Source organism: Carettochelys insculpta, chromosome 1 (assembly GCF_033958435.1).
Source record: "Carettochelys insculpta isolate YL-2023 chromosome 1, ASM3395843v1, whole genome shotgun sequence".
Taxonomy (NCBI): Eukaryota; Metazoa; Chordata; order Testudines; family Carettochelyidae; genus Carettochelys; species Carettochelys insculpta.
The window spans coordinates 350,527,995-350,816,352 of record NC_134137.1 but is presented as its reverse complement, the minus strand read 5'-3'; the positions used below and the strand labels follow the sequence as shown (position 1 = coordinate 350,816,352).

Here is a 288,358-nt window from a genome sequence, read left to right as displayed (position 1 = left end):
TGATGCCCTTTGCAGCATGCTTTGGTGCCTGAATAGTGACAGAGGTATTAGGATTTAAAAAGCAGGATACCCAGAGGAGGCTGGGGGAGGGCAGACTGTGCATCTGTTGGTGGTGGTCCTTTAGTAGAAGATATGGTAGGTGCAGTAATTTGTACACTTGGAGACAAGCTGTAACATTCTCACAACATCAGTCATTCCTAGTCGCTCAGACAGTGGGAAACTCCAGGCCTCTGTTGAATTCCAGCTCCTTCATAGGAGTCCATTACTCTGGAAAAAAATGAGCTTTTGGTTTCTTCTTGAAAAACCTATAGCGTTGATGACTTTTTGTGATACTGTGGAGTGTGGACAGTAGTCGTTCCTGAGTGTAATGTCAGTAATCTCTTATGTCCTTTTGTATAAGGATATTTTCCACATCGATCCCATAGTCTCCATTCCACAATCTTGTACTCCTGTTTTTACCTAGGTTAACATTTCCCATTTGAAGAATTAAATGATTGCATGACCAAGTGACCTAAAAGCTTCTGCTCTTTTTAGGTATTGGGGCATTGACCTGTTCAGAGAAATATTTGAAAATAAATCAAAGTAAATTAAATTTACTTTAATCTCTATTCACATTTAACATTCACATTTGTTAATATAACAGCATGAAGCATGTCACCAGAAGGCTAAACCTGTTAGTCAGAGTTAAGTGCGGAAGAGTTGAAGGGCCCAAATAAATAAATTGAGAATTAAAAAAATATATATTTATTAATAGTCTCAGTTTAGCTTCTCTTTCAAAAACAGCAGCAGTTTAAGCAGCAAAGCAGTGGCTGTTATGCTTAGCAATTGAATAGACCCTGGGGATGAGGTGGGGAGGAAGTAATGTCAAAATAAGCCCAAAACAAAACACATGATAAATATAGTCAAGCTGAACAGAAAGGGTGGATCTATGTTTTCCCCCTGTTGTTTTTTATACTGTCTTGCCGTTATGAGCTGTTTTTCAGAGTGGAAGGATATGTTACTGACACTTCTCCAAATAGCAGTTTTAGAATGAATTTTTTTTTAAGAAAAAGGCATTTCATATCAAGCATGGTGTGCAATCATAAGCTGTCAGTGCTTTCCTGAGATTTGTGGCAAAGCAAAGGCCTTCAGCCCACCTGAAAGATGTACCAGTAGCTTGTGAATGGCTTTTGTTCTAAGTTTGAACACATGTAGATAATCAGTGAGACAAGTTAGGTGAAGTAGTATTTTTCTGGACCAAGTTCCATCTGTGAGAGAGACAAGTTTTCAATGTACCTGGAGCTCTTCTCAGGTCTGAAATGTTTACTTGGAGACTCACAGCCAAATACAAGGTGGAACAGATTGTTTTTACTATCAGTAGTTATGAAACGAAAAAACTGTCCTGTAGCACTTTAAAGACTAACGAAATGCTATATTAGGTGATGAGCTTTCATGGGACAGACCCACTTCTTCAGATCTGGAAATTCTGTTCAAGGTAAACTGGCACAAGAAGAATTTAACAGAAAGAAAAAAATGAAATGAAAACTGACGAATCAGTTACATAAGACAGAAGAAGGGATAGGACTAAAGTGGGGAAGAAAATCATTTACTCTAGTATCTGTTAAGTTAAATGAGCTGCTTGAAGACACTATGAACATCCAAAGATGGGAAAACAGTCCTTGTAATGCATAAGGTAATTGCTATCTTTATTGAGGCCAAGGCATAAATTGTCGAACTTCAGAATAAATTCCATTTCAGATGTGTCCCTTTGTAATCTGGTGTTAAAGTCTCTTTAGTTTAAGATGCAGGTTTTCAGGTCTTGGATGCTGTGGCCTACTCCACTGAAATGCTCATTGATGGGTTTATGTGTTTTCAGATTCCTCATGTCTGATTTGTGCCCATTCATTCTTTGGCAAAGTGATTGTCCAGTTTGTCCAATATACAAAGCAGAGGGGCATTGCTGGCACATGATGACATATATAACCTTGAACAGAATTTCCAGGTCTGAAGAAGTGGGTCTGTCCCACGAAAGCTCATCACCGAATATAGCATTTTGTTAGTCTTTAAAATGCTACAGGACTGCTGGTCTGTGTTGTGAAGATACAGACTAACAAGGCTACCTCTCTGTGGCGGTCAGTAGTTAGTCCGTATTCTAAAGGACACCTCAAATGGAGTGGCCCATTAACACAATTGCAAAGGGCAAAAAAAGGGGGTGGGGGGGGACTAGTCCAGTTACAAACTGTTGAAATAAACCATAACAATAAGGTATTTACAGTGGTAGGGCCCCAGTGATGCTGCAAAGCAGCGGGGGGGTTTTGTGGGGCTCGGGGGAGAGGAGCCAGTACTCAGCCAGCTCTCTGCCTCCCGCTCCTCCCGGCCAATCCCACAGCTGGAACTGCCAAGGGGCTGGTAAAAAAGAGCACTGCTGCAAAGCAGCAGAAGGGTGTCTGCCCAGGAAGTGCTGTTGCACAAACTGATTTGCAGCTCTGGCAGGGCCAGAGAGCTATCGGTGCCTGGGGGAGGTCATCCGCCCTGGGTCTTGCTGAGGGATAGGCTGCTGCAGTGTAGTGAGTGATGAATTGCCGCAGGCTCTGTTGGAGGAGTGAGTCAGGACACTGAGTGAGCTGCCCAGGGCTGGCTGCAGCTCTGCCTCACGTGTCTGATGAATGACACTTACCCTTGCTTTCTAATCAGTTTACAGATAAAGTAATTTATTACCATGGCTGGATTTGGTCTCTGACGCACAAAAGACACAAAGCGTCTACTCAGCTCGGGAAACCTAATAGTGTATTTATTTATAAAGCCCAGAGCACAACACTGTGAAGGTGCTCAGGATGCTGTTCAGTAATTTCACAATAACATTAATTAATAGACATATAAAATATATTAGAAATAAATAAAGCCACATTCAGCATCTAATGATGAAAACACATGGCCAGTAATCCAGAGAAAAGAATTTTAAAAAAAGGAGATAAGGGTCTGTAGAGCTTTAATTCCCCATCCTGTGCACATTTAGCAACTGTCCGTAGCACTGCAGCCGGAGGCATACTGATCTATTTGTTACATTATAAAATCCCCAGACATCTGTTGTAGCCTTCCCCATGCGTGCTCAGTTTTGTGGTTCCAGCATCAATGAACTACTAAGCAAAATGGGACCAGTTCTTGATTTTGCAGCACCCTGGATTATTATTCTTTTGCATTGCAGAAGCCTTGTCAAGACTTGGCTCCCAGTGGCCTTAGCACTATACAGACACACACACACAGACAGACATGTCCTGTGCTCCAGAGAGGTCTCAGTCTGATAACATTCAATCGATCTATGCTTTTGTCAACGAAGCTGTACCACCACTGACCCTCAGGAACGCTCCCTGCCAATCTGCCTATTTTTTTTCAGGATTTTAAAGGACATGTGATTATCTATTGACCCTTTTGCAGCAGCTGAACGCCATCCTTGCCATGCAGATGGGATTCATGGGATGTGCTTTAATGCAGCCCCAAATATGCCCATAACAAATGTCTGCTTTGCGGTTTTGAAAGCAAGAGCAGATGATCGTGAGCCCGTACAAGGAACAGAAGTGGTGTTGCAATCAAATTTACAGTAGTTTAGACATGACCAGAGCGCCACAGGCTGTTAAATCTGTGTCATTTTGTTTGTCGGAGTGATTTATTTATTTATTTATTTTTGGTCGCCAGCTTTGTTACATATATTCTGTTATGTGACTAAACCAACTTTTTAATTGTGAAATGTCTCTGAATCCACTGAAATCCCACAAGCCTGGCTGTTTTGACCTGATAAATGGAGGTCCAGCTGGGGATCGTAGGAGGAGTTTACAAAAGCGATCATGCTCCCTCCGTGTTCCAGCAACCTTTCCTCTTTTTAGCCTTCCACCACTCCATCTCTGGGATAGGCTTCAGGTGGACACAATTCCCACTGCAGACTCTTTGGATCCATCCCAATACATTCCTGGGATCTCCTTTTTTTTCTTTACATGAAAAAAGAGAACATACCCATCAGCCTGAGCTGCTTCCTGAGTGTAGTTGTTCACTTGGCTCTTATGCCCTGTCCCTAGCCTGGTGTCTTAGAGACACACCAAAACGTCTATCAAAACAAAAAGCAGTCAAGTAGCACTTGAAGAAGTGGGTCTGTCCCACGAAAGCTCACCTAATAAACCATTTTGCTAGTCTTTAAAGTGCTACTTGACTGCTTTTTGTTTTGATAGTGTATAGACTAGCGCGGCTTCCTCTTTGTTACCAAAACTTCTGTTTCCCTTGGTTGGAGCTCACCAGAGCCATTGCCTTTGTCTGCTGGGGTGAATCTTCAGAATAGCACTCCATTTGTGTACTGTGCTGGGACATTGCAGCTGGCACACCCTGTTGCAAAGAGCCCCCATGTACAGAATGGCAGAATTCACCTGAATGATAACTCGAAAGGGAGACAATTTTCTTAATAATAGGAAATCAGCTGATAGGAAGCAATATACACCCCTTATACTGAGAGCCAGATAGAGCCGGCATATTTGAGTCAAACATCAGTCTAAAGAACAGCAGATCTTAGGACTGAAAAAGGTATTCTGTCATTCACACACACATACATTACTGAATAATGTGACTGTATTACTATATATTTTACAGACTGATAGAAAATTCTACGAATTCATCTGCCAGCATTGCTGATTTCCATTTCCACTCTCCATCAGGAGACTTACTGAGGCTTCTTAAATGATAAAGGTTTAGCCCTGGCAGGCCCTGGCACAATGCCACCAATGCCGTTCTGTGACCAGCAGCTTACAGCACCCTTGTAAAATCCGGCCTGCACTTTTCCAACCATAGACCAAAGCCATAAATGACACAGTGCACCTTGCTTGACCTTGTTTTTGGGCTTATCTGGTGACTGGTCATTTTGGAGCAGGCAGCAGAAGCAGTGGAAGGTCTTTTGTTGGTCTCTCTGTTCCTCGAGTTACAGTGCTGTTGGGTTGATCTGGAAATGTATCCTCCTGCTCTTCCTCCTATTTCCCCCACCTGTCAGACAGTGTGTCTCTTTCCTCTGTAAGTGACTGATCGGAAGAAATGTGCTTACCCTCATCCCCCAGGTTCATTTCCTCCCTTTTAAAAATAACTCCTCATTTTGCATTGTGCTATCTAGCTTAATTTTATTAACATTTTATTTTTAATAAAGTAGCCCATATGTCAGGCGTATGTTGTAATGCTAACATAAACCCAAGCCCACAATAAGACTAGCAAACAAAATGCATTGGAATAGTTTGTTGTTGTTGTTGTTGTTTTACAGGTTTTTCCATGAGGAAAAGATGCTAAAAGAAATATATGAGAAAAATAGAACCGTATAATCAGTGTCAAATTTTATAGAAGTTGTCACTTTTTTATTAAAGGCTTCATTCAAAAAATGTATAGTTACGTGTGCACATGCTGCCCAGTGTATGTTAGCTGCCCATTTGGGCTTACTGTCTGCATTCACAGGTGTGGAGGCGTGTGTGACAACACCTCTAAGGCTGTGTCTACACTACCACCTTACTTCAAAGCGGGATGGTAAGTAGGGTGTTGGGAGTTTATTAATGAAGTGCTGCAGAGGAGTAAAGGGACTTTGAAGTACCCCAGGCACTTAGAAGTACTGGCGGATAAGCCACGGCTTGATGCGAGCCAGCACTTCGAAGTTGCCACGGGGGGGAATTTGCTTAATGAAATGCTGTGTATGAACCGCAGTGCTTCATTAATAAACTCCCAACACCCTACTTACCATGCTCCCTTCGAAGTAAGGCAGCGAGCCGTGGCTAGACACGAGCCAGCACTTCGAAGTCGCCGCAGTGGGGAATTTATTTAATGAAGTGCTGCATATGCACCGCAACATTTCATTAATAAACTCCCACTACCCTACTCACCGTCCCCCTTCGAAGTAGGGAGGTACTGTAGACACAGCCTAACTGTCTCACCAAAAGCAGAGTGGACATCTATCATTATAACCTGCAATAGCAAGGGAGTCACTCTTATGGTCTCATATTTTGACTCACTGAATTCTCATTTATTTTCTTAGATTTTTCTTTCTCTTTACCCAGTAGATTGATTTTTTTTTTTCTTTTATTTAAAAAAAATCCTATTAATCTTTTAAGACAGTGTAACAAAAACTTTGATGGGATAAACCTGCCAGGACAAAACCCCAAATATTTGCAAAGCTGAAAGAATATGTTTGTCAAACAGATGATGATCAAAAATTTCAGAAGTGCGCAAGTGACTTAGGAGCCTAATGCCATTTTCTAAATTGATGTGGGTTTTGGGAGCCTACTTCATTTGAGAGTCTATGGGATTTAAGATCTGAAGTGTCTTAGGCACTTCGGAAAAATGTATCTAGTGTTTTAATCCACCTCCTTTCCCCCACGCACATCCCGTTAATTTTCTTTCTGTTTTGAATTGGGGATTGAAAACATGCAGGGACTCAATTTTGTATAGCTTCTGTTTTGTACCTTGTAGTCTCCTGTATTATTTGTGTCTTTTTGAAGGCTGGGATGCGGTGATGGACTGGAAAGATGTCTTATCAGGAGGAGAAAAACAGAGGATGGGCATGGCTCGCATGTTCTATCATAAGTAAGTGTATTAATGTGCTTTTCGGGAAGCCAGGCTCTGGAGGCTTCCAATAATAGTTTGAGCAGTGATAGTCTTTATTCCATGTGATATTGGTAAGCAGCTGCATACGAAAAGAAACTTCATTATTTATAAGATGTGTATAAGATCAGCTTTTTAGTTTGGGTAGCACTTCTTGTTTCTGCTTTGCTTTTAGGGACAAATCATTGCATTTTCCAGACATCACAGTCCTTAAATGATCATATGAGGGCAGACCTAGAAATACCATGGGAAGCACTGCCATTCAGGGGGTGTAAGTTTCAGACCTATCCTTTGGACTCTTACCCTTGAATCACCTGTCGCTGGAAACTGCAAAGTCAACACACTCAGCACCTGGAGGGATAGAAGCATCTTGCATTGCTCTTTAGTTACCTTCTCATATCCTAACACTGCAGAATACTACAAGGTCAGCCATGTACTCAGAAGCTCCACCACCATGCACTAAGCATTGTCAGGAAGTGTCAGCCACCAAGGCTTAGTCCTGGGGCTCCGGACTGTGCTCGCACCTCCCTAGGTCCACGCCCTGGTTCAGGGCAGGGCAACAAACAATGGCAGTTCACACAGGAGTCACTAGGCCCAGGCCCCAATTCAGGGTGGGGCAACAAACAACCACTGTTCAAACAGGTTGGGCCTCATTGCAAGGCAGGGGGCCGAGGAGCCCAGACATGCAACTAGAACAGCCAGAGCAGGAGACTGCCAACCAGACTAGGGATAGGCAGTGGAGGAGGCTATCCACTGTGCCCTGGCCCAGGGCTCTATTAGCATCAGATCAGTCTGCTCCTGGGGTCAGCAGGGATCTACATCACAACTTGGTGACCCAGCTACCTGTGGTCCACTTCCAGACTTCCCCCCCCACCCCCGGATCACACCTTAAGGGGCTACAATTTCGGTTCCTCTGTGCCAGGATACAGTGGGGTCTCTGTTCCATGTTGTAGCTCCTCTTCAGTGAGGCCTGGAAGTCCAGGCCAATCCTCAGCCTTCTGCAGAGCTGTCCTGGCCTCCCAACCTGGGAGCTTAGGACTGGCACCTCCCTTCTCTGGTGACTGGGACTGAGCTGCTGGCTGGGGCTTTTATACAGATAGTCCTGCCCCCTGAGTTCTGGTCAGGTGAGTGGGTGGGGCGAGGTTCTGCCTACCAGGGTTCAGGGATGGTTCTTCCCCTCTTGATCAGTGAGCGGCCACCTCTGCTCACTACAGGAAGCAAAAGACATTTAATACCTGTATTATAGTAGTGCCTAAAAGCTGAAAGGGTCTGGACTCCATTGTGCCAGGTCAGGGGTCTGCAACTTGCAGCTCTGGAGCTGCATGGGTGCTTTAAGGACTTCTCTGTGGCTCCCAACACTACAATTGCAAAGTTAAAAAGGACTCTCCTGATTATTTTCTATAAATGATGAATGTCTAAAAGTGACTACACCCCTGCATCCCTACCAGACATGTGAAATTGAGCCCCAGAAGATTGACCGTGAGTAGGTTGATCTCCCAGGCTAGTGTAGACATAGCCCAAGTAGCATAACTAGCTACTTTTGTGGAAACTCAAGAGACCGTGCAACAAGGAAAGTCACTCATGGATGGCGCATATATATAAGAGCGCTGTATCAAAGTATCAGAGCAGCTGTACGGTGATTTCAAAAACAAAAATGAAATAGTTCAGAATCTAGTGCCTTCCAGAGAGAGAGTGAAGGCTCACGAGTGGAAGTCAGGAAGATAGTGGAACAAACACACACACATGTAAAGTGTGAGGAAATATAATATGTAAAAAGTTTATGAACGTCCTGCAGTAAATGTGTATCACATTGGGTGTGCATTGTTTTTTAAATAGGGGTTACGAAAAGTATGGTTTGAAATTATTTATTAAGGACTGTCTCCATATTCACATGTACTGCTGCTCTTGAATTATTGAGGGGTTTTTTTTACTGAATTTGGGGGGGGGGGGAATCTCTTCTCTCCATTTTGGTTGCTGACCACTGTGCCATATGCTGTACACACATATCAAATAACAGTCCTAGTATGGGATTCAAACCTAAATTCCCTGCTGGATATTTTATCTCATAAGAACATAACAATGGCTGTACTGGATTAGATCAGTGGTTTATCTAAGTCAGTCTCCTGTCTCTGACAGTGGCTAGTGCCAGATGCTTCAAAAGGAGTGAACAAAAAAGGCAGTCTTGAGTCATTCATCCCGTCTCATCCAGCCTCATCCTCAGGTAGTTGGGAGTCCAGGGACACCCAAGGCATGAGGTTGCTATTAGCCAATCTGGACCAATCCTCCATGAATGCATCTAATTCTTTTTTGAACCCAGTTATACTTTGGCCTTAACAGCTTTCCATGGTGATGAGTTCCACAGACTGATTGTATACTGTGTGGAGAAGCCTTGCCTTTTGTATACTTTGAACTGCCACCTGATCATTTGAGCAGGTGACCCTCCGCCCACAACTTCTGTTTTGTGAAGGGGTAACTAATACTTCTCAATTCACTCTCTGCATGCCATTCATGATTTTATAGACCTCTTTCAGATCCCCGCTTGTTGTCTCTTTTTCAATCTGAACAATCCCAGTTTTTTAATTTCTCCTCATATGGAAGTTGTTCCATACCGCTAGCCATTTTGGTTGCCCTTATCTGTACCTTCTCCAACTCTAATGTACCTTTTTAAATATGGATTGACCAGAACTGCATGCAGTACACAAGGTGTGGATGTACCATGCATTTGTGCAATGGCATTTATGATAATTGCACATAAAGCAGATGTTTTCAGAGCACTATCCACGATGGTGAAAAGATCTCTTTGAATGGCAACTGGTTATTCAGACTGCATCATTTTTTATATATAGTTGGGATTATTTTTTCTAATGTGAATTATTTTGGAAATATCAACATTGAATTTCATCTCCCATTTTGTCACCCAGTCATCCAGTTTAGTGAGATCCCTTTGTAACTCTTCACAATCAGCTTTGGACTTACAAAATTATTCAAAAATCTGCAAGTTTTGACAGCTCACTGTTCACCCTCTTTAATGGATCATTATGAATATGTTGAACAGCACAAGTCCCAGTACAGCTCCTTGGGGTGACTTCACTATTTACCTTTATCCACTGTGAAAACTGATAATTTATTCCTACCTTTTAACCAGTTACTGATCCATGACTTCCCTTTACAAAAGCCACATTGACTCTTCCCCAACAAATCATATTAATCTCTGCAGCTGATAATTTTGTTCTATGGTAACTGATATATGCCATTCCCAAGGTACTAGTGCAATAGTTCTAGGGCAGGGATCGGCAGCCAACAAAGTAAGAAGAGCCATTTTTTTCAAATTTGGTTAAAAAAATCAATAATTCAAGAGCCACAATGCATATGAATATGAGATGGCCCTTAATAAACAATGTTAAATCATACTTTTAGTACCCCCTATTTTAAAAACAATGCACACACAATGATTTGTAGTGCAATGCATGTTTACTGCAGGACATTCACAAGTTTTTTACATATGCTATTTCCTCACACTTTAAATGTGTGTGTTTGTACCACTGTCTTCCTGACTTTCACTCCAAACCGTCTCTGTCTCTGTCTCTCTCTCTCTCTGGAGGATGCTAGATTCTGAACAATTTCATGTTTGTTTTTGAGCTCACTGTAAAGCTGCTCTGACACTTTGATAAAGCACTCTTTATATATTCACCATCTGTGAATGGCTTTCCTCATTTCATGATCTCTTGAGTTGCCACTAAACTAGCCACAGTTGCACTACTTGGCGACTTCACCCAGTTAGTGAATGTTTTTACTTTGCTCTGCTTTGTGTAGTAGCTCCTCTGCAGCTTTTTTCTGGCATCTTCAGCTGGATACTGTTTGGCAAAAGTAATGTCTTTTTTGAGACAATGCCTCTCGAGGTTGCATTTTTTGTTGGTGGTGAATTTCTCATTGCAAATGAGACATAAAGGGAGCCCAGCCGAACTCCATATAAATATGAAGGTTTGGGTCCATTCAGCTTGAAACTCTCTATTTTCGTCTTTGATTTTTTCCTCTTTTTGGACCCATTCCAACCCCACGTTAATTATGCCAATTTTACTTCACATTTAATTTCAGTTTTCTTTCTTAAAATGCATGTTGCCCTTCACAGCAGGAATGCCGCCAGCTTCCTTTTCCTTTTCAAAATCAAGATTTTATTAGCAACATGATCAAAACACAGATGCAGTATCATATCCCACAATGCACTGCACATACTCAGGCAGGAGTTACCCAACATTTCAAGATTCCATATCATTGGCTCTTTAGACATGAGTTCATTATTGGGCTTTTAGACATTCACCATTTATCAGAAATAATCAGGTTTTGTTTTATTTTGCAATCATAGCGTCGGGAGCCACAAAGAGGTCCTTAAAGAGCTGTATGTGGCTTTGGAGCCGCAGGTTGCAGACCCCTGTTCTATGATATTAAATAAGCCTCACATGCATAATTTAACATCAGTGTTCCATTGTAGCCTGGGGTGTAAGAGGGTGATCTGGGACTGAAACTCATGTCTCTGGAATGGCAGTGCAGTGTATTATCTCTGATCCACCAAGCTGCACTCCTAGGTTAGCCTTTTTAATATATTTTTATTAGTATGTTGGATCTTCTCATAATATTGTACAACACATGCAAACTTTTTGCTAATCTGCTACACATAGAATGAACACTTGACCCCCCATGCACTAGTTGGTTATGATAAAAGGCAAAGGCAGTTTTACTTGAGTAAGGACTTGAGGACTGGGGCCATTGTGCTGTAGCATAACAACTTACAGTGCCAGCTGAGTCACAGTGGTCTCTGAACACTAATTATCTTGCCAAACTAGAAGCATCAACTCTGTTCCTTAAATTAAGCATCGTATTTAAGTGTTACGTATATTGGAACATTGTGCAAAACCTAAATGAGTAATACAGTCTCTCTTTCTTTTGAAAGACCAAAATATGCATTGTTGGATGAATGTACGAGTGCTGTCAGCATTGATGTTGAAGGAAAGATATTCCAAGCTGCAAAAGCTTCTGGGATATCCTTACTTTCTATTACACACAGACCTTCTCTTTGGTGAGTATGTCCAAATACGTGTAACGGGGACAATATCTGTAGCTTTCAATCAGATGAAAGACTATTCTTCTGTGAACCAATACCTATGGTCTTTTAAGATAACTTGACTACAATAACAGACATGTAAATGCATTCAGTATTGATTTCTCCCCTTTTTGTGCATCTGTTTATTTTCTTTTTAAAATGCATTTAAATGTTTCACTCTTAATAGTGACATGCAGGTAGCTAAAGAGCCAATTAGTTAACACATCATGTCACAGCTGCAGCAAATATTACCATATTATTTCATAAACACAAAGGGAAGGGCTACATCTCAAGCAGGCTGTTCATTGCTTGGGAGAAGATGACCAATATATCACTGAGACGCTCCTCCTTTGCCTTGCTCAAGAAGGAACAGACCAAGCATTTTTTCACATCAATTATGTATTTTAATCCTGCCATGTTGTTTACCTCTCAGTGCATTCCCAAGTAGAAAAGTTATACTTCATACAGGTTGAACGTCTCTCATCCGGCACCCTTGGGTCTTGACTGGGGTCGAACAAGAGAATTTTCTAGACCACAGGAGATCAGTATTGTCTAGCACATTAGAAACACTTCCCCTGCTTACTGGGCTCCTAGAAGACATTTACTTGTAAATTACAGCTAAATAACAGCACAGAATACCAAGAGTCTGGACTGGTGTCTGGAAACAAACTTTGTGGAGCTACAGGAAACTTGGCCACACCCATGATAAGTGGTCATCCAACTAACTAAAATCATGCTGGATTTATGGATGTTGCCAGAGGAGAGGATTCCAGATTAAAGAGGTTCAACCTATATTTACAAATCAGGTTGTTGATACAAAGCAAAATATTTGGAGAGTGGTAGACCTTTCTGAACTAGGCTATGGCAACTATGAAAGATCCCAGTGAAGGAAATATTTCTTTCAAGCATATCAAGTAGTCGAGCTGTATAAATGTTCAGTGCAAAGAAAGTAAAAGAGAACCCAATTGTTGTTGTTGAATTCTAAAGTCCAGGTTTTCTGCTTCTTTTTTTTTTTTATCTGTGACAAAAGGACTTGTAGTAACTTGACCTCACAGTTGAAATATACTGTTCCATTACCTTAGTGTCCCTGAGAAAAAGGATTGCTTCTGCCACTTTCAGGCTAGTCATAGCAAAAAGGAAAGCATGTGCCAGGATCGGGGCCTAAATTATTAAAAAAAAAAAAAAATTCAAATGATAGGAAATTGGGAAGAATAGATGTTTGCTGCCTGCTGCAAGCTCAGCTCTTATTTTGAAGAGAATAGAGTACATTTAAACATGAAAATACTATTTATATATAAAAAGGGACAAGGTGATTTTAAAGCCACTGGACAAGAAAGCGAATATCTAGTCAGTACAGGAGAGGGGTTGTCTACCCTACAGGAGAGTGAGAAGCCAAAGCATGCCTCTACGTATTGGTTTGGACTGAAGGGCTTTAGAGGTTAAAATTCCCACTCTTCTTACTTTCCTTCAGATAGTTATGCTGGTCAGGCAGATTTTGAGTTCCTCCTGTTTCTCTGTTTATCAATATTATGAACTGATCTATGGTTTGATTGCAAGAGATATACATTTTAACACATCCAGTTCATAGATTTATGAGGAATGTACATTGTGCAGGTGGAGGTGATGCTCTTGGGGTCTTGAATGGGAAGACGGTAGTACCACATTCTGGACTATGGACTTAAAACTTCTTCAGCTCAGCTATGCATCCCTAGGCAGTGTAGAGACAGAAGATCAGATTATGAACTGTTCTGTCCTCCTCAAGGACAACACTAGACAATACGGTTATTTTATGTTTCATGCAGCAGATTGGCGGCTCTCCCAGACAGCGCTAATCAGCCATCTCAGGCTATTTTCTTCTCAGGACAGTGCCTTCTTTCTAATGCATGTGACTTTTGGGAGGGGGCGTCAGAGGACTGGTTAAGTAATCTGTGCTATACAGAACAATGGGTACAAAGTGACTGTTACAATGATACAGTTGTATCACATCTGCTGATTTTGTAATAAATAGTGGAAGTTTAATTTCTCACGACTCCTTTATGGAATGTCATGCCTTTTATAATCACCACTTCGTGCTGTGGAATCAATAAACTTCACTGTCAGGTACCCAGCTCATCACAGCATATCTGCTGGCAGCTCTCCCACCCTGTGTTCTTTAAGTGTCGGAATGTATTTTGAAAAAGCGCACCTACACATCCTGTAATATTTCTTTGAGCACGCCTTGCCTCTGACTGAAAGATCTATGACACCGGAGCAGGGTTTTGGTTAGGTTTTTTTCCCCACCCCTTGAAAATCAAGTAATGCTGGGGGACTAGTGTGTTTGGACAAGCAAACCTTACAGTCAGGACTTGATATTCAGAAAAATTGATCTGTAACATAAAATAAGTAGGGTCTCACCAATAGCAGTCTGCTGCATCCTGCCCTGCAAAATACGGGGACCTGCTGGTAGGAAGCTATAATATCACAACAGTAACATAAATAAAATCCAGTAGGTTGTGTGCTCCCTCCCGTCAGTGAGGTTGGCAGACACCATTTTATAGAAACGAGGACGTAGGCCTTCTCTAGCAGTCCCAGAGCTGTGCAGTTGTGTGATGACAGCTGTGATGCCCAGGTGTGACAGGGGCTCCCTGCAGCATGAGGCGTTCAGGTAAGTAAGTGTCCATGGAGAGCAGCTGCCGACTCCCATCAGGTGGGTGGGCAGAAGAGAGAGAACAGCTCCTGCCAACTTTTCTGCGGGTGGCCGAGGAGGTGCAGTGGTCTTGGCTGGTTTGGTTATTGCCGTTAGGAAAGGGGGCTCCCTGCTGCCATTCCCCTGGGGACAAGGAGTCCCGGCTGCTGCTGTTACGGCATCTGAAGAAACAGGGATATGGCTTAGCAGTTGCTGTTGGGGGAGCTGAAGCAGATGGGGGGCAGCTTCATCCACCACTGCTTTTCCTCATTGGGCAGTCTGGAAGTGGTGGGAGAGCCCCTCAGAGCAGAAGGCAGTGAACCAGCACTACTGCTAATCCAACTGAGAGCTCTCGCCAGCACCACCTGAGCAGGGAGCCCAGAGAGGGCAGGGTGGGAGCTCAGTATTGCAAACCACTGCTTGTCTTTGTCTACGCTCTGGGCTCAGCACTAGGGTGGCAATATAGATGGCTGGCCAGCAACTGCTGAATCCCTGTGTAGGCAAGGCCTTTCAGCCCATCCCACTAACTTTCAGTGAGACTCAGACTAACAAGAAGTTACTTTTTGAAAATGGGAATGGCGCTTCCAAATCACATATCTGCTTTTAAACGCTTTAGCCAGTGATGTGAAAAACAGCCAGTCTCAGCCCTAGTGCTACTGCAGCGTGAAGATCTTTGATGCAGAAGTGCCTTGCTCAAAGTGAGCCTTTAGGCACTTAACACTCAAGAGTCTCAAACCGTATTTACGGAGGTGTCCCAAAAGCCATTCATTGCTAATATTTTAAATTCTTCTGCAGGAAGTACCACACTCACTTGCTGCAGTTCGATGGAGATGGGGGCTGGCATTTTGAACAGTTGGACACTGCTATCCGCTTGTCACTCAGTGAGGAAAAACAAAGACTGGAATCCCAGCTTGCAGGAATTCCTGAAATGCAGCAGAGACTGAACGAACTTTGCAAAATCTTAGGAGAAGATTCAGTGCTTAAAACTATGGACAAAGAGGATGAGACATCTTAATTTATGTTTTGAAATTTTTAATTATTTTTTTAGTTAAAAGCTTCATGGATTTAAAGACACTTGTTTGCATGCATTGTGGTAGGCTTAGAGCAGCAGAAAATAGTTCTTTATAAGATTTTAGCCTTTTAGTGTTACGGAAGAAAGTAGCTTGAACCCTGAAAAGTAGATCAGCAAATGCACTGTGTACAAGATTAGTCATGGCAGCTTATAGTAATTCCTAGTGAAAGCCCAATTCACTGCACAGAGTTACCGGCATGGTTAGATTTGCTTGGTGGATTCTTGCTTGGGAGTTGGCAGTTTGACATGAAAGCACATTCTGCCTGTCATGTGCATTTGATATGCTGGCTAAACAAAGCAAATATGGCATGTAACTCAGGCATGGAGTAACGCAAGGCAGGCTTTGGGTGAGTATGCAAATTCATGCAGAAACCTAATTTGGGTACAAGGAAACATTTTACTGTCCAGGCAAAACAGATCTGTGCCTCAGCTGAGCCATGTGCATGTTGTTAGCTGCATGTCTATAACAAATAACGATATGACTGGCAGCCCAGAAGACAACTGTTATAACAACAGACATACAACTATCCTTTCAACCAGTGAACCAGGATTTGACAAGGCAAGTAATACACAGAGTACAGTCTGCCACAGTGCTTAAATTCAGAAGCCTTTTTTCCTTAAGACAAGTACTTTAATTCCTTGTAACCTTTCAAGGGATTATGTATGCCCTTTATTCAGTATACTTTGATATTTAAGGCACTGGCTCCTGAGTCAGGGCTCTTGGGTTCTGTTCCTGGCTCTGCCACCAACCTGCTGTGACCTTGAGCAAGTCACTACCCCCATGCCTCAGTTTCCCTATCTATAAAAAGAGGCTATTGAGACTTGCTCACTGGTATAAGGCACTTGTGATCAACTGATGAACAGACCTATCTACGATGCAAGTATGTTTATGAATAAATCTTTTAGTTTTCATGAGCTACCACCCTGATTATAAAAATACCCAAAAATTAGAGCTCTTTAAAATGTCAAAGCACTATAGCCATTGGTTAATGCACACAGCCCCTCAGGAAGGTACATAAACATTGCTGTCCTTTTGTATAAATGGGAGAACACACAAGTTCAGAAGTTGGTAATTGTGTGTGCACCTCTCTTTTACCTCTGTGGGAGCTGTGGCTGCTCTGAACCTCTGAGTGTTAGCTTAAGAGGGACTCAAGTGCAGAACGCTTCGGGCAAGACTGACCTTCTGAGTCTCTTGCCCAAGGCCAAACTTGCAGCGAGTCAGTGTGTGAGCCTGGAATAGGTTCTTGAATTCCTCAAGAACACATTGGCTCTGTGCCTCTGACCTCCACACAGTTTGCCACATCCTGTTGTTTCACTTGGCAGCAGCGCAATGGGAGGAGCAAGATCCTGCAAGCCAGAAATGTGCAACTATCCCTTCCCCCTCTGCTACAACCGGCTGCTCATCATGGATAGCTCTGGAACGTAGAAAGGTTAAGAAGGGGGGGGGAAATGGATCTGAAGCTGGATGTGTCTGTTTTGCTTAAAAGAAGGGAGAGTTAATTCTTAGGGGACTGTTACGTGACCAGGGGTTCCTGTAAGCTGGGTGCAACCAGTCAGGAGAGATCCAGATGTCTCTCAGCTGAACAGCAGCGTGCCCAGAGATAGGGCTGTGTTGCTCCTGCTGGTGCAATAAATATGTATTCCACACATGGATGGAAAAGGTTAGAGGGAACGTTGTATGTGACTGTTGCTTTGCAGGCTGGCAAAGCTCAGTTGCAAACACAAAGTGTAAAGGCTCAGGGAGAGGTTTTAGGCCATTTGCTTTGCTGTACTCACTGCTAGTGTTTCCATGAAGTGTGCCAGACTGGAGTCACATGGATGATAGTCACTGAGACAGCAGCTCAATAAACTTGCTCTAGAAAAGGCTCCAAAACCTCTGTGTTTACCACATTAAAAATCTTTGCCACTGCCCTTCGTTGGGATTTTTGTGAGGTGGAGACCCACAGAGGACTCCAAAGCCATCCTGTCTCTGCCCCTTCTCTGATAATCACCACCCACTTTTCACAGCTCGAGAGGCTCTTGTTTGGTGGCAGTGCAGCTGCCTAACAGACACGTAGCTGTACCTTAGAAATTGCAGCATCAGAACTATTCACATTCTGTAATATCCTCAGCCCCACAACTCCCTGGGTAGGAGAGAATAATGTTACAGAAAGACACTGTGACTTGTTCAAGATATCAAAGGAAGGATAGAGCATGCAGGGAATTGAACCCAAGTGCCAGGCTAGCCCCTAACCACTAGACTTTCCTTTCTCTCTTTTCTTGCTGAGCTTTCTGCCACCAGCGATCTCCGCCCTGAGCTACAGCAGACTCTGCAATGAACTCTCGTTCTTATTCTGGACTGCCGAGTCCCTTTTGTCTCCTCTGTTCCAAAGGGGCTTTGTGTACTTACTGTTGCATCAGTTGTTTGCTGTTCTCATTAGGAGTTTCCTCAGACACTCCACTAAGATGTCTCAGTATAACAGAACAGAACAGGATGCCCTGGAGATCATGGGAAAACAATTGGGAAATTAAATACCCAGCATAATTACATGCTGCGGTGTAAAGCAAAGACTGGAGGATACTGATTTGGCTGGTGATGTGCGTGCATTTCAATTTGCAAACTTCTCTGTCATTTTCATCCCAAAGATTTTATTTTCTTTCTCTTAGCCCTCCAGGAAAAATATGTAAATGTTCAGAAAAACCCAGGGTGTGAAAAATCTCTATTACAAATGAACATAACCTGAAAAAACTGGCTGGCATTATACCACGGTAACATGTAGTGTTGTGTGCAGCATGAGGTTAATAGGTCCAAAGCATAAGGCCAGTTCCTGGTTTTGGTAGCTTTGTATCCATCTTCTGGCATTACCCAAGGAGTCCCTTAGTACAGGGGACCTTCATGGATAGCAAAGTTGGTTCCACATCAGCACTCTCAGGCTGTGTCTACACAGCTGTGTTATGCCTGAATAAGCTATTCCGGAAGGGGTATTCTGCACTATCTTATCCGGAAATAGCGCAACTATGTACAAAATGCATTTTGAAATAGTGCTCAGCTATTTGAAATAGAGCGTTTACACACACAAGAGCTTATGTCAAAATAGAACCGTTGGCTGCACTATGGCTTATTTCAAAATAGGCTCTATTCCCTGTCTATACAGCTCTTTCTGTGAAATACCAATTTTGAAATAAGCACTATTCCGGGTACACTGAGCTTTACCAATTTCGAAATAAGGCATCTGCTATTTTGAAATTATTTCAGAATAGTGTCTGTGTAGACACACAGTTATTTTGAAATGGCAGCTGCTATTTCAAAATAACTTTGTTTTGTAGACATACCCTTGCAGTGCTGCATCTAAGGGGGATGGTGGAGAAAGGAGTGGAGTGGTGCTGTTTCCAACGATTCCCCAGTTGTTAGAAAGGCATTTTTCTTTAAGGCTGTTCTTACTTGTGCTGGGAGGTAGCTTGGCACCTCTCCACAGACCCCTGGATTGGGGTGCAAAGAGCAGCCAGTGTAGCTCTAAAATGGGGCCCATGGTTCATAAACTCCCACTGAAATACTTCAAATGGGGTCTGAAAAATATTACTAAAGGCAACAGTGGAAACCCTCATTCTAGGAGCTATCCTTGCCACTACTAAAACCTACAGCCCATTAAAGCATCATAGAAAGACAGTCTTGGAAGAAGAAATGTCTAGAAGTTTTAATTTATTTTTCTCATTGTTTTAAAATGAAATTCTCTGGAAAAATGTATACAAATTGCAAACTGCTGTGAAATCAGCCCTGTTATGTTGAAATCAAACTGGAACCGACTGGATAATGTTGCCATAAACCCTGTAAAGTGTGGTGCATGTTTCCTGGGGCTGGTAATGTGATGAAGTATCCACTCCAGTTCAGCCATACAGCACAAATCATTTAACACTCTAGTCTGTGACTTTAATTCCAGTTGGTATGAAAAGAAGCTGACCGCTTTGGTATACGTGACATCCTGCACTGTACTGGCCCTTTCCAAATGGCTACGATATGTTACATTTACCCCCGATCATGTTTCATGCAAAGTTATTCTGCCTGTGACTCACCATATTCAAATTTGATTTTTGTGGTTTGAAAACAAGCCACCCTGGAGATTTTCCCAGTAACCTTTCTGAACTGCTCCAGATGCTAATCATAAAGGCTGTAGGGCCCAATCCCGGTTCCTCGTGCTTCCCTTGAATGTTTTACCATGGCCGTACTGGGAACATGATGGAGCTGATACAGAGCCCATATGTGACTCTTCAGATCCAGTCTGGAGTAAGAGCTGAGGGGGTTGGAGGCATGCTGCTTCCAGGGGAGCTCTAGGAGGCACTGTAATTGAGGCTTGGTCTACACTAGGCAGGAAAGTCAACTGGAGATATGCAATTCTAGCTATGGTGATTGCATAGCTAGAATACTTATCTGCAATCGACTTACCAGGCTGTTCTCACTGAGGAAGGTCGATGGGAGAGCTTCTCCCATCGACCTCCCTTACTTCTCATGATAGGGTGGAGTACAGGCCTCAACTGCTGACCCCGGAAAGGTCGATTTTGAGCATCCTTGCCAGATGTGCAAAGTTGAACCCCAGAAGATGGACCCTGAGTGGCTGGATCTTGCAGGTAGTGTAGCCTTGGCCTGAGTCAGGCACAGGGTGCAAGTGGCTGTCTATCTCCAGGGATATCAACCAGCCAGCTACCTCAGGAGGATGGAATGAGGCATGTCCCTCCACATCCCTTTTCTGTGCTTCTGTGGGCACTGTCCTTTCAGTGTCCTTTCATGCTGCAAGTGCATGTTGTCTCCAGTCTCAGCACAGGTTGACAGGAAGACCCCTCCTTGGTCCACAGCCTCTGAGACAGTTAGCTCCTCACTCCCACTGGTTTCTCTGAAAGGTGGGGGGCCCACATATCTTTGAGGGACTAGGCCCTTGTGCCTACTTTCCCTTTGCAAGCCCACGTAGAGGTAGCCCACAGCTGAGTTCACTTTTTCAGGAATTTCATGTGCTATAATCATTATAAGATTCGGGCTAGGTCCTGGAAGATACAGAGCACTTCCGGCTGGTGGTGAACATCCTTAAATGCTATTCAAGTTAATGAAAATTCAGGGCTCTCAGCACTCTACAGATGCTGATGATTACAGGAGAAAAGGCCTGGAGCAGAATTAATACAATCTCAGGAATGGGGAAAGTTTATGTCTGGAAATAAAATACAAATTATCCAGCAAAACTAATTAGTTGATGTTCAGGTTATTGGGATTTGTTGAGTGTCGGTTGGTTTTTTTTTAAACAAGTAGTGAATCAGTGTCTGCTCCCTGTGTATTAACACTGCAACTGTGATGAATGTTTGCTTTCTGATCAGGTTTATTCTATGTGGCTACGTCTATACTACAAATCTCTTTCGAAAGAGTGCAGCCGCAAAAAAAAAAAAAAAAAGTGGATCAAAAGAGTGTTCTGCTCTTTTTGAAAGATGGTGTCCACACAGCCTCTGCTCTTTCCAAAGAATGGGCCAGGGATCGAAAATGAAGTCTGTTCTTTCTAAAGAAGCTTTCAAAGGTGGGCACTCTTCCTGAAACAGGAAAGGAAGAGCAATTTCGAAAGGAGCGCCACATTCTTTCGATTTACTTTTAAAAGAAAGCTTTTCGTGTGTAGACACCCCATGGGCTCCTTCGAAAGACTCCCCTTCTTTCAAAAGATTTTTTTCGAAAGAACTTCCCAGTGTTGACGCAGCCTATGACTTCTCCCTTTAGGGCTGGATTCTGCTCTCTCAGACCAAACTCCATTAAAATCAAAGGGCATTGTGTCTGCATGAGGAATGCAGGACTTGTCCCTTAAGGAACTCAACTGGGGAATTCACAATAGCAACGTTCTCCCTGAAGCCACTAAGCATCTCATTTCTGTAATACAGTAAATACCAATGATCTGTGTGCACGTGCAAAGCATTTTATAAACTTATGTTCAGAGGTTTCACCAATATAGCATTTAAAAAGAATGAATTGCTCAACGTTGTCTTTGTTCTGTTTACATTTGGTTGTAATGTAATAAATTCTGCTTTCCAGTTGTAATTTATTTCAACACCAAATAAAAACATGATGTTTGCTTTAAGATTGCACAACACTATTTTTGTGCCATTCAATAGGCAATCCAAAGAGCACATTGGATCTTTGTCGGCACTATGTTAAGGCTTTGGCTACGTTGCACTTTTGTTGGTAAAACTTTGCGGTGTGAAAGACAAACACACAAACTACACCCCAACTGACAAAAGTTTTACTGGTAGTGCTTGTTGGAGGGAGGCACTCTTCAACTGAAAGCTATCACTGCGTATTGGAGGTGGCTCTCTAATAAGTTCTCCTGCTAGTGGTTAACCAGAAGTCCTTACACCAGCACAGCTCTAGTAGCACAGTTGTACTGCTGGAAGGTATGCAGCGTGGATGTAGCCTAAGGCTACGTCTACATGAGAGGGTTTTTCCAGCGAAACTGGGGTTTTGTGGGGAAAAAACCCACAGAGCATCTACACACAAAATGTGCCTTGTTGACAGTCTGTCAGCAAAGCTCAGCACATCCACTGGCAGTGTTATACCTCTCCACATTCCGGTGTAATGTCTTTCTCAACAGTTTTCTGTCTACAAAAAGGCTACGTAGATGTTCTGGGGACCCTCTGTTGACAGACAGGGCTTCCAGTTCACCAGGCAGCCCTGTTTGCAGAGCTCCCAGTCAGCAGCTCTGTCAAGAGAGGGCCAGGCCCTTTGGCTGTTCTCCATGGACAAAGCAGATTGCTCTCGCGATCCACTTTTATGTGTAGATACACTCTGTTGACAGAAGTTTTGCCAGGAAATCCCTTCCAACAGTCACTTCTGTTGACCAATGCTTCTCGTGTAGATGTAGCCTAAAAGAGCACCCTGCTAGGGGTGGCACGTCATTTCTGAGGAGGAAAAACTTCATGACATTTTTCAGTCTCTGAAGTGAAAACATGCATTGCCTTCATAGAGGAGTAAGGCGATGAGGTCCACAAAGGTACCTGAGTACCTAATACTCCTTGATTTTGAAGGGATTTAGGTACCTAATAGTCTTTGAGACTGTGGACTTTGCTGTCTAGGACAGACTAAATTGACTGGCTGCTGTGTGGCTTCTCATGTGCCAGGCTCGCCTTAGACTGGAATTGATTTGTGACAAGAATGCAGGCACTGTTTGCAGTGCAGTTTAGAGAGAGCACAGGCAGGATCAGCTGGCATTAGCTGGACCAGGTGACCCCAAAGGGTGTCATGGTAAGTTTTAACCCTATGGCACCATCATAACCTACAAGTATCAGAACTTTCACAGACATCCCAGGCAAGGTATTTGCTCAACACCTTTGCTGTTATGCTATAGACAGCCAGAGCCTATGCCCCAGAGTCTGAAAAGAAACAGGACACTCAGCATATCTCCACTGCAATTAAAAACCCACGATTGTCCCAGGCCAACTGATTTAGGCCCATGGGGTTTGGACGAAGGGACTGTTTAATCGTGTGTAGAGATTCAGGCTGGGACCTAGAACCCTGTGAGGTGGAAGGGGCTCAGAGCTCAGGTTGCAACCTCAGCCAGAATTAAACAGCTCCTTAGCCCAAGCCCTGTGATTGTGAGTCAACTAGCCTGGGTCAGACCTGCATGTCTAACTGAAGTGTAGCCAGACCCTCAGGCTCTGAGTCTGCCCCACATTTAATTATATTGAGAGGCTTGAAGCAGGTGCTCTGCAAGATGTAGAAAGCAAACGGCATCATGCCCAGGCTTGCTCGTCAGGCGTTCATGCTGCTTCGGACCCCAGTTCTCCTCAGTGAGCAGTTCCAGGGAAGACCAGCTTTGGTTACGACCCACAGTGTGACCCCCCACATACTCCCATTCCCAGTGTGTTCTGCACTGTCCAGCCCTCGCTGGTAGTTCAGATATTAGAGGTCTACAGCCTTCATAAGTACTCAATGTGCAACAGTTTGCTTTTTTAATTGGAGTTACCAAACAATTCAGTTTAAACACAACACTGCATTAGATTTGATTAAAAAATAAAACATGTTTTTTACACCTTTAAGAGAGGTTTTAGGTGAATACAAGGCAGTAGAGTCAGAAATGGTTACAAGAGAAATAAAGATAAAATGTCTTCTAGTAACCAAAACATAACTAGATGTAGCTCAAGATAAAATCCTTACAAGTTCCCAGCAGAGTTGCTGACCAAGTCAGCTTCTGCCCCACCAAAGTTCAAAGGGATGTTGGCCTCGTAGGAGAAAAAGCAAGCGAGCAGCAGAAAGAGAGAGAAAGTGTGTGTCTGTACCTCGGCTGCTTTCACCCTTCACTATTATAACGCAGCAAAGAAGGGTCCTGGGGCACCTTATAGACTAACAGAAAAGTTTTGAGCATGAGCTTCGTGAGCACAGACTCACTTCATCAGATGCTGGTCATGGATGACCAGCATCTGATGAAGAGTCTGTGCTCATGAAAGCTCATGCTCAAAACTTTTCTGTTACTCTATAAGGTGCCCCAGGACCCTTCGTTGCTGTTACAGATCCAGACTAACACGGCTACCCCTCCGATATTATAACACAGTTCTTCTTTCAGCTACATTTTTCTGAGGGTTACATCTAGATAAATTTCCTTCCCAGTCTGCAGATGAACATGTGGTTCCATTTTGGTGGTTGCTAAAATGTAGATTGAGCTCTTTCTGCCCGCTGTTCGTGGCCAAAGAATGGCTACCTGGCCACTGACTGCCATTCAGCTTTGATGAGACCTTGCGACAGGCATCAGCTCGTCCTTTGTGTCTGAGAAATAGGATCACTTCCTTTCCAAGACTAGTCCAGTAAATGCATTTCTGTCATAATTTCAGCATGTGCCCAACTTTACATGTAACCTTTCTACAGACACGTTATTGACCAGCAAGCAATTAGTTTTCAGATGATATTTCAAAAGGCATATTTTGTGCAAAGATTTCTACAATGGTATGAATTCAGGGGATCATTCAGTCACACTACAACCACTATAGATGCAGCCAGCTTCAAATAACCACCCTTTCCTTCAGAGCAGGCATCCCTGCCATGCCACGTCTTGCTCATGGCACAGCAGGCCTGCCTTGGAGACAGCCTCACAGCAGTAAGTACTGCTTTGGCTGATTAAGGGTTGTGCTTGTAGTGCTTATTGACACCTCACCTATAGCCAGATGCTCATGTGTGTGCTTGCTATGTCCAAAACATATGTGGGAACCACTCCATGGGGTAATGGTTTTCCTTACTTTTAGTAACTAGGCCCCAGCCTAATGGCTAACAAAAAGAAGTAGATAAATCTATATTAAATTCCACATACCCTGAATAAGTAATAGGTAAAGGTCATTTGTCCACGTTCTCTCTGGCCTACACTACTGCCACAGCCATTTCACAAAGTGTCAAAAAAAATGCATTCTAGTATAAGTATGTTCCCTCACACATCAAAGCATGCAATGCACTGCGTTACTAAATCAAAGCTGCTAAATAAGAAACTGGAGCGCCACATTCTAACGCTCCCCATCCATGTTTTGACAGGCTTCCCCTGGTGAAGATCAAAAAAACTGCTGTCTGACTTGTGGCTGTAAAAGAAATTGCTCTGGCCTGCCTCACTCTAAGGGCATGCTACTCACACCAAAGAACTTAATTGCTCTTGACATTGGCTAAATATAACTCCAGCAGAAAACAATATTAAACAGCCAGAGAGAGTTCAAAAAAAAATATATTGTTTATAGGTACGCTACAAATCCTGGCCATCCCATGTACAAATGCATGTCGCAAAAGATGCTCCCAAAGCAGTGGCCAACTGTTGCACAATTGTTACCCTGACCTTGTAATGGTATGCATATATATGTACTAGTAATATATTACAATATGTTTATTAATTTCAAACGAACTGTGTGTGTTTGGCTTATACCTTATTTCATTAAAGCCTAAATATTTCCAGATATTGTTAAGTTCTTTTTAAAACCTATCAATTGTTTTTTAATTAATTAGAATGTTGTAGGTAAAAATATTTAACAGCTGACTTTGCATATTTCAGCTTTCAAAAATTGACTTTTTTTCTTATGTTTCCAACATCTACTGGTAATAACTAATATACCTTATACATAAATATTCTTTTTTTCCTGTTAGGACCTTTAAACATCAGATGACATAAAACATCAGATGACATAACCTATGGAAGCCTGACAATCTCATTTGTGGATTAACATGAGACCCAGCAGCAGTGCAACGAAAAGCAGGGTGTTAAACATAAAGACAGAGAGAAGCAAAATTTGCAATCAATAATGTTTGAATACTCTTGCTCTTTGTAACTCATCATGTGCACTAAATGTTTCACTGACCTCATGTGTCTCCTCTGCAGGGGTTTAGGAGCATGAAGGGCTAGGATGACAAAATGCTCAGTAAGACGGCTTTCCCAGCTAAGTAGTCCCACTGAAGGTCAGAAATATGCCTGTAAGTAAAAGTTGGAAGGACTGGGCCCTACATGTGTATAAGAAAAGATCCAATGACTCTTCCATTGGTCCACCTACTACACTATGCTGATTGATCTGGAACAAGCACTGAGCCTATTCCCCTGACAATGCAATCTGTTGCCCTCATTGCTACAAAATACCTGCCTGTGGCCACTACTGGAGTTGGGCTGCATGAATGTCCCATTGGTAGTTGGTTCTGAGGTGAATGTCACCCTTAGAAACTGGTGAATGTAGCTGGTCAGTGTCTGGTAACATTAATAAAACTCCCCGAAAAATCAACACCACAAATATTCTACAATTATCATCATTAAACATTTGCTGTGCAGGGACTCCTGGCGGTTTCAAACAAGCTCAGGGCCACTTACACCAGGTGTACACTTACACACAAAGCCCCAGCAAAGTTCCAGCCGCAAAGAGCTAATGTTCACATCCTGCACATATTTAACTTTGAGGGCACTGGAACAAGTCACATTCTTAACGTTATGCACAATAAGGGTGTAGGGAGATGGAGGCAATCAACCATATATATCATCTCTATTTATTTTAAGTGAGGAGACAGGAGCCTTAGTAGTCCAGATTTTAAGAAATAATTCTAAACTAATTCAGTAAAACAGTAACAAGTGGTAATAAAATCATGGTTTACTCTGCATATACTCACGACAGAGGGTTTTTGTTATTTTTTTCCCACAGACAATGTTCAGTGCAGGCTGAACCTCTCTCATCCATTTGCTGGGCCATAGGTGGTCTATGTTATCTAGCACATTACCACTATTTCCACTGCTTACTGGGCTCTTGGAAGACTTTTAGGGGTAAATAACATCACCAAACACTGAGAGCCAGAGTAGCTGTAAGCAAATCATATGGGGCAGCTAGATTAGAGCTGTCACCAGATGAGAGAGTTCTGGATTAGAGAGGTTCAACCTGTAGCCATTTATTCCCACAGTTCAAGGGTGGAAAGGCAGTTACCTAACACATAACCATAAAAGCCAAATGTGACCTGTCTGTAATCTCTTTTAATCCTTTAACATTGGTTACCAAAATCACAGAGCTACGTTTTATGATAGCCTCAGGGAATGTTGAAAAATTTCCCCACAGATACATTCGAAAATAAAATTATAGTCCTGTTTTCAGCTACTAGCATAGTAGCAAGCCAGTAAAAAAAATCCATGTGCTCCATGATGGTGTAAAATGAGCAAATGATCACAAGCTTCTGCAGTCTCTTACCAGCCTATTTTTATACTGTAATCATGTTACAGAGAATTCAGCCCTTGTCTAATCGCTAATCTTCACTTATGTGTGTGCCACATGGCACACTGCTGTACATCAGAGGATAAGGGCACTCTGGTTATTGGAGCCTTCTTATTTAGATGCTTATGGTGCATAAGAAGTCATTAAGGAATTTCAGACATAGGTTAAAGTTGGCTGAATGTCTGTTAGCATGGCCACTGTTAAGGTTCATTTTCTGGACGGCTGAGTGATGGGTATTTTACTTTCTCTTTCAAATTACTGGCAGTCTCAGCCTGAGGGAGCAGTTATTAATGACTAGAAAAACTAGTTTGAAAATACATTTTAGTGTGACTCAAAAGTGTCTGTGTCTTAAAAATGAAATTGTTAGTCAACCCCAAGACTGAACAAATAGGTGACCTCTTACACACCTGCAGTTGCTTTATTTGTTATGCTGTGTCATAAGCATAACTGAGTTGTGGTGGTCAGGGCTGCATACTCTGATCCAGTACCAGCTGCCATGTGAGAGGACGTTTATTGTGCGATAGGTAATAATCTTGCTTTTTAGACACGGCTCTAAAGAATTCTCTCTTGCATTTAGGTATTTTTAATTATTTTCCAGTGACTAAATAGTATCTTTCGTTTGGGTCTGGAAGAGCTGCAGAATCAGGTCCTTAACATTATAGAGTACAGTAAAATTAAGAACATACGAATGGCCATACTGGATCAGACCAAAGGTCCATCTAGCCCAGTATCCTGTCTGCTGACAGTAGCCAATGCCAGGTGCCCCAGAGGAGGTGAACTGAAGACAATGATCAAGCGATTTGTCTCCTGCCATCCATCTCCTGCCTTCGACAAAAGGCTAGGAACCATACCTTACCCCTTACTAATAGCCATCTATGGACCTAACCTCCAAACATTTATCGAGCTCTTTTTTGAACTCTGTTAGAGTCCTGGCCTTCACAGCATCCTCTGGCAAGGAGTTGCACAGGTTGACTGTGCGCTGTGTGAAGAAAAACTTTCTTTTATTAGTTTTGAACCTGTTACCCATTAATTTCATTTGGTGTCCTCTAGTTCTTATATATGGGAACAAGTAAATAACTTTTCTGTATTCACTTTCTCCACACCATTCATGATTTTATATACCTCTATCATATCGCCCCCTCAGTCTCCTCTTTTCTAGACTGAAAAGTCCCAGTCCCTCCAGCCTCTCCTCATATGGGACCCATTCCAAACCCTTAATCATTTTAGTTGCCCTTTTCTGAACATTTCCTAATGCCAATATATCTTTTTTGAGGTGCGGAGACCACATCTGCACGCAGTACTCTGGATGTGGGCGTACCATAGTCAGAATGAACGTCTCAGCAATGAACATTCAGACTAGAAATTCAGACGAGAAATGAGATGCACATTTTTAACTGTGAGGTTAATGCATCAGTGGAACAATGGACCTAGGGCCAGCCTTATACTGCCCGTCATTTGCAGGCTTTAGTCACGACGGAGCATTTTGCTAAAATATATGCTATAGCTCCCAACGGAACTTGTAGGCTTCATGCAGAAATCATTGGCTAGATTCTTTGGCCTGTGCATTTCTCAAATGTAGCTGCCACAACCTTTTCCTCTGGGGCTGCCAGCCAGGGGTGGGCCCCACCTGCCTGTGGAGGAGCACTCAGCCTTTCCAGGTGCAGTGGAGTCAGGCTTCAGCCCTGGGTGGCAAGTTCCAGCCAGGCACCACCTGGCATGTGTGGTGGTGGGCCCTGGTCTTGAGCTCCTCACACCTGCTATCACCCAGCCCTCCCCCTGCCAGTGTCCCTTCACCTGTTGCCACCTCCCCATCCAGAGCCTGATTTTCTTCAAACTTGCCAGGGCTGAGTCTGTCTGCTGCAAAAAGTGATAGTTGCATATTAATATCACTTTTCACAGCAGACTTAGTAGCTAGCAAGGCTTTAAAAAAACCAACCACAAATTAAAACAACAACAACAAAGAATGTGCAAAGTGCCTGCTTTGTGTTTCTATTCTGTTTAGGTCCAGTAGTGGAGAACAGAGACAACTGTATGTTCTTTTTAGGTCTGCAAAATAACCTATGTAAGTAAATGATAAGAATTTGGACATGTAAATGTGCATATTTGTTTGTTTTTTTAAAGTTAATTAAGTGGTTTAGGAAAAATTGTCAGAGCAGCCAGTAGCAAGACACTCTGAGTCCATCAAAAATTTTGTTGTAAGGACCTGTGCCTCGATCATCGAATCACAGAATCACAGGGCTGGAAGGGACCTCAGGAGGTCATCTAGTCCAGCCCCCTGCTTCAAGCAGGATCAACCAGCACTAAGTCATCCCAGCCAGGACATTGTCCAGCTGGGACTTAAAAACCTCCAGGGATGGAGACTCCACAACCTCTCTAGGCAATGCACTCCAGTGCTCCACCATGTGCCTGGTGAAGTAGTTTTTCCTAATATCTAACCTACACCTCTCCCTCTTCAGCTTCAGACCATTACTCCTTGTTCTGCCATCTGACACCACGGAGAACAGTTTCTCACCCTCCTCTTCAGAGCTCCCCTTCAGGAAGTTGAAGTTGCTATTAAATCACCTCTAAGTCTTCTCTTCTGTAAACTAAACAAGCCCAAATGCCTCAGCCTAGCCTCATAGGTCTTGTGCTCCAGACCCTTAATCATTTTTGTTGCCCTTTGCTGAACCTGCTCCAGCAAATCCACATCCTTTTTATACTGGGGGCCCCAAAACTGCACAAAATATTCCAGATATGGTCTCACCAGTGCTGAATAAAGAGGAATAATTACTTCTCTACATCTGCTCGAAATGCTCCTCCTAATGCACCCCAGTATGCCGTTAGCCTTCTTGGCTACAAGTGGACACTGTTTACTCATATCCAGCCTTTCATCCACCATAACCCCTAGGTCCCTTTCCATCGTACTGCTGCTGAGCCACTTGGTCCCCAGCCTGTAACAATGTTTGGGATTCTTCCGCCCCAGGTGCAGGACTCTACACTTCTCCTTATTGAACTGCATCAGATTTCTTTTGGCCCAGTCCTCCAATTTATCCAGTTCCCTCTGGATTCTCTCTCTACCCTCCAACGAATCTACCTCTCCTCTTAGTTTTGTGTCATCTGCAAACTTGCTGAGGGTGCAATCCAGTCCCTCATCCAGGTCATTAATAAAGATGTTGAAGAACACCGGCCCCAGAACCGAGCCTTGCAGCACTCTGCTTGAAACAGACTGCCATCCACATATTAAGCCATTGACCACTACCTGTTGGGCCCGACCATCAAGCCAGCTTTCTATCCATCTTATAGTCCAAGGATCCAATCCATATTTCCTTAACTTATGGACAAGAATGTTGTGTGAGACCGTATCAAAAGCCTTGCTGAAGTCAAGGTATATCACATCCACTGACTTCCCCATGTCCACAGAGCTTGTTGCCTCGTCATAGAAGCTAATCAGATTAGTCAGGCAGGACTTGCCTCTGGTGAGTCCATGTTGGCTACTTTTGATCACTTTCCCATCTTCCAAGTGCTCCAAAATGGATTCCTTGAGGATTCCCTCCATTATTTTCCATGGGATTGAGGTAAGGCTGACGGGTCTATAGTTCCCTGGATTGTCCTTCTTTCCTTTTTTAAAGACGGGCACTACGTTTGCCTTCTTCCAGTCATCTGGTATGTCTCCTGATCTCCGAGAGTCTTCAAGGATAATGGCCAAAGGTTCAGCAATGACCTCTGCCAATTCCCTCAGTACCCTGGGGTGCATTAAATCCAGACCCATCCATCTAGTTTTTCTAGATAGCTCAGAACTTGTTCCTTCCCCACAGATGGCTGCCTGCTACCTTCCCATACTGCATCGTCTAGGACCGTCATGGGGAAGTTGACTTTGTCCTTGAAGACTGAGGCAAAAAAAGCATTGAGTACTTCAGCTTTTCCTGCATCATCTGTCACTAGGTTACCTCCCTCACCCAGTAAATCATCTGGGTTTATAATCTAGGAAATCTAAAGCAGCATCTCCAAAATTAGGATGGTTTTAGCATTCCGTACTTCTTAGGGAGAAGTACAACAAAAATACAGAACACAAAGTTGCTCACCATTAATGCTTTTTAAAATCCAGGGGGAAAATTAAATATGAGAAGGGAAAGAAGCTAATCTAGTTCAGAGAAGCAGCTCTAGAGGATGGATATCTCCTGCCATTGAGCCCAACGGGATAGTGATGAGTAAATGAGCATGCAGATCTTTTTGAATTAAAATTCTGTCCTCCAAAGCACTTGCATCCTCTCCCATCTTGGTCTCATCTATAAACCTTAAAACATACTCTCTATGCCATTGTCTAAATCATTGATGAAGATATTGTACAGATGTATTCTAGGATGCTTTTCATCAGGCTCTGGTGACTTGAAGACATCTGATTTGTCTAAGTAATTTTAATTTGTTCTTTCCCTATTTTAGTATCTGAACCGATCCCATTTTCACTGGCATTCATTATGTTGGACACCCGATCACCACCATCCTTCTGGGTGAAAAAAAACGAACCAAATAAGTCATTAAGCAACTCTTCCATGTCCACATTTTCTGTTATTGTTTTTCCCTCTTCATTGAGTAATGGCCCTACCCTGTCCTAGGTCTGAAAGGTGTGCTGGATTTTTTGCTGGCTTAAAGTTTGGTAAGGAGGATTGACCGTACATTTCCCTAAAATATATGAGGTGTTTTCCATCAGAAATTATTCTTTTTCACTTTATAGCTGCGTCTACACGTGCACGCTACTTCGAAGTAGCGGCACCAACTTCGAAATAGCGCCCGTCGCGGCTACATGCGTCGGGCACTATTTCGAAGTTAACTTCGACGTTAGGCGGCGAGACGTCGAAGTCGCTAACCTCATGAGGAGATAGGAATAGCGCCCTACTTCGACGTTCAATGTCGAAGTAGGGACCGTGTAGACGATCCGCGTCCCGCAACGTCGAAATTGCTGGGTCCTCCATGGCGGCCATCAGCTGTGGGGTTGAGAGATGCTCTCTCTCCAGCCCCTGCGGGGCTCTATGGTCACCGTGGGCAGCAGCCCTTAGCCCAGGGCTTCTGGCTGCTTCTGCGGCAGCTGGGGATCTATGCTGCAGGCACAGGGTCTGCAACCAGTTGTCAGCTCTGTGGATCTTGTGTTGTTTAGTGCAACTGTGTCTGGGAGGGGCCCTTTAAGGGAGCGGCTGGCTGTTGAGTCCGCCCTGTGACCCTGTCTGCAGCTGTGCCTGGCATCCCTATTTCGATGTGTGCTACTTTGACGTGTAGACGTTCCCTTGCTGCGCCTATTTTGATGTTGGGCTGAGCAACGTCGAAGGAGGACGTGTAGACGTTATTCATCGAAATAGACTATTTCGATGTTGGCTGCACGTGTAGACGTAGCCTATATGCACTGTTTCAGTAGCCATGTTGGTACCAGGAAATTAGAAATAAATGGTGGGTGAGGTAATATATTTTACTGGACCAGCTTCTGTTGGTGAGAGAGATAAGCTTTTGAGCTTACGCCAAGCTTTTCTTCACTTCATCACCCTTAAAGCTGAACCCCAGTCTTTCCGGGCAAATATTCTCTTGAAAGCTAAAGGGCAGGTCTGTTTGGCGGTGCCCAGCTAGAACTTTGCTTATATTCTTGCAGTTTCTACCAGCAAATGCACATTTCACATACACTGGTGCTTTAAGACATACTTTGGAGAGAGACAGAGACAGAGACAGAGACAGAGACAGAGAGAAAGGAGAATGACCCTGTTCTTCTGGGAGAGCTAGGGTCCTGTCCTTCTCATCGAATGACTTTTTATTTATACACAGTAGAAAAAGGAGAGAGACTAAGGGAGCCCCATATCACCATATCCCATAAGTTGTTGGTTTGACCAGTTATTTAAGATACAGGAAATACAGGTCCAGTTTCAACATCAGGGAGTGGCAGAGCAGGATTAACACTCCTGGAGGCCTGGGGCTCTTAGATTTTGTGCGGGCCCTCAAGGCTTTGGGTTGGGCCCAAAAATGAGGGGTTCAGAGTGTGGGAGGGGCCAGGGGTTGAGGTAGGAGATTGGGTGTGGGAGGGAATGAGGGCTCTGACTATAGGTAAGGCCTGTAGGGTGAGACTTGAAATGAGGCATTTGAGGTGCAAGGTAGGGGTCCCGGCTAGGGCCAATAAGTATGGAGTGTTGGAGACGGCTCATGGCATGAAGCTTGGGTAGGGGGTGGAGGTCTGTGTGGGAGGTGCAGGGGAGGGGTTATGGCTAGGGCAGGGAGTTGAAGTGTGGGGACCTTACCTGGTGGTGTGGGCCCAGGGGAGGAAAGAGGAAGGGAGGGGAGGCGGCAGATGGCTCTGCACTTTACCCTGCGCTTGCTTGCAGGAAGCATGCTCTGGAGCTCCTATTCGCCATGATTCCCAGCCAGTAAGATCTGTGGAGGTGGGTTCTGCAAGTGAGGGAAGCAAGCACGCAGATGGAGATTCTTGGCACTTGCAGCTCCAACCCAGAAGGGGGCAACAGGAGTGCATGGAACTGAATTCTCCTCCACACACACCCAAGTCAGACGGGGCTGGTACACAGGAGTTTAGGTGCTGCAGCTCAGCACCCCGGGCTAAGGAGGCCCCCCAGATAGATCTGTGCTTTTTTGGTGGTCTAGAGATCTTTTCGCAGGCTGCAGGCTGCCTCCCCCAAAGCCCATTTCTTAGTCTAGCCCTGGGGAATGGGGAATAAAGGATTTGATCAGGGGTCTGTGAGTTTGCAGGCAGCTGCATTAACTCCTGAGCTGTGTGATAGGCCGAGGGAGGCCTCTGCTAATCTCTTCCGTTGAAGCTGGTCCATTGTGGCTCCATAATGAAAGAGTAGCTAGATCTGTAGGATTGGCCCCTGGGTTTCTGGCAACCTGGCAGGTGCCTAAGCTACTGAATGATTGTGTCCACCTGGCCCAAGGACTGTTCCACCATTGGTAAATACTTAAAAACTCATTGAGCCAAAGAGAGGGGGAATGAATCTGTCATCCAGCAGGTTAGGGCACCCGTCAGGGGGCAGGAGAACCAGCCTTCAGGCCCCTGCTGCAATTATAATTTCATTGTTTAGTGGCAGTGGAATAACTGCCACACTGAGGGACTGCCTCTACATCAGAATATCCAATAGCTCAGTTTTTAGGGCACTTTCCTGAGAGGTGGGAGATTCCTGTCGAAATTCTTCCTCCTCCTCAGGGTGTGTGCTCTTGGAGGTAGGTGCCTAAATCCAGGCTGGAATCCCACATGAGGATGCTCACCCTTGGGCTGAAGGTTATAAGGTGGGCATATCTTCCTCCTGACATTTTGTATGGAGTGAGGCAGGCACCGAACTCATTCCTTTATGAGATGGCATAGGTGCTGCCTAAGCCACCTGACTGCACGTGGCAAGGTCTCATTTGAGGATGCCTAAGTAGATACAGACACCTTCTTGCAGCCTCGATTTATGCACCTATCTTAGGAGTGGAAGAGGCGAGGAGTGGGGCTTAGCACACCCCGCCCATGATGGCCATCTGTCACTGGCTGGTGTAGTCAGCTGCCAATCTAAAATGCTACATTTTGCAGATTGCATTCTTAGGTGCCTGGCTCTACACATTCATTGTATCAGGAGTCTAGGAGCCTGGCTCAAGTTTTGTGGGTTGCACTGTTATTCCTGTGCCTTTCTCGGTGCCTAAAAGTTAGGGTCTGCCACACTCAGCATCAAAACACCTAACTGCATTTGCAGAGACCACCCCTACCACCTGTACCATTTATCTCATTATATTCCTCCTGCAGGTGAGTATCAGATGGATAGGCTCAGACTCAGGAGCGCCAATGCGAGTCTGACGCATGTGCATGCTTTTCAGCCTCATCCTTGCCCCACACCAGATTTTAGAACTCAAGAGCCCTGTTGCAAACTAACCCCTTAATCTTCTGATCTCTTGGCACAGGAACTGGAAAGCTGGTTGAGTCTTTGAGTTAGGGTGCTACAGCCAGAGCCATCCTTCTGGAGGACAGTTTGGAGCGTCTGGAGTGGCTGCCTCCACATCCAATAGATGGGTCCCAGGGTGCTCTGGCTCCCACCATTGTGGAGAAGCAGGGCACAGCTGGCTGGGAGAGGGTGGCAGAGCAGAGCAGGCTGCCAGGCCACTCTGGATCCTGCTGCTGTGGTGAGCATGTGGGGAGGGGCTGACCCCTGCTGCTGCCCTGTGCAAAGCCTCCCCAGTAACCCCCCACCTCATGTTGCTTGGAGGAGGGGGCTTCAGCAAAGTGATAGAGCAGGGGCAGAAAAGGGCCATTGCTTGTGGGGTGTGGGGGGGGGGTTGCCCTAGGGCCCCTGCCTCTCTAGAGATGGCCCTGGCTGCAGCAAGAGAACTTTAGAGTCGTAAGGTTAAATGTATCCCTGGTGATACACCACTGATTTAAGGAGGATTAATCCAGGTGAGGCCTGTGAAGGTCAGATTCATTTAATAGTCTGTATTGCTTTTAATCATTGCCCTGATGGGGATGAATAGAGCATTAGATAGCAATTTGCAAGACCGGAGTTTACTCTCCCAGGTTTACAGACACATGTTGGAACAGCATCGTAAGTGTTTCCTCATTATTCACAGGACAGATGGGGTTATTCTTATTGTCAAGCATTCCCCAGCTTATTGAGAATGATTGTGTGTAATACCAACAGAGCAGAGACCTGGTGATCTTAGTGTGCCGAAAAGTCATCCTTGCAGCACTCTCCATACCACAGAGAGAGCAGTCATGGAGAAAATATGCCTTATTTAATGATTTAGTGATGTAGTGAAGGACTTTTGTTTGGAATGGATACAATTCTGCAAGGGTGTTCAGCACATCCTGTGAGATTGCAAGTGTACTCAGTTCCCATGGGACCCATAGACCCTAAAGCCAACACTGAAGTGTTTACAAAATGATTGCCAGAGTTCTCGCCTAAGATACATTCTTCCCACAGATTGCACCCTGCATTACTTAACCACAGCAATCTCTGATTGGCTCATCAGTGCTGCTGGGGGGGTACCATAACCTAGCAACCACCAGGAGTTTAATGGGTATCACACTGCAAGCCTAGAGCGTTATGGCTGAACTGTCGTCTGTGGCTCCGTTAGTGAAGGCAGCCTGGAAATGAAAAATGAAGTATATGTGGCCCTTACTTCCTGCTTTGATTTAATGCATGTCTGCAGATGCACAGCCTTTCCTTTCTAGCTACCTGTACTGAGGCTGTGCTCATTAAGAGGTAAAGGGCATTTACTCACATCGCTAATTAACAACTGAAACCGCAAAATATGTACAACCTAGTTAACACTGACATTGCACAACTAAAGCCAGCAAATAATGACATTTCCTGACAACTTGCCAGCTCGTTAATGGAGGAGGAGCAAATTCAAAATGCCTAAGTGTGAGAAAAACTAAACTGACTCACTGGCTTTTCAGCACTGGAGCATGTTCCAGCAGGGGCAAAGTTACGTATTGTTAGCTGGTAAAACTCACTTCACATCAAGGACCAGTTTCTAGCAGTTGAGGATTTACTAGTTCTAGACCATATAAGTAACTGCCAAACTGAGACAAAAATATTGAAGAAAATGAAACACAGCTAATTAAATATGCTCCTCCACCAGTCAGTTACAATGCTGAGCTGATGCAGACTGGCTGTTACAGAATCCAGTGTAGAGCAGGGTGGGATAGTTATTTTATACTGCCTTTAAACAACTGCAGCTTGCTGCTCCAGAAAGGTTTCTTCTTGACAAATCCATGATGTAGCTGATATGGGATTCAATCTGAGCCAACTAATCATGATGTACTAGGGGAAGTTAAAAGATTTGGGTCAAATGCTTTCTACATTCTAAAATGAGCCCCTCAGAGTTCCCCTAGCATTTACTATGCCTGAATAATCCCACCCTAAAATAATCCTGGGAATTCTCTCTTCTGCTCAGCTTCTGCAAAAGTAGGTCAACATACACTGAAAGAAACAGAATCAATATTTCAAGAATTGTTCCCTGAAGCTTCCAAGCTGAACTGAAGGACCCTGGGAGTTAATAATTAAATAACCTGACTGGAGGACATTTTTTTAGCAAAATCTTATTTATTATGCCTTTCATCTCGCAAGCAGATGATACTTTCCCCTTCTGCACTTTCAAGGGGTTAGTGCAGACCTCCTGAGACAATCTTACAATGTGTATTTCACTTTCTAAACTTATTTGGACTTCAGGGATCACCAGGACAGCACCAGTCTACAAAATACTGAAGTCTAAGGGCAGTGCCTGGGCTTTTCAGCCTGACCTCTCAACGGTGAAGGATTTACAGACATTTTTAAAAACCCATACACAGGCCATGGATTCCACCTCCCACTCTACATGATCCTTTGTGCCTCTGCTTCTGTTTGCATTTGCTTTCACCTGGTTCAAATTTCCATTCCCACACACTGGAGCAAATAATGCATCTGGGTGGTAGTCAAACCAAAGTTAGTAAAATAATCTTATACCTTGAGCAAAATTCTTTTCTTTTCAGGAATTCTTTTATTTCAGTGTTTCCTCTTTGCTGAACAGAGGATTGCTTGCCCCAGGAGTTCATAGATCATGAGACTGAGAAGTAAAGAAAAATAATTTGGAGATATTTCTTTTCTAATGGCCTTGTGAGTTCTGAGCCATTAAGATACTCTCTTCCTGTTTCAGGCTTTATTCCACAACTAGGAAGTTGGAGGGTATGTCAGGGTCAATCCTTCGGGGTTCAATTTCACACCCCTTGTTGGGACACACGAAATTGAGCTATCAGGGCTTCTCATTATCCTGTGGAGTAAGGGAGGTTGACAGGAGAGCTTCTCCTGTTGACCTGCCTCTGTGAGGATGGCCAGATAAATCTATCCTAGGATCAACCTTCAAGTGTAGTAAAGACCTGGCCTGAGATCTTCACATAATCACTTGCCTCCAGGATACTTGTGATAAAATGCTGAGAACTGGCACCATTGAGAAAGTAAGTGACAGACTCAATCTCTCCAACTGAAACACCCGTTCCTTGTTACAAATGTCATTCTTATTTCTAGGGGAATTCTGTACCAAAAATACAAAATTCTGCATATTTTATTTATCAAAATGGTGCAAAATAATCCCTCAAATTCCACTTATTTTGATAACTTATTCAAACTACGGAAAAATTAGCAACTGTTCAGTATGCCCTAAACCCATGAACATTATAATTCTGGATACTCATTTTATTTTGGAGTTCTATAATGTTGCTTTAAATTGCTCAGACTTCCACACAAAAAGGTCATACAGTTTTGCTAATCATTACCCTGCATTTTTTTAGATGCATCAGTAAAATAGATCCTGAGTTGCAATCTAGTCTCATCGTACTTCTCTGGCACAGGAAAAAAAAAAACAAACAAACCGAGAAAGCACATCCAGGGGTAGGGAATCCAACCTGCAGCTTGTCTAAGCTGTCCCTCGAGGGTTGGAGCTCAGCAACCTCTTACAGCCAGGAGTTTGAACTAATACTCCAACCCCGCAGGTCCCCTACCAGGCTAGAGTGCTGGTGCTGGCTTCCTACTACAGGGGAGGAGCAGGAGTCCCAAGCCTCACAGGCTGGGACCAGGTAAAATGGGACTGGATCAGGCTCTTGGGTCTCAGCCTGTCTGGGGGAGGAAGCACTGCATGTGTTGCTGTCTCCCTCCTTGCTGGCTGGAAGAAGAGCACTACAGGGAAACATTGCCTGGGTGCTTTTCCATTGGTGTGCCCATTGGCCAACTGCAGCCAATGGAAACAGCAGGGGGCTGTGTCTGGGAGCAGTGGGTGTATGGGGGAGCATGGAGCCATATGTACCCCTGGTGAGCTGCACCAGGTAACAGCCCCACTTGCCCTCAGCAGCCTCTCCCATCCAGGCCCTACACACCAGCTTACTCCTGTACCCTCCCTCCTGCCCAGACTCCCACCCCCATCCTGCCCCTGCACCCTCCTGCTCAGACACCCTAGCTCCAGTTCCTTTCTGCAATGCTTCCCATCCAAACCTCCCAACCCCAGCTTGTTCTTGCAGCCACCCTCCCACCCAGACACCACACAGCCAGCCCACTCCTGCACTCTTCCTCCAACTCATACGCCATGAACCTACCCCAGCCCACTTCTGCACCTTCCCTCCAGCCCAGACCCCATGCCCTGCTCCTCCTCTCCTGCAGCCTCCTCCTGCACACTGACCCCTGACCCCTCATTTGGGCCACGCTGGGCCCCAAGAACAGTTAATGTGGCCTTGGGGAAGCTCTGAACTTTGGTCCCCTCCTTCTCCACCTCTCACCCATGGGGCTGGAGCATGAGAGGCGTGAAGTGTCTCAGCCTGGAGCCCCGTCAAAGAGAGTTTTTAAAATTTGATTCTCACTCTGATGTGGCCCCCAAGTCATTTCTCTGTGAGTCAGTGGTCACCGACCCAAGAGCTTTATTTGACAGACGTGAGCAGCATGCTTGGTCAGTTGTTACATTTCTGCTCTGCCTCATGGACAAAGCCTGCTTTACGCAGCCCCATGCTGCCAACCCCAGGATTCAACAATAGCAGGGATGGAGTGCCCGGCACCTCCTCCTCATCAATGTTGCTCCGTGTGCGCACACACAAGGTCAGCCTCCCTCCCCACAGGGTTCTGCTCTCCACTAGTAGCTGCTACGAGGCAGCAGATGTGCAGAAGCTGCTGCAGAAGGGGAATGTGTTCCCCACAGATTTCTTGGCTCCCCCATTTTTCTATGTGTGCATCTGGGGAGGGGGGGCTGGGGAGCCAAGAAGTCTGCAGAAGGTATTAAATCTGCAACCAGCACGGGGCACAGAACTGAAAAGTTTTAACCCTATGCAAAGGAGGACTATTCCGAATGATATGAGTGAGTAACAATATCATCTTATGGAATATAGAAAGTTTTGCAGCTTTAACTATAGTGTTTGCAACTTATAAATGATATAATTTAAAAACTATTTATAAAATAAACAAGCCATTTCAGTAGCCACTCCAGAATACAATATTGGAACAGATTTAGGGTAAGACTCATTACCTTCATTTAGAACACATTCAACCATTTGTAAAAGCAGTACAAGCTGAGCTTCTCAAGCACGTTATAAAAGAATAAAGTAGCCCTTTGTGTGTCATCAAAGGAATCTAGCCTTGGTTATCGTACAATGCCCCTGAGTCCTGTAATTATCTGTATCTGACTTTAGTCTTTATTGTAAATTTTTATTGATTGTTTTTGAAGAGTAATGATCTGCTGCAAGACATTGGGAAATGTGTGTGTTCAGGGCCACATTCTGGAGTAATGCAGGTGTGCACACTTAGGCCGTTTCTACACAGGCCACTTCCTTTGGAAGTGGGGTGCTAATACACAGAGTGAAAGATGCTAATGAGGTGCGGATACAAATTCCCCGCACCTCATTAGCATAACACCCCATGATTTGGAGTCCGGAAGACTGTTCTTCTGGACTCCAAAACGCTGTGTAGAAGCATGGCCCCTGGGCAGAGGGCTTCCAGAAGGAAGTCCTCTTTCTAGAGGCCCCTTCTTCCCAAAATTTTTTGGGAAGGAGGGGCCGCCGGAGAAAGGGCTTCCTTCCGGAAGCTCCCCCCTGCCAGGGCTGCACTTCTACATAGCATTTTGGAGTCTGGAAAAACAGTCTTCTGGACTCCAAATCATGTGACGTTATGCTAATGAGGTGTGGGGAATTTGCATCCGCACCTCATTAGCATCTTTCGCTCTGTGTATTAGCACGCCACTTCCTGTGTAGAAACAGCCTTAGAGTTGATGGTGCCTGTGCTCTGGCTCTTTGGAGCCTCAGGCCTAGCCCTATGTGCTAACTCCACCAACGCATTATTTCTTCCAACTTCTGTGAACTTAGGGAGTGTTAGCATAAGGAAAGGCAATTTTTACCCTGTGCTATCACTCACTAAAGGTGCAGTTTTTCTGGTCAGGTTAGATGTCTGTGCGGAACGCCTGCCAGAATGAGGCACAACGTATTTTGTGCTAAAGTCATTAAAAATACAGGCAAAATCCTTAGTTTTTTTATTCATCTTATTTATCTTTAATTGATTTCAGTAGGAGTCTGCCTGAGTTAATGAACTGCCACACCAAATCAGAGCAGTGGTCCGTACAGTCTGGTCTCCTACTGGCCTGCAGCAAACATTTCAGAAGAAGGCATAAAAAAAATCCTGCTAGCCCCAACTAAGTAAGGTTAATTTTATGCTCTGAAACATGGGGGATTTATTATATATTCATAATTTGTATTATGAAGGCACCTAAATTCTCTTTTAGTGCTCGGCCTATAATAAAGAGACAATGCCACAAAAAGCTCACAATCAAAGTTAAACAGTTTTTGTGTTGTCTAATGTAACTGCAGATGTTTTCAATTACCCTCATAAATTTCCACTTTTTAAAATCCTACCATATTTTTGGTCTGTTTTGCAGTAGTGAAGTTCTCAGGTTAATTATGTGAACAAAAGTATTTCCTGTTTCTCAGTACCTGCTGAAGTCACTGTTTATACCAGAAGAAGAACTGAGCCTTTTAAATAAAATCTTAGCAACGACTTCAAGATCCACTCTACACTTGATTGAGCAGCGTGATTTTATTCAGGATAAAATAATTGTTAATTCATAAAGTAAACACAAGTGCTTGCTTCCACAAGTTCTAAGTTAAATACTTGTATTAGGCTACAAACTTTAGTTTTAAATTATCAAACATGGTTCATTCATATAGCAAACATTTTGAAAGTAAGGTCAGTATAGAAAGAGCTCTAGGGCATTGGCAGTTCATGCCTCTTTCTGTAAAACATCACAGAGTATGTCTTTAATCTACAGGTTTAACTTCTCTAGTCTGGCACTCTCTTGTCTGGCAACATCTGTAATCTGGCATGATTTTAGTTAGCCAGATGTCCACTTACTATGGGTGTGTCCAAGTTTCCCATGGGCCAATAAAGTTTGCTTACAGCCACCTGGCCTGTTCAGTGCTGTTATTTAGCCGTAAATTACCCCTAAATGTCTTCTAAGATCCTGGTAAGCAGTGGAAGTGTTAGTAATGCTCCTGGACAATATTGACCTCCCATGGCCCAGCAAATTCTCTCCTTTGGAACCTGTCAGGTCCTGAGGGTGGTGGACTAGAGATGTTCAACCTGTACTCTTTGTTTGTTTGTTTGTTTCCAGAAAGGAGAACAAATTACGGCAATAAGCTTTTTATTTTTTTCCCCAGCCTCTTGAATACCTTTTTAACCTTCTGCTGTGTCATCAGAACTGAAAAGTTAAGTTGGCTAAATCTGTGCAGAAACAAACAAACAAACAAAAAACATATTTCAGTCCTATGATCAAATTGTCACAATAATCAATTTTCTCTAAATTCCTTAGAATCATAGATTTGGATTTTGGTCTTAAATTTAAAAGATTAGGCTGGCCCAATGGTCCTTGGGCAGTACATTCCGCTGTTCCATGAGTGAGACAGAATTCATCTTGAGAATCCTACTCAATGGCAGCAAAGTGCTTGGTCAGCCACTCGGGAGAGATTCAGGGGCTGCCCAGCTGATTAGCAGAGCACCCACAACCACCCTCAGATAGTAGCATATGTTTCTACTGGTGGTGAACATCTGCACATCTTAGTGCACATAACAAAATTTATTTTGAACACAGCTGGAAACAAGTAGAGGGAACCCGGTTCAACAGCATCACAATTTTACAACTTTTCAGTTTCCTAATATCTTAGTAAAGACTGCTCAGATAAAGGAAAAGTGCAACAGTTGGTCATAGGGAAATAAAGATGATGTTAATGATGGTCCCAAATATGCAAGATGAGCCGTATTCCGTGATGGATATTACAGGATACTTTTCCATAAATGTTATTAATAAGATAATTATAGTGTTTGTTTTCATTATATTAACATTGTTATAATAAAATAGCTGTAATACATCCTAGCTTTGTCTATGCTTGCATTCCTCTTTTGAAAGAGGAATGCAAATGAGGGAAATTAAAAATGCAAATAAGACACTAATTTACATATCTTGTGCTTCATTTGCATAATCTCTTTTTGGAAGAGGTTCTTTCAAAAGAAAAAAAGCAGCGTAGAGGGGGGTTCTTTCAAAAATAAACCCCATCTTCAAAAAAACCCTTCTTCCTGAAACAAAATAGGAAGAAGGGTTCTTTTGAAGATGGGGTTTATTTTTGGAAGAGCCCCACGTACACTGGTTTTATTCTTTCAGAAAAAACTCTTCCAAAAAGAGATTATTCAAATGAAGCACAAGATAGGTAGATCGGTGCCTCATTTGCATTTTCAAATTCCCTCATTTGCATTCCTCTTTTGAAAAGGGAATGCAAGTGTACACATAGCTCTTATGTTTACAATTCTTAAGACAGATCATCTTTAACGAAGACTACATTAAAAAAAGTATCTAGGTTTTAAAACATTCTATATGTAACCTTTTGAAGTAAAAGGCTATTTTCTGAGGAGACACTTAGGCATATTTTTTAGGAAGTTACAGTTGGGTAACATCACTTCTCAGGCCATTTCTCACAACACGTTTGGGGTGTGGCTTTGACATGCCCTGTCATGCTGTTTTATTTATAGTAATTATATAGCAGCAGTAAACATAGAACAAAACCAAAACTAGAAACAGTCATAGGTGTGGGGGGAAGGAGGACTGTAAGAATATTTAAACTGTTGTTTTGTTGTTTTGTTTGTAGCAAAAGCTTTACTTAATGTGTACTAGGACTCACATCTCCAAGCAAATCTCCTGCAGATGAGCATGAACATCCCTGAATGTGGGTAGGGCTTCTAAGACCATGTCTACACTTAGGAAAAACTTCAAAATGGCCATGCTAATGGCCAAAAATATTAATGAAAGGCTGAAATGAATATTCAGCACTTCATTAGCAAGCTGCTGGCTATGGCACTTCAAAAGTGCCGCGTTTTGCTCATGCGCAGCTCAGCTACACGGGGTCCTTTTCAAAATGACCCGCAAACTTCAAAATCCCCTTATTCCTATCAGCTGATAGGAATAAGGGGATTTTGAAGTCTGCAGGGTCCTTTAGAAAAGGACCCCCTGTAGACGAGCTGCACATGAGCGAAATGCGGCACTTTTGAAGTGCCACAGCTGGCAGCTTGCTAATAAGGCGCTGAATATTCATTTCAGCCTCTCATTAGTATTCTTTGATTTGGCCATTAGCATGGCCATTTCAAAGTTTGCCTAAGCGTAGATGTAGCCTAAGTGTGAAAATGAAGGGAACAAGAGAGGGCTCAATTAGGGGAACCTAAACATCCAACACTAACATTAAAATAAAACCAGAGTAGAAGAATTGGGGTCAGATTCTCCACTGCTCTGTAACTTGCATTTTTACCTATGCAACATGTCAGGCTGGTTCTTATGTAAGTGACAACACCTGGAATCAGACAGTAGAGAATCAGGCTTTCAGACTGACCATTTACTTAGGCTTCACCATGTTCTTCCACTAAGTGTTGTCTGTGAGTCCAGCCTCACTTAAAACCAGAAATCACACAGCCAGATGGAGCAAGAGCTGGGAGGGTCATGTGCTGAGATAGGCCACTGTACATGCATGCTCTGGAATTAGTGGAGAAAGATCTTGCTTTCCCAGTGCATGCTTTCTGGGTTTGGAATATCCTTCCAGGAAGCTATAAACCCTTCAGTGGACTCTCGTGCTTCTGAAATACATTGACTTTCAGTCCTTGGGGGGGATTTATTGTGATAGGGTATAATTTGGGATGAAATGGTTATTTTTTGTTTCTTTTTTCTTAAAAGGTTCCAGTTGTGTTTAAACATCACATAAACAAACACCCCTCACATTTAGTAGGAAAGTGTGAGAACTACTCCAGCTGTTTATCTACTAGGAAAGCAGAAAAATAAACAGAACAGTATGTCTTAACTCAAAATTGGTTCAAGCATCATTTGGCTATTTCTTAAAGATAAATAGCCATTTTAGCATGCTTACATAAATAACTCCCTCTCTCTGGCTGGAAGGAGCAGACTGTTGTGTCATCTGTAACAATCATTTTAGTTGCAGATTCATGAATGTAGCTGTGGCCACATAGTCCGTTGCTTGATACAACAATAGGATTCAGGCCTATGGATGTCAGGGGTAAAGTCCTGACAGAAGCTGGCTCCTCCAGTTTGAAAAGAAAAGAGCCCATAGGAAGCAAGGAGCTCCCAACCAACATACATACATTTGCAATAACTGTCAGAGACCTATAAATTTCAGATTGGACTATTCAATCACAGAACACATTGCAAATCATTTACATCACAGGCTGAAATTCCCATTCTCTCTTACTGACAAAAGGGCACCCATAAGAATGAGGTCAGTGGGCCTGCTTCTGACCTGTTGTCATTCAACATGAGTGAGAGACAATTGGGCCGTCAGTGAATTAGGTTAATAGCAACTGTGTTAATTACCTGCCTTAAGCATTGCCTTATTTACTACCAGTGAAACCCAAACAGGCAGTGAGCCTGTGATGAGCACCTTCAACTACTCTATATGGCTGCTCATCACTTCTAAAGCTTAATCTGCCTATGACCTGACAAACTATGTAAAAATTTTAAAACAAGAGATGTCTGTACCAGCAAATGCAGTTCAGCACTAGATGGTGCTCTCATCTCCATTGAAATATTATCCTTCTGTGTCTGTGAAGACAGTAAGCACGCTTTAATGCTTTAGGCCTTATTTGGAACATTAAATCTTTAATCTTTGGGACAAAAACCTCAAACTATGTGTAAAAGTGTAATATAAAAACAGTGAAGCATATTTGTTTTGATTGTTCACAACCCACAAAACTAATTTCCCATCTTTTTAGTGTTCCATGGGCATGTGTATATATACAGCTAGAAAGGGCTGAAAAGAATCATCAGATACTTAGTAACAAGCTTCAGTGTGGAAATACTTTAAAAAACTGCAGGCGCACTAGCTTTGTAAATTTCGTCAGGGAAGAATTTAGGGTGTGGCCTTGCACAGTGGAGGTGCAGTGTTTTGCACATATAAACTCAAGTTAAGAGGAAAGGGAAAGCGAAGAACCTGACTGTACATTAATGACAGCAGTACGCATGGCTGATCAGTTGAAGTAAGATGGAAGGGGGGAGCAACTAATTAAGTATGGTATTAACATGCTGAGGATCATGTTTAACTAAGCCTGGACCTTCTCAGACATGCCCATTCTCTATCCACATCCATTTTATCCAGTGCACTGGTTGTAACAAAGCTTCAATTCAAGGAGCTCAAGACAACAGCTCACTATGGAGAATGTCACCTAGTACTTAACGTTATTTGAGCTTACGGGTAGCTTTCAGTGCTCCTTGAGCTGGAGTTAAAAAACAAAGCGCTCCATCTGCCACTCAAAGGCTTACAGGTTCTAGGCCATAATCTACTTCCTAGGTCTCTACCATAACAGAGGATCTATCTCTGTCTTCCACTGCATGTAAGTAACAAGAATACACATTTTAATAAAACTCTACCATCGTGTGTTTATACTGGTAGTTCACATCTGCACAGACTGGTGCCCACAACAAAATTTATTTCACACAAAGATGGAAAAAATTAGAGGGAGTACCGACCACATTATAGAAATTAAATAAAAAATAGAGATGGCAAAATGAGGTCATACAGTCCAGCTTGTAGGCAATGCAGATTTTCTGCTGTCTTGTCCAGTATGGTTTAAAGCCTCCCCACTGAGGAGGCTTTAACCATTCTCTTGGGAGACTCTCCCACATTCTCACATGCCTCCCTGGCAGGAACTTCTTTTAATATTCACCCTATGTTTTCCTTTATTAATTCTATAATACTACACTTATTAATTATACCCTTTGTTCCTTGTTCTCTCACTCCTTGGTCACGCCCTCCAAATAGTTCTAGACTTTTGTCATGCTCTCTGCAATTGTTACCTTTTCAGCCTTTCCTCATGCCAATCCTTCCAGCTCTCCAAATGTTCTTGTTTCTCATGTCAGATACCGTAAATACCAAGCTAATCCATTGATGGCCCAGCAGAAGTGGTCATGTTAGATCTCCCTTGAGAATTCCTCTCTGCTTCATGATGTGAAGTCTGCATTCCTTCCCAAATTGCACTGGCTTTTGCTGATGTCATTTGTCAGGAGTAAGGTCCTGCTGCTGTACCTGCTCAGTATTCCTGACACACTTAGGCTGCATCTACACTACAAGATAAAATCGATTTTAAGTCAGTTAGCCCGATTTTTCCAAGTGCTTATCCTCACTGCAAATTCCATTAACTCGATTTATGGAGCACTAAAATTGACATAATATCAAAATCCTAATGTTGTAGTAACCTGACGGGTGTAGTGTTCAGTTCGAATTTAAAATTCCTAATGAAGGGTAGTGAGGGCATGCCACGTCTTTAAATTGAATTCCTTAGCCTCCAGACATGTCCCATGTGTGCCCCACAATGCCCCACAGTTCTCCACTCTGGCCTATTCCATCTCCACTGCTTTCAGGTGTGGAGGAATTAGGCAACAGGAAGACAGTTACAATTCATCACCTGGACGCCTGTGGCTGTAGGGTCATGAGAGGCTGAAAAAATCATTACTTTTGTTTGCAAGTAGCACAGCTGTGGGGTCTGTGGTTCTGTGTATACCTCTGCTAGCTGCCTTTTTTATCTGCGCTGCCTGGCACCAGCCTCTGCCCCCACCCCCTGACATACCACGTGGCAGCTAGGCTGGGGGTGCGGGTTGTGCTTATCTGGTAGGACAAGAAACTTCTTTTCAGCCATTTATATGTTGTCCTACCCCCCACATCCCTTCCCTTCCTTCCCTGAGGGCACCACACATTCTGGAACTTCCCCTCACCTGTATCACATGCCAGCTGGTCTGTTGGTGGGGGTTGTGCTTGGACAAGAAACTTCTTTTCAGCCCTTTAGATTTTGTCCTGTACCCCACATCCCTCTTCTTCCCTCCCCCTGGAGGCACCACACAATCTGGAACATTCCTGTGCCCAGCTGCATCATGTGGCTTGACCCCAAACCAATAAAGGGATGTGCTGCAGAAGGTGCCAGGCAGCTTGCGTGCAGTGAAGGTCACAATTTTAGGGGGCTGGCTGTAGCTGGGGGTCTTTTAGCCTCCTGGGGGACATCTCCCGGGGCAGTCACAATTTATGAGAGCTGGCTGTAGCCGGGGATCTTTTAGCTACCCTGAGCCATACATGTTTCAATGAAGGCAATGTAGTAGCCATACAATTACCACAGTTCTCAAAGTAAGGCTTGCAGTGGATAATATTCTTGTTTTGAGGGTCTTTTTTGGCAGATCTAAACCTGGCTGTGGTCTGGGGGTCTTTTAGGCTCCATGAGCTATAACTGTTTCAATGATTAATTTGAGTTTCAGTGTAGCACCGATGTCTACTTAAACATATTTAACATGACAGGAGAAAAAGGGGAATGAAATGTGTGAAGATGTCATCATATAGTCACGTCTACTTGCAGGGCCAGAATGCTACAGGGCTCAGGGAACCATGGGATAGGTTCCCACAATACGCTGCTGCAGCACTTGATTTAAGTTCGATTTAAGCTCGATTTAAGCTACTTGTGTGTGGCAGCAGTAAGTTGATTTTTGGGGAGCCTGAGGGGAGGTGAAGATGCTCAAAATCGAATGGCTAAAACCCAGCATTAAGAAATCGATTTTAATTAAATCGATTTTAGCTCATAGTGTAGACACAGCCTTTAAGAGCCAGCAAGGCTGCCTGATAGACCATTCTGCCTGACTAGTTGAGGAAGCAGGCCAATTCTTTAAGCAGTAAGTTGCTGGTTGCTCAACGTTCACTCTCATGCATTCCCTGTCTGTCTGTGTTTGTCTCTCTCCCAGCTTCTGAACACCATCAGCACAGACCCTTCCCTGCATCCAGCTTCATTCCAATCCAGCTCCAGGTCTTGCTCCCACCTTAGAGCCAGCCCTGATTCTACTTCCTCTGACTCCTTTTAATTTGGTTCCAATCCTTGCTTCTGATTTCCGAGTTCAATTCAGTCTTGGCCTTTGGCTCTGGCATTTAAGTTCTGAACGTCACCTTTGGGTTTGATCCTGTCTCGACTCTTGGTTTTTTGGACTCTGACCACTAGGCCTGATTGATGATGACACAATCCCCTTGGCCCGATCCTATTTTCCATGGCAAATTTATGTTTTATGAGTTATCTATTATGTCTTTCAACTGTTCAGGGCAGGGCTATCCATTCTTGCCTGTCCAGAAATGCATAGCATTATTTTTTGTTTAGTCTTCCTGTTTCTTAAGGCATAATTTTCTAAGGCATTTTGCCATAGCTCAGATTTACCTTTTGTATCATTTCTGTGTCTTCACTGGTACTCACAGCTCCACACAATTTAATATCATCCACAACTTTCATTATTGCATCTACTGCTCCCACTTCCACTTCCTCACTGAGGCTGTTAAATGAGGTTAGTGCTAAGCCTGATCCTTGTTGTACTCAGTTAGACTTCTCCCCACTTTGATATATTGACATTTGTCATCACCCTTTATGTATGTTACTGCAGATATTTATTAGTGCATTTGATAGTGCTTTGGACCAAGCCAAGCTGAGTAAGTGTTGAGTGAGATTTCCCAAGATAATGTATGACATGCTAAATACATCTTAACTAGAGCTTCCCCTTAATTTATGAATTCTGTCATGCTATCAAAATATTAATTTTGTCTGGCAAGAGTTATTCCTACGTGCCAAACCTGCTGTTATGCAGAACACTTTCCGCCCACTTGATCTTCCTCTGCCGCTTGTTGTTCTACAGAGATTGTTTGAAAAAAGCCCTTCCAGAAGATCTATTTTGCAAGAACTTCTTTTGAAAGAGTGCGTCCACATACAAAAACGCAGCTCAAAAGAGTGATCCCCTTTTTCAAAAGAGAGCACCCACACAGGCCCCACTCTTTCAAAAGAATAGGCCAGGGATCAAAAAAATCAGGTGCCATGAGGACTGCTGTTTCAAAAGAAGGGCTTGCTGGAGTGTCTACACATGTTTTCCTTCAAAAGAAGCTTTTGAAAGAAGGCTTTCTTCCTGAAATGGGAAAGGAAGAGTGATTTACTTGCGAAAGAACACTTTGGCAACTTCAACACAGGCACAATCTTCCAGAAGATGATCCACTGGAAGACAGCTTCTGTGAGATCATCTTCTGGAAGATCACATCTACATGTTAAATGTGGTCCAAAAAAGCCACTCCCTCTCCTGGAAGAGCACGTCTACAGACGAACGGGCTCTCTTACGGAACAACAGGGCAGGAAACGGAGCGGATGGGGGTCACGTAGCTTGAGAACCATTCCGGGGCCACCGGCCATGCAGCTCCACCCTAACAGCCACTCCCTGCACAAGTTCCCAAGGCCTGTCGTGCTGCTTGCAACAAGGCAGACCCAGGTCTCTGTCCTGTGTGCCCCAACCAGCAGGCATGGACTCCCAGCAGCCACAGACCAGCAGGGCTGTCCCGACCTGCATGCTGGCTGTCCACCTGGCCACCCTTCTTGGGCTCCTGTGGTGATGGAGACCCAGGCCCATGGATCCAGACCCCGCACCACCTCTGCTGGGCCCCAGCCAGGCTGTCCAGTGTGTCTGGACCCATGCCATCAGCACCAACTGGTGGGACAGGGTCATCATTGGGGCGTGGGACAACAAACGCTGGCTGCAGAGTCTCCAGATGAAGGAGGAGACCTTTCTGGAGATCTGTAGCTAGATCGCCCCATGCTCCAACACCAGGACACCTGGATGCAGCTGGCCCTCCCTGTGGAGAAGCGCATGGCCATCACCATATGGAAACTGTCCACTCCAGACAGATACTGGTCCATCGGGCAGCAGTTTAGGGTGGGCACGTTCAGCATCAGGGCCATCGTACTAGTGGGAAGCCCTGCCCCAGTCCCCACCCTGGCCAAAGGGAGGTAGGAGGCCAGCAGGTATGGGGAACCCTTGGGGGTTGGGGGGATGAGGGGCCAGACTGGGGGGACAGGTAGGCCTAGCCTGGGGGACCAACACCCACCTGCTGAATGAGGGGTGCCCCAGTGGAGGGGAGAGCCCTCTAGGGAAGAAGAGGGGCAGGGGGAGGGGGCAAGGGCACCCCTGCGCATGCCCATGAGTGTGCCTGCTCTTGGTCCCCTGCAGACTGTGGGAGCCACCAATGATGTGCTGGTGTGGTGGCTGATGTGCAGACCTGGATGCACTCGTTGAGGGCTTTGTGGAGCTCGGGTTCCCCCACTGCATCAGGGCAATCAATAGGACGCATATCCCCATCAGGTCCCTGGTCCACAGCGGAGGCGGCTACGTGAACTGCAAGGGGTACCAGGTGGTGGTGGACTCACAGGAGAGGTTCGCAGACATTTATGTGGGATGGCTGGGCAGAGGGCACGATGTACACATCTTCCATGCTGTTCCCCTGGATGGAGGCTGGAGCATATGTTCCCCGGGAGAAGTGCGCTGTTGGGGAGGTCCCTATGCCCCTATGCCTTGTGGGCAATCTGGCCTACCTGCTACAGCCCTGGTTGATGTGCCTGTATGTGGGCCACCTCACACTGCTCCAGGAGCTGTTCAGTGCCTGGCTCGTATGATCCCAGTACTCGGCTGAGTGCGCTTTTGGACATCTGAAGGCGCCATTCAGATGTCTCCTCCTGCACCTCGATGTGAGGGTGGAGAACATCCTGCAGGTTGTGGCTTCCTGCTGTGCACTCCACAACCTCATTGAGATGCAGGAGGGGATTCTCCCCAAAGGCTGGATGGTGGAGTTGGTCCCCAGGTAGAAGCAGCCTGCTGCAGCCCCTGACGAGCAGCTCCACCGTGAGATGGTCCACATCCGGGAGGCACTCCAGAACGCATTTGCCCAAGGGGAGTACTAATCCCCCCCACTGTTACCCCCAACTTTTCCCCACATGCGCCTCCCTCCCCACTTTTCTCCCCCATACCCTCCCCTTCCCACAATAACCAAGGACACGGGGAGTGCAAACCTTAACACCGGTTTATAATCCATATAACTCACACTGTAAAACCTGCACATAACCCACAATGCAGAAACATAGAAAAACACTGTAAATAGTTGCACTAAGGACCAATAAATGTACAAAATTGTAAAACATAATGTGTAACTATATACATGGGGTTTAGGGAAAGTGGGCATGTCAACTCGGATGGGGCCTGGGACAGGGATGGATGGGGCCCTACTCGAGGGACAGGGCAGAGGGCCATGAGCTCCAGTGCCCACAGGTGCCCCTCCCACCCTGGGTGCACAGTCCCCTGTGGGACGCTGATTGGGCTGGGAGCACTGGGAGGTGGGGGCGGTCAGCTGCAGGCCCAGCCTCAGCGAGGGCATGGGGGAATGGTTTGCAGCCTAGGGGGCCCTCCCTGGGGCCTGCTGTGGCCACAAGTCTGGCTGCGAGGCCCCTGAGGGCAGCTGTGGGCAGGCCCAGCAGCAGTAAGGTGGCCAAGGCCTGGGGGGCATTGGCGGGGGGGGGCAGTGGGAGCTGCAGGGTAGGCAGGGAGAGCGGGGAAATGGGGGCCTCAGGGGTGGGAGCAGCAGGGAGGCAGGGCGGCTGGGGGCTGGTCAGCCAGGGCCCTGCACACTGTGCGAAACGTCCCCACCAGTTCCCCCTACATTGCCCATTGCCAGTTCAATTTGGCCTCAGCCAGGGCCAGCCACCTCTCTGCCAGGGTGTTCTGGTAGTGGAGGGCAGCTGTGTAGACCGTGGCTTTGTCGTCACGGCCCCAGCGTCGGGCCCTCCGGACCCATGGCCACTATGATTTGGGAGCTGGGGCTGGTCTGGGCCTGGCTGCTGGGCCTTCCAGCATGGACAGGGATGGCGGGTCCCGGGCTCCTCATCCAGCTCTCCTGTCCCTCAGATGGTGCTGCTGTAAGACAGTGGGTAGGGAGGAGAGGGAGGTTCAGAGCCAAATCTGGACCCTGGATGCAGTGCCCCTGGCACCCCGTGGGTGGCTAACTCCACCCCAGACCCACGGGACAGCCGTGCGCCAGGGGAGGCCACCATGCAAGCTCTTGTATGCCCAGCATGCTGGCCCCTGGGCATGATGCCATGGCAGTGACAGTGTCCATGGTGCCCTCCCCCCATGGGAGTGGGCTGGCGGGCCACGGGGGGGCTCAGATGTGGGGGGCTAACACATGGGGGGTCCCTGCCTGGGAGCGGATGGGCTGGGTGCAGCCTTGCTGCCTGAGGGTCCCCCAGCGTGCTCGTGGGGCTCTCCATGGGGAAGGGTGCTGGACATTGCCTGCAGGCATGGCCATGGCCCCAGGCCCCATTCTGGGATGCGCCATCTGGGGTCAGGGTGTCACATCGGGGCCTGAGTGTGCCCCCCTGGGGATGTGCCATGGTGCACGCTTACCTGAGGGGCCCTCAAACAGGTTGGGTGATGCCCAGCTGGAGGTGGTCTGGCTGCTGGTGGTGGAGGGCAGTTCTATAACCAGGGAGCCATTGGACAGCTCCCCACCAGATGGGACGTCCACTGTGGCAGGGCCCTCCTCCCCCCTTCTCTGATGTGGCAGGGGGCTCTGGTGCAGCCACCTTGATGGTGACCCGGGGTGGTGAGGCATCATCCCCCACCGAGATGTCCCACAGATCCCTGTAGAAGGGACAGCTGGCTGGGGCCTGGCAAGACCGGTGGGTGCTGTTCTGGGCCCGCATGTACCCCTGGTGCAGCTCCTTGACTTTACATCGGACCTGGTCAGGGGTCCTGGAGGGGGGCGTTCCTGCAGTGCCTGCTGGTGTCCCACAGACCTCCTCATCACTCCAGAACCCCAGGAGGTTCTGGAACTTTGGTTTCATCCATAAGGGAGCCCTCTGTTTGGGAGCCCAACTGAGGTCCTGGCTGCCCTCAGCCAGGTTCTGGGGCTGCCCTGGGGGACCACAGGGTGTTGGCCTGCTGGCCATCTGGATGGCTTGGGACTTGGCGCCTGCTGCAGGGCCTCACCGGAGTGGTGCTGGTGGACCTGCACATGCTCCCTGCTCCCACACTCAGCTTCCTGCCATGGGGTCTCTGGGTCCTTGCAGCTTTAAGAGCCACAAGACCCAGAGACCATAGAGTCCTGCTGGGACCTCCTGGAGCGTCTCCACTCTCAGGTGGGCTGCTGCCATGGCAGACTGCATGGCGGAAGCAGTCTGCAAGCATCTATGCATGTTTTTTTCGGGAAGACTCTTCCATAAGAAGGTACTCTTCCTGGTTTCGCAGTTGAGTAGGGACTCTGGGAGATGCAGTGTCTTCTTCCGGATTCCTTCAGGAAGAGTGCCTTGCATGTGTAGATGCTCCACAGGTCTTCCGGAAGAAGCCACCACTCTTCCAGAAGATTGTGCATGTGTATAAGTGACCTTTGTGTGTAGACACTCCATGGGATCTTTTGAAAGAGCCCCCTTCTTTTGGAAAATCTTTCGAAAGAACTTGCTAGTGTAGATGCAGTCTAAGTGCTCAGGGATTCTCCCCCCATTATTATCCTTCTTCATCTAGGATAAATTACTGTTTCTCTAGTGGTAGCGTGTTGCAACTCCAGTCAAGGGTCTGGCCTCATTGTCCCAGGCATTTTAAAAATAACCAACACGACAGTCCCTGCCCCATAAGAACTAACAGCCTAGGATTTAGACAAGATGTGGCAGGTGAATAAACAGAGAAGGAATAGCTTCAGATCTGTAAGAGACGGAGTAGCTGCTTTTCCAACTGTGTAATTGGTTGACCAGCAGCAGCTGGGGTAAGAGCCTGCTACTCAAGCAGAAGAGGAAGGAGAGAGGCTGACAGTCTGGTGCTGATACAATATAACTAGTTGAAAGCTGATTAAGGAGTAGGCTGCCAAAGCATCTACGGACTGGGGTGAAACTGATGGATTATGGAGCAGAGGCCTATGCAGGTATCCATTTGCTGATTGTTTGTGGTAACTCAAGACTCCTGTGAGTCCGGCTACTAGACTTGTAAAGAATACAATAGAGGGATCTGAAGGCTGCTGGAGTTGAATTGGAAGGATGAAGGCCTTAAAGGGCTGGTGTACTTTCAAGGAATCTGAGCCCATGGGAGAGAGACTGAACCCTTTCTGTTTATAAGACAAGCTGTTGTGCATAGGTTTGTTGTGAAAGTAATTTCAGTCATCACTTCTGGGCCCCAGTCCAACCAGTGCCAGAAGGTAATAATCCATTGGTATCAGAGAAAAAAGTAAAACACAGCTTAATGATATTGGGCTGATGTTTGCCCTTCTGTTTCACCAGGGATTAGTTTCCTTGAGTGCTAGGGGTTTTTGTTGTTTCATTTTGCACTATGGGACTGCATGGTCTCTGACAGTAGACACCCAAGCAATATTATGAAAGGAAGCATGCACTGCTGCTATTTGTGCAGTACTTGTCCTGCGGCTGCAAAACTCTCGTCCTTCAAGATGACACCTTTCACAAATGCTGAACCCAATAAACCTCTGGTAACATATTAAAGGGTGGAGGGGCAGGAGAGAGGTTTATACTATGAGGATGAATGTTGTGAAAATTTTCTTGTTAGGTGACTGTATCCTCAAGGCAACTTTAGTATTGTGTAACTGTGTTGTGACATGTTCAACTCTGCATGGTGGAATTGCACAGAGGAACACAATTGCTTCTCAACATAGGAACCAATAAGAATGTGGCTCCTAATGAATCTTTTTCAAGAGAAGGTGTGGTTAAGTGACATGAGCATAGGCCTGGGAGCCAGAAACATCTGAACTCTAATCCCAATGCTGTAATTGACTTCTTCTGTGGCCCTGGGCAAGCTGCTTTGCCTCTCTGCCTCAGTTTTCCCATCTGAAAAAGCAGAGCACTAATCCGTATGCTAGTTGCAAAGCCATTTGAAGATACTGAGCCTAATTCTCCACTCCCTGAGATGTTGTGTAGTCATTCATACCCGTCCAAAGTGACTATGGAACACAGACATTCTGATCCAAAAAGGATCACTCACTTTGCCTGGGTATAAATTTCTGTGAAAGGCACTGGGGAGTCAGGCCTGAAATGTGTATTGTAAATGTGCAATAAAATGGTACCAATCCACAAGCTCTACATGTAAAAAAGGACAGACTTTGCCCACTTCTAATACTGACCTGCAGTGATGGTTTTACACTTTTAAGCCCTTATAGTTGTAGTGTATATTGCCTTAGATTTGAATGGCACTGGTAAATTAAAACTAAATTACTTTTTTTTTTAATAAAAAAGCCGTATTTTGATTATTTGCTCTTATTGTGTGCTCACTCACTTCTTAATTCCTACCTTTCTCTGTCACTAGGGTAGCAAGGTTTTGCAACATTATTGTTATGGAGCTACACATCTCATAGAGTTGGAAGGGACCTCAGGAGGTCATTGAGTCTAGCCCTCTTGTCAGGGCCAAGTACCATCCCTTCCCACCCCCCACCTTAAATCTATTTGCCCTAGATCCCTAAATGGCCCCCTTAAGGACTGGGCTCACAACCCTGGGTTTAGGGGTCCAGTGCTCAAACCACTGAGCTCCCTCTTCTCCATTGACTTTTTTTTAATTTTATTTTTTAAAAGGGGAACAGAACACACATTCCCCCCTCCCCCACAATAACTCTGTTCATCCCACTTCAGGGGATTTTATGATTGTTTGCCAAAAACAGGAGGTTCCCCTGGAGACACTTTGGTTTGGCCTACCCCCAGTTTTGAATCAGTGTAACTATGTTGGTTAGTGTGTGTATGGTTATACTACAGCTATACTGGTTATTGAGAATGGGTAACTTGCTTTAATACCTTTTGAGTACGCAAGACTCAGTTTACCCTCTCACTTTGGATTGCTACCATATATCTAAACTTTGGGCTGGAGGTGTAATCCCCAGACATCAAAAGCATACCCATGTGAACTCTAATTTCTCTATTTTTAATGCAGTAGTTCATAGCCATGCAAGCAACATGAGTGGGAGGGATTACTTGCCCTGAATGTGAGACCACATGAGCTGCTACATCCACATTTTGAGCATATAACTCCTATTGCTGTGATCATGCTCTGAGATCCCACCCTAAAAATCATCAGATCTAGTGCTGGTATATAAGAATTACACCCTCAGCTCAAAGTGTAGACATATCCTCTGGGTGAAGACCAGGGACCTCCTTATCCATACACAGCTGCATAGGACACCTTAACTCCTAAATGTTTTAACAGCAACCCTGTCTTGCTACAGAGACTTACTGCTTGCATTGCTCTCTGAAGGAAGCGGGCCTCATACGGGAATATGACCTTGTCTTTGGACTCTTTGGTGAGCCACACAGATAAAAAAGGATGCTATAGTTTAAAGGCCCATCCTGAATCTTACAGCAGTGGATTTTTTTTTCTAAACAAAAAAACACAATGTCTAATGCCAGGCAAATAATATGGGTGTTCCCCCAATTTTTATTAGCATTTGTGTGTGTGCTCAATGGATAAACTTAGATAATGTTTTATAAGAAAAGACCCATTTCACTGAAACACTGGTTGTAATTTAGAAGAGAAACATACAGACCTTCTGTCTTATTTGAGAGAAGCTGTGTTTTCAAACAAAAAACTGTCATACAAACTATTCCTGCTAATGTGGTTATACTAGATATAGTCCATCCGCGCAGGGTGGCAACAATTATATTTTAAAGGGATGTTAATTGTTCTGTTCCTTCTCTAGTGGTTGGGCCAAACTAATTTTAAACACCCTAAATAGTGTGTCTTCCACCATTCCCTCAAGATACTGTTCCACAGCTTAATGCTGTAAGGAACCTCTTGCTGAAATTCAGTCTAAATAGTCACTTTCTAAAACATATTGAAGAAAGGGTTAGAAATGAGAGATGCCCTAGGGCAACAGATCTAGGTAATAGTTTGTGGCTAAGCCACAGACTGGCCTGGGAAGATTCAAGTTCTACATTTGCTTCTGCCCTATACTGCTTGAGTGACTTTAGGCTTATTTTTTCTGCTCTTCAACTTCTGCTTCTTTGGGTACAATAATTCTTATTTCACAGGAATATCTAGTGGTTTTGGCCATTAACATTGATCCAATGTTGGGAGCTCTTTAAATATTGTATTTTTCCTCTACATTTATAAACAGGTAATTGTTTGTACAGCAACTCGTAGTCATTGCAAGTCAGCAGTTTCTGAATTAAATAGAGTGAAAAAATAGGAAAGGTTCAAGTCACATGCCCCCCAAAACCAAAAAAATTCAGTACTACTTGAGTAGACTCAAGTTCTGTCAAGCCAGAGGTTTTGTTTCTGCTAATAGTGGGAGATGTTGCTGAAGTCCCGATCCCGCAATCAGATCTGTGTGGGGAAAACAAAAGCAGAGTTGTAGCACTTTAAAGGCAAACAGAATAAATTATTAGGTGATGAGCTTTTGTGGGACAGACCCACTTCTTCAGGTCAGATCGTGTGGGAAGTTTCTCTCGCGTGTTTTCAGAAGGAAAAGCACAAGAACTTGCTAGACGAGGTTTCCAGCAATATCTTTACATGTTTTTTTAAACAAACCTCTTTGGGTGCAAAATGTTGCTCGGGAGGGTGAATCGTGTCAGGTAAAATCCCGCCTGTTTCCTAGCAGGGCTGCTGTTTGCACCACGTTCATTACCCCCCCCCACCCCCACTTCCCAACGTGTCGCGGCGCCGCCAGGCGGGCGCTGGGGCTCGGAGGCGGGGGACTCCTGGACAGGCCGGCCGGCCCCAACGCAAGCGGTGCTTCGGGGACCGCACCGAAGCAGCGGCAACGAAGCCCACCCCGCCCCGCCTGGCGGGAGAGACACCTGGGGCGGGAGGACAGGCTCGACTGCGAGGCTGCAGCGGGCGGGCGCGGGGGCGGGGCCTGGCTACGCATTGCGGCTGGGGCGAACCTGAGGCGGCCGCGAGAGGAGCTGCCGGCGCCGCGGCTGTCAGTGCGGTGGGGGCCGGGCCAGGGAGGGAGCTGCTCGTTTGACCGCCAGCCGGCGGGGTCTCGCGGCGCGGCCGCGGCGCTGTCTCCTGCTCCCGGCCCCTAGCATGGCCGGGGAGCGGCGGTGAGCGCGCAGCCAGGCGGCGCCGGCTCGGAGAGCGGCGGGAGCAGCCGGGGAGCCCCGCACGCGCGCACCATGGCGGCGGCGGCGGGGCAGGACGAGAGCTCGGTGCGGGTGGCTGTCAGGTGAGGGCGGGGCTGGGGGCGCGTGTCCGTGGGCGGCGGGGGGGGCGCGGCGCGGCGCGTGAGGCTCCCAGGTGGGCCGGTTCCTTCTGGCCTGGAGCGCTGCGGGCAGGTGGCGGCGCCGCCGCGTCCGGGCTCAGGCCGCTGCCTGCCAGTGGGGCTGGCTGAGGGGCAGAGCGGGGGGCCCCTGGCGGCGCTCCTGGGCAAGGACAGAGGGCGCCCCGCCCACCCCCTCTGGCTCTGCCGGACCCGCGTCGGCCTGTGACATTGGGGCCGCCCTACAGAGCGCGGCGACCCCGAGAAGGGGTGGGGGTGCGCGGGGGGGGGGGGGTGTCCCGCAGCTTCCGCAGCTGCTGTCCAACGAGACCCGGCTCTAGCTGCAGCTGCCGCAGGGAGGCGGTTTGTGTCCTCCCGATGCTGTGGTTTTCACCCCCCCCACCCCCGTTGCTTAATGAGCTGCCGGCTGTGTTGGGAAAGGTGCTGCGCTCTGCTCCTGCCCTGGGCTGATCTTGCAGCGGAGTGGTTGGGTGCCCTGGTGAATACCCCGGCCGCAGATGCAGGCATGGCCGGGGACACGGATGGAAGGAGTGAATGAATAGATTTCAACCACCACCCCCCGCCCCCCAACAGGGTTTCTGCGCAAATACAACAACACGTGTGTATCTTCTGCTTTCATGCTGTGTGGAATGTCTTGAATTACATTGCAGTGAATGCACTGTCATGGTATATGCAGGCGGCGTTGTGGATGTGCTGGGCCGGATACATTACTCATGAAGGATCTGGGAGTAAAAGAGGAGAGTGTTCTGCTGCTGGAAACTTGCAACATCACTGTGCTGCATGAAAAATTAATGAAGTGTTTATAATGGAACAAGCATAGCAACTTTGGTAGTGGTAATCTCTTATTGAGCTTTTCTCGGGAGTGGTTGAACATTTATTTAAAAAACGTGTTTAGAAATCATCTATAACCATGTGAAACCATTTATTCAATAAGATTTAAACATCTGCACACAAACCGTGGTTATAATCCTGTAAAACATTACTTGCGGTTCTTACTCACATAACCTCTTTGACTTTAGTGATGTGATTTGAATCAGCGAAAAATGCAGAATTGGAATGTAAAACTAATATTTTAGGATGGCAAAAACCTCAATCCTGGAAAGACTTCTGCACATCTTGAAGTATACGCAGTGTGAATGATCCCATTGATTTTAATGAGGTTATACAGTGCATGAAATTTAAGCATGTGCAGAAGTCTTTAGAGGACCGGGTATAAGTCATTTAAAAGTGTCAGCTGATTTAGATGACTTACTATTTTTATCAGAAGTAGTAATCTGTCAGTGAAACTGGATTTTTAGGGTTTTCCTGTTCTAAGATTGTCTTGTATCAAAAGGTTCCACGGTACTTCAATAAAAGCTTACAAAACTATGTAAAGATACCTTAAATTGTCTTAAGAAAGTGTTCTTTTTGGTGGTGTTTGGAGTATGTATGTGATGAAGTGAGTTTTTCATGTTGTATTATGCCGTAGTTGTAGCATGAGGTACAGGATTTTAACAGCTCCATTGCCATCACTAGAGGATATTCAGATTCTCTACCATGCACCTAACATTCATTAGTTTGTTCAAGGGCCAAAATCATAAGGTGCAAAGGGTGGATCCTAAGCATCCCAACAAACAGCTGCTGTTACTAGCTGCTGATTGTGGATGTACATGAGAGGGCCCCTGGATGACACTTTTCCCCCTCTTCATGGGTGTTGACAGCATTGAATAAGTGATGGTGGTTGTGCCAGTGTTTCTCAAACTACAGCACTGCAATTTTCGATAAATTTCTACATGATCATGGGAAGTTAGACTGAAGCCCAAGCCATGCCACCACTGGGGAAAGTGTGGGGGGTGTGCACACAGTGCTAAGGGCCAAGGGCTTCAACCATGGGTGTGGAGCTGAGAAGGGGGACTGTAACCTGAGCCATGCCATGCAAAGCTCTGCTGCCCAGGGCTGAAGGCCTCGAGCTTTGGCTTCAGCCCTGGGCATTAGGGGTCAGCCTTTGGCTTCAGCCCCACGCTACAGAAAGTCTAATGGCAACTCCTTTAAAAACAGGGCCATGACTGATGCTTGGGGTCATATCCCAGAAGTGGGACAGCTGCAGCAGTCTTAAAATGACTATTTTAATTACAGTAGCATCTTCTGTTAGAAATTCTTCCTATGAATTTGAGCAAATTGTCATTTGTTCAGATGCTTTGGTTGAAAGACGCTAAATAAAGAATGGAGTATTTTATCAGGGTTTTTATAAACAAAAGTAATGCAGAGATGTAAGTAAACAAACCGCTTCACCTTGAAAAGAATATTGCATGCTTTGAGACAGTATTGTTGCTATGTAATAAACTTCTGATATTTAAAGCATGTTTTGGATAGATTTGTTAAATAGGATGGAAAAATCTGGTGAGTAGGCTAGTAAAAGTGAACTTAAATAGGCAACTGAACTAGATTCCTTCTGTAGCACTCACATGTTAAATATTACAGTGTGTATTCATAGCGAACATCTTAATCCCTAAATCTCAGTACAGTTTTGATAATGAGGGATTACACCCATCTTCCTTTCTACCTACATCTCGGAGGATTAACTCTTCCTGTACCAGATTTGTTTTTCTGCTCTTGAGATTTCTAAGAAAAGCTTTTCTGTTCTAGTTGTTTTTTAAAATGACTAAATGCCAGTAACTACAGACAGATCTTCATTTTGTGCAACCCGAAAATTAGACAATGACTTTGCAGTTCACTAGCCATCCGTGGAGCCCACTGAGTTCTGTTTTCAGGGTTTTGAAGGACGATTTCAGCTAATGACACTACGTGCTCAAAATTTACAATGACAGTGTAACTTCAGAGTTTCAGTTGATTTCAAGGAGAATAGGCATTGATGCAGCAAATTCCAGAATTGGGGCAAACTGCATTGAAGCTGTTGCAGAAAAAACATGCACACCTTTATTCTGTAATCTTTGGGTGTATTATAGTAAGTATTTAAGAAACTTTTCCCTAACACTACTAAATTTAATAGTGAGGTATAAAATGCTGTGGCTTGATGGAAAACAATCCTCTCTTTCCAACTATCGCAACCCTTGAGCTATCCTCTTGCACATGAATTGCTTAAGAGTTTTTTTGCGTAATTATTGGGTTGTGAATGATGTACCAGATATTCCAGTTTAGTGAAGCATGAGATTGGCAAGTATTTTGGGAGATAATCCAGTAACTAATGTTAAACTCTGCAAGCCAGAAAAATTCACTATTGTTAGCCTCCACTGAAAGATATTGATTATATGCAATTTTCACAAAGAGCTTTACTTTTAGTCTTTGTAACCATGACTGTAACACTTGACAGCCATGCTTTTTTCAGTAAAAAATTAGAAAGTCCCCATTATCATGACTGTTTTTAATACAAAAATTACCTTTGACTGTAGAACTATTGTAGTGCATTTTGAATGGCCTTCTGATGTATGAAAATTTGTGCTATTGTCTAGGCAGAGTAAGCCATGGAATTCATAACTGTTTTAGTACTGAAAGAATTTTGCATAATGTGGATTTCCCTAAGAAAGAGAAGCATTATTATTTCAGATTACTGAAAGCAAGCATTTAAACCAAAACTTAATTTCTTTGTCTTACTGTCATTGTCCTCTAATGCAAGTGACATAATTGAATATTGTATGGTTGTTAAAACAGTACTAAACTTGGTGCCAAAATTTTATTCAGTTTTGAGGAATGCTGCTCAAGCCTAGCAGGTTGAGTGAACAAATCAATTTAGATAATCTGCATATTTCAAACACTCACTTATGTACTATTGATTTACAGTCTTTTTTTTTAATTTAAATATCTCCAATCTTCATTTTGCACCAAACTGTTTTTCTACTCTTTTTCATAGGGCTTTTCTTTTGGAGTATTTCTTCCATGTATTTCTGTACAGAGGATATGCCAACACTTTTAATGCTGGTTCCTACTATTCGTTTCCTATTGCCATAATGTTTTTCTCCAATAGCCTTCTCCCTTCTGTTCACATCCAAATTCTCTTCACCTTGCTAGGTTTCATCACAACACCATCACTCACCTCCTTCCCTGGCCCCCCTCCATCCATCTGTAGTATCTGGGGGTTCTCTTCTCTTCCCTGTAGAGCTTCTCGCTCGCTTGCGCTCTCTTGTGGAACTGTCTTCAGAGCAGGAAATGCAGATAATTGATTCTCATTGAGAAGAGAGAATTAATTCCCTTTGGATATGTCTATACAGCAAAGAATAAGTGGTGATTCTACAGCCTGTGGGGTAGGAGGGCTGAAAGACTGCACAACAACAAAACAGCCCAAGCCCAGGTTTGCTAGCACAGACCAGCTGCAGGTTTTTCTTTGCTGTGTAGATATGCCCTTAGGAATGGAAATGTATTCCTGAAACCCAATCAACAAGGCAAACAAGTCACTTCCACAAAGAATAGCCAGGAGCATGCTATCTTCCTGTGTTGCCCTTGATGTGAGAAGCAAGACAACTAAAGGGCGGGGGTGGGGGGTGACTAGTTAGATTCGAGGCATCTGGTATGTGGGGAGATCAGAGATGGGGGAGCTGCAGAGTATCAGGTGAGATTAAAAAGTCAAGGTCAAGAAATTTGACAGGAATGCACAAGGACAGGATTTAATGAGTTTAGGGATTGGGTAGGAGAAGAAAGATGAGGTTGCAGGGAGCACAGAGGAAGAAAAAGTGATGGAAGAGAATGGGTTTGTATATCCCATATTGAATTTGTAATCCCAGTGTTAAGTCTAAGAGGGGAGACGGGTAGAAACAGGAGTCTGGGAATTTGATGGATAGGCTTGGAACCTATTGCTATAAAGTTCATAATTGAAACCATGGGAGTCATGGAATCTTTGGGAGTGAGGGTGTATGGGTATGGCTATGGTCTGAAGAAGTGGGTCTGTCCCATGAAAGCTCGCCTAATAAATTATTTTGTTAGCACTTTAAAGACTATTTTACTGCTTTGTTTTGATATCGACTAGCATGGGTTTCTCTTACTAATCATGATGAAGAGGGTTGGAAACAGCTGTGGGGAAAAGATGAAGTGTCTCAAGGAAGTGTGGCATTAACAATTAAAGGTTGGAAGAGAAGCAAGAAAACATGGAACAACAAGGTGGAGAATAAGAATATGCTACTTTAAAGGTGGCATGTAAAATTGGAGGAAAGTTTGTGGAGAGAAGGCCCTTAAATTTAACCCAGAGTGGTTATTAGTAACCCTGGTGAATTGAAACGACACACAGTTGAGTGGGTGATGGGAAATCGTGGTAGGTATAATTTTTGTCTTTGGAAATATTAATAGGAGCTGGCCATTGGAGAAGTAGATAAGGCAGAACACTGAATTAGAGAAGTGACAATAAATACGGTATAGAGATCAGTGAGGAATAGGGACTTGTCATCTGCAGAGTGAGTGATAGATCAGAGGTAACTAAAGAGAAATAAGTATGAATGCTCAGTGGATACTGATTAATAGTATTAAAGAGCATTGTTTGGCAAAGATCGAGGCAGTAAATCTGGAGGTGGTTGTCAAACAATGACATTAAGAAGAGGAACTGAGGTCCTGCAGTCATTTGTTTCTGTGGAAATTGCAGTCATCCAGAATAATTGTGGTGAGTGTTCTAAGAACGTTAGGATCCAGACTTTGATTACTGTCAATTACCATCCCTCTAGGTTCTCACTGGCTTGGACAGCAAATAGAGCAGAGGAGAGAGAGAGAGAGAGAGAACAGGAGAATGTGTATTCTTCACATTGTCTTTGATCTGTACTTTTATCTCCTGTGTTTGCAGATATCACCTCTGCAACACTGCTCATCATTGCTACTACTTCAGCTGTGGAGAGCATTAGTCATACCTTCACCTCTTTTCTCCTTAATGGGTGCCTTCCCTTTGTCCTAGCTTTCCAGAATCCAGCAAGTGAATAAGTCTTTTCTGCCTCCTCCCAAACCTGTTCAAAAAGTGCCCTACGTGGAATTTTCAAGGAGGGTCCTAGTGAAATATTCAACTTCAAAAAAGATTTACAAAAGCAAGGAGGGGTCCTGTGGCACCTTAGACTAACAAGTGTATGAGCATAAGCTTTCGTGGGCAAAGACCCACTTTGTCAGGTCCTGTATCTGATGATGTGGGTCTTTGCCCATGCAAGATTATTCTGATACATTTCTATTGGTCTGTAAGGTGCCACAGGACCCCTCATTGCTTTTGCAGATCTAAACACGGCTACCCCTCTGATACTTCAGAAATTTCTTGATCTAAATCTTTTAACAGAGGAAGGAATATCTAAATTATAACAGTTTAGTAAAAAATAATTAGGAAGGCCAAAAAAGTGTGAAGAACACCTAGCCAAAGAATCTTTGTTTTGCTGTTACATACATCAGAAACAGCAAGCCTGCTAAATACTGAGGCTTTCGTCTACACTAGAGGTCTTTTGAAAGAAGATCTTCTAGAAGAGCTTTCTTCAACAGAGTGCATCTTACATACTCAAAGGTGGATCAAAAGAGTGATCTGCTCTTTTGAAAGAATGGCACAGAGATTGAAGATGAAGACTTGCTTCTTCAAAAGAAGGGCCCTGTGGAGCATCTACACGTTCGCTTTCGAAAGGGAACACTCTTCCTGAAACTGGAAAGGAAGAGTGATTTCAAAAGGAACATCACATTCTTTTGATTTACTTTTGAAAGAATGCTTTGTGTGTGTAGAGGCTCCATGGACTCTTTCGAAAGAGCCCCCTTCTTTTGAAGCAACTTACTAGTGTAGACACAGCCAGGATGATTGAGATGTTAAAGGAACACTCAAGGATCATTCGTCACAGCTGAGGATGTGAAGGAGCGTTCCAAACCTGAGCCATTCATTTTAGGTGATACATCTGAGAAAAATCCCTCAGTGAATCATACAGGTAGTTTTGGAACAAACTGGTAAAGCAGGAAAGTACCAATATCAGATGGTATTCATCCATGCATTCTGAAGGAACTCAAATGTCAAATTGCAGAACAGTAACTGTAGTCTGTAATGCATCATTTAATTCAGCTTCTGGAAAACAGCAAATGTGATGCTAATTTTTAAAAAGGCTTTGTACAGGGAAAGCTGGTTGTTCTTTAGTATAATTTCAATGTTGTCAGACACCTAGATGAACTTCTGCTGGTTGGGGTGAGGGTATGGGAATCACTCTAACTTGGTAAAGCATGATCTCCCCTTATAAAATCTTAGATTTCCTGGGGGGTAAGAAACATGAAGACAAGCAGGATCCAGGGATATAGTATACTTTACGTTTTTAGGAAGTCTTTGAGGTCCCACAAAGGCTCTTAAGTGGAATAAGCTGTCATGGAATAAGAAGGAAAGTCCTATCATGGATTGATAACCAGTTAAAAATATAGGTCAAAATGGTCAGTTTTCAGATGGAGAGGATTATCCCCGGAGCCCTGTACTGGGACCAGTCCTATTCAACATTCATACACAATTTGGGAAAAGGGATCAAGAGTGAGGTGGCAAAATCAGCAGATGAGACTATTGGAGATAGTAAGTCCAAAGAAGACTGAAGAGCTGGAAAAGGAAATCATGCTGGAGCAACAAAATGGCAGATGAAATTCAATGTTGATAAACAAAGTAATTCATAAGGGAAAACAATTCCAAATGAACAAAAAATGATGGGGTCTAGATTAGCTGTTACCAGTTGAGAAAGCAATCTTTGAGTCCGTTTGAATAGGTCTCTGAAAACATCCACTTGATAGCAAGGGCCTAAAGATAGTGGCCTTTCTGCTGTATGTTATATATTTATGCAAGTAATTCTGCAGGTAGGGACCTTGACTTCATATTATTCAGCAGAATGCCAAGCATACATGTACTGAACCAGTATCCGAGGGGTAGCCGAGTTAGTCTGTATCTTAAACAAGAAGTCATATGGCATCTTATAGACTAAAAGATATTTTGGAGCATAAGTTTGTGGGCAAAGAACCTGAGTAATATCTGTTAGTCTGTAAAGTGCCACAGGACTTCATGTACTAAACCAGTGTTTCTTAAACTGTCAGACCACAGAACACCAAATAAGTTTTTCATAAATGTGAAACATGAAAATTCTTCCAAAAAAAAAAAAGTACAGCAAAACCAAAATGAAGCAATTACATTGGGTACCATAGCAATAAAGTAATATTATATAGGGCTTTAATAAAATATGCTATCGGATATTTTTCCAAATGCTTGCAGCACACCTGTGGAGTTGTTCCCAGAACCCCTGTGCTCCACCAAAGATAATTTGTGACTGTATTAAAGTGTCCTCCAAGAAGATAAACAATAGAAATGGGCAGTTCAGACTCTCTTCAGCCAAAAAGGATCATTGATCTTATCTGATAATCGCTATTAGGTAGTCATGTATGTGACTAACGGGGGATGGGTAGGGGGTGAGGACAGATCAGTGGTTTGAGCATTGGGCTGCTAAACCCAGGATTGTTCAGGGATGCTGAGAGGTTCTGCTGTGAGTGCAGAGGACTGTACTTGCTGACTTCTGAAGGTCCCATCCAGCTCTGAGAGAGAGGTATCATAGAATACTAGGACTGGAAGGGACCTCGAGAGGCCATCGACTCCAGCCCCCTGCCCCAATGGCAGGGCCAAGTACTGTCTAAACCATCCCTGGTAGACATCTGTCTAACCTGTTCTTAAATATCTCCAGTGATGGAGATTCCACAACCTCCCTTGGCAATTTATTCCACTGTTTCACCACCCTGACAGTTAGGAACTTTTTTTCCTAATATCCAACCTAAACTGCAGCAAGGGAGGTTTAAGTCCATTGCCTCTGTTCTAGCCTCAGAGGCCAAAACGAACAACTTTTCTCCCTCCTCCTTATGACACCCGTTTAGAGACCTGAAAAATCACATCGTCTCCCCTCAATCTTCTCTTTTCCAAACTAAACAAGCCCAATTCTTTCAGCCTTCTCTTCGTAGGTCACATTCTCTAGACCTTTAATCATTCTTGTTGCTGTTTTCTGGACCCTCTCTAATTTCTCCACATCTTTCTTGAACTGCAGTGCCCAGAACTGGACACAATACTCCTGTTGCTGAGGCATAACCAGCGCAGAGTAGAGCACAAGAATAACTTCTCATGTCATGTTCACAACACACCTGTTAATGCATCCCAGAATCAGGTTTGATTTTTTTTTTTGCAACAGCATTGACTCATATTTAGCTTGTGGTCCACTATAACCCCTAGATCCCTTTCTGCTGTAGTCATTCCTAGACAGTCTCTCCCCATTCTGTATGCATGAAACTGATTGTTCCTTCCCAAGTGGAGCACTTTGCATTTGTCCTTATTAAACTTCATCCTGTTTACCTCAGACCATTTCTGCAATTTATCCAGATCATTTTGAATTATGACCCTATCCTCCAAAGCAGTTGCAACCCCTCCCAGCTTGGTATCACCTGCAAACTTAATAAGCTTACTTTCTATGCCAATATCTAAATTGTTGATGAAGATATTGAACAGAACCAGTCCTAACACAGACCCCTACAGAACCCCACTAGTTATGCTCTTCCAGCAGGATTGAGAACCATTAAGAACTACTCTCTGACTACAGTTAGCCAGCCAGTTATGCACCCACCTTATAGTAGCCTCATCGAAATTATATTTGCCTAGTTTTTTTTTTTTGTATAAGAATATCATGGGAAACCATATCAAATGCTTTACTGAAGTCTAGGTATACCACATCTACCACTTCTCCCCTATCCACAAGGCTTGTTATCCTATCAAAGAAAGCTATCAGATTAGTTTGACATGATTTGTTCTTTACAAATCCATGCTGGCTGTTCCCTGTCACCTTACCACCTTCCAAGTGCTTGCAGATGATTTCTTTAATTACCTGCTCCATTATCTTTCCTGGCACTGAAGTTAAGCTGACTGGCCTGTAGTTTCCTGGGTTATTCTTATTCTCCTTTTTATAGATGGGCACTATATTTGCCCTTTTCCAGTCTTCTGGAATCTGTCTCCCACGCTTTTCCAAAGATGATAGATAAAGGCTCAGATACCTCCTCTATCAGCTCCTTGAGTATTCTAGGATGCATTTCATCAGGCCCTGGTGACTTGCAGACATCTAATTTTTCTAAGTGATTTTTAACTTGCTCTCTTTTTATTTCAACTTCTAAAACCCTACCCCTTTCCCACTAGCATTCGCTATGTTGGGCATTCCTTCATCAGGCTTCTCAGTGAAGACTGAAACAAAGAAGTCATTAAGCATCTCTGCCATTTCCAAGTTCCCTGTTACTATTTTTCCCTCCTCACTGAGCAATGGCCCTACCCCTGTCCCTGATCTTCCTTTTGCTTCTAATATATTTATAAAAAGCCTTCTTGTTTCCCTTTATGCCTGTAGCTAGTTTGAGCTCATTTTGTGCCTTAGCCTTTCTAATCTTGCTCCTGAATCTTGTGGTGTTTGCCTATATTCATCCTTTGTAATTTGTCCTAGTTTTCATTTTTTTTTATAAAATTCCTTTTTTAGTTTGAGATCATGCAAGATCTCCTGGTTAAGCCAAGGCGGGTCTTTTGCCATATTTTCTCTCTTTCCTATGCAGCGGGATAGCTTGCTTTTGGGTCTTTAAGGTCCCTTTGAAAAACTGCCAACTCTCCTCAGCTGTTTTTCCCCTCAGTTTTGCTTCCCATGGGACCCCACCTGCCAGCTCTGAGTTTACCAAAGTCTGCCCTCCTGAAATGCATTCTCTCTGTTTTGCTGTTTTCCCTTCCTTAGAATTGTGAGCTCTATGATTTCATGATCACTTTCATCCAAGCTGCCTTCCACTTTAAAGTTCTCTACCATTTCCTCCCTATTTGTTAAAAATCAAATCTAGCTCCTCCCCTGGTAGCTTTTTCAACCTTTTGGAATAAAAAAGTTGTCTCCAATGCAATCCAAGAACTTACTGGATACTCTGTGCCCTGCTGTATTAATTTCTCAATATTTTTTTTTTTTTTAAAAATCATCCATTTCTCAGCAAAAATAGCTCACGCTGGTTGCCATCAACAATTCGGTAGTCTCGTTAGTATGTACATACCCCTAAAAACAGAAGTACATTAACCAATAATAAGTGTCCATTATAAGGAAGAACTACTTGGGGGAGGGGTGCATGTGTGTTTAAAACAAATTCACAACATTTATCATTTTTTCTTTCCTGTGAGCTCTGACTTCTTACTTCCAAAGAGAGCATATTTAATACTAATTTTTTCCATCAAACAGCTTTGTGATATCATAAAAATATTTAAGCATAAAATAACTCCCAAAACATAATACACCCACCAACATGTTAGCATAAAAATACACAACACCATCTGCACCAAATTTAACAGTCATATTTACCCTATGAAAGTTGATCATCCATTACTTACAGTGCTTGGGGCATGCTTAAATCTCTGGTTATGCTTTCTAGAAAATAAGCTTACTTTTCTTCACTGGCTATTTTGAAGTTTTGGGCTAATGTAGACACAACCTCTGTGTTACTTCTGGTTTTTTCCCTTTTCACCTTCCATTAGATATGAGGAAGTGCTGGTTTCCTTTCCTAGTGTGATAGCTTCCTCTCTAAATAGATCCTCCTTACCCTACCCCAAGCTGGACTTCATTTGTAATTAGGCCCTAGCAGTCCCTTGGTTTCTTCCAGGGGTAGACAAAGGTAAATTGGCCTAATTTACCACTTCAGACCATATGTGGGATGGACACCTTACCACATTTATGTGTATTAGGTGTTATACATGTAGGCTGCCTCTATACTAGCACCCCCTTTTGAAAGGGTGATGGTAATGGAACACTTCAGGATATGTTAATAAATATGCAGCACCTCATTAGCATAATGGTAGCTGCAGCACTTTGAAAGTGCTGCATTTGATCGCACGTGACTCATCTACCTGGGGTCCTTTTCGAAAGGACTCTGCACACTTTGAAATCCCCTTATTCCTGTTTGTTATAGGAATAAGGGGATTTCAAAATGTGCAGGGTCCTTTCAAAGAGGACCCTATGTAGATGAGCTGCGTGTGACTGAAAGTGGCAGTTTTGAAGGGCTGCAGCTGTCATTATGCTAATGAGGTGCTGCATATTCATGACAATGCCTCATTAGCATCCCCCTTTCAAAAGGGGTGTGCTAGTGTAGATACAGCTGTAGAAATGTTCAGTAGTGTTCTGGCTTTTGTATCAGGCTGCCCCAGTAGAAAATAGTAACAGAGAGGAAGCCGTGCTAGTCTATACACTATCAAAACAAAAAGCAGTCAAGTAGCACTTTAAAGACTAGCAAAATAGTTTATTAGGTGAGCTTTCGTGGGACAGACCCACTTCTTCAGACCATAGCCAGGCCAGAACAGACTCAATATTTAAGGCGCAGAGAACCAAAAACAGTAAGCAGGAGGACAAATCAGAAAAAGATAATCAAGGTGAGCAAATCCGAGAGTGGAGGGATGGAGAGGAAAGTCAAGAATTAGATTGAGCCCAATTCAATTCTCGATCTAATTCTTGACCTTCCTCCCCACCCCTCCACTCTTGGATTTGCTCACCTTGATTATCTTTTTCTGATTTGTCCTCCTGCTTACTGTTTTTGGTTCTCTGTGTCTTAAATATTGAGTCTGTTCTGGCCTGGCTATGGTCTGAAGAAGTGGGTCTGTCCCACGAAAGCTCACCTAATAAACTATTTTGCTAGTCTTTAAAGTGCTACTTGACTGCTTTATGTTTTGACAGTAGAAAATAGGCATGACAGACTTTTTCAGCAGCTCACCTTTCCCTAAATCTGCACTGGCAGGGCTGTTGCAGCAGTGAATTGTTTCTTTATAGTACAGTACCTTTCTAAAGCATTTGGTGAAACCAATATATACAAGAGTAAGATAATTATGAATCACTGAGTGAAATAGGAGACTTTATCCAAAAGACAGAACAAAGGAGTTCAGCTAATAAACCCAAACAGTATCCGTAAACCTAGAGTGGCAGGAACAAAAGTATGATCTCTGCCACTGTTCTTTTGTGCATTTCTCCTTTGCCATTCAGCAAAGAATAGAAACAGAACTTTGGATGATTAAAACTTCTCCAAGTGTGGTGGTGTTATTTTAAAAAAAAAAAAAAAAAAAAAATTCTTAGAGCCTAGTCTATTTCCAGTGAAACCATACTGAAATCACTTTAGTTGCCTCAGCATGACTGAAGGCAGAAGTGGGGCCTTAGCTTTCAAGCCGGTTGCTATGGTGATGGCATTAAACAAGGGAACACTGTGCAAAGGGAAGACCCCAGAGGGTGTTTTTTCACATGAAGGAGTTTGGTAATGTGGTGGCTGTTTTTAGCTTGGGGATATTTAAAAGGGAATTGAGTATTTTTATTGTTTTTTTTAAAAAGTTGTGCAGTTAATTCTATGTAAAACTTTGCATCCAAAATGTTTCGCTCCTGAAGGTCAGAATATGCCTAAGTATGCAGTCTGGGAAGTCTCAAAAAGCTGCCAAGCTGCTACCATTCTTCTGCGTGGGTGGTGGGAACAGGTGTGGTCCATAGAAAGGCCACTGTGTTATGCAAATCCCACTGTACTGCAAAGCTAGCTCTGTGATGGCTCTTTCTGCCACAGCATGTTTGGGGCTGCTGGTAGAGATTCAGAGAAGAGAGCGAACGTACAGCCTGTGGTTGCATCTCTATATGGATCTAAACGCCATCCATTAAAGTCATTTTAGTCTAGGAAGGTAAGTTGTGGTCTCACATTAGTATTAACCACAACCAGATAGCACATTTCAGCTGGAACAGTTTTAAATAGGACTTTGAAGCTGCTTTAGACAGGGTATGTCACTTTTCTAAATGTTATCTGGGGTGATGATCAGCCCCAGGACTAGCAGAGGGTTAATCATGATCAGGTGTTAAGTTTTAAAACTTAACTGTTTTCCTAGTCCAGACATAGCTGTTGAGGAAGTTCAATGGCTTTAATTACTGTAACCTACGAGCTTGAGTTTTAGAAGTGGAGAAGTTATGCGGCCATTTTACAGTGTATACATGGATTGAGGTGAAAGATTTCTTAAGATTTCTCTCCACATCTATTATGGACAATCTGAGAAGGGAGTGGAGAGCAATTTCTGTGTTTGCCCCCAAAGTAGTTCTTTACTATTATGTACGCATTCTAGGATGAATTTCTAGGCTTCTGGAATGATGTAAGAAAACAAAGCATTTATTCACTTTTCTGTCATGATTGTTTTAAAAGAAAAGACAGCAAGAACTGCACTGCTTTGACAGATTTTAAAATAAAATGGCTGACAAGCTTTTTGGGCCTGCCACCCTTGTCTGTGTTACTATTAAGCATACTTAGTTCTCTGAACCCATTGAACAATGAACAATGTCTTGTGACTCTCCCATCTGCAGATCCAGATGATACAATTTGTCCCCCAACCCCCCACATTTCCATTGTTTGATACAATGGCTCTTTCAGCCTGACAGTGGTAATTTTTGAAAAATGTGTTTTTATTCACATTAAAGTGAATAGGTTTTGCTGCTGTTGGGACAGCCTTTTTTTAAGAAAATGCTCCACAATGCCCTAGAATCCATACTGTGGTAGCCCAGCATGGTTTAACAGAAGGAGCTTTATGCGGATTGCATTTTCAAAATATCAAGAGGATAGTGTGTTACGCTTGGGCTGTGTCTACGCTACAAAAATGACTTGGAAGTAATGAACTTTGAAGTAGAGCATCCACGTGCACCCTACTTTGAAGTTAAACTTTGAAGTAGGGCACTACTCCATTCCTGGGAATGGAGTAAGGACTTTGAAGTTGGGCTCCCTACTTCAAAGTTAACTTTGAAGTAAGGGAAAAATGTGTGTAGACTCTCTGCTGCCTACTTTGAAGTTATCTTCGAAATTAGGCACTACATTGAAGTTAGTACCTAGCATAGACGCACCCTTGGAGTCTTATCTAAGTTCTGATGCAATGCCATACATATTATTGGTATAAAACTGTGATTCTTAACCTATGTTCCACAGAACACTGGTGTTCATTGAACAACTTGCAGGTGTGCCTGAGTGTTTGGAAAAAATACACAGATGGTATATATTTTCTTTTATCAAAACCAGATACAACGTTAGTACTTCATTGCTATGATACCTGATTACATTATTTCTTCTTGTTTTTGCTGTATATGTTGCTGTTTGGATTCTGGTTTTTGTTTTTGTTTATTTTTGATAATTTTTTTGAAGAAAAAATTCATAGGTGTTCCATATAAAAATATTATTGTTTGGTGTTCTGTGGTCTCAGAAGGTTTCAGAAATACTGATATTAGCTAATCTTCTAGTCCTGTTGCAGTAATGGGAAAGGTGTGTGTGTGTGTGTGTGTGTGTGTGTGTGTGTGTGTAAAATATATATATAAAAATACCTCTTATGGAGCCAAAATTTGGAAAACCATAGTTCAAACCCAATACAGTCAGGCTATATAGTCAAAATTAAAATCAGTTTTAAAAAATTACATGTTTAAAAAGCTTGTATGTTGCTTAAAGTTAACCTGTGGAACTATTTAACAAAGTATTGTATTGAGGTATATAAATTATTTGTGTCCTGAAGAATTATGTGAGTATAATTTTTAAATGTGGATTCATTTATATTAAAAAGAATAATGACTTATTGGAGGGATAAAATTAATAAATCCATCATTCATTAGTTTAGGTGATGTTCTGAGCAAAAGGAGGCTCAGGAGTACATTTTACATATTGTATAACCATTTTTGTATGTGTTTTAAGAGATGGTAGAAGTGGGACCAGCTCCTTTCTGTAAAGCATTGGATGCTGTCTAGGGCAGTGGTGGGCAACCTGCAGCCAGAGAGCTCCTTGTGCCCCATTGGAGTTCTGCATGTTGCCCATGAGACATTCTGTTTACCATTGCCCATGCGCAGGATTGCCTGATTTCACTGGTTTCTATCTGCATAGTTTTGCCCTACTGGTATTACTAAAGTGACATGCAAATAAAGTATGTGAAATGAGGTATGTGCTGATCACACACAACATTGTGAGAGCCAAGTGCTTCCTCTGCAGCCAAGCAAAGCACTACTATAGTTCAGATGGGAAACCCCACAAATTCTAGTTAGCTGAGCACAGTTAGCCAAAGCTACCCTATCCCGGGAGACTGTCTTAGTTATGACAGTCTTGCAGCCCACTGAGAAGCCTAGGTTGCCCATCCCTAGTCTAGGGCATTGCCTATCTTTCTGAACCATTGGCCTAGACTAGGAATGGCAGTTTTTCTGCTCTTGAGAGAGAGGAATGGATGGGGAGAAGGTGAAGTGGAAGAGAGTAGTAACATTGTGTGCTTTTCTTTCTTTAAAAGATATGTAACTCATAAACATTTGTAAATAAATCTCATTATCTTTATTGTAACAGTCTGTCTTCCCGCTGCTGGGACCCCTTCCAATTTAGCCACATGAAAGAGCAGTGTGGCTGCTTTTTTGAGACCTTGTGATACCCCTGGTGGTTCTGACTCCAGTCTCTGAAACTAAGAACATCTATTTTAGAACTTTGTGACAGGCTGTCTTCAGATTCAGGCAGGCATCAAGGATCAAGTTATGCTCAGTTCCACATTTCTGATTATTCCTACAAATGTAAGGGCTAGAAATACAATATATAATATAATTTTTTAAAGCAAGGGAAGGTTGAAGGTAGTTACACACACCCAGCTCAGGGCCCTGTTGAAACGGTTGTTCTCTCTCCATATTCTTCGCTAGTCCCTCTTCCACGTATCCTGCTTCCTTGTAATTTTGTGCTTTACTGTTGCTGAATTACGTTGTAAACTTCTATGGGAAAATACTTGGGTAAAGAGTGCCAGAAACTTCTATGGCACAGTATAAATAATAAAACACTATCAAAAAGGAAAAAAAAATTATCCTAAAACCTCTGATAATTAGTTGTTGGCTGTTAAGATAATGTAAGCCCTGTGGTAATTTCTGTGCTGGTTTTTTTTCCCAAATTACTTAATGGTGGTAGACATAAATAAGACTTTCTGGTTTGTATGAGTGTTTGAGCATGAGCTTGGCTGCTGTGCCCAAATCATACTTCTCTGTGGTGCATGTGAAGTATCAGACTAGTGGGTTCCTCCCGGCTCTGCCCCATGATGAGACACGGTTCTCATACGCACATTGCGTCTGTTTTCATGGACTGTCAAGCCTTTTAATTGCCTTGTTTGTGTTTTTTATTTAGCTGTATTTGAAAGAATTAGTTCTAGGCTTGATCCTGCAATGTGGTTCATGGAGCTGACCCAATGTCGTTTTGTCCATTCACCTCACATTGCAAGATTTGGGCCTTTTATAGGCAACAAGAAAGCATCACTGAAACACTTTTTTTTTTTTTTTTTTTTTCCTCAAGTAAATTTTAAATCATTGTGATAGTAAACAATGAAAGAAAGTTCTTGGTTCATTGAATTCATGTAATCTGAAGAGATGTTTTGTTAGTTTTTTTTTAAAAAAAGAAATCTTAAGCATCTGGAAATTTAGAAAATGTCTAAGAAAATAAAACACTTATGTCTTCTAGAGGAGATAGGAAGGAAGGTCTGTTAATATGTGCATGTTTTAGACATGAGACATGGGGGGGGGGAATATTTACACAAAATATTCTGTGGAAAAAAGCGTGTGCCAGGGCATGACACTTGTCTAATCCATGCTGTATAGGTACATTTGTCTGTTTTAATCAGTCAACTCGCAAACAACTGAGTTGCCATTTTGACCTTTGTTAGCTGTACTGTGAGTTCAGCAGAAGTGGATTGATGTTCAGTGAGCTCTAAAAATTACATCTGAATTAGGATTAAACTGTGTTGAGAGGTAATTTTTTGGTGTTTAATTATAGTGACATTTTTAAAAAAAAAAAAAAAAAAAAAAAGCATGTTTAAACTGGTCCAGAAAGCGTTAGACTCATTTTGCATTGGATGTGACCTACATTGGCTAGTCATCAGTTTAACTACCTGTATTAGCTCTGAGTTTCAAATTAAAATCATAAATACGCTTTATCATTAATGAGCAGATGGGCTTTTCAGTGTTCTTTAATGCTGACAAGGCTCATTCAGACCACTGGGGGAAGGAAACTGCTGAGTGCAACACTTTGTTCAGTCTTGCTCTACAATTTCAAACCTAGGGGATGAAAGTGATATTTGTCTCTGTTGCAGTGATTGTTGAATAGTCAGAGGTAGCTGGTAGCTTTGATTTTTGTAGCTCAATTTTTACCAATGGTTTTAGATAACAAAAGTTGTGGGCTTGAAGCAGAAATTACTGGGAGGAGTTTATGGCCTGTGTTATATAGGAAGACACATCAGGTGATTGTAATGGTCCTTCTGCCTCAAAAAATCTATGAAGCTATATGCTTTGAGAGCAACCAGCCAACATGATATCTGAATTGAGCCTCAGCTCCATCTCATCCGTGCTCTTCCATTGGCTAGACTTTGTGAAATTCTGTCTGGGTTTGATGAAAATAGTGTGGTCACTTTTATGTAGCACTTCCATTTCCAAGTCAGAGTTTAAATTTTATTCAGAATAGTGAGGTACACAGATCTGCCAGTGAGTCTTCAGTCTGCTTGCAGCTTAGGAGATGGATCTCTTTGTGAAAAGTTTTTGCTAGATCTTCACAATGATAGAAAGGATGGATAAACCTCCCTGATGAAGAGCTCTGAGCTCCTCATCAAGGTGAGTCAAGATCTGGAAAACTTGTCTGACAGTGAGAGCATAACCTCCATAAGTCTGTGTGGCCTATCAAGGAACAGGTTGTGAGGTGACAGGATTCTAACTCTAGCAGACCAAAGCATGACAAGATCCAATGGTTGGAAGTTAAAGCCAGACAGGACATTTATAACACATGCTGTTCTGGGAGGGAGGAGGGATGGCCAGCTTGCACACATCCATGATAAGGCCTACAGCAGTGATTCCCAACTTTTTCGCTAGTGCGGACTTCCAATCACCTCCTCAAACCGTCTGTGAACCGCCCCCCCCATCAAAGCTAATTCTAGCTGCTATGCACACTTCATTAAATGAAAAAGGAAACCACAACATAGATTTCAGACAGCAATTAATAACATTATTGGAAGATACTCAGTTTAAAACTACTAGATTGTGACTTTGCAGTTTATCTAAAACTTACCTTCTGTACCTTTTTATCTTTTATTTATTTTTACAGACCCCTTGCAGACCCCCAGAGGTCTGCAGATCCCAGGTTGGGAACCACTGGCTAGTGTAAGGGCACAGGATCACTTCCTAGACCTGCAAGGTATCTAGAATAGCCAAAAAGCCCTGATATCTTTCATATTTAACAGCTACATTGTAATTTATAACAAATATTAGACTGTCACAATGTATCTGAACAAACAAGAAACCAAAAGGTAACTTTGTTATCAAAATGGAATTTATGTACTTTTAAAGTACATCAAAGGGAAGAGCAAACTGACCTTCAGTGGCTAAGCTGGTAGTGAAGATTAGATATTATATGACCTATATCTGGAGATGGAAGTTGGCAAGATGGCACTTGAACTCAGGTCTTGTCTAAGGTATTCTAGACTGTGTTGGGTTTCTCAGTGGCCTAACAACCATATTTAACTCAGCTACATTCTAATGTCCAGATTTACTGCTTTGTGGTATCATAAGTGTCAGGAAATTACAGCTGCATAAGAGTTGAGCAATCATCTCTATAGAGTGCATGAAAATATTGGTATTGGGTATATTATATTTGCTTTACCTGGCTATTTTGACTTGAGGGGTGTTTCATGGTATGTCTGATATTCCTACTATAAGAGACATTCAGGCTACTTCCGTGCCCCCGCCCCCAACTTGCCAGAGTGTATGATAATCACCTTTTGTGTACACTTTTTGGTTTTTTAAATTTAGTGTATTCTTCTGTCCAAGCTGACGGCGAATAATTGGTCCCCATCCTCTTTTTTTTGTAACATCCCTTAGGTATTTATAGACTGTTTTGCTTCCTCCTTGCCATCATATCTTCAGAATGAACTTAGCTACTTTTATTTTTATTACTTAAATGTCAGAACTTTTTTTTACCACCCTTGTATTCCACTCACACAATGGGGTATCTATTTCTTTGAGTACATGCTTTCAGTGATGATTCTATCAGTATAACCAAATGTAAAATTTAACTGCCTTACAACGGTTTCCTCGTGACTCTTGTTCAGATTGTCAGTACAAAAATTGATATTTTTATACTTAATTTTTTTAGGGGTATGTGTTCATGTCTATGCTCCCCACTAAGAAAATTTAATATCCATCTGGTCTTTCATCCCATTGTTGTTGAATGCCTACCTAGTAGTTGGCTGAGAATGTGGCATGAATGAGAACTAGATGGGTGAAGCTCAGCCTCGATGAGGGTATTTTCTTGTCATTCGTTATTAGAGTTTGCAATTTGAGGGTATTAGTGAATCCCAAAGCTGTCAGATGATAAAATAGCATTTTCTAGCAACTTTTGCTAATTTTTGCTTCAGCAATGAAAATAATCCAGTCTTTGCAACAATTTTCCTACCTTATGAGAACCAATGTGTGAGTCGCAAGTATCGCAGAACTGTAATTTTTCAAAATGGCAAACGTGGAAATATTTCTATTTTAGATTTAGAAGAAGTTTATATTTTGTACAAACCTAAAATTTAGGCCAAATTTTACTTGATAGTGACCCTTCAGAGACAGGGATTTTCCTTTTGTTCTGACATAGGGCCATTAGCTTAATAAAAATTGGGTAAAATGTCTTTGGAAGGTTGGTACAGTCAGTTTAATTTGCAAGGCATAAGATTTTGTGAGTTCAGGAAAGTAGGGATACTTCTTGGTTTTTATAACATTGTGTGCCATTTAATGTGTGTGCTTCAGGGTGAAGAAAATACAGTAATCTTTCAAAATACACAATTTCAAGTTGTGCTTACATTGCATTAATGTGAGTTAAGTACAACTCAAAATCCCGCTCTCTGCTCATCCCCCCCCGACCCCCCGCCACATGTGTGGTTCCAGCTTGCCACCATGCAGGGTGCCGCCCCCCCGCCCCCCAGCCCCAGGAGTTACCTTTCAAAAGCAGCTCAGGTGCTCCTGTCGCTTTCCTGGCTGTAGAACATGCATTCCGCTGGGGGGAAAATCCTCTATCCCTCCAACTTACGTGAAATTTCACGTTATGCAAGGGTGCATAGGAATGCAACCTCTCATAACTCGAAGGACTGCTGTACATTGATCAGTCTGAATAAAATAAGGATTTTTAAGTGTCAGCTGAACTGCTATAGGAAACATTTTAGGAGAACATGTTTTGCTCCACAGAGATTAAAGTATAGTATCAAGAAGGTTGAGAATGAGACTGCAGAATGTTGAGGCCTTTGTTTCTGCAGTGTGATTTTTAAGCCTTTTGACATGATCCCTTCCTGTATCCTGTGTACTGCAGCAATTCATTAGTAATCTCCCAGCACCCTAATTATCATGACCCCTTCGAAGATGGGGGCTAGTCTAGACACACCCTATGTATCTCAAACAGTTATAAAAATGATCTAACTCATTATAGGCTTGTACTGTGTCACTTGATGGAGCTGTGGCCTCCAGGCACTACAGTGATACAAGCAATAAAAGGTAGTATATATTAATTAATTGTTTCCTCTATCCACACCTGTATTTCTTGTCGTCTTGAGCAAGGATCCTGCAAAAAGTTACATGGCTGTTTAATTTTACGCACCATGACTAAGTCCCTTTTAAGTCAATGGAACAACTCACTGTTTCAAAAGTTAAACTTGCATAAGTCTGCAAAACTTGTGGCCTTAAAAGACCTAGTGACTGCTCCAAAGAGCTTACTGGTGAAGTTACAGTGGTCCTGAGGTGGTGTGATATCAATATATGATGATCTGATAATAACTCTTATAAGAGGGTGGATTGTTATCATGCGTCTAAGCCACAAGTAATTTGCATGAATAGTCTCTTCCAGCATCTGGGAAATGTATGATTTTGAATTTTTATCTGCAAGAGCTGAGTCTTTTGTGTCCTAACAAAGAGATGGGTTTTGACCCTGAAGAAACTATTCTGGACAGACTTTTTTTCTGTCTTTTCCCCTAAGAGATGCAGTCAAGCATTCATCACGTAGAAGAGACCCCAGGATCAGGTGTTGATGTTTTTGTGTGAGCTGAAGAGGAGAGAGTGGCAGAGCACTGAACAGGCGGACAGCTGTGCATATAAGCGAAAAATTGTTCCAGAAATAAGTGCAGAAAAACAGTTGTGCATGTCTGAAATATAAACAGACTGAGAAGGTTAAATTGAATTAAATAATAAAATTACATAGAGATGCACTATATGAGGACTTGAAGGGAGTTGATTTTTATTTCTGAGTTTTGGTGAGGGTTGATTTCACCATACACATGCACACCAAGGGGGAAAAAAATCCATAATAAGAAAGAAGAAGAATAATGCTTGAGAACTTTAGTTTGATTTAATGAGATATTTGCCTTGTATATTTTAATGTGTGATGTTAGTAATTTTGTTTTAGTGGTGTTCAAGTTTTACCATTTTGAATCCAAACGTCTTCAGTCTTCAATTACGGCCTGACTCCCCACATAATATCTTGCACCTCTGCCAATTTAAGTATATTACATATAAAAAGTTGCTTATAATAAACACTGATATTGTACATTGAATTATATTAAAATTAATTCTACCAAGTTTAAATAAACAAAAGATTTAAAGAAACTTTGCTAATAGTATTCCAGGTTAATTGGAATCCTATTCTAATCTAAAAAACTGAAACAAAATTAAAAACTTGCAGTCTGCAAATTAGAGTTCTGTCTGAAACAGAGTCTGGTCTGTCTGTGGTAGCATAGATTTTAGAGGTATTTATTTTTGATTTATTTGCAATACATGTTTCAGGGGTTAACCATCTACTGGATTCATTAATATGTTAAGTGGCAGCTACACCACGATATGCTTGCCTGCTGTTGAATAGAATTCACAGTGACTTGTGCTACAGTTAAAGTCTGGTAAAAAGGATGTTGCATCACTGTTCTTGTTGGTGATGTTGCCTGCCTGCGGATTGTTTGAGCCGATTTTGCAATGTCTGAGTTGTAGAGTACCTAGGTTCCCGCAGTAACCTTCATATCAGTTTTCCTCAGTCTAAACTATATGTCAAAACAAGAATTTTTATCTGCTAGCAATTAAATGTTCTTTTCTTTGTACTTCACACATTATTATTAGCAATAGTCAAGAATTGGAAATTGGCCTGTAGTTTCATTTATGAGGCAGAAAAAAAATCTATTTTCTCTCTGTTCTATAAAACTTTTTTCAGTCTAAAAGTGTTTTAACCCAGGAAGTTGAGTTTCTGTAGAAAGAACAAGCTTTTAAAATTTGTTAATTTAGCAGAATGTTAATTTTTTTTTTTTTTTTTGTTGACAAAGATTTTCCATCAAAAATGTTTTATGAGCTGTAGTTTCCATCTTTCTCAGTACAGCTAACACAGCTGCCACTCGGGCTGGTGCTCCAACAGTTATGGGAGTAAGGGGAATAGTAGCTGTACCTAGCATACTCTCACCTCCTAACTCCATATGTTCCCAAGTAAATATTAGCTTAAGAGTTTCACTACAAGATTTTTATCCCTTGTCATAAGAATAAGGTAGAGGGCAAGATTGGGGTGGTAACTAGTGGCAGGTACAGACTGAACCTTCTCTAGTCCTGCAATATCTGCAGTCTGGTGTCATTGGGGACCCTGTCAGTGTTCAGGGATTGGAGCACATGGGGGGTGGGGGGAAACTAGCACAGCAGGACCATGGATGTTGTTGGATCAAAGAGCTGGGCTAATGTCTGGGTGTGGAGCCATGGGCTAGAGCAGAAGCTTGGTGGCCAGGGGCTGGAGCCTAGAGCCTGGGGGTTGGCAGTCAGGTGGTCAAGCATGACTGGTGTCTGTGGCTGGGTTCCAGAGCCTGGGGGCCAGCAGAGCACCTGTTGGCTAAGGGTTGGGGGAAGAGATCCCAGAGAGAGGCAGCAGAGGGGCCAGCATTGACTTCCCCTGGTCTGGCAAACTCCCTGGATACTGGACCAGGGAGGTCCAAGATATATAGCCATCCTGGTAAGGGGGACTGCTCTGTGCTTTAACCCTGGAATGTAAAGTGATGGACAGTGTTTTCCTTCTGCATCTTCTACAAGGGTGTGTTTTTAAACAGGAGGGGCTGACCTAGAACTTGAGAACTGATCATAACTGAAGATTTTTTGCTCCACAGTCTCATCAAAGGCCATTTCCTTGTTTACCTCATCTCTTTTTTCCATGAAGTCACAGTACTTTTAACCTTCATTGAGGCAGAGTAGACGGGATTACTTATAGCATCTCAATACACAGGCTAATTTAGTCATTCAGGGACAGCCTTCATCCAAAATTCTCTTTCCCTCTTGTTTTCTTTCTTCACTCTTATTGAAAATCAACACCTTTGAATGGGGCTGCAAAAGCTGTGAGTAACACTTAGGACAGGAAGTGGACAATAATATTGCACAGAGTTGAAGCTGCAGGACAAATTTGGGTGGGTAGAATATTGTTAGCTTACATGCCAAATTCCAGTTTTGAGATAAACCCTGCTCTTGCAAAAGGTAATGGTTGGGATAATTGTTTTATGTAGCAGCAAGAAAAGTGAACTTAGCATTGATTTTTTTTGTACTGATTCAGAGAGAAGAATGCTTCCTACTGAATTGCCAGAATCCCTTCCTGCCACTACCTGAGATGTATTTGTTTCAAAAGATCATCTCTCAGGCCGCATCTACATGAGCATTTGTTTTCTAAATGCATTTTGAAAGGAGGAGCTATTTTGAAAGGCTCTGCGGGGTGTCTACACACACACAATGCATAATTCTGAAAGTCATTTTGAAATAACGTGGCACTCATTTCAAAAACCCTACCCCCTTCCCGTTTCAGGAAGAGTGCCTCATTTCGAAAGGCTGTTTTCCAAAGAGAACGTGTAGATGCTCCACGACTTGTTCTTTCGAAAGAGTGGGTCCTCCATGGCACTGGCCAGTCAGCGCCCAGAGATGCCTCTGCCAGCAGAAGCGCGGCTCTGTGCTCCACTCCGTGCCACATTTAAAGATGCAGGGACCCAGAAACCACAAGGCAGGAAGCTGAGAGCGTGCTGGCAGCAGACAGTATGAGCTCCCACCAGCATGCGCTCCACAGCAGCCAGTGGGTCCTCAAGCCTCTGCAGAGCATTAATGGCCAGCGACCAGGAACCCTGCACCCTGTCCCTCCATCGGAGGGGGTCCCAGCAGAGCAGTCAGGGGGCAGAAAAAGAATGCCCCCCCCTACCTGCGGGATACCACTGCTCTGGACCAGGAGCCTGAGAGCAAGCCCCAGGAGGTTCTGGGAAGTGCCACAGGCAGTAGCATTGCCACTGATGGCCGTGGCAACAGAGGCCCCCAGTGATGACGGGTTCTTGAATGATGGGAACCCTCAGCCTCACACTCCCCTCCCAGCCGTCCAGCTGTCCCCCCACCACCACCAAGTTCTCCCCCAAGCTCCTGGAGGGACACGCAGGTAGATCCTGTGTGTTTTCAGGTGCCCCAGTATGTGGGGTGGGTGCACCGCCTCCGCAGCAGGCCATTTACATGGACGGCATCTCTAGTTGGGCTGCTCACCCCTTGGCTGTGCTCCTTGGGCCCTGGAAGGGGCCGGATGCAGTACTCAGCACCCCTCCCCCCTGTGGATAGTACTGCAGGCCGCATGCCCACAGGGGAGGTGGGGGGACTGCTGCCTACATGTGCCCCACCCCTGTGGGGACCCCTAGCACCCCAGATCCCCCATGGCAACTGACAGATGGGGTTGGGGGAGTAGTGGGGACATGGCCCCTGGGGCCAGGTCGCAGTGCTTGTGGCCTGTCCCTCTGTCCCCTTCTATGTCCCCAACTCCACCATTTATGGGCAGGCTGAGCCCTGTAGATTTGCCGTGGAGCCCCCCATTGGGGTCTGCGGGTGTGGGGGGGAGTGGGACCACACCCTGACCAGCAGCCGTCCACCATGGGCAGGAGGAGGATGCTGCTGACACTGTCCATACTGCTGCCCTCTGGGACATGACTGCCATCATGCTGGAGTGGCTGGCGATGGAGTGGGTGGCCTGGGATCCAGTGAAGGTTGGCCTAGACACCCTCACCCAGGCTGTGACCACCCACATGACCCAGGCTCCTGGTCCCTTGCTAGACGCCCCCTCCCCCCAACGCCTCCCCACAGTCCAAGGCCTTACTGCCCTGCTTCCGCCCAATTTCACACCAGTTCTCCCAGCTGGCACTGGCCCAGTAGCTCACAGCCAGTGCCAGTCAGGGTGAGCCAGCCCCCACTTCTCTGCATACCTCTCCTTCCCTTCCCATGCCTCCTGAGCCTGCAGGACCCATCCCATGCCTCAATCTCCCTGTATCCCCATCACAGCCCTGATGGGGACCCCAAACCTGGGGCAGTAGGGGCTCCTGAGGTCAGTGCAGATCCCAGCCCTTGACTCAGGTGGAGTAGTAAGGCTCCTCACCCCAAGACCTCATTCTATATAGTTCCCACCCCCAAATCCCTCTTGTAAATAGTTTAAAAAAACCCTTTTCCTTTCCCAGTTTGTAATTGTTTGGCAACATTTCAGTGAATAGTTTGTCACCACTTCCGTATCCTTGGTGTATGATGAGGGGTCAGTGGGGCACAGGGGCATGGGAGGTTGGTTGTGGTGGGGGAGTAGAGAGGGGTGGGTGTGTGGGGGGAGGAGGAGGGTTCTTGTTTCAGGTGTGCGGAGGGGGTGTCACAGGGGCCCCTGGGCATAGGGACTCTCTGACCCACACTGTCCTGCTTCATGTGGCAGTATGGGGCAGCACACAGCTGCTCGAAGCCCTGGCTGGTCTCAGCAGCTCACCCCTTCACGATGGGCTCATGCTTTGCCTCCACAATATTTTGGAGGGTGCAGCATGCCCCCACCACCACTGGCACACTGGGGAGGCTGACCTCTAGCCTCTTGAGGAGGTGTAGAATGTGCTCCTTGAGATGGCTGAACTCCAGTTCAGCTGTGTTGCAAACCCAGTTGAGGTGCTCATTAAAAATATCCTGGGTGGGCTTGCTATGTCCAGTGTGGGGCCACATGAGCCACAGGTGTAGGGGTTATGTGGCATCAGCCATGATGCAGGGGGGCATGGTGGTGTCTCTGATTGAGAGCTCCCACAGGGGAATGTAGGTCCCCTCCTGCATCCTACATCCAAGCCCTGAGTTCTGAAAGATAGAGGTGTTGTAGACTCACTCAGATCAGCCCACGCACGCATCCATGAATTGCCCCTTGGTGTCCACAAGGGTCTGTAGCACCATGGAGTAGTACCCCTCGCAGTTTGACGGTACCTGCACTGTGCTCCGGGGCCTGGATGGCAATGTGGGTCCCATCCAGAGCCCCAAAACAGCTGAGGAACCCCAACTCCTGGAAACCTATGAGGGCAGTGTCAAGGTCCCCGAGAGAGATGACCTGGCGAAGTAGGAAGTGGTTGATCACCTGGATGATTTGCTTGGGGAGGAGGGACAACATGCCCATTAGTGCGTGATGAGGTGCTCCATGGATCCCTGTTGCCCCCACCCCTGTTCCTGGTTCTCTCCTCAGGGCTCCCCACCCTGGTCCCTGTAGGTCCTCCTTGCCTGGGAGCCCCCCTTGGTGGGTGTGTGACCCACCATTGGCTTACCTTCATGAGGACAGCCCCGATGGTGGCCTTGCCCACCCTGAACTGGTGGCTGACCAACTGGTGACAGTCCATGGTGGCCGGCTTCCCAATGTTGATGGTCACAGTCTTCTCCAGGGGCAGCAAAGGCTGCATCCAGGTGTTGTGGTGCCGGAGGGTTGGGGCAAGTCAGTAGCACAGCTCCAGAAACTTGCTCATTCGGAAGTTCTGGAGCCACTGGTCATCATCCCAGTCCTCCTGCACCATCTGGTTCCACCACTAGCTTTTGGTGGGGTAGCCCCACAGGTGCCAGATGACCTGGGGGAGGGGGTGCTGGCATCGTCTCCCCAGGGCTGCCTGTACTGGGTCAGCCATCAGGGTGGCCCCCCAGAGCCACTGGAGGATGGTGACTAGCACTGTGGCTGGTCACAGCCTCGGGGAGAATGGTTTCAGGGGGCTGCTTTGGGTCCATGGTGTGCCCCAAAGTGGTTCCTCCTCTCGCTAGGGTTGTGCGGTGCTCTGGGTGTCAAGCCAGCCCTTGGCATCTGCAGGCGGACAGGGGCAGGGAGGGGCCCTTAAAGGAGAGGGGGGCTGTGGCCCCTGGAAGGGCTCATCTGCCATGCAATCCCCATCTGCAGCATTTCAATGCCCTTTTTTTCAAAAGGGTATCCTGGGCCATGTGGACGCTCCCTTTCAAAAGATGAGGACCGGTCCTTCAAACACGCAGATTGCAATCACGATCCACTTTTGTGTGTGGACGCACACTTGCAAATGCGATTGAAATCTCACTGTAGTGTAGCCGTAGCCTCAGAGTACTGTCCAAAGTCAATCCTAGTGAGCTTCTGAGCTCTACTTCTCAACCCAAAGTGGCATAGTTGGAGGTTTAGGCTGGTTGAAGTCCCAGCAGTAAAGGAAGCCTTTTGTTCAGATCTGTACCTTTTGTAGTAACAGAGAGAATGCTGTGCTAGTCTATATACTACCAAATCAAAAAAGCGGTCCAGTAGCACTTTAAAGACAACAAGATAATTTATTAGGTGATGAGCTTTTGTGGGACAGACCCACTTGTTCAGATCATAGCCATACCAGAACAGACTCAATATTTAAGGCACAGAGAACCAAAAATAGTAATCAAGGTTGACAAATCAGAAAAAAATATTATCAAGGTGAGCAAATCAGAGAGCAGATGGGCAGAACAGCAGGGGGGTCGGGGGGGGGTCAAGAATTAGATAAAGCCAAATATGCATAAGATGCCCTATAATGACCAAGAAAATTCTCATCCTGGTTCAAACCACATGTTAATGTGTTGAATTTGAATATAAAAGAGTTCAGCAGCCTCTTTTTTTCCCCCAAAGTGTTGTGAAAATTCCTCTTCAGTAAGATACAGACTTTCAGGTCATTAGCAGAATGGCCCGCTCCATTAAAGTGTTGACTGACCGGTTTGTGAATCAGGAGTGTTTTTTATATCTGTTTTATGCCCATTAATTCTTTGTCTAAGGGGGTTAGAAGTCTGTCCAATATGCAAAGCATCTGGGCATTGTTGTCACATGATGGCATGTATCATGTTGGTTGAGGAATGTGCCCGTGATTCTGTGAATAACCTGGTTAGGTCCAGTGATGGTATCTCCAGAATAGATATTTTGGCGAATTTGGCAACAGGCCTTGTTGCAAGGAGACGTTCCAGGACTGGTGTTCTGTGGTATAGACTGTGGTGGTTGGTGAGAATCATCATAAGGTTGGGAGGCTGTCTGTAGGAGAGAACAGGACTGTCACCCAGGGCCTCCTGGAGTGTGGCATCCTGATTAAGGATAGGTTGTAGGTCTTAAATAATTTGTTGCAGTGGTTTGAGTTGGGGACTGTAGGTGATGACCAGTGGTGTTCTGTTCTTGGCTTTTTTGGGCCTATCTTGGAGTAGCTGGTCTCTGGGTATTTGTCTGGCCCTGTCGATTTTTTTTTTTTTTTTTTTTTTTTTTTTTTTTCTTCTTCTCCTGGTGGGTAATTAAGGTTTATGAATATTTGGTAAAGATCTTGTAGCTTTTGGTCTCTGTCAGTAGGATCAGAGCAAATGCGATTGTACCTAAGGGCTTGACTGTAAACAGTGGATCTAGTTGTGTGTGCAGAATGGAAGCTAGAAGTGTGTAGGTAAGTATTGTGATCAGTGGGTTTCTAGTAGAGTGATACCTTTTGTAGCTGTGTCTTCCACCTACCACCAAGTGTTTTGCATATTGTGTTTTAAAGTGTAGATAGAGAGGAAGTAGATAGCTTGCCTGGTGAATTTACATTTGAGGCCTGATATTCAAGAACGTACAAAAATGTAATTGAACCACAAATACGGTATGGGATGTGTAATTTTCTCTGTTACTCTTTCATGAATTTTAACATAAAGGGAACTAAATTTTCCCCTCCCCCGCCCCTTACTGCACAGTTAGGTTTTGCCAGCTCAGAGCTTCCAGTTATTGCATGCACAGTCTACCGTCTGTTTCAAAACAGAGCAACTTCTGTTCATTGGGAACAGTCAGTAATAAATATGAAGGCAGTTTCTACAGTTTACTTTGGAACTTTGTGGATTTGATGTTATTGATACTACACTTTTATAAAAACAGTAGCAGAGGCTGAGAATATCATCTGGTAGTTTTGTTCCGTATGTGTGATGCTAAAGGGAGACTAGTAGAATGTTAAAACACACTTTTTTGTTTTCCCCACTAAGTGTCCCTTTTTCTTTCAGTAGTTGTCACTGAGCTATCAGCTCGCTAATAATTACCAGCAACTAGTACATTTAAAAAAAATCTGCTGTGATTTTCATTCTTTGAAATGTTTTTAATTCAAAAAGCTTTGGAAATGTTTTACAGTATAAACCAGAAAAAGCATGTTGGTAACTTAAATCTTCCAAATTCTTTTATTGGGGGGGAGGGGCGTTAAATTAAAATTGTGGCTTAAGGTCTCACTGTACAAGACTACTTGGATTAATTGGATTTGTGGTTTTAAATAACAGAAAACAACAGACGCAGCAGACCACACCTAATTGAGCAAATGGAATGTAGTAGATAGCTGTGATTTTCATTGTTTAGCTAGACTTGTAGCTAGGGCCAAGTTTGTGGATTGTTTGAAGGTAATTTTTTACTAGTGGATGGGAGGAAGAGAGTTGGGCAATCAACTGATTTGACTCGTGTAGTCTGGTTGTGTGTAAACATTCCAAACTTTGTTACTTGTTGTAAAAGTGATGGGAGGAATAGCCAGCTTTCTAAACACCATTCAGTTTTAACAAAAACTAGCATTTGAAAGAATTTGTGGTGTAATGATAAGAAGAAGTCACTAACAATGTAGAATTGTTAAAATGTTGTTCCTCCTTGACTCACAATTAGTGGACCATGTGCAGGGGTCGTCTAGCAAGAAGAGACTCTTGAGTTTGGTTTAAAAAAAAAAAACAACCCAATAATTCAAGTCACAATGCATATGAAAATGAGATGGTCCTTCATAAATAATGTCGAACTATACTTTTTTGTAACCCCTATTTTAAGAACATCACACACACAGAGTGAATTGTAATGCAATACATGTTTACTGCAGGACGTTCACAAACTTTTTTACATATTCTGTTTCTTTATACTTTGTGTTTGTACACACGAAGTTTTCCTGACTCTCACTCTGAAACCTTCCCCCCTGCGCCCCCCCCGAGGATGCTAGATTCTGAACAATTTTGTTTTTGTTTCTGAAATCACTGCTGCTCTGATATTTTGATAAAGCACTCTTTTATATATTCACCATTGGTGAATGGCTTTCCTCATTTCACTATTTCTTGAGTTGGCTCGAAACTAGCCATAGTTATAATATTTGGTGATTTCACCCATTTAGAGAATGTGTTTTTACTGTGCTCTGCTTTGTGTAGCAGCTTCTCCACGGCCTTTATCCTAACACCTCCAGTTGGATCATGTTTGGCAAAAATAGTGTGTGTGTGTTTTTTTTTGAGAAAATGCCCCTCGAGGTTGCATTTTTTTTTTGTTATTGGCAAACTTCTTTTTGCAAATGAGACATAAAGGCTGTGTCTACACTACAAAAATAACTTCAAAGTTAGCAACTTTGAAGTAGTGCATCTACACACACCCTACTTCGAAGAAGTGCATTACTCCATTCCCGGAAATGGAGTAAGGACTTCAAAGTCAGGCTCCCTACTTTGAAGTTAAGTTCGAAGTAAGGGAAAAATGTGTGTAGACTCTCTGCTGGCTACTTCGATGTAGTGCTTACCTTCAAAGATAGTTCCTAGTGTAAATGCACCCAAAGGGAGCCCAGCTGACCTTGATGTAAATGGAAAGGTGTGGATCCGTTCAGTTTGAAAGTCTCTGTTTTCATCTTCATTTTTTCTTTTTTTTGAAGCCATTCCAACCCCACCTTTATTATGCCAATTTTACTTCACGTTTAATTTCGGTTTTCTTAAAATGTGTTTCCCTTCACAGCGGAAATGCTGCAAGCTTCCTTTTCTTTTTCAATATCAAGATTTTATTAGCAACATGATCAAAACACATATATCATATCCCACAGTGCACTGCACAGATTAAAGGGGGAATCAGCCAACATTTCGAGGTCACGTATCGTTTGCTATTTAGACATGAGTTGTTTGAGTTTTAGATGTTCACCGTTTATGGAAAATAATCAGGAGTGTTTTTTTTTTTTTTTAAACTTTGCAATTATAGTGTCAGGAGCCAAAAAGACACATGTAACTCTGGAGCCATAAGTTTTGGACCCCGGTCATGTGGAATAATTAAGGCTATGTTTTTGTCAGGTGCATTTTTAGTAAAAGTCTTTGACTGCTCGTGGCCATTAAACTTGTACTATATACACTGACTAAATCTTGGGGCACAGGGGAATGCAGGTGCTTGGGAGGTACATGGGGTGCCATGGATGCTTTCATGGGAGGAGCCTGAGACCCCTGTTGGTGCTTTTGGAGGCATGAGGAGGGAGTTTGGCAGGGCTGGCAGGCTCCCTACTCAGCTCCTTGGAAGCAGCTGTATGTACATGATAGTGCATCTCCTAACTCTCTGCACTGCTCCCACTTAAGCTCTGGCTCCTCAGTCTCTTTGTCTGGGAACCACAGCCAAAGGAAGCTTCAGGGACATTGCCCACATGCACAGAGGTAGGAGCTGAGAGAGGGACATGTCGCCACATCCAGAGAGCCCCCCCTCCCCCAAGATAAGCACCACCCTGAGCCCTCCTCAGGCCCTCCTATGCTTCTACCCCTTCCCACACCCAAACTTCTGCTGTTGAGAGTGGGGGATGCAGTGGGTCAAGACTACTGGCCAAAGGGCTGCCCAAGCCACCAAGGAGGCCCCAGAGCCATCCAGCTATGCTGTCTGTTGCAGAGGTCAAGGAAGTCCTGCAAGTCATGGACTCCATGACCTCTGTGTTTTTTAAAAAAATAAAATTGCTGCCTTAGGAATAACCCTTCATACACTGCTGTTTGGGATTTTTTTTTTTTGTATCTTTATTAACATTTTATTTTAGCTGATTTTGTTCTTTAAGCTGCTTAGAGACTATATGAAATCCTGATGTTTATCTGTAGGTTTTGATGACTATCTTTGAATGAAGGAATTTCCTGAATGTATGTGCTTGATTTGTGTATAAAGTTAATTTTTTTCCCAAGTTTAAAAATGTGGTAGAATTTTGATAAGATTAAAATTGCTTCTCTGTGTGTCTTTTCCTTTGCTCACTTAGACATGAGAACCCAACTTCAGTTTATATTTAGATTGTTTTAACAAACAAAATGGACTAGAAATGTAATTTTCGGAACAAAAGAAGGGCCATACTAGGTCGGATCAAAGGTCTGTCCAGCCCAGTATCCTGTCTTTCTCCTTCATTGAAGAGGCTCCAGAGTGTGAGAGCACGTGCAGGGTTCAGACTCAGGGAGGGAGGTTGGGTGCGGAAGGGGCATCAGGGTGGGAAGTTAGGGCCTAGGATGGGTTTTGGGGTACCAGATCTGGGCGGTGCTCACCTCAGGTGGTTCCCTACAAGTGGCAACATATATCTGTTCCTCCTAGCTAGAGGAAAGGCTTGGTGGCTCTGTGTATTGCCTCCTCCTGCAGGCACTGCTCCTGTGTTCCCAGCCATTGGGAGCAGGGGAGCCACTGTGTGGGGCCGGGGCAGCACATGGAGCCCCCATGGCCGTTACTCTGCTTAGGAGCAAGAGAGCTCGACTCTGTTTCTGAGGAGCCATGTGGACCCAGGAGGGGAACCTGCCAGCCCTGTGCCAACTGGCCTGTGAACTGGACTCTCCATGAAGATCAGAATTGCCAGTTCATAGAGCTTTCTGGTTGGTATGGGGCCAGATAGCACGTCTTTTACTGTATATTGCTGTTACATCTGATCTCCTGGTTACTTTTTTTAAAGTTACCTTCCTCAATGCATATCCCTCTATCCCCATTCACTCTGTTGATCTTTCCTGGAAATTAGGCTTACCGTATTTGAACGTTCAAACAAGAGGACACCTGTGAGAGGGAGTACATCCATGTCAGTGTCTACTAACTCCTGTTCTGAGGGGTTGCTCTAGCCCTGCAGAGCTGCTGTAATCAGGAGCGTTCCAGCCAAGCTGAAGCAGGTCCCATCCACGGCAGCCCTAGGGTGGCCCAGTCACCTCCCCCAGGGCTACTGTGGACCTAGTGTTTAACTTGCTAACTAAGTAAATGGGATTTACATCCATAGGGTGAGACTCCCAGAGCTCTTCTTACAGGTAGAGCCAAAACATCTGCACTGGAGTTAAAACAGCCCCTTAATTCAAGCACCATGAATGGGGTAAAGCAAATTTACGGCCATGAAGATCATGCCAAGGACAGTGAAATCTGGTCTTTTATGTGCTTTTACTCTCCGATTCAGGTTTCACAGGGGAGACCAGTGTTTTTCCTTCTGAGGGCTCTGACCCAAAAGGGAGTTGTGTGTGGGGTCAAATGGGTTTTTGAGCGGGATTGCAGTGTTACTAGCCTTACTTCAATGTGCCTTCAGAGCTGGGGGCTGGAGAGCAACAGCTTGCAGGCATCTGTCCGGAAACACTTCACCCTGCCAGCAACGTCGAAGAAGGAAGGGTGGCAATAATATATCAAGCTACCTTTTCTTCTGTGCTCTTGCCTTCAGAGTTGGGTGGCTGGAGAGTGGTAGCTTTGCAGGCAGCAGTGCAGAATTAAGGATGGCAGTACCATACCACCGTGATCTAGCTGCTCACCTCTGAAGGCAGTGCCACTGCCAACAGCAGTGCAGAAGTAAGGATAACAGTACCACAACTCCTGCTACAATAACATTGCCACCCACCCACAACTCCTTGTGGGGTTAGGCCTCCTACAAAACTCTGAAATTTCAAGTTTAAATTGTTGAAATCATGACACTTACCATTTAAAAAAATCCTGTCAGCACAGAATTGTCCAAAATGGACTGTGAATTTGGTAGGGCCCTACCCATGATCTAGCGTCAGCCGACATGGGTGACTGGCAGACTTTTAATTGCATTGGCCTCACTAAGGAAAGAGGCCTTTTAAAGCAGAGGCCACCTGTCTCATGGAGGGGCATGCTGGTTGGCAGAGTACCCTGTGTGACAGTTCTGTGCTGAACATCATGGAAAATTAGACTTGCATTGATCGTTTTCGTATGCGTAAGTTATATCATGATTTCCTGGAGAACTTAGAAAGTTTTGTAGTTAGATGAACTCTGTAAGGGTTATAATTATTCTTGAAGTTGGGTGAGCTGTAGCAGCCCAGCTGGAGTGGCCACAAAGTCATGAAAACATCTAAAAATGACCTGAAGTAGCTTTCTTACAGCTAAAGAACTAAAAATGGCATGAATTTGTGGTCTGAGACCATGCGATACTTCTGTTGTAGAAGGGAGTGACAGGTCTGCCCGAGAAGCTAGAACTTTCTGATCATCGGTAGTATAAGGCTTCTGTTTCCATGAGCAATTGGACTTTAAAGACGTTACTCTTTAAAAGTAAGTAACTGTTGCAGGACTGAATCTTGCCCATCCTCGACCTTGAGTATAAGTAGCTTTTGGTAGAGATGGGGAGAGAACAATCTGTAACTGGGAAGAGGAAAGTGTCTGTCCTTTTTTAATGACACCTGTTTAGGTTCTGAAAAAGTTTTAAAGGGAGATTTACTGTGCAGAGTAGGTGATGATAAATGAGCATTTTAATTTAATTTATTGCTTGGATATTGCTTGTGTGTGTATTATACAGTAAACTCTTGTTTATCCACTATTTGATCGTCCAGAATGCTCAGGTAACTGGCATAATGCTGGCAGACCCGGCTTCATTTTTATTTATTTATTTATTTTTCTGAGCGTCACGGGGTGCTGTGCAAGCCCCCCTGTTACCGCCAGCTGAGCAGGAGCCCCGCAGGCTCCTTGTGCTGCATGGCATCTGCCCGATGATGTGCAGCTGCAAAGAAGCTCCTCATGGGGTGCAGTTGTGCCCATCACCCCACAAGTGGCTGCTCAGCTGTGTCTGCTGCCCTTGCAAGTGACTCCTCGTGCTGTGTGGTGGTATCTGTTGCAGTGTTCGCCGCCCTGCAGGCATCTCCTGCTGTCCCCACCAAAAAGTAAATAGGGCAGCAGTTGAGCAAGAGCTGGGAGGAGCTGAATTTTCTTATGGGGGTGGGGGGAGCCACTGGCCACTGACTGTGCCTCCTCCCAGCAACTCTCCATTAAGCAGAATATTTGACTGTCTGGCAGCCTCTGGGTCCTGGGGTTTCCAGGGATCAGTTTACTGTATATGACAAAACAAAAAATGGCCTGCAGTAGTGGAGTCCAGATACTATCGTGATGAGCACATTGGAAATGCATGCAACATCTGACACATGTACAGCTCGGTTTTCTCAGTTAAGACTGTAAATTTGTTGCACTCCTCCTGTTGTTACTTGCTGGGTCACCTGGGGGTTGATGCTGCCAGTTTAACATCAGCTTATAAAACTTTTTGTTGAATCTTGTCTCAGGATAGTTTTATTCTGTGTTCTCCTTCTTATAGTTTGTTTTCCAGAGGAACACCTCATGCAATCAGTAGTATTTCAAAGTGGTGTTAATTTATCCCATGGATTTCTAAGAACTGCCCTACGCAGTATGCCTACAGGAGGATAAATGCCTTAGATACTGGACTCTTAAAAACAAGATGCTCAATGTATTAGTAAAAATAATTATGACATTGGAACATTACAAAACACAGGGAATGTTTACTTCCGTATAACTTCCTTCAAAGCTTTGAAAATAAAAATAATCCTTCAGTTTTTGAGTTAGTAAGATATTATTCCAGTTAGCAGAGTATTTTTTTTTCTCTTTTAAATAAAGGTAGAGATGGATAGATCCTGGTTTCATGGTTGAGAAAATTATTTATAGAACTGCTTACCAGTGGTATGACAATCCTTTTCTCTTTATTATATAAATATGACTGATTTCTCTTTTTTTTTTTTTTTTTTTTTTTTTCATTGCGGTAGCTAGTCCCATGTATTTCACATCTTAATTCTGAAGTGCATATTTGTCTTGCTTGCTTCTAATTTTCTGCAGTCTACTAAGGTGTATATACTAGTTATCACTGACTTTTTTGTGATCAAAGAGGAGATGGTACCCAGCTGGCTCATGCCCCATAGTCAGTCCTATGGCTGGGGCTGCTGAGGCACTGGTACTCAGTACTGGCAGGTGCCGGCACAAAAAATCACTGCTACTTATATTTTATTTTTATCCATTTGAGAAAGTTGAAGGGAACATGACAACAGTCAGTACTTTGCTAGAACAAGCACGAAGCAAGGAGCAGGGCAGTATTCAAACTTCGTTTTGGGAGGAAAATAAGGAAAAAATAGCCTTAGTATGGTAGTGACTGTGGGAACAAAATTTTAAAGCTACTTGTACGTAATTTGGAGTGCTGCTGGTTATGCTGCTGTTTTGCAAACTAATTGAAAGTTTGACAGGCCTATTATTTCTGCTTCACTGCTAACTTTGTCTGAACTAGAAACAAGAAACGGTTTTTTAAATTGGAATCCATGATAATCCTTAATATTGTGTCACTTTCGCTCCTCCGACAATCATTACATTCTTTGCAAAATGGTAGGTTAATTTAAAGAAAATATTCTAAATAATGAGTAAGAGCTGATATGAGTGAAGAAGTTTTGTCCATGGCTTTAAAAAAAATGATTAGGTGTCTGGTAGCATGCTTTCAGGATCTTTTTGTATGTGTCGTTGGGGCAGGGAGGGGGGCACTGGAGACATAGATACTTTGGAGCAGACCTGGGATTCTCCCCTCCTATTTTCTTTTTTGTCTTTGAAAGTGCTCAAAGGCCCTGTTAGTTTGTGTTAGGATGCCATCTGTGCTTAACTCTCTGCCAGTCCATTACAGAACTTCACAAGAATTGATTTGAGAAAAATGCTGCTTTACTGTTACCCAGGTAGCATTAGCAACTGCCCGGTGATGGAGCTGGGATCAAAGGGCAGTCAGAAAATGAGAGAAACAGTAAAGAGAGCTGGACAAAGCCACTAGCCTTTGCCCGGCATCGTGAATAAAACCTGAAGTGCACACAGTGGGGGAAAAAGCCTGTCCTGATGAGAGGAACAGAAGAGGATAATTGTTTTAGGAAAATAAATCTCTGTAAGAAAAGCAAACCCATATATGTTGGTTGACTGAAAATAAGAAAACAGCCTCCAGACAAATGTGGTTACATCAGTGCCTTATTTCCTTTATTAAATTTACATTCTGTTAGTTCATTTCTTTTCTCCTGATTATTTGGAAATTGAAAGCGACAGCTTGCAGACCTCCAGCCAAAAAAGTTCTTGATTTCATTACTAAAAAAAAAGACTTATTTTGATAAATAACAAATGTGTGTTATAAAAGAAGATCTTTAGTATGCAAAAGATCAAATAATAGCTACTTAATAGCGGAGATTGGTTAAAATACTTTTCAAATACTTGATAGACAATGGGGATTGCTGTTACTTCTTTATAGAATCCTAGAAATGCGGAAATAGAAGGGAGCTTGATAGGTCATCTAGCTCTGCCTGAATTCAGAGGATGGGACTAAATATTTTCTGTGTAAGTGGGAGAAGGCTTCTGCTATTGAGGTGAATTTTTCCTGGCTTCTAGACATTACCCCGGTGAAATGGGCTAGCGAAAAGATGAGTCCCTAGTTCCACTTTGTTTACCCAGATGCCTCCCTAGCCTCAAGAGCACCCTTTCCACCCGAGTCCTCATAATCCCAATATGGTAGAGCCCAGGATTCCTGGCGGGATTGACCCAACCTTGTTTTAGTTACCTAGGGCAAGGACCAGCTGTCCCCACTCGAAGATGCTCTCTCCGCACTCGTTATTTTCCTGAGCCACTGTTCATTACATACAGTTCAAAGCAAATACAGGTTATTAAACAGCAATCAATTTAAAAAAAAAAAAAGAAAAAATGGAAAAGGTGAAAGGAAAACCGATTACCTTGAGGGGGTGGGGGAGGGATAGCTCAGTGGTTTGAGCTTTGGTCTGTTAAATCCAGCATTGTGAGCTCAGTCCTTGAGGAGGCCACTTAGGGATCTAGAGCAAATAGATTTAAAAGAAAAATAAATAAATCTTTCAGGAATGGTACTTGGTCCTGCCAAGAGGGCACAGGACTGGACTCAATGACCTCCCCAGGTCCCTTCCAGCTCTGAGACATGTCTCTCCATTTATTTATTTACTCTGTGGCATGGGAACATCACACAAACAGTCTCTGGAATGTAAGGGCAGTGCAGCCTGTTTCTCAGAGGTCCCACACTGCCTTCCCAGGCCTTGGCTGTGCTGCAGCAGTGCTGTGGGTCAGACACTAGCTCTGGTGGTAGACACATCACCAAGCTCTGGGTGGCAAGATCTTTCTCCCCAGCCCCCAATTTGAGGTTATGATTTGTTCAGCAAATGTGGGCTGAAAGCCGGGTTGATTGGTGATGTCTCCCGGTGCTAGGCCTCTGCCCTCTCTCTAGCTGCCTACTGCACCCATCTCCAGACTGTTCCAGCCCCATCTCTATGCATTGCTGATCCCTCCAGCTCTTGGGCTGCTTCTCTGGCTCTGGTTACAGTAGCTCTCCTCCCAGCAGAATCTGCTCTCTGAGTTTTCTCAGATCTGTGGCTGCAACCTTGCTCTCAGCACAGGATTTGCACTCTGTTGTGTGTCTGATTTTTGTGGCTCCCAACACAGGATGTGCTTTCTGCACTATGTCTTTGGTTCTCTCTAGCTGATATGGCTCTGCTACCCAGCTCTGCTCAGTCCCCTGTTCTCCTCCTAGCTGGGCCCTGCTCAGTCTGCCACTGGGAATCCAGCTCGTGTGGAGGATGGCAACATCTCCCCCTCCACCTAGTCTCCTGTCTCCCTCATTAGCCTGCCCACCATGTAAGTCAGGTGACAGAGGCTACAGCTACACTAGAGTGTTTTGTTGTCAAAACCCGATTTGTTGACAAAACTTGTGGAGCAGCCACATGCAAAATGCATTTTGTCGACAGTATGTAGACAGAAGTTGGCAGTTTCACTGACAAACTTCTGCCTCTCCCAGATGAGGAAGAGTGCCTTTATTGACAGATTCTGTCAAAAAAAAAAAAAAAAAAGGTGTGTGGATGCACTGGGGGGGGGAGGGACTTCTGTCGATCAGTCTGGCTGCTTTCTGTTGACAGAGCAGATTGCTTTTTCGATCTGCTTTAGTGTGTGGCCGCACTCTGTCCCAGCACCAGCGTGAAACATAGAGAAGGCAGCCAAGTGAACCCTTATGGAGGGAATAGAAAAGCCTTACTGTTTAAGGTACATCTTAGGCCATGCTCAGCCTTTCCTTCCTAAGATGGTGTCCCAGTATGATCTTAACCAGAACATTTTCCTTCTGGTATTTTACCCTAAGCCTCATGCCACCTCCAGGCAAAAGAGGCTACATATGTTAAACATGCATTGAGACTGGTGTTGCAAATCTGTCCAGCTTTTCATAGCTGTTGTAGACAGAATGGAAGACAAGCCAGTATTGTCCTAGCTAATTTCCTCACGGATAACTTCTTGTATTGGAGAGTGCTACAGGTTGGTCAGGGTTCCACCTCCAGTTATCACAGCACGCTCTACTAGAGCTCAGGAATTCTCTGTGGCCTTTTTAGCTCAGATCTGTACTCATGAAATCAGTAGGGCTGCTATGTAGTCCTCACACCATACATTTATGGCTCATTATGTCATTATGCAGCAAGCCAAGGGTGATGCTGTATTTGGAAGGGCAGTATTACAATCAGCTCTGAGTTCTGATCCCACCACCTAACTCAGGCTTGTGAATCACTTAATTGGAATACACCTGAACAAGAACTCGAAGAAGAAAAGATGGTTATGTACCTTTTTTGTGTGTCTCATTTTTTGGAGATGTGTTGTACATATCAATCCAATATCCACCTTTCTACCCACCTGTCAGAGTAGCCAGCAAGAAGGAACTGAGGGGAGGGGAGGGTCGGCAGGGCATGGTATCGGTCACCTTGAAGGTGCCACTCCAGGGGGCACCCAGACCAACCCTACAGGGACTGCTATCGGCAAATCTTTTGTCCACAGGGCACATGTGCACGCACCTAATTAGAATAAACATGAACATCACATCTCAAAGAACAACAGTTATGAGAAGTACATAACCATCTTTTCTCTGTCTTTTTTCTCCAGACTGAATACATTTTTTTTTTTTCAATCTTTTGTCATAGGTCGTGTTTCCTAGACTTTAAGCATTTTTTGTTGCTCTTGTCTGGACGTTTTCCAATTTGTCCAGTTTTCCAAAAGCGTGGTGCCCAGAACTGGACACTGTATTCCAGCAGAGGGGTTATCAGTGTTGAATAGAATGGAAGAATTTTTTCTCGTATCTTGCTTATAACACTAATCCATCCTATGATCACATTTTTTTGCAACAGTATTATATTGATTCGTGTGTAGTTTGTAATCCATTATAATTTCCAGATCCTTTGCTGCAATATTCCTTCCTGGGCACTCATTTCCTATTTTGTATTTATGCAACTGAGTGTTCCTTCTTAAATGTAATACTTTGCATTTGTCTTCATTGGATTTAATCGTATTTCAGACCATTTCTCCAGTTTGTCAAAATCATTTTGAGTTCTAATCCTCCCTCCAAAAGTCTTGCAACCCTTCCTAGCTTGACATCATCAACAGATTTTGAAAGTATGTTCTTTACACCATTGTTCAAATACTTTATGAAGGTATTGACTGGAAATGGACCTAACAGAGTTCTCTTCAAGACTGATCCAGCATCATCTTGCCAGGAGACTAGACTTAAAAACCTCTTGAGGTTCCTTTAAGTTCTCTGATTCTATCCTTCCATCTTGACTGTGACTCAGTGATAACTTCTCTCTGAGCATGATTTTCCAATGAGTTGTGCATCCACCTTATAGTAGGTTTATCTAGGGGGGCGTATTTCTCTGGTTGTTTATGAGCAGGTGATGTGAGACATTATCAAAAGGCTTACTTAAGTCAAGATATGTCACATCTGCTGCTTTGCCTTATCCACAGAGCTTGTTACTTGTCAAGGATATTTGATGTGATAGTTTAACATGATTTGTTCTTGACAAATCGGTGTTGACATTTACTTCTCCCATGCTTATATTCTAGGTGTTGACAAATTTGATTATTTTGTATAATTTAAGTTTAATGTGCTGTAATTCTCAGAGTTATTCCCCTTTTTGTAGATAGGTGCTGTGTTTGCCCTTTTCCAGTGCTCTGGGATCTCTCCTATCCTCTCCAAGTTCTCAGAGGTGATTACTAATGGTTCAGGTCTATTCAGCTAGTTCGAGATATCTTATAGTAGAATGTATTTTGTAGAATCATAGGGCTGGAAGGGATCTCAGGAGGTCGAGTCCAGCCCCCTGCCCCAAGCAGGATCAACCACAACTAAGTCATCCCAGTCAGGACTTTGTCAAACTGGGACTTAAATCTCTAGGGATGGAGATTCCACCACCTCTCTAGGCAATGCATTTCAGTGCTTCACCACCCTTCTGGTGAAGTAGTTTTTCCCAATATCCAACCTACTCCTTTCCTTCTGTAACTTCAGACCATTGTTCCTTGTTCTGCCCTCTGTCACAGCTGAGAACAGTTTCTCTCCATCCTCTTTAGAGCACCCCTTCAACAAGTTGAAGGCTGCTATTAAATCACCCTCAGTCTTTTCTTCTGTAAACTAAATAAGCCCAACTCCCTCAGCCTCTCCTCAAAGGTCGTGTGCTCCAGCCTCTTAATCATTTTCGTTGCCCTCTGCTGAACCTGCTCCAGCACATCCACATCCTTTTTATACTGGGGGGCCCCATACTGGATGCAAGACTCCAGATATGGCTTCACCAGTGCCGAATAGAGGGGAACAAGAACTTCTCTAGATCTGCTAGAAATGCTCCCCCTAATGAAACTGCAGTATGCCGTTAGCCTTCTTGGCTACAAGGGCACACTGTTTACACTTATCCAGTCTTTCATCCACCATAATCCCTAGGTCCCTTTCTGCTGTACTGCTGCTTAGCCATTCGGTCCCCAGCCTGTAACAATGATTGGGATTCTTCCATCCCAAGTACAGGACTCTACACTTCTCCTTGTTGAACCGCATCAGATTTCTTTAGGCCCAATCCTCCAATTTATCTAGGTCACTCTGGATCCTATTTCTACCCTCCAGTGTATCTACCTCTCTCCCTAGTTTAGTGTCATCTGCAAACTGGCTGAGGGTTCAATCCATCCCCTCATCCAGGTTATTAATAAAGATGTTAAACAAAACTGGCCCCAGAACCGAGCCTTGGGGCACTCCACTTGAAACTGACCACGATCCAGATATTGTGCCATTGACCACTATCTGTTGGGCCTGAACGTCAAGCCAGCTTTCTATCCATCTTCCTTAATTTATGGGCAAGAATGTTGTGGGAGACTGTATCAAAAGCTTTGCTAAAGTCAAGGTATATCACATCCACTGACTTCCCATGTCCACAGGGCCTGTTACCTCATCATAGAAGCTAATCAGATTGGTTAGGCACAAGTTGCCCTTGGTGAATCCATGTTGACTACTTCTGATCACTACTTTTGATCGTCATAATTTCCTGTTAATGTGAGGACATTTAACTTGTCTAAGCAATATTAAATTTGTTCTTCCTCTGTTATAGGTTCAGATCCTACTCCATTGACACATAGTAATGTTCACTGTATGTGTTATCTGATCACTACTAATCTGTTGGGGAAAATTTTGAAATTAATGGGTAAAACTAAGATAGTTTTAAATTAACAAAAAAAAAAGTTTTCTTTGCACAATGCATAGTAGGCCTATGGAACTCCTTGCTAGAGGAGGTTGTAAAGACCAAGACTTTAACAAGGTTAAAAAGAAAACTAGATACATGGACCTAACCCCCATCAATTAATGAATATTAGCCTGAAGACGAAGGAGTGGTGCCCCTAGCCTCTGTTTGTTAGAGGTTGGAAATGGATGTCAGGAGAGGGACTGCTTTGGTGATTAACTGTTATGTTCGCTCCCTCTGGGGCATCGGGTATTGGCCTCTGTCAGAAGGCAGGATGCTGGGCTAGATGGACCTTTGGTCTGACCCAGCTTTACGTTCTTATGTTGCACCTCACCGGTGCTTAAGTGGCAAAAGAAGAGGCTCCCCTTCCCCTCATCGCCAGAAGGGAGAAGGGCTGTTTTTCCACCTTGGGCCTTCAAAGGGGTACCATTGAGGTTGAACCTCTCAGCCTGATCTGGGTTCTGCCTCTGACTCCTGGGAGCAGCACAGGATCCTGGGTTCTTGTTCATATCTCGTTGCCTGAAGCACACTGGCAGCTAAAGAGTAAATTGGTAGACTGGCACCACAGACATTGTGCCAGGCACTGGACTTGGATAAGGCCCCAGTTCCAAAGAGCAAGTTGTTGGGACTGGCCCATAAGGCAGTGGAAGACCTTCAGCCCCCAAACTGCGGGCACAGGTCTCCATTTCTGCAACCTAGAACCCCATAATCGTTGACTGAGAGTTGTGCATTCCGTCCACATTCAGTCAAAGTGCTGCTATGGTTCAGTTGACACACCTTGCAAATTCGAGGTATGGAAGGACAGTTAACAAAACTACCCTGTCCCAGGAGACCATCTTGGTTACAACAACCTTGCGTCCCACTGAGATCAAGGAGGGCCACTTGTGCAGCCCAGCCACTAGCCTAGGTTGTCCATCACCTGAGCTAGGATATCCTCTCAAAACTATTTTATGGTGAAGAGTGGCATCTGCTTTAACACTGCAGGCTCTGGATTGCACTAAAATATTTGTTCCAGTTCAAACATGAATTATTCAAGGAAGTCCTATGGCCTGTGTTGTACAGCTGGTCAAACTAGGTATTGCAGAGGTCCCTTCTAGCTTTTTAATCTGTTACTCAATGTCTAGCTTGCAATATATTTGGAAAAGTTACTGAGTAATTATTCATGGGAATGAGATTAAATACAGTGCCTGTATATACAGTACACAACCACTATACCATTAGGTGTGTACTTGGCCTAAATGTGATCAATTTGTGATCAATTAGTTTCATGTTCTAGGTTAACATAGGCTTCAATCAGTGCAGTTGTGTGGAAGCTAGCATATGGAGGTACCAGTATTTAGGAGGCTCTTGTATCTGGAGGCTTGTGTGAAAGATGAGTTTGTTTGAGGCTAAATGGAGGAGCCATTGTGTGCAGTTAGGGGGGAAGACAGAAAAAATACAGTGTGTGCTACTATATATTTTTTCTTTGCTTGATGGAGCTGAGGCCCGTCAGGAACTGTTGCAATCTTCTCGTCCGCTATTTCCCAATTGGTTTTCCATATGCATCTCTTTAAGGAGTCATTTGTGGCTCAGGCTTGCCACCGCTGAAACACTAGAACTAAATGTAATTAGTTTAATGTCTGGCAGGGCAGTGGGAGGGGTCTGACCATTAAATTAATAATATTTAGTTCCATTATTTCAGTGGAGGCAGGGCAGGGAGCCACCCATGCTGCAGGTGGGGGAAGTGAACAGGAGAGTGGGTTGGGGGATGGGGCATATGAGTCTCCCCCTGCTGGAGCCGTGCAGCCCTGCTGAGAAGGAGGAAAAGGAGGGGGAGGTGGCTGCAGAGGAGCAATAGCAGTACACTCAGATGGAGGAACTCCTCAGTGGAGGGGGGTTAATCCTAGGGTTGGAAGTGGTGATTTGAGGATGAGAGGTGTTAAACCTGAGGATGTGGGTGGTGGTCTGGGCATCAGAGGAATTCAGCCTGAGGATAGGGGGTGGGTTTGAGGGCCGAGAGGAGTTGAAGCCTGGGAATGGGGTTCTGCAAAATTCTTTCAAGTTTATAAGGGTTCCATGGCCAAATAAAATCGGGAAACACTGGTGTAGTCTGACCACAAGTGTAACACAGGCCATAGAACTTCCCGAAAATAATATCTAATGGTAATTCTCTTAGAAAACATCTAGTCTGGCTTTAAAAATGATGAATGATGGATAAGCCATCATGGCCATTGTGAAAAAATGTTTCCATAGTTCATTGCTCTGTGATAAAAATTCCAATCTAAGTTTGTTCAGCTTCAATTTCCAGACTTGTGATTGTGTGATATCTTTCTCTTCGAAATTGAGGTGCTCTCTGTTAAATATTTGTTCCCTATCAGAATACTTACAGGCAGTAATCCAGTCACTATATGCTCTTCCATTTGTTAATCTGAGTAGATTAAATTCCTTGAGTCTATCACTGTGAGGTAGACTTTCTAATCCTTTAATCATTTTCATGGCTCTTTTTCAAACCCTCTCCAGTTGTCATGGTCCTTTTTGAATGTTAGACGTGACAACTGGACGCACACCAGTAGCGGTCACATCAGCACCAAATATATAAAAAGGTTATTTTAGTGACTCCTACTCAGGATTCCGCTGTTTATGCACTGAAAAATATTTGAATTTAAATTTTGAGAACTATCAGCCAGCTGTTCAGCCACTGAATGTGTTCCATGTTATTTTTGTATTCTAGTTTCTTTAATCAACATTAGTAGTAGTAGGCATCCTTCAGTCTATGTAGACTATGGATTGCGCCCTTCATAGTTCCATTTGGGATCATCATTTGCAGCGTCGACTGTGACTGTGAAGGCCCACATGAGAGTAACAGTCCTTGCTGCATCTGTTGCATGTGTAATGGGTGTCTGGAAGGTCCTTCCTGTGCTTTCTGTGGGCTCACTTCTCTGCTAGCTGTCTGATCCTCACCTCACCCTTCTGAAGGCCTTTGTGTAGTTCCTGCCTTCATCTGCTGCAGTCATCTGCCAGCTCCTCCCAGCTGTCCAGCTCGATGTCTGCCTCCCTGAGGTCCCTCTTGCAAACATCTTTGTAAAGCAATTGGGGGCGTGCGAGAGGTCTTTTGCCAGAGGCTAGCTTGCCGTACAGGATGTCTTTTGGGATCCTTCCAACATGCATCCTGTGGACATGGCCAAGCCAGCAGAACCGCCGCTGCCTGAGGACGATGTGCATGATTGGGATTCCAGCTTGCTCAAGGACGGCGGTGTTGGACACTCTGTCCTTCCACGATATTCCAAGGATGCGCCTGAGGCAGCGCAAGTGGAAGACATTCAGCCTGTTTTCCTTGCGGGGGTACAGGGTCGAAGACTCGCTGCTGTAAAGGAGGGTGCTGAGGATGCAGGCTCTGTAGACTTGCATTTTGGTGTGGGTGTACAACTTGATGTTATTCCACACTCTCTTGCTGAGTCTGGACGGAGTTGTGGCTGCTTTTCTGATCCTCCTGTTTAGCTCAGTCTCCAATGACAGGGTGTCAGTGATCGTGGATCCGAGGTAAACGAACTCGTGGACGACCTCTAATGTATAGTTGTCAGTGCTGATTGATGGAGGTTCAGCAATGTCCTGACCAAGTACATTTGTCGTCTTTAGGCTGATGGAAAGCCTGAAGTCCTTGCATGCTTTGGAGAATTGATCCAGCAGTTTCTGAAGCTGGTGTTCTGTTGTGTGACGCTACAGCAGCATCATCTGCGAACAGCATATCTCTGATGAGGACTTCCCGCACCTTAGATTTAGCTTTCAGCCTTGCAAGATTAAACAGTTCCCCATCAGCTCTTGTGTGCAAAAAGATGCCCTCTGTTGAAGATCCAAAGGCGTGCTTCAGGAGGAGTGCGAAGAAGATCCCGAACAATGTCGGAGCAAGGACGCATCCGTGTTTGATGCCACTCCTGATGCTGAAAACATCCAATAATGTGCCGTCATAGTGGGTGGTTCCTCTCATGTCTTCATGGAAAGACTGGATCATCTTGAGTAACCGTGGCAGACAGCCTATCTTGTGGAGCAGTTTGAACAGTCCATCCCTGCTGACCAAGTTGAAGGCCTTGGTCAGGTCGACGAAGGCAATATAGAGTGGCTTCCTCTGCTCCCTGCATTTCTCCTGCTGCTGCCTCAGAGAGAAGACCATGTCAATGGTAGATCTCTCTGCACAGAATCCGCACTGTGATTCAGGATACACCCTCTCAGCAATCTTCTGGAGTCTGCCGAGGATGACATGAGCAAACAGTTTAGCAGTGATCCGTAGGAGGGAGATTCCACGGTAATTGTTGCAGTCACTTCTGTCTCCTTTGTTCTTATACAAGGTTACAGTGTTAGCATCACGCATATCCTGTGGTACCTCTCCCTCTCTCCAGCACAGGCACAATAGCTCATGTAGGGGTTCCAGGAGGGTGTCCGTGGCACACTTGATTACCTCTGTTGGTATACCATCCTGGCCTGGGGCCTTTCCTACTGCAATGCTGTCAATGGACGAACTGAAGAAAGCCACAGTTGGTTCCTGATCCAGTTTGTCCATTATTGGTAGGAGCTCGACGGCATCGAGGGCTGTATCAACCACAGTGTTCTCGTGTGAGTACAGCTCGGAGTACTTCTCGACCCAGCGCTCCATCTTTTTGGCTCTGTCAGTGATGACTTCACCAGATTTGGATTTCAGAGGCGCCATCTTGTTCTGAGTGGGTTCTAATGCGTTCTTGATGCCCTCATACATTCCCCTGAGATTACCAGAGTCAGCACTGGTCTGGATACTGCTGCATAGCTCGAGCCAGTAGTTGCTGGCACAGCGCCTGGCTGTCTGCGGTACTGTTTTTCTGGCTGCTCTGAGTGCTTGCTGGGTACTCTGGCTCGGTGAGCGTTTGTACTCCAGGAGTGCAGGGCACTTCTTTTTGATGGCTGGAATCATCCCATCGGAGTTAGCTTCAAACCAGTCATTTGTGTTTCTAGCTCTTCTTCCAAACACTGACGAGGCCGTGTTGTAAATTGTATCCCTCAGATGCTGCCATCTGGATGTCACATCGGCGCCCCCAGGGCTGCTGCGCAGATTCTCCTCGAGGGTCTCTCTGAACTTTTTTGCTCTCTCTGAGTTTGCTGTCTTTCTGGAATCAATGTAGGGCCTTCCAGTTGGTTTAGAGTGGTACAGCTTCTTGGGTCTCACCTTGAGTTTGGAGCAAACTAGCGAGTGATGTGTATCGCAGTCTGCACTATGATAGCTGTGTGTCAGAAGGACGTTTTTGAGGTTCATGTCTAGTGATGACCACGTCTAGTTGATGCCAGCTTGAGGCAGGTGGTGACTGTCCAGTGAGATGCGACGATCTCTCCCACCGTCAAAGGCAACCCCTGGCGCTCATTCTCTGCTCCAGTCGAGCAAGAGCTTATAACCAGTATCTGTTACTTCCCATGTTGGTTCAGTGCTGTTAAGTGATGCTGGAGTACCTTTCCAGGCACGAGCCTGGGTAATGTTTTTTGGGACCCTGGGCTGCCCAGACGCCAGTGTCCCCCTCTCGGCTTTACTGATATAGTCCAAAGGAGAGGATAACCTCTACGTCTGGTACCAGCTCAGCTGCAGGAGTTGCCAGGTCAATGCCAGAAGCTGGCACAGAACTGCCTTAGGACTCCCCTCTGGATTTTCTGTCAGGGTTTACTCCCTTAGCCTTGCTCCTTCCCAGGATAACCCACAAGGCAGTGGTACTAAACTCTATGTGGTACTAAATCAAATAACATATAGAAGTCTAATATATATTACATCACTGCTGCTATCTCTATCAACCACGCTTAGTATCTGTTTTTGATGAGATTACAAGTGGGACAAAATTAGTCTTCCATAAAATCATTTAGATTGGAATTAATTATATTATCCTCTTTTAATTGTTTAAGTCCAATGTAAGCTGCTCTGTTATGTTGCCTGAATTTGCTGTCTGTTGACAGGGTTATGATTACCTGGGTCATCCCGTTTATAATTTTTAAATATTGTCACAATATAAGTCAAACTTCTGGAACTTCTCTAGTGTTCCAGAGCTTACAGAAAATCAACATTAATGGTCCAGAGATGATCTGGCTCCTCAGCCAGATGTCTATTTCAAAAGACAGAAGTATCTTGGCTGATTTGTAGAGAAGGAGCTGGGCAAAGTGGAAGCTAACATAAAATGTTACCGCAATGGAGGACTAAAGTTACTAAAAGTAATGATAGAATGAATCAAATTAAGAGCGTTAGAGGAGAATGTGTCCAGATAAATAAGGGCTTGGTAGTGGCAAGAGAGAGGAGTTAAAGAGGACCCTGTGACAGTGAATTGGAAGAACTATTATGCTGCCATTAATAACATCTTGCCTAAATGGTGTCTGTCTGAACCACATGCTCATTGCACTTTACCAGAATTATGGGCAGCTGAAAAGTTAAAGAAGATCAATTCCTGTCACATGCCGTTTTTAAAGTGCAAAAATCAGGTTGAAGACTATATGCTCCCTATTCCAGTATCAAATCCAGACTATTTGACATCTGTTGTTCCCGACTTTCCATTAGAACTTATTTCATCTGTGACACACATTTGAATTGTAATTCACAGTAGAAGTTCTGACTGTTAGTGTATTTCCTAGCCAGTGTTGCTGGAATAGGGGAGTTCAGTGAAGGTCTGCCCTTTGAAGGAGCATACATAAGCTATGCAGTGTCCCTTCCTCCATTAGTAGTCTACTTTAATAAATGCACCCTTTTTATTGCTTTGAATGCTGTGTATATAGCCTCTTATAAGTCTCCTTTCTCATGCATCAGTCCATTCACTTCCTTACAAGCCTCCAGTAGCAAATTTTCTGGCTCCTCTGATTGTTTCTACCACGCCCCATTTAGAGGTCATGTTATAACACAGTGGAACTCCTTGAGTCAATGACAAGCTGCTAATTACAGTTATTACACTTGTTTCTTCCAGCTCTCTTGGGTTCCATATTAGCATCTGATGAAAGTTGTCACATATATGCTTGCTGTGATGTTGTCTTTCACAAGAGCAAAACCATATGTTGTTGATGTGCTAAATTATCTGAAAGAGATGTAATTGTTAGAACCTCCTCTGTGTAGAGTTTTATGGCCCTTTTTAGTGGACAGACATTAAAACTGTTGTTCTGATGTTAAATGTAAACGTCAATCCTGAAAGTACTGCATGTAATAATGCTCTAGTTACTGTATCTTAGGCTTAATGCAGAGGTAGGGAACCTTTTTTGGGTGGGAGGCCACTGACCCACAGAAAAATCAGTTGGTGGGACACACACAAGTAAGCTGCAACTCCCTCACTGATAGGGCACCTCAGTCCCCTTACACTCTAGTACTATGGGCAGAGGATAGAGAAGTGGGGATTGAGTTTTGGGCTTATTCCGGGACAGATTTAGTTTTCTGAGGGCCTGGGGTGGAACCAAAAATAAAGGGTTTAAGGTTCAGTATGTGGGAGAGTGCTACCGGGGAGCAGGTTTGGGTGGTTTGGAAGGGTACTGGAGCAGGCTGAAGTTGGGAGTAGGGGTGGAAGAGGGATCTAGGTGGGAGAGAGGGTGAAGAAGTGGGCTGCGGTGGGTGTTTGGTGTTTTGGGAGGGAGGGTACAGGAACAGGATAGGCATGGAGGGGGTCTGGACAGGAGTGGTCTGCAGAAGCAGAGAGTAGGGGGGTCTGAGTGGGAGGAAGGTGCAGGATTGGGTCTGGGGGATAAGGAGCTTGGGTGGGAGAAGGGTACAGGAGTGGTCTGGGTGATGGGGGGGGATGCTTACTGCTGTGTGCTGCTGCTGCCACCCCCTCTCGGCTGGGGATATAGCAGCACAGAGAAACGCTCCTTGGGGAGGCTTTTCCCCCACTGCTCCCAGGAATTCCTCCTCCCCACTGCTCTGATTGGCCAAATTCCAGCCAGTAAGAGTGGCAGAGGTGACCTGTCCAAATAGCTTTGTGCTACCATTTCCGCAGCTGCTACTAGTCCCCACCAGGCAGAACCCATGTGCCAGATTGGGCCTCAGCTTGTCTGACTCTGCCCTGCAAGGCTTGGGGCTCCACACCCCCACCTATCACTGGCTGGATGCTGGGAAGAGGAGCCCAAGCCTTGGGGCCTGGATCCAGGCAAGCTGTAGAATATATTTGAGATTGTCTCTAGATTATATTTTAAGTAATAGCTCTTTTGAAGATTGTTTTCAGATATTTTGTTTACTAGAAGAAAATGTTCATGAGAGAGACATACTTTTTGATGTAATATTTGAGTTTCCTGTGTAGGAATTAACTTTAAGAAAGCGTATAAATTATCACGCAATGTGACAAAATAAAACTTCATAACTAAAGTGCCAAAAAGTGTGTTTGATTATCCATTACATCACTCATTTGAAAATAATTGTCAGAAAAAATGATCAGTCTAGCTTGTGCAGGATACAAATAGTTCAGAGTTTTAATCAGGTTATTATGTGGATCATGTGAGGGATCAAAAGTTTCCATCATAGAATTGTAGGATTGGAAGACTCCTCAAAAGGTGATTCAGTTCAAACCACTGCTGAAAGCAGGGCCCATCCCACCTAAATCATCTCAGCCAGGGCTTTGTCAAGCTGGGACTTAAAATATCTCTACGGAAGGAGATTCTACCACCACTCTAGGTAACCAGTTCCAGAGTTTCACAGGTCTTCTAGTGAAATAGATTTCCTGATATCCACTCTAGACCTCCCACACAACAACTCAAGACCATTACTCCTTGTTCTGTCACCACTGAGAACAATCTCTCTTCAACCTCTTTGGAAATCCCCCTCCAGGTAGTTGAAGGCTGCTATTAAATCCCCCCTCCTTCTTCTTTTCTGTAGACGAAATAAGCCCAAATAGTCAGCCTCTCCTCGTAAGTCACGTGCTCCACCACCCTAATTTTTGTCTCCTTCCACTGGACACTCTCCAGTGCATCCACACCCTTTCCATAATGGAGGAGCCAGTAGTGGATGCAGTACTCCAGGTGCAGCCTCACCAGTGTTGAATAAAGAGCAATAGTCACTTCCCTAGATCTGCTGGCAGTGCACCTACTAATGGACCCCAGTATGCTATTAGTCTTGTTGGCTACAAGGGCACATTGTTAATGTATATCCAGCTTCTCAGACATTGTAATCCCCAGATCCTTTTCTGCAGAACTGCTGCTTAGCTAGTTGGTTCCGAGCCTGTAGCAGTGCATGAGAGTCCTCTGTCTGAAGTGCAGAACTCTGCCCTGGTCCTTGTTGAACCTCATCGGATTTCTTTTGGCCCAATCCTCCAATTTGTCTAGGTTTCCCTGGACCCTATCTCTATCCTCTAGTGTATCAATTTCTCCCCCTACTTTAGTGTCATCTGCAAATGTGCTGAGGGTGTAATCCATCCCCTCAGCCAGGGCATAAACAAAAATTTTGAATAAAACTGGCCCCAGAACCGACCGTTGGGGTACTCTCGTTTGAAATAACAGATAAGGTTTACACACTAAGAATATGTCCCATGTAAGACAAGTGCCAGGATTATGTTCAGAGGTTCATTCCTGTGTAAACCTAGAGTAACTACATTGAAGGGAATCTGGTAATCGGAGTTTAAAATAATTGAAGCCAGAATCTGGCTATGTGGTGTTTTGTCACAATGTATGCATATAGCTATGTACTATTGTGTTACTCTTGTATGTAACAGGCAACTTGGCTGCCTGAGAAGATTCGTTAACCTCATACGCCTATTCCACAATGACATGACTGGCTTTGTTCTTTCAGATGGCGAGTCCTCAGATCCACTTGAGGTATCCAATGGTGTGAAGCAAGGGTGTGTGCTGGCCCCAGTGTTGTTCAACCTCTTTTTCACATGCGTCCTCAGCCACGCATTTAGGGACCTGGACCATGGAGTCTACATAAAATACAGATTTGATGGGTCACTTTTCGACTGTGGAACTCCTTACCAGAGGACGCTGTGAAGGCCAGGATTCTAACAGAGTTTAAAAAAGAGCTTGATAAATATTTGGAGGTTAGGTCCATAGAGGTTTCAAAGGTTGTCATAGCCGGGGGTGGTAGTGGGGATAAGTTCACACTATCTATAAAATGCTCCCATGCCTGCGTCTCCAATAGCCTCTGACAGCCGAAGTCCAGCTCCTGGCCTTCACGTGCGGCTTAGTTTCTAAGCCTGGTGAAACTGTTTGTTTGCACTGACAGGAGAAGGGGAGAAGGCGGGTGACTGGCGCCTTCAAACCAGTTGCTTCAGGCAGATGGGGCACGTCAGCCTGGGAAGGCCGTCCACCTAGGAGAAGGAAACTCTGATTTAAAACCTCTGCTGCCTTGCGGCGATACCTAGTCATGGGAAAGGCTTCGGGAGTAACCCCCGAGGAAAAATCCGGAGATGGAGTCCATAAGGCAGTTTGAGGTTGTGCTCAATCTCTCTCTGGCACCTCCTGCGACGACATTGGTGCCAAGCTGTACTGGCTTTTGCCTTTCCCTTGGATTACATCAGTGTGTGTGGAGAGGGGGAACCTGCTGCTGGGCATCAGCTGGTTCTTCAAACTTACTTGCCCAGGCCTGCGCCCTGGAGAGGACACTCCAGCATCGCTTTCTGAGCGGTGACACAACACGCGAAGCAGCAGTTACCGGTATTAAGCCACTGCACTCGATTGGCATAGAGTGAGGCGCCAGGGGTTGCTTCCGATGGTGGGAGAAGTCTTTGGATCTCATTGGGCAGCTACCGCCCACCTCAAGCTGGGCAGCCCCCAGCCAAGTAGGTGCTGCCTCGCCACGGTCCACTTGCTTCACTGGGTGTCTGGGGCTTAGGGAATCACCGACAAGTGGATCGTTAACCTTACACCAGGCAAAACAAACAAGCCACAAAATAATCCAGCCTTCAGGCTGGGCACATGGAATGTAAGACCATGACTCTAGGCCTTACAGAAGACCTACAGAGCATTAGTGACCCCCAGAAGACAGCAATCATTAACAACGAGCTGAGAAGACTGCGGATGGACATCGTGGCCCTCCAGGAAACAAGGCTATCGTCCTCTGGATGTCTCAGGGAGAAGGACTTTTTTCCTTTTTCTGGCACGGGGAGCCTCCAGAAGAGACCAGGGAACACGGTGTTGGCTTCGCAATCAGAAACAGCCTAGTTGGCTCAGTCATACCACCAAATGTGGGAACTGAGAGAGTGCTGAAAATCCAGCTTCAAACATCAGTGGGCATGGTCAACATCTTCAGTGTCTATGCGCCCACTTTAACTTCTGCCCAGGAAGTTAAGGATGAGTTCTATGATGAGCTTAGCGTTGCCATCAGTGAGGTACCTGCCCATGAGCCGCTATTCATCCTTGGCGACTTCAACGCCACAGTTGGCAGCGACCACCACAGCTGGCCATCCTGTCTGGGACAGTTTGGAACAGGGAAGATGAATGAAAATGGACAGCGCCTCCTTGAACTCTGCTCCCAACATGACCTCTGCGTAACCAATACCTTCTTCAACATCAAACCCCAGCACAAAATTTCATGGCGACACCCAAGATCAAAACATGGGCGCCAGCTTGACCTTTTCCTTGCCAAACGCAGACGTTTAGGTAATGTCAGGGTGACATGTAGCTACCACAGCGCAGACTGTGACACTGACCACTTGCTCGTGTGTAGTAAGGTGCACATCCAGCCGCGAAGATTCTTTCGCTCCAAAAAGGAAGGGAGGCCGTGCGTTGACACTGGCAAGACTCATGACCCTTCAAAAGTATGTGAGTTTGTCCAAGCACTTGAGGAGGCATGCCCCGCCCGGATGACACTGATATCAGCAAGAGATGGGAACAACTACAGGACGCTATCTATAATACTGCGATATCTACCTTTTGGGAAGAAGACCGTCAAGTCTGCTGATTGGTTTGAAGCCCACACTGAAGTGCTGATGCCCCTGATTGACAAGAAGAGACAGGCACTGGCTGCATACAGGTCCTCTCCCAGTGAGGTGAACCTGCAGACGCTCTGATCTGCTCGGAGTCAAGTGCAGCAGATTGCTTAGCGGTGTGCCAACGATTACTGGCTCCAACTCTGCTCCAAGATTCAGCAGGCTGCAGACACTGGTAACATGCGAGGAATATATGATGGGATCAAGCAGGCCATCGGTCCATCACAAAGAAAGACTGCCCCACTTAAGTCGGCCACAGGCGAGGTCTTGAAGGACAGAACCAAGCAGACAGAATGCTGGGTGGAACACTACTCACAGTTGTACGCCAGAGAGACCGTAGTTACAGAGAGAGCCCTGAATGCCATCGAGCCTCTGCCCACCATGACTGAACTCGATGCTGAGCCTAACTTGGAGGAACTCAGCGACACGCTAAAAGCACTCTCCCTGGGGCTTTTCCAGAAGAAAGACGGTATTCCCTCAGAAATCCTCAAATGCGCCAACGGTACACTAGTTTCAGAGCTGCATGGAAGACTTTGCCAATGCTGGAGAGAAAGCAGCGTACTGGAAGATATGAGGGATGCGAACATCGTTGCTGTCTACAAGAACAAGGGTGACAAAAGCGATAGTAACAACTATTGCGGCATCTCCCTCCTCAGTACTGTGGGGAAGCTATTTGCATGTGTTGTTCTGAAGAGGCTCAATGTTCTTGCGGCAAGAGTCTACCCTGAGTCTCAGTGTGGGTTCAGAGCTGAAGGGTCCACCATAGACATGGTTTTCTCTGTTAGGCAACTGCAAGAAAAGTGCAGGGAGCAGAACAAACCTCTGTATATTGCCTTCATCAACCTGACCAAGGCATTTGACCTGGTCAGCAGAAAAGGTCTGTTCTTCATCAAGTGTCCCCGTGGGTGCTCCACAATAGGTGTCGGGCTTGCCTGGCGCCGCAGATCAGAAATCTTCCAGCAGTTTCTCCTGGATCGCGCATGTGCCGGCGCGCGCCGCTCCCCTGCGTGCCCCCGGCCACGTGTGCGATCTGGTCCCCGCCAGTTCCTTCTCAACCGCCATCGGCTGCAGATGGAATCTGCTCAGGCTACGGCCAGAGTCAGATTAGATAGTGTTTCTATGTGTAAATTGTTGTATTTTTCTGGTGTTAAACAAAAAAAAAAAAAAGAGGACAAAGAATATAATATATATAATAAAAAAGAGAGAGAGGAGCAGAGAAGAAGAGTGGACGTAAGGCCAGTAGGCCGCCCGCTGCCCTGCAGGCTGGTGTCCGTGATTCGGGTAAACAGGCACGGAGTAAGTGCTAAGTACCCTATTAACAGTAAAGACTCACCGCGATGGCCTCTTCAGGCTTTAAAAAGTGTGAGTCTTGCCGTGAAGCTATGCCGGCCTCCGATGGGCACAGTGAATGTATCCGATGCCTGGGGGAATCACACGTTACCCAGAAGTGTTCCCACTGTGCTAAGCTCACAGCCAGGGCCAGGAAAGACAGAGAAATGCGTCTTAAAATGCTCTTGTTTGACAAGGCCCTCCAGCCGGACTTGCCGGAGAGGCCTCAACCAGAAGGGCCCTCTGGGTTACACAAGAGGAAGGCAGCTTCTTTGACCCCCTCGGTGCAGAAACGGAGGAAGCTCTCCCCAGCTCGATCCCTGCTGGCAGTTTCAGCGAGTGGGACGGGCGGAGCACACAGCCCCCAGCCGCATACTCAGGCAAGCGGCAGTGAACGTGGCAGAGGCTGAGCGTCCGGTTACAAAACAGCCGGCACGCGCGGCGCCTAGAGCATCAGCCAGGCAAGCGCCGGAACCGGCGGCACCGACCCCCGTGGCACCAACGGTGCAGGGCCAACAGGCGCGGAGCCTGCAGGCACTGGAGGATGTTACCCGCGCGGCACCGCAGCTGAGTGGGCCGAGTGCGGCGCCGACAGTGGGGCTGAGATCCCCGGCATGGGAGGGGGCGGTGCCAGCCCCGCAGGGGAGGGGAAAGGCAAGAACAAAAACCTGGCACCGCAGGGTCAGTGAGCTCGCAGCAGTTATGGCAACGCCGCCCTGCACAGCCTTCTCAAAGGACGCGGTAACCTTACGGCTGCAGCCAGCCTTTGTTCCAAAAGTTTCTTCAGAGTTCCATCTTAACGAGCCAATAGTTTTACCCTTGTTTTACCCGAAGCCTCACAGCTCCAGCAAAGAGGCACGCCTGCACCTCCTGGACGTGAGGAGGGCGTTGGCTTTCTACATAGACAGAACTAAATCCTTCCGGAAAACGGACAGGCTTCTAGTGTCTCTCGCTCCCAGGTCAAAAGGGGAAGACCTCTCTTCACAGAGAATTTCAAAGCACATTGTGTCCTGTATAAAAATGTGCTACGAGCTTCGAAAGACTCCTTTGCTGGCCCCTCCTAGGGCTCACTCCACCAGGGTGGTGGCGGCATCAACAGCCTTCTTCAAGGGCATTGCCTTGAAAGACATCTGTAGAGCGGCGACCTGGTCATCCTACAACACCTTTGCCAAGCATTATGCCCTACATCGGGTATTCCAAGAGGATACCCGTCTGTCGACAGCAGTCCTTTTGGGGGCAAGCTGCACATAAACCGATTTACCCACCTCCTTACTTGGGTTACTGCTGGGTAGTCACCTATTGTGGAGCACCCACGGGGACACTCGAAGAAGAAACAGAAGTTACTCACTGTAGTAACAGTGGTTCTTCGAGATGTGTCCCCGTGGGTGCTCCACCACCCACCCATCCTGCCTGCTTTGGATCTCTGTCTAGTGTTTTTCAGGAGCATTCGAGGCGGTTGGTCAAGGAACTGGTGGGGACCGGATGGCGCACGTGGCTGGGGGCGCGCAGGGGAGTGGCGCGTGCCGGCGCATGTGCGATCCAGGAGAAACTGCTGGAAGAATTCCGATCTGCGGCGCCGGGCAAGCCCGACACCTATTGTGGAGCACCCACGGGGACACATCTCGAAGAACCACCGTTACTACGGTGAGTAACTTCTCTTTTGTGATTCTGGCTAAGATCGGCTGTCCCCCCAACTCTGCTCAGCATTATTAGGGCCTTCCATGAAGGCATGAAGGAGACCATCATACATCCAAACCCTGTGAGATTCTCAGCAGAGTGAAGCAGGGGTGCGTGCTGGCTCCAACACTGTTAGGCATCTTCTTTGCAGTTTTGCTCAAGTATGCCTTCGGAACTGCTACAGAGGGCACCTCTCTCTGCACGAGAACGGACAGCAACCTCTTCAAACTGTCGAGGCTTAGAGCGAAGACCAGGGTGCTTACGAAGCATCTAAGGGAGTTCCTTTTTGCTGATGATGCAGCTATGGCTGCTCACACTCAGCAGGAACTGCAGTCACTCATAACTTGCTTTGCGGATGCATACATGGAATTTGGCCTCACAATCAGCTTAAAGAAGACCCAGGTGATGGGCCAAAACGTTGGTAATGAGCCATCTATCAGTGTGCTAGACTATGAACTGGAAGTCGTCCATGAGTTCGTGTACCTAGGCTCGACGATTTCGGACAACTTGTCACTTAATAGCGAGATCAACAAGCGCATTGGAAAAGCTGTCACAACGTTCTCCAGGTTGACAGAGTATGGGCTAACAGTAAGCTCACTGTACCCACCAAGGTGCAGGTCTACACAGCCTGTGTTTTGAGCACACTGCTGTATGCCAATGAAATGTGGACTTTGGGGTCAAAAGAAGAGCAGCGGCTCAACACATTCCACACGCGCTGCCTTAGGCGCATACTCGGTATCCCATGGCAGGACAAGATCCCCAATAGCGCAGTGCTTGAGAGGGCAGGCACCGCCTCCACGTTCACCCTTCTCAAACAGAGGTGTATGTGCTGGCTGGGCCATGTTTCACGCATGATGGATGGCCGAATACTGAAGTACCTCCTCTTCAGCGAACTGGCATCTGGAAAGAGGCCGAAAGGGCGACCTAAATTGCGCTACAAGGACATGTGCAAGTGTGACCTCAGCACTCTCTCTGTCAGTGCGAACACCTGGCATTCGCTCACATCAGACAGGCATGCCTGGATATGGAGTGAAGGAAGCTCTTGCTATGTATGAAACTACCTTGGTGACGGAAGAGGAAGACAGGAGAGCCCTCAGGAAGATATGTGCCCGTGATACCAGAGCGACATCTGCCTACTGCTGCTCACAGTGCGGAAAGGACTGCCACTCCCGGATTGGATTGCACAGCCACAAAAGACGACGCACGAATCAGTCCAACTGGGGCGCAAACCCATGATCCCTTGGGATCGAAGGATGCCTACTACTACTAGGTCCATAGATGGCTATTAGCAAGGGGTAAGGTATGGTGCCTAGCCTTTTGTCAAAGGTGGGAGATGGATGGCAGGAGACAAATTGCTTGATCATTGTCTTCGGTTCACCTCCTCTGGGGCACCAAGCATTGGCTACTGTCGGCAGACAGGATACTGGGCTAGATGGACCTTTGGTCTGACCCAGTATGGCCATTCTTATGACTTTCGTTGTCTGAATGCTAAAACCAAGATTCTTGAGAGGCTCATCCTTGAAGCCCTTTTTGCTATCGACTGTGCACTTATGGCACGCAAGGCATCTGATCTCCAGCTCATCGTCAACAAGTTTGCTGATGCCACTTGCCTCTTTGGTTTGACCATCAGCCTAGGAAAGACCGAAGTATTGTTTCAGCCTGCTCCAGGATATGCTGCTCTCCCCACTTCAATCTTTACTGAAGGAACAGAGTTAAAAACAGTAAAGGAGTTCAAGTACCTTGGCAGTGTGATAGCCAATGATGGCTCCCTTGATAAAGAAATCAATGCCAGAATCTGCCAGGCCAGCTGGGCACTAGGACATCTGAGAGCGTGAGTGTTGAATAAGTACAATATCTGACAGTCCACTTAACTGAAAGTGTACAAAGCTATAGTCCTGACTAGTTTCTTGTATGGCTGTGAAACCTGGACCTTGCACAGAAAACATATAAGACTGCTGGAGCGCTTCCACACACACAGCCTGAGGTCAATATTGCACGTTCGATGGCAGGACAGAGTTACGAACCTGGAAGTCCTGGACAGAGCAGCAACCGTGAGCATCGAAGCCATGATTCTGAAAGCCCAGCTTTGCTGGACAGGGCATGTCATACGAATGGAGGAGTCACGAATCCCTAAGCAACTCCTCTCCTGTGAACTCTCCCAGGGCAAAAGGAATCAAGGTAGGCCTCACAAGAGGGTATAAAGACTGCGTGAAGGCCAGCATTACTTATGCTGGTTTAAAACCAGATCAGCTAGAGGAGCATGCAAACAACTGAACAGGTTGGCGTGCTCTTGTACGGCACGTGTATGACATGTTTGAAGAGCAGCAATGCATATGCCTCATTGATACTCGTGAGAGGAAGAAAGCAACAGCAGCAGCAGCCGCACCAACAGAGCCAGGGCAATTCCCTTGCCCCCACTATGAACGCCTGTGCCATTCAAAGCTTGAATTCCTCAGCCACAAGCAAGTCCACAACCGATGAGCCTGTGCAAGCTCAAGACGTCATCTTCGGACACGATGGACTACCTATAGATACAGATTTCTCACTTCAGTAGCTGGGAGGCTTATATGTTTGTGTCTTTCTCTATTAAAATAATGACAACCTGCTTTTTATAAAAGGTCACATGAAGTGATGGGTGAACCTCAGAGGTCTGTGTCCGGATAAACTTCTGATAAACATCCACACAATACATATGGGGGAGGAACGCTTGCGCCAGTGGGGCTCTTCTGTCAGCCACCAGCACAGGATCAAAGTTGGCTGAAGAGCTTTGAAAGTTGTCTTCAGAATGTCTGGACTGCAGTCTCTAGCTGGGATTGCAGTTGGACTGACCTACTCAAGCTAACTTTAATCTAGCTCACTTGGGGCCCGAAACAGTGAACCCATGGTGCTTCAGGGTGGGCTAGCACAGTGGCAGGCAGCCTATGGCTCGTGGGCCACATCCACTGGGGATCTTCCTCCAGCCAATGGACCCCTATATGCCCTTTTTCCGCCCCCCATGCACTGAGTCATTGGAGCCCGAACTTCCTACTCCTTCCCCTTCCTCCCAGCACTTTTGGAGCACTGCAAATTGCTTGGTTTGTGCTCCGTCCCCTCTCCTACCCTTCTTCCCAGAGCTTGAATAGCTACAAACAGCTGATTTGCAGCATTCCAGGTCTGGTACGAGAGGGAAGAGTGGTACAAAGCATGAATCAGATGATTGCTGTGCTCCGAAAGTGCTGGGAGGGAGGGGGAGAGGTAGGAAATGTGGGGCTCCAGTGTCCCTGTGTGTGAGGCACATGGGGGAGGGTGGGATAGACAAGGAGTCCATGGGCCTCAGGCTGCTGCAGGCCATTGAAATGAAGGAGGGCCACTCATGCAGCCCTTTCACTTTTTCTGGTTGCCTATCACTGTGCTAGCCCCGCAAGTAATTAGCTGCCCATGGTTTCAGGCAGATGCGTACAGTCTGTGCTGAAACTTCCAATGCTGCAGCTTCACCGCTCTAGGACCCAAACTAGCTGGATTAAAACAAAAAGCAGTCAAGTAGCACTTTAAAGACTAGCAAAATAGTTTATTAGGTGAGGGTACGTTGTCCTGAATAGCAACCATCCCATTTACTGCAAGGTAGATGTACTCTTAGGTTTCTGAATAATGAGAATATTCTTTGCTTATATGGTAATTTCTAAAAGAAGTGAAAAAATATTCATAATTATTTTTTATTTGCATTGCTACTTTGATGCTATTTCTAAGAAGGGGGAGTTTTAATCTTTGGTTTGTGTATAATATTATTATTATTTTTTTTTGTAAATAGAATCAGACCACAGCTAGCCAAAGAGAAGATTGAAGGATGCCATATTTGCACATCTGTGACACCTGGTGAGCCTCAGGTGTTCCTGGGCAAAGATAAGGCCTTCACTTTTGATTATGTGTTCAACATTGACTCTCAGCAAGAGGAGATCTATGCTCAAAGTGTGGAAAAACTGATCGAAGGGTGCTTTGAAGGATATAACGCTACTGTTTTTGCTTATGGCCAAGTAAGCCTTACAATTTAATTTTAAATATTTGTTTATGAACAAAAGCAAGAAATTTCTAGTAACTGCTTTAGTAAAGCTTTTTTTTAAAAAAAAAAAAAAAAAAAAAAAGTGTGAATGTTTGTTTTAAAAAGTATTTTGAAAGGATTATTATGTAGAAGTTTTATATAGAGTTTTTGGCCTTAACGTTGCCAGTTAAATTCAGTGTAGATGAACATACATTTGTCACATATTTGAATTTATAAAGGTGCTGAAAAGGTCATGAATCCATATACTTGAGTGATCGTGGTGTAACTTAAAATGTATTTTTAAGTGCAGGAGTACAATTTAATATAACCACCACCAGTGAACCAGTGCCTTTTCCATTTCTGCTTTGTACTGTTCAACATATTTCCTTTCCCCCTATATTTTCAGAAGCCCAGGGGAAAACGTACTTTGCAGTATGCCCTGAAGATTATTAAGTGTTGGGTATTTTTTAACAAAGTTTGTGGAACGAATTCTAAAGCCAGGGAGATTCTGCAGTAAACAATGTGTCAGCAGCCCCATCTTGATTTGAAAGGGAAGTGATGGCTCTGGTCTCAGGACACCTGGGTTCAGACTTCTGCTTAGAACTTGTTTTCATTCAGAAAAAGATGTCATCTTAACTCCATTTTTAATTAACTTCAGCTAAAAGCTTAGTGGAGGCAAGGCACATTGCAGTTTTCACATGAGTTAGCAGGGTGAGTTAAACCTTCATAGTCTTTGGGTGTGTGCAATTCAAGCTGGTGGTCTAAACTCCTTGAGAAAATATACCCATACTATCTCTGATTAAACTGCCATGCTAACTATAGAGTGTAGTCTTGTTGACATGATTGGTGGGAAGAGCTAGCCACCTAGAGTAAAAACCTACAATCTCACTTGGCTATGCTATTTTATCTTGGTAGGTGGATCACAGCTAGCACGTATATGTCCCCTCAGGCTGGAATTCATACCTTCAGCTGGCAGGCATAGCCTTTAATTCAACCTGCTAATTTGTGAAACAATAAACTGCCTTGTCTTCACAGGGCTTTGCCATGACGTTGAGAATGCGGACTTTTTCTTAGTGAAAGCATGATCAAGTCTTTCTGTGCGTTTCAATTCTTAATCAGCAAAACGATGATGATAATGATTTCCCAACTCAACAGATATTGATGATAAATATAATAATTAATGTGATAAGTTGAAATACAAGAGCCATATAATAACTTAGACAATTGAAAGTAATACTAGCACAATTAGCTCTAATAACACATTAGTTGACATTCCCAATAGAAAGGACTGAGCAAGCCTGGAAATGAGCTCCATCTACTCTGTCTTGGAGATGAGGGCTGGACTATTTTATCAAAGCATAGGAGAAGTTTGAACTTCCACTTCCTGTGCTTTACCTGCTGTATGGTTAAGCAGAGGATTTTGAATTTCAACATACTCAGTCAAGCACTCTTCACAAGCATTGATTTAATACTACTACTACTAATACTAAAACACTTTTAAAAGAAATCTAAGTAGTATATCTGCTGTAGAATTTATATAGCTTGTACAGGGTGAACCTCTCTAGTCCAGCACCCTGGGGACTGGAGTGTTGTGGAACCAGCCAAACCTCGGGAGGTGAATGTTGTCTAGCAGCATTACCAGTACCGCTTACTGGGCTCTGAGAAGACATTTGGGGGTAAAATAGAGCTAAATTAACAGCGTGGAACACTGAGAGCCCAGGACTAGTAGCTGCAAACAGCCCTTATGGGACTGTGGAAAACTTGGTAACTAGAATTCTGGCTAACTAAAATAGTGCTGGACAACAGATGTTGCCACACCAGAGGGTGCTGGACTAGACATTTTTAGACATGCTTCTGTTTTCTTACTCTGTGAGTGATAGTTTGTAAAGCAATTTGTAAGTGTTGTGATTTAACAGAAGTACCTATCTTTTGTACAGTGACAGTGTTCAGTAGCAGTTATATTGTACCTCTTGACATGATCCAAGATGGTGTGTGATTTTTGTGCCTTTAAACTTCATTGCACTATAAGTCTCTTCTTACAACAAAAACTTCTACGTGACTCTAGGAGTGGGGACTGAAGCCTGAGGCTCCCCCTCACCCCACCCCCACTTCGAGCAAAGGGGTGGAAGCCAAGGCTCGAGCCTAACCACTGTGGGTTGCGGGAAGGCGACAAAGCCCAAAACCTTCAGCCTCATGAAGTGGGGCTGTAACCTTACCCTTGCTTCCCAGGGCTGAAGCTGAAAACTAGCTCAATGGTGTGGGGTGTGAAACCCTCAGGTCTGTCTTTGATCCCCAAGTGGAGGGGCTTTGACTTGGGCTCTGGGCAGCAGGATCCCAGCATATTTAACACTGGCTCTGGTGATCCCATTAAAACCAAGCTGTGACCCACTTGAGGGTCTTGAACGCCTGCTTTAATGCATGCTACTTGTGACTTCTCTTAAATTCAGACAGGCGCTGGCAAAACATACACCATGGGAACAGGATTTGATGTCAACATAGCAGAAGAAGAACAGGGCATTATATCACGTGCTGTGAGGCATCTTTTTAAATGCATTGAAGAAAAAAAACAAGCTGCTATTAAACAAGGCCTTCCATCTCCAGAATTCAAAGTGAATGCCCAATTCTTAGAGGTAAACTTTTGTTTCCATAATTGTCTCTTTGGAAAGTTGGTGAAATATTTATGTACCCCAATAGGTTGCTCAGTACTCAGTAATTACTCAGTAATTCTTCTCTTTTGAGCAAAGGTGAAAGTAAGCCCATGCACACTGGTAAAAGAGTGGTCTGCTGGAGGCAAGGCTATGAATGCTGCCAGCTACTATACATTGATAAGCTTCCTGTGCTAGAGTTGGGCATAGGTGGCCTCCCTCTCCCTTTTTACCCTTCTCCAAACTACCTCCCTCCTGCTGCACGTCTTTCAGTGTTGGACAGCCAAGGAGAGGGAAGAGTGGCCCAGCCCCGGTTGACTAGCACCCACAGCCCCTGTTTTGTGTGGCCACGATGCATGCAGGTTTCAGCCCTGGTACCTGGGTAGCTGAGCAGTGTGGATTGCGGCCCTTACCGGGCCAAGGGATTTGGCAGCCAAACAGCATGGTCACCCTGCCCTGGTCAGTCTCATTGATCCAGCAGTCAGGTCTGGTCAGGTGAAGGTGCTTCCCAGCCTAACATGTTTGGATTTCCTCTTCTTGCCTCCTTACCCTGTAAATGAAATCTTGAACTCTTGGGCAATATTTAACATCCGGTTATTTGTATGATTTGTTACATCTTCACATAGTTTGGCAATGTTATCTTCCGTACCCTTCTCTTCCTCCTCACCTTCTTCAGCTTCCTCTACTTCAAGAATAGACTGTCACCTAAGAGAATACATGAACTAGTGCTTCTTCCTTGCTGACATTTAGTTCATGGTATCTAGAACTAACAAGTATATCTGAGTTTAATTTAATTGCTACTTATACCATTGAGAGAAATTTGTTTCCCAGATCAGCCTTGTAATCTAGAGTGGTTCTCTAAACTGTTAGTGCAGGAGAAGAAAATTTATGAAAGGGATGTGACAGAATTTGACACAAAATTCTGTTTCAAAACTTTTGCCTCTGAAGCAGGCTGGTCATGTAAGATAATGAACTTGTAAACATGATCAATATGTCGAGTATGTTTTTATTTGAAGGTTGATATACAACTTACAAATCAATGTGGGAGCATTCCGTCAGCTCCAGTTGAGAGAAAACATTAATGAATCCATACCTATGAAAGTTCCAAAATAACACCCTTTTCAGCACAAAGTTTTAACTAATTACTAAGTCAGACCATTGCCATGTCATTTCCACTATAAATGGTTTAATGATTAATTTTTGTTACTTGCATCCAAAAATGCTTGTGGCAATTAGGGTGATATTTCCTATTTGAGATGGTAAGGTCACTTATTTTTAGTTTGCATTTTCTGCCAGGAACTTCCATTTTTATATAGTGACCAGGCAAACAGTGCAAAGTCTCCAGTTCATTTGGGGGCTGCCTCATCAATATGAAATACATAATTAATATTTATGAGTATGTAACTTGTGCCATCGCAATCCAAAGCAGTACTAGAAGATGAAGTCAGCATTTAGGATAGTTTAGGGCTTAGGGCTACTAATTAGCTGATACTAATTTATATTTTTGTGAAAGAAAATCTTATGGAAATAAGCTATAACATACCATTTTGTGACTCATATTTTGTGAAATACATAGCAGTGTATTTAACTCTTTTACATTGCAAAATACATGAAAAGTAAATAGTTTGCTTAATCTTAGGTGTTGCCTTTACTTAAAAAAACAACAAAATTCAAGTGCATGTCATCACTGGAAGCAGATAGTATGACCTTCAATAGAGATTAGGCTCCCTGTATTTTTTGATAGCACATTGTTCCAAACTGGGAGCATATGGAATAGCTCTCCTACACATTGTGGGTTTTTTTAAAGTTACAAATCATAGCCGTTTTCTTGTTTGCTTTTACTTACCTTAAAGTAAACTCAGCTTAATTAACATCACTTTCAGATTCAGCACGTTCACATTATTAAAGAAAATGCTTGCCCATTTTTCCTCCAGAAATGTTGCATTTCATTAATATCACTATCTGGGAATATGGCCTACTCTAAGACTCTCTGCTTCTGTGTAAGAGGGAGAGAGTTGTAATATGGTTACAACATGGGGCAATGTCACCTGTCCCTTCTCTCACTTGTAATACCATGACACTGGGCTAGAGCACTTAAAGCCACTGGCATTTGGGCTCCTTCTGCCATTCCAATGCTAGCTAGTCTGCAAATCTTGTGAGTCTACACAGAATTTGTAGGTAATGTAGTTCTAAATTTTTGGATCATGTACCCATGTTTTTCTTTCCCTTTCTAAAATATCCCCCATATTGCTAAACACCAAAATCTGGTATTGCAGAGTGGTTTTCCGGTGACTTGTGCAGGTTGATAAGTTTATATTATAAGAATCTGTATATTGTTTAATTCATTAGTTTGTTGTTGGAATCTAACTAAATCTTTTAAGCTTCGGTTATCACAATGGTTTCTTAGTAAAAGCTGCTTTTTTGGATAAGGTGTCCTAAATAGCTTTAAAACATGTGACTAAAGTGTAACAAACCTTACTTTGTTGTTGAACTTGCACACTTTTGCCTCTGTTCATTTTAGGCATAAATTTTAAACTGTCAGGCTAATGTTTGACAAAGTCTTGTCTGGGGATGATTTAGTTAACGTTGATCCTGCTTTGCGTGTGGGGGCGGGGAGAGGAGGGGAGGGGGCTGGGGCTGAACTGAATAACTCCTAAGGTCTCTTCCGGCTCTAGGATTCTGTGATTGTCTAGAAAAACAATTCAAAGTGTATAGTGCAAATGGTATAACTGTTTTTCTTCACTGTAGATTTTCACTTTGCTTTCTTATTGCTCTGGGAGTTGTAGTTTCTCTTCTTCAACTTAGTAGCAGTATGAGCAGTAACACAATTTGTGGGGAGGAAGTAGATGGGGAAGGGAACAATAGAGAGGAACATGTCAGGCAAGTGGATAGAAGGACTGTGTGGAAGAGGGGTGGAGCAAACAGCCAGACAGCAGAGGGGAAAATATGTCCAAAGGTGCCTGGCACTGAGACTGCTTCTGCAGTTGCTCTGCTGACTTTTGAATGTCTCCTCTGGATTGGCTTCACCACAGAATTTCTCTTCCTCCACTGGCCACCTGGCTTAAATTGACATTGTGCATATTTCTGAAATTAGATAGTAAAAGTACACAGATAATTAACCTACACTTATTTTCTCCTAATTCTAGATTTTATACAGTGGCCCTTTATGGTAATTATTGATGAATCTCCTGTGAGAAGTCAGTTTTATACAATGCTGTGTAAAAATAATGTATAGATTTTTTTGGTATGCTTTGCCAAAATTAACATCTTATGCCTTGTCCTTTGATAGCTTTACAATGAAGAAGTTCTTGATCTGTTTGATACAACACGTGACATTGATGCAAAGAATAAAAAATCAAATATCAAAATACATGAAGATACAACTGGAGGAATTTATACAGTAGGAGTTACAACAAGGACTGTGAATGGAGAAGCAGAGGTGATAACTTGAAATAAGTTTATATGTAACACTATGTATTCCCAGGAGAAAATTTGGATTGTCTCTAGTTTGGTACAAATTGTTCTGCCCTGACTTATTTATCTTTTAATTCTTACTGTCAACCAAATTGAACTGTTTTCAGACCATAGCTACAGGCAGGAGGTGGTGGGTAGAAAATACTCAAGTTCTTACTCCTTTTAAAAATATGAAATAGAAGAATATATGTATTTTGTTTCTTACAGATGATGCAGTGTTTGAAGTTGGGTGCTTTGTCTCGAACGACGGCCAGTACTCAGATGAATGTTCAGAGCTCACGTTCACATGCGATCTTCACAATACATTTGTGTCAAACCAGAGTTTGCTCTGCTATTGATATTGTATGTATTTCAGATTTACAGCAATATGCTTTTAATGACAGCTTTTTCACATGTGACTTTGTCAGACAAGGGTTCTGTGTTTGAAATACATTTAGCAAAAAAAATATCACTAGGCACTATGAATAATTTTGATCTAATCTGTGAACATCTATCCTGCCCGGTAGGTACAATAGTAGATCTGTAAATTTCACATGTGAATGAGCCCCTGTTGGGCTTTGGAGATCCCTTTTCCTTTCCAATGAGTGAAGCTATGAATTCTTTTATTATGAGAAGGAGTAGGGCGGGGGTGGACAATAAGATGGAGGTGGTCCGCCGGGGTTAGCCTCGGTGGTAGGGCAGCCATATCTCCCTGTCCCAAATGTGGGGAAAGGCAGCTCCTCCCAGCTCTGTCAAGCCCCAGGGAGCCGCGAAGAAGGCGGCAGCTGCTGGCACACCCTGGGAAAGCAGCTGCTGCTGGCCCTCCCCCAGAGCCGCAGGGAAGCCACAGCTGCCGGCGCTCCCCAGGGGAGTGGCAGCCGTCGGCTCTGCTCTGGAGCCCCAGGGAAGCCACAGCTGCCAGCCTCCCTGGGAGCCCTAGGGAAGCAGCAGCCACTGTCCCTGCCCCAGAGCTTCAGGGAAGCAGCGGCTGCCCATGCTCCCCCTGCTTCCCTGAGGCTCGTGGAAATGACTTCTGCCAGCGACTGTGCCTGCACAGCTGATGGCAGAAAAAGGGGGGAGGAGGGCGATATGGGACAAATTGTCCCTTTTAAAAAAGAAGTCGGGACAGATGGTCACCCTGCCTAGTGGCACCCCTGGCACTTCATTTGCCTGTGAATCTGCAGGTATAGCTGCCCACAGCTCCCACTGGCCACGGGTCAGCTTTCGCAGTCAATGGGAGCTGTGGGAAGCAGCACAGACAACGACACCAATTACAACATCTGCCATTGGCCAGGCCTGGTGATCTGTGTTCAGTGGGAGCTGCAAGTGGCTGTACCAGTAGAGAAGGTACATAAAGCACTGGTGATCTGCCAGGAGCTAACCCTGCTGAACTGTGTCCATCCCGTGGGCTGCTTTATTGTCCACCCCGGTGTAGGGTGACCAGATATCATGCTTTTAGAGGGTCATTCCTTATATATGGGGCTTTGTCTTATATAATGCCTGTTATTTCCCCCCCCCCCACCCCATCCCAATTTTTCCCACTTGCTGTCTGGTCACCTTGAGTGAGGGGGAGAGGAAAATCTGTCAATGGTACCTCTTATTGGTTATTCTGCTCAGGGAGGCAGATAGGCAACCAATTGTAGGGCTCAAATTAACTAGGAAACTGGTCGTTCTTGCTACACTGAAAGGATGGGCTACAGCCTCAGCCAGAATCGTATTATTGTGAAAGCATAGCAGAAGCTGGTAATGCTTTCTAGCAGGATGGTCTGGATCCACCGGCCCTATTTTAGGGGGATCTGTATTAAGAAGTGGCTGGGACCTAGTCGTTCACAAGGTCCCAGCCAAGGCAAACCTCCGCCTGTAGCAACATGAAGCCATTTTCACAGGAGAGGACAAAAGGGCTAATGAGCCAAGTGACTTGGACCATCTCTGCTCTCCTCTGATAAGCAGTGGGGGAAAGTTGCTTCTTCTGCTCCTTGCCTCTCTTTTTCACCTTCCTGCACCACATGACTTGGGAATGGGCAGAGTAGGTTGAAGTCCTTCCTCCAGCATTTCCCCACCACCCCTGAAAGGGGAGCAGTGGTCTCTAGTCCACTCCCTCCCCCAGGCTGGGAGAAGGAAGTAAAGAGTCCTGGAAAGAGCAGTTGTGCAGCTGGGGCAGCTGAACTGATGGTGGGAGCTTAACTGATAGAGATGAGTATGTGTTTGGGGTGCTGAAATGATGGGAGTGGATACAGAATTAACTGCTGGGCAGGGGGCCAGGAAGTTAGGGAGGTGAGAGGTCCTGCAACTGGGGCCATAATCATCTTAATGAATTTGGAAAAGCGGGCAACATACAGGACATGTGCCAAAAGAGTTCAAATAATCAAAACCCAACTCCCCGCTCTCCAATAGTCTCTTAAAAAAAAATGTCATAATATGTTTTGTGGTACCTGACTCATGATTTTTTGATATCTTGAGGCTGACAATACTGTTTACATGTCCCCTTTTATGGAGGACTTTAGTTAGGTCATTTGAGAACCTGGTACAGATGGAATCTTTCTAGTTGGGCACCCTTGGGACCTGACCACTGCAGAACGAGAGAATTTGCTGGATCATTGGAGATCAGTACTATCTCACAGCATTACCAACACTTCCACTGCTCACTGGACTTTTAGAAGACGTTTGAGGTAAATTACAGCTAAATAACGGCACAGAACACTTAGACCCAGGACTGATGGCCGTAAACAAACTTTATGGGACCAAGGGAGACTTGGCCACACCCATGATAATTGGATATCTGGCTAAGTAAAATCATGCCAGTTTACGGATGGTGCTGGACTACAGACATTTAGCCTGTGTATAACTTTACTGGATCCTGAAGCCCAAGCTGCAGACAATTAAGAGGTTCTTTGCAGTGTATAGCCTGAAGGATTGTTGATATTGGACACAGTTAGAATACAAATAAATAATCAGATGGTGGCAGGGGAAAGCTGCAGCTCATGTTTTAGGTTTTCCTTTTTACATGGACAACAGTTTCTGTCGACATCTGTTTTAGGGCAGGGGTCAGCAACGCCCAAGAGTGGCACACAAACTGATTTTCGTTGTCAGATAAGGCGGGAGCTCAGCCCCACCCTTAGCGCATGCAGCTGGGAGCTTGCTCAAAGCCATGCCTCCTATAGATCAACAAAAGACCATGCAAATGGAACCAACCACCACTTAGACAGTACACTAAGGTCTCAGAGTATGCAAACTCAGAGTACGCAACCCCGATCTTATGTGGCTGACCCCCAATTCCTATTGTAATCCCCTGTAGTGCGATTTCCAGTTGTGCTTAACTTGCTCCCCCTCCCCCCCCCCCGCCCCACTCACTGCTTGCGCATAGCTCCTACTCACCCCCCACCCCCGCCTCTGGCTATAGCTCACCACCCCTCAGGTGTGACTCTGGCTCAACCTCCACAGCCCCGGTTCAAACCCCCGCAGCTGGCTCCCCCCCGCCCTCCCCCCCACGTGCAGCTCTGGATCACCCCTGCACTGGTTCAAACCCCTCACACACAGCCCTGGTTCCATCCTCCTGTTCCGGTTTAAACTGCCTGCATGTGGCTCTGGTTAAAGCCACTCCCCTGCATGGCTCTGGTTTAACACACCTGTTGGCTTACACCCCTGCTGGCTCTGAGTCAACCCCCCTCAGCTTGGCTCACTACCTGAGCAGCTCTGGCTCAACTCCACCCCTCACCCTCCTGCAGCCCTAACCCACTGCCAGGCTTAGCCCCTCTCCTGCCTCCCATGGCCTCACCCCACCCCAGGACTTACATGTGGTCTGCCATGGAAAAAGCCAGACCCCCACTTACGTAGAATCCAGGTTACGCACGTGGAATGAAACCCTTGTGTACTCTGAGACCTGACTGTATAGCTCTCCATCTTTATTTATTATTGAAGGTGTTGTAAGCACCTTCAGGGAAGTGCAAGAGGTAGTGGGATCGTTACCCACATTCTCCATGCCCCACTGCCTTGTGGGTTATCCTGGGAAGGAGCAAGGCTAAAGGAGTAAACCCTGACAGAAAATCTGGAGGGGAGTCCAAAGGTGGTTCTGTGTCAACTTCTGGCATTGACCCGGCAACTGCTGCAGCTGAGCTGGTACCAGATGTAGAGGTTATCCTCTCCTTTGGACTATATCAGTACAGCCGAGAGGGGAACACTGGCGTCTGGGCAGCCCAGGGTCCCAAAAAATTGCCCAGGCTCGCGCCTGGAGAGGTATTCCAGCATCGCTTAACAGTGTTGAACCAACACAGGAGGTAACAGATACTGGTTATAAGCTCTTGCTCGATTGGCATAGAGAACGAGCGCCAGGGGTTGCCTTCGACGGTGGGAGAGATCGTCGCATCTCACTGGACAATCACCACCCGCCTCAAGCTGGGCAGCCCCCAGCCAGAAGGGTACTGTCCTGCCACAGTTCACCTGCCTCACTGGGTGCGTGAGGCTTAAGGTTCCCAAACCTGACAAGTGACTGAAATTTGAGCACCAGGCAAACCAATAAGCAAATCAACAAGAAAAGGAAACCATCAGAGTTTTAAGCTTGCTTGCTGGAATGTGCGGACCATGCTGACCGGTTTGACTGAAGATCTTCAGGACATCAGCGACACCCGAAAGACCTCTGTCATCAATGAGGAACTGAAGAGACTCCAAGTTGACATTGCTGCTCTGCAAGAGACGCAACTCGCAGATTCGGGATCTCTAAAGGAAAAGGACTACGCCTTTTTCTGGCACGGTAAAACCCAAGATGAACCCAGGGAGGATGATGTTGGCTTCGCCATCAGAAACACCCTTCTACAAATGGTGGAATTAGTCATGGGCGGATCAGAAAGACTCCTTCAGGTCATACTTCAAACTTGCGCCGGTCCTGTCCACCTGATCAGCACTTACGCTCCAACCCTGTACGCCACACCGGAAGTAAAAGACAAGTTCTATGACATGCTTAGTGCTGCCATAGTGCAAATACCTGCTCACGAACAACTGTACATTTTGGGAGACTTCAGTGCAAGAGTTGGAGCCGATCGTGACTCATGGCCTTCCTGCTTAGGCCACTTCGGTGTGGGAAAAATGAATGAAAATGGACAGCGTCTTCTTGAACTTTGCACGTACCACAATCCTGTGCATCACAAACACATTTTTCCAAACCAAGCCACAGCACAGAGTGTCATGGAGACACCCACGCTCGAAACACTGGCATCAACTAAACATGGTCATCGCTAGATGTGATAACCTCAAAAACGTCCTTCTGACATGCAACTATCATAGTGCTGACTGCGATACACATCACTCGCTAGTTTGCTCCAAACTCAAGGTGAGACCCAAGAAGCTGTACCACTCTAAACCAACTGGAAGGCCCCACATTGATTCCAGAAAGACAGCAAACTCGGAGAGAGCCAAAAAGTTCAGAGAGATCCTCGAGGAGAATCTGTGCAGCAGCCCTGGGGGTGCCAATGTGACATCCAGATGGCAACATCTGAAGGATACAATTTACAACATGGTCTTGTCAGTGTTTGGAAGAAGAGCTAGAAACACAAATGACTGGTTTGAAGCTAACTCCGGTGAGATGATTCCAGCCATGAAAAAGAAGTGCCCTGCACTCCTGTAGTACAAATGCTCACCGAGCCAGAGTACCCTCCAAGGACTCAGAGCAGCTAGAAAAACAGTACCGCAGACAGCCAGGCGCTGTGCCAGCAACTACTGGCTCGAGCTATGCAGCAGCATCCGGACCAGTGCTGACTCTGGTAATCTCAGGGGAATGTACGAGGGCATCAAGAACGCATTAGAACCCACCCAGAACAAGATGGCACCTCTGAAATCCAAACCTGGTGAAGTCATCGCTGACAAAGCCAAACAAATAGAGTGCTGGGTCGAGCACTACTCCGAGCTGTATTCACGCGAGGACATTGTGGTTGATACAGCCCTCAGTGCCGTCGAGCTCCTACCAGTAGTGGACGAACTGGATCAGGAACCAACTGTGGATTTCTTCAGTTCGTCCATCGACAGCACTGCAGTAGGAAAGGCCCCAGACCAGGATGGTATACCACCAGAGGTAATCAAGTGTGCCACGGACACCCTCCTGGAACCCCTGCATGAGCTACTGTGCCTGTGCTGGAGAGAGGGAGAGGTTCCACAGGATATGCACAATGCTAACATTGTAACCTTGTATAAGAACAAAGGAGACAGAAGCGACTGCAACAATTACCGTGGAATCTCCCTCCTAAGGATCACTGCTAAACTGTTTGCTCATGTCATCCTCGGCAGACTCCAGAAGATTGCTCAGAGGGTGTATCCCGAATCACAGTGCGGATTCTGCGCAGAGAGATCTACCACTGACATGGTCGTCTCTCTGAGGCAGCAGCAGGTGAAATGCAGGGAGCAGAGGAAGCCACTCTATATTGCCTTCATCGACCTGACCAAGGCCTTCGACTTGGTCAGCAGGGACGGACTGTTCAAACTGCTTCACAAGATAGGCTGTCCGCCACGGTTACTCAAGATGATCCAGTCTTTCCATGAAGACATGAGAGGAACCACCCACTATGACGGCACATTATTGGATGTTTTCAGCATCAGGAGTGGCATCAAACAAGGATGCGTCCTTGCTCCGACATTGTTCGGGATCTTCTTTGCACTCCTCCTAAAGCACGCCTTTGGATCTTCAACAGAGGGCATCTTTTTGCACACAAGAGCTGATGGGAAGCTGTTTAATCTTGCAAGGCTGAAAGCTAAGTCTAAGGTGCGGAAAGTCCTCATCAGAGATATGCTGTTCGCAGATGATGCTGCTGTAGTGTCACACAACAGAAGACCAGCTTCAGAAACTGCTGGATCAGTTCTCCAAAGCATGCAAGGACTTCAGGCTTTCCATCAGCCTAAAGAAGACAAACATACTTGGTCAGGACGTTGCTGAATCCCCATCAATCAGCACTGACAACTATACGTTGGAGGTCATCCACGAGTTTGTTTACCTCGGGTCCACGATCACTGACACCCTGTCATTGGAGACTGAGCTAAATAGGAGGATCGGAAAAGCGGCCACAACTCTGTCTAGACTCAGCAAGAGAGTGTGGAATAACATCAAGTTGTACACCCACACCAAAATGCAAGTCTACAGAGCCTGCATCCTCAGCACCCTCCTTTACAGCAGTGAGTCTTGGACCCTGTATGCCTGCCAGGAAAAGAGTCTGAACGTCTTCCACTTGCGCTGCCTCAGGCGCATCCTTGGAATATCATGGAAGGAGAGAGTGTCCAACACCGCCGTCCTTGAGCAAGCTGGAATCCCAACCACGCACACCCTCCTCAGGCAGTGGCGGCTCCGCTGGCTTGGCCACGTCCACAGGATGAATGCTGGAAGGATCCCAAAATACATCCTGTATGATGAGCTAGCCTCTGGCAAAAGACCTCCTGGACGCCCCCAATTGCTTTACAAAGATGTCTGCAAGAGGGACCTCAGGGAGTTAGACATTGAGCTGGACAGTTGGGAGGAGCTGGCAGGCAATCGCAGCAGATGGAGATAGGCACTACACAAGACCCTTCAGAAGGGTGAAATGTGGATCAGACAGCTAGAAGAGGAGAAGCGAGCCCACAGAAAGCACAGGAAGGATCTGCCAGGCACCCATTACACATGCAACAGATGCAGCAAGGACTGTCGCTCTCGTGTGGGCCTTCACAGTCACAGTCGATGCTGCAAATGATGATTCCAAATGGAACTACAAAGGGCGTGATCCATAGTCTACGTAGACTGCAGGATGCCTTCTACTGTAACCAAGACTGTGACTTTTTAAAAAGCAATGCTTTTTTCTAGAAAAAATGGTGGCAGAACTCATGGCCCAACCCCCCACCCTCCAGCCGAACTGCCCCCCACATGCAGGGCCCAGGCTGACCCCCAGGTGAACCTTACCACCCCCTGGCAGCTTAACTGCCAGCCCTGCATGGCCTTAGCTGCCCCTCAGTGGCTTTATAGTCCGCTGTGCAGGCCCAAGCTGCCCCTTGCAGGGTGCAGACTGTCCCCTGCAGCTTAACTGCTCCCCAATGGCTTAACTGCCCCCGGCGGGGCCCAAGCCACCCTCTCAGCAGGGCTCAAACCTCCCCCAGTGTCTAACCTGTCCCTCCTCCATGCGGGGCCTATCCCCCCTGCACGGTCCCAACCACACCCCCAGCTGCTTCCCCCTCCTCTCACATCCTCAAACCCTCTGGTGGCTTGCTCCTCCAGTGGCCCCCGAGCCACCTCCCCCTTTGTGGCTCCAACCCCCCGACAGGTTGCCCCCACATGGCACCAACCACCTTGTGTGGCCCCATCTACTCCTGTGGCTTAACCCCTCCCACCACGCAGCCACAACGTGCCCCTCTGGCTTATACCCTGCACCCTACCCATCACCCACCTTCTCCACATGGCTGCTAGCATTTCAGAGCAGGGAGGGAGTGCAGGAGGGGTCAGCCAGAGGCAGCCACCCAGAAAAAGAGCCCTGTTAAAAAGTATCACCAGCACTTGGAGCATGCATAGAAGTCATATGGTCAAATTTCAGCGTTCTGCCTCAGAAAGGTTGCTGACTCCTGTTCTAGGGTAACAGATTTACTCCTTTGGCAGACAGCACAAAAGATGCTGCCACCCTTTGAAGCCTACAAAGTCACCAGAGAGAAGTGAAAGGCTTATTTTTTATTAAGTTTAAACCACAAAACACTGCAGACAGAGACCACTAATGGCTGAGGGGATTAGTGAATGGGATGCAAAACCTGTCCCACTCCAGTCACCAATTTTAAAACTGTCCCATATTGGTAGTGATTAAAAATTTGTAAGATTTTAACCAGTTTGCAAAATACACCCGTGTGAAATGGGGTGGTCTTAGGCCAGCTTTGCTGGCTGTGTCCACATCACTAACTACCATGAAAACAGACACTCTTTGGCTACCTTGTTGGCAGTCTTAGCAGAGGGTCCAAGAAATAAATTAATAAAAAGCATAGGGAGAAATCTTCTCAGCCCACAGATGGTTCCATCCTACTGTGGAGGAAACACATGGGTAGCGCAGAGTGAGGACTTCTGTTAAGTTCTGCTGTCTCTGTTTTGGGATATGTAAGATTTCAGTCTCCAAGATAAGCACCAGCACCAAAGACACACAGGCTACATCTACAGAACCAGATAAATTCAAGTTTATTAAAATTGATTTTATAATACTGTTTTTTTAAAATTTGATTTTGAGTATCCTCACTTCCCACTGGCTCCTGACAAATTTGACATATCCCTTCCACACTGAAATACCAAACATTGACTGTTGCAGCAGTGCATTGTGGGAGCCTATCCCACAGTTCTCTCAGCCCTCCATTCTGAGGTGGGAGCCAGGTGCAGCAGCGCTGTCAGTTTCCTGGGTTCCCACAGCTTGGGGGACCCGGGTAACTGACAGCACAGCAGCCCTGGTCAGTTTCCCTACTCGTTAGTAGCGGGGAGCTGGGAGCCAGGTGCAGCGCATAGCTTTGTGGGATACATACAGGACACTTGTGGAGACTAATGAATTGGAATGGAAGACATGGTGCTTCCCCAGTACTCTTTATTTGACATTTTAAACTTGAGATTGACTCTATACACATCTGTTAATATTGACATTTTGTTATTGATATTAGGGCAGACTAAATCAAGCTGATGAAATTTACAGTGAAGACAGTGACATTTTAATGTCGAGCTAACTCCTTTAAGTTAGATTTTATTTCGTAATGTAGACACAGCCATAGTCTACTGGTTGCATCAGCCAGAGTAACCATAGTTGATGGAATCACACCAGGCATGAAATAGTGAAGTTCTCAGATATGTCTCAGTCTTGTGACTCTAAGTCTTTGGGTCATCCCTGCAAGGGGTGCCAGGCATTGTTCTCTCTCTTTTTTTTCTGCTTCTGAGTAAAATGATTTTTCTGATGTATACCAAAGTGATAGAATCTGTTAAAACCTGAGTGGAGGTATTACATCTTTCTTTCCTGTTCATGCCCAGTCTAAAATATGGTGTTGCAATAGTAGTGGCAGCAGGGAAGATGATTAGAAGAAACTTTAGCTAACATTCACTGTGCTATTTCAGAAGGTGAACTAAGAAATAAGTTTTTAACCAATTATTAGGGTCTGTCATGGGAAGATGAGGGCTTGTGATCAAACTTTGTTGCCCATCTGTCTAGCTTTTTTGCATTGCTTAATACAAAAGTTTTTCTTCTATTCAGAAGCAGTTGGAGCTGTTGAGGAAGAATACTTGTGTGTGGAACTTCATTTTGGTGCTGATACTTCTCTCAAGTTGGGTTTTTATGAAAAATATGTTAATGTGTGCAGCTAAACTTGAGGAGGATTTGGGAGAAGTTCGTTTGTTAAAAAGAGATTAGCTTAATACACTAAGGAGGAGATAGGAGGAAAGAGCACTATCCCTTGTCAAATAATTGCTATTTGATCCTTGTTAATATGCAGTAAAGAGCTTTACTTCTTTTCTTGTTACAGAGCTTTATGAATTCTTTCTTTGTTGCAGGACAATGTGACGGATAACAAGATAATTTCTGAATCTTCTCAGATGAATGAGTTTGAAACCCTTACTGCCAAGTTCCATTTTGTTGATCTGGCGGGATCTGAAAGATTAAAGCGTACTGGAGCTACTGGAGAGAGAGCAAAAGAAGGAATTTCTATCAACTGTGGACTAGTAAGATTAAAGACTTGTTTTGTTAGGCTGTAAACATCTTTTTCTTGTTGGGGGTTTTTTTGTTTGTTTGTTGGTTCTCTTCCATTGAGTAATCTCTGAATCGGAAATATTTAGTGACACTCAAAACTAAGCATTTTAGTATGCGAAGATATGACATGAAAATGTATAGGAGTTATAACTAGATGCCTATACTTGTTAGTAGTTCCTGGGTCGCAGTAAATTATAACTGGAAAACTCTGGTATCAGGCATTCTCCCTGAAAGTAACTCTGGTATAGCAGGACGTATCTTTAGATAAGATGTGCCCACTACTGATTTTAGTGGCAGTCACACTGTGTTGCATTTGCAGCATACCAAATATATAAATAAAATGTTTACTGCAGTAAAGTTTTAAATAGAATTAAAACTATGGAGTAGATTGCTAAGCTTATAGTATTTTTATGATATCTTTAAAGGGACTCAATCAAGTTGAAAAGTAGTTCATTAACAAAATAAGAAATTTAAAGTTTTTGCTCCTATATCTACTGTAATCCCCCTATTCTGATGACTTAGCAATTGAATTTTATTATTTAAAAAATTATTTCCTATTGCTGTGTGAAAGGCCCAGACAAAGGCAGGCAATTGACAGACTTGAAGTGATTCCGTGTCATGCCTCTGATCATTGTATTTGCTTGGAGCCTCACTGGTTTATTAGTCCTCTTTGTTGGTATTAGGATTTGCTTATGCAATTTTCTTTACAGGATTGGGTACCAAATTTGTTAAAAACAAATGTTTTCACTAAATTTTCAACAGACAGACTTACACACTTTGGGTAAGTCCATACTTGGGAAATAAGTCGATTTCAGATACGCAGTTCTAGCTATGGCATTTGCGCAGCTAGAATTGATGTATAGGAATTGACTTGCTTCCTTGGGAAGACTGAGCCTCTGTAGTCTCACATCAACATTCCTTACTCCATGTGATGGCGTGGAGTACGGGGTAAATGGCTGAGCCCAGAGGGATCGATTTTGCTGCGTCTTCACCAGACACACACAATCAAACTCCAGAAGATGGACCACCAGCATGCTGATGTTCCACTAAATATAGACAAGCCCTTAGCCTGTGACAGAAAGTAACTTATCTCTTAGGATGAGTTTTTGGTTTCTCTGTATTTTTAATCTTATGTGCTCTCTTTAGTAGCAAAAATATAGCCTGTATGGAATCTGAGTGGTAAGATGCTGCTTTTATAAAGTCACCAAAACTGCCCTTAGAAAAACCATTTCAAACATGAAAATGTTAATTCCCTGGATTATATTTCTAGCATTATGTTGTAATCCATAGATAGCAAATGACTAAAACACATTTAAGCACATGGGAACACTATTGAAAGTAGCATTGAATCTGAAATTTCATGATTGTTGGCTGAATTAAAACATTTTATTACTGGTTGAACCTCTCTAGTTTGGCACTCGTCTGGCAACATCTGCAATCCAGCATGATTTTAGTTAGTTGGATGACCAGTTACCATGGATGTGGCCAAATTTCTTGTAATCCCATAAAGTTTTACAGCCACCAATCCTGGCTCTCAGTGTTCTGTGCTATTATTTAGCTGTAATTACCTCTACATGTCTCCTAAGAGCCCAGTAAGTAGTGGAAGTATTTGTAATATGCTAGACAGTATTGACCTCTTGCAGTCTGCCAAATTCTCTTGTTCCACATTGGTCACCTCCCGAGAGTGCTGGACTAGGGCGTTTCTACCAATAGAAAATATTGGGTTTCACCTAGTGGTGACATGCAAAGGCCTCAGAGAAAGTGGCACTTTGTTTTCCTTTACAACTTAGTTACTGATTTGCAAATGCTTACATGCGAGTAATCCCATAGAAAAAAGTGGAACTGCACATGCACATAAGTTTTTGCAGTATCCAGGCTGTAGATTTGCTTTAACAATGCAGAGTGTATGGTAACAGAATTACAAATAAAGAATTCTATACCAGCATCTCAATAAATAAATAAAAAAAAAAATCAGAATATTTGTTCTTTCATATTGGCTGAGGTGTTAAGTCCTCATTTTTGTGTGAGAATAACACTGAGGCAAGATGTTTGGTTATTTTTTACCTTTAATATAAAAGACAATTTAGTAAAATTAAAAATAATAAGAAACATTCCTTCTTCAAGAAATTACTAATAAGCTTAATGGCTTATAATGGCTGTTGCAAAATAAAATGTTGAATACACATGATCTTCTGTTGGGGTTTAATATGCTTGCCATGTAACCAGCTTGTTGCGAACGACTGCAACACTCATTTAATATGTTGTTCCCAACATGTAAATATACACTTGCGCATAACAGTTACTGTAGCTGGGTCAATAACAAATGTTTTTTTAAAATAAGGCTACTTAAAATGTGATAACAGGTTTGTTGTAAAATTTGTCTTGATTTTAGCTGGCACTTGGCAACGTAATAAGTGCACTGGGGGATAAAAGCAAGAAGGCAACTCATGTACCATACAGGGATTCAAAACTCACAAGACTACTTCAGGACTCTCTTGGAGGAAACAGGTATGAAGATATGGTGTTGCATGCTACATTGTGATGAAACAGGCTTGACAGTTCTGTTAAAGGCCTGCATCCTGCATAATTTTCAAGAATATTATCAGTTTACTATATGAGACCTAAAATGTTTTGGTTGTTATGTATATAATTGCAATACTCAAGATGACTAGAAGTATATAATTTAAATGAAAACTTTCCTTTACCCTTTTGGAAATAATAATGCTTTTTGTATTGTGTTAGTGTACAAGGCCTGGAAAGTATAATATAGCAGGGGTGCGCAAAGTGGGGGATGTGACATTTTGTAATGGGGGGGTGCAGTACAATCAGCCCTCTCCACACTCCCTGCAGCTTCTGCTGCCTCTCCAGCCCTCTGCTTTCCCCCAGTCGGCCTCCACCAGTGCTGTCGCCAGGGGAATGCCCCTCCTGCTGCTGGGCCAATCAGAAAGTGCAGAGGCCCTGAGTCAAACGACGGGAGCAGCTGTTGAGTTCCTGGCTTGGTAAGGTACCCTCCTGGGGTCCTTCCCCTGAATACCCCTCCCCTTTGGGGCATCCCATTGAGCCCCTTCTTGAACATCCCACCCCGTTCTTGAGCACCCTCCTACATCCCTTCCTGTGGTCCTCCCACAGGTTGTGGTCGGGGGGGTGGCTAATTGCAGGGTCAAAAAGGGGGGCATGATGTAAAATGTTTGCTCACCCCTGCAATATAGTATGAACAAAAGTGAAAATGACAACTATATTTTCCTTTGTAAGTGAAATTAGAAAATACTAATAGTATAAACATTGAAAACCACAGTAGATTATTTTCATTTTCAGTAGTCTAAGGTGATACGGTATTAGTAACCCAGGTAAAAGAGTCAGTTTGGTGACATTGTCCCTTTCAGTGGCATTCTGGGTATACTTTGCTTATTGCTAAATTGTTTGAAATCTTAGCTGCTGTTTAAGGAGAAAATCCTTTTTTAAACTGTGCAATTCAAATGTTGCAATTTCACTGTTGCATCACAGTCTTATTCATTAGAATGTGGTTGAAAGTTGTAGTCACTTTCTGCTTGAAGCAGAATTTTTTACATGACTTATTTTACATGGGATTTTCTGTGCAGTCTTTGATGTGTTACCATGTACAGTTAGTGTCAGAAAGGAGGTGTGACTATAATTATGGGAAAATTTTATAACAATCCCAGCAGTATTTTATTAAAAAAACAACAACAAAAAAACACTTAGAGATTTCATTACCGAACTAACATTTTAATTTTGCAATCTGGTTTGGCTCCCCCACAATGTTTTCACACTGTTCTTATTGTAAACCCTCATTCCTCCATTTCTCCCATGCCAGCCACTGATGATAGTCATACCTTTAAAGTGTTTTTTTTTCAAACTACTCTGTGCCTGTTTATGGTGGGGAGGGTGGGGATGTGCAAGGGAGTTTGGGGAGAGGGGGGAGCTTGGGGTTTGCACATGTAACTTAATAGTTGTGCTCAAGATGAGCATTTTTTTTTTGGTTAATATCTGTCACTGTTGTAAACAGAAGCTGAGTAGATTTTTTTTTTTTTTGTGTGTGTGTCTGAGCTGATATATTTTCATGAGTTTTCCAAGCCTGTTGTAAAGAGTTAATTCCTTCCTGCTTATTCCTCTAGTCAAGTCTTTAGCCTTGGCTTGGTTGCCCTTAGTTACTGTGGAGATGACTGAGATACAAACGGGATTATGACTTCAGTGAGAAATAATACTCCTGTATTTAATGTTTATATAGCTCGTTTCATCTTCAAAGTTGTCTTAAACATTAATCAGCTAATTACGCAGTAAGCATCCAGTCTCAGATGAACTCTGAAACGCAAACAAATGTTTCCATTAAAATGCTGGTTGACAAATATCCATGGGCCACCTGTAATGCACATCAGTGTAGGCTATTTTCCACTCATTGGGAGAAATGCTTGCCAACATCAGCTGCATTTACCAGGCTAGGCAGGAGGTTAGGCTGCTTCTTTTGGGGTGTAGTCTGACTCTCCCAATCTGATTAAGTATTGTAGTCCATCTCCTGGGAGCGGCCTCAGGGTTTCTGAGCATATACGCTCTATACCTCCTGCACTGTCGTCTTCCTCAGGCTTTATTCAGCTCACATGACTCAGAATGCTGTAATCATCTTTAATTATGTTATGCTGAATTGAATCCTAAGGAAAAGAAGAAACAACGTTATTATATAACGAGAATTATCTCTAGCTAGAATCAGTTAAGAATGGATATTGTATTTGGTGCCACAGATAAGGGTATCTTCTTTGAACCTAGGTGTATGCACTAGCCCGTGTGTGGTAACGTATCTATCATAGCAATGAAGGGTCCTGTGGCACCTTATAGACTAACAGAAAAGTTTTGAGCATCAGCTTTCGTGAGCACAGACTCGCTTCATCAGATGCTGGTCCAGCATCTGATGAAGTGAGTTTGTGTTCATGAAAGCTCATGCTCAAAACTTTTCTGTTAGTCTGTAAGGTGCCACGGGACCCTTTGTTGCTGTTACAGATCCATATCTATCATAGTGTCTTTAAAAAGATTTTTAACAGGTGCCTGATACCGTTTTGATGTTTCAATCCATTATGGCTTTGACTGAGTGATATCTTTACTGACCATAGCACTGCTAAAAGATTTCCAAGGGGATAGCTAACCAAAATTTGAAATCCAGATTGTACTTGCAGAAAACAAAAACAAAAAAAAAAAAAAAAGCTTTTTGTTTCTACCCCCCCCTTCCAGTCCTATAGTCTTGTTGTGACAGGAACTGATACATACTACTTTTCCTTAGTTGTGTACTTTACCAGTTAAAGTGGACTGGTGACTTCTTTTAATATTGTTTTATTAGAGATCATTAACTTTGAAAAGCAGCTGTTGCTTCTGTGTAGTATCAATTTTTCATATAATTTTTAAGTACGGTAGCATTCCATTGAATGTATTCCTTTGACTGTATACTGTATATGTTGTGAATATGCCACACACAACCTTTTATTACAAACAAAGACTTTCTGGTAACAAGATCTTTTATGTTGTACTGCACCCAAAGAACATTTAGATGATGGTAATGCTGTGATTGTATCCATGTGTACTGTTCTCACTGTGCATAATCCTGGCCAAAGGTGCATGCTATAAAAATTCTGAAGCCATACTTAAATACTTTTGCCCAGATTATGCATATAAAGATACTGAGCACTAATGCTATTTTAACTGAAAGGTGTTTGCATCAGGCAGTATATGGCATGAAAACGTGCTTAATTTTCATATTATTTTTAAAGAAAAGGTAAAAGTAAAAAGAAGGATATAGAATGAGATTTGTTAAAATACTGTGTCATGGAAGTCTGATGGTAAACCAGAACTGAAGTCACCTCTCAGTTGATCAAGAGGAAGTAAAGTACTATTATGTCAAAGACCTTGATTGAGCAAAGTACTTATACATGCTTAACTTGAAGCTTGAGTAGCTGCATCTTCATCAGTTTTATGCTATAATGAGACTGCCTACATGCTTAAAGTTAAGTTAAAGTTAAGCATGTGCTTAGGTATTTTGCTGAATTGTTGGTGCCGGAATGCATGAAAATAAACAAAGAAGAATTCTGAGGTTTTAGTCTGAGCCCTGAAATTGTGGGCTTGGGAAAGTTATTTACCTTTTCCAATTTGGTTTACCAAACAGTACAATGGGGATAATAATAATCTGAGAGATCAATTAATGAGTTTCTCTTTGTAAAGTCTTTTAAATGTGTAAAGAACTACATAAATCCCAAATAATTACCATTTATTTTACATATAGGAGGTCCGATCAGTGATCTCACTCTTCTATGCTGAAGTAAGAAGATTTAAGACCAAACGGCAGCATTAGCTCACAATTTCCATTCTTTTAGTGGTATAAGTCAGATTCTGAACATTTTAAAAGTTAAAGTCAGTGCTTTTGTAGCAATGTTTATTTCAGTTGATGTATTTGATACCAAGACACATGGGCTGTTTTGCATAATTTAAAAGGGTTTCTGTTTTCATGTATAAAGTTCATCTGGGTTTGTAACTTACAGCCAAACAGTCATGATAGCATGTGTGAGCCCTTCTGACAGAGACTTCATGGAAACCTTGAACACACTAAAATATGCCAATCGGGCACGGAACATCAAGAACAAGGTGGTGGTTAATCAGGACAGAGCTAGTCAACAAATTAATAGTTTACGCAGTGAGATTACGCGGCTTCAGATGGAACTTATGGAGTACAAAACAGTAAGTAAATTTATTAGGCTTCCTTTTATTTTATAATATCACTAAAAATTTACAACTCATTTTTCTGTTATCTACTTCTCCTGTACACAAGTAAAAAATATAGAATAATACGTTTAACTTACATAGTACATGGTGGTATCCCAGATTTTACCTTCAGCTATGGATGCATGACTACTTTTGATGCAAGTGGAAGCTGAATATCAGAAGGCAGGATGTGAACTTATAAACCAGTGTTTCTCAATCAGGGGTATGTGTACCCTCAAGGGTACACCAAGGTCTTCCAAGGGGTACATCAACTCATCTATATATTTGGCTAGCTTTACAACAGGCTACATTTAAAAAAAAACACTAGTAAAGGCAGTACAATATAAAAGTTCATTCAGAAAATGACTTGGTTTTTACTGCTTCATATGCCTTATGTTGAAATGTAAGTACACGATTTCTATTCCAATTCATTTATTTGATTGTAAGATGGTAGAAAGTCAGCAAGTTTTCAGTAGTAGTCTTCTGCATGTTTTTGTAAGTAAGTTTTTAAGGGAGGTGTAACTTGGCGGTATGCAAAACAAATCTGACTCCTGAAAAGACTGCAGTAATCTGGAAAGGTTGAATGGCACTTGTTTCCAGACCTCAGATTACTTTAGGACCATGTTTCTCAGCCGGTGGTATATGTACCCTTATGAATACGTGAGAGAAGTCTGGGGGTACTTAATTTTTTTTTTAAAGGGACACTTTATAATAAGGTTTCTTGACCTTTTTTAAAATAAATAATCTATACAGAAAGCGCCTCATTCACCACTAAGATCTGGGGGTAGATTGCACCTCAGTTTATGATGGCACTTGATTAAGAGTGTCATTTTTTAGGTATGTTATTGTTATATTGGTTAATGATTTTAAAACAGTTTGTATTGATTGAAAATTTTGCCTTCCAGTTCAAGAGATTACTGGTTGGACTGGCAAGAAAACAAGTCATGGGTTAAATATTCTGCAGAGTTCATGAGATGGAAAAGTAAATTCTGGACTTTGGGTTTTAAAACTACAGTGTAAATTGTACATATTGCATACTCGTACTACGCCTTCTTAGTGTTTTTTCAGCAACAAAATAGAAATATTTCTCACAAATGTACTCCTGCTAAATTTCACAAATCACAAGCAGTCCTGTAGCACCTTAAAGGCTAACAGATTTATTTATAAGGTAATGAGATTTTGTGGGTAAGACCCATTTCCTCAGATTTGGAGTAGACAATTAGAATCCACCCTGGATGGATTAACAGGGCAATCCCCTGAGTCTACTGTTAAGTTGTTTACCAAGCAGTCTCCTTCCTTCAGTGTGGTTCTGAGAAAATATTTTCATTTTAATAGGAAAAGGAACAGTTTCCACAGTTCCTCTCCCCTGCTAATGCAGGTTCCAGTGCCTTATCACAGGTCAAATGAATTTTGAAGGAACATGTTGTTTAAAATAATTCCAGCACAAATTTTTTGAGAAATATGCATATGTCAGTAATCTTTGAAGGAATGATAGCTTCCACCTTGGAGTGTTTTTGGAAACGTAGGAAATTTTAAGTGGTCTGGTCTTCTCTGATTTGAATGTCAGTGTTAACAAATAAACATATTTTCTCTAGGGTAAAAGGATTATTAATGAAGAAGGTGTGGAAAGCATCAATGACATGTTTCAGGAAAATGCTATGCTGCAAACAGAAAATAACAACCTGCGTGTAAGAATTAAAGCAATGCAAGAGACTGTTGATGCTCTAAGAGCCAGAATAACACAGCTCATGTGTGATCAGGCCAACCAGGTCCTTTCAAGAGCAGGTATTGTGTACTTTTTAAAATTAAAAATGCTGATTATTAACAAGAAAATAAACTTCTTGCTTTTCAGTTCTTGCAGGTTCCTCAGGGTCGGAACAGCAAACCTTCTGCAGGAAAACGTCTCTCTTATCAGTCTTCGCTGTATTACTTAGAAATTTTAGTGCGGCACACCCTTGAAATATGCTGTTTTTCAGTTGTACTTAACTTGCATCAACATGAGTTAAGTGCAACTCAGAATCCTGCTACTCCCTGGCCCTGGTTTAACCTTTTTGGCCTTGCACGGCCCTGGCTCAACACTCTTCCCCCCGCCCCCACCCTGGTTCAACTCCCCCATGGCCTGGCTCACCACCCCCATTCATGGCTCCGACTCACCCACCACCCCATGCATGACTCTGGCTCACCCCCGCCCCCCCCCCCGCAGCCCCACAGCATGACTCCAACTCAACAAACCCCCTCTGCACGTGGTCCCAGTTGATAAGATTACTCATGTGCTTAGATGCTTTGCTCCATATTGGGGCCTAAGTACAGAATTGGTGGATGTTATCTTCCTTTGTAGACAGTGGTTGAAATTGCTTAATCTACTGCTCATTTTGCATGAAGTTTCAGAGTAATCTGAGGAGGAATTTACATATCCGACATTTTATTACATTTATGATCTACATGTAATTGTTAACTAACATAGAAAATAAAAAAAATTAAGTTGAACTTCTGACGCAAATAGGGGAACATGCATTTCAGCCTGGTAATTCACTGTAAGCATGTATGGTAGAGACCAGCCTGTACTTGAGATTTTTTTTTTAAAACATCACATCAGTTCAGATGAGCCAGTGTTAGAATTGATTGGAGTCATATAAGGTAGATAAAGTTTCTGTGACCACACCCATGTTACCACTGTGCTAATTAAACTTGCTTTTCAGTGTATCAGACACTCATGTACACTAGGGCTCCAGCTGGTTCACCTGTACTAATGTTAAAATTATGGGAATTTGATGCTGGAGGGCAGAGGAGAATTGCAAGGGCATTTCTTAACCAGGATGTTGCTACAAAACATCTCTGAGTTCCTCTCTGTGCATGTCAGTGAAACTTCTGGGAAATGGCGGGGGAATTGTTGGTCCAGATGGAGCCACACATTCTCACTCTCACTGGCCTCATGGCTAGCTATCTTTTAAAGATTGTGTGCATACGCAGTCCTATGAATCGCTGTACAGTAAACCCCCAACTTACGCAGAGGTTCCACTCTTTTGCAGCCCCACATAAGTCAAATTTCACATAACCCAGGGGAGCCAGGAAACTGACCAGCAGAGCAGCGCTAGTCAGTTTCCCTGCTCCTGTCAGTGGCTGCAGCCAAGAGTCAGGCTACTGCCCTGAAAGGAGCTAGGAAATTGCTCCTGTCAGGCAGTAGCTGTTCCTGTCAGTGGCAGCAGCTGAGAGTCAGGCTCTTGGCTGCTGCCACTGACAGGAGCAGGGAAACCTCTCCTGTCAGCTGTGGCCCCCCAGTCTTCTGCTGCTCCTGACAGGGGCCAGGAAACAGACCAGTGCAGTAGCACTGGTTAGTTTCCCCACTCCTGTGAGTGGTATGGAGCTGGTGCCTGGTTCCTGCCTGCCTGCCACTCACAGGAGCTGGGAAACAGCCTGGCTCTGGGCTGCCCGCTATGTACAGGAGGCAGGAAACTGTCCAGCGTTGGGCTGGTCAGTTTCCAGGCTCCCTTGAGTGGTGGGAAGCCCAGAGCCAGACACCAGCTCCTTGCCACTCAGTCATGTTAACCCAAGATATGCACATCTCTAGTGCACGTATCTTGGGGTTCTACTGTGTTACATGGTTTGACTGATTAGTGTGGACGTGGCCAGTTCAATATTTAAACCTAAAGGCGCTTCAGTTTTCCCAGATATGAAATTGCATCAGCAGAAAGAGGTGGAAGCAAGTTCAGAAGGTTCTTTCTTCCCTTGTGCCTGACAGTGGAATTGTGCAACCTGGGAATGTCTGTATTTGTGAAGCTATTAGGAATCAATGTGTATATTTGTTGTCCATTGGTATGGATATCAACATTAGCAGGATCGGAGAAAAGAATGAAAATTAAACTAGCCAAATAATATGTAAAAATAAAGGACTTTTTGGAAAACAATAAATTCTTCTACGTGGAAATTTTAGGCCTAAATTCCAGTGTTTATCATTCAGGTTTGCAAGCTTTTTGATACCTACACTTTAATGTTACATCTTCGCAGAGAGTGTCATTTGAGTTGCAAGACTGGTAGTTATTCGATATACTGACAGATATATGGTACATTACTGATAAAATCCTTATTTCATGGGATGTTTTTGTTTCCTTTTGGAAGAAACATTTGGTTGCAAACACTTCTCAGGTTATTGATGATTTTATATATGTTATGTTATTACAGGTTGAACCACTCTAATACAGAACTCTCTTGTCTGGCAACATCTGTAATCTTGCATGATTTTAGTTAGCTAAACTACCCCTTATCATAGTAACAGAGAGTAAGCCGTGCTAGTCTATACACTATCAAAATAAAAAGCAGTCAAGTAGCACTTTAAAGACTAGCAAAATAGTTTATTAGGTGAGCTTTCGTGGGACAGACCCACTTCTTTAACATTAACACATGGTTTAAATCACGATGGGAACTTTTTGAGTCACTATAGGGGCTCGTCTGCATACCTGGCTCAGTCTAATTCTTGATCTTCCCCCCCACCCCTCCACTCTCTGATTTGCTCACCTTGATTATCTTTTTCTGATTTGTCCTCCTTGCTTACTGTTTTTGGTTCTCTGTGTCTTAAATATTGAGTCTGTTCTGGTCTGGCTATGGTCTGAAGAAGTGGGTCTGTCCCACGAAAGCTCACCTAATAAACTATTTTGCTAGTCTTTAAAGTGCTACTTGACTGCTTTTTGTTTTGATACCCCTTATCATGAGCGTGGCCAAGTTTTCTGTGGTCTCATAAAGTCTGTTTACAGCCACCAGTCCTGGCTATCAGTGTTCTGTGTTGTTACTTAGCTGTAATTTACCCCTAATGTCTTCTAGGAAGCAGCGGTAGTGTTGGTAATCTGCTAGACACTGTTGACTTCCTGTGGTCTGGCAAATTCTCTCATTTGGCACCAGTCAGGTCCTGAGTGCCAGACGAGAGAGGTTCAACCTGTATTACTATTTATTAAAGAGGAGAAAACATAAAATAGAAAACCCAAATCAAAATATGTCTATTCTACTGTATCCATATTAACTTTGTATACAAAAAACAAAAAAAAATCAGTCTTGTAGCACTTTAAAGGCTAACAAAATGCTATATTAGATGATGAGCTTTCATGGGACAGACCCACTTCTTCAGATCTGGAAATTTTGTTAAAAGTAAAGTGGCACCACGAGAATTTAACAGAAAGATAGAAAAAATTAGATGAAAACTGATGAATCAGGTAAACAGGACAGAAGTGAGGGGGCAGCGAAGAGGAGGAAGAAAATTGTGCCAGCATTTCCCCTCTGTTATGTATGCTGGACAATTTGGGAAGAAAATTACTTACTTCAAGTGTCTATTAAGTTCAGTGAGTTGCCTGAGGTCACAGTGGATATCAAGGATGGGGAAACTGTCCTTGTAATGCATAAGGAAATTGCTATCTTTATTGAGGCCACGGTGTGTAGTGTCGAACTTGAGAATGAATTCCATTTCGGATGTCTCCCTTAGTAATCTGATGTTAATGTCTCTTTGTTTTAGGATTCAGGTTTTTAGGTCTTGGATGCTATGGCCTGCTTCATTGCAATGCTCACTGATAGGTTTATGTGTATTAAGATTCCTTCTTTGGTGAAGTGATTGTCCAGTTTGTCCAATATACGTAGCAGAGGGGCAGTGCTTGTACATGATGGCGTATATAACATTGGTGGACATACAGAAACCTGAGCCCCTGATCATGTAGCTGATGTGGAAGTCAGACTAGGAACAGGAGGTGGCTAGAGAACTCTCCGACATCACATTTTACAGACCTCTTTTGTCTGATCCCAGTGAAGAATACCAAAAAATACACCATCTTCTTAAGGAACTCCCTACCTCTACTCATGATAAAGTTTGCACAGATACTCCTTCAGACCTCGGTCCAGGATTATTCTGTTTGCTTCCCAGATCCATAAAACTGGAAACCCCGGATGCCCTATCACTTCAGTTATTGGCACCCTAACTACAGGACTATCTAGCCATGTAGACTTCCTCCCCCAAACCCTATACTACCAGCACTCCTAGCTATTTTTGAGATACCACTGACTTCCTGAGGAAGTTGCAGGACATCTGAAACCTTCTTGAAAATACCATCCTTGCTACCATGGATGTAGAAACTCTCTACACCAATATTGCACATGAAGGTAGACTACAAGAGAGTAGTAAAACTATCTCAGATATTATTACAGCAAATCGGTGGCTGAGTTACATAACTTTGTCCTCACCCACAACTATTTCTGATTGGGACAATTTATACCTTCAGATCAGTGTCACTGCTATGGGCACCTGCATGGTCCCACTGTGTGTAAACATTTTTATGGCTGAGTTAGAATGTTTCCTCAGCTTCCATCCCCTGTTACTCCTCCTTTACTTATGCTACATCAGTGACATCTTTATCATTTGAACCCATGGTATAGAGGCTCTTGAAGAATTCCACAGAGATTTTAAATACCTGCACCCCATGATCAATCTCAGCCTTGACCATTCCACGTGAGAGATCCATTTCCTGGACACTATAATACAAATCATTGATGGTCAAATCAATACCACTCTCTACTGGAAACCCTCTGACCACTACTCTTCCCTACATGCCTCCAGTTTCCAGCAAGGACTCGTCACATGATCCATTGTTTATAGTCAAGCCCTTAGATACAACCGCATCTGCTCCAGTCCTACTGACAGGTACCAAAAACTTGAAGATCTCTACCAGACATTCGTAAAGCTTAATTACCCACCAGGAGAATTTGGGGGCCGGGACCCAAACAGATTGACAGGGCCAGATGAATACCCAGAAACCAGTTACTTCTACATCGGCCCAGAAAGGTTAGTAATAGAACACCACTTGTCATCACCAACTCAAACCCCCTCCAGCACATTATCAACAATTTGCCACCAATACTGGAACATGATGCTATGTTTTCAGAGACCCTGGGTGAGAGGTCTTTCCTTTCCTACAGACAGCCACCTAACTTCGGGGAAAATTCTCACTAGCAACCACATACCACACCACAGAAATACTAATCCTGGAACTTTTCCCTGCAACAAACCCCATTGCCATCTCTGTCCGCATATTAACTTTGGAGACACCCTCACTGGACCTTACCATATCAGTTACGTGATCAAGGGCTCAGATTCCTGTACCTCTACCAATGTGCTACGTGCCAGCAACACCCATTTGGTATGTATATTGGACAGACTGGACAATCACTTCACCAGAGAATGAATGGACACATCAGACATCAGGAATCTGAGTACACAAAAACCTGTTGGTGAGGATTTCAGTGGAGCAGGCCATAGCATCCAAGACCTGAAAACATGCATCCTAAAACAAAGACTAACACCAGATTACAAAGGGAGACATCTGAATTGGAATTTATTCTCAAGTTCAACATTTTGTGCCTTTGCCTCAATAAAGATAGCAATTACCTTACACTTTACGAGGACTATTTCCCCATCTTTCATATTTATAGTGACTTCAGGCAACTCACTTAACTTAATAGATACTTGCAGTAAGTAATTTCCTTCCCCCTCTTCTCGCCCTTGGCCCCTGGCTTCTATCCTAAGTAGCTGATTCATCAGTTTTCATTTAATCCTTTTTCTATCTTTCTGTTAAATTCTCGTCATGCCACTTTACTTTTAACAGAATTTCCACATCTGCAGAAGTAGGTCTCATCATCTAATAAATCATTTTGTTAATTTTTAAAGTGCTACAAGACTGCTTTTTTTGTTTTGTGAAGACACAGACTAACCTGGCTACCTCTGTTAATATTCATAAATTATATTACATCACTTTTTCTCTCTCTCTCTCTCTCTCTCTCAAAGGAGAAGGCAATGAAGAAATCGGCAACATGATTCATAACTATATCAAGGAAATAGAAGATCTCAGGTACTTGTGCAACATACTGTGGTGTTTTGGGTCACATTTCAGAATGGAGATACTTTCACTCCTGATGAATATCATTGGCAGGACTGAAAATAAATATTGGAAATAGCTTTATTGTTAGCAAAGGGATGGGGCACCTGTGGCCCACAGGCTGGATTTTGGCCCCCCAGCTAACTTGGATCCATCCTGTAGTAAGTTTCCATGCTGCATGAGGAAGCCCCAAACCTTAGCTCCTCCCCTTGCAGCTGGAGTGTGAGCACTGGCTATGGGTGGCGAAAACCCAAGCCTCAGTGCTCCTGGCCTCCCACAGGCTGGAGCCTGGGTGGAGCCCCATCACCCCAACCTGAATGTGAGTGAGCTGAATGTTTTTCTTTTTTTCCTTCTTGTTTTGAGGGTCTGGTCAGTGAGGGCTTTTTTGCCTTTTCTTTTTTTTTTTTTCCCCCTCCCTTCTTCTTACTAATTTATGATCCCTGGCTGGTTTTTGTGGGTCAATGCCCCCTTCCCTGACAAAAAGGTGTCTACTCTGGTTTTGTAGAACCTAGTAACTTTGTATAAGTATTGGTATTTGAGAAGAAGCTTTTAAAAATTTGCCAACAAAACTAGAATCTGAAATTATGTTTAAAGGAAACTAAAGATTATTATGAATTTGACTGGTAACTTTTTTAGACTTAACTTCCACATTGCTTAGAAGTTGCCTTGCAACACTGATCCAGTCCAATTCCCATATAGCATTAGTGAGCTGGTAGAGTCACAGTATAAAATAATCTCTGGAAATGTCAGTTATTTTTCTTAATACTTTATATATATTCTACAAAGGCTTAGAATTTAAGTTTGAAGACAGTTGTGGGTTTTTTTTGTTTGTTCGTTCAGGTGCTGTAAAACCTAAACTCTTTGTATAGCCATAGTAGTTTTAATGTTTTTGTTTTCTTTTGTTGTTAGAGCAAAATTATTAGAAAGTGAAGCAGTTAATGAAAATCTTAGACGCAACCTGTCAAGAGCTTCAACAAGACCATCATATTTTGGAAGCTCTTCAGGATTTTCTTCTTCTATGCTTGCTTCAGAAAAGGAAACTTTGGAAATTCTTGATATAGCTAAGAAAGATTTAGAAAAACTGAAGAAAAAAGAAAAGAAGAAAAAAAAGAGGTAGCATTTAAAATCACTATTTTTAAATGTTTTAAATCCTTTTTATGCAAAGGGATGTATTTTAACCAGTGAACTTTAAAAATGCATTTTTGTCCTTGCATTGGATAGGGCTCTAAGCTGCTTATCCTACAAACACCGAAGCACATGCTTAATGTTAGGCATGTAAAATTTTCTGCAAAATTAAGCTCATAGCGTTTGCAGAATCAGGGCTTCAGTCCTAGTGCATGTTTCTATCATTTGATATTCGGAATAATTTTGAAACTGTAAAAGTATAAATTGAAAGTGTTTTGTTGTCACGCAAGTTTGAGATTCCAGGGAGGGGAAATAACTGTTTTGTGTACTCCATTGAAACACAAGGATTGCTTCAAAAGATTTCCTGAACAGTTATTGGGAATTCCATTAGTAGCGCTTGAATGGCTTCTTTTGCTTTGTTCATCTTCAGCTTCTCTCTGTTTTCATTCAACAGTTATAACAGTTACTTCCTACTTCGCTGCAACTTCATGCTTCATTATTTTCTTTTATTCATTTTCTAACCTGTTGAAATTCTCATAGACATTGATATCAATGCATGATCAGACAGCAAGGATCCATTTATTGATACCTCACTATCAAATAGCCCTCTTTTCTCTAAAATCTTCATTACAAATCTTTTCTGTGAAATCTGCTACATATATGAAACATTATGATCAGTAGTACTGCATAAGGAAGATCCACTGGATATAGTCCCATATTTGTAAACTTTGTAACTGCAAGAGGTGATTGACAAAAATGCTGACTCTTGGTTGTAGAAATTAACCCTTTCCTTTGAGCACTAGTTTTCTTTGTGTCTTTATCTACAGAAAACTTTCAAATTTGTCTGGAGATTTCTGACAGACACTTGTATCTCACCTTTTAGATATCTTTTTGTGGACTTGATCTTGGAAGGCACTGAGCATTGTAGTCACAATCCAGTAAAATGCTTTAGTATGTATTTAAATTTAAGCACGAGATTTACTCTGGTTTTAAAGAACTATGTAAGTGCCTTGCCAAACTAGATCCCTAGTGCTTGGCACTTTGCAAAGTCAAGCCCACAAAAAGTATGTATTGAAAACTAAGATAAAGATAGTAAAAAATCATGGGGCAGAAACTGTTCACTTGAAGGTTTCAAGGAATCTTGACTCCCGCAAGTACAGAGTTACACAAAGGAGTAGATATGTGTTTTCTTTCTTTATTTTTCCTTTTTTGAAGTCTCCAGAATTCACCATAGCAGCAACAGGAGACCAGACTACAGAATTGGTAAATGCTGTGGGCCAGATACTTCACTGTTGTAAATCTGCTTAGGCTGCTTATCAGGGGATGTGCTCCTGTAAATATATATATACGTATATAATATGTAAATCCTATCCTTTTTAAGTTCCTAAGCAATAGAATGATTGTTGCTGTCTGCTTAGTTGGTAAGGCTCAGAAGATGCTGCACTTAGGTTCACTTTTGTATCCTTGCAATTATTTAATGGGAATTATGGTTTAAGAATACCTGTAGAGTGGGGGTTCCCAAACTTCTGGGCATCACGCCCTCCTTTTGACTTTTGAGAGAGCCTCATGCCCCCACCTCTTCTTTACCATCATCTGACCCCCCCTCCTTAACAAAAAATTCAATTAATAATTTCAAATAAACACAAAAACTTGATATGAAAATGTTATTTAAAATTAAAAATAATCACAAATAGTTTTTCTTGGCCCTTTGGGCTGCCCACCCTTCTGAGCCCTGCATCACTGGGACCAGCTGGACACCCAAGCCCTGCGCTGCCTGGTCGTGCCACCTGCCCACCAGCCCGAGCCACCTGAGCTCCCCAACAGGCACCACCAGCTCCCCAACTTTACCCCATCCCCTGAGCCAGGAACCCTGAGCCTCCCATCTAACCCCATCCTCCTCCTCCCCCCAACCCACAACTCACTCACCTTTGCAGGAGGCAGCTGGCTCCACGTGGGTCTTCACCAGCTGAGAACCTGGCAGGGGCTGAGAACTGGAAGCAAAGTCTGGCTCTTTCTTCAGGTGGGGGAAATAATGGTGAGGGGGCTGGGCTGCCTTGTGCCCCACCCCCCGGAATTTCTTCATGACCTCCAGGGGAACATGTGTCCCCCTCCAAGTTCAGGAAACTGTGGGTGTAGAGTTTATTTCACTATCTGTGTAAAAGAAAATTTGTGATTGCTGCTCCTTGGAATAGCCCTCTGCATAAATTACTATTGTGTGTGTGTTTGTTAAGAAAACACACAGGGGAAAAAAATTCTTCATTGAGAACTGTTAGGATTTGGGGGATCATACAGGTATGTTGTGCTATTTAATAACTGGATTCCTCTCATCTGCTTTATGAACTGCAGAATTGGCATTTGTGGTAGAGAGAGAGCTCTCTACATTTGTTTCACTGCAATTTCAGTAGTCAGCAATGGATTATCTAATGAACTATAAAAGGGCAAATTGCCCTGAGGTTTGGGAATTCCTTCCTCTTGTCCTATCTCCCTAACTCTTCCTCTTGTTTAGCTGTCCTAACTGTACAGTACCTCATTAAAGATTTCATTCTTTTTAACTTGTCTGATGAGCATAGCCCTTGTACACGCATAAAATTCTGAAGACTTGATTTGTGCTGTCCAACATGTTACCCAATGGCACCCACCCTGTACGTACCTTACTCAGTGCCTGTCATTGATGCTGAGTGGAGACCAGGTAGACACTACTTCCTCTCTGCCCCAAGCCTCAAACAGCAGCCTAGGTCGCTCCATAGCTGGGAACTTGATACCCATAAAGGAGATGTTGGGCTGTGGCAACCAATTCCCCACCTAGTGCAGAAGCAAGGGGCTAGGGACTCAAGGAAGTGCTGAGGTCTCCTTTCTACTGTATGCTGACTCTGGTAGGAGTTCTCGTGTTGGGTGCTGATGCTGGCGCCCCAGTCCAATATTCCCTGTGTGAATGTTGGAGCTACTCTTGTTGCTGTCTTAGCCACGGCTAAGTAGCCCTTAGCTACTGGGTCCCCCTACGCACCCATTTATGCCCCTCCACTGCCAACCCTATGACCAGTGTTTGCTGACACCCCTATTTCTTTTTCGAGTAGTGTTCCTATGGGCGCTCCACTGTAGATGTTTGTGCACCCCTGTGCTTCTACTCTGAGATTCTTGGCAGCAGTGTCCATTGAGCCCATGCATGTGCTCTCCCCCCACCCCCAAGTGGTCTTCCTGGAGGCTATCTGGCACTGCAGGGGGGTGGGGGAAGGAGAAGAAAAGCCCCTCACTTGCTTCTCAACGTTTGGCATCTCAGGGAGAGAGTTTCCATATCTATATAATTAGCATAAAGAGTAGCTGGTTTTGGCTTGCAACAGAGAGGGAGCTGTGCTAGTCTATATACTATCAAAACAAAAAGCAGTCAAGTAGCTCTTTAAAGAGTAGCAAAATCATTTATTAGGTGAGCTTTCGTGGGACAGACCCACTTCTTCAGACCATAGCCAGACCAGAACAGACTCAATACTTAAGGCACAGAGACCCAAAAACAGTAAGCAAGGAGAACAAATCAGAAAAAAATGATCAAGGTGAGCAAATCAGAGAGTGGAGGAGTTGGGGGGCGGGGGGAAGGTCAAGAATTAGATTAAGCCAAGTATGTAGACGAGCCCCTATAGTGACACAGAAAATTCCCATCCCAGTTCAAACCATGTGTTCATGTGCTGAATTTGAATATAAAAGACAGCTCAGCTGTTTCCCTCTGAATAGTGGTGCGAAATTTTTTTTCAGTAACACGCATACTCTCAAGTCCTTAACAGAATGATCCACTCCATTAAAATGTCGACTAACTGCTTTGTGCATCTGGAGTGTTTTGATGTCTGTTTTGTGCCCATTAACTCTTCGTCTAAGGGAGTTTGAAGTCTGTCCAATATACAAAGCATCTGGGCATTGTTGGCACGTGATGGCATATATGATGATAGTAGAAGAGCATGAGAAGGTGCCTGTGATTCTGTGAATAACCTGGTTAGGTCCAGTGATGGTATTTCCAGAGAAGATATGTGGACAAAGCTGGCAGTGGGCTTCATTGCAAGGAAAGGTTCCAGGACTGGTATTCCTGGGGTATAGACTGTGGCTGTTAGTGAGGATCCTCATGAGGTTGGGAGGTTGTCTGTAGGAGAGAACAGGCATGTCACCTAGGGCCTTCTGGAGTGTGGCATCCCGATTTAAGGATAGGTTGTAGGTCTTTAATAATTCGTTGCAGTGGTTTGAGTTGGGGGCTGTAGGTGATGACCAGTGGTGTTCTGTTCTTGGCTTTTTTGGGCCGATCTTGGAGTGGCTGGTCTTTGCGTATTCGTCTGGCCCTGCCTATTTGTTTTTTTTCTTCTCCTGGAGGGTAATTCAGGTTTATGAATATTTGGTAAAGATCTTGTAGTTTTTGGTCTCAGTCAGTTGGATCAGAGTAAATGCGATTGTATCTAAGAGCTTGACTGTAAACAATGGAACTAGTTATGTGTGCAGGATGGAAGCTAGAAGGGTGTAGGTAAGTATAGCAATCAGTGGGTTTTTGGTACAGTGTGGTGCTGATCAGGCCATCCTTGATTAGTATTGTAGTGTCCAAGAAATGTATCTCTTGCATGGAGTAATCGAGGCATGAGTTGATGGTGGGGTGTGGATTGTTAAAGTCTCTGTGGAATTCTTCTAGAGTCTCTCTATACCATGGGTCCAAATCATAAAGATGTCATCAATGTATCTTAAGTAGAGGAGGGGTAATAGGGGACGAGAGCTGAGGAATCATTGTTCTAGGTCAGCCATAAATATATTAGCATATTGCGGGGCCATGTGGGTGCCCATAGCAGTTCCACTAATCTGGAGGTATAAATTGTCCCCAAATTGGAAATAATTGTGGGTGAGAACAAAGTTATAGAGGTCAGACACCAGATTGGCTGTGGTGACATCAGGGATGGTATTCCTGATCGCTTGCAATCTGTCTTTATGTGGAATATTAGTGTACAGAGCCTCTAGATCCATTGTGACAAGGATGGCGTTCTCAGGAACTTTTGCAATGTTTTGTAATTTCCTCGGGAAGTCGGTGGTATCTTGGAGATAGCTGGGAGCGTTGGTGGTGTAGGGTTTGAGGAGGGAGTCCATGTAACTGGATAGTCTGGTGGTAAGGGTGCCAATACTTGAAACGATAGGGTGTCCAGGGTTTCCAGGTTTGTGGATTTTGGGAAATAAATAGAATAATCCAGGCTGGGGCTCAGATGGTGTATCTGAGGGAATAAGGTCCTGAGTAGCAGCAGGGAGTTCCTTAAGTAGTAGTTGTAATTTCCTTTGGCATTCCAAAGTGGGATCAGGGTAGAGAGATCTGTAAATTGTGGTGTTGGAGAGTTGTCTGGCTGCCTCCTGTTCATAGTCTGATTTATTCGTGATGACAACAGCACCCCCTTTGTCAGCCTGTTTGATTATGATGTCTGGGTTATATTTGAGACTGTGGACATCATGGCATTCAGCATAGTTGAGATTGTGTCTCATTTGGCATTGTTTGTGTATAATGTCAGCCTGAGCACGGTTGCAGAAGCATTGTACGTAGAAATCCAGACTTTCACTATGACACTTGGGGGAGTCCACATAGAGTTCTTCTTCTTTTGTTGTTGGGGGGGGCGTGGTCGAGAGAGTCAGACTGTTGTTCGTGTGTGTGCTGGAAAAATTCCTTTAGATGGAGGCGGCAAAAGAAGGCTTCAAAGTCACCACATAATTGTATTAAGTTTGTGGAGGAAGTAGGGCAGAAGGAAAGACCCCAGGATAAGAGAGACTCCTCTGTTGGGCTGAGTTGGTAGCTGGAAAGGTTAACAATATTGTTAGTTGAGCTGTTGTTATTGTGGTTGAAGTATCCTGAGGTATGAAGTAATGTAGAAAATTTATTCTCTTTTCTCTTTTGTAGAAAGTGGAAGTGTGTTATATAAATTTCTTGTCTAGCACTGGTAAAGCCTCGTACTTTGTGCTGCTTAATAGGCTAAGATTAGCCAATGTTTCCCTTTCTTAACTCCCTCAAGTGTTACAAAAAAAAAAAAAGACAGAGAACTTTAGTTTCTTTCATCGCCAGTCTGAGGCTGCTCCCTCTCCCCGTCCCCATGTTCAGATGACTAGTTGTTTTTTAAGAAGAAGAAATTCTTTTTCTCCTGCATTTCTTATGTCTGGAGCTACTCAGCTCTGAGAAGTGCCTTCTTACAAGCAATTCCTGTAACAGCTATACACTCTCACTGTAAGCTGCCTGTTTCAGCCTCACAAAAAATGCCTTACCTATCACTTCGGAGCTACGTGCCGGTAGGATTGTTTGTGTGCATTCCTGCCTTTTCATCAGGAATACCCACCTGGAGGTCGTGGTGGATTTCTGTGTTCTACATACATTGCTTAGGGTGTTCTCGCTCTCCCCCCTGCCTCTCCGCCCCACCCCCTTTCAGGAAGCACTTAGCCTTCAGAAGTAATGCGTCCTTTGGAAAATGCTCATCCCAGCTGTCAGTCTACCAGGGATACGGAACATGGTAGCCAATAGCCTCAGTCAGAATTTCGGGCGTAACAGTGAATGGGAACTAAAATCCGAGCTGTTTTTCACATGTATTTTCCCCTTTTAGGAAGAAATAGCTGCAGATCTCTTCATTGTTTACTGGAAAAATTAAATATCCTCATTACTGCCCCAGGCCTGGGGCAGTAAAAACATTCCCTCAGAGGTGCCCTCATCCTCCTGTGGGATGGTGACCTTTTGTACGCCTGTTCTACCCAAAGCCCTGTTGAAAATTCAACAAGACAAAGTGAGTGCATTACTCTGGTTGCCCCTTTTGGATCAAAACAAGTCTGACTCTTACACCTGACACAGATGACAATATGTCCTCCTGTTCCTCCTCATCTGATTCCTCACCTGATCTCTCAGAACAGTGGGCTGCTCCTTTACCCCAGCCTGTGAGTCCGAAGCCAGCAAGCATGGCTTCTTTTTAGTTCAAGACCAAGAGGCAGAAAGCTCTGAGGAGTTGAAGGATGTGACTATGCAACATATCTACAAAATGGAAACTATTTCAGTCATAGCTGTTCTCTCACACAGACTTAACCTCATCTTCCCTCCCTCTGATTTTACACTGCATTTTAAATCTTAAAGGGTCAAAACTTTCACTCGGCTCCATTAAGCGACATCTTGCAGTGAAAATGTCCTTCAGCCACCAGATAGACTAATACTCTGTGTTTGCTCAACGGCAAGATGAATAGATTCCTTAAGTGCATTGAGAATCTCTTCTCACCTGTGACACCACCCTCTTCAGCCTGGGATGTTAACCTCATTCTCAGGGCTTTGACTAGACCTTCCTTTGTGTCCATGGCAAATTGTACTTTCATATGTCTGTGAAGACACAAGATGATCAGTTTGTAACTGCCATCTCCTCAATGAGGCACCTAAGAGAAATAGCAGCCCAGATGGCACACCTGCCATTCATGGCCCTTTTAATTTAAAATCTGAGGCCATATTTCAACTTTCCCCCACCGCTATCCGAATTTCCAGGTATATCAATAAATCCATCTCCCAGTTTTTCCAAAAAGCACTTTGTGACAATAAGGAGATGATTCTGCATATGCTACATACTAGAACACTAGCATTGTACTTGCACTGTACTAAGGACTGTAGGAAATCCCCTGAACTCCGTTTCATCCACAGAATGATTTCTAAGCTGTGATGTTTGCTCAAAGACTATCCAAATGGGTCTCTGGTTGCATTAATCATTGTTAGCAAGGACACAGCACGTTTCTGTCCTGGGTGCGTATGGGTTCAACGAGGTCAGTTTCTACCTTGTCTCATTCCTTACAGATATTCCTGTCGCAGCAATCTGTAGGGTAATACTTAGACCTCTGCTGACACACTCACAGAACATTACATGATCAACGATGATTTGGTTGCTATCGCTATCTTCGACTCCATAGTACTTGACGTAGTAACAGACTCCACTCCGAAGTCCCAGCCTCCAGCATTGAGTACTGCTTAGGACTCGCCTACAGTGGAGCACCTATAGGGAAGCTGCTCAAAGAAGAAGAGGAAGTTTCTCATCTTGTGCAGTAATGATTCTTCGAGATGTGTGTCCCTATGGGTGCTCCACAAACCTCCCTGCTCCCCTCCACTTCAGAGTTCTCCTTACGGCTCTGTGGTAGAGAAGGAAGTGAGCAGCTTTCGCCTGTGCAGTGCTAGATAGCTTAGAGGCAGACCATGTGGGAGGGAGAGCACGTGCATTGGCTCAGTGGACACGGCTATGAAAAATCCCTGATTAGAGGTGCAGGGTGCACATACACCTACAGTGGAGCACCCATAGGGGCACACATCTCAAAGAACCACTGTTACTGCACACGGTGAGTAACTTCCTCTGTCCCCCAGAGCAGCAGGGGAGCTCTTGGAGTGGCTGAAAGATCTGAGCATGCACAGTGACTGCAGTGAGCCCCTGCCTGAGTCTCTACCTGTGTCAAGTGGTAGAGGAGCATGTGTACCATGTAAACAAATTCCAGGGGTGCCTCATGTCACCGTTTTTAAATTTTTTTTTTTTTTAAATACAGTACTGTTCCATTCACATACATCAATGCGACGACTGATATGTCATCTTAAATAGATGTTTCTAAATCACTGTAAAGTAGCTTTATAATCTGGGTGTATGCCTAAATGCCCATTTTAAACAAGCAATGAGTCGGCTGTGCTTTGAGGATTTAGCACTTTTTGGGAACCTATTGTAAAACTTGAATTCAGAAATCAATTGGCCAGTATGGCTGATGAAACTGTCCTGTATCTGAGTATAATGTTCTCCTGTCAATGTGACTTATTCTTGGTTCCTGGGGTAAATTTTCCTTGCCTCTTTCAGTGTTCAGTTATTTATTTGTACATACTTCATAACCGTTTTCATGTCTATACTAAATGTTCTTCCTTTAGCATTTATTACACTCGACCATAGGTAAAATTAAATAGAGATCAGCCTGCTTAGTGTTTTACATTGGAATGTGTAGGTCCCAGTTGATTCAAAGAAGATGCCCAATAGGGAGGCATTCCAATAATTTCCAACACAAAATTAGAGATCCAAAATGTGAGATCCAAATTATAAAATATTTTCAATAATTTGAGAAATTTCTTCATTTATTAAAGTCATTCACCCATCTCTTCACTGTAATACATCTCGTTTAAAAAAAACTCCTAATAGTTTTTCCATGTCATTGCTTCTGATCTGTACTTTTTTTTGTTAATATTGTAACAAGCAGTAAGTGACAGATACATTTTTAATCCCACTAAATGATAATAATTTGCTTTAAAGTCTGTAAAATTGCAGTGTCTGCAGATTGCAGCTGTATCCAGGGGTTATGCTCAGAATGTATCATTTATGGTTTTATTGTTAGAAGTGGAAGTCTTCTATATATTGTTCTTTTAATGAAAAAATTTTATATAGATGCTTGTAGCACATGTAATATAAAATTAACATATTCTTTTAGAATCCCAGTATGTAGCAGGGATATATATTTTGTTAGTATGGTTTAAAGGCAGTACTTTTTGAAGTTTTAAAACAATATTTTGTTAATGGCCTGCTATGCTGATTTTTAAAGAGCCTTTGAAGCGCATAAGAGAAGAAACATTTATCTTTGAAGATCATACTTTGAAAGCTAATTAGTAATGATTCTCAAAGTAAAATAAGCAGTTGTGTTTCCAAAACACCCTCACTAGTGCAACTTGTATAGACAGCTACGCTGTTTTATGAAGACAGACCGGTCAAGCTCTGATACTAGAAAAACTGCCTAGGGTATAGAAGCTCTTTTTCTCTTTACTTTCCAACTGCACAAAATGTATTGCCTTTTTACTATTAGTCGTCTTTTGATGATATCTTTTTAAATTTCATTTGAGAGTCCACAAGCTCATGTATCATTTTTGCCTTCTTACCACTTTCGCTTTCACTGTCTCGTTTGTCCTTCATTGGCTTGGCCTTCCAATACTGTACCTCCTGCTTTTGAAGGCTACAGAAACTTGAGGAAAGCAATCGAGAAGAAAGAAGGTTGGAATATTTCCCAGGTTTTTAAACTGTCATTTAATTTAACTTAGTTGCCATACATGAAGGGCAATTCTAGCAGTAGATTCATAGACGTATAGAGTATTTCAAAGTTTTTTTTTTAAAACTGGGGGGTTTTTTCAATTAACACTTTTTGGTTTAAACAGGAAAAAACATACTGTATGTAAATGGGGGTTAAGGCTAACCTTGGGCTCTTGACTTTTAGGCTATTGGTGCTGGGGGAAGTAATGCTTCTTACCTTTGAGGTTACGTATATAATCCATGCTAGTTTTGGCAATGTGTAGTATACATATAGCTACACCTGCAGTGAAAAGCAAGCAGCATCCTCCCTGTACCATGTAGGTACATGTCTCTGAAAGACTCCAGCAATGGGGAGGAGTTTCAGAAGATGAGGCTGCCAAAGTTTTTCGCTAAAGTTAGGCAAAGCTCTGACAAGGAGGAGAGTCTAGAACAAGCATTTGGCAGACCCTCTTCCCGTGGCTTGCCTTTGCTGGAACCTTTCCCTGTGTCAGGATTAGTGGTGTAAACAGGGACACACAGCTTGGGCTAATAGAGAGCCATGCAAGGCATGTATTTACTCTGCTACGCCTTGCCTACCTACTTATGCTCTTGTTTATAACCGTGCTGGGGGGCTACATGGGACTGTACACTACACACTGCCAAAAGGAGTATGCAATGTAAATGTACCCTGAGAGTAGCCGCAGGGTTAAGTGGACATCCTTCTTACGGTTCCTAGTAATGGTAGGTTGAGAAACACTTCTGAAAGTCATACGGTCATCCTAGTTACATGAGAAGAATAGGAATGATTTCCAATAAGAAATGTATAGAGAGAGGTTAAACTGGGCCAAAATAGTTTTCTTACTGGCACATAGGGCTTGATCCATGTTTCACTAAAGTCAGTGCAAAATTTCCTTTGATTTCAAGGGTCTTTGATTGTATTTTCAAGGCCATTAGCCTGACATAATCCTTCCTGGAAGCTGAAATTTCAAGCTGGGTTCTTTTTGGAGTCATGTATCATTAGCAATAAATATTCTGTAATTGTAATTTTGTGACTGGTTCTTTTAATGATGGATGGGCTAGAACAGAATCCAGCTAGCTTTGCATTGCTAATGGGAGTAAAAGTAAAACAAGTATTTATAATTCTGAATACATATGGGAAGCAGATCTGCTGCCGCGCAGACAATTACTGTTAGAAGCACACTTTAAATCTGACTTAACGAAAGTCATGTACCAAATACCAGACCTTCATGAATGTGCTGCGTATCCACGGGTGCCAGACGGGGTACATGTCTGCAAATTTACATAAAAACAGTTACTTCTTGTTCTGTAATGTCCACTTACCATTGCTGACTAGCTCCTGATCTGAGCTGATGCCTCAGGTTGTTCTGAATATGTGTTGTGAAAAGTCAGATTCACCCACACAGGGTTAGAAAAGTTCAGTTTTTAATATGCAGGTTGAAATTTTCTAATCTGGATCCCTGTTGTCCAGCATGATTTTAGTTAGGTGGATGACCATGGGGTGGTCAAGTTTCTGGCAGGCCCATAAAGGTTGTTTCCAGCCACCAAGTCCTGGCTCTGAGGCTACATCTACATAGCATTCCTCTCACAAGAGAGGAATGCAAATGAGGGAACCTGACACTGCAAATGAAGTGCTGATTTACAGATCTTGCACTTGAGTTGCATTATCTCATGAGATCACACTGTCGAGAGATTCTGGCAACAAACAAACAAACCCCAGCTGTGTAGATGGGGTTCGGTTGGTGAAAACCCCCTTCGTTGCCAGACCCTTATCCCTGAAAAACAATGAGATATACGGGTCTGTAGCTGAAGGAAGTTTTCACTGACAGATCCCCATCTTGTGAGAGGAATGCCATGTAGATGTAGCATCAGTGTTTTGTGCTGTTATTTTGCTGTAATTTACTCCTAAGAGACAAGCAAGCAAAGGCAGTGATGGTAATGCTGCTAGACAGTATCGATCTCCCTTGGTGCAGTAAATTCTCTCATTGGGCACTGCTGAGGTCCCAAGGGTGCCAGATTAGAGAGGTTTAGTGTGTACTAGCAGATTTACCTAGTGTTGCTTGGGCCATTTATTTATTTATTTATTTATTTACTTATTTAACTTTTGGAAAATAAAATGAAAATGTACATGCTTCATTGAAATCATTGCTCTGGGGTGGGGCTGGGAATGAGCAATTCAGTATTCAGGCTGCCCCGGGGAGAGAGAGGACTACCCCAGCCTTCTCTCACTACAGCAGCTTGGGGCTAGGTGAGAAGTGCCTATCCATGTCTGCTGTAGCTCCAGAAGGCACAGCTGGGGAAGGAATGCATGTCCCCTGACTGGGACAGATCCAGGTTTGTCTGCCCATTGTGCTTCTGAGACAGAGTAGGGAATGCCATTCCCTGACACAAGGAAACAGCCAGCATTGTCCCCATACACATTGGGAGATGAGGGGAGCTTCAGACCCACCTCCCCATAAAGGGCACCTGGGGGGCAGAGGCAGTCCCAGACAAGGGCAGGGTAGCATCCCCAGCCAGCTCCTGTCATTTACCTTGTGATTCTGTGTCTTTTTTTTTTTTTTATGGTTTTGTGATAAGCAGTTCCACTCCAAGCACATCCCATTTTCCTGGAACAAACAAATGATAAAGGGAGGCTGTACACCTGATTTGGTGGTCCTAGCTCTTAGGCTGTGTCTACACTACATTCTCCTTTTGGAGGAAAAATGCAAATGAAGGATATTGAAAATACAAATGAAGCACTGATTTACAAATCTCATGATTCATTTGCATAATCTCATGTGAAGAGACTTTTCCAAAAAACAAAAACAGTGGTGTAGTATTTTGTTTCAGGAAGAAGGGTTCTTTTGAAAACCGTTTTTTTTTCCTCCAAAGGAACACCGTCTACACTGCTGTAGTGTAGACATAGCCTTACTGTTTAGGCGGGGTACTTGAATAAAAAGACAACAAACAAACTCTTTCAAATATATAGTAGAGGATGTGCTTTGCAAGTAATTACATGCTCAAAAATAAGTAATATATAATGAAAGGATGCGGAATACATTGAAGAAATACTTTCCCTGCTTGCTGTGAGCCAATTCCAGTTAGCCTCTGGAATAACTGATACATTATAGCAAAAAAGCAGTCAAGTAACACATTAAAGACTACTCTGTCCCCCATAGATCACAGCATATTATGTGGTGGGTATGTTATGGGGTCAGGAGAAAGTCAGCCAGGGTGACAGTAGAAGTTATGGAACCTAAAAGAAGATAGATAAATATATGCTAAATGACCCCCTTTTCTTATTTACAGAGTGAATTAAGTATTTGTCATTGAAATAACTGGAATTTGGTACTTGACTTTCTGAAGGTCACCTTTTAACTATAAATTTTGCTTTTTCCATCACAACCTGGCACTTGAAAGAATGAAGTGGAATACAGTTCTCTTTTCTAAAGGCTGTACTTAGAATAGGTAGATTTAATACACCAATCATTACAGTTCACGTTTTGAAGAGAGAAAAGAAAGCATGAATGTTTAGTATCAAAGCAGTATTCTAAGCGCAAGAAGAACGTGAATAGACTTCAGAAAAATCTAAAATGCATCTAAAATGCATGATTGAGAAATGAAAATTTTGCTTTTTGAAACAGTGTCCTATTGCAAAAGTCCTATCCATGGTTTCTTATATTTTATGGTGTATCAGTGCCTACTTTGAGCGTGCTTTCATGTATAGGTATATAGCAGCTCCAAAAAAGCAGTTAATTTAAAAAATTAGGATTCTGTTTTTCAAGCTTTGTGCCTGAGTTGTCCGATAAGTGTGGCAGATTCTACAATGCAACAAATCTGCTGCATGCTAAATGGCATACAAAATAATCTCATATTGTGTTAGGTAAAAGACACCATGATTCTGTCCTTAGTGCAATACTATACAGTATGGATACTTTTATTCCAGTTGCTTAAATTTCTAGTTATAAAATTAAAAACCTGAAGGCAAAAGCTAAAATTATTTTATGATCAATAATAGTGCTGTATAAACTAAGATTATATAAGGATAACATAATGCCCTGATTCTGTAGGGGTCTAGAATCTATGTTTTTCCCAGTACTCAGCTTTGTTCTGTTGGTTAGCTGAATTATGTTTATCGCCTTTCTCTGGAGCATCACGTTTTTACAAGTACCACAGGCAGGTTACTGGCTCATGGAGAAGTACTATTATAACATCAGTGAGCTAATATTTCATTTGTGCTTTCTTTTAGTGGTGTTAAAGAAGAAAACCCAGACAATGATCAGGAGAAAAGGGATGAAAAAAGCATTTCCGAGAGAGAGAATCATGAACTGGAAGTCGTAAGTACTTAAATAGTGATATACTAGTCATAGTCTAATTTGTTGTCCTGCTTCCCATGTACTTTCAAGTTGATCTTAGTGCCAAAGAGGGATGGGTAAACAAAGATTTGGCCTAATTTTCTTCCCTCCTTATTTATAGGAAGAAATTCAGGAAGTAAGTGATCATGAGGATGAGGAAGAAGAGGAAGAGGAAGATGAAGATGACATGGAAGTTGTTGAAAGCTCAGAGGAATCTGATTCTGACTTAGATGAAAAAGGTGATGTCACTTCAATATCTTTGCCGAATTTGTTTAAAAAATCTGCTTTGTCTGGGCATCCCACATTTGAGCATAGGTGTTACTTTTTCTATCTGGATATGCCACTTTCCTTTCACTTTTCTTTTCCATGATGACTCTTATTTTTGGTTCTTTCCCTTTGGCGGAAGGGGAGGCATGCTTAACGTCTCTTGAGCCCACTATCAGCCGTGTTGTGTGAATTATCTGTTATGGTGTTCTCTTTCATGTGCTTCTAGAATACATTTCTTTAGATTGCATCTCCTCTTGCTGCAAGGCTACATTTACACTACAACTATCCTTTGAAAAAAGTTCTTCTGGAAGATCTCTTGCAAAAAAACTTTTTTCAAAAGACCATGTCCACACCACAAAAAAGCGGGTCAAATATATTCCCCATCAATCTCATAAACCTAACTGCAGTCTTAGCAGGGTCCCCCCAGCCCTGCCTTTGATTGAGACAGCTTCTCGCTTCTCTCTGGAGATAGTATATGCCTTTTTAGCATCTTAGTAAAAGACCCCATCCCAAGATTCACTGACCAGTCAAGGCTTTCTCCTTACACTTGCCTGAGCTTGCTGTTGAAAGTTTCTCCAGTTTTTGGGGCTGAAGGAAATCTAGCAGACTTGGTGAGCTGAACACAGGGAGGGGCAGGTTTTCAGAGATGGGAATTGAGAGTAGGGAGTCAAAAAATAGGACTGGTCTGATGAGCTTCCCCCTCATCCCACTAAATTCCATATTTTACATAATGGTGTGGGTGGGGTAGGAGAGTGTTGTTTTCTATTTTTTTGGATCTCATAAAATAGATTACGCAGGTGCAGATTCAGCATCTGTTTCCCTCTGTTAGGATTAGAATATAGTCATAATTCTTATGTGCACCATAACATATTCAGCATAAAATTACACGAGAATGGCCATACTAGGTCAGACCAAAGGTCCATCTAAACCAGTATCTTGTCTTCCAATGGAGGCCAATGCCTGATGCCCCAGAAGGAGTGAACAGAACAGGTAATCACCAGAGTGATTCCTCTCCTGACATCCATTTCGAACTTCTGACAAACAGAGGCTAGGGGCACCATTCCTACTTATTCTGTCTAATATCCACTGATAGACCTAACCTCTGTGAATTTATCTAGTTCCGTTTTTGAACCCTATTGAAGTCTAAGTTTTCAGTCTCTTCTTGCAAGGAGTTCCACAGGCCTGCTATGCACTGAATGAAGAAGAACATCCTTTTGTTAGCGTTAAACCTGCTATCCGTTAATTTCATTTGGTGACCCTTCCCCCAGCTCTTTTGTCATGGGAACAAGAAATAACTTTTCTTTATTCACTTTTTTCCACCCTAGTCATGATTGTGTATACCTCTATCATATCCCCTCTATGGCTGTGTCTACATGGGCACAAATCTTCGACATAGCCATATTTTGAAGATTACTAATGAGGTGCTGAACTGAATATTCAGCACCTCATTAGCATTAGGATGCTTCTGGCCATGGCACTTCGAAAGCACCGCTTTTGAAAGCACACGGCTCAGCGTGGCTACACTGGGGTCTTTTTCTAAAGGACCCCGCACCTTTTGAAATCCCCTTTTCCCGCTCACTGTTTGGAATAAGGGGATTTTGAAAGGTGCAGGGTCCTTTCAAAAAGGACCCCCATGTAGCCGTGCTGAGCTGCGTGCTTTTGAAAGCAGCGCTTTCAAAGTGCCGTGGCCAGAAGCGTCCTAATGCTAACGAGGCGCTCAATATTCAATTCAGCGCCTCATTAGTAATCTTCGAAATGGCCATTAGCATGTCTGTTTCGAAGATTTTTGCCCATGTAGACACACCTTATGTCTCCTTTTTTCTAAGTTCAAAAGTTCCAGTCTTTTTAATCTTTCTTCTTATGGCACCCATTCCAAACCCCTAATCCTTTTTTGTTGTCCTTTTCTGAACCTTTTCCAAAGTGCCCCCCCCCCTTTTTTTTAAAAAAATAAAGATGATGAGACCACATCTGTATGGAATATTCAAGATTTTGGGCCTACCATGAATTTATATAGACATGATAAGATATTCTCTGTCTTATTCTATACCCTTTTTAATGACTGTACATTATACATTAATAAGCATTAAACACCAAATGATGCATCACAGTCCAGAACACGTTATTTTGAGCATGACAGATTTTAGTTTTCATCCCAAAATTATTACATGATCCAAGCATGTTAGGAAATACAGGGTTTTTTGAAGTATCAGACATTTGTACAACTTGGAGTGTAGATTTTTTGTCAGGTTGTCCTCAGTGTTTGGTGGTTTGTACCAAATAATTTGCTTTTTCAAAATCCTTAGCTTTTGGAGAAAATACTTCCATGCAATTATATTTTGAGCACCTTAAAGTACAAGAGATATGTATGGTCCTCATTGGCATACTATCTGAATGACTCCACTTTTAGTATCTAATTTTTCTTTTTTTCCTTTTAGAAAATTATCAGGCTGATTTAGCAAATATCACTTGTGAAATTGCCATAAAGCAAAAGCTGATAGATGAACTAGAGAACAGCCAACGAAGACTGCAGACTCTGAAAAAGCAATATGAAGAAAAACTGATGATGCTGCAGCATAAGATTCGAGACACTCAGCTTGAAAGAGATCAGGTTCTTCAAAATCTGGGTAAGACATACATCTTTATTTAAATCATTTTACTCTAGTATCTTCTAGACAAATTATCTGTTACTCCCTGCTCCCAATGTATATGGTGGTACTGCATTGTAATTGAGAGGACAAATTATTTGAAAATTAGCTGGTAACTAGTCATTTTCTAATCTTCTTTAATTTTTCAGTTTTAGTAATACTAGTTTTTGTGTCTTTATTTATTACTGTTTGGTACTAGGGATACATAAATGAGTATTTTCAACTTCCTTGTGAGTCCAGACTTCCTTTCACACACTACTTGAATTCATGTGGGGTCCTCTTTCCTTTTCTTTTTGTCCATGCTAAATAAGATAAGGAACAGAACTGCAACAGAAGAGTTCAGTGGTGCAATCAGTGTTCTATGCCGCATCCTGTTTTGGAGTATAATCCAGACCAATGAGAAGTTGTGTCATTGCTTATCTGGCAACCATGAGTGCCGTACAATGTTCTGAGCTGACAGGAATAAGGGGACTTCTAAGTAGGCGGGGTCCTTTCGAAAAGGAGCCCCATCAGGACGAGACGTGCGGCAGCAAGGCGCGTCAATTTCGAAGTGCTGCGGCCGCCCGCATGCTAATGAAGCTCTGAATATGCATTTCAGCGCTTCATTAGTAAACTTTGAAATGGCAATTTGCGTGGCCATTTCGAAGTTTGGGGCTAGTGTAGACACGGCCAATGCTGTGTACACTGAGAGATCCAAGTTGGTGTTCACCATTAGTTTCCTGTTCAGATTTGCTTGGGTAAACTGGAGTTTTGTGGGGGTGGAGAGAGAAGTAAGACCAGAGCTGTTAGAATGTTGAATTTGTGTGTTCAATTTAGACACCGTGTTCAGTTAAGCAGAAAGGAATTTTTCCATTTTTATTTTTAAATTGGTGCATGTGTCTTCACTGCTCTCAGTTGGAGTGACCTGCCTTTGTTTTTCAGTGCAAGGAAATCAGAGGGTATATAAAAATTAGAAATCAATTAAGGGTATACAATTGATCATGTTAGTCATTGGTACATTACCCAAAGCTATAGAAGTAGTCAATCCTGAACAGAGACTTCACGGAAGTAAGGAAGACGGGAGCAGGACAACTTAAATAGTTAAAGCTGGTTAGAGGCTACTGGGTCAGATTCTGACTGCAGAAGCAATTCAGTACTGACAAAGTGAACAAATCCTCTGCAAATTAGCAGATAAGAATTCCACCTTTTTATTTAGGTTCCGTGGAGTCGTGTTCAGAAGAAAAAGCAAAAAAAATTAAGATGGAATATGAAAAAAAGCTCCAAACCATGAATAAAGAACTGCAAAAACTTCAAATGGCTCAGAAAGAACATGCACGATTGCTTAAAAATCAGTCTCAGTATGAAAAGCAGCTGAAGAAACTGCAGCAAGATGTGACTGAGATGAAGAAAACTAAGGTATCTTTTTTTAGTATGGTCCAGTGGGAAAGGGTTTGAGGGCCATTTTCCTGCTGTCACATTACAGAAGAAGAGTGTTTATCTGGGAGGAGGTACATTTCTGAAAGTACGGAATAGTAATAGGAGATTAAAGTTTTAAGAAAATGTTCCTTCCAGGAATTGTGGAAGAATAAAAACATTTTGATTTAAATTAAACGTTCTCTGTTTGTTTTTATGCAGGTTCGCCTGATGAAGCAAATGAAAGAAGAGCAAGAGAAAGCCAGGATGACAGAATCTAGAAGAAACAGAGAGATTGCACAGCTTAAAAAGGAGCAGCGCAAGCGAGAGGTGATTTATTCACCCAGATAAGATGTGAATGTTCATAAAGCTTTCTGTATAGTAATCAACATGATTATTACGATGTAATATATGCCACTTTTCTTCCCTATGAATCCAAATCCCCTCCTCTTACAACTAAACAAGATTTTACTTGATGACTGATGCATTTTAGTTGCGTTGTGAAAATCCTGCCCCCAAGCTTCAGGTAGTAACTATGATTGAAGATAAACAAAGCCTTATTGTAGATTTATCAGTGTCATTTACAAAATTCTATCTGCCCATTCATCCCCAATAAATTTATCTGTTCAGTGCAGGTAAATAAAATACTGAGTTTGTTTTCCTATCATAATCATTGTCTCATATATTGTGCAGGAAGATTTTGCACCAAGGTTAACCCATGTACACAGCAGTTTTGCAAGCCTATATTATTATATATTGGATTTCTTTTTCAGTTACAGGGTGTTAATGACAAATGATGGAGATAAATTATTTGGCTTATTCATTGTTGTTGTTCACAGCACCAGCTCAAACTTCTGGAAGCTCAAAAAAGAAATCAAGAAGTTGTTCTGCGCCGCAAAACAGAAGAGGTATCATCTTACAGTATTACTGTGTCCTGTCAGATCATAGAAATTTGCATGGTTTGTGATCATAAAGTAGAATTTATAATTCAGGCACAGGTGGTAGGATTATGTCTTGTCATCCTGCTGTTTCAGGTTACAGCTCTGCGTCGACAAGTGAGGCCTATGTCTGATAAAGCAGCTGGGAGGGTGAGTCGCAAGCTGAGTTTGCCTGACCATCCTAGTCAGGAACCAAGTTCTAGTGTGCCACCTGTAGACTATGATGGATCGAGATCAGCAGCACAGCAGAAGATGAGAATTCCTGTGGCCAGGGTCCAAGCATTATCAGTAACCACAACAAATGGAACCAGGTAAAAGCTAAAAATACTTACTTGTTTCTTGTAAATGAGAACTAAACATCTCCCTCCTACACACACAATTTATAGTAGAAATTTACTTCTAGATAGGTATTGTAATGGCTTCTATTTTATAATTTGATGTCACTTCCTAGTCTCCCATAAAAGGGTCCTATGCCCACTAACAGGATTGAGCCCGGCATATGGCTATATAGAGTGGAACCAACAGACTTAAAAATCTAAATTTCTTAATTAAAATTTAGTTGCCATACTCAACAAAATATTCTCTGTGATCCAGTTACCCACATTATTCTTAACAAAGACGACCTTACGAAAACAAATACAAACACAGTTACACTTATTGATGGTTTGGGATTTGTACTCTGAAGCAGATTTGTTTATTGAATTGAAACTGGCCCTCCAATGACAGAAGCTCTTCATAAATGATTGCTTGAAGTTGCACGATGCCTCCTTTGAAATTCTGTAGGACTGGACATATATTTTGATGCACTAATGGTCATGAAATATGTCTGCAGAGGATTGATTACAAGTAGGTGGTTGTAGAGTAAGGGTTTGTTAAAGAATGCCAGTTTGTCTTTAAACAGGACAATAATTTTGCATTGATAGTTTGCAGTTTCAAAATCTAAATTAGACTATATAGTTACTTTCAGTAATGTGGCTCTCTGAATTAACCACAGGAAGACATACCAAAGAAAAGGAACAATGGGCAGAGTTTATTTCTCAAAGGCAGCCAGGATGAAGTGGCAATTACTTGAACGCAAAGTAACTGACATCATTATGCAGAAAATGACCATTTCCAATATGGAAGCAGATATGAATAGACTACTTAAGGTGGGGCATTTATTATGAAATATCTTACATGCTATTGTATTAAAGTACAGGTTGAACCTCTCTGGTCTGGTAACATCTGTGATCTGCTGTGATTTTAATTAGCTGGATGTCCAGTTATCATGGGTATGACCAAGTTTCATGTGTTCCCATAAAGTTTGTTTACAGCCACCAGTCCTGGCTGTCAGTGTTTTGTGTTGTTATTTAGGTCTAGTTTACCCCTAAATGTCTTCAAAGAGTCCGGTAAGCAGTGGAATTGTTGATAATGCTGCTAGACAATATTGACCTTCTGTGGTTCGGCAAATTCTCTCATTCGACACAGGACAGGTCCTGAGGGTGCCGGACTAGAGAGGTGCAGCCTGTAGCAGAAGTAGATATACTTTCTTTTATCAGTAAATTACTGGTTTGTATTGGACCTGCCAAGGTGATTGAAACCCACTGACATCAATGAAAAGCCTCCTGGGTGAGCTTTGGTCTAGGCCATATGTCAGAGATACTTAAGCTCTTGTAGGCACAAGTGTATAAAGTGATTTACTGCCAGAAGAGTTTGGCCGTGTCTACACTAGCCAAAAACTTTGAAATGGCCATGCAAATGGCCATTTCGAAGTTTACTAATGAAGCGCTGAAATACATATTCAGCGCCTCATTAGCATGTGGGCGGCCACGGCACTTCAAAATTGATGCGGCTCGCTGCCGCGCAGCTCGTCCAGACAGGGCTCCTTTTTGAAAGGACCCCGGCTACTTCGAAGGTCCCTTATTCCTATGAGCAGATGGGAATAAGGGAACTTCGAAGTAGCCGGGGTTCTTTAGAAAAGGAGCCCCATCTGGACGAGCCATGCGGCAGTGAGCCGCGTCAATTTTGAAGTGCCGTGGCCGCCCACATGCTAATGAGGCGCTGAATATGTATTTCAGCGCTTCATTAGTAAACTTCGAAATGGCCATTTGCATGGCCATTTCAAAGTTTTTGGCTAGTGTAGACATAGCCTTTGAATCCCAGCATAGAACCTAGAACCATCAAACTTTACCGAGGTAAGAAATAAAACAAATACACTGTATTTGTCAGGATCTAAAAACAGCTCATACATTTGTGGGTCAAATATGCTCACATTCTCCATTATTCCTCTTCCACTGCAAAAAAATGTACATTGTAGTGTAACCAGAAAGGAATAAAAAATGTGTTTGACTTAAGTTTGCAAGCTTTTTACTTTAAATTTCTCTTGGAAAATAGCAACGTGAAGAACTTACAAAAAGAAGAGAGAAACTTTTGAAAAAAAGGGAAAAAGTCATCAAGGATGGTGGTGGAGAAGCAGACAAAAGTATCCATAACATCAGTGAGGAGATGGAGTCGCTAACTGCAAATATAGATTACATCAATGACAGTATTTCTGACTGTCAAGCAAACATTATGCAGTTGGAGGAAGCAAAGGTACGTCAAATGCTAACGGTTTGCTTAGGATATTTCATTAGCCTTGAGAATGTTTTAGTCTGTAGTGAAGTTTGCCCTTGATATTTCATGCATTATGCAACATACTCAATATGTTGTTCATTTAAAACATATTGTCCAGGGGAGTTTTCAGATGTAAATATTAGCTTACATTATATAACATAAGATAACATTGCAGGGCCTTTAGCTACCAAAGCTGATTTTTTCCATTCTGCTGGCATTAAATACTGTGATTCTTGTGACAGTCACAAATTTAAATCCTTCTTCCATAGCTGGCTGTTACAGTACAATTTATTTCACACTCAGAGGACACACTTTAAGTTGTACTTGATTATTGTCTTACACCTAAGGAGATATGAATACTTAACTGTCAAATTGGAAGGATATATCTAATGGGTACAATACTATTCAATATTTTCATACGTGACCTGGATAATGAATTACAGGGTCGTCTTATAAAATTTGCATATGATGCCAAACTGGGAGGATTTGTAAGCAATTTGGAGGGTAGGATTAGAATTCAAAACAACTTTGATGAATTTGAGAACTGGTCTGAAATCAAGATGAAATTCAATAAAGTGAAAATGACTTTACTTTGGAAGGAAGAATCAAATGCATGGCTATAAAATGGAGAATAAATAAATGATAATACTGCTGAAAAGGAAATTATAGGCTATGTCTGCACTAGCCCCAGAACTTCACAAAGGGCATGATAATGAACCTAATTGGAAGATGTTAAGGATGCGCTGCCATGACTATACAGCACCTCATTAGCATAATGGTGGCTGCGGCACTTCAAAAGTGCCGCTTTCAATCACAGGCAGCTCGTCTACATGGGGTCCTTTTGGAAAGGACCCCACATGCTTTGAAATCCCCTTATTCCTATAATCAAATAAGGGGATTTTGAAGTGGGCAGGGTCCTTTTGGAAAGGACCCCATGTAGACGATCCGCATGCGATCGAAAGCAGCACTTTTGAAGTGTTGCGGCCACCATTATGCTAATGAGGCACTGCATATTCATGGAAGCACCTCATTAGTATCTTTCAATTAGGTTCAGTATCATGACCCTTTCGAACTTCTGGGGCTAGTTTAGACATAGCCATTGTGAATCATAAATTGAATATTACTCAGCAGAATGGTGCTGCAGTAGAAAAAAAGGCTAGTATGTTTCTGGAATATATATTTCTGGAATGTATTAACTGGAACGTTCGTGTAAAACATGAGAGGTAATTGTTCTGATTTGCTCAGCGCTGGTGGGGACTCAGCTAGAGTACTGTGCTTAGTTCTACATGCTGCACTTCAGGAAGGATGTGGACAATGATCAGGAAAGTTTAAAAAAACAGACAAACAAAAGACACTGGGCATGTTTAGTCTTTGGAGAAGAATACTCAGGTGGAATCTGATATGTCCTCTTATGTGTTAAGGGGCATTATAGAAAGGATGGTGATGAATTGTTCTCCATATCCACTAAAGGTAGGACAAGAAGTAATGGGCTTGCTCTGCAGCAGGAGAGATTTAGATTAGATACTAGAAAAAACTTTCCAACTATATGGCAGTTAAGATCTGGCATAAACCTTCAAGGAAGGTTGTGGAATCCCCATCATTGGAAATTTAAAAAAAAAAAAAACAGATTCAACAAACACCTCAGGGTTGGTCTAAGTTTACTTGGTCCTGCCACAGTGCAGGGGGCTGAATGAACTTGATGACTTGTTGTACTGTTGTTTTTGGTATAACTATTTCTCTATACATTTTGGAATATACTATATTAAAAGTGTAAAATAAGATAAAATTATTAATTGCATCGACAAACAAACATATTGCTCACCTGGGACTGACTTGCCAAATGTAATCTAATAGGCAGAGATTAAATCATAGGAGCCAGCTGTTATAATTGTTGTGAAAATGTGAATATTACCGTGAGCAGGGAAACCATCATAGAGTTTGCCTATTTAAGTGCATTACACAGCAAAGTGTGTTAAATCAGTGCTTCTCCACCACTGTGCTGTGGCACACTAGCATGCCACAAAGCAGCACTTGGTGTGCCTCAGAGCCATACACTGGGAGTGCCATCTGCCGCACTGCACACGTGCCCCACAGCTTGGTGGGAAAAGCATGTGGCAGTGGTGGTGGCTCCATGGTGGCAGCAGCTCTGGGGCAGTGCCAGTGGTGGTGGCAGTTCTGGTGAGCTGCTGGCATTGAGTTAGTTGGGGCAGGGCTGGGGTGCCTGGCTCTGGGGGAGGGGATGGGGTTATATGTATTGGATGTGCTCTGAAATTACGATGAGTGCTGAAGTGTGCCATGAGGTGATCAAATTTCTGAGCCCTGTTTTAAATGACCAGACAAAATTGTCTATAACTCTGTGGTACAGACTGTATCACACTGTCTAAACTATTGTATTTAATACCTTTTTAAAACCTTACCTTGACTACTACTTTTGCAGGGTTGATCGGTTCCTGAATTCTTAGTTTGTTACTACATCAATAATTTACACTATTCTCCCTAAACCAGGATACTAGTTTCTTAAACTGTTGACCAGTTTGCCAGTATGATGCAGGGTCATATAACCTGGTGGCTTTAATAAAGAAGTTTCAGCACAAGGAGGTTCCTAACAGAGTCTGCAATGTTTTAAGATTGGATTTTCCAAAATACTTCACTTTGTTTTTAAAACCTTGTGTTGAATCTTTAGTGTTAATATAGTTCATATCTTAAATTAGTAGCACTTATTACCTATGAATAGTATGTAAATTTCTGGACTTTTTTACTGTTGTGCATGTAGGAAGAAGGAGAGACGTTGGATTTGAGTGCTATGATTAATGCCTGCACACTAGCAGAAGCTCGATATCTTCTTGATCACTTCCTCACAATGGGCATTAATAAGGTAACACAGGAAGTGAAATGCATGGTACTTTCTGCTGATTGTCCCATACTTCACAGGTATTTGCATGTTGGATATACAACACTTGACTAAAACATAAAAATACATTTCAGTATGAAGTGTATTAGAATAGTGCCAAATTGTGAAAATCTGCACATTCAACTATACTGCCATATCACAAGTTGTTTCCAGGAAGAGCTATAATTTATTCTCTGTTGCTGTTTTGCACAAAAAAATTCAAGTCATAACATTAGACACTGTAAAGAAAGAAGAGGATTAGAAAACACAATACTTAGCTCTATCCAGGCCGTTTTTGTTTCAAAAATAGGAGTCCAGAGTTAAGTTCATGACTCTTTATTAAGACTCTTAAAGTGTGCTGATCTTCAAAACTGCCTAGCACCCAGCAGCTCACAGTGGCTTCAGGAGGTGCTGCTGGGTGCTCAGAGCTTTTGAAAACCGTGGCAATTTTAAGGTTACTAACTTTAAGAAAGTTCCTTAAAAAGGTAACTTTGCTTTTTAAAAATAAGCTGGAGTTACATATTGCTCGCTGTCTATTTTCTGTCCATATCCAAGTGAATGAGGTAACTGAATATTTGTATTTTATTCTCCATATTTAATAGTTACAGGTAGACATAGCGGAGTATGTTTTCTGCTCTTATATATCTGAGATTTATCTAGAATGTCCAGTATCAGCTCTCTGGGTTCTTCTTGGGCTTTAGCCTGCCAGAAAAAGGTGTAGTCCTTTTTCCTTTAGAGATCCCGAATCTGTGAGTCACGTCTCTTGCAGTGCAGCGATATCAACTCGGAGCCTCTTCAGTTCCTCGTTGATGACAGCAGTCTTTCGGGTGTCACTGATGTCCTGAAGATCTTCAGTCAAGCCGGTCAGCATGGTCCGCACATTCCAGCAAGCAAGCTTGAATTGTTGATGTTTCTCATTTCTTGTTGGTTTTCTTATTGGTTTGCCTGATGCCCAAATTTCAGTCACTTGTCAGGTTCAGGAACCTTAAGCCTCACGCACCCAGAGAGACAGGTGAACTGTGGCGGGACAGTGCCCTATTGGCTGGGGGCTGCCCAGCTTCAGGCGAGCGGTGACTGTCCAGTGAGATGCGAGGATCTCTCCCACCATCGAAGGCAACCCCTGGCGCTCGTTCTCTACGCCAATCGAGCAAGAGCTTATAACTGGTATCTGTTGCCTCCCGTGTTGACGCAACGCTGTTCAGCGATGCCGGAGGACCTCTCCGGGCGTGAGCCTGGGCATTTGTTATGGAGACTCTGGGCTGCCCAGACACCAGTGTCCCCCTCTCAGCTTTACTGATATAGTCCAAAGGAGAGGATAACCTCCATGTCTGGTACCAGCTCAGCTGCAGGAGTTGCCGGGACAGTGCCAGAAGTTGACACCGATCCGCCTTCGGACTCCACTCCGGATTTTCTGTCAGGGTTTACTCCCTTAGCCTTTCTCCTTCCCAGGATAACCCACAAGGCAGTGGGGTTCAAAGCACTGGCATCAACTAGATGTGGTCATCACTAGGCATAACCACCTCAAAAACGTCCTTCTGACACGCAGCTATCATAGTGCTGACTGTGATACAGATCACTCGCTAGTTTGCTCCAAGCTCAAGCTGAGACCCAAGAAGCTGTACACGCTAAACCTGCTGGAAGGCCCCGCATTGACGCCAGAAAGACCGCAAACTCGGAGAAAGCTGAAAAGTTCAGAGAGACCCTCCAGGAAAACCTGCGCAGCGGCCCTGGGGGCGTCGATGCGACATCCAAATGGCAACATCTGAGGGATACAGTTTACAACACGGCCTTGTCGGTGTTTGGCAGAAGAGCTAGAAACACGAATGACTGGTTCAAAGCTAACTCTGATGAGATGATTCCAGTCATTGAAAAGAAGCGCGCTGCACTCCTGGGCTACGTCTACACGTGCAGCCAACATCGAAATAGTCTATTTCGATGAATAACGTCTACACATCCTCCAGGGCCAGCAACGTCGATGTTCAACTTCGACGTTGCTCAGCCCAACATCGAAATAGGCGCAGCGAGGGAACGTCTACACGTCAAAGTAGCACACATCGAAATAGGGATGCCAGGCACAGCTGCAGACAGGGTCACAGGGCGGACTCAACAGCAAGCCGCTCCCTTAAAGGGCCCCTCCCAGACACAGTTGCACTAAACAACACAAGATCCACAGAGCTGACAACTGGTTGCAGACCCTGTGCCTGCAGCATAGATCCCCAGCTGCCGCAGAAGCAGCCAGAAGCCCTGGGCTAAGGGCTGCTGCCCACGGTGACCATAGAGCCCCGCAGGGGCTGGAGAGAGAGCATCTCTCAACCCCCCAGCTGATGGCCGCCATGGAGGACCCGGCAATTTCGACGTTGCGGGACGCGGATCGTCTACATGGTCCCTACTTCGACGTTGAACGTCGAAGTAGGGCGCTATTCCTATCTCCTCATGAGGTTAGCAACTTCGACGTCTCGCCGCCTAACGTCGAAGTTAACTTCGAAATAGCACCCGACGCGTGTAGACGCGACGGGCGCTATTTCGAAGTTGGTGCCGCTACTTCGAAGTAGCGTGCACTTGTAGACGCAGCTCTGGAGTACAAACGCTCACCGAGCCAGAGTACCCAGCAAGCACTTAGAGAGGCCAGAAGAACAGTACAGCAGACAGCCAGGCGCTGTGCCAACAACCACTGGCTCCAGCTATGCAGCAGCATTCAGACCTATGCCGACTTTGGTAATCTCAGAGGAATGTACAAGGGTATGAAGAAGGCATTAGGACCCACCCAGAACAAGATGGCACCTCTGAAATCCAAATCTGGTGAAGTCATCGCTGACAAAGCCAAACAGATGGAGCGCTGGGTTGAGCACTACTCCGAGCTGTACTCACGCGAGAATGTTGTGGTTGATGCAGCCCTCGATGCCGTCTAGCTCCTACCAGTAATGGACGAACTGGATCAAGAACCGACTGTGGATGAACTGAAGACAGCCATCAACAGCATTGCAGCAGGAAAGGCCCCTGGTCAGGATGGTATACCACCAGAGGTAATCAAATGTGCCGCGGACACACTCCTGGAACCCCTGCATGAGCTACTGTGCCTGTGCTGGAAAGAGGGTGAGGTTCCACAGGATATGCGTGACGCTAACATTGTAACATTGTATAAGAACAAAGGAGACAGAAGCGACTGCAACAACTACCGTGGAATCTCCCTCCTAAGCGTCACTGGTAAACTGTTCGCTCACATCATCCTTGGCAGACTCCAGAAGATTGCTGAGAGGGTGTACCCCGAATCGCAGTGCGGATTCCGTGCAGAGAGGTCTACCGTTGACATGGTCTTCTCTCTAAGGCAGTTGCAGGAGAAGTGCAGGGAGCAGAGAAAAGCCACTCTACATAGCCTTCATCGACTTGACCAAGGCTTTTGACTTGGTCAGCAGGGATGGTCTGTTCAAACTGCTCCACAAGAGAAGCTGTCCTCCACGGTTACTCAAGATGATCCAGTCGTTCCATGAAAGCATGAGAGGAACCATCCAATATGATGACGCATTATCAGATGCTTTCAGAATCAGGAGCGGCGTCAAACAAGGATGCGTGCTTGCTCCAACATTGTTTGGGATCTTCTTCGCACTCCTCCTGAAGCATGCCTTTGGATCTTCAACAGAGGGCATCTTGCTGCACACAAGATCTGATGGGAAACTGTTTAACCTTGCAAGGCTGAAAGCTAAGTCTAAGGTGCGAGAAGTCCTCATCAGAGACATGCTGTTCTCAGACGTTGCTGCTGTAGTGTCTCACACAGAAGACCAGCTTCAAAAACTGCTGGATCGGTTCTCCAAAGCATGCAAGGAGTTTGGGCTTACCATCAGCCTAAAGAAGACGAACGTACTCGGTCAGGATGTTGCTGAATCCCCATCAATCAGCATTGACAACTATACGTTAGAGGTTGTCCACGAGTTCGTTTACCTTGGGTCCACCATCACTGACACCCTGTTGTTGGACAGTGAGCTAAATAGGAGGATCGGAAAAGCGGCCACAACTCTGTCCAGACTCAGCAAGAGAGTGTGGAATAACAACAAGCTGTACACTCACACCAAAATGCAAGTCTACAGAGCCTGCATCCTCAGCACCCTCCTTTATGGCAGCGAGACTTGGACCCTGTATGCCCGTCAGGAAAAGTCTGAACGTCTTCCACTTGCGCTGCCTCAGGCGCATCCTTGGAATATCATGGAAGGACAGAGTTACCAACACTGCCATCCTCGAGCAAGCTGGAATCCCAACCATGCACACCCTCCTCGGGCAGCGTCGACTCCGCTGGCTTGGCCACGTCCACAGGATGAACGATGGAATGATTCCAAAAGACATCCTGTATGGTGAGCTAGCTTCTGGCAAAAGACCTCCCAGACGCCCCCAGTTGCGTTACAAAGATGTCTGCGAGAGAGACCTCAGAGAGGTAGACATCGAGCTGGACAACTGGGAAGGTCTAGCAGACGACCACAGCAGATGGAGGCAGGGGTTACACAAGGGCCTTCAGAAGGGCGAGTTGAAGATCAGACAGCTAGCAGAGCAGAAGCGAGCGCACAGACAGCACAATAAGGACTTGCCAGACACCCACTACATCTGCAAGAGATGCAGCAAGGACTGTCACTCTCGTGTGGGTCTTTATAGTCACAATAGACGCTGTAAATGAAGTTCTCAATTGAAACTTTAAAGGGTGCGATCCATAGTCTATGCAGACTGAAGGATACCTACTACCAGTACCAGCAGATATCTGTTTTCCTTTGAGTAGTATCCCTACAGGTGCTCCACTACAGATAAATCTGCATCTCTAAAGAGAAATTTTTGGTAGCAGTGTCCAGTGAGCCTGCACATGTGCTGTCCTTCCCACAGGGTCTGCCTGGAGGCTGTCTAGCCCTGAGTGGGTTTGAACTAACCCACCCATCCCCCACATACATACACACACACGCCTGTTGCATTTCTCACAGCTAATGGATGCCCAGCACTCCTGGCTGCATGAGATGCCTCTTCTTCAAGAAGTTGATTCTGTAATGGCTTGACACTCGTGGTGTCTGGTCCCACAGAAGTGCTTCCTCTGCCACAACTAAAACTGCAGGAACTGGGAGCCAAAGTTAGAACTTCTTCTTATGGAGAAAGCTCTTCAGTCTCCAGGGGACTCTGGTGCTCACATGAGAACATCCCTGGAGCATTTAACTGCAAAATCCCTGTCAAGGGTCGTAAAAAGGGCACCAAGTCATTGGCCAACCAGAGGGGTGCCAGGGTTACCGCATCAGCACAGATGTCTGGTACCCCGAAGGGCGGCTGCTACTATAAACTCTGTTGTACCACCTGGAGAAGATGAGGGTTCAGGCTCTGAGGCAACAGTACCACCCCCCAGGGAGAAAGACAATTACCATATCTCTTCTAAAAGAGTCACACACAAAACACTTCTGGTACCAGGTGCAACAAAACTCCCACTTAGGGAGTGCTGTACGCATTCTCACTGTGACACCAGATGAACCCACAGTACCACAGGAGCTCCGGTACCCTGGAGACCTGCTGGTTGGTCAAGACCACAATCTGGCTCTGGTATTGACCACATCCTGGGACTATGAATCTCTCTCAGCACATGATTGTGTACCGCCCATACTCCAGTCTGCACCACCCTTACCTAGTAATGAGTCTGACAGTGGCCGTTCACCATGGTTCACCATTGCAATACAAGGGTGCTCCTTAATTCCATCAAGCCAAGGCAAGCCAACCCACAATCATGTTACAGACACTCTGGAGTAACTGTCTCTGTGCGTCCCTCTTTCCCATGGCCCTATTGGGATCCTTGGATGACACATCCTGCACACGGTGGTAATCCAGTCTCCCAGATGTCCTCCTCCGGCCTGGCTGTCCAAAGCCCTTAAGCACTGAGGGAATAAGAAATCTTTATCAGGACAGGAAGTAAGGTCTGAAAGCGTAGCCATCCATCCAGCAAACTTCTGCTCCTTTCCATGAGATAAGGCTGTAATGCTTTGCCATCATCCTTAGGTGATGATTTTAAGAACTTTTGGGGGTCTTACTGAGCGTGTGGCAGAGGAGCTACAGATTCCACTACAGGAGAAGGCAGATACTCCTCATAAATAGGTGGACATTCTGCACACCTCTTCCTCATCCAGAATTGCCTTCCCAAATAATGAGGTGATTCTGACCCTGACAACTGGCAGCCCCAGCCTCCATCTCACCAATCACCAAGAGAGCCAAAAGAAAAAAAAACCTCTCCCAACGAGACAGGCTTTCTGTTTCAGCACCTACAACCCAACTCCATTATAGTGCATGCAGTTAATGCGTGAGGCAAAAGGCAGGCCACATCAACCCCATATGATTGGGCTTGGGAGAATGAAGTATTTATCAGTGACATTACAGTTTAGAATCCTGAATTACCAAGTGGTCATGGCCAAATGGGAAACTCAGTGCATTACTGGAACATTTGTTGGAGTCACAAAAGAAGCAGTTTCAGTCCATTCTCTGAGACGGTCAGTTAGTAGCCAAGCTGGTGCTAGAGACAGCACTGGGCGTAGCTGGTACAGTGGCCTGCCTGAATGACCTGAAGCTGCTCCTTTTGGGACTCCGGTAAATGTTGCAGAAATGCAGTGATTTTCCCATAATTAATAAAATTCTATTTGGCCATGACATCTTAGTAATTCCTGACTCTAAACTGTGTAATGCTACTGACATAAAATATCCTGTATTAAAGAGTGTTAATAGAGTGGTGGGTGTACCTTTTTCCTCTCTCTTGGGGCACTCTACCAGAGTGCAAGCATCATCAGTGGCTTTCGTGGTTCAAATCCCCACTTAAGAAATCTGCCTCACTCCTTCCCATAGCTCTCATTGTCCAGCAAAAGCCAGTTGTGGCCAGTTGGAGCTGCAAATAGACACATCTTCAGATGCGTAGGTAAATATGGCATCTAGTGTCCTGCCTCTGTCCATCCTGCAAATTCAGTACTTCAGTAAATTGCCTAAGCTCTTCCTTTCATTCACAGGAGTATCCAAAGGCTCTTGTGATATTGGCTAAAAGACTATCCAAATGGCTGTCTGGTTGCGTTAAGCACTGTCATCCGGGGCACAACTTTGTGTGTCTGTTCAAAGGCCATCTGCACCCCACAAAATCAATTTCTATCTTAGTCATATTCCTTCAAGATATCTGTCTCAGAAATCCATGGAGCAGTGACTTGGGACTCTCCCCACACACTCGCAGAACATTAGGCAAACACTGGAGATTCAGTCTCTTACATAATCCTTGAGTCCACAGTACTCTCTATAGTAACAGGCTCCATTCTGAAGTCCTGACCCCCTGTAGGGGTTACTGCTCTAGAGTAACCTACAGTGGAGCACCCACAGGACACTACTTGAAGAAGAGAAAATTATTTGTCTTGTGCAGTAACAATGATCCTGCAAGATGTGTCCCTATGGGTGCTTTGCAACCTACCCCCCTTCCCCGTACTTTGGGGTTCTCCGAAGGAGCTTGGTGGTAGAGAAGGAACTGGGAGGGGAGCGAGGGTTCACATGCACTGTGCTAGATAGCCTCAAGGCAGGCCTGGAGGGAGGGAGGGAAGGAGGGAGAGCACACGTGGGCTTAACAGGCACAGCTACCAAAATTCTTCAATTAGAGCTGCGGGAGTAGGGGAACATTCACCTACAGTGGACCCATTAAAAGTCCAAAATTATCTGGGGCACTTAGGATCTACTTCTGTTAGATGATTAACATGTAGCAGAGCCAAAGTATTTGCATGCTTGCTCCCTAGCATGTTTTGTCTTGTTAGTTATTTTCCTTGTCACACAAAGGCAAGTAGGAGCAGGACCTGTTTTATTTATTTAGTTTTTTAAATTGTTCACTACAATCTAGGGAAGGTTTACCACGATCCTCTTGGGAAAATGTAATTGAAAGAGTGGCCTGAAAAACTAAAGTTTGGGGAACTGGATTTCCTGATGTTTCTAGTTGTAGTTCTATAATTGTCTTTCTTGCAACCTGCCTCTCTGCAGGCTGTCAAGTGTGTGGAGGTAGTTCATCTTGTCCTTTGAAAAAGATGCTCAAGAAGATATTTTTTGATGCACCTTTTAACTATGTAGTATTCTCCATTTGCAGAAACCTCGGTGTAAGTTTTCTATTTCTGTTTTAAATCAAATAAGCTGCACAAGCCAACACGTGTTGAATTGCTTCTAAAATGGATTCTTATGGAGGTTAGGTTCAGGGAGCTTTCCAGAGAAAATTGAATGTTCATGTGATGATGCTGGGAATTTGTTGTTTCATTTTTTGTTTTATAATAACTCAAAAGGCAATACATAAGAGGACTAAGTAGTGGAAAAATTAAGGCCCAATTTTCATAGACTTTGCTTGTGCATCATTAGGTGCACAAATGCTACATGCTTGGGGATGAACCCAATTTGTACATTTGACTCATGCCTAAGTTAGACACCTGCTTGGGTGAGTGCATACTGGAAAGTTTGACCCTAGAGAAAGAAAATGAAATAGAAAAGTGGACCAAGTATGCCCAGAAAATATTGCAACTGGTTTACCTTTTAATCCATTGACAATATGAGGGAATGCAGCCAATTCAGATTGATTACTAAATAGCAGAATTCCAAACAAGTAGGATTCCTCATTTGTTACTTTCTTCTCAGAATGATTTTAAAGTACTTGTCATTTTTAAAGGGTCTCCAAGCAGCTCAGAAGGAGGCACAAATTAAAGTTCTTGAAGGACGCCTTAAGCAAACAGAAATTACAAGTGCTACTCAAAATCAACTGCTATTTCATATGCTGAAAGAGAAGGCAGAATTAAATCCTGAACTTGATGCTTTGCTGGGTCATGCTTTGCAAGGTAATTTTGGCATGTTACAAAGGGGTATAACTCTGCATGTTAGGTTTGCCTTTCATGCATGTTGTACTAGTTATTTTAGTACATTATTTCTCTGAATAGATGCTGTATTCTAATATTTTACATATAAAATTGTAATGTGACATGCATGCAAACCATTTTGACAGTTCAATTAGGGTAATCAGATGTCCTGATAGTAGGGTTTTTTTATGTTATATAGGCAACTGAATCTTCCCTCCCCATATACCCCCCCCCCCCCAAAAATTGTTCCAGTTTTTCACACTTGCTGTGTTGTCACTCTAAACATAATATTCATGCAGCAGTGAAGTGCGTGAAGTAAGTTAGTTTTGATTACCATAATTTTTAAACTCAAAATGTACTGGCTTAAAGTTTCCACTAAAATTTAATATTGACAATTAGGTATTATTTAAACTTCTTAACACGAAATGCTACATATTTGTTCCCCTTCTCTCTCCATATGCCTGTGTTTTTTTGGAGGAGGTGCTAAATGTGTGCTACAGCATCTATTTTACTTTGTCTTGGATTAAACTATGAATAATATAGTTTAATGTGGGATTTTTAATGGATCTATTTTGATTGGAGTGTTGCTTTTTGTTTCCTTGTTGCTGTTATTTACACAGACCTAGATAGCATACCACTGGGTAAGTATGTTTAGCTTCCTGTGTACTGTACAGCTGCATGAGTTACTAATTGTTCATGTACACTAACTGGTGCATCCTAGAATTTGTGACCATGTAAACTGTTTGCATGTACTTTTATGTATAAAATGCTCATTATCATACAAGCTTGAAAACACTTTCTTTTAATGGTAACACTTTAAAACACTCATAATAATTGATTTTTAGAAATTACAAAGTTAGTGCAGCCAGCAAATATGGCTGTAGATAAAACTTGTTCCGAATTTATTTGTTCACGAGCATACAATATGTTCATATAAATAGATCAGTGGGGTGTTTTGTATCGTATTATTGCTATAGCTGTGACAAATAATATTTATATTTGACATAAAAATAACTCTTAACATGTGAGTAATCTTTTGCAGATAACTAAGCTTTGAACTGATATACTTTACTGAATGTGTATAATGCATACTGCATAATAAACTACTTTACACGGTTACTCTAGGTTTAAGTTTTTATCTCATTTTTGTGCAATCAGTATATATTTCATCACTTTAAAATGATTGCTAAGGTAAGGAATACAAATTTTTAAAATCCTCCCAACCACCACATTATTTTGGCTGCTGTCTATGAATACATTAGAAATACTTAGTTTCACAAATATGCAATTCCTTCCGTATAATTTTGAAAAGTTTCTAACCACATTATAGTTGTCTTGTACTAATTCACATATATATCAGGTAACCTTGTAGCTTTTTTCGGAAGATTTTTCACTTAAGGAGGCAGAAGCCTCTTTCTGTTAGCTTAAACTGTCATAGATTTGTTGGCTTCATTATCATTGTGATAATTTGACATTAGTAGGGGACCTACCCCAAGATATATTGTTGCATAAAGCTGGTAGTCGTAGAATCACAGAGCTGGAAGGGACCTCAGGAGGTCATCAAGTCCAGCCCCCTGCCTCAAGCAGGATCAACACCAACTAAGTCATCCCACCCATGACTATGTCAAGCCGGGACTTAAAAACCTCTGGGATGGAGATTCCACCACCTCCCTAGGCAGTGCATTTCACTGCTTCACCACTCTCCAAGTGAAGCAGTTTTTCCTAATATCCAACCTACTCCTCTCCATCTGTAACTTAAGACTGTTGCCCTGGTTCTGCTGTCTGTCACCACTGAGAACAGCTTCTCTCCATCCCTTTTAGACCAGCCCTTCAGGAAGCTGAAGGCTGTTGTTAAATCTCATCTCAGTGTTCTCTTCTGCTAACTAAATAAGCCCAAATCTCTCAGCCTCTCTCCTCATAGGTCATTTGCCCAGCCCCTTAATCATTTTTGTTGCCCTCTGCTAAACCTGCTCCAGCACATCCACATCCTTTTTATAATGGGGGGCCTAAAACTGGACACTATTCCAGATGTGGCCCCACCAGTGCTGAATAGAGGGGAACAACAACCCCTCTAGATCTGCTCAAAATGCTCCTTCTAATGCACCCCAATATGCCATTGGCCTTCTGGGCTACAAGGGCACACTGTTTATCCAGCCTTTCATCCACTATAATCCCTACGTACCTTTCCGCTATACTGCTGCTAAGCCAGTCGGTCCCCAGCCTATAACAGTGCTTGGGATGCAGGACTCTATACTTCTCCTTGTTGAAAAGCATCAGATTTCTTTTGGCCCAATCTTCCAGCTTATCTAAGTCACTCTGGATCCTATCTCTACCCTCCAGCATAGCTACCTCTTACCCCTAGCTTGGAGTCATCTGCATACTTGCTGAGGGTGCAATCCAGTCCATCATCCAAGTCATTAATGAAGATGTTGAAAAACATCGGCCCCAGAACTGAGCATTGGGGCACTCCACTTGAAACTGACCGCTGTCCAGATATTGAGCCATTGACCACTACCCGTTGGGCCCAACTGTCAAGCCAGCTTTCTATCCATCTTATAGTTCATGTATCCAATCCACACTTCCTTAATTTATGGGCAAGAATGTTGTGGGAGACTGTATCAAAAGCTTTACTGACATCAAGGTATATCACATCCACTGACTTCCCGATGTCCACAGAGCCCGTTGTCTCATCATAGAAGCTAATCAGATTGGTCAGACAGGACTTGCCCTTGGTGAATCCATGTTGACTACTTTTGATCATTTTCCCATCTTCCAAGTGCTCCAAAATGGATCCTTGAAGATCCCTTCCATTATTTTCCCAGGTACTGAGGTAAGGCTGCCCTGTCTGTAGTTCCCTGGATTGTCCTCCTTTCCTTTTTCAAGATGGGCACTTCATTTGCCTTTTTCCAGTTATCTGGGATCTCTCCCAATCTCCAAGAATCTTCAGTGATAATGGACAAAGGCTCAGCAATGACATCTGCCAGTTCCCTCAGTAGCCTTGGGTGCATTAAATCCAGACTCATGGATTTGTGTCCATCTAGTTTTTCTAAGTAGTTTTTAACTTGTTCCTTCCCCACCAAGGGCTGTCTTCCACCACCTCATACTGCATTGTCTAGCACCATAGTGTGGGAGCTGTCCTCGAACGAGAACACTGAGCTAAAAAAAGTATTGAGTACTTCAGCTTTTCTATCATTTGTCACTAGGTTATCTCTCCCATCCAGTAATGGCCCCATACCTTCCCTGATCACCCTCTTATTGTTAACATGCCTGTAGAAATCCTTCTTGTTACCCTTCACATCCCTTGCCAGCTGCAGTTCCAGTAGAGCCTTTGCTGTCCTGATTATTGCCTGGCATTTTCCAGCCACATATTTATATTCCTCCTTAGTCATCTGTCCAAGTTTCCAGTTCTTATATGCATTCTCTTTGAGTTTAAGCTGACCAAGGATTTCCCTGTTAAGCCAAGCTGGTTGCTTACCATATTTGCATTTCTTACTATGCGGCAGGATTGTTTGTTCCTGTGCCTTTAGCAAGACTTCTTTTAAATGCTGCCAGTTCTCCTGCACTCCTTTCCCCTTCATCTTTGTTTCCCAGGGAATCCTGTCCATCGGTACCCTCAGGGAGTCCAAGTCTGCTCTTTTGAAATCAAGGGTCTGTATATTACTCATGACCTTTCTTCTTTTTGTAAGGATCCTGAAATCTATCATCTCGTGATCACTGAAGCCCAGGTTGCCACCCACTTCTATTTCTCCTACTAGTTCTTCCCTGTTTGTGAGCAGCAAGTCAAGTTGTGCACGGCCACTGGTCGGTTCCATCAGCACTTGTATGAGGAAGTTATCTCCAACATTCTCCAAAAGCTTCCTGGATTGTCTGTGTGCTGCTGTATTGGTCTCCCAACAAAAGTCTGGGTGGTTAAATCTCCCATGAGAACCAGGGCCTGTGATTTGGAAGCTTCTCTTAGCTGTCTGAAAAAATCCTCATGTACTTCATCTATCTGGTCTGGTAAGTAGAGAAGATGGAGATATGGGAGATGGGTAGGAAAATGGGATGGAGTATGGGCTATAATAGCAGAGAAAAAGGAGGGTCAGGGCAAAACTGGGAGGCAAGATCAAATCGATATCTTAGATGTGTATATATACCATTTCAAGAAGTATGGTTAATAAGCAGGAAGAACTGGAAGTGCTAATAAATAAATACAACTATGACATTGTTGACATCACAGAAACTTGGTGGGATAATACACATGATTGGAATGGTGGTATGGAAGGGTACAGCTTGCTCAGGAAGGATAGACGGGGGAAAAAGGGAAGAGGTGTTGCCTTGTATATTAAAAATGTACACACTTGGACTGAGGTGGAGACGGACATAGGAAATGGATGTGTTGAGAGCCTCTGGATTAAGCTAAAAGGGGTAAAAAAAACATGGGTGATGTCCTGCTAGGAATCTACTACAGGCCACCTACCCAGATGGAAGAGGTGGATGAGGCTTTTTTTAAACAACTAACAAAATCATCCAGGGTTGAGGATTTGGTGGTGATGGGGGACTTCAACTATCCAGATATATGTTGGGAAACTAACACAGCGACGCACAGACTATCCAATAGGTTCTTGGACTTCAGTGGAGACAACTTTTTATTTCAGAAGGTTGAAAAACCTACTGGGGGGAAGCTGTCCTAGATTTGATTTTAACAAATAGGGAGGAACGGATTGAGGATCTGAAAGTGGAAGGCAGCTTGGGTGAAAATGATCATGAAATCATAGAGTTCACAATTTTAAGGAAGGGTAGAAGGGAGAACAGCAAAATAGAGACAGTGGATTTCAGGAAGGCGGATTTTGGTAAACTCAGAGAGGTGGTAGGTAGGGTCCCATGGGAAGTAAGACTGAGGGGAAAAACAATGGAGGAGAGTTGGCAGTTTTTCAAAGGGGCATTATTAAGGGTCCAAAAGCAAGCTATTCCTCTGTGTAGGAAAGGTAGAAAATATGGCAAAAGACTGCCTTGGCTTAACCAGGAGATCTTGCATGATCTCAAAATAAAAAAGCAATCATATAAAAAATGGAAACTAGGACAAATTACAAAGAATGAATATAGGCAAACACAGGAATGCAGGGGCAAGATGAGAGGCAAAGGCACAAAATGAGCTCAAATTAGCTATGGGCATAAAGGGAAACAATAAGGCTTTTTATAAATACATTAAAAGCAGGAGGAAGACCCAGGATAGGATAGGCCCATTGCTGAGTGAGGAGGGAGAAACAGTAACAGGAAACTTGGAAATGGCAGAGATGCTTAATGATTTCTTTGTTTCGTCTTCACTGAGAAGTCTGAAGAAGGATTGCCTAACATAGTGAATGCTAGTGGGAAAGGGGTAGGTTTAGAAGATAAAATAAAAAAAGAACAAGTTAAAAAATCACTTAGGAAAGTTAGATGTCTGCAAGTCACCAGGGCCTGATGAAATGCATCCTAGAATACTCAAGAAGCTGATAGAGGAGGTATCTGAGCCTTTATCTATGATCTTTGGAAAATCATGGGAGACAGGAGAGATTCCAGAAGACTGGAAAAGGGCAAATATAGTGCCCATCTATAAAAAGGGGAATAAGAATAACCCAGAAAACTACAGGCTGGTCAGCTTAACTTCAGTGCCAGGAAAGGTAATGGAGCAGGTAATTAAAGAAATCATCTGCAAGCACTTGGAAGGTGGTAAAGTGATAGGGAACAGCCAGCATGGATTTGCAAAGAACAAATTGTGTCAAACCAATCTGATAGCTTTCTTTGATAGGCTAACGAGCCTTGTGGATAAGGGAGAAGCTGTGGATGTGGTATACCTAGATTTTAGTAAGGCATTTGATACAGTCTTGCATGATATTCTTATCAATAAACTAGGCAAATATAACTTAGATGGGGCTACTATAAGGTGGGTGCAAAACTGGCTGGATAACCATACTCAGAGAGTAGTTATTAATGGATTTCAATCCTGCTGGAAAGATATGAGTGGGGTTCCGCAGGGGTCTGTATAGGGACCAGTTCTGTTCAATATCCTTATCAATGATTTAGATATTGGCATAGACAGTAAGCTTATTAAGTTTGCAGATGTTATCACGCTAGGAGGGTAGGGTCAAAATGATCTAGACAAATTGAAGAAATGGTCTGAAGTGAACAGGATGAAGTTTAATAAAGATGAATGCAAAGTGCTCCACTTAGGAAGGAACGATCAGTTTCACACATGCAGAATGGGAAGTGACTGTCTAGGAAAGAGTATGGCAGAAAGGGATCTAGGGGTTATAGTGGACCACAAGTTAAATGAGAGTCAAGAGTATGATGCTGTTATGGAAAAAATCAAACCTGATTCTGGGATGCATTAACAGGTGTGTTGTGAACAAGACACGAGAAGTCATTCTTCTGCTCTAGTCTGCGCTGGTTAGGCCTCATCTGGAGTATTGTGTCCAGTTCTGGGCACCACATTTCAAGAAAGGCGTGGAGAAATTGGAAAGGGTCCACAAAAGAGCAACAAGAATGATCAAAGGTTTAGAGAACATGACCTATGAAGAAAGGCTGAAAGAATTGGGCTTGTTTAGTTCGGAAAAAAGAAGATTAAAGCTACGTCTACACGTGAATGTTACATCGAAATAGCTTATTTCGATGAATAACGTCTACACATCCTCCAGAGCTGGTGCCGTCGACGTTGGGCAGCACTACATCGAAGTAGGCGCTGCAGGGGGGTGTCTACACACCAAAGCGGCCCACATCGAAATAAGGGTGCCAGGAACAGCTGCAGGCAGGGTCACAGGGCGGACTCGACAGCAAGCCGCTCCCTTGAAGGGCCCCTCCCAGACACACTTGCACTAAACAGCACAAGATCCACAGAGCCTACAACTGGTTGTAGACCCTGTGCATGCAGCATGGATCCCCAGCTGCAGCAGCAGCAGCAGCCAGAAGCCCTGGGCTAAGGGCTGCTGCACACGGTGACCATAGAGCCCCGCAGGGGCTGGAGAGAGCGTCTCTCAACCCCTCAGCTGATGGCCACCATGGCAGACCCCGCTATTTCGATGTTGCAGGACGTGGATCGGCTCCACGTGCCCTACTTCAACGTTCAACGTCGAAGTAGGGCACTGTTCCCATCTCTTCATGAGGATAGCTACTTCGACGTCTCGCCGCCTTATGTCGATTTCAGCTTCGAATTAGCGCTTGCCACGTTTAGACGTGGTGGGCGCTATTTCGAAGTTGGCGCAGCTACTTCGAAGTAGCCGGCACGTGTAGACGCGGCTTAAGGGTGGGGACATGATAGCGGTTTTCAAGTATCTAAAAGGCTGTCATAAGGAAGAGGGAGAAAACTTGTTCTTCTTGGCCGCTGAGGATAGAACAAGAAGCAATGGGCTTAAGCTGCAGCAAGGGAGGTTTAGGTTGGACATGAGGAAAAAGTTCCTAACTGTCAGGGTGGTCAAACACTGGAATAAATTTCCTAGGGAGATTGTGGAATCTCCATCTCTGGAGATATTTAAGAACATGTTAGAGAAATGTCTATCAGGGATGATCTAGACATTACTTGGCCCTGCCATGAGGGCAGGGGGCTGGACTCTATGACCTCTCAAGGTCCCTTCCAGTCCAAGCATTCTATGAAAAAAATCTTTTTACTACTGATAGGAATGGCGCAATTCCTGTTGACTTTAAGAGGAACAGGATGAAACCCAAAATAGAACTCTTGACTCGCTTCATCAGAATAACATTTATTCATATTAGCCCTGTCCATATAGCAAAGTGAAAAGGATGTGTCTTTTGGATCCGATTTGTAGCAGACTCTGAAACACAGATCTCCCAGTCACATTCCAGGTGTCTGCCCTGACCACCAGACTGTTGGCTGTTCCGAGGTTTGAAAATCACTCCTCCTCTCCTGTTGGAGCCATCCTGCTCTGCCAGTTTTAGAGCAAAGACTCAAATCCATGTTTACAGTATCTTAGGGATAAGTCAGAAAACAGCTAAAGAAACTAATTTTCTTTATAGCTGTGTAACAAAATGACTTTAGATTGCAGCAAAATAACATTTAATCTGTGGGATTATTTGAATTTTCTGAATAAATGACTTCAACTATTGCTTTTACTGTATTTTTTCAAAAAATGTTTTAAAGTAATTCTCAGTTGAGATGCAAATACATGTTACTGCCTTCTTAGGAATAGTAACAGAGAGGTAGCTGTGTTAGTCTGTACTCCAACAAAACAAAACAGCAGAAATGTAGCACTTTAAAGACTAACAAACAAAATGATTGATTTGAAGAAGTAGGTCTGTCCCAAGAAAGCTCATCACCAAATAAATCATTCTGTTAGTCTTTGAAGTGCTACATTTCTGCTGTTTTGTTTTCTTACATTACCCATTATATTGTTCTGCTCTGTTTCTCTTTGTCAGATTACTCAGGGATTTGTGGTTTTGAATTACATTGTTTATAGTTTTACTATTCAAAAGTACATAAATACTGGACTGATTGACTTAATACATTGTCTTGCATTGTTTGCATGAAAATGTGTTAATCTGATGTTTATGATTTACTGTCACAATGAATGACTTGCATGCTGGTGCTGTCTTGTGTGAACAGATGTTTGTATCAGCTTTGTTACAGGAGTCAGTTATTCAGTCCAGCCTCTTTTTTTCATTTGGTTTAAATACAGAATTCTTTAGGAAGCTGTTCAGCAATGTTAGAGGGTGGTGGTATCTTTCTCTCCAACTTAAGTGTTTATGTACTAATAAAGTGCTTGTTTTTATCAAACAAGTCATTGAAAATAATCCCCCAATAATCTTCACTTGGCTACAAGAAACAGGAAAAAATAATTCCTCAGAATTAGGATGTCCCTTCCAGTAGCTGTGTTTCTCAAAAAGAAGAGGGAGGGAGAGAACTGTCGTGCCTGTTATGAATGCATTTCACACAACAGGTTGAACCTCTTAACTCCAGTACTACCATGGATGTTGCAGAACCAGGGTGTCCGAGGGCTGGGGCTGGACCAGCATCTGCGGGGCAGAGGCTGGGGCTGGAGCAGTGGCTAGCAGGATAGACAGGGTTGAAGCCCCACTTGCTCTGCAGCAGTGGGGGGGTGGCGCAGAGACCGTGCGCCAGACCCCTTGCCTTCCCTGTGGCAGCACAGAAGCTGAAGCTGGAGGTCCTGCCTGCCAGAGCCCTGTGGAAGCCCTGGGAGTGTGGGGACAGGGGCAGGAGCCTCATGACAGCTCAGGAAACCCAGCCAGGGCTGGAATCCCAGGGCAGTGGAAGTCAGGGGCTGCCTGGGGCAGAAGCCCTGGACCTCCCCTGGTCCTGCAATTTCTGTTGAATCCTGACCATGCTGGACCAAGGAGGTGCAACCTGTATTCTCTATTAATCTTTTCTTTCTGTGCTTCCTCCATTTTCTCCAGAATTTCCTTTATAAGTACATCGTTCTGCTTTTATACTTCATGGATAATGCACTGCAGAAGATGTAGGGTTGATCTCTGGAAGCTAACTCTTAGGCTGTGATTTTCAAAGTTACTTACGAGTGATAGATGGCTAATTCTCAGTAAAATTCAATGGGAATTGCCAGTGAATCCTCTTGAATTCTTTTTAAAATCACTACTTTAATATATATTTTACTGGAAGAGAAATGTAGATGGATTAAATGTATTCAATGTTTTCTAGGAAGTGATGTTTAGCACTTATAGCATATGTGTCTGTGATGAATGAGCTTCCTGATGTTATATTTTTGGAATCTTTCTAGACAATGTAGAAGATAGTACTGATGAAGATGGCCCATTGCACAGCCCCGGAACAGAGGGAAGGTACGAGAATGCTGTGAACTGCAACTTGCCTTGTTTCCAGAAAACCAAATGCAGCTTGTTTTCTTTTGCATCATTCTAGGATGTATTAGGAGGGGTCATATAAGTAAGACACAAAGGGTTATTCTGCTCTGCTGTACTCTATGTTGATTAGGCTGTGTAATGGGGCAGACTCACTCCCACAGTGCCTTCTGCTGGTCATTCCAACAATGCGCCTTTTGCTAGTGGTGATTCACCATCACTTTTGCTGTGTCCGTGATGTCCTTTTTTGGGCATGATGCTCCAGCTATGTCCTATTCAGTCCTTTTCTGTCTTTTAGGGGACTGACAGTTCTCAGTTCTGCCACTTGCCTCAACAGTCAACTGCAGTTTACAGTCTAGCCCTCAGCTCAGGGACAACCTGTAGTCTAGATATTGACCACTCTCCTCTTTGACAAATGGGCAGGGGGAGACACGTGTCCGCCCACTACGCTGGGTCTTGACACAGACCCTTTAGGCAGCAGCTATATGCTGCATCTCCTTCAACCCTCACTGTCTGTTTCCCTGAGTCATTTCCCCATAGCCCCAGCACCTTCCCAGTTCCTTGTATTGGGGCCCTCAGCCTGGCATTCCCCACCATGGAGGTTCCTCCTGCTCCCCTGACCCTGCCCAGCACTGCTCTGTCTGTGGTGCTTTCTCTAAGGCAGCCAGTCCTTCTCCCTTGTCCTCCTGGGAGACATTGCCTACTGTTCTTTATGTAGGGCCCTCACTGGCCCTATTTGGCTGCTCCAGCAAGCCTTTCTTTGGTTGCAGTAAGCCCTTTCCTGGCTGTCTGGGTTCTGTGCAGCCTCTTCAAGGCTGTCTTAATCCTTCTTCTGCCTGTGTGGGACAACTACCACACCACAGGCCTCAGCTGAAGTATTGTGTCCAGCTCTGTGTGCCAGGTTCCAGGTAAGGTGTGGACAAATTGGAGAAAGTCCAAAGAATATCAACGACAAAGATTAAAGATCTAGAAAATATAATCCATTGGCGGGGGTGGGTATTTGTTGTCCTTAACCTCTGAGGGTAGGATAAGAAACAATGGGCTTAAATTGTAGTGAGGGAGGTTTAGGTTGGACATTAGGGAAAAAATTCCTAACCATCAGAACAGATAACCACTGGAATAGGAAGGTTGTGGAATCTCCATTATTGGAAATATTTAAAAAGCAGGTAAGACAAACACTGTCGGGGATAGTCTACATAATACTTAGTCCTGCCATAGGTGACCTGTTGTGGTCCCTTCTCATCCCATGATTCTAAGTAATCCCTTAGCAAATATTTTTAATACTTGTGTATTGTCATTTTACTCAAAAATTCAGCCAAAAAAAAGTCAAAGAAGTAAAGAAATTTATTTTATTTCTGTGAAAATGAAATTAATGTCACTGTTCTCCTTTTAGTTCCTTGCCTTCAGACCTTATGAAGCTTTGTGGTGAAGTCAAGCCCAAAAGCAAGGTAAGATATGCTGTAGAAATAACACTTTCAAAGCGCCTTCTCTTAGAGTCTTGCATAGCTCTTCAGTGAATGTTAAGTTTCACAACAAGACTGTGACATAGGAAAGTACTCTTCACTTTGACCCCTAATTTGTCTGCTTTCAAGTGGAGTTCCCCATTGGAAATTGAATATAAGTGGCATAGTAGGATTTTGTTTGTTTCAAAATTTACAGACCAAATTTGCTTTGTTTTGGGGAAAAATGTTTTCATCTACTGCTAGCACACCAGTTCAGCGTAGCAGTTAACTACATACTTCTGACTCATTGACACAAATGAAAACAAAGTATGTAAGGACATGCTGAAGGCACACATGAAAAAGTGAAGCATTGGTATCGACACTTGGGAGAACCTTGCCCAAGACCATTTCCAGTGGAGGACGGTAATCTGTGAGGGGGTGGCACAATTTGAGAGGTCCCACTGCAGTGCAGATGAGCAGAGGTAGCGAAGAAGAGCATCAAAAACTGCCCCACACCCTTCCAACAGCTACCAATACCTGCTGCTTCTGTGATAAGATCTGTGGTTCCGGAATTGGGATGGTCAGTCATCAACAGACTCACAAGTAGGAGGATGACATGAAGACATCCCACTCATTATCAAGTGACCACCAAGAAGAAGAAGATGATAATCTGTCTTACAGGATCTAATTTGCAAGTGGTGCTGCATGATTAAAAAGGAATCTAGTTTGATTTTTTTCAGATGCTGGGTAGAGTTTGAATAATTTTGGTCTTGAAAACCACTGGCCCAAAATAAGTGTGGAGCCACCATTTTATGTTAAAAAGATAAAAGCCATATTTTCAAAATTATTCCTTCCTTCCCTGAGTTGAACTCAAAACCTGGGAACAAAACAGAAGTTAGAAATACGTATTTCAAAAAGCTCTCTGTTTTTAAGATGTTCTTCTTTCCTCATTTTAAAACATCCCAAAGTGGTTTAGACTTTAAAAAAAATTTTGGTATAATAATTAGTTTAATTATTATTAGTAATTAAAAAAGTTTAAGAAAACTGAGTTATATGTGTTATTCCTGAAATATTGTCAGTAAAGATGTATAACTACTGGGCCTTTTTTAAGGTTTTAAGGTAGTATGAAGTACAGCTCCATTCTTTGTGCGACTTACTTTTCTGATCTTCAAGATGTTCCTGTTGCATTGTGACTATCAATCACAAAACCACAGCAGCTTCTTTCCAAACATTGCACAAACCAAGGCTTCTCCAAGATGGAAATGCCTAATGTTGTTTTATATTGAAACATTTCCTTATGGTTTAAAGTCATCCTTCTTCAAAGCATGTTCCTTTGTGCTTTCCTGAATATGGATCGGATTGCTCACGTGCTTAAAATTAAACACGCTTGTTGAACTAGATGTTGTAATGAGATGTCCTGGGGCTTGAAGAGCTGGAGGCATGGATCTGGCCATCCCCAAGTGGGATTCAGGAAACATAGAAGTACCATACAGCAGATATTGGCTCTAGGAACATCTATAATTGCTTCATTGACTTTCAGAAGGCATTTGACACCATAGATCAGAAAGCAACTTGGGAACTGTTGAAGTTGTATGGAATGGATAGCAGACTGATACAGGTTGGTGACGGATATCAACAACAATGCAGAGGCAGCGGTGAGAAAGTGTGGAGAGTTGGGAAGTTGGTATAGAATGAGTAGAGGTACAAGACGAGGAGATCCGATATCGCCCGATATCATCATCATCATCATCATCATCATCATGCACCTAGAGAGAGCGATGGACAAGATCAAGGAAGAGGTAGAAGGGATATCGGTGCACGGAATGAGAATTAACAGCCTGAGGTTTGTGGATGATAACTGTATCACTGTGGAAGATGAGGAGAAGCTAGTGAGAACAGTGCAGGTGCTAAATGAGGAAGTGAGGCAGTACTGACTAACTATGAACGATGATAAAATGAAGACAATGGTATTTGGAGGTAAAGAAAAGGAAGGAAGATCAGTGTAGCTGGGATCGAAGTAGAGAACACAGAGAAGTTCACATAGCTGGGGAGCAACATGATGTACGATCTGGATTATAAGAAGGATATAGTAACTAGAATAATGAAAGCAAGAGAGAGTTTGAAGGTGATGGATAAAATCTGGAAAAGCAAAGCTATTAGCTTAGGAACGAAGCTGCACATCTTGAAAATGTGCATATTCAGCATCATGTTGTAAAGATGTGAGACATGGGTGAAATGAAAGAGTCAAAGAGAAGGATATTGGCATTTGAGAGGAGTTGTTATAGAAAGATCCTGAGAATAGGATGGATGTAGAAGGTCACCAGTGAGGAATTACATAGGAAGATACTGCAGAAGGTTATACAACGGAAGCTACAGCTATTCAGGCATGTCTGCAGAATGAACAACAAGCGAAAAGTCAAGATCTTGGTATTCAGCATAATGGATGGCTCAAGTAGGAGAGGCAGACCCCCACAGAGAAATGGGTAGATGAAGTAGTAGATTGGTGTAGAGTTGATCTACAGAAACTAAGCCACTCCGCACTGGACAGAGATGGATGGAAGGAAATAGTCAGGGAGGTGTCGGACACCAATGGGCACTGCGCCCATGGTTCATGATGGTAATGATGATACAGTTAGGCCTGCCTGCCTGCCTCACCTGGGAGAAGATTCAGGGTTTAGTTAGTGGAACCAGTTAAGAGCAGGGAAGGGGTTTGATTGCCTTATGTAGAACATGGGGAAGCAGCAGAGATGGAGGATGTTCTGAGAGAGACAGCCAGAGTTAAAATGGATTAGGAGACTTCAGCTAAGATATGATGAGGCAAGGAATTGCTGCTAGGAGCCAGCAGACTCCATCAGGAAGCCCTGACTTTTCAAGGAAAAAGTCTTCAAGGAGGGCAAGACTTGGAGAATACTTGAGATTAAAAATTGGGAATAATCACTCGATGGGGATTTGAGAATGTTTGTTTATTTTTGAATAACTTGTTAATAAATCTAGTCACAGGGAGGAGGGTTGTTGAACTTGAGATGAATTTGTTTTACTCGTTTTGATTTAAGAGATCCCTGGAAAGTTGGGAGATGATGGTAGTACTGCAGTACCACCACCTGGGACTAGAAGGGGATGCTCAAGAAGCAGCCATTTGTAGGGATTTATTAATTTAACAAGACCCATAATCTTACAGGTGCTGTCAGGCACTATTATTCATACACTGAATATGGTTAACTATGGCAGAATGGTGATACTGGACAGAGTTAAATGGCTTTTGTTAGCTCTTCTGTGCACTGTTTATTGAAACAGGCATTTCCTCATTTCCGGTATCTGTTTCAGACCATCTCCTTCCCTTTGTAACTTGGACAGGTGACAGCATTTTACATCATGTCAAATCACTATTTTGTGCAGTTAAAACTTGACCTTGTTCCCAATATTGGTCTCATTAAATCAGCAAAACAGATTAAAAGCATACTCTGTGATTTAGTTTCCAAAACAGTTGACAGTTCACTATAACTGATGTAACAACTGAATAGTAAAAAATTAATCATGGGCTTAAAATATATTACTGACACACACTATCAATGATGTTACATTTAAAAATAGTTGATTATTCATTTATTTTAAATCCAGGCCCGCCGGAGGACTACTACCCAGATGGAATTGCTATATGCAGATAGCAGCGATTTAGTCTCTGACAGTACTGCTGCAGACACCATTGTGCCTGGCCCTCTTACACCTGTTGCAGAAGTGCAAGAGAGTGGAATGCATACCGATACAAATGATACTTCTGCTAGGGAAAGGGACCTCATTCCCCCACCATCTGGCTTACCTTCTAAAATAAGTAGCATGTAAGTTTGGCTAAGCTGTACTAACTACTTGTTGCTTTTTAAAAATGCATGTTGCCAATTTCTTGTAAGCTCTAATTTTGAATTTTACAGAGGTCGCCAACTGACTTCAGACTAACCAAGTAGGATTCAGAAATCTGTTCCTTCTGCTCATCCACAGCCACCCTACCAAGCATATGTATGCTATTGTAATTAATATATCTGCAGACATTTTTAAGTCATTTTCTTTTGTGAAACTGCTTCAGGTTTGTTTATAAATAGTGGATACAGTCATTCAGTACTATGGATGCTTCTGCTTTGCTATTGATGCGTGAAATGCAAATTTTAGAGAGAGAAATCTTTTCAGAAGTATCACAAAGACCTTAAAAAGGAACATGTTGTGACTGTAAGGTATATTAAAAACATTCTAATTTTAAACTTAAATTTTGTAATAATAATAAAAGTCAGGCTCCTAATGACTGAGGGAAAAATTAAGATGTGTTTTATGTTTAGTTTGTTTAAAAAGTACTAGTACTGCCTAATTTCACAGTACTTTGAGAAAACCTTATCAATTTTAATAGTAGTTTATGATCAAAACGTTATTCTAAATTTGCATGTGAAGATGCAAATTTGTAACATGAATCCCATCAGGACCTTTCCAACCGCAGTAGCTGAAGAGTAGTTTTTAATGATTGAAATTATCAGTTAATTATTTAGTTTTATTTGTCAAATTTACCTTTGGGAACAGAAGTCTTTTGTCACTTTTTATATAGTGAACTTATTGTTGTCAGCCATTCACTGGCAGAGAACTTCTTGTTTGCTTTTTAGATACTAACTCCACATTCCGTCGCATGTAAGCTGAATGCAGTTGCCACATTAAATATTAAAAAAATGCTAGCTATCTTTAGGCTATAGATGGGACAATAATGTATTTTCTCTTAGTCCCATCAAACTATCATTTTTCTTCATAAAAATGTCTACTGTTAATTGTACACTTGCTATTAGTTTTAACAGCTTCATATTTGTCTAGCATGCACTTGAGGTGGCAGACGTGAATGGTAGAACACTGCTGACAGTGATTAACACATGCTCAATGCTTTTACAAATAGAATATGCTCAGCAGGAATGCTATTGGTGATCCGGGGGGATTGATGATCAGGTTGGGCTGAGAAACCTGCTTGTTTCAGTGTTTAGTGAGTGAGATGAGACTGTTGGAGCATCAAGAGTTAATAACATCAAGTGTTATGACCTGGCATCCGAGGTTCAGGTAATACTGTCTTTTCGCTTCACCTCGTCTTCCAAATTGTATCCATTATGAAAGATAATTAGCAATGAAGCAAAATAAAATTATCTAAATTCAAACTTTGGAATAATTATACTAGAGCCTCTTTAGTAAAGTTTTCTTCTCAGTAGTGAACTTCATTTGTTTCTGCATTTTATGGATCATACTTTAGCAGATGAGGTATAAAACTTTTGTTTCAAATAATACTTAGTGACTTCCACATTTCAGGTATGTGTTTAATAATTATTATCCCTCAGCTAGAACTTATATTAAGTTACTTTCTACACTATTAAAATATTGCTTGTTATTCCAAATTGTTGCTGATATTTATTGTTGAAACAAGGTTCCTTCTGGATCCCGTGATAAAGTTGAAGTGTTAACTTTGTTGCATCAGAATAGTTTCTATCACAGCAGAATTGGATGTTGCTGCTTCTTTGAATGCTCATGTAGATGAAATAGTGTTTGTGGGTGAGTAACGCTACCTAAAAGAGAACAGGAATTCTACAATTGTAGGAGAAAGTAATCTAAAATAGTAGGAGAAAGCAAACACATGTTGTAAATGTGTTTTTTTTTTTTTTCTGTAGATGTTCACTTCCTTCAGTTTGTCTGAATATAAAAGTTCACTCTGAGAGCTCAACCTAGCTGCTGTTGAAGTGAGGGATTTTTTTCCATTTGTTTTTTAAGAGTCCGGTCTTAATCCAATACATTGTTGACACCAGAATGTCATAGATCAATATCCAACAGTTCTTTTGTTTAGCTGCAATACTGCAAATGTCTTTCAATACACTGCTGTTTGTTTCTGTAAGACCTTGTTTATATGGAAAGTTACACCATTTTAACTTAAATCAGTTTTTAAAATGTCTTAGTTAAACATCTACAAGAGTCTTTGTGGGCACTCGTATTTCACCTGGAGTGAGCTATTTCAGTTTACCTTAAATTAATTCTTGGTAGCACAAACTGAACTGAAATAAGTCTAGGTTTAAAACAAGATCAGAGGATCTACACTGCCTTTTCTAATGGTTTAACTAAATCAGTTTAAAAATCAAACACTGAGTTAAACTAGTGCAGCTTTCTTGTGTAAGCAAGATACAATTACATTGGGACAGGTTCTGATCTTGAATATTAAACGTCATCAGATAATGTCAAACAAAGCCGACATTTCTAAACTGGCCCACCTGATGTAGTAGTGTTCTCCACATGAAAACATTAAGGGTATGTCTACACTGTAAAAAATGGTGTGTTTTTAATTCAGGTTAAAATATCAAAGAAGATGCAGCAAACTCTGTATATAGCAGCTCAAGTTAAAGCCTGTGGAGGGTAGAATGAGGCTGAACTTGAGCTGTTAATACAAGTTAAAGTGCTGTTTTAACTTGAGGTTAGCTAACCTGAGTTAAGAATACAATTTTTTTTCCAATTTAGATGTAAGAAACATATAAGAATAGCCGTATTGGGTCAGATCAATGCTTTATCTAGCATAATAGCCTGTCTTCCAACAATGGCCAATGCCAGATGTTTCAGGGGATATGAACAGTCAAGGACAATTATTGAGTGATCTATCCCCTGTGGTCTGGTCCCATTGTCTGCGAGTCAAAGGCTTAGTCATCTTGGCTAATAGCCAGTGCTGCATGCCCCCCCTTTTTTTTAAATAAACACAAAAAAAGAGGAGCTGGTGCTCACCTAACTCCCCGCCCTCACTTCCCCAGCTAGTCCCATGTCTGGGGCTGCCGAAGTTCCAGTAATCAGTACTGGCACAAAAAAAGCACTGCTAATAGCCATTTATTGACCTCTCCTCCCTGAACCGACCTAATTTTTTCCATTCAGTTATAGTTCTGGCCTTTACAACATTCCATGGCAACAAGTTCCACAGGTTGACTATGGCTGCGTGAAGAAGTACTTCTGTTTGTTTTAAATCTGTTGTCTGTTCATTTCATCAGGTGACCCCTGGTTCTTGTATTTTGTGAAGGGGTAAATAACTCTTCCCTATCACTACATCCACATCATTTATGATTTTACAGACATTTATCATATATTTCCTCTTAGTCATCTCTTTTCTAAGATGAACAGTCACAGTCTGCTTAATATCTCCTCTGAAATCCATAGAATCGCAGAATCCGAGAATAATGGAATTGGAAGGGACCTCAAGAGGTCATCAAGTCCAGTCCCATGCCTGAGTGACAAGACCAAGCACCGTCTATATCATGCTTGTTAGATATTTATCTAACCTGCTCTTAAATATCTCCAATGCTGGAGATTCTACAACCACCTGAGGCAAACTGTTCCATAACCCTATTAATTTTTGTTGCCTTCTCTGTACCTTCTCCAATCACTAATATTATGATCTTTACTGTCTTATTTTTTCTCTCTTCTAATAATTCTCAGTCTGTTAGCTTTTTTTTGACTGCCTTTGAACAATGATATGATGTTTTGAGAGAACTATGTACAATCTCAAAGATCTCTTCCTTGAGAGGTAGTAGCTAATTTAGACCCTATCACTTTCTGTTTATAGTAAGGCTTATATTTTCTAATAATATTTGTCAACCTTGAATTTCATCTGCCATTTGCTTAGCCAGTTTTGTGAGATTGCTTTATAACTCTTTGCAGTCTTCTTTGAGCTTAAATATCTTGAGTAATTTTATCATCTGCAGAAGTTGCCACCTTCCTGTTTATCCCCCTTTCCAGATCATTTTTGTACAGATCTTTGGGGCACTCTGCTATTTATCTCCCTTTATTTTGACTGCTGACCATTTATTTCTACCCTTTGTTTCCTTTTTTTTTTTTTTTTGATCCAGTTACTTATCTATAAGAGGACCTTCCCTCATAATTATGCCAGGACTTCTAACATTTATTTGAGCCTTTGGTTTGGGACTTTGAAAAGGCTTTTTTGAAAGTCCATATATACCATATACAATGGATCACCCTTATCTACCTGTTTGTTGATGTTTTTCAAGAATTCTAATAGCTTGGTGAGGCATGTTCTCCTTCTGTAAAAGTTATGATGTGTTTTGTATTTGTGTCTGATAAATTTTATTCTTTACTATGGTTTCAGTCAATTTGCCTTGTACTGAAGTTGGGTTTATGGGGATGTAATTGCCAGTATCACTTCACAAATGTATTTATTTTTTTTAAAATGGTGCTGTCATCCAATCATCTGGTAGAGGTGCTGGTTTAGGCAATAGATTACATGCCACAGTTTGTAGTTCTGCAGTTTAATATTAAAGTTCCTCCAGAACTCCTGGGGGATACCTTCTGGTCTTGGTGACTTATTACTGTTTAGTTTATTGGAAAATTTCTTCTATCAACGCAATCTTGGATATTTTCCCAGATTTGTCATGAGGAAAAAAAGTCTGAGATGTGGGAATCTCCCTCACATCCTCTGCAGTGAAGACTGACGCAAACAATATGTTTTGTTTCTCAGCAACAGCCTTGTCTTCCTTGAGTGTCTCTTTAGGACCTCGATCATCCAGTGGCCACACTGATTATTTGCCAGGCTTTCTTTCTTGTCATATACACTTGAATGTCTTTAACTCACATACCCAGATTAAAGATTTTGCTGGGCCTAGAGAGGGCACTGTGTGGTGTGAGTTTGAGGGGACACACATGGCTCCTCATCTGGGAGCAGTAGGGAAAAAGCTGTAGGGGGAAGCAGCTCTATGCGCTGCCATTTCCCCAGCTGGGGAAAAAGGGGTGCAGCTGTACAAGGAACCACTTCTTCCTCTGTAGCACAGGTGTTCCCAGATCAGGGACACCCAGAGTACAGAGGTTTAAGTGTACTTAAAATTTGCTGTTGGTTTTTGTGTCTTTTGTTAGTTGCACTTCAAATTCTTTTTAGCCTAATTAAATTTTTGCACTTGAGTTCCAAAAGAATATGCTCCTTTCTATTTTCCTCAGTAGGATTTGACTTTCAAGTTTTCAAAGAGACATTTTGCTCTCAGCTGCCTCTTTTTCCTTTATTGTTTAACCAAGGTAGCATTTTTGTTCCTCCTGCTATTTTTTTATTTGGGGCGTATGCTTTGTTTGAGCTAAGTTGGTGTTTTAGCAAGTTTCCATACACCTTGCAGGGATTTCACTCTTATAGCTGTTCCTTTTTAATTTCCATTAAATAGGCTTCCTCATTTTGTGTAGTTCCCTCTTAAGAAGTTAACCGCTACTCTGCTGGTCTTTTTTGGAAATTTCCCCTGAACCACCATATTAAATTTAATTAGATTATGTTCACTTTTATCAAGTGGTTCAGCTATATGCACCTGTTGGATGTGTTCGTGGACACCATTTAGGACTAAATCAAGAAATGTTTCTCTATTTGTGGTTTCCAGGACTAGCTGCTCCAAGAAGTTGTCGTTAAAGTTGATTACAGATTGTAGCTGCATTCCATCCTTTTGCAGCCTTTCTAATCTCCCTGAGCATTTCACTGTCATCACCGTCATCCTGGTACGGTGGTCAGTAGTATATTCCCACTGCTGTATTCTTATTAACTCTGCCTTGAAGCCTCTGGGAGTTCCATGCCAGTCCTAAGCCTGGATAAAGGAAGAGGGCTGGTCAGCTGGGTGGCAAAGAGAAGAGGCATGATGAGGAAGAAATAGGGCAGTGCTCGAAGAGAATTTTAGGAATGCAGCCACAAAGAGAGACCTAGATAAGGGAGTCAAAGGGAGAGCCACGGTGATAGAAGAGGCAATTGAGCAGATTTTTCTGGAAGAAAAGATATCGCCGAGTATCTTCATCACACATCTAGAAGGAGCAATGGACACGATCATGGAAGAGGTAGAAGGGAAAGGAATTAAAAGCTTGAGGTTCATGGATGATATAGTTATCATTGAGGAAGATGAGAAGAAGCTAGTGAAAACGGTGCAGATGCTAAACGAGGAAGGGAAGTGGTACAGACTGATTATGAACACTGATAAAACAAAAACAATGGTATTCGTAGAAAAGAAAATAGGAAGATCAGTGTAGATGGATTGAACTAGAGAATGTAGAGAAGTTCATGTATCTGGGGAGCAGCATGACGTATAATCTAGACTGTAAGAAGGAAATAGTGACTAGAATAGTGAAAGCAAGATTGAATTTGAAAGCAATGGGTAAGATCGGGAAAAGCAAAGCGATTAGCATAGGAACAAAGCTGAGTGTCTTGAAAACGTGTATTCAGCAGCATGTTATACAGATGTGAGATATGGGTGATAACAAAAGATTCAAAGATAAGGATATTGGGATTCAAGAGGAGTCGTTATAGAAAGATCCTGAGCATAGGATGGATGCAGAAGGTCACCAACGAGGAGTTATATAGGAAGATACAGCCAAAAGAGACCCTGCTGCAGAAGGTTATACCACGGAAGCTACAGTTATTTGGCCATATTTGTGGAATGAACGACAAATGAAAAATCAAGACCCTGGTATTCGGCATAATGGATGGTTTGAGTAGGAGAGGCATACCCCACAGTGTGGGTAGATGATATAGTAGATTGGTGCAGATCTAGTCTACAGAAAGTAAGACACTCCTCAGTGGACAGGGAAAGATGGAGGGAAATAGTGAGAGAGGCATCAGACACCAATGGGCACTGAGCCCATAGTTTGATGAAGATGATGATGATGTATTCTTATTATGTAAACATGGAATTTCTGTCCACTGAGATTCCATGGTACAGTTTCAGTCCTTTAAGATTTTAACTGTTTGTTTTTACTTTTTCTTTTTTTTCCTTCATTCCTCCATAATCACAACCTAATTTATCATTACTATATGTTTTGCTCCTTGATATTATTATAGTCCATTCATTATAATAATTCTTCTCTGTTTTTCTGACACCGGTCATAACTATCATTTAGTCCCAGGCACTAGAAGGTCACTTATCTTGACTTGTAGCCTTCTTGCATTTGTACAAAAAAGGTATAAAATTTGTTATCTAGTTGTCTGCCTTCATGTGATGTAATTGAATGGAGCTTTTTTTATTTGACTGTTTCTCTTCAGTTCCTGTCTGTACTCAATTTATATTTCCCCCTTTACCAAGATATAAAGACTCCCTATTGATAGACTCCTCTCCAAAATGATCTATCATCTGAACAGTGTGCTCCTTTATGCCTGTCTGCTTTCTCCCAGATGTTAATTAAAAACTTATCTACTATTTTTTTAACATCTATATTCTGGCAATCTACTGCTGTTATGGTTTAGGTGGGGAATATTCTTGTATGGTCTCCTTCTTTCCCCAAAGATCACCTACTTACTAAAAACCTAAAACCCTTCTCCCTCCATCATCATTTCTTCCACTCATTGAGACCTGGCAGTTCTGCTTGGCTAAGTGACCCTACAAATGGACTAGAAGCATTACAGTGAGGCTACATCTAGACTAGAGCGATCTGTCAACAGAAGTTTCTGTAGGAAGATATCTTTCCATAAAACTTGTGTTGGCAGATTGCAATCACACACCAAAGTGGATCACTCCTTTGATCCACCCTGTTGACAGGGAGCAGCCAGACTGCCCAGCCGCTGTCTCGACAGAACGGCCCCCAGAACCCCATCAGACAGGGTCACGTGGTTGGCCATCCCTTCTGTGAGCCCTGGCGAGGTGTACCCTTATAGCTCCCCCTACCCTGTTGATGCCTGTCCCTGCCCATGCTGAGGCTTGCCTACTTCCATGAGGGGCAGCATAGCTGCTACAACAGGGCTCCCACACTTTCTGGGAGACAGGGTGCTTTCTGGATAGCTTTCACAGGGAGTGGGGGACCCCTCCACTGTGTTGCTTGGGAAGGTGTCATTCCCCACCCCTCAGGAAAGCGTGCAGCTCCCTATAGTAGGAGTAGATGGCAGGTCCTGCCCCATTTCTCCACCTGGTGTCGTGGGTCCAGGTGTACCCCTGGCCGAGTTCTTTAACCTTCTCCCGCATCTGATCTGTGGCGCAGGCAGGGTGGCCCTTTGCCACCAAGGCAGTGGCCAGCTGGGCATACACAAGGGCATTCCTCCGCTTTGCCGAGGGGTCGAGGAGAGTCTTCCTCAGCCCATGTGACCAGTAAGTCCTGGACCTTTGTCCTGGTCCAGGAGGAGACCCAATGTTTCGTGCCCTTGGGTGGTTCCTGGGACCCCTCCAGCTGGTCCCTAGAGGGCCCCGGGGGGTTACGGGGTGGCTGGCTGGCTACCATCTTTCAGGAATCAGCAGGAAGGAGTGGCTGTGAGGGCATAGGGACAAGCAGCCTGTAGCTCTGCTGCTTCCATGCTTGCAGCTTCCTGCCACAGTGTTTCCGGGGCTCCCTGCAGCTTTAAGAATGGCTGGAGTCAGGGACTGTAGATCCTCTGATTGCTGTGAACAGGGCATCCCCTCCAGGGCAGCTGCACAGCACCCTGGAGGCCTTTTCTGTTGACAGAAGGCCCCACAGAACATTCAGACTGGCTTGCTGTTGAGAGAGGCATTCTGCCTCCTGGGGGAACAGCAGAACACAGTCAACAAAATGCCATGTTCTGTCGATCTGCTGTTGTCAGAATGCCTTGGTAATGTGAATGCTTCATGGGTTTGTCAACAAAATTCTTTAGCATAGATGTAGCCTGAATGGCACCATAGAGGTTCTGGATTTCAAGCTCTTATATTTAAATTTAAGCCAAAATTTCATCTACAGCACCTCTCTCCTATCTTAACCTATGTCACTCCTATCTTAACCTATGTCACTAATCCTACCCAGTTCTGCACATAAATCAGATTACACAAAATCTCATTTGACTTTTTAAAAGTGAAAGCTTCAAGACGTCATAGTTGTGCAGAACTTTCCAAATGTGAGCTGAGGGCAAACCAATGCAACGTTCCCTTGATGAGTTTCTAAGCAGCCTGAATTAATGGCTCAGAGAGCTGTGGGAATCCACAGTTCCTGTTTATCTTATTGGCAACTCAGTTACAATGACACTTTGTCATTGTGAATTGTTGCATAGGTGGTCAGTTTAGTGGATAGGGAGGGTGTGGGAAGGAAGACTCAGCCGTAAAAATTGGAAGTTGCTGACTTGAAGGAAATGCGGAGGAGAGGCACCAAGACAAGGAACAGGGAGAATGGAAAGAAACACAGGGCAGAAATAGCCATGTTCCAAAGACAGGGCATATTATTCCACTTCATGATACTGAATGTGAAGAATTTACTAAACAATAGTAACTAATAGTTTATTTTAGTGCATAGGCCAGATTCTATCCTTCTCTTTTTGTGCAAGTGTTTCACTAACATCAGAGGATGTTGCTGTGGATGGGAGGGAGAGTGGAGTCCAAAATTAATGCTCCAGCATATGGATAATAACTTAAAAAATATTCTTCCTTGACATCCCTGCTGCAGCCACTATAATTAATTCAGTTAATCTCTTTTATTGATAAGGTACTGCTACACTTGTCTCTGATCATAGTACACACTGGAGTTCATTTTTTTAAAAATAAAAGTGGCATATGTTATCTTAGTATTAGAACATGAGGATTGTAAGAACAAATTTAAAGAGTGGAGTCAGTTAAACTCAGGAACGGTCTCCTGTCAATAAATTGATTATGATGATGATAGAGATGATGATAAATAAAAATATTATGAGATCTAACAAATTCATACTTTGTGAGGTATATTGAGATTAACTCTGAGTGGTAAAAGTCCTGCTTGAATATCCATGAAGTAATTTTAATAAATACTGACATCTAAGATAATCTTTCCTGTTACCTTAGCTCTAAACAGTCATCTCTGACAGAAAAGAAAGTACCTGAACCTTCACCTTTAACAAAGAGAAAGGCCTATGAGAAAGGAACAGATAAGCCAAAGGCAAAAGAACCAAAACAGTAAGAATTTACTATTTTCTCCAAAAGATATTAAGCCTTCGAAAAATATTCTTAGAAAATAATACATTTGTTTTACATCTTTTTTTCATTCTAGGTTAAATTTTTAATGGTGTCTGTGAAATTATCTATTATCAACTTCCTGTCTTTGTTTTATAATGGTATTCTTCTGTATTTTATGTAATGTGGTTTCAGCACTCAGAGAGACTCTCTTGAGTATTTGCAAATGATTTATTTTTAAAAGGTTCTAAAAGTCAGGGAAAAGCTACATTTTGGGGGTGTTACAAGAATTTCTTAATTTTATATACAACAACTTTTTTCTACATTTTTAGTCACTATTTAAAGGTAAACTGTTTGAATGTCATGCCATCTTCTGGCCAGTATCAGTTTTGTACCCCTATTGCTATCAGATTCTTTGGTAGTGCATGTAAATAGCATTTCTTGTTTAATAAAATAGAATCTAATACATTGTTTGAGGCATGTTTCATTTAACCTCTCTAACATGTCATAAACTTGTAAAGAAGATGTTCTTTTTTTCTTGTAGCTCAGATTCTGGAACCTCAGAGGCTAGTCTGTCACCTCCTCCTTCCCCACCAAGCCGGCCCCGTAATGACCTGAATGTTTTTAATCGTCTTACTGTTTCTCAGGGAAACACATCAGTTCAGCAGGATAAGTAAGTCACAAAGAGAAGCTTCCGATCCCTTCCAGCAAGTTGCAAACCGTAGTCATCAATGTAGAATTCCATTAAATAATTTGGTCTCTCCTGTGAGACGTAAAGAGATATTATGGCTACATTTCATGAACTTTCAAAAAAGGCAGTTTAAAATTTTATGGAATTGCTTTCACATATTGCCAAAATTCAACAGAATCAATTTCCTGCTGAATCTTATTCCCTATTTTATACATTATGTCCTGTACTTACAATTTTCCTTCAATACAAGTCAAGATGCTTGAAAGAGCTGTAGAATTTTTATGTATATATGTGTATGTATATGCATGTATATATGTGTGTAATTATATATATTTACACTTGAAATCAGGGTTTAGATAACCATGTAGGAAGTAGTATTTTTGACAGTTATTCAGCTACCTTTTAGCACTGCTGCGAAAGCTCTCCAAAGTATCCTCTGTTGAGTGATTTTGTTGAAATAACTATTGTGCAGCAATTTAGCAGCAATCTTAATTAGTTAATGGGCTGACATGTTTGAGGCAATTTGGGGAAATATCTTGATACTACCATTTTTATTTTTAAGAAATAAAACTGAGTTTCTTGACATTGAAGACATCTTCTTCTCTATAAACCTCATTACAATTAGTGATCGCTTTGAGTTTACCAGAATATTCATTGCAAGATTTCAGAACTGACAATGCTACCATCTGGTGCTTATTAACTCTGACTCAAATATGGAGAGTCAACCTTTGATTGTAGCATTTGGGATTGCTTTAATCTCTTATTTTTGTTATTTTAATTTAACTTTTAGTTTTCAGTGACTTGCAAAACTTTCAGTAGTTAAAAATTATTTGTAACTCCCTAATCCCAACTAAATTATTTTAGTATTTTATCACTAATCTGATATATTATCAGAGGCTTCTTTTTGTGCTTTGAGCTTTAGTAACCATAATTTTATATTTTTTTTATCTGACTGCGAAATCAAGCTCTAATTACTAAACACATTTTTATCGGAATTAAAAATGAAGGCCATTATATCCTGTATTATTTTAAGAGGTACCATAGATATAGTTCTTGGTTTTGGAGGGAGAGGGCTCTAAAACATTTATTTAGTCAGAAGGTGAAGGATTGTGAACTCATTCAATCACTTGAAAACTGCTGAGCCTGGCTCAATGAGGATTGAATTGTATTTTTTAAATATTTTATATTTAAGTATGTAAGTAATCCTGAGAAGCTTTAGGTTTTTCTTTTTTAAATATTTGGCAGAATTAGTATGATATACCGAAGCTAATTGTCCCTGTCACATCTTTCTTTCCCTCTATTTCTGTAAGAAATATTTGGTAATAGGAAGTGGCTATTCTTCAGCTTTCTTGATATGTGCAGCATTCTTCAGCTTCTTGATATGTGACATTTTGTGAATTTAGTTTACCCTGAGGGAGCCATTTTAATGTTCATCCCTGGTATAAAATATAAATTGAGAAGCAATACGATGTGCAGTGAGTAAATGTGCACTGCATTTCTGAGTCAGCCATGCTATTATTTGTTCTTCTCATATGGAGACTTTTTTACCTTGCTGATACCTGTATTCTTTCTCCTCGCAATCTCCCACCACTGTTCATTATAGGTCTGATGAAAGTGATTCCTCTCTGTCGGAGGTACACAGGTACACTCTTTCTCTTTTTTTCATCCTTCTGGCCTCTTGTTGATGTCCTTAATGCCTTTACTTCAGTTATTAGGTAGTCCCATTTTTGCTGCATGCTCTTTTTCGATACCTTCCACAATACATGTATACTGTGTACCTTTTCATTTATTCTTTTTTTTTCAAGAAATTAAAATATTTGTTTTATTTTGTCCAGCATGCTTTTTTTTTTTTTTTTTTTTTTGAGAAAATGAGAGAGAATTTTTCTTAGGATTTATTGTGTTTTCAGTCAAGCATGTTTTCAAAAATAATCAGTTGTGAACTTTGTTATAACCTTTAGCTTAACTAGTAGCTGAAGGATACATTACTGTATAACAAAGTCTTACTTCCTATCCTCAAAATTGATTAAGAGATGAAAGAATGTTGTAGCTCAACATATTTCCATCCTTATTAGATCCAGAAACATGTATTAGGATGCTTCTGAGAAGAAACATCTTTAACTTGTAATGTGGCTACACTGTGGTAAAAATAACAGAATATGTCCAGGAAATAAAAGCAATGAAAAGGCTAATAATTGTGTAGTACTGGTAGTAATAACACTTTCAGAATCATTCATCCATAGATTTCAGAGTACTGTTGCGAGGATAGGTCAATGATCTCGAGATGCAAAGTTGTTGAACTGTGCAAAGTTACATGACATAGGCAGACTTGAGAGTAAATCATGAGGTCTTCCAGCTCTGACAGGGATATTGGCTGCTGAATGGTGCTGCCTCTGAAGCACTACATCTGTTTAGTTTAGAAAGCAGCAGCTTTAGCTGTATATAAGATATTGAAGGTCACAAAGAAGTTTAATTGGTCACATTTATACCTTTTTGCTGTAAAGGCCAACATAATACCTAATCTTTAAAAGGGAAAACAAAGAGGAACTGGGGAATTATAGACCAATTACCCTGACCTTTTCTCCCTGGAAAGATATTTGAATAAATTAAGAAATCCATTTGTAAGCACGTGGAATATTATAGGGATATAAGAAATAGCCAACATGTATTAGTCAAGAACAAGTAATGCCAATCAATCTAATTTCCTTCTTTGACAGTAACAGAGAGGGAGCTGTGCTAGTCTATACACTATCAAAACAAAAAGCAGTCAAGTAGCACTTTAAAGACGAGCAAAATAGTTTCTTCTTCGAGTGGTCCCCATGGGTGCTCCACAATAGGTGTCGGGCTTGCCCGGCACCGCAGATCGGAAATCTTGCAGCAGTTTCTCCTGGATCGTGCATGCACTGGCGCGCACCGCTCCCCCGCGCACCCCCGGCCACGTGCGCGATCCGGTCCCCTCCAGTTCCTTCTCAACCGCCATCGGCTGCAGACGGAATCCGCTCGGGCTAAGGCCAGAGTCAGATTAGATAGTTGTTTTCTACGTGTAATTTGTTGGTTTTGGTTACTTAATAAAAAAAAAAAAAAAAAAAAAAAAAAAAGAGAGAGAGAGAGAAAGCAAAGACAAAGAGAATATCAGCAAAAAAAAAAAAAAGAGAGAGAGAGGAGCGGAAAAGAGAAGAGCGGACGTGAAGGCCATTTAGGCCACCCGCTGCCCCGCAGGCCGGTGATCACTATTTGGGGTGGAAAGGCACGGATTAAGTGCTAAGTACCCTATTAACAGTAAAGGACTCACCGCAATGGCCTCTTCAGGTTTTAAAAAGTGTGGGTCATGCTGCGAAGCTGTGACGGCCTCTGATGGGCATAGCGAATGCATCCGCTGCCTGGGGGAATCACACGTTACCCAGAAGTGTTCTCACTGTGCTAAGCTCACAGCCAGGGCCAGGAAGGACAGAGAGATGAGGCTTAAAATGCTCTTGTCCGATAAGGCTCTCCATCTGGACTTGCCGGAGAAGCCTCACCCAGAAGGGCCCTCTGGGTTGCATAAGAGGAAGGCAGCTTCCCTGACGCCCTCGGTGCAGAAATGGAGGAAACTCTCCCTGGCTCGATCCTTGCCGGCGGGTTCAGCAAGCAGGACGAGTGGCGCACACAGTCCCCAGCTGCATACTCAGGCAAGCGGCAGCGCAGCAGCGCACGTGGCAGAGGCTGAGCCTCCAGTTACACAACAGCCGGCACATGTGGCACCCAGAGCATCAGCAAGGCAAGCGCCGGACCTGGCGGCACCGCCACAGGCGGCACCGACCCCCGTGGCACCAACGGTGCAGGGGCACCAGGCATGGAGCCTGCAGGCGCCGGAGGAAGCTACCTGCGCGGCACCACAGCTGATTGTGCCGAGTGCGGCGCCGACAGCGGGGCTGAGATCCCTGGCACAGGAGGGGGTGGTGCCAGCCTCGCAGGGGAGGGGCAAGACGAAATCAAGAACCCGGCACCTCAGCCCATCTCCGGACAGGGCTGCGCTGCTGTTAGCACCAAGCCCTCCCCCTGTGATACACACACCGCACCGAAGGCCTGTGTCTCCACCGGCTTATCCAGAACCACCACCTCCGTTCCTCCAACCAATGTCACCATGGCTTGGGCCACCTTCACCATTTCTGGGAGTGGATCCCCTGGAGTACTATCACAAGCCAGTTTCATCTCTGTGTCGTCGTGGAGGTCTCGCTCTCCCAGACATCAGGGGTACACACTCTGTGGGTGGTCCAGGTCTCCACTGGACCCTTGCCCATGCTGCTATGGTCGTCCTCATCATGCTGGACACAGACACCTACATCCAGGGATAGGTCCCCCCCCGGCCGCTCAATACCCCCCTGGACACTCTCGATCGGGGACGGAAACACAACTGTCTCAAGGGGAGTTAGTTTTAGAACCCCGAGACTTTCCTTCACAATCCTCCAGGGAGCAAGTGTACCATCAACCGCAGGAGCCTGAGGGTTCGAGGGAGGTTTACCCCAGTGGTTCCTCCTCATCCTGCCCAGATGAGGCCATGGCCCCCGGGGATGTCTTCCCCCCCCCACCCCCCCAGGATGACCTTAAACAATTTCAGGAGCTATTTAAAAGGGTAGCTTTCACGCAAGACATTCAAACGGCAGAGGTGCAGGAGAAACATCACAAACTCCTGAAAAATTTGAGACCCCCAGCTTCATCCAAAATTGCTATTCTGCTGGACGAAGCCATTATGGAGTCAGCCACTACCATATGGCAGACTCCGACCTCTATCCCTCCTACGAACAAGAGAGCGGATAAGAAGTACTTCGTCCCAGCAAAGAGCATGGAGTTCCTCTTTAGTCACCCACAACCAAATTCTTTGGTGGTCGAATCGTCCCAGCAGAGGTCGAAGGCTTCTCAGTACAAATCGGGGGGATCAGACAAAGATGCTAAGAAGCTAGAGCTATTTGGCAGGAAGGTATATTCCTCTTCTACCCTGCTATTGAGCATGGCAAATTATGTGGCACACCTAGCAAACCATAATTTTGATAATTACTCCAGACTTACTCCCTCATGGATTCACTTCCGGAAGACAAAAAACCGGTTTTAAAGGAGATTGTTCAAGAGGGCTACGCAGCATCGCGGATGGGAGCCCAGATTGCCCTGGACGTGGCGGACACGGTGGTATGTTCAACGGCTACAGCAGTGGTCATGCGTAGAGAATCCTGGCTCCAGACGTCTGGTATCCCTAGGACCTACAGGCAAAGATCGTGGATCTTCCCTTTGATACACAAAGCTGTTTGCAGACTCAACCGACTCGGTCCTCCACTCCAGTAAGGACTCGAGAGCTACACTTAAAACCTTGGGCATTTATACTCCCCCATACAGAAAAAAAAAAAAATTTATCCTCAGTGAAGACGCTACGCTTACCAACCACAGCGTGCTCAATATCAACGGGGCTACGACCAAGGGCGCCAGGGTGCTGGAGATCATAGCCATGGGTTACACGAACCCCTTCCAGTCGCTCCCACCGACAAAGCCTCCTGCCAGGCCTCACCTCAGGGACGCTGCCCACAAGGCAAGGCTCAAGCCAGGAGGTGGACCACCTGCTACTTCCTAACAGAAGAAAACAGGAGGCTGGAGGCCCATCTTAGATTTTCGGGGCCTCAACCGTTAGTTGCGCAAGCAACATTTTCGGATGATCACAGTTGCCTCGATACTCACAGCACTGGACAATGGAGACTGGTTTGCAGCCCTCGACTTACAAGATGCTTACTTTCATATAACAATCCACCCAGCACACAGACGCTTCCTCCGCTTCACAGTCGGCAAGGAGCACTTCCAGTACAGGGTTCTTCCGTTCGGCCTCTCCTCGGCCCCCAGAGTCTTTACCAAAACCCTGGCAGTGGTGTCAGCCTACCTGCACAGACAGGGGGTGTTTATTTTCCCATATCTGGACGACTGCCTGCTGAAAGGGGCCTCGAAGGCAGAGATCTTATGCATGATACGCGTCACAGTGGACACGTTTTCTTCGCTGGGCCTAGTTATCAACCTCGCAAAGTCAAAGACCGAACCCACACAAGATATAGAGTTCATAGGGGCACGCATAAACTCTATCACAGCAAGGGTGTACCTACCCAACGCCCGCTTCCGCTCCATCAGTTCGCTGGTGCAAGTCATCACATACAGCCCCACGGTGCCGGTCTTAACGTGCTTACAGCTGCTGGGCCACATGGCGGCAGCGACGTCTGTGGTACAGAATGCCAGGTTACACATGTGAAGCCTGCAGCATTGGCTGGTGAGCGTTTACAAACCGGCATCCCACACTGTCCACAGGGTGGTGTTGCCCACGACAGAGGTGCTCAGATCCCTGGCATGGTGGGAAAACCCCAAGGATCTGCTAGTGGGGGTGCCCTTTCACCAACCACGAATTTCTATTTTTCTTACTACCGACGCCTCTCGCATAGGATGGGGAGCGCACATCGGCGACAAGGTGATGCAAGGGCTATGGTCCCCTGCGGAACAGACACTGCACATAAACATACCAGAGCTCAGAGCAGTGTTCAACGCCTGCAGACATTTTTGAGATTACCTACATGGCAAAGTAGTCGGGATCAATACCGCCAATACCTCCACTATGTTTTACATCAATCAACAAGGAGGAGCACGATCCCGTGCCTATGTGCGGAAGCAGTCCGACTGTGGAACTGGTGCATCGCCAACAACATAACGTTGAAAGCCTCGTATTTGTTGGACGCTCACAACGTGAAAGCAGATCAGCTGAGCAGGTGCTTCACACTCACGCGTGAATGGCAGATCTGCTCCGATCTGCTACGGCGCATTTTTCGTACATGGGGGTTTCTCCAGATCGATCTGTTTGCCACCCAGTACAACAAGAAGTGTCCGCAGTACTGCTCCAGGGCAGGAGTGGGGCGGGGGTCCCTGGGGGACGCATTCATGATTTCATGGAGGGGCCCCCTACTTTACGCGTTTCCCCCCACAGCGCTTATCCACAAAGTTCTGCAGAAAGCCAGAAGGGACAGAGCTCGCACGATACTCATAGTCCCAACTTGGGATCGGCAGCAATGGTTCCCTTGCTTCTGCGCATGTCAGACTGCCCACCACTTCCTCTACCGGTGGCACCGGACTTACTCACGCAGGCTCAGGGGTCCACAGTGTACCCGCACCCTCAGGGTCTGCGTCTACACGCATGGCTAATCCATGGCTCAGCTCCTTAGAGAGCATGTGTACGGAGGGAGTACAAGTAGTCCTGGAATGTAGCCGAAGGACCTCCACCAGGAGGACTTACAAGCAGAAATGGACTCGATTTACAGCCTGGTGTTCCGCCAAGCAGTTAGCTCCCTTTGACGTTCCTATACCTGTAATACTAGAATACTTATTGGACCTCAAAAGAGGCGGGCTTTCTCTATCCTCGCTAAAGGTCCACCTCGCCGCTATATCAGCCTTTCGGCATACAGAGGAAGGGCCCACTGTATTCACCCATCCTATCGTTACAAGGTTCTTGAAGGGGCTGGTAAACCCGTACCCTCCTCGAAAACCGCTTCCACCATCGTGGAATTTGGACTTGGTGCTCAGCACGCTATTGGGTCCACTTTTTGAACCATTAGCCAAAGTTCCCCTATGTCTCTTTACGATGAAAACAACCTTCCTCCTTGCAATTACATGAGCCCGCAGGGTGAGTGAGCTCGCAGCAGTGATGCCAACGCAGCCCTGCACCGTATTCTCAAAGGAGGCGGTAACCTTAAGGCTGCACCCAGCCTTTGTTCCAAAAGTTTCTTCGGAGTTTCATCTTAATGAACCAATAGTTTTACCCTCATTTTACCCGAAGCCTCACAGCTCCGGCAAGAAGGCACACCTGCATCTCCTGGATGTGAGGAGGGCATTGGCCTTCTACATAGACAGAACTAAGTCCTTACGGAAAACAGACAGGCTTCTAGTCTCTCTCGCTCCCAGGTCAAAGGAGAAGGTCTCTCTTCACAGAGAATCTCAAAGCACATTGTGTCCTGTATAAAAATGTGCTACAAGCTTCGAAAGACTCCTTTGCTGGCCCCACCCAAGGCTCACTCCACCAGGGCGGTGGCGGTGTCAACAGCCTTCTTCAAGGGCATCGCGTTAAAAGACATCTGTAGAGCGGCGACCTGGTCGTCCTACGACACCTTCGCCAAGCATTATGCCCTACATCGGGTATTCTAAGAGGATACCCGTCTGTCGACAGCAGTCCTCTCGGGGGCAAGCTGCACATAAACCGATTTACCCACCTCCTTACTTGGGTTATTGCTGGGTAGTCACCTATTGTGGAGCACCCACGGGGATCACTCGAAGAAGAAAGAGAAGTTACTCACCTGTAGTAACGATGGTTCTTCGAGATGTGTCCCCGTGGGTGCTCCACCACCCACCCATCCTCCCCGCTTTGGATCTCTATCTAGTGTTTTTCAGGAGCATTCGAGGCGGTTGGTCAGGGAACTGGCGGGGACCGGATCGCGCATGTGGCCGGGGGCGTGTGCAGGGTGCGGCACACACCGGCGCATGTGCGATCCAGGAGAAACTGCTGGAAGATTTCCGCTTTGCGGCGCTGGGTGAGCCTGACACCTATTGTGGAGCACTCACGGGGGCACATCTCGAAGAACCATCGTTACTACAGGTGAGTAACTTCTCTTTATTAGATGAGCTTTCGTGGGACAGACCCACTTCTCTTTGACAGGGTTACTGCCCTAGTGGATGGGAGGAAAACAGTAAGGCCGTTTCTCCAAATGCCACTCTCTTTGAAAGTGACATGGTAATAAACGGCCCGAAATATGCTAATGAGGCACATATGCAAATTCCCCCACACCTCATTAGCATAAGGTCATGTGATTTGGAGTCTGGAAGATGTTCTTCCAGACTCCAAAATGCCGTTTAGAAGCATGCCCCCCCACCCCCCGGGGGGTCTTCCGGAAGGAAGTCCTTCTTCCAGAGACCCCTTCTTCCTCAAAATTTTTGGGAAGAAGGGTCCTCCAGAAGAAGGACTTCCTTCTGGAAGACCCCTGGGGGCCATGCTTCTAAATGGCATTTTGGCGTCTGGAAGAACATCTTCCGGACTCCAAATCACGTGATTTTATGCTAATGAGGCACAGGGAATTTGCATCCATGCCTCATTAGCATATTTCAGGCCGTTTATTAGCATGCCAGTTTCGAAGAAAGTGGCATGTGTAGAAATGGCCTAAATGTGTGGTGAGGCCTGAACTGGAGTTCTGGGTCCAGTTCTGCATGCCGTGCTTTAGGAGACGTGGGGAGAAGTTGGAGAGAGCTCAGAGGATAACAATAAACATGATAAAAGGTTTAGAAAACTTACAAGGAAAGTTTAAAAAAAATGAGCATTTTTAATCTTGACAAAAGAAGATTAAGGGGGGCTTGAGAGACCTTCAAAATATGTAAAGGACTGTTATAAAGAAGACATACATGAGTTGTTCTCCAGGTCCCCTAAAGGTAGAACAAAAAGTAATGGGCTTACTGTGCAACAAGGAAAATGTCAAAGTAGCACAAGCTGAACCTCTCTTGTCCAGCACCCTCATGACCTGACTGGAGCTGGATGAGAGAATTTGTCAGACGATGGGAGGTCAGTATTTTCTAGCACATACTAACACTTCCACTGCTTACTAGGCTCTTAGAAGACAATTGGGGTAAATTACAGCTAAATAATCACACATAACACTGAAAGCCAGGACTGGTGGCTGTAAATAAAGTTTATGGGACCACGGGAAACTTGGCCAAGCAACCACTTATCATGGATATGCCCAACTAATGTCATGCTGGATGATGGAGTTTGCCGGACGAGAGAGTTCTGAATTAGAGAGATTCAACCTGGAAAAGTCTGGAGTAGGCTTCCAGTGAAGGCCATGGAATCCCCATGATTTGAAGCATGTCAGGGATGGTTTAAGCTTACTTGGTCCTGCCACAGTCCAAAGGGCTGGGCTTGATTTCTCAAAGTTCCTACCAGGCCTCTATTTCGATACTATAATGTATGACCTAGAAAACATTCTATGAAACTATAGTTCTGCACCATTTATACAGATAAAGGGAAATGCCTTTTACAGAATGTGTCCTGGGGTGACTTGAGGCAAGTATATTAGTAAGATATTAGACATGAATAAGAATTTGTATGACTAAAAATAGCTTCTGCACTGACACGACAGGCTAACGTTACAAAAGCTGGACAACATGCTCCTCACCAGCTGGGTCATTTAGGTTATGTCTACATGACTGCCTAAACTCAAAATGAGTGATGCAATTTGTATACCTTACTTTGAGTTAATTTTGAAATAGGTTATTTCAGCATGTGGCCCTGTCTATAAATGGCACCACATGTCAAAATAAAGCACTGTTTCAAAGCATCCCTTTCTCCTTCTGTGATGAGGTGTACAGGGATGTCAAAATAGCATGCCCGTTATTTCGAAAAATATTTAGAAATGATGGGCACATTGCACAGATGCAAGGCAGATATTTCAGGATACAACAATGTTCTGAAATAGCTCCTGCCTTGTAGACATAACCTTCGAAGTTCCATTCCGTTGCAGACTGTTGCTTAAATGAACATCACTGTGGAATGTTATGCCTTCCTCTACAGCATCTTATACTGGATATTGGATTATATGGGAGGATGGTTCTGTTTACAGTGTGGCAGTTCATATTCATCCGAGGCTTAGGCAGCTAATAACGGTCATTTAATGATAGAATACCTGGGGCCAGATACTCAGGCTGTATTACAACTTTTTTGCGTCATTCATACACTCTTATGCTCCAATCTCACACACTCGTGTTCTGGGTATCAAATATATTTACAGAACTACATACAGTTTCATTCAAAAATAGCACAACACTAAGGCCATTTCTACACATACCACTTGTTTTGAAAGTGGCATGCTAATGAACAGCCTGGAAAATGCTAATGAGATGTGGATGTAAATTTCCAGTGCCTCATTAGCATGTGATCACGTGATTTGGAGTCCAGAAGAAGCTCTTTCAGACTCCAAAATAGCTGTGTAGAAGCATGGCCCCTGGGAAGATGGGGCTTCTGGAAGGAGGATTTCCTTCTGGGAGATCCCTGGGGGCCACGCTTCCACACAGCTATTTTGGAGTCTGGAAGAGCTTCTTCCAGACTCTGAATCACATGACCATATGCTAATGAGGTGCTGGCAATTTACATCCATGCCTCATTAGCATTTTCCAGCATGTTCATGAGTGTGCCACTTTTGGAACAAGTGGCATGTGTACAGATGGCCTAACACTTTTATAAAGCTGAATAATAAAAATAAATGAAGAATGTATCTAGAAGACAAATTCAGTTGTCCTATACCAAATTATGCAAGTTAATATTAACTTACTTCCTGTTATACATGCAATTTCATTTTTATTTGTAATGCTATAGGAAATAATCCAGGAAAAATAAACACTGGATACAGAGAAGGGTGGAAATAAGTGATTTGCATTGCCAGATCTAACTCATAATTTATTTTTTCTTTAGGGGCATAATCAACCCATTCCCTGCTTCAAAATGTATCAGATCTTCACCACTTCAGTGTATCCATATAGCTGAAGGGCATACCAAGGCTATACTTTGTGTTGATTCAACTGATGATCTTCTGTTCACTGGATCTAAAGGTTGGGAAGGCTTAATGTACTTGTTGCCTACTAAAACTGCTTTGAAAAATCAGTATAATTTTAAATGCTTTGTTGGGGCCAATGATAGTTGTACGTGGTTTGGAGATGGAGAGCTGCGAAAGACCCATTTTTAGAGCATAATAAATTTTGAGTTGATTCATTAATGTTTGTGCCTCATATATATTCCATCTGAGAATTCATTTTAAGTGGAAAATTAACCTCCAAAATAGCATCTTAAAAAGCAAAAACTGCTCATCAGCGTAGGAGGTGAATAAATGCTGTTCCCAGTGCCACATCATAGCCTGTGCCTGCAGCCTTAAAGCTAATTCCGATGTTTTTTGAACTAAGCTTGACGATGTAAGATAAGCTTCCCTTTCACTACAATTACAGATTTGCAAGAGAAAAAGGAGAGAAATTCTGAGCAGAAAAATATTACAGGAAATGAATAGCTTTCTTAGAAATGCACAAAGGCAGTAACAAAAAAGCTCATATGCTCAAGGGGACCAACCACAAAATGTGAATTTATAAGACTGAATGTTAATTGAGTCACAACATTAAGTACAGGTTACTGTACATTAAAACCAGGTGGCAGAGACAAACATTAAAATAAGCTTAAGGCAAAAACACTCAAGACTACATTATGGTCTCTGAATGATTTAACAGTTGAGCTAGGAAGCATGGATAAAATTTTCAAAAACATCCAAGGCCCCGTTTTCAAAAGCAGTCTAGGTTCTTAACACTTAAATCTCATTGTCAGGTCACTAATGAGAATGAATTTAAGTTTAAATTAAATACGTTATTTTTCAGTGATGAAATCATGCTGGTATTTCCTAGGTTTATATATTTTTGTTCCACTGATCTTTTTCATTAGGACAAAAACTTATCAGTTAAGCCTCATGAGAGGACTGGATTAATATTTTATTTTGCAGTTATTTTGCACTTACTAAAAAAAAAAATAAAATGAGGAGTCCTGTGATACTTTATGCCCAAATGAATCGGTTAGTCTTTAAGCTTTTGTGGGTAAAAAACGCTTTGTCTGCTGCATGAAGTCCATGCATCACACGAAGTGATTTTAATGGAGAAAGCTTATGCCCAAATAAATCTGTTCTCCTTTAAGGTACCACCAGATTCCTAGTTGTTTTTGCAGATAGAGAGTAACACTGCTGTTCCTCTGAGACTCTGGAGTTACTGTAAATTGTGAGCTTCATCCAATAATCTAAAAGATCCTTAACAAACATTAATCATCCTCAACACAACTATGAAGAAGGTAAATTATATTATCCATACTTTATAGCTAGAGAAACTGAAGCTGTGACTTTCCCCATGTTTCACAAGAAATCTGTATGTGATACCAACAGGAATAGAAACCATATATTTTTCTTTGACTAGTGTCCCAAGGAGACCTCTGCTTCAGGTGTACATATTTCTCTCAACCGCTAGTTCAGAAATTTTCACTTAGAATCATCTGTTTGGCCCATATATGTCTGTGTTTCCTCATGCTGGATACAAAGGTTAAAGGGTGTATGTGGACAAACCACACTTAGTTTCTCCTCAGCCACCTCAGCTAGAGACAGAGTCATAGGATCTGCCTTGAGCATGCCCTGCTTTTCTAATAGTTGCATGGTGTTAAGTTAGTTTTTATAGTTAGTTTTTAATGTAGTTATGGTTAGTCAGGATCATTTTTCTCTTTCTGTTCCCTTCAGTGAGAGTTATTTTCTTTCTAGGAGGGCATGCCTGTTAGGTTTCTAACTTTGCCTCTCCTGCTGAGACTGTACGTGTGAGAAACAGTCGCTCCAAAGCTGTGTCTATTCTACAGCTTCTGTCAGCATCATTTGTCACTCGGGTACGAATAAACTACTCCCAAGCAACATAAGTTACACGAACCTATGAGGCAGCATGGACAGCTCTCTTGCCAATATAGTTACTGCTGTCACAGAAACAGCTTTATGATCTCAAGAGAGGTCTCTTCCTGTCTCATAGAGCATCTTCACCACATGCTGTACATCGTTGCAGCTGTGGCACTGCCACACTGTACGTGTAGTCAGGTCTTAAGTGTTTCCATTGCTTGGTGGAGTCCCACATCTTCTAGAAGTCCATCTTATTTCCAGCCCTCAAGTCCAGGATAAGGGGACACTGGGAGATTAAACTACAATTGCTAATGATGGAATGCTCCCTTTGGCCAGCTTCTGAGCTAGGTCAAGAGACCCCCAACACTCTTTGCTGTACATCTGTCTCTGTGAGATACAGCACCTTGGGGCTAGCTTCCCCTAATAAACCAGAGGACTTTGGAAGTTTCAGAGAAGGTTTTCAATAAGAGGAGTGTGTACTCTCCCTTTAGAGCTGTCAATACTTACACGTTCAGCTCAACTGTTGGTACCCAAGCAATTTTTGCCCTTGGCACTGTACACCATTGGCATAGATTTTAGCACCACTGGCAGTACTGTTGACTTAGATGACCAAGATTCCTGGTGCCATGTCCATTCCAGTCCCCTGTTTGTTAACATGGATTTTCAAGTATACTAAGGACCCCTCAATTACAGATGAAGTGGAGTCCCTGCACCTCATGGGTACCAAACATTTTGGTACTGAGACCACAATCTCTGGGCTGCTGTCCTCTGGTACCACAGGACTCTACCATTTTCTGAGAATTACTCCTTCGGATGAGATGGAGGAGAATGATAGAGATTGCAGTTGGCCCCCTTAAACTCTGTTCAAGGTTCTCCAAATTATTCCTTCAGGATCCTGTTCTCCGAAGGCCATAGGGAAGATTGGCCTTATTATCAAGGGTGGAATAAACCCTGTATTCTACTTACTCATTTCAAATGACCATGTTGGGATCCTTGGACTGCTTAGTGGCAATAATTTGTCAGATCACTCCATAGTCAGGCCAGCTGTACAGAATTCAGTGAGGGTTCAGGTCTTACCACACCTCTGGATTTACAGCAGCACTCATTAGTCCACTGGTGCCTCTAACAACCTTGTTATCTGAAAGTATTGTTGCTTGTACTGGATCTTTAGGCATTCATCCCTTCTCCCAAACAAAGGGTGGTAGCATATTCAGCCTGATCACAGGAAACATCTGCAGCATTACTGAAGAATGTACCAGTATTGGAAATTTGTAGCAGGCTATATGGGCTTCACTGAATACATTGAAACATGGAGATATGCATATCTCCTAGAGCTGGAGGGGACCTTGAGCGGTCATCAAGTCCAGTCCCCTGCACTCACAGTGGGACTGATCACCATCCCTCACAGCTTTTCTGTTTTCTTATCTAATCTGCCACAGATCTTTGAAAGGGCCCCTTCAAGGATTAAACTCATGACCCTGCATTTACAAGGCAAATGATCTAACCACTGAGCTGTCCCTCCCCTCTGGCTATTTGCCCCAGACCCCTAAATGGCCTCCTCAAGGACGGAGCTCACAACCCTGGGTTTACAAGGCCAATGCTCAAACCACTGAGCTGTCCCTCACACCTAAAAGGTGCTTCACAGTTACCAGCCATACACATATATCTCATAGAGCTGGAAGGGACCTTGAGAAGTCATCAAGTCCAGTCCCCTACACTCACAGCAGGACCTATAACCATCCCTCAGTTTTTGTTTTAAATCTAACTTGCCCTGGACCCTTGGAAGGCCCCCTGCAAGGATTGAGCTCACAACCCTGGGTTTACAAGGCCAATGCTTTAACCACTGAGCAATCCCTTTCCCCACATTGTTGAAACATTATGCCATAATCCATGCTGTCTAGTCTGATGTGGCTCTTGGTACTAAATTCACTTTATACTTTGTTCCCAGCCGGTTATCTGAGTGCTGGATAACTGAGCTTTCACTGTACATCTTTTTTCTTCCAAACGGGAATAAGCTATGCTGGTATAAAAGTGTCCACTCTAGTGGGCTGTACCATCTTAACCATTCCAGAGCAGACAGATCAGTATATCATTTGTGTGTAGATAAGGCCCTAAGTACTCAAGTCTCATTGAAAGTGGAACTCAACATCTTACCCACTTAGACTGGGATATAAATATAAATGTTTGGTAGAGATCTTGTAGTTTTCAGTTGGATCAGAGCAGATGTGATTGTATCTAAGGGCTTGACTGTAGATGACGGATTGTGTGGTGTGAGCTGGATGGAAGCTGGAAGCATATTGGTAAGTGTAGCAGTCACTGAGTTTCCGGTAGAGAGTGGTGTCGTTGTGGCCATCAGTGATTTGTATTGTGGTATCCAGGAAATGTCTTTCTTGTTTGGAATAGTCAAGGCTGAGATTGATGGTAGGATGCAGGTTTTTAAAAGCTCTGTGGAATTCTTCCAGAGTCTCTTTACCGTGGGTCCACATGATAAAGATGTCATTGATGTAGTGTAAGTAAAGGAGGGGTAATGTGACCAGAGCTAAGAAATCATTGTTCTAAGTTGTCCATAAAAAATGTTAGCATACGGTGGGGCCATGCGGGTGCCAATAGCAGTGCCGCTAATCTGGAGGTATAAATTGTCTCCAAATTGTAAATAATTGTGGATGAGAACAAAGTTACATAGGTCAGCCACCAGATTTGCTGTGGTAACATCAGGGATGGTATTCCTGATAGCTTGTAATCCATCTTCATATCGAATATTGATGTAGAGGGCCTGTACATACATGATGGCAAGGATGGACTTGTCAGGAAGGTTTCCAATGTTTTGTAATTTCCTCAGGAATTCAGTGGTATCTTGGAGATAGCTGGGGTGCTGGTGACGTAGGAGGGAGTCTATGTAGCTGGACAGTCTGGTAGTTACTAGTTCTCTTCCTTTGATGCTTGTAATTATCTCAGACATGACAATTAACATCCCTCCACCTCTCACTCCCTCCCTTCTGTCCTATTTGAGTTGTCAGTTTTTATTGAAAATTTTTTTTTGGTCCTCTGTATTTATAATTGTTGTTTTGCCTGGTGTAAGGTTAATGATCCACCTGTCGGTGATTCCCTAAGCCCCACACACCCAGTGGAGCAAGTGGACCGTGGCGAGGCAGCACCTACTTGGCTGGGGGCTGCCCAGCTTGAGGCATGCGGTAGCTGCCCAATGAGATCCGAAGACTTCTCCCACCATCGGAAGCAACCCCTGGCGCCTCACTCTACGCCAGTCGAGTGCAGTGGCTTAATACTGGTAACTGCTGCTTCCCGTGTTGTGTCACCGCTCAGAAAGCGATGCTGGAGTGTCCTCTCCAGGGTGCAGGCCTCGGCAAGTAAGTTTGAAGAACCAGCTGATGCCCAGCAGCAGGTTCCCCCTCTCCGCGCTACTGATGTAATCCAAGGGAAAGGCAAAAGCCAGTACAGCTTGGCACCAGGGTCGTCGCAGGAGCTGCCAGAGTGAGATTGAGCACAACCTCAAACTGCTTCAGGGTCTGCATCTCCGGATTTTTCCTCGGGGTTTACTCCCGAAGCCTTTCCCATGACTAGGTATCGCTGCAATGCAGTGGAGGTTTTAAATCAGAGTTTCCTTCTCCTAGGTGGGCGGCTTTCCCAGGCTGATGAGCCCCATCTGCCTAAAGCAACTAGTTTGAAGGCGCCAGTCACCCGCCTTCTCCTGTCAGTGCAAACAGTTTCGCTGGGCTTAGAAACTAAGCCACACGTTAAGGCCAGGAGCTGGACTTCAGTTGTCAGAGGCTATTGGAGACGCACGCCATGGGAGCATTTTATAAATAGTGGGAGCTTATCCCCACTACCACCACTGGCTATGACAACCTTTGAAACCAGATGGAATGCTGGGTGGAACACTACTCACAGCTGTACGCCAGAGAGACTGTAGTTACAGAGAGAGCCCTGAATGCCATCACGCGTCTGCCCACCATGACTGAACTCGATGCTGAGCCCACCTTGGAGGAACTCAGTGACGCACTAAAAGCACTTTCTTCTGGAAAAGCCCCAGGGAAAGACGGTATTCCCTCAGAAATCCTCAAATGCGCCAAAGGTACCCTAGTTTCAGAGCTGCATGGAATACTTTGCCAATGCTGGAGAGAAGGCAGCGTACCGCAAGATATGAGGGTGCTAACATCGTTACTGTTTACAACATGGGTGTCCAACCTTTTGGCTTGCCTGGGCCGCATTGAGTGAAAAGGAATTGTCTTGGGCTGCATATAAAATATATAATATAGTTAACGTATATAAATCCCATAATAATGTTAAAAGTTTACCATCTTGTGGGGCCACATTACTAGCTGTCCAGGGCCACGGGTTGGACACTCCTGGTCTACAAGAACAAGGGTGACACAAGCTTATTGTAACAACTATCGCGGCATCTCCCTTCTCAGTACCGTGGGGAAGCTATTTGCACATGTTGTTCTGAAGAGGCTCAGTGTTCTCGTGGAGAGAGTCTACCCTGAGTCTGTGTGGGTTCAGAGCTGAATGGTCCACCATAGACATGGTTTTCTCTGTTAGGCAGCTACAAGAAAAGTGCAGGGAGCAGAACAAACCTCTGTGTATTGCCTTCATTGACCTGACCAAGGCATTTGACCTCGTCAGCAGAAAAAGTCTGTTTGCAATTCTGGCTAAGATCGGCTGTCCCCCAACTCAGCTCAGCATTATTAGGGCCTTCCATGAATGGGACCATTGTATACGACGGATCCACATCCGAATCTTTTGAGATTCTCAGCGGAGTGAAGCAGGGGTGTGTGCTGGCTCCAACGCTTTTCGGCATCTTCTTTGCAGTTTTGCTCAAATATGCCTTCGGAACTGCTACATAGGGCATCTCTCTCCGCACAAGAATGGACGGCAACCTCTTCAAACTGTCGAGGCTTAGAGCGAAGATCAGGGTGCTTACGAAGCATCTAAGGGAGTTCCTTTTTGCTGATGATACAGCTATGGCTGCTCACACTCAGCAGGAACTGCAGTCACTCATAACTCGCTTTGCGGATGCATGCATGGAATTTGGCCTCACAGTCAGCTTAAAGAAGACCCAGGTGATGGGCCAAAACATGGGTAACGAGCCATCTATCAGTGTGCTAGACTACAAACTGGAAGTCATCCATGAGTTCGTGTACCTGGGCTCGACGATCTCTGACAACTTGTCACTTGATAGCGAGATCAACAAGCGCGTTGGAAAAGCCACCACAACGTTCTCCAGGCTGACGAAGAGAGTATGGGCTAACAATAAGCTCGCTGTACACACCAAGGTGCAGGTCTACACAGCCTGTGTTTTGAGCACACTGCTGTACGCCAGTGAAACATGGACTTTGCGCTCAAAACAAGAGCAGCGGCTCAACACATTCAACATGCGCTGCCTTAGGCGCATGCTCGGTATCTCATGGCAGGACAAGGTCCCCAGTAGCGCAGTGCTTGAGAGGGCAGGCACCGCCTCCATGTTCACCCTTCTCAAACAGAGGCGTATGCGCTGGCTGGGCCCTGTGTCACACATAACGAATGGCCGAATACCGAAGGACCTGCTCTTCGGCAAACTGGCGTCTGGAAAGAGGCCAAAAGGGCGACCTAAATTGCGCTACAAGGACACGTGCAAGCGCAACCTCAGCACTCTTTCTATCAGTGTGAACATCTGGCATTCGCTCACCTCAGACTAGCATGCCTGGAAACAGGGAGTGAAGGAAGCTCTTGCTATGTTTGAAACTACCTTGGTGAAGGAAGCGGAAGACAGGAGAGCCCTCAGGAAGATCCGTGCCAGTGATACCGGAGCCACATCTGCCTACTGCTGCTCACAGTGCGGAAAGGACTGCCACTCCCGGATTGGATTGCACAGCCACAGAAGACGCTGCTCGAATCATTCCAACTGGGGCGCAAACCCGTGATCCCTCAGGATCGAAGGATGCCTACTAAAGTGCTTTATAAATGTCAGTCTGTATTGGAAAGGCAATTGATCTGAAGAAATGGGTCTGTGCCACAAAAGCTCATCACCAAATAAATCATTTTGTTAGTCTTTAAAGTGCTACATTTCTGCTGCTTTGTTTTCTCCTCACATGTTAACTTATCTCAACATCATCTCTGGTGCTCAGAATTTCAGAGTACTGCTGCATTGTGTTCTTGGTGGGGGATTCCTGTGATCTTCCATAGCTCAAATTTGGTGACCAATAGGATATTCTGCAACTCCCACCTGTCTTCCCCCATTTTCCCTGTGGAGTGACTGACCCAGGAACAGACTGTGGGGCTGTTGTACTCTGGGGTGTGCATGCTCTTGGGAGATGATATATGAGGAAGGAACATATTTTATTAGAACTGGCTGTAATTCCACTGCAAGGAGGTGATGTGTGCATGTCATTGTTGCAGTGTTTTGAATTCTGCCATTTATGATGAACATAAAATGCTGGTAGCAGGTGATATATAAACATAAATATAAAATTTTATATAGAGAAAAATTTGTTTTCTCTTTGTGTCTTTTTAGATCGTACTTGTAAAGTATGGAATCTGGTAACTGGACAAGAGATTATGTCTCTAGGAAGTCATCCCAACAATGTTGTATCTGTAAAATATTGCAACTATACTAGCCTGGTTTTCACAATTTCAACATCTTATATTAAGGTGTGGGACATCCGAGATTCTGCCAAGTGTATTCGAACGTTGACGTAAGTGAGTTTAAACCTCAAATGCAGACAGCTAAATGATTCTAGGTTTTAAATAAAAGTTCATTAGTCTTAATAAAAGATGATATAAAGGTCATGTTTTAAGCATAGAATATTATGAGATTACAAAGAAATCAGTGTAAGGGCTCAAACTTCTGAAATGATTCTTAACTCGCAATTTTAGGATCACATCTACAGTCTCCACGGAAAGGGAAAGTACTGGGAGTTTTTTTTCCCCATACATTCCACTGAGAAAAAACAGCTTTGCCTTTAAATTCAGGGTTTTTTTCAGCCTTGAGATACATTTTGGTTTTGGTTAAATTAGCTGAATCTTTACACGATGGTTCTGTTCAATAGTAACAGAGAGTAAGCCGTGCTAGTCTAGATACTATCAAAACAAAAAGCAGTCAAGTAGCACTTTAAAGACTAGCAAAATAGTTTATTAGGTGAGCTTTCGTGGGACTGTGGGTCTGTCCCACGAAAGCTCACCTAATAAACTATTTTGCTAGTCTTTAAAGTGCTACTTGACTGCTTTTTGTTTTGATAGTTCTGTTCAGTTTTAGGTATATGGGAGGGGCTTTAATGGGCTCTTTTGAACCCTAACCAAACATGAATCCATTTCTACCCTATTTTCAAATACAGGAATTCAAGGTGACTATTCAGGCATTATCATTTAATATTTGAAGGGAACCTCTTTTTTTTCTGTGTAAATTTAAAAATACCAGGATCTCACCTGAGATTGGACCTTAGTGCTGGCTAGTGAGGATATGGAAATAGAGATAGGATATGTGTTGCAGGAATGAGGAAGGGAATTGTATGCGTTCAGAGGAGAGCAGGGGGAAGGGTTTGGGATAGGAGTAGAATTGGCTGGGTTGCTTGTGGCGCTGCTACTGCCATTAAATTGATATGAGATGATAGACCCGCCTTACAGCATCACGATAGGGTTAAGGTAATGATGACACAAACCCTTTTGTTGCTGTTGCCGATACGTACAGTTGTGTGTGTTATCACTCTATCCATCATTCCACTGCAGCCACCTCTGTGGTGCAAGACAGTAGTCATTTTGTGACTGCATAAATGCACAACAGTTTTAGAAAGAGAAATCAATGTAGCCACTTGAAATCACAGAAACACACTGAACAGAATGGAGTTAACTAAGCTAGAATTTGACCAGACCATTAAGGTTGATACGTCCAGTCTTGCAAAAATATGCCACTGGATCTTACATCTCAATTTATCAGGAAGTTTGTATTTCAAATAGCCGTATGACCCTACTTTTGTGCTGTGCATGATTCAACAGGCAGATAATCAGCATGCATGAGAGAGAGAAATGCTGACTTCTAGATAAACAGCACCTGGGTTTTTCCTGAAAGTCTTCTATCCAAGTACTTACAGACTGACCGTGCATAGTTTGAGATCCCAGTGACAAGTCCGTGTGGCACAAATGGATAGCTTCTTGGTGCCAGGCTTTTTATGGATGCAGGCTCTGTAAATATTTATGTATAATATGTGGAAACTTCTGCTTGTTAATTAGTGTACAGAGTGTTTCTGTGAATTTGCCTTCATTGTTCAGTGTTCTGAAGTGGTCTGTAGTTTTACATTCAAATAAGCATATTTATTTTTAAATGTTAGTTACTTTCTCTCTCTTTATTTTTTTTTTCAAATATGTCTGTCTGTTTCTTTTTGAAAATCTACAGCTCTTCTGGCCAGGTTATGTCAGGTGATGCTTGTTCTGGAAGCACTAACAGAACAGTAACTATTCCTGCTGGAGAAAACCAGATCAACCAAATTGCACTAAATCCAACAGGCACTTTCCTCTATGCAGCTTCTGGAAATGCAGTGAGAATGTGGGACCTTAAAAGGTACATAACGAAGGGCAAAAGAGATTATATTTACCAGCATACCTGACAATGATAGCACAAGAGTGCTTCCTGTTCATGAGGCAATATCTGTGCTTTGGGCTGAAAAAACTCATAGGTCAAAATCCAAGGGATTAATTAGCCCACAGTATGGTTGTAGCCAGCCCTTTTTTGTGTGCGTGTGGGTCGGGGGGAAGAGGAGCTGGTATGCAGCCGGCTTCCCACTCCTGACCTCTAGCCAGTCCCATGGCTGGGACTGCCAGGATGCCAGTACACAGTACCGGCACAAAAAAAGCCCTGATTATAACTGGCTCTGTACAAAATACCCTGAAGTTATTGTTTAACTTGTAGTATATTGAATCTTTGAATTAAACATCTACTTTTTAAATGCATGGAAATGAACAACAGGATTGAAAAGTGATTTTTAAGTGAAAAGTATACAGCCTTGTTCATTGGCCTCTTTTATGGCCACAATCATTTCCCTTGCTTTCATTCTCTGCTTCCTTCCTTATCATCTTTCTCTGCGTCTAGTCTCTTCACATCAGCAAACTTAAAATGTATGCCCTAGAGGGGAGAAAACCACAGAAGCAAAGAAAATGGGGCTGTGAGATTATGGAAATGGGTTTTAAAACCTTTTGACTCATTTTCTTCATTCCTTGCATCTTTCTTGCCACTACCCCCATGTCAGCAAAGCCTTCCTCTCAAAATAAGGGTCACTGTGTTTGCACTGAGAGAGTCCCAGCTCCACACACCCCTCATTCCATTCTGAAGCACAGCTCTAAACAAATATAGGTTAATACTGCACGTCTTTACAGTCTCAATATACACCCATGTCCTAATACTGCAATGAGTTGAGTAGCACCCTCTTTCAGTGATTGTCCTGTGAGGAGCTCATAGCAGGCACTTTGCATGGTAGTGAGAATCTGCAGTATCAGGCCATTGCACTGTAAAGAAGAGTAATTTTCTTTCTGTTGCAGTGAAGCAAGCAGTTTGAAAATAGCACATGTGACAAGACAGTTTGTACTTATACCTTATATTTAAGGTAGTTACTGAAAAATGATTTTGCTAATACCTGTATTCAGACTAACAGTGGTTATCATCAAATGAAAGCAGCTGGATTTACATAATATATGATCATTTAAAATAACCAGGCAGTGGTTATGCAAATCAGAATACATAAACCCAGAACTAGTGAGAATGCAAAGACTTGCTAAAGAGGAGATGATTGCCTATAGTTATAATTATCTGACATAACACTAGATTTTTCAAACAAGTTAAGCATGTATTTATTTACATATATCCTGATTGGATGTACTTCTTTGGCACATTAAGTGTGTGACAAGGTTGGGAAGGAGGAGAAGACGTCTGGAAAACTTTTGAAGCAAAGACCAGAAGGGCAGGAGAAGATCCATTTGGCCAGACACTCTGTTCTGTAAACCAGTATAATTAGGTCATTTTTTTCCAGCATATCTGATAGAAGTAATAAACCTCCAAATACCCACAAGATCACATACGTTTGAAAAAGGAGCTGCATACTCTCTACATCCCGGTTTAAATTCAGATAAAAATTAAGAATATTCTGCATCACATTAATCTCGTCTTGCCATTTATTTCTTTTCTTAAAGATTCCAGTCTACAGGAAAGTTAACTGGTCACCTAGGCCCTGTCATGTGCCTTACTGTAGACCGCATTTCCAATGGACAAGATCTTATCATCACTGGTTCAAAGGATCACTATATAAAGGTAATACACATTAGTATAAACGTTTTCTCCTTTATAGTATCATCACTTCCCTGGTCGGGGCAGAGGTTAGCATTAGTGTGACTTCCTCTCCCAACATCGCAAATAATGGTAGCCCAGATGGAAAATCTGAGCTATGTAGTTCTAGCTATGTTTATTAATAATACTTACCTATTTTATAGCACTTTTCATCTATGGCCCCATCTTAAAAAAGTATATAGCAGAAACTATCTGATGAAGGGAAACAACAATTTTTAGATCAACAGAAAGAATTACACATCAAGAGAAATTAAAATATTAAGTCAGTATCAAAAGTGAGAAGATGCATAAGTGACATAATAGAGCTATACAAAGTAATTAACTCTGTACAAAGGTTAAATTAGTTCTCTTCGTGGTGCACTGAATGATGCGGGGAAACTGAGGAGAAAACAGCATGTGGTCATGTAATTAAATAAAGCACATCGAAACAGAGACAGAATTACAGTTATGCAGGCAACCTTACTTCTAGTGTTTTCTAATTTTTGAGTTCCTGACTTTGCTACCCAAATAGCTTCCTGTCAAATGTCATCATATCTCTGTTGAAAAATTAAGTTGGAGAAATACCAGCAGGCAAACCCTCTTAATTTAATGGGAAAGATTTAGTTATGCTCTTTAATGGATGTCTTCAGATATGGGATGCAAACTTAATTTATTTAATTGGCTTGATATATATTAAAGTACTCAGAACAGAATATAACACTAAAGGGAATATAATGGTTAGACAAAATTAGTCTTACGTGTCTTTCTGTGACAGATGCAACTGTTCCATGAATTTCTAATTGAATGCCATTCATAAGAAATTTAAAAAAAAATTAAGCTATTTGGTTACATTGCCAAGTAATCTTGTTTTCTTGCGGTCAAGTTTGTTTATTGTAAATTGATCTAGCTAAGTTTCATGACACAAGACCTTATTTGAACAGAGTTAACGGTCTGTCATGTGAAGAGCATGATGGGGTCAAATTTAGCTACGACAGATCAGGAAAGGGATCTTGGAGTTATAGTGGATAGTTCTCTGAAGACATCCACGCAGTGTGCAGCGGCAGTTAGTAAGGCAAATAGGATGTTAGGAATTATTAAAAAAGGGATCGATAAGACAAAAGATATCATACTTCCCCTATATAAAACTATGGTACGCCCACATCTCGAGTACTGCGTGCAGATGTGGTCTCCTCACCTCAAAAAAGATATATTGGCATTAGAAAAGGTTCAGAAAAGGGCGACTAAGATGATTAGGGGCTTGGAAAGGGTCCCATATGGGGAGAGGCTAGAGAGACTGGGACTTTTCAGTTTGGAAAAAAGGCGATTGAGGGGCGATATGATAGAGGTATATAAAATCATGAATGGTGTGGAGAAAGTGAATATAGAAAAATTATTTACCTTTTCCCATAATACAAGAACTAGGGGACACCAAATGAAATTGATGGGTAGTAGGTTCAAAACTAATAAAAGGAAATTTTTCTTCACACAGCGCACAGTCAACCTGTGGAACTCCTTGCCCGAGGAGGCTGTGAAGGCCAGGACTCTATTAGGGTTTAAAAAAGAGCTTGATAAATTTTTGCAGGTTAGGTCCATAAATGGCTATTAGCCAGGGATAAAGTATGGTGCCCTAGGCTTCAGAACAAGGGCAGGAGATGGATGGCAGGAGATAAATCACTTGATCATTGTCTTCTGTTCTCCTTCTCTGGGGCACCTGGCATTGGCCACCGTCGGCAGATGGGATGCTGGGCTCGATGGACCTTTGGTCTGACCCAGTATGGCCATTCTTATGTTCTTATGTTCTTATCTGGGACCTCATTCTCAGAGACCTGAGCAGGCAGAAGGTTTGTGGCTCAGAAAAGAAATTGATACTCATTAGAAACAGGACATTTACAGAAACAAAATTTTCTAGGTCAACACCATTTCCTACAACTGTCCATTTCTGAACTACAAGACAATCCTTCCACCCTTCTGCTTCTCATGCTGCTGCATACTCCAATCCCTGAGCAGTCAGGAATTACTAACAGGCAGCCTGTGAAGTTACAAAGACTAAAAAAAAAGATGCTTCTGTGCTACAGAACAAATGAATACTGGTCATGGGTTATACATTTTGGACACATTTTTACAATACAATTTAGAAAATTGTTCATTGATCTCAGAGTGAGAGTGCTTCTACTTAATTCCTACTTGCAGAGAATTAAGTCAGTGAAGCTCTGCTACATAAATTACTTGGCAGAGCCCCACTCAACGTGCGCCATGGTATCCAAGGTCTTAACTATAAAGAATGAAACTCTACAGTTTTTTCCTCAGTTTTCTCCTATAAATCATTCATGATGGCTATGTCTACGCTGAAGTTCAAGTGTGTGGTTCACACTCAGGCTCAAGCATAATCCCTGCTGTTTACACACAGATCACACTGACTGAGGTCTCAAGGGTCATAGATCACATGGCTGTGGATTGTCTGAGCCTAACTCAAGCTGGGACCCATGGTGCAAGCTTCTTGCTTGGAAGCTTAGATGCAGCCCCACTAGACTCATAGTCTGGAACTCCACCAAGCAATTCTGCAATCCTATTGAGTTTCTTTGTTCTGTGGACACTCACGTTTATTGGACAGTCAGAATTTCTTACGCTGCACCACAAATAAAGGGCAGAGAAGCCACATTTTTGGAGGGTGCTAATAATGGGCTATGCATGGTTGGACTCAGGACCATATGAGTCCAAACACCAACGTAGGTGCTGGAACCCCAGATTGAGACTCCAGTACAATAGTGCCTAACCTGGGATTACAGAATGAGTGCACATGTTCAAGACATAGTTTAACAAACTCAGGGTCTGCTCCCTTGAGTTCTTCTGAGTTTACATTGTAGTGTAGACACACCCTGAATGTATTCACAACAGTTATGTGGCAAAGATTATGTGAATTCTATGATTTGCTTGGTTAATTGCTAGCCAAGAGCAGACAGTGTATCTGAACATTTATTGCTGTTGTTTCAGATGTTTGATGTTACTGAAGGGGCTCTTGGAACTGTTAGCCCAACACACAATTTTGAACCACCTCATTATGATGGGATTGAAGCACTTACTATCATTGGAGACACCCTTTTTAGTGGGTCCAGAGATAATGGTATAAAGAAATGGGATTTAGCTCGAAAAGACCTGCTTCAGGTAATGTAAAATCCAGGTGATCTGATCATTTTGCTGTAGAACTTTTTATGTCTGTTTAATATATTATAATGAACACTTGATTTGTACTCAGCCAGTCACTCCTACATGCTGCTGTTGTGTTGTAATTTGTTAGGTAAGTATATTGGGCAAATGGCGTGGACCGGCAGAGCTGCTCTTTTTAGTAGGAACACCATTGTTTTCCTCTGTAGTTGTAGTGGAATGTCAGAAGATTGACAGAGAAGTTGTTTACACTGTGGTAGTACAGCACAGAACATGTACATTCAATAGCAGGCTTCAAGAGCAGAGTTATAAACACATTAAATCATATCTTAATGTAGTGGTGTTGGAAGGTATGGACCAATCCTGTTCCCACTGAACTCAGCAGACAGGAGAGGCTTCAGCCATTAGTTCACTGCTCTTGGTCTCAAATGAACGACACTAGCATCCTGTCGGGGCAAGTTTTTGCTTTCTGAATAAACCGTGCCTGTCTTGAGTAATTTGTATTTTAGAAGTGTTTCTCATTCTGTTCATCTGCGTAGAAGGGAATGCGGAATGGAGGAGAAGGGAAGCACTTTAGGCACACAGTTTCACAGTACTTTAACTCTTTCTATTTACCTGATAATCATCGTCCTCATTTGCAGCTTTAGGGGGCATTTTATTTAGGCTGAAAATGTTCTATTGTTCCACAATTTGTTTTATAAGCTGATCAGTAAAGTGCAAAATCTGAATATTCAAATATGCAATTACTCTGTATCTACACTGAACTTCTCTTGAAATCCAACATGTCTGGGCTGACCAAGTAGATACTAGAATCAATATTGAGCACAGTAGCTTTTATTCCTATTCTCCAATAGCATCTGTTATATTCAAAATTATGTACAAATGCTAACTAATTTTATTATATAAAAACTGTGTGCGGTAGGAAAGCGTTATCCCTGTTTTAAAGTCTGTATCTTCACAAAAAACAAGCAGTCCAGTAGTACTTAGAGTAACAGTGGGTCTTACCCATGAAAGCTCATTACCTAATAAATAAAACTGTTAGCCTTTAAGGTGCTACAGGACTGCTTGTTCCCTGTTTCACAGTGAGAGAAAGTGAAACAGAGAAGTTGTAATGTACCCATGACCACATAACAAATCTGTTGCAGAGCTGGGAAAGGCATGTTAGAACTCAGAACTTGATGATGCTTAAACCTGTGCTTATTACAATACCCACTCTGCCTTACAGTGATTTGTGTATCATTTGTTTTTCAGCAAGTTCCTAATGCACACAAGGACTGGGTGTGTGCTCTTGGACTGGTGCCTGGTTCCTCTGTTCTTCTTAGTGGCTGTAGAGGAGGTATTTTAAAGCTCTGGAATGTGGATACATTTACACCAGTGGGAGAGATGCGGGGACATGACAGTCCTATAAATGCTATCTGCACCAACTCCAGCCACATTTTTACAGCAGCAGAGTGAGTTTGTGTTCTAATATTCTTCCATACATTCTACTTTTTCTTTCTTCACATGTAACTCAAATTTTGTACAAACCAATTAAGTCAAAGCACTCATAAGTCAAAATCACTCCATAGTAGAAGCAGAAAGACAAGATCCAGGCTGCACATTGCTGGAGATCTTAGGTCATCTGCTGGAATTATGACATTCAGAAAATTCTGGTAGGCTAGGAGACAACCCAAAACGTCATGCTTTTGTAATGCTAAAGCACAGTATATGTGCCAAGCAGAAACTTTGAATATGGCAACTTTTTACTGTCCTCCTTTAATGTCTTGAGTATTAATGAGTAATGAGTTATTAGGTAGAAGTGATAAATGTCAGAGATTAGTGACAAAGGTCAGGTATTCTCATTATGCTCCTGGTGCCTGAAAGGCTGAGACAAAAGATAGGCAAGTTAGGTAGAAGCAGTTTAGATGGAGTCATTCCTTTACTCTTATGGTAAAATGAGACATGCCAGAGACACCATAAATAAGAAAAGTATCATCTAATTCTAGAGAAAATGCAGGTGTCTTCAGCAGAACCTAGGCAGGCATCATCTAAAATGAGCACAGGGCAAAAATTGTTAAACTTTGATGTTATTTATTGAGACATCCAACTTCAAAAAATATTGAGCTACCGTAACTCATTGATTGGGAACTGGCAGTGCTCTGCGTTTATTTATCAATGGATGTAGTTATTTCATTGTAGGTGTCTCATTGTATTTGTTTGGAAATATTGTCTGTCTAAATTTTGAATGACATATTGTAAATAAATATGGTATTTGTGTGTTTATTTAGATTTTAAATATTTTAAAATAAGCCTTTTTTTAAATATTTACCCTTACACCCCATTAGTAATGCAGTAAGATCCCGGCAGTGTTGTTTAATTCCAATAGAAACTCAGGCAGTCAGACACCTACAGAAACTCCTTTCTTCATTGTGCGAAGCTAGGGCTTAGCTTTTTGCAAAAATCCAACTCAAACAGATATCACATACAGTATGCCAAAAAGGTTACCAAACCCGGGCTATCTCAGGTCAAGGGAGTGAGGAAGTGCCAGAGTTTGAGTCCTGTCAGTTGACCAAAGCCTTTTATAAGGACAGGATAAGAAATGTCTGTATGCCTGAGATACAGCATGTGAGGTAAGCAAACAGTAATTTAGTCAACTAATAGGAGAAAGATAAAATCTGATCATTGTTTAAATAAGGTTCATATTTGTAGTAATATATGGATAAATTGGTTCTAACAACTCAGATCTCTTCCAAAAGGGTGATATTACTGATGTTATGTGACACGTATTGCGCATATTGAAAGGGAAAGCATTCTAAAACATCTCAAATAGCTTTACAAGAAGACTCCTCCGAAAGGATTATGGCATATAGCTCCAGAATTAGGGCATCTCCTATCCTGGGTGACCGAGCACTTCTTTATTTTGGCTGAAACTTCCTGCATTCAGTTAGCTGAGATGTGGGCACTTAAATGAATGCTTTTGTTCTGGCTATGCAGAAAGAAAGGCAATATGCAATGTCTATACTTCAGTTAGGCCACAACATTATTCACTTACGTCTAGGAATGCCTGGTAATAAATCATGCAGCTAAGGTCATGATTGCATTAAGATCAGGAAATGTCTAGGACAAAAATACATATTTAAACTAATTTGAAATAAAGTGAAATGCTAAAGGTTTCTAGAAATGTGGTGTTTCTGTTTTTTGCTCATGTTTTCTGTTTGATATCACATATGTTTTACAGTGACAGAACTGTGAGGATCTGGAAAGCTCACAACATGCTAGATGAACACATTTCTGATACTGCTGATGCAAGTGAAGATATTGCTGCTAATTAAATTGAAATGACTGGCACAAATGAATACTGTGACAAAATCCTGTGTATTCTTGATGCACTTTGCTGTGCATTTACTGGGTAAACACTGACAACTGAAATAAACTGGAACATGCATCTGAACCCAACTGGTAAATATATGTTGCATTCTGCTAGAATTGATATGTTAGAACACTTGTCCTGTATGCTATATTTAAAAATAGCCTTCGGTAATATGCTTAAGTAATTGGCTGGATTTGTGTGCATATATTACACTTTGAAAAAATCTGCTCAAATAATGGTCTCCACACTGTAACCTGGAATACAAAAACAAACAAACAAACAAACAACCCTTTGTTGACATTCTGATGAGCTGATGTGTGTCTTGGGATAACATGGAAAGGATGCATCCTGTACTTGAATGAGGCCTTGGTTTGAGATTGTAAAAGGCTCTCTCTATTGAGGTTATAAAAGCGCTCTCTATTGAGGTTATAACAGCAAACTGGAAAAAAAAAAATCTGAGAAAGTTGTTAGTGTGGCAGATATTTCTGATATGACTGTTTCCAGCTAACAGTGAATGCCATATAATTTGTGATAATGTCAGCATATACCCTTTTTGACCAAAGTCGTGTAGCTGTGTATACTCTGTGCTCAGGACTAAAACTAAATTTCTGTTAAATGGTTATGTTTTATTAGTGCATTGCTCATATTCTGTAATTTACACTATTCTTAATGTCCCCCTAGAAGTCTATCTTAATCTGTTTTTCTTAGACTACTCTTTATCATCTCACATTTTGTTTTTAAGTGCAAATTGTCCTTCACTTTTATCTAATTTTATATGCTGCTAAAAATATTTCAGCTACATTATGTTTTGGAAACCTTGGCAGCGACCATGAGAACTGTACCACTGGCATTGAAAAAGCTATGTAAATAGATGGGTTGTAAAAAAAGAATATCTTATCTTGTGCCTGTATGGATTTTAAAATGCTGCAGTGTGTGAATATTGAACGAGGATATATAGTTTATCCAGTTGCTCCCAACATTAATTTGTAAATTCTGCAAGTTTTAAAAGTTTGCCTAGATTCAAAAATAGGGGTTTTTTTGTTTTTTTTGTTTTTGTTTTTTTGGCAGAAAATATCAGCCTGTAAATTGTAGCTTATGTAAGTGATGCTTTAATAAACATGTGACTGTGAATTATTTCTCTGTGCATTTTTTACCATTCTGCCTGCAAAGAATACATTATTAGAGAACACTGGATGAGGCCAGAAATTTTATGTGGAATGTGTGGTTTTACTTTTTTAGTGCAATAAAACTCTGATGAATAAAATACTTCATAGATTCTACTTCTACACTGCTTAATTGTTCTAAAGGCCTACTGCTATTTATTATGTTTGTTACAGTAGCACCTAGGATGCTCATCAAGGATTAGGGCCTCGATTTGCTAGATACAATACAGATGTGTAGCAGAGCATACATTCCCCATTCCAGAGAGCTCACAATCTAAATTCTAGCCAGGGGTGGGAAACCCCCAGCGTGCGGCTTGAATAGAGCTGGATCCTGAGGCTCAGAGCTCCCCTCCATATCATCCATCCCGCAGCGAGGTAGAGGGTTTGGAGCCCTGAGTCTCATGGGCTGGATCAAGCAAACCAACACCAGATCAAGACCACAGGCTGGGTTGAGGCAGGAAGCAGCTCGAGGCTCCGGTGCCACTGGATGATGATCCTCCAGGCGGCGGAATGAGAAGGGGAGCAGCAGCAGCCTCTGCAGAGCTGCCCAGAAGTTTCATACCGCTGCTGTGATTGGCTGGAATTCCAGCCAGTCAGAGCAGTGGAGAGCAGTGCTGGGGGGGAAGAGGGGATGCACAGCCACATGCGTCTGGGGGTGAGCAGGTAATTGCAGCCTCATCACCGAGACCTTGCACCTCTTGACAACTCCTATGTCTCCCTCCCATGCAGACATCCCCTCTCACCCAGACCCTGCACCCCAAACCTTCCACCCCCTCTCACCCAGACTCCCCACCTGAATCCTGCTCCTGGCCCTTCCCCCCACCCTGTCCCCTTCCTTCCAGATCCCTAACCCATTCTTCCACCCAGACCCCCACCCCTCTCCTACACTTCCCTCCTGCTGAGATTCCTCACCGACAGCCCACTCCTCTATCCTCCAACCCAGACCCCCAGTTCCCAGCCTGCTCCTGCAGCCTCCCTCCCTCCCCGTCCACACTCAGACCCTTACAGCTGGACACCATATCAGAGGTGGGTTTTTATTATTTTTGCTTTTTACTTGTCTGCAGGTCAGTGGCCTTTGACACAAAAAAGGTTCCCCATCCCTGTTCTACATTGCACATATTCATTTATGCTAGCTGAGACTTCCAAAGTAATAGGATTGCTTAGCATTGTTAAAATAACAACATTGTTCTAGGGAAACATCACTAACACTAAGGGGCTACGTCTACACGTTCCCCAAACTTTGAAATGGCCACGCAAATGGCCATTTCGAAGTTTACTAATGAAGCGCTGAAATGCATATTCAGCGCTTCATTAGCATGCGGGCGGCCGCGGCACTTCGAAATTGACGCATCTCGCCACCGCGCATCTCGTCCAGACGGGGCTCCCATGGGAATAAGGGGACTTCGAAGTAGGCGGGGTCCTTTCGAAAAGGAGCCCCGTCGGGACGAGATGCATGGCGGTGAGGCACGTCAATTTCGAAGTGCTGCAGCCGCCCGCATGCTAATGAAGTGCTGAATATGCATTTCAGCGCTTCATTAGTAAACTTCGAAATGGCCATTTGCGTGGCCATTTCGAAGTTTGGGGCACGTGTAGACACGGCCAGGGTGTGTCTACAGTGTCTACACTAGCCCCCTCCTTTGAAGGGGGCATGCTAAGCAGGCAGGTTGGAGGAAGACAATGAGGTGCTGCAATGCATATGCAACACCTCATTAGCATGATGGTCACCCCAGGGACTTCGAAGCACTGATAGGCAGTGAAGCCTCGGGTGCTTCGAAGTACAGCACTTCGAGGTTAGCAGCGTCAAAGTTCCTGCGGTGGCCATTATGCTAATGTGATGCTGCAGCTGCATGGCAGCACCTCGTTAGCCTCCTCTGACCTGCCTGCCCCCTTTGAAGACGGGGAGGGGTGAGTTTAGACTTGCCCTAAGTGTTTAAAAGCTTTTTCTGACAGCCAGAGGAGTACACGCTGAAAAGATGTAGGATCATATCAGACCTTCCCATAGAATAACCCTTAGGTGGCAGTTATAATGTGTAAGTGAATGTGCCCTGAAATGTCTGGTCCATAGAGAGGGGAAGGCACCTGGTGCTACAACCATCAGATACAAGAGTTCATCTGTACTTAAACTGCACTAGAGACCTCTGGTTTTGGGCCTGGAAAGCTCAGGTTTATAATTCCAGTACATAGGGGTGTGGACTGGTGGATGTGCTATTTATATAATTGTTGTGTAATCTGCAGAACTGAAATTAAAAAACAGAATTCTTTCAAAGATGGGGTTTATTTTCAAAAGAGCAGTGTCCACACTGGCTTTCTTCTTTCAAGAGAAGCGCTTTTGAAATTGGAATATGCAAATGAGGTGACAAATATGCAAATTTATGCCTCAGTTGCATTTTCAATTTACCTCATTTGCATACCTCTCTCAAAAGAGGAATGCAAGTGTAGATGCACCCATAGTGAGGAGATACAGGGGCCAAAGCTATGAAATCCCAAAGTTCCTGTCTGATTTGTGTCTGGCGGACAAGAAGAAAGCATCCGGGTATGTCATTTTAAGGAATTTTAATGTTTTTACTTTTAGTTTTTAGTTAGACTTGTTTACATTCTATCTCTCTATCTAGGAGACAAACTTTACTTGACATGTGAGGAGAACATGTGTTCTGGTTAATCTGATGTGGATACTAATGTTTGGAAAATGTTTGCAATGTCTCGAATTACAGATAAGACAAAGTAGGAGTTACCACAGTGTTGCCTGTTATAAAAGGCTGACATACTGTGTACACTCATTCTGCCTGTTGAACCATGAAACGAATCAAGAGTGTTCACTTTGTTGCTCTTCTGCTTGCAGGTCAGTACTGATGATATATATCTTTTGCAATAAACAGCTTTCGAAAGCTGAATGTGGTGTATCTAAGTAGAAATAGCAAAGAGTCTGGTATTCTTTCTGTTTCTCCTTCCCAAATGGAACTCCAACGGATGTTCTTTTTACTTTCCAAATATATATCCAATGAAAAGAAGTGGAGTGGGGGAGGATCTGAAGTTAAGTCTGGGCAACACAGGATTAACGAGTTTCTATAGGCTCAGGTGACTTTCATGCTCAATTTACAGAGATGTCAGGTCTGGAGGGAGGAGATTAAAAGGGTGAAGGGAAGACAGGACAGCGGAGGCAGACCAACCAGGAGAGTGAGTCACCAGTTATTGCAGATCAGGGTTCCTGAAGTCAAGGATTTGTTGATGATCCCAACACAGTGCACCCTTCTGAAGGAAGGGAGGTCTCACTGATGATGGTCTGTGGAGGGGACTATTTCTCCACATTGGCCTGTGAGCCTGGCTGGGATCACAGTTTTGCCAGAAACATCTCTGAAGAAAGGTTTTACCACATACATGAACAGCCCTAGCAGGGGCACACTGTGGTCAGGGTTCTGTGGAGACTGAGCTATTTACAACTAGGCTGGTGTGTTGGAACACCTGGGCATTGCAAAGCACCAGTCTATATGAGCTCTAGGGCTCAGCCCAGGATCTCTCAAGGGTAAGCTGGGGAATGAATCTAGGGACAGACAATTGGTGCGCAAGGCCTTCCTTGCTCCCTTCAGATGGGCAAGGACCCAAAAGGGAAAGGAAGATGAGAAGTGGCTAGTCCTTTGGATTCAGTCACCTGGCCACAAAAAGCAAAAGAAATTCAAACAAGTACCCAGCATGATCCAGATCTGTATTTCCTTCCACAAGCTTCTCTCCTCCCTTGGAAGAACAGGAATTTCTGCTGCAGACAGTGACAATTGTGACTCAGAAAAACAAAGAATGTTCTTTCATCTGATGTGTTGAAAACCACGAACACAGAAATGTTGTCCACCAGTTACCTCTAATTTTTCCCATGCATGTGCAGAATTAATTTTATTACGTGCACCAAAAGGGAGGTCATGTGGAGCCTGAGGGGTTTGGAGTATGGGAGGGGGCTCAGGGCTGGAGCAAAAGATTGTGACTTGGGGGAGTTCAGGCCTCCATTGGGGGGTGTGGCCAGAGATGAAGGGGCTCACAGCTGGGGTAGAGGGTTCAGATGTAAGAAATTCCTGATGAAGCTGGCAGGTCCTTAGAACCTGAAGATTTTCCGTAGTCTGTAAGAGTGAAGCTGCATTTCACTTCTCTGGCTAAGAAGTGCTAATTTCATCTGAGGGGCATGTTTATTCAAATGACCCTGTCAACAGGAAAATAGAAGTCACTGCATGCATGGAATAACCTTGGAACGTCTCCATCTCTTGAAGCCTGATTGTGGTTGTAGAAAAGCATATAGTTGGTTTCCAGTGTCCTGATGTGGAGAGCTAGGAAGCATCACCTCTCAAAACTATGCCAGATGAAAGATGATTTTATATCTAAGTGTTTATGCCTGTGTGCGCGCCTCTCTGGATGCTCCCTCATCCATATCTGCCATGTTCACTCAAAGGCTCTTAAGCAAAGTTAACTGTCAGGGGAATATTAGGGAAGGTCCTCTCTTGGAGTGCTAACTGGTTAAAAGATTGGAAACAAAGAGTAGGAATAAATGTTCAGTTTTCAGAAGGGAGAGAGGTGAATAGTGGTGTCTCCCAGAGGTCTGTACTGGGAACAGTCTTATTCACCATATCTATAAAAGATCTGGGAAAAGGGATAAACAGTGAGGTGGCAAAATTTGCAGATGACACAAAACTACTCCAAATAGTTAGGTCCCAAGCAGACTGTGAAGAGCTACAAAAGGATCTTAATAAATTGGGTGATTGGGCAACAAAATGGCAGATGAAGTTCAATGTTGATAAATGCAAAGTAATGTACTTTGGAAAATATAATCCCAACTGTACATATAAAATGATGGGGTCTGATATAGCTGTTAGCACCCAAGAAAGAGACCTTGAGTCATTGTGGATAGTTCTCTGAAAACATCCACTCAGTGTGCAGTGGCAGTCAAAAAAGCTAACAAAATTTTGGGAATCATTAAGAAAGGAATATATAAGACAGAAAATGTTATATTACCTTTATATAAATCCATGGTACATCTGCATCTAGAATACTGTGTGTGTATATATATATATATATATATATATATATATATATATATATATATATATATATATATAGGAATTGGAAAAGGTTCAGGAAAGGGCAACAAAAATGATTAAAACAAAAAAGCAGTCCAGGAGCACTTTAAAGATTAACAAAATAATTTATTAGGTGACGAGCTTTTGTGGGACAGAAGAAGTGGGTCTGTCCCATGAAAGCTCATCACCTAATAAATTATTTTGTTAGTCTTTAAAGTGCTCCTGGACTGCTTTTTTGTTTTGATAGTGGGGACGAGACGGTGGTCGTGGTACATGTAGGTACCAATGACATAGGGAAGGGTAGGAGAGATGTCCTGGAGGCCAAATTTAGGTTGCTAGGAAGGAGACTGAAATCCAGGACCTCTATGGTAGCGTTCTCAGAAATGCTTCCAGTTCCATGCGCAGGGCCAGGTAGGCAGGCAGAACTTCAGAGTCTCAATGCGTGGATGAGACGATGTTGTAGGGAAGAAGGGTTTAGATTTATTAGGAACTGGGGACACTTTTGGGGTAGGGGGAGCCTATACAGGAAGGATGGGCTCCACCTAAACCAAGGTGGAATCAGGCTGCTGGCATTAAACATTAAAAAGGTCGTAGAGCAGTGTTTAAACTAAGAGATGGGGGAAAGCCGATTGGTGCGGAGAAGCACGTGGATGGGATGGAGACTTCTCTTAGGCGAGACTCCATTGATAGAGGTTCTCTAGAAGTCAGTCAGAAAGAGTAGAAGGGAGATGATAAAGTATGGGCCAGATCAGATGAGAAAAAAAAATCACATATAAAAGAATCCAATACGTCAGGGAAGGGCAGGCATATGAATAGTGGTAGTTTTTTATAGTGCTTTTACACAAATGCTAGAAGTCTGTCTAAGAAGATGGGTGAACTAGAGTACGTTATATCAAAGGAGGAGATTGACATAAGAGGCATCACGGAAGCCTGGTAGAATAAGGACAATCAGTGGGACACTATCATACCGGGATCTAAAATATATAGGAAGGACAGAATGAGTCAAGCGGGTGGCAGAGTAGTACTGTATGTGAAAGATAATACAGAATCAAATGAAATAAAAATCTTAAATGAATCAAAATGTTCCATAGAATCACTATGGATAACAATTCCTTCCTCTGATGGGAATATAGCACTAGGGATATATTATCGACCACCTGACCAGGACGGTGATAGTGATGCTGAAATGCTAAGGGAGATTAGAGAGGCTATCAAAATAAAAAACTCAGTAATAATGGGGGATTTCAATTATCCCCATATTGACTGGCTACATGTCACCTCAGGATGGGATTCAGAAAGAAAATTTCTTGATGCCTTAAATGACTGCTGCTTGGAGCAGCTGGTGCAGGAACCCACAAGGGGAGAGGCAATTCTTGATTTAGTACTGAGTGGAACACAGGATCTGGTCCAAGAGGTAACTATTACAGGACCACTTGGAAGTAGTGACTATAACATAATAACATTTAATATTCCTGTGTTGGGAAGAACACCGCAACAGTCCAACACTCTGGTATTTAATTTCAAAAAGGGGAATTACACAAAAATGAGGATGTTTGTTAAACAGAAATTAAAAGGTAGAGTAACTAGAGTAAAATCTGTGCAAGCTGCATGGAAACTTTTCAAAGATACCATATTAGAGGCCCAACTTAAATGTATACCCCAAATTAAAAACACAGTAAGAGACCTAAAAAAGAGCCACCATGGCTTAACAACCATATAAAAGAGGCAGTGAGAGATGAAAAAGGCATCTTTTAAAAAGTAGAAGTCAAATCCTAGTGATCAAAATAGAAAGGAACATAAACTCTGCCAAATTAAATGTAAAAATGTAATAAGAAAAGCCAAAAAAGATTGAGGAACAGCTAGCCATAAATTCGAAAAACAATAGTAAAAAGTTTTTTAAGTACATTAGAAGCAGGAAGCCTGCTAAAAAGCAGGGGGGGCCCTGGACGATAGAGACATAAAAGGAGCAATCAAGGAAGATAATGCCATTGAGGAAAAACTAAATGATTTCTTTGCTTCAGTCTTCATGGCTGAGGATGTTAGAGAGATTCCCAAATCTGAGCCATCCTTTATAGGTGACAAATCTGAGGAACTGTCCCAGATTGAAGTGTCATTAGAGGAGGTTTTGGAACTAATTGATAAGCTAAACAGTCACAAGTCTCCGCGACTGGATGGTATTCACCCAAGGGTTCTGAAAGAACTCAAATGTGAAATTGTGGAACTATTAATGGTGGTTTGTAACCTATCCTTTAAATCAGCTTTGGTACCCAATTATTGGGAGACAGCTAATGTAACACCAATATTTAAAAAGGGCTCTAAAGGAGACCCTAGCAATTATAGACCAGTAAGTCTAAAGTCAGTACTGGGCAAATCAGTAGAAACAATAGTAAAGAATAAAATTGTCAGACACGTAGAGGAACATAATTTGTTGAGCAAAAGTCAACAAGGGAAGTCGTGTCTTACTAATCTATTAAAGTTCTTTGAAGGGGTTAACAAGCATGCGGACATGGGGGATCCAGCAGACATAGTATACTTAGATTGCCAGAAAGCCTTTGACACCGTCCCTCACCAAAGGCTCTTATGTAAATTAGGTGGTCATGGGATAGGAGGAAAGATCCTTTCATGGTTTGGGAACTGGTTAAAAGACAGGAAACAAAGGGTAGGAATAAATGGTAAATTTTCACAATGGAAGGGGGTAACTAGTGGTGTTCCCCAAGGGTCAGTCCTGGGACCAATCTTGTTCAACTTATTAGTCAATAATCTAGAGAAAGGGGTAAGTGGTGAGGTGGCAAAGTTTGCGGATGACACCAAACTGCTCAGGATAGTCAAAACCAAAGCAGACTGTGAAGAACTTCAAAGAGATCTCAGCAAACTGAGTGATTGGGCAGCAAAATGGCATATGAAATTTAATGGGGGTAAGTGTAAGGTAATGCACATTGGGAAAACTAACCCCAATTATACATACAATATGATGGGGGCAAATTTAGCTACAAGAGATCAGGAAAGGCATCTTGGAATTATAGCGGATAGTTCTCTGAAAACATCCACACAGTGTACAGTGGCAGTCAGTGAAGCAAATAGGATGTTAGGAATAATTAAAAAAGGGGTAGAAATAAGATGAAGAATATCTTACTTCCCTTATATAAAACTATGGTATACCCACATCTTGAGTACTGTGTGCAGATGTGGTCTCCTCACCTCAAAAAAGATATATTGGTGTTAGAAAAGGTTCAGAAAAGGGCAACTAAAATGATTAAGGGTTTGGAACGGGTCCCATATGAGGAAAGGCTAGAGAGACTGGGACTTTTCAGTCTAGAAAAGAGGAGACTGAGGGGCGATATGATAGAGGTATATAAAGTCATGAATGGTGTGGAGAAAGTGAATAGAGAAAAGTTATTTACTTGTTCCCATAATATAAGAACTAGAGGACACCAATTGAGATTAATGGGTAGCAGGTTCAAAACTAATAAAAGAAAGTTTTTCTTCACACAGCACACAGTCAACCTGTGGAACTCCTTGCCAGAGGATGCTGTGAAGGCCGGGAGTCTAACAGAGTTTAAAAAGAGCTCGATAAATATTTGGAGGTTAGGTCAATAGATGGCTATTAGCAAGGGGTAAGGTATGGTGCCTAGCCTTTTGTTGAAGGCAGGAGATGGATGGCAGGAGACAAATCGCTTGATCATTGTCTTCAGTTCACCTCCTCTGGGGCACCTGGCATTGGCTACTGTCAGCAGACAGGATACTGGGCTAGATGGACCTTTGGTCTGACCCAGTATGGCCGTTCTTCTGTTCTTATAGTATATAGACTAACATGGCTATCTCTCTGTTACTATTCAAAAATGAATAAGGGTATGGAACATCTGCCATAACGAGAGATTAATAAGACTGGGACTTTTTAGCTTGAAAAAAAGATGACTACGAGGGGATATGATAGAGGTATATAAAATCATGACTGGTGTGGAGAAAATAAATAAGGAATTGTTATTTACTCCTTGCAACACAAGAACTAGGGGTTACCAAATGAAATTAATAGACAGCAGGTTTAAAATAAACAATAGAAAATATTTTTCACACAATGCACAGTTAACCTTTGGAACTCCTTGCTGGAGAATGTTGTGAAGACCAAGACTATAGCAGAGTTTAAAAAAGAACTAGATAAATTCATGGGAGGACAGGTCCATCAATGGCTGTTAGCCAGGATTTGTTTATTCTGTTTACAAAAGGCTGGAAATGGATGACAGGGAATTGATCACTTGAGGATTACCTGTTCTGTTCATTCCCTCTGGGGCACCTGGCATTGGCCACTGTTGGAAGACAGGACACTGGGCTTGATGGAACTATGGTCTGACCTAGTATGGCTGTTCTTATGTTCAGAGTAGGCAGATCCCAGACTCTGTGAAAGTAACAGGTAAATCAATGACCAAGAATCCTCTTTGGTTTCTGCCAGGACAAGAGAGATCTATTCAGAACTACTTCTCTGGACCTCAAAATTATCCTGTGGGATCCTGCTCAAGAAGAGTGTAAAGATGACCAACAGTAGAGAGAGCCAATTGCTTTCTGTTGCAATTAAGTCTAAGAAGACCTATAGGGCTACATAGAAAGTCAGAGTAATTGTCCCTTCTACCTACAAGGAAACCAGAGAAGGAACTCATACTCCAGGAGGCAGTCCACATCAGGGAATCCTGGTATTAGATGCCAGCCTCATAGTCTGGGAAAACATACCCATGACACCGCAGTACACGGAGAAATTGATTCTTGTGAGCTCTTCTACTACCTAGAAGAGAGCATGATCAGACTAACTCCTGCTTTGAGTCTGTCAAAAAACTGGCTGCATCTTCTTTCAATGTCAAAACCACACCTGTAGGCTATTTGTAAAATAGCTGTTAAGACCTCATGTGCACTTAACACAATCCTACTATAGGTTGTGTGTTTCTGACAGGCTTCCCTCTAGAACTCACCATATTTGATCCTAAACTGAAGAAGGGGTTGCTAATGCTATGGGAGATACTAACCACAATTCTCCTTATTTGGGTTGAGCTCCAAACCACTGTTTATTTTCCTTGTTCATTTCAAAACCCATTAGCAAAATTTAATATCACTGATTGGGCTGGCCACACTGTCGTAGATTTCCATACGTGTCTCTACAGCATGGAACAGCTGATGGACTGTAGACCGTTTTTATCCTATCTTTTCCCTGCGTATTAATTTTAAGGCTACCTCCCTCTGTTATTCTAGTACAGATGCAAGGAATAACAGTAAAGCATTTATAAGAACATAAGACTGTCCATACAGAGTCAGACCAGTGGTCCATCTAGCTGAGGAGCCTGTCTTCTGACAGTGACCAATGCCAGGGGCTTCAGAGGGAGTAAACAGAACAGGCAATCGTCAATTGATCCATCCCCTGTTGTCCATTTCAGGCTCCTGGCAACCAAAGGCTAAGAATACCCAGACCATGGGATTTCATCCGTGAGCTTCTTGGCTAATAGCCATTGATGGACCATTTTGTTATGTAACTTTGCTCTGATCAGGCTTAGATAACAGAGTGCTAAAAATTCCAGCAACTGGTCTACATTAATGGTACCACTAGTTCTAGCACCAATGTCAATGTACCCTTGCTAAAGCAACCTTGGGGTATTTCCCAAAAGCCAGTCTCCTTGCTCAGGAATAAATTCTGGAGCCGTGGAAGGTTTTGAAGTGAGTTGATCATTTCATTCTTCATCCTAGCATTCCATACTTTGAACTACTATCACAGATCTTTGCTTTCAAGAGGCAGATGTGAATATTGCCATGTACACATCAAAAAGGAGAAATCTAGATTAATAGTACAGTCAAACTACGTGTGCAGTAAGGTCTTCAAGCTTCTGAGACTGCAATAGTCTATATTTCACTTTTAGATACAAAAGCTTCAAGTCATTTCAAGATGATTATTCAATTTTGAAAATTAAACAAGCACCAAAATATTGTTGCAGTAATTGAGAATAATGACCTTTAATTATGATCAGGGCTTATTACCAATATTCTCATATGCAAAATCAAGAGTAAATGCAATAGATTCCCCCGCCCACACCTTTTAAAAATATATATATATCTCCTTGCTAACAGTTGCTACTTGTAATCACATTCTTACAACTCTTTCTCACATGAGTAATCCTATTGATTCCAGTGGGAGAGAGGAAGTGTAGGACTGGACCCAAAGAAATACCTGGCTAGATTTGGGTGTTTGTAAGGTTAGGAGGAGGACTAGCTGTTAGTTTGGGATTTGTTAGTGATGACTATAATAATAAAAACTTCTACTAATAGTTGTAAATATGCATCAAATTCAATCATTAAAGTGAAAACAAAAGATTTTAGTGCTTATTTAAGGGCAGATATCAATGCAGCCTTGTCTCTAGAGACAGACTTCATGCCTCCATAGCAATACTATTTATTGCTTTATCTACTATTTATCTTCTAATTTTTCTTCAGACAAATATTTCAAATTTACTCCAGCTGAAAAAGACAGGCATTGGTAAAACAACACCATAGAGCTGCCTGCATGTAAGAAGCCACAGCAGGAGGAGTAGTTACAACTGTTCCCCTGCCAATCCACATCTGAGTAATAATACAGCACCATGTCTGGAGGTCTAGAATAACCAATATTCTCTTGTTTGAATGGTGAATACACTGCTCTCAGGTCCCATCCATCATAGGAGTCATGTGTTCTAGCAATACCACCACAAAAGCAAGTTGCAGTGCTTCATGCTCAGCTCTGGTGTGTTTTTGGGGCTCATTGTCTGTTTCCTTTCCTAATTTAGTTTTAGTTCAGGCTTTTCACTCGAGCACGTGCCCAACAACTCTCCCTGAGGACTTTCGGCAAGACTGTCACCCAGAACCTGGAGCTACTGAATCTGTCTGCCTAAGTCGTGGCTGCCGGTGGTGTGAGACAAGTATCCCAAATGTTCCATTTTGCTTCTATGATTCAAATGAAGATCCAGCTTGCCCCAGCAATGTCCCAATTCAGAAACGCATCGACTGCCACCCTCAGCTAGGTGCCTCCAAAGAAGCATGTGAGGCAAGGGGCTGCGTCTGGTGTGCTACAAAAGTCAGCAATGCCCCCTGGTGCTACTTCTCAGAAGACAGCCCATACGGGTACTCCCTCAGTGGGCAGCCACAAAAGACAGCTAAAGGCTGGAGGTAAACTTCACCATTGCTTGTTTAAGTCTTTAATCACTTGTTATGCATTCACATTTGCGTGGACTGCCCAAAAGCTACATACAGTTCTGGATTATGATTCTAAAATACATGTATACACACACAGGCATACTTTCCCCCATGCTCCTCTTTTAGAATAGCTAGGCCTTCCTCAGCAAGGCGCAAGTTGATGCAGTCTAGTTGAATTTTGCAACAAGAAATACCCTCCTTTGTCCACCCCGGTGATGTTTATTGACAAATTCATGTTTTTTTAGTGGTTTACTGTCTTGACCTGTATATGTCTGTTCTTGTGCTTGAGCTCTTTCGTGTGTAGTAATTAAGTGTGTTTATAGGTTAATGCTGATGAAACGTAATACAACGTCACTGTTCAGCAATGACATATCTCCTGTTGCCATGGATGTGGAGTTCCACATGAAAGATCGCCTCAGGTTTAAGGTAAGTGTTAAAAACAGGTAAGTCTAAGTCACTTAAGTTAATTAACCACTCAACAACTTTGTGCCTCCTCTCACTTTGATTTAGATTTATGATCCTAACAGACAACGATTTGAAGTGCCACTCAAGATTGAGTCACCATCCATTGCTGCCGCTGACACCAGCTATGACATTGAGTTTCCAGATCATCCCTCCTTTCAATTTAAAATCATAAGGAAAAGCACAGGAAGAGTTCTGTGAGTACAAGCATATTGAGATTTGTGGAAAATAAGGAAGACAAGATGAGAACTAATTTGCATATATATTGCTTGGTTTAGCATGGTGAACAGAAAGAAATGAACCTCTCTCACACAAATATAGCTTGGGGCAGGGCACATACACACATACAGCATCTTTTATACTGAGACGTGTCCCATCAGGAAGTAGCGTCCTATCATAGAACTTACAATCTCTCTCTCTCCGCAACAGTTTCTTAACGATTAAGCAAAGATAGATCTGGATTCTCTAACCAATTCTTTATCAACTAACAACCGTGAGGGCACTACATGCTGTATATCTGCAATACAACAAAATGGTGCCCAGGAACATGACTAGTGAGTTTGGAGGTCCTCCATTTCTGGCTACCCAACCTGAGACATCTTAATGGGGCCTAGTTTTCAGAAAGGTCTAATCACACCTCCAAGAATTAGGCTCCTGTCATGTCTTCAGTTGGACACCCATAAACACTAATCATTTTTTTAAACTGTTGACCCAAGAAAACTAAAGAGATAGTGATAAAACAATGCAAAAACATGGTTTGAATTGTACAACTTGTGCAGTATATTTTACTTGAGGAAAAATATCCCAAATCAGCCAACGTCACAAATTTTGTGTTGTCATCCCCAGGAATTCTCACACCATAGATGTCTGCTTTGATTTTCCACTTAGTGCTAGTTACCTAGATATTTGTATGGAATGAATAGCTTACTCCTTTCTAATCAGTGTGCTCCTCTTGCTGGCTTCATTCAGTGAGGCCACAATGCAGTATTCCTGACACATGGGATTGTGATGATGTCTTAAGAAGTCACAAACTGGGCTGTGATATGATCAGAGCAGGGTGAATAGATCATATAAATATGTACACTCCTAGGCATGAGAACAGTGGGAGAGAAAACGCAGAGACAGCATGTTTTTGCTTACAATAGATTGTATGTAAATCACTTTTTCAGAAGTTTTTTGGAATGCGGTGTTGGTTATTTCTATACATAATTTCTATTTAAATGCACACAAAAACTTAAACTAGAGTATTTAAAACAAAAAAATCTTTCAGCTGCTAGTTAAGCAGACTCACAATATAAATAACAGAGAGAAAGCCATGCTAGTCTATATACTATATAAATATAATATATAAATATATATATAAATAATAATAATAATACAATATAAATGTTTTGCTGGCAAGACATGAAGGAGCCCAAATAATTTCAAAACTTATTTTTGTTGCTTTCATGAAGCAATATACCCTCTTACGTCTCATATTAGGAATTTGTCCTTGAGAATACAGCTTGTCAAATAGTCTGCAGATGTAAACCAGGGCTTTGTTTTTAATTAGTGTGACATTCTTTTAAATAGCTGTCTTCTGACATCTTTTATAAGCTTCAAGGCCAACTTTGTAAAGCTTTTTCTTTTTTTTAAAAACCAGGTGTGACAGACCCCTCGACCATCCCTAAAGGGTCCTGTGCTTCCAGGTGGCTCCTTGTGGGCCTCAGAGAGGCCCCCTTCTTTGCCCTGGGACTTCCTGAAGGCAAGGGTCTCCCTTTACTGAGCCATTTTCATCATAGGCCAGTCTGAATTTGGGGTGGAGGAGGTTACCTTCTCCTCCTGCCTCAAGCTGCTCCAGCCCTACCCCAGTTGGTCAGCCCTACCAGAGAGAGTGGTGGAGGGGGGACTCCAGTTCAGGAACCCTAGGCAAGGAGGGAGCCTGTGGACCTTTTTGCCTCTGCCCCATGACAGCTCTCTTTCCCTGGGCCTCTTCACCCACCACCACCACCTTCTGGGATCTTTCCCCGTGTACCATGCTGCTGCTGCTGCTCGGCTGGGCTTGGCTTGGCTCGGCTCGGCTCGGCTCGGCTCGGCTCGGCTGGGCTGGGCTGGGCTGGGCTGCTCCTTCTCTCTGGGCACCATACCCCTCTCCCTCCTGAAGCCTTTTATAGAAAAGCTGAAGGCCTTTATTGGTCCCAGGTGCTTCAATTACAGCCTGATGCTGGCTGACCCTTGATGGGCCCCCACTGCCTATGCAGCCTGCAGGACTGCACTCTCTGGGAATTTACAAGGGGAACAAAAAGGGGTTCCTCCAATGTCCAAAATATTCTCCCTCCCCCAGGCACCTGTCAGCTGCAGACTGTGATCTGCCACGCAGGGTACTGTAAATTAATGTACTGTGTTTCAGTGAAATAGCAAACATTTGCTTACTTCCTCACTTAGGCTTAGTGTCTTTATGTTGATAGCAGGTTGCAGTGAAAGGTCCAATATTCCTTTCTTTGATCCAAGAGGGTTTTTCTTGTTGTAAAGATTCATTAAGGCTCATTAGCTGGGATTATGATACATGAGAGAAACGCTTACTGAAAAATTACTATGAGCTGGTTCATAATACCATTCCCATTACTCCTCATCCCCCTCACTTACTTGCTAGGCACAGAAATTTAGTCTCATTTATCCAAAATTGGCTACTAAATTTGAGAGTCTCAGTCCTTGGGGCTCAGCATGAGATACCTGTAGGATTTCTCTTCAGAGCTGCTGAGCACACTAGTGTGAGCTGTGGGTGCTCACCGATGCTGAAAATCAGGTCCTTCTTGTTTGGCTTTCAAAAGAGCTCCTACCGTATAGACTCCATTGTTTTCAGTGGGAACTGTGGCAAGCCAAGGGCTTTTGAGGACCAGGCAGTGTATGTCAAACATGGGACACCCAAAGAGCATGAGCATAAACATGGGACACCCAAAGAGCATGCTCACTTTTGAAACTATGGGCTTAGTGGAAGTCTAAGGAGTGGGAAAGAATTGGCTGTGTTGAAAGGAGAGGTACGATAGAGGGCAGTCTTGGCTCATAACTGTATCCATGGTTCAGATTTCAGTAGAAATCCATTGCTGTGAAAAACTGCCACTGGAAAAGTTTACACTGTTTTACCTCAGGTGATGGAGCTCTTCTGAAATCCACCCGATTTAAAAAAAAAAGTTACATGTTAATGTTGTCCATGGTTAATGGTTTTATCCTGCAGCTGATGACACTGCTATTAATGACACATTATAACTGCCAAGACCATTGTTTGCATATAGTGGAGGAGAAAGGAAAATGTTACGTTTCTAGGAAAAGTCATAACAAGTTGATTATAGATGGGAGGGCCTTGTTCCAGAAGGGCAAAATTCCCCTCACGGCTGCACCCCCTTTGCAGCTGAATTCCCTGTGTGACTAACAAATAAACCCTGCTTCATACATTCTCATGTATTCCCAGTGAAGCAGTCCATTCCAGCACAGCCTGAGCAGTGACAGGAGCAGTGGGAGCCATAGTGTAGAAGATACTCCTGTAGGTTCTGGCATTTTTAACACTGTTATTGAAACCCAGTGAAAGCACTTTTACCAACATGTTGATAAAAGCAGGTCTAAACACTTGGAAACTTTCTCTCACTCGTGGCAGCGTCGGGTCATTGACCCAGCGGTCCAATCCCCTAGTGCTGACAAACCAGCAGAGTTGAGAATGGTGAAAGAAACAAGCCTATAAACAAAGCAGTCAGTTCAGAGTGCTCTATTCCTTTTGCAGCTGTCGTCACCAAACAACCAGCAAACGCATTTTGTCTAGGAAAATGGCTCACTGCTGATGAGCTGTGTGAGCAATACATGCAACCAAACTGTTGCTGGGTGTATCTGCCTGTGTTGCCAAGGTCAGAGCTGTGTCCTACCTGGTTTCAGAAGCAGTGATTAACACTTGTTTCTAAAATTGTGCTGAATTCAGTTTGGTCATTGCTGTCAGACTTTGCTGAGCGAGTGTTGATGACATTCATCGTTAGCCAGGGGCATTATTATTTGTCTATTTAAGACTACACTGTGAACCAACGTGCTCCTGCCCTGCTTCCAGCCTTGTAGGAAACTGTTGCTGATAAGCCTACACAAGCTGCTCATATGAAACTGAGACTGAGTAGCCCCCTAATCATGTGGAAGAGACCCTCTGTTCACAGCCCTTTCTACTAGGATTCCTAGACTCTGGCAAGTGAAGGCATCGGGTGCTTGGTGACATTGTCGTGCCTTTTTTCTACCAGATTTCAGCAGGAGGAGGAAAAGCACCCATGTGAAGTAGGAAGAGGGCCAGGTGTAGGGCTGGAAGAGATGGCATCAGCCTGTGGGTGAAATTCATGCTAAAAGAAATAGCACAGACAATCTCCTTTACACCTCTGTGAGAAGTTCTGGAGGCTGGCAGTGACTCAGGAAGAACCCTTTTAAGACATATTCAGCTGCAGTGATCAAACCCTTAGAACCCCAATAAAGAGCTGAGCTAACAACTAATCTCTCTGTCTTCCAATGTAATCAATAACAACAAACAAGGGCAAATTACAAGTTTCTGAACCACATTCCTAGCATCTGAGGAGACAGTAAATGGTGTCTAGACAACACACATCCATATACACCACTCACTGTGGCTTTTGTGAGTCTCTGCTGAAGGCTTTTCCATTGTAAAACTATCCCAAGTTTTTGTACATCTGTTCACACAGAGCACCTTACCTCTATCAGCAGCTTCCCGTTTTTGGAGAACCTATGAAACACGCCTACAATTCCTTAATCCCACAAGTCCGATAGCACAATGCTGGGGAGTTGCCATGGATGTAATCTAGATAGGGTACAGTGCACGCAGTGCAGAAGAACCACTATGGATGTGTTGTTAATATCTACATTTTTATTTCTCTTCCATCATTTCTAGACCACAGTTTCTGTCCCAGATCCAATAGATGTGTATTTATGTTTCAAATTCTGTCACAGTAGACTAGCATGATAGATAAAAAAGAGAAGACTATCAGGCCTGCACTCTTGTGCGCAGGGTATAAAAATCGCTTCCAGGTTTGTCATAGGTGTGCGCAAGGTCTCCTTACAGGGAATTGTTTAATGTTATTCTTGAAAATATTCCAAGTGGAAGAACTTAGGGGATATGTATATTCCTGAATATTATTTACAGTCATTACTGCAGCCCTTTGTACCGCATGGGAAGCTTTTATGGGAGGTGTGAAAACATTTGCTTAGGACCTCAGTCGATTTACTCACTCATATGGTCTCATGTTGAACAGCAGGGTCACTTTGGGTCATTTTGTGGATGCAGAAGTAAGAGAAAAGAACCCAGGCAAGTGTTCAGAGGCATAGAGACATTCTCTTTGGCTACATCTACACAGCAAAGTTATCTCATAATAACAGCCATTATTTTGAAATAACGTTGCAAGGATCTACACTATGCACACACTATTTGGAAATAAATTCAAAATAGTGGGTGTGTTATTTCGAATTTCTAAAACCTCATTGCAGGAGGAATATCACATATTTCAAAGTAGCTATTTTGAAATAGGCGCTGTTAAGATATAGAATAGCACTATTTCTAAATAAGCCATAATGGCATCCAATGGCATTATTTCAAAATAGGCACAATGGCCGTGTCTACACTAGCAAGTCCTTTCAAAATATTTTTTGAAAGAAGGGGCTCTTTTGAAATATCCAGAAGAGTGTCTACATGCAAAAAGTGTTCTTTTGAAATTAAATTGAAATAATTCATTGCTCCTTTTGAATGCATTGTGTTGAAGCACAAGACTTCTCTGTGTTTAGGTGGCTAACATTCAGCTTTATTGAATTCAATAAGGCAACAGATGAGCCAGACTGGACGCTAGTAAAACCAGGTCCAGGAAGGCTGCTTGATCCAGCTAACTCTAGTATTTTATGCCCTTACACAAACAAAGCCCAGTGTCAGAAGCAATTAGTTAGAGAATCGTAAATCACTTCTCAAACAGAAACCGTTATCAGCAAGGAAAAACAGGTACGAAGGAGCTGGATCCCCAACTCCAAACAGTTCCTTAACGCATTCCATAGAGCTCATCCTCCCGCCATTCTCAAACAGGTCATGGAAAGTACAGGCTCCTGTGTGCGTGCAGAAGTAAGGGTTGTGAAATGGCTTCTGTACAAGATGGTTTCCACAACTCTTCCACTTCCTTTTCAGGAAGAGCACCTTCTTTTGAAAGTTTCTTTTGAAAGAAAATGTGTTGACAGTCTGGCTACTTTTACACTTGCATTCCTCTTTCGAAAGAGGACTGCAAATAAAGGAAATCAAAAATGCAAATGAAGCACTGATTTTCGTATCTTATGCTTTATTTGCGTAATCTCTTTTCAAAAGAGATTCTTTTGAAAGAAAAAAAGCAGTGTAGATGGTGTTCTTTTGAAAACAAACCCCATTTTCAAAAGAACCCTTCTTCCTGTTTTGTTTCAGGAAGAAGGGTTTCTTCGTACATGGGGTTTGTTTTCAAAAGCACCCCATCTACACTGCATTTTTTCTTTCAAAAGAATCTCTGCCAAAAAGAGATAATGCAGATGAAGCACAAGATATGTAAATCAGTGCTTCATTTGCATCTTCGATTTTCCTCATTTGCATTCCTCTTTCAAAAGAGGAATTCAACTGTAGACACAGCCTTTGTGTGTGGACACAATCTTTCAAGATAAGTTTTTTTGGAAGAGATCTTCCGGAAGGACTTCTTTTGAAAGACTGCTGTAGTGTACACGTAGGCTGTGTGTCCAGATAGGCTATTTCAAAATACCTTCTTGTGTGGAGCTGTTTTGTTTAGAAATAAGATATTTTGGAATAGCTGTGCCAGCATGGATTATATTGAAATAACACTGCTGTGTAGAGGTAGCCTTTGAGAGAGAGTAAAAGAGGTGAGCTATTTGATTTCAGCAGAGAACAACAACAAGCAAACCCCAAACAGATTAAAAGGTAACAAATATAAGGATACAAAGAAATAATATTTTACGCCAAGCAGATAACCTGTGGAGCTCGCAATATTATTAGGACAGAGAACTTTGTGGGATACAGATCTGTATAGTGAGAATCATCTAGGCTATGTCTACACTTGCCCGCTTCCTTGAAGGGCACATGGTAATCAGGCTGATGGGAGACCACCAATGAAGTGCTGTGATGCATAAGCAGCACTTCATTAGGCTAATTTTTCCCCGCAGCACCTTCGAAGTGTCAGACTTCCAAGTGCCAGCATGCCATGTAGCCATGGGCACTTTGAAGTACCCTTGCTACTTTTGGGGAGTAAAGGCCCTTCAAAGTGGCTGCAGCTATAAGGCATGCCATCACTTCAAAGTTTGACACTTTCAAGTTGCCACATGGGAGAATTAGCCTAATGAAGTTCTGCATATTCATCGCAGCACTTCATTAGTAATCGCCCATCAGCCTGATTGCCATGCCCCCTTCAAAGAAGTGGGCAAGTATAGACATAGCTCTATAGTCATATTAGCTAATTCAAACGTTATACGAGGTGTCAGTCCAAATTCAGAATACCAACCAGTTCTTCTAGAAAATTAGCAAGTTTCTTCCACAAACAAGTGTCCCCCATTCCTCTTAAACACCCAGCACTGGTTATTGTTGGAGACCAGTCCCCTACATCCGATCCAGTGTGTTAACACTTGTGCTGCAAACCATCTTGATAGAATATGAATAATGCAACACAGAACATCATCCCAAGCCAGACAAATTTTCTGATCTCTTTATTAACACCATGCAGTGCTTTGTTAGTTATCACACATTGGAGAACATGAAACAAATAATGAAATCCTAATCAAGATTGTCACTAATTTCAAAATAGCTGCTGCAGGGTTCAGCTGGCTTTTGTATTGATTCCTGTAGTAACCACAGGCAAATTTTCTCATGAGAAAATTTTTAGAAGGGAAACTATCAGCATGATTTATAGAGCTATTGTCTCAGACTGCAATTTTGCTGAGATTATCATAGGGAAAATGTGTACAGCTTTTGTAGCACATATTTGCTTCCAAGTTGTAACAGCCATTATTCTTACAAGCTATTTTTGGTGTTATCAGCATTAAGATTTTTATGCATGGATAATGGGGATGTAGGTAATGCTTGCCTTATTCATTTTCAAAACAAAAATCCAGTTGTTTAGATTGTTGCACTTCTGGAAAATGCTCTGATACACTGATGATGAATGCAGTAGAAGAAACTAAACAGAACAGAATCAATCATTGTAAATGCAATTTTGTGATTAAATATCAAAAGTGGTTTTACTGGAGTAGTTCTTGAAGTGTGGTCAATGGACCACCAGTGTTCTCTGGAAAGCCTGCTCATCATACGGTAGTTAACTTTCCTCCTTGCTTCTGTTTACTAACTTACATTACGAGAAAGCTAGAAACATACCAATTCCTTTGTGTGTATTCCACTTCCAGGTTATCAATGCCTGGAGTTTTCACAAGGAAGTAAGGTAGTGGGGAACTGGAGGGGAAGAGGCCCTGGGTCACACAGAAGTGATTTAGGAGCTCATTGAATGTAATTTAGATTTAGGCTCCTGAATTCTAAGCGGCTGTTGAAAATGGGCTTCTAAATCACTTTAGGCCTCTAAATCACTTAGGAGCTTTTGAAAATGGGATTTAGACTTCTAAATTACAAGATTCCGAAACTGTTATCTAATCTCTCTACTAAAATGGGATCCACACAGTTGAAATACCTAGTACGTCTGGAATTGTACAAAGTAAAATCAAGTACATTTCTCAAACAGACACAGAATTTCCACCTGTATCTATATGAGGAGGTGTGTTCCAGGAGTATTTTCCAGCAGAGCACACTGTATAGTCTCTTGCAAAGGTTGAGAGGCAGAGATTATGTACATTGTGCTCAGCTGTACAAGACTCCTGGCACTAGGGGATTTTAATGTGGGTAAAACACAGAAGTAAGGGTATTTACAACTTAAAGAAACAACTTCTTTCTCTTGGGTTATTTGCATAAGTGAAATATACCCAGTTCCAATAGATTTGAGTGTCCAAGTAATCTGTTGCGTATGCCACAATGATATAACCTCTTCCAAGTTTCACATCTCTGAATGTTTATAAAACCTCTGAGTAGCAACAGGTATTCTTGGGCCAGGTAATCATTTTACACTGATTTCAAGTACCAAGTAACCATATAGCAGCAAACCTAACAGCATTAACTTTTAGCCATACTCACACTTCTACGGTGTAGTTATATATGACTCCCTTAAATTAACCAGGCATTATTTCATTTGTTTATTTTTAGGGCATTTGACTAATCCATTGTAGTTATGCTTTGAGCTGGTAGCACAATAGGGACCTACAGCTTGTTCTCGTACCATAAGCTCAGATGCCAGCCAGCAATGCAAACTTCCTATGACCCTTTGGCTTCTGAGTCAGCCTTCTTCCAGATGACAGGCTATAAATAGAAAGGCTTGTTCAAAGCCTGATGTGCAATGTTCATGAGGGGAGCGCCTGTTTTCAGAAGTAATAGTGAAAGGAATGGCAATGCTGTAGTTAGTAAGGAGCATCTCAGCTATCAAAAATCTTGTCTCTTTATGGCTACATCTACACGTGAAGCCTACATCGAAGTAGCCTATTTCGATGTGGCGACATCAAAATAGGCTATTTCGATGAATAACGTCTACACGTCCTCCAGGGCTGGCAACGTCGATGTTCAACATCGACGTTGCACAGCACCACATCGAAATAGGCGCAGCGAGGGAACGTCTACACGCCACAGTAGCACACATCGAAATAAGGGTGCCAGGCACAGCTGCAGACAGGGTCACAGGGTGGACTCAACAGCCAGCCGCTCCCTTAAAGGGCCCCTCCCAGACACACTTGTACTAAACAGCACAAGATCCACAGAGCCGACAACGAGTTGCAGACCCTGTGCATGCAGCATGAACCCCCCGCTGCAGCAGCCAGAAGCCCTGGGCTAAGGGCTGCTGCACACGGTGACCATAGAGCCCCGCACGGGCTGGAGAGACAGCGTCTCTCAACCCCCCAGCTGATGGCTGCCATGGAGGACCCCACAATTTCGAAGTTGCGGGACGCGGATCGTCTACACAGTCCCTACTTCGACGTTTAACGTCGAAGTAGGGCGCTATTCCGATCCCCTCATGAGGTTAGCGACTTTGACGTCTCGCCGCCTAACATCGAAGTTAACTTCGAAATAGCGCCCGACGTGTGTAGCCGCGACGGGCGCTATTTCGAAGTTAGTGCCGCTACTTCGAAGTAGTGTGCATGTGTAAACACAGCTTATGTGTCCAAAGATGGGAAAATACAATGGAAACTATTAAAAAGTTAACATTTGGTGGCAAATGCTGTATTTTTATGGTCAATATTGTATATGGAGTTTTCAGATTTTTCTCCTATGCTATACTTTCTCAAACCAATTAATTTTTATGCAAATATACAAATTTCTTAGACCAACCTTATTAATGGAAGGTGGGAGAGAGGGGTGACAATGTTCCACGTACCGTTGTAGTTAGTAAGTAACTTTTTAATGAGAAACCAAGCATATTACTACAAAAAACTGTATAATTTTATATTCCGTTTTTTATCAGCTTCCATCGTGCTTTAACCAAACTGATGGGAGTAAACAAACACCATCCCAAGGGAAATAAGTCTCTTTTATTGTATTCAAAGGTGTCAAGGGATTAAAAGGCTGGTCTCTCATTCAAAGGGGCATCTTTAACCAAAATAACCCTTAAACTATGGCAGTATTGTACAGTAATGGACCATGGCAGCTGACAGTGTTCATGGAAGCTGGGCTTGGCTGAAGAGGGCTTAGGGAGGAGAGGACAGGAGTTAAGAGAAGTCCTGCCTTTTAATTTTTTAAAGGGGAAAGGAGGGATGGCCATTGTAAATTACTGAACTCTAAGGAAGAGGCTTATTTCTGATCATGCGCTCCGGCTTCCTCCTTTTTCCAGGGGCGCTTAACCCTTACTTGGCTCCTGTCTCTATCCCCATTCCACCCCTTCCCTATCATCCCACTCCCTGCCTCTTCCCACCCCTGCTCTGCCTCTTTCTATGCAGTTAAAACCCTCCCTCGACTGTACCCAGTCCTTGCCCCATTCCCCACAACTGCTGCAGAACAGTTGCTTGTGGCCCTGGGCGGGAAGGAGAGGAGTTGATTGGCCAGGAGGGAAGGGAGCTAAGCAGCAACTAATCTTTTTCCATTGGTGTTCCAGCCCTGCAGCACTCACTGAGTCAGCACCTAAGTTCCTGATGTGACATTATGCTACACTAACTGCTGCATTTGGCACCAGCCTACTACTGACACTGGTGCTCTGTGCAAGACAGAAAACAATGTATAAATATAGGATCCCAATGGAAAATGATGTATACGTGGGACCGGAAACACATAGGCTGTGTCTACACGTGCACGCTACTTCGAAGTAGCGGCACTAACTTCGAAATAGCACCCGTCGCGGCTACACGCATCGGGCGCTATTTCGAAGTTAACTTCGACGTTAGGCGGCGAGACGTCGAAGTCGCTAACCTCATGAGGGGATCGGAATAGCGCCCTACTTCGACGTTCAACGTCGAAGTAGGGACCGTGTAGATGATCCGCATCCCGCAACGTCGAAATTGTGGGGTCCTCCATGGCAGCCATCAGCTGGGGGGTTGAGAGACGCTGTCTCTCCAGCCTGTGCGGGGCTCTATGGTCACCGTGTGCAGCAGCCCTTAGCCCAGGGCTTCTGGCTGCTGCTGCTGCAGCGGGGGATTCATGCTGCATGCACAGGGTCTGCAACTCGTTGTCGGTTCTGTGTATCTTGTGCTGTTTAGTGCAAGTGTGTCTGGGAGGGGCCCTTTAAGGGAGCGGCTGGCTGTTGAGTCCACCCTGTGACCCTGTCTGCAGCTGTGCCTGGCACCCTTATTTCGATGTGTGCTACTGTGGCGTGTAGACGTTCCCTCGCTGCGCCTATTTCGATGTGGTGCTGCGCAACGTCGATGTTGAACATCGACGTTGCCAGCCCTGGAGGACGTGTAGACGTTATTCATCGAAATAGCCTATTTCGATGTAGGCTTCACGTGTAGACGTAGCCATAGTGAGGTGACTGCTTGAGAGAGGTGGGACTGAGGCCTTAATAACCCCTTCGGATTCCTGCAGAAGTTCAACATAGAACCATAAACAGATGAATACATAGAAAGTTAATTTTACAAAAAAATCCCTGGCTTCCTGCTATAGGAGTCACAGTGTTCCACTTTCCATTGAGGCAAAATAGTGTCACTGCAACCATGACCCAAAACATAGCAGCGATGTTATTGTGTGGGGCAGGGGTGAGCAAACTTTTTACCTGGGGCCCCACTTTTCGTGCCTGCAATTAGCAGGGCCACCCGAACTGTCTAATGTAATCCACACTGATAGAAATTTGGGTTATAGTCCTATGAAAAAAATCTCCCTTTTGGTGCATGTGAGAAAATAAGTATGTAGAATGTAAAAACTTTATTAATGAGTATGTGAATGTGAACACACCTACAAGAAAACAGGAATGTATTTCAACATTTGTAATGAGATGAAGGAGCCTGAGACCCAGCAGCCGATCCTACTGCTCCCCTGACCCTTATGACATTTCACCCCCTGCTCCCCACGGGTCCTGCCCACAGCTTTGCTCACCCCTGGTATAGGGAATACCATTTGTAGGATACAGCAAATACTCGGAATCCCTTGGTAATGCTAATTACTTTCAAACAGGAAACGCTTGCATTTCAGTGCATGTCCCAGGAAGTGGGAAATCTCATGTTCTCTGAGTAGGCATCACATGGAGTATCTGGGGAGCTAAAGCACTTGTTCAAGTTCTTTCCAATGGCTTTACTTCTGGCTACTTTTATTGTTTCTTTAACCACCCTTTTCTCAGGACTCTGCCACTGGAAGCTCAGTATGCAACTGAACTAGGTGAGCTCATTGGTTTTGGCAGGGGCACAGTACACGAGCCATAAAAGCAATAGGCAACCACGAATTATGAGTGGCCCTGTGATCCTGCACCCCTCCTGCACCTCATGTGCGCCAGGTCACCAGAGCCCTGCACTTACCTGATCCTCCTCCTTTTGGAGCTCCACGAATTGCCTGATTTACATTGCATCCCTGCTCTTCCCCATTCTCCTCCTTCCAGAGCTGGAATGCTGTGAATCAGCTGTTTGTGGCATTCCAGCTCTGGAAGGCGGGGGGAGGAGTGGGGATAGAGTGCAAATCGGGTGATTCGCGTGCTCCAAAATTGCTGAGAGGGTGGGGGAGGAGCATATAGGTGCTGGACTCCAGTGCCCCGGTATGCAAGAGGTGCAAGGGGGGCAGCCAGAGGGTCCGTGGGCCAGAGGCGGAGCCCCAGTTCACTGCATGTGGCCTGTGGGCAGCAGCTTGCCCACCACTGCCATATAAGGTAACTTTTCACAGAAAAGTCTTATTTTCGGCAGGGCTCCTTGTCATTCTTGGTGATACTGATATTTTGTGCATTTTCAAGCCAAAAAAAAAAAAAAAATGGGCAAACTTTTCCTAGTGGCAAGAGGATTTCTGTTAGCAAAGGCATGAACATAGCATGATGGGTAACAACTAAGTCACCAGGCACAGAAAATCCTCATTGTTCAAGCTTGTTAGAGCTGCATAAGTGCCAAAAAAATGAGGCCCAGTACATGTCTTAATTTGAAATAATTGCTTAGTACCTTTGGCTTCTCCCTCGAGGCCCAAACGCTATCTAACCCTGGCATATGTGCACAAGGCTGGGGCAGGAGCCACAAGCTTTCCTATCCCCCGCTGCAGCTCTGCTTCAGGGCAGAGAATGCAGCATGGCACTGACTGGGGCACCATGTGGGGCCCGTTGTTTAACTCAGATCTGCTTCCCACGATGGTAAAGTGTTTGTCTGAGGATAAGGAATATCTGTCCTGTGAAAACTGTGTGAACTTAGCCCTCTATGAACAATTTGTTTAGATCAAATTTGATCAATTTATGTTGGTGTTACAAAGTCACGGGGGGGGAGAAAGCTGTCAGTTAAGGACCTGGTTTTGTATAAGTCAGGGGTCTGATGCACAAAGCAATCCCATTAGTTTCAGTGGTACTTCACAGGCTAAGAAAAGACGGTCACAACTAAATGTAGATGCCACCACGTGATCATTGTCTTCAGTATGTCCCACTAGTTATAGAAATAGCAAGAGCAACTGCTTATTTCAAGAACAACAAGAAGTCCTGTGGCACCTTATCGACTAACAGATATTTTGGAGCATAAGCTTAGTCTGTATAAGCTTATGCTCCAAAATATCTGTTAGTCGATAAGGTGCCACAGGACTTCTTGTTGTTCTCAAAGATACAGACTAACATGGCTACTTCTCTGATGCTTATTTCAAGTGACAGTACTTTATACAGTGCTTTCCTCTTACCACAGCAAGAAGTCCTTAAAAGTAGCAGTCCTACAAGGAAAACATTCAAAAATAAAATGGAGAGAGAAATCTCTGAGCTGCAATTCATTTGCAAATTTGACTCCATCAACCAAGGATTAAACAGAAACTGGGAGTGGCTGGCCTTACATAAACAGTTTCTCTGTGATGGCAGGTTACACCCCCACATTAGAATCTGACAATGGGCCACATCCCCCCTGAGTGATTTGAAGTGTTTTTTCTCCTCTTTTGATCTATACTACTGTTAATGGGCCATTTCCGTCCTGACTGAATAGACCTTGTCAGCTCTGGCCCTCCCTTTTACTGAGACCCCACTTTTTAAATACTCTGAAACATCCCCCCACCCACACTCATGCATCTGACGAAGGGGATCTTTGCCCACAAAAGCTTATGCTCCAAAATATCTGTTAGTCTATAAGGTGCCACAGGACTTCTTGTTCTTGAAGATACAGACTAACACCACTACCTCTGTTATGCATCTTACCACGGTTACCCTTATAATATGTTTAAAAGCATTAGGAGCGCACACATAATTTTAAATTGCATTTATATATGTTACTATTTAGATATGCAAAAAATGCAAGAGAAATTCCAGGTATTCCAACTTTAACGTAAGGTGATGACTATAAGGCATGAGCAAGCTAATCACGTTCATACTCTTTCTGTATTTGAGACAGGTGGGACATGTCACTTGGAGATTTAATTTTTTCCAAACAATATCTGCAGATTACAACCACTGTGCCATCCACCTCAGTTTATGGATTTGGTGAACATGAGCATCCATCCTTTAAGCACAATATGAATTTTGTGATTTACGGGATGTTTTCCAGAGATCAGCCACCAACAGTAAGTCATTTAATGTGGCATCTTGTGCTGGAATCAGACAGTAAAAATGAAATGGCAAATCAAATGCCAGATGAACATCGTTAGTTCATGACAAGAGTGAATTAAGTGTGAATTGTCAGCAAAGGATGGATTTTATGAAATGTGGAAATACGACAAAATACAATTAGCTAAATAGTAAAATTACTGGGTATTTTATAATGATTTGGAAACTTGGCATAAAAAGCATTCTTTGTTCCTGGTAAAATATATTGCATGCAAGAAGGCTCTGATTCAGCAAAGTATTTAAGATCATGCTTTAGTTCATCTTTATACATTCAAACACTTAAAAATGACTTTAAGGGGATTAAAGGTAGGCATGTTCTTAAATGGTTAGGTGAGTCACAGTTTAAATGCTCACGCATCTGACAGAGCAGGTCTTTGCCCATGAAAGCTTGTGCTCCAAAATATCCATTAGGCTATAACGGGCCACAGGACTTCTTCTTGTTCTCGAAGATACAGACTAACGTGGCTACCTCTCTGATAGCTTAAATTCTGGTCTGTCAATGATACAGCATCTGCAGCAGAGAATATCTTAACCTGGTTACTCAGGAGCATTTGGCTGAATGCCAGAGTACTATGGTCCATGGCTAAAATGTTTAAATAAGATAAGATAAAAATGACAATGTTGAGGCTAATAATCTCTCCCTTTTCATTATCACAGAGGTAGCCAAGTTAGTCTGTATCTTCAAAAACAAGAAGAGGTCCTATGGCACCTTATGGACTAACATATTTTGAAGCATAAGCTTTCCTGGGCAAAGGCCCACTGATGAAGCAGGTCTTTGCCCATGAAAGCTTATGCTCCAAAATATCTGTTAGTCTATCAGGTGCCACAGGACTTCTTGTTGTTCTTGTTCCGTTGATGGAGATTTATGGTTGGCTTGCAAACAACCCATGTTATGAACTCATACATTTTCTTGTCTTTGTGTGTGTTTCTGGTTGACAAAGATTGTGAAAAATTGACCAGGTGTAATCCATTTTTGATGTTTCAGGAGTTTGCCAATCTTTATGGTGTTCATCCTTTTTATATGTGCATAGAGAGTGACTCAAATACTCACGGCGTCCTCTTACTGAACTCCAATGCACAAGGTAATACAATATAGTAGGTGTATGTATGTAAATTATAGAGATATGTTAAATTGTTTCTGCTAAATATAAATAACCTTGTTCACTACTGATTTCTAAACATATAAATATATGACAGGATTCCTAAAGTACAACCCAAAATATAAGTGAGTTTTCAGGGACTATTATATTCTCAGAGAGACTTCATTGCAATTACTGTAAAATAAGATAAAATATGCACTTTCAACTAAAATTATATGGTAAACTTTTATTAAAATAGATGCAAAGGCAGAGAAAGCTGTAGCCTATAGACATTTCCTCCAGGATTGACGCCAGTGAAACAAGTCAATTTAGATTAATGCTGTGTTTACTCTGAGAATAGTTTTTCATGTTACCATGGCCACCTCAGCATATCAATTTAAAACTAGAATTTGAGAGCAGGAAAATGTTCACTAAAGCTATTTAATCAATTTCTCTGGCAGGCTTACAATGCACTATTTTTGTTCATTTGTCTACAAGTGAAATTAAGAAACATAAAATGTTGCCATATATTTTATCTGCATTTGTTATTGTGCAGAATAAAATAAACCTGGATATATAGCTCACAGCCCTGCAGTAGCTTCTTATTGTACACATTTCCTTGTTTCTCTTTGTCCATACAGTGTGCCATCTGTGCAAGGCAAGACTGCCTTGCCCGGGTGCCTGTTCCTGCTTTTGTGCTGCTGGCAGATAGATGACTTGTGCTTGTTCAGTGGTCTGTGTGGGTGGGATACATGCTTAAAGGTAAGCAGACAGCTGACCTACTGAGCGTCTGCGTATTGAAGGGTTCAAAATACCCAGAACTGGCACTGAGGTAATTTGCAATGTGTGCAACACTTCTGTGGTCTACTTTCAGATGTGACTTTGAGTCCAAATCCATCCCTAACCTTCCGCACCCTCGGAGGAATCCTCGACTTCTATGTGTTTCTCGGCCCGACTCCGGAAAACGTAGTACAGCAATATACACAGGTTAGTAAGGAACAACAGTAGACACCGGGCACACGAGATAGCATACTGTAAGAGATCCCTTAGTCATCCCCATTTAGGGTGCCCGGATGTCCTGTTTCTGCATCGACAGTCCCATATTTAAGCCCTTCTCCCAATTGGTTTCTTAAACCAGATGAGTTATCCTGTGTTTTCTGTTCTCCCGCCCCATCAGTTCTGGCAGGTGCTGCTCACAAGCTGTCTGCCCCCCAGTGATGAGTGGGAGGGTCCAGTGGCTGATGAGCGGGGTGGTTGTGCAAGGCTGGTGGCGGGGGATATAGCTGCTGGGTGCTCCTCCTGCTGGTCACTCAGTGCAGCCTCTGCTGCGTGCTGGTTCTCAGCCAGCAGGGCTTTGGTCCAGTCCCATCTCCATCTGGCCTTGCTTGCGTGTTGCAACCTGTGGCAACTGATGAGCGCCAGGCAGTGGCTGGTTATGTGTCCATCCATCAGCCCTTTATGTGCACCCCCTATCACTGTTCTCTCCCTGCTATGCCCCTTCACCACCCTCAGCCCGCTGCTCTTCTATATCCTACTGGTAGGGTACGTCCAGCTCCCTGTGCAGAGAACCAGGTGCTGGTCAGCGCTCAGCGCACCAACAGCCTGGCCAGCTGGCCCCTCCTTTCCCCTGCTTCCTTTGGCTGGGCCAGCACCCTGGGAAATCCCAAGACTCTCTGGTGTGGGGTGCTGGCTAGGGGGACTGAGCCCTGCATATGCCAAAGACCTGTGGTGCACTGACAGAGGAAAACCTCTCTGCCCCTCAGCTTGGTTTCAAAGTGTGTGTGTGGGGGGGGAGGTCCCTATTTGTACCTTGACCCTGCAGGTTCCACAACAGACCCCCAAGCAGGGGCTTAGCACATCCTTCACCCACCTCCCTACCATGGGTCTTGCTCCCAGGGAGCACAGGGCTGCTCCATGACCTAGGCACACCTCCCCTGCGGAGCCACCTCTTTGGCTGGGTTCACTGAAGCCCCTGTAGTCAGATTCCTTGAGCTCTGGTGCACAATGCATGCTTAGGGCTTCACTCCTTCCTATCCATGCTGTAGTGGGGTTCAGGGGACAAGAGGTAGCTGGGTTACACTGGTGACCAGCAGAAGCCTGGTGATGTTAGCTGTCTTTCAACACTGTGGGCAGGAAAGAGAATTGGGGTGGGAGGGGATGAGCTCTGCAAAGACACAGGGCATGTGATCCTTCCCCTTCATTTATGGCTGGAAGTAGTACCCATCCCTTCCTTCCTGCTTTCTGCCATATTCTGGTGTGAACCTTGACAGAAATCTGGGGGTGAACCTGTGTGTCCTCTGACATGTTGCCTCAGGAAGACACAGCACCGGGTACCTGGAAAAGTGGTTCCATTTTTGAGGCCCAGCTAGGTATGGAGGGTGGAGAGCTCTGGGCTGGGAGGAACAGGTTGGTTGGTCACTTTCTTCTCATCCTGTGAGAGAGGTGCATGGGAGTACACTGTGTCACCTCTCCCCATGCGAATGCAAAGCCTTACAGAGAAGAAGGTAAAAGAATCCAAGACACACAAAGGCTCACTCAACTTCTTGTTAATTTGAACATTTGTACTGCATAGTTTTGCTAGAATGACCACATTTCCCTATGCTGGTAAAATCATTTGTATTCAAGCAAGTTCTAAGACAATCAATCTGTATTGTCAGGTAATTTAATAATAAATATGTCTATCAGTCATGTTCACACCAGACTGGAGCTTATGTGATTAGACCCAATGGGAGCAAGCGGGATTTATCACGTTACACACATATAGAGCTCGGTCTTGCTCTCACTAACATCATTGGCAAAAGTTTTGTACCTCCAGCCATGCAGTGTCTTTGCACAAATCCTAGACTTTAATAGGAGTGTGACTAATAGAACTCATTCAAAGAATCTGTATAATTTAACAGTGATTGCAATAGGAATTGCCATAAGCATTTGAATCAAACTGTAGAATTCTGTAGCGGGGATGGAATTTCTATTTAAGTTCTCTAGAATGTTTCCTAGAGGAAAACAGTTGTCTGTACCAATATATCTTGGTTCTTGTAACACTATATGACCACCTCCCAAGACATAATAACCAAGATCACAACAGGTCAGTGATTTAGTTTTCCTCCCTGGTTAACTGGAGTCCGCTAGGTCTGTGACTAATGTTTATTTTATTCCCTCCTCCTTTTTTATCGCTAGGATTACCCTGTGCTTTTGTTACATAGGAACATTTTTCAGAGCACAAAAAGCTTTTAACTGTGTTTTATCACCATTGAAGTTAGATTTTTGATTGCAGCTACTTTTTTGCCCTCTGCAAATTCACAGCTTCAGGGGAGAAGTTCTAGATTCTACAGGTGCTCATTACAGATTCAGATGAGACAGCCAGAAAGGGAGTCTACCCTTTTTTATTTCACTCAGTTATGCAGAGCAGAGAATTTGTGAACATAAGAAGCAGGAAGAGAGAGATTAGTCTGTGCCTTTTACACATAAAGCAAGTATTTCCAGACCTGAAGAAGAGGCTCTGTCCCATGAAAGCTCATCACTTAATAAATTATTTTGTTAGGCTTTAAAGTGCTACATGACTGCTGTTTTGTTTTGTACTTTTATTTAATAGTATAAATCAGCAGCAATGTCTGGCTTCATTTCAATATACAAAGACATACCCGAGAACTGGTCTGTGTCCAGATTTCTTGAAAGTTCAAAGTAGGTGGATCAGGTGTTCTCATTCAGGTCCATTTATAACTTATGAACTTATAACTATTGTAGCCCTTGAGAAAACAAGCTGATGTAGAAAGAAGGGTAAGAGCAGGGTGCAACTGTGTACAGGGTTTACACGGTGGGGGGGTTTATAAAAAGTGTCGGGTAAATATTGTCTGAGCACTAATAGCATAAGGAGATGTCTCAGAAGCCAGAGAAAGGGAGTATTCAGGCTTAGCTTTAAACGTACCCATCCCCCTACAGCTTCATACGTGCAATGCACATTTTGTTGCTCCCCTCTATATATTGTTGCACTATGTCCAGTGGGTGCTATTAAATTCTTTACAATTTTGATTTAACAAATAATCTCCACTATGGTATTCACTGTATTCTCTGTAAGCAGCAGAATCAACACTATGTCTTTGTTAATGGCTTGCGAAGACAATAGTAAAGATTTGAATGGTAACCTCTGTAATTCTCAGGAGACAAATCAGAAAGGTCACCACTTATTCCCAATGTGTTTCTTTGGCCCTTTCCCCATCTGCCATCTTCCTTACTCTGTTTCCCTCTCCCATCATCCATGTTCCTCTGTCTCTTACCTTCTCTTTGCCTTGTCTCCATGTTTCTTCCATCATTCTCCTGCACTTCTGGACATGTCTGAGCATGTGTATGTATAGACCCCCAAAGAGCAGACAAAAGTGATGGGAAAAGCAAATGATGCAGAGCAAGACTGACACTTTGAGTAAGTTGCATCATTTTCCTTTAGCATCTGTTGTCAGATGCCACCAGCGTGGTGCTCTGCTCTCTCCAGTGTTGGTATCACTCAGCTGCGTGCGTGTGTTCCCTCTGTGCGCTGCCCCAGCTCTGCAGATAGCCGACACAGCAGACCCGAAGAGAACCCCCAATGACCACAGAGTCTAGTAAGGTGCGAAGGCACGTCGGCCAGGTTTATTGCCATATTGGATACAACAGTAGTTCCCTGTAAACTTCTAAGTCAGGGCATATTACAAATATGCACCCACGGTCAAAGGACTCGGCTCAGTCAGTGGCAGGACTTACCTCTGCCCCCTCGGCCGGACCCAGACCACATCCCAGAAGTACATTCTTATACACAGGTACAAACAATTGACACATGACTCCTGACGTATTGAGGTACAACCCTTCTACGTAACCAGGTGCCGCCTCTCACCTTGTACATGTTGGTTTGAACAAAACAACTGTATCCATCATATTACCCTTCTGCCCCTGTCATTGGGATGGGTCGTCCTGTTCTTTCTTATCTGTGGAATGTTCCAGGGTCGGGTGTTCTGGTACCATGTTCCTATTTCAATATGCTAGGTAGATATGTTTATGCAACATCAACCCTCTTCTTGCCAACTTCTGTGAGCAGTGCATTCCTTTAGCTCACAGCTGCACTTTGCTTTCTGTTAGCAAAGTTTTGACCATTACTTTGGTTCAGGCCTAAGGCCTCATACTAGGCTTGTACTTACTACAGCATCCAGCACTTTACACTTGGAGGTGGCAGGAAATTGAAACTGCACAGGAGTTCCCTTGACAAGCAGCTTCTCGTTCAAAGCGCTGGGAGGAAGGAAGGGGAATGTGACCCTCTAAAATTTCATTAAGGAAAGAGTCTCGTGTTGTTTGATGAGCTAGCTTCACTGTGGGGGCTAGTGTTGGATATGGTGCTTAGTTCAAATAATCATAGAATCCTAGCACTAGAAGGGACCTCAAGAAGTCATCTTTGGCAGGGGCTAGGTATTATCTACATCGTCCCTGACGGGTGTTTGTCTCACCTGCTCTTCAGTTCTCCATTGACAGAGGTTCCACAATGTCTCTGGCAATTTATTCCAGGGCTTAATCACCCTGAGAGTTAAGAAGATTTCCTAATGTCCAAACTTAACCTTCCTTGCTGCAATTTAAACTTTTTGCTTCTTGTTCTATCCTCAGAAGTCATGGAGGACAATTTTCTTCCCTCCTGCTTGTAACAACCTTTAATGTACGTCAGACCTGTCGTGTTCCCTCTCAGTCTTCTCTTTTCCAGACTAAACAAGCCCAGTTCTTTTAATCTTCCCTCATAGGTCATGTTCTCTGGACCTTTAATCATCTCTGTTGCTCTTCTCTGGACTTTCTCCAATGTGTCCACATCTTCCTTGAAATGTGACACCCAGCACTGGACACAGTACTTCAGCTGAGGCCTAATCGACATGGAGAACAGTTGAAGAATTACTTTTCATGTCTTGCTTACAACACTCCTGCTATTACGTCCCAAAATATTTACTCTTTTTGCAGGAGTGTTACACTATTGCATCGTATTTAGCTTGTGCTCCACTATGACCCCAGGCCCCTTTCTGCAGTACTCTCTCCTAGGCAGCCATTTCCCATTTTGTATGTCTGTAACTCACTAGTCCTTCCTAAGTGGAGTACTTTGCATTTGTCCTTATTGACTGTCATCCTGTTTGCTTCAGATCATTTTTCCGGTTTGACCAGATCATTTTGAATGATAATCCTAATCTCCAAAGTACTTACAACCCCTCCTGGCTTGCTATATTGTAAAGACCTTATGGAAAATACATTTTAAAGGACTATTGTAACCAGGTAGTGAATACTTAGCTCTAAGCACATCATATAGACACGTACAACCTTGTGTCAGCTAATCATGAATCCTCCTTGTCAAAAAGTACAATGATGGAGACATGTAAAACTCATGGGAGACAGAAAGAAGCCTGTCTTAGAGCATGGGATTGGTTTTCAATATTGTTATTTTTCTGGAGAGACAGGAATTCCTAATCGTACCTGTGCAGTAGCTTGGTTGGCTGGTTTCCCTTCCAGTTAGTTGTAAGTGTAGTAGGAGATCTCGGCGTGTTGGTGTCCAAATTTTGTGGACACCGCTCTCCGTTTGTGACTTCTGGATGCTCTATTTGCTGCTGAAGCAATATGTTCCAGCTGCCCATATTTTCCTACAATGCACTAAAAAGGGTGAAGCCACAGCTGTGAGGCAGAAACCTGCCATTTGGACCCCCAAGTGAGGTATTCAATGCTTCTTTCAATTACAGCATCACTGCACTGCACTTTTCAATTACAGCATCACAAATGAGAGGGCTGCAAAACTGATGAATTCCCCTGTGTAGCAGGAGCCCTGGGTGGGGGTGGAGGGGTGGACAGGGTGTGTCTAGTGTCTGTTTGTTACTTATCATTTCCTGGCGTAGGGTATGTTGTCTGAGAAGTTGGAATGTAGCTGGAGCAGACTGGAATTCTGTATGTTGCTAGGTGCTGGCATAGTCTATCAATCACAGGCAGCGAGGCATACATTAAAGCAGCTTGTACTAAGGTACTGGAATATAATAGCATGGATTGAAATTTAATGCCAGGCACACAACCTGGCCTTCTGAGCATTTTCTAAAACAGTCAAGTGTTGGGAGCAGGAATGAACTGAAAGGTAAAGGAAGAAAAGGGTTGGTAAGAAACCTCTAAGCCACTTTGTGTTACACTTTGGCTTTGGCTATTTTACAAGTCTCACTAAGATACAAAAGGTGTGTTTCAAAATTGTGGGTTAAGAAATTAAACCAGGATCAGCACAGAGGGAAAGGTCTGTGGATCTTTGCTTTCATTGGGATTCAGAGAGATGTTCAGGTCTTCATTCGTATGTAGTTTTTAGAGCAGTTGGGCTGAGTTTTGCTAATGAAAACCCAGTAGTTGGACTGGAGGTGCAGCCAATATGAAACCATATCTGTCAGTCTCTAATGAGGGGAGAAGGACTGTTGGCTGCGGGTTTGCTCCCATCCTCACTGAGCACATTTCAAGCCGGGCAGGGAATGCGTTTAAATAACTAGTATGTGTGGAAATGTGAGGCACAATTGCTACTCAGCTGTCTGAGAACTGCTTCAGAACAAGTGGCAGGTCACTTGGTTCTCCTAGTTACTGAAGCCCAGGCGGCGTATTAATTTTGCTCCTACACTGATAATGACTGGCACTCCTGAGGTAAGGAATGGAATTATAGAAACAGCCACACTAGGTCAGGCCCACGGTCCGTCTAGCCCAGTATCATCTCTTCCGACAGTAGCCAGTGCCAGTTGCCCCCAAGGATTGAACAGAACAGGCAATTATCCAGTGATCCCTGTCACCAATTCCAAGCTTCTGACAAGCAGAGGCGAGGAATACCATTCGTGCCAGTCCTGGCTAATAGCCATTGATGGGCCTTTTCTCCATGAATTTATCGAGTTCCTTTTTGAACTCTATTATAGTCTAGGTGTCAAGGGGCTGATACACCTGGTCACACACTGGGGTAAGGGAGAAATGTATCATAGCTCTGTGACCCAGTCTAAAGGGTGTCCTGCATCTCAGGACTACATGGATCAGTGTTCTCATTGATTACCACATCCCCATAACAATCACCCTTGTTTGGGATAGTACAGCCCAATTGCCAGAGTCAATAGAGCAATCACCCTAAGGTCAGGGTACCACAGCCCAGTGGCCAAAGTCAGTAGAATACTCCCCTATGGTGGGTGTAGTGTGGCTTAACAGCCACAGACTGTGTACAGAAGGGTGGGTCTCCACATCCTGATGGGTAGTGGCCAGGGTAGAGGAAGCCAGGTCCTTCCTCACCACCGAGTTCCAATGAAGAGCCTTTTTGGTGGCAGACTCCCTTGCCACCAGCTCAGCAGGGATCCACCCGCAACACACTGAGCCTTTTAACTGGTGCTGGTGCTATTCCTCCTATAGTCCCTTGGGTCCCCTCGTACCTGTTCCTGTAGCATCTGTGGTGTCCACAGCTCAGGAGACTCGGCACTCACTGTCATAACCTCCATCAGTGTAGGCAGATTTGGTCCTGTACGGCTGGCTCCCAAGTCTTGGAATGGCCGTGGCCCATTCACTAGAGCTCACTGTGCACCTCCTTCTCCTCCAGTGCTCAGACTGAGCTCGTCTCAGGCCTTTTATACCCTGGTTCCAACTGGAGCATGCCCAGTAGAGAAGAAGGGGTGAGAGCTCTTTTGCTAATAAATATAGGTAACCTGTTATGTGCCAGAGTAGGGCTCGTACACCCTGTCACACCTGGCCTTCACAACGTCCTCTGGAAAAGAGTTCTGGAGCTTGACTGTGCATTTGATACAGCAATACTTCCTTTTGTTTGTCTTAAACTGTCTGCCTACTGATTTTATTATTGTTCAGGCTGCTGAGTGCTCCTTTGAAAGGGGGAATCTCATTCCTCCTCCTGTTCATAAAGAGTACCAGAGTCAGTAGTACAGATGTATTTCTTATTATTGGATGTGAGGGTTTGGGCTCTGAATGTCCCAGATCCACAGGAGATGTTTTGTCTCAACATGGGTCCAAAGACTTAGATATGAAAGGAGGTTGGTAGGGTAATTCTGGAGTCAATTGGCAGAGCCATGACTTCCAAGCTGGCATTTGCCAGTCTGCCAGCTCCTCGATTCCCACATGGTGACATAGTACTGAGGGGTGAGCAGGTGATAGTCCATATGAGAAATGCAGGTTTTGTGTGAGACAGGAAAGGGTTGTGGATCTACAAATATCACCAGATCTGGATCTCCTCTGAATAGTGTTCTGACTCTGGATCTCACAAGGAGCTGATAGGAGAAACAACTTAAGGTGGCAATTGTAGTAGCTATATGGGAGATACTGTCTGCCTCTGCAATACAGTAAGACTCTGAGCAGACAGAATTAGTATTTCTGCAGATTTGTGTTCTACAATGCTGGTTCGTGCACACTGCCTCTTGTCTGGTGGAAAGGAGTGAGAAACCGTGAGTTCCCAATTTAAAGATAAATGTCCTGACTGAGGAGTTTTCTCGTGCACCAAAAGCCGCTTTGTTTTGGTTTTCTCTTTCCTCTGAACTAAGATTCCCAGATGCACAGAGACCCCAGTCACAGATTACCCATCGTCCTCAACTATAATAGGCTGAGCTCTTCTCAATATGGGATCCAGATGTTGAGCTACCGAATGCTGAATCGTCTTGGAACTGTAGCTTGGTGCCGATGCAGACTAAGGGTATATCTTCACTTCCTGCAAGATCAACCCTGACCAGGTCTATCTTCCGGGGTTCAATTTCACGTGCCTACTAGGAGCATGTGAAATCAAACTATCTGGGGTCGACAGTCAACCCCTGTACTCCTCAATATTGTGAGGAGTAACAGAGGTGAAAGGGAAAATTTCTCCCATTGACTTGCCTCTGTGAGAACGGCCAGGTAAGTCAATTGTAGATAAGTTAATTCCAGCTACGCAATTGCCATAGCTGGAATTGAGTATCTACAATCGACTTTAAGGTCTAGTGTAGACCTTAAATAAGTCAATACTGGAACCAGAAGCATGTGTTGCCAATTCAGGACTGGTAATCTTTGTGTCAGAGGCTTCCCCAGTCTAAGAGAGTTTGTGATTAAAACTTGGTGTTGCAAAAGGGTTGAAACCTATTTTGTCTCTCTTTCCCAGCACATGTAGTGCAAGTGCCGCAGATGGTACAGGATGAAGGAGAACAGCTCTCTCCCAAGCATTTCAGGCCCTGGGTGGGAGTATCACAAACAGGAGATGATGTGTACTTCTTAATCCATGCTTTCTGTCCTTCAGATCAGCCACTATTGCTGGCTCTGACACTAATAACGAGTAAATGTAACTATTAAACTAATCCCATAACTAGATACTGAGCACAGAACAAGGCACTTACTTAAAATGCTTTTGGGTCCATGGAATCCAGAGAAGATGTTCGTCTGTCAGGTCAGCACTTGGAAGGACTGAGGTTGTCATGGCTGCCACACCCTCTTTCTTGGCCACACCCTGAGAGTGTGCTAGAATGCTGTAGGGTGGGTGAGGCAGGTGCTAATGCTCAAGCAGGTGCTGCTTATCAAAGGTTCTACCAGCCAGCTGCACCATGCAGCCCTTATCCCAGGAGTGGGACTATGCAGTGAACATTCAAGTAGGAGTCTAGTGCTAGCAATGCTGGGAGTAAGAGTAGACTGGCCAGAAGTGTTTTACCATTGTTATCCTAGTCCATCTCAGAGCAGAAGGCACAGCCAGGGCAACGCCAAAGGAAGGACATGGGCATATTTGTGCGCCTCCATTGATATCATTGCAGTTCCTCCATATTTACATCTTTGTGACTGAGATCAGAATCAGATCTTTTAGAAGTATTTTTGCTAGTGTTTTGAAACCAGAACTTTCACACCTCAGTAGGTGACCAGCATCTAAAAATAACAAGAGTGAGAGAATATTCTTGCTCTCAGCTAATGGTTTCTGGCAGCTTAAACTCCAATCCTGTTTCTGTGGAAATTGAGGTTGGCTCTGAGACAGCAAGGTAAAGGATAGCCAGCATTGCTTTAATAGATATGTCGGGGGCCAGAAAAAAAATCCAAGCAGCTCTGTCTTCTTTGGCTGTGTGTTAGGCTTAGCCAGGAGTGTTAAAGACTGCATAGTGGTCATTTCATAGGTAAACGAGCTTTCTAAGTAAACATCATGAAATTCCCTGATATCTAATGCTACTATTACCCTCCATGTTCCCTCTATTTTCTAACATCCATAAGCAGACTGAATTTTGTTATGTGTACTGCAGCATCTGTGGATGTGCATCACTGGTAGAAATATGCTGCCAGCTGTGGGCACTCTGCTAATCAGCTGGGCAGCATTTGACTCCCTCCTGGGTTTCTGACCAAGCATTCAGCTTCCAGGGAACTATGATTAACATGTTATTAGATGTTAGGGATACGGTACGTCTGTACAGCAAAGTTATTTTGGAATAACTTTGCTAGCATCTACACAATGCACCTGCTACTTTGAAATAATTTCAAAATAGTGGTTGGCTTATTTTGAAGTAGGTAAATCTCATTCCATGAAGAACAGTGCCTATTTTGACCTATTTCAAAATAGGGGCTGTGTATACAGGGAATAGAGCCTGTTTTGAAATAAGCCATAGTGCGTCCAAAGTAGGAAGAAGGGATCTTTTGAAAACAGCTGTTTTTTTTCCCCTGAAAACAACACTTCTGGAAACCCAATTGCACTAGAGTATGCAAATGAGGTCTGAGATATGTAAATCTGCACATTTGCATTTTCGATTGGCCGGATTTGCATGCCCGTTCTGAAAGGGAGGGGCAGTGTAGATGCAGCCTGTGTGGGTAGATGCTGTACTTTGAAATAGCTGAGGAAATAGCTTATTTTGAAATAAGGCTGCTGTGTTGACAAACCCGAGGATACTGAAGTAGATTTATACTCAGGAAACGTGGAGTGGGGCCAGAGGAGATGGGGGAAGTCTATTTTGTCGGCTTGTTTTGGCCTTCCTTGTCATATTTGAGGTATTCTCCCTTGCGTTATCTCCCTTTTGTTGGGAAGAAGAGGGAGTAGATTAGAATGGACAAGAGATGCGATACATGGCCAAGCCCATACAGCAGTGTAGTAAAGTCTGTCTTCCTCGCTGTTCTTTCCTTGGCCCTGTGGTGCAGTTCTTATAACCACAGGCTTCAGGTACCAGGGCAATTGCCTTGGAGATGGTTTATTATGTTCTTGAGACCTGTCCTCTGCTGTGCTGGTGCTCAAGTTGGTGGGGCCGGGGGCGACATGGGGGTAAGAGCTCCTCCTATGCAGAAGCACTGAGGCAAAATGGTGTGATAGTGCGGAAGATGGCGCTAGGAGATGGCAGATGGCAGTCACATGCCTGCTGGGCTGTGGCCTACAAGAAAGATGGTGTGCCCAGTCCTCCCCCAACCCTGCAGGTGAGCATGTGGGCTGCTCTCAGGAGCAGACTCCAGCTGGCTGTAGTTAAGGAGCGCATGCTGAGAGCAGATGTAACATGTTCCCTGTCTGCATGTTCCACTGGCTCACTGTTCTAGTGCATTTCCTTGAGTGGCCATTGCAGATCTGCCTTCCCATCCCCATACTTCCCCCTTCCCCCCAGGATTCTTCTTCTGTCAGGTTGGGGCTCTGTGAGATTTTCAGAGGCGCAAAGGGCAGCTAGGTGCTCGTTTGCCATCTTTCCTTCAGCCCTGAAATGAAACAGACTTTGCAATGGAGTTCTTTGCTGGGGCCCTGAGGACAAGACTCCCCCACCCGCACCCATCTACCTGTCTCTGTGACTGCGATCCCCTTGGTGTGTAAGCACCATAAGGTCACACGGGACCAGCAGACACTCTCTGGCTGCTCCTGGACCACTGAGACTGCAGTGCAATCTATAGCCCTTCTGTTTCAACTCCAGGACTATTAGGCATGCATCTCGTGCCTCCCACACTTCCTCCCCCCGTCTCCCTGAATGGGGTGGTCTTGTGCAGCCCTCATGAATGGAACTCCTGTGCAGCCAAGCCACAGTTATTCTACTGCCTTTGAGGCTGACTATGACCTTGCCAGAGGGATTAGGCCATTCAGAGGTGTTTTAATGCACTGCTATGCCAGCCAGGGATAGGGTTGCTTGCTTCTCCCTTTTTCAGTGGATTGCTTGCTTTACCTTTCTTTTTGCCTAGACTAGAATTAAATATTTTTCTTGGTTTTGGTGGTCACTCATTTTTATCTTTTATTCACAAAATATTTATATTCAGCAGCACTTGGCTTAATAAACACCCCTTCTCCGGCTGCACTTGTGAGGAAAATGCAGATGCAGCCAAGTGGTGGAGCTTTGGTAAGGACAAGCTCCCTACCTGTAACCAACCAGGCTTGGGTTCCCCAGAAAAGAGTGCTATATTTAGTTTACTGAAAGCACGTGACACCCGTGACGGGAGCCCCGGAGACGCCGCAGTCACCAGTGTGGGAAAACCCGATGCGTCGGAGCTTCGCTCGGGGAGAGGCTCTGTAACAGGCCTCCTAACACTAGCTGATAAAACTCAACTCATTAACATAAGATTGCCTAAAATTGCCTATGCGTTTCTTATCACTATCTCTTGTGGCCTACTGCCAGCGTAGCCTTGAAGTTTTGGCAAGCGTGCTTTGCTTGCAGTTGTTGCCATGGCAGGGTTAGTTGTTTTGCAGCTTTTCACCTTGCACAGACTGGTCTGTTTGGAATTCTC

General features: G+C 43.4%; 2 protein-coding genes across 9 annotated transcripts in view; both read left to right on the top strand.

The window, feature by feature from the left end:
- The window catches only part of ABCD2 (ATP binding cassette subfamily D member 2), a 63,604-nt gene extending 42,098 nt beyond the window's left edge, over positions 1 to 21,506 (top strand). The window contains exons 8-10 of the mRNA XM_075016255.1: positions 6,489 to 6,573; positions 11,540 to 11,665; positions 15,150 to 21,506. Coding sequence (XP_074872356.1) covers positions 6,489 to 6,573; positions 11,540 to 11,665; positions 15,150 to 15,369 — 431 coding nt within the window. The 3' untranslated portion in view covers positions 15,370 to 21,506. The remainder of the gene's footprint in view (positions 1 to 6,488; positions 6,574 to 11,539; positions 11,666 to 15,149) is intronic.
- A 37,258-nt stretch (positions 21,507 to 58,764) lies between these two features.
- KIF21A (kinesin family member 21A) lies at positions 58,765 to 244,719 on the top strand. 8 transcript variants are annotated; one of them, XM_075016178.1, is made up of 36 exons: positions 58,765 to 59,131; positions 121,606 to 121,828; positions 124,281 to 124,463; positions 127,768 to 127,917; positions 128,160 to 128,294; positions 138,430 to 138,597; positions 141,018 to 141,133; positions 145,162 to 145,357; positions 146,977 to 147,166; positions 153,195 to 153,258; positions 154,195 to 154,398; positions 168,682 to 168,769; positions 168,909 to 169,026; positions 171,490 to 171,678; positions 172,895 to 173,094; positions 173,314 to 173,421; positions 173,931 to 173,999; positions 174,126 to 174,340; positions 175,024 to 175,177; positions 176,403 to 176,600; positions 179,395 to 179,496; positions 188,180 to 188,345; positions 188,984 to 189,004; positions 198,086 to 198,146; positions 199,558 to 199,612; positions 203,225 to 203,442; positions 213,358 to 213,468; positions 214,010 to 214,138; positions 215,760 to 215,798; positions 225,654 to 225,790; positions 234,146 to 234,326; positions 236,021 to 236,185; positions 237,808 to 237,925; positions 240,932 to 241,102; positions 242,354 to 242,553; positions 244,320 to 244,719. In XM_075016178.1, exons 1-36 carry the CDS (start codon positions 59,082 to 59,084, stop codon positions 244,411 to 244,413), a joined length of 4,986 nt encoding a protein of 1,661 aa, XP_074872279.1. In that variant the 5' UTR covers positions 58,765 to 59,081; the 3' UTR covers positions 244,414 to 244,719. The 8 variants fall into 8 exon arrangements, with proteins under 8 accessions (XP_074872279.1, XP_074872288.1, XP_074872316.1 ...); XM_075016187.1 differs by lacking the exon at positions 188,984 to 189,004; XM_075016215.1 differs by lacking the exon at positions 214,010 to 214,138.
- Positions 244,720 to 288,358: the final 43,639 nt, after the last annotated feature.

What these genes read in the sequence shown, in the direction of transcription:
- KIF21A (XM_075016178.1), top strand. Translation starts at nt 59,082, where the DNA reads ATGGCGGCGGCGGCGGGGCAGGACGAGAGCTCGGTGCGGGTGGCTGTC. An exon ending in TTCTGACTTAGATGAAAAAG is followed by an intron (nt 169,027 to 171,489) that starts GTGATGTCACTT and finishes TTTTCCTTTTAG; the next exon opens with AAAATTATCAGGCTGATTTA. An exon ending in TCTCTGTCGGAGGTACACAG is followed by an intron (nt 215,799 to 225,653) that starts GTACACTCTTTC and finishes TTTTTTCTTTAG; the next exon opens with GGGCATAATCAACCCATTCC.